The sequence below is a fragment of the Hydractinia symbiolongicarpus genome, chromosome 8 (genome assembly GCF_029227915.1).
Source record: "Hydractinia symbiolongicarpus strain clone_291-10 chromosome 8, HSymV2.1, whole genome shotgun sequence".
Lineage (NCBI taxonomy): Eukaryota > Metazoa > Cnidaria > Hydrozoa > Anthoathecata > Hydractiniidae > Hydractinia > Hydractinia symbiolongicarpus.
The window spans coordinates 11,963,912-12,231,569 of NC_079882.1; the positions used below are offsets into that span (position 1 = coordinate 11,963,912).

Sequence of the window (267,658 nt, forward strand, 5' to 3'; positions counted from 1 at the left end):
TGACGCTCGATATCTCGACCTTTCGCTGTCTCGAACTTTTTTTCCGGTCCATTCTCAGTCATTTCAATGTAGGCAAAATTACTATCTTGAACTCCGTTCATCTCGAACTATTTTTCCGGTCCCTTCGGTTCGTTTTATCACGTTATTTCCAACTTTTCCCTTATTTTTCGAACAAAAACATATTTAACAAGTTCGATTGATACAAAAAGACATTTTCAAATGTCTCTAATTTAAGATTTTTGAAATCCTTTTCATTTTAAAATGGCTACACCAAATGGAAGCTCGTGGCAATGGCTGAAAAATGTAGTGGAACAAACAATCTAATTGAAAAAAACTTTCTTAGGGGCTGTTCACATGGAGGCAGGCTGGCTCGGTTAGGCGGGTTGGTTCGGCTAGCCAGGGTGATTTTCATCTTGTCTTCATATGAAGTTTTTTACATCTTGGCCAGCCGGGGTGGAAAGTTGTTTACATTTCACAAAAGATTCATAAACAATGAAGACAAAAGAATATATTTCGAACTTCAAATAATTGATGAGAATTTTTCTATATCTATTGTTAATTTCATCTCGCCTAGGCGGGCTGGCTCGCCTGTCATATGAACACATTTTTATTTTTCTATGCGTTTCTTAAGAACGAGATCTCGGTACAAACAAGCGAGATCTCGACAAGGCGGGCTGACTCGGTTATCATATGAACACATTTTTATTTTTTCATGTGTTTCTTAATAGCAGCGAAATCCCGCTCAGCCGAGCCAGCCCGGTCAACCGAGCCAGCCCTCCTCCATATGAACAGCCACTTAAACAAGTAAGGATATTTTGCAATCTCGAGCTTTTTTTAAAGACGCTCGATATGTCGACTATCTTTTTTCGTCGGTCCCCTGAGATTTTGAGATATAGATCGTTGACTGTATAAAGATTTTTGTTGATTTGTATTTACTTCCATAATGTCGATATATTTTACCCCTCGACGTTATTTTTAGGGGAGAAAAAATTGATGCCTTCAGAAGAGTAATTCGTTCCCAGACCTTCTTATTCACTTCCTGGATGATATTTGTGTTGATGTGTTAGGCTTTTCGACACTGTAAGCGTTTTGTTTCGGATAACTTTCACTATGAGGCGGTTCCGAAAGTGACATGGCATGTGTCAAATAGATGTTTCTCCAACCAATAAAGAAAAAACTGGGGACCTGATCGACCCTAGAACAAAACAAATTTGGTGATAAAGAATTTAAAAATCGAGGGAGAAATTATGCGAAATTGGGGTGAGAATTCTAAAATTAAATCAGCCGCGGTTTGATTTCTGCTATTAATCTCGTCCCAAGAACTTCGTTTTCTCTCCCGTGTGTGATATATGTGCCGACACTGTTTGTCAGCCGCCACGTTATCAGAAAGTGAAGAAAGCCAACGAAATTGATTTTCTTCGGCCGTATTTGGGACATCTAAAGCCACGAGCTGGGTATTTTTGTCTTACCTGGGGCAAGAATTAAACATGCACGATTTTCTGTCAACGGCACATAGACATTTTTTAGCCATAAACCAACTGATTGCGTACATTATTTATTTGTCTTTTGAGTGGATTGTCATTATTCATAATGTTGTGTCATGCTTCTTTGATTTCGAAAAATTATGCATTGCTCAATTTTAAAATTTGGGTGCAGTTCTGTGTGTTTTTTTCACAGAATATTTAGTTCTCAAAACTTAAATTCACCTTGTGCAGGTGCACTAATACTGGGGCCAGTTAGGAATGACTGACGAGTAAACAGTGCTAATTTGACTCATCAGATCCTAATTAGCATTTGATAAGTGCATAGAGAAACATAGCTAGCTATAATGATTAATTATTAGTTTTAAAACAGGATGTATAGCTAATATAAAGGGATAGGGAACTTAGACGAGGGGCCATTTGTGTGAAAAGTCACAAAATTCTGCCCGCCAGGAATTTCTCGCGAATGCAGGATCTGGAAAATAATGAGGCATATCCCTTGTTATGAGGGCAACTTTGGTGTTTCTGCAGTGCAATATTCAGGGGGAACGTGGTAAAAATGACTATAAAGTAGAATTCCTGGGTAGAATGTCGCATGGTTTAGGGAAAATATGGATATTTCATGGCCAAACTCTTACAGAACAAGCTTTGATTAAACAAGAGCTACAAGTATCTGAATAAAAGTAAAGCTAATTTAGCAAAAAATTACCTAAAACTACACAATCTGACAGGTTTAAAGTTAGAAAACAAAGATTCTATAAAAAATTCAGCCCCTATTTATTTATGATTAGATGACTGTATTTAAAGGGCGTATTTTCCCCTAAAATTGTAATGGCTACCTTGAAAAATATGTGATATTTGCCGACTGGGGGAGCGAGACACATATTAAACCATCAATGCTTGTAGACAACAAAGATGAAAGAGTTTTACGTTACATTTTACAAGAAGAATGTTCAAAATTTGGCTGACTGTTGCCTAATAGATGAATATATGAGGAATACTCAGTAAATAATGTTAGTGTGCAACATAGCAAAAAACTTGGAATACAGTTTTGTTCACACAGTTTGTTTACATACCTTAATGGAATTAACTTTTGCAGGAACTTATTTTCGTAGATTTATTATTTTTTTTTTGAATTTTGCAGGAAAAAAGAGAATTTATTTTTGCCGATTTAGTGTTAAGGGAAATTTCGCAGGAACTTATTTTAACTGCTTGCATTTTTAAATAAGAGTAAAAGAAAAATACAAACTTTTCAGGTGTGTATGTTTTTTTGTATTGTATATCAACTGTAGGTATATAAATTAGCTTATATGTCTTCAATATAAATTTTTTACCAAAATGATACTCATTTGCTTGTCCCAGGCCTCTTAATTTTTTGCTGATGACCCCATACAGAGACGCCAACTTTGTAAATCATAATGCGTGACAATTTTTATTGTTACTATCTCCCGGAGGTGGCTAGGTTGAAAAATATTTTAAAATTGGACACTCTAGATCGTTACAAAATGCACTTCCACACACCTATACCGACATTTTACTATTTGATAAATATCACGAATTGGTGTTGCTTTAGCACGTTTATTTAACCTGCCAGTTTTGAATACCGCGGAACGAGAAAAACACGGGACTATCCGCAATGTGTGAACATAGCCTTAGTATGCTTGTAACTGGTGTACATAGAAAAAATATCTGAGACAAAGGGTGAAATCAGTTTGATGAGTGAGACAAAGGGTAAATTGAGATGGAAGAGACGAAATCGATTTTCTTTATCATATATTAAGACTCAAGATGAAAAAAGAATTTGCGGAAATAGAGGTTCTCGCTTTTTCAAAGGAATTGGGTGTGACTTTAACAATAGTCTTTCAGTGTAAGGAAAATGCGTATGTCACACGCTCAATGCGTGTGAGTTGACATGTCTGTCTCATAACTTGGGATCAGCATGTCGGTTTGCAATCAAGTTTTGTGAGTAAACATATAGGGAATATACAAGCTTACATCATTCATCATCATCATTCTCGGCTTAACGTCCGTTTTCCATGCTAACATGGGTTGGACGAAGTATATTAATGACCCTCTTCCAATCTGATCTAGACTGTGTTAGATTTAAACTCACCTTCCTCTGTATCAAGTCTGTCCTTATAACCTCCTGCCAAGTCTTTCTCGGTCTGCTTCTGGGCTTTTGCCCCAGGAAGTATCAAGTCTCTACACTTTCTTACCCAATTATCCCCTCCATTCTTTCCAATTGCCCCAGCCAATTCAATCTTCTTATCTGGATAACATCTTTAATTCTACGGATACTTAGCCTGCTTCTTAGCTCATCTGAACTCTTTCTGTCTCTCAGACTGGCGTTACACATTCACCTAACCGTTCTCATATCATTCCCTTCTAAACGGTCAAGATCTTCCTGCTTCACTGCCCATGTCTCAATACCGTACAACATAACACTTCTTACACAGGCCTCATACATCCTACCTTTTAACTCAATTCACAAGACTCCGCTAGTCAACAAAGGAAGTAACTCTCTCTTTCCAAGCAGAACCTATCCTGCAAGTACACTTATTTCAACACCCCCTTCACTGCCCAGCATATCACCTAAGTAACAGAAGCTCTCAACTATTTCTAACGAGCCACTGTTGTACATCATTGAAGCTGGAAATACTTCATTCTCTATAATCTCACCTTTGCAACGCTTGCATACAAACTGAATGTCAGCTCTTATGTACCCAATGCTTGCAAGTCTGACAAAAAATTGAGTTACTACCAACCCCTTTCCTGCAAACTCCACAAGGCCACTTTCCAACTACAAGGTTATACTTGGCTGCAATGCTACTAATCATGACTTTAGACTTTGTTGTGTTCACCCTTGTGTTAGCCCTATCTCTTCTAGTCCTTTATTCCACTTCTCAAACTTTTCAACTAATTCTTCCATCGACTCTGCTATGAGAACCAAATCATCTGCATACAATAACTCCCATGGACAACCTGTTCTGAACTCCATCGACAGCGCTTCTAAGACTAGAACAAGCAACAAAGGACTAAGTACAGAACCCTGATGTACACCAACATTTACACTAAATTCATCACTAAGTGAATTGTTCATCCTGACACGACTTCTAGCATTGCTGTACATAGACTGTACCATCGTAACTAGCCACTTATTCACACCTAATTTTCTCATAGCCCACCAAATAACTTTACGTGGCACTCTATCAAAAGCTTTCTCTAAATCTACAAAGGCAAAATAGAGATTCTTTCTCTTTCCTAAATACTTTTTCTGAAGCTATTTGAGTAAAAATATTGCATCCGTGGTGCCACGTCCTGGAACAAAACCAAATTGCATCTTATCTATATCAATTCTTTCTCTACGTAACTTATCAATCACTCTTTCAATAACTTTCATCACTTGATCAACCAACTTCAAACCTCTATAGTTACCTCTTTCTAATGCATCACCCTTGCCCTTGAAACAATTAACTATTACACTCAACTGCCACTCACTCGGAATAGCACCATCCTTTATAATCTGATTAGCAAGACTTGTAATAAGCTTAACTCCAATATATCCAGATGTTTTTACCATCTCTTCAACAATACCTGATACTCCTGCAGCCTTGCCAATCTTCAATTTCCTAATAGCCTCCACTAACCATTCTGTCTTGATCTGCATAGCTGGCCCTTCTGCAATATCATCATCAGACAAATTATCCTCATCCCAATCAAACTCAGTGTTAAGCAACCTCTGATAATAATTCTTCTAAGCTATCCTTTTTTCCTCCTCTGTGCTAGCCAAAACACCTTAATCATTACGTATACACTTCTCACCTACAACATCTTGATTAGTCTTTTTCATTTGCTTTGCTATCTTGAATACCTCATTGTGCTGGTCTTCCCTTCTTAACACATCTGCAAATCTGTTTCTCTCTGCTTCTGATTTTGCCTTGTACACTGCTGTACGAGCATGACTTAGCTTAGCTTCTAAGTAAATATTTTTACTACCACCTGACTTCCACTCTTTCCAAAGTTTCCTCTTTTCCTTTATACACTGGTCAACCTCATTATTCCACCACCAGGTCTGTCTATGTCTAGCTGGTCCTTTCGTTCACCCACAGGTATCATCAGAAGCTTCTAGAAGACAATTCTTTAAAGTAGTCCAAGTACTTTCAACATTGTCACCATCACACTGACCACTGTGGGCTACCAAGAAAGTTTTATTGCAAATCAAGTTACAGGCCATTGGGAAAAATTTAAGTGGCCTGAGATGAGAAAACGAGTGCCATTCTGGCAAAAAATATATGTTAATCAATTCACCTTTATAATATATCTGGATTGATAAAGCTTGAATGTACATCCCTTATCAGGTCTAAAATTAACCAAAAGAGCTTTCTAAAAGAGACTTGTTAGCCAACTTTTTAAGCTCTATATATAATAAGTCCAACATCATTAAAAACGATGATGGTTGATTTACGTTTAATAATGTTTGGCTGCAACACTAGCTAATTATCTTAAGCAGACGTTGCCGCTGTAAAAATAAAGCATTAACATTGGTGAATAAGAATAACAGAGCCTGGATCGGAATTAACTTGGATGGAAAAATCTTTAGTGCATATGTTTTAAGTTTCATCCCTGCCGTGATATCGTATAAGAATTTTTCAGTTAATTTCAATTGATCTTAAATTGACTTTTTGTGTATGTTGCAATTTAGGCTGTAATAATCAAATTCAAACGTTCCTAAACCGAACGTTTTTTTCTTAATTTAGCTGACATATACCCTTGCGACTTTTTTTTATACAACCAAAAGTTTTCCTTGTAAGAAAACCTGACGTAGAACTTTAGTAATGCATAAGTTTTTTAATGGTGTTACATTAAATTTGTACGTAACTTTAGAGAATTAATAAACTTTTTCTCATATACTCAATGTAAAAACAATTTACACTGAAAAAAAAGCTAATTTCACAGTAAGAGAACCAACATCTGGATGAAAAAGTTTTGATATTTTGTTGTTGTTGAGAAGATGAAAAAATTGGGTGTCATATTTAAATATTTAGGTATTTTCGTCCATCGTACATTGTTGTTTTGTGCGTTGTTTTCCAAAAATCTGTCCTGAAAATGAGGTAGAAATCATGTTTCAAATGCTGTATATGAAAGGAAAAGTATGATGGCCCTGAGGTATCACAGTTCTTATTTTTATTTTGAAAGTCCTTGTTATCATTTTGACAGTTCTCAAAGTCTTTAGGAGCCGATGTTTACAACGATAAAAATTTACACACTTTATATTCACGGGCTATTTACACCCAATTTGTTATCAATCTCAAGCTTTACAGCAAATCATATTCACTTTGAGATAAATAATGAAAAAAATTTTCAGCATGTTGTAAATTTTAAATTAGATTTGCAATTTGTCTCAGCAACTTAAAGGTTAAGATCAACATTTTGCTCTAGCAAGTAAGGCTGAAATAAAAAAAAAGAGGTACTGTATGTTATTTTCATTCGTTTCATACTTTTCAGATAAAACCAAAAATGTCTTTTACTACAATGTTGGAGTATGAGTCAAAACTTTTTCTTGAATTAATGGAAGAAGATGGTTTACTTATCACTGCAAAGGGTCTTGGTCTTGACAGGTTGCTTTTGAAAGTGATTCACACATTTTGCAAACCTGAAAACCTCGTGCTTGTTTTGAACACTCTCAGCGAAGAACAATTCTTTTTTATTAATGAACTCAATTTTCTTGGCGTAAAAGACCTACCAAAAGTTATCACTGCCGAGAATACGTCATCTGAGCGAGAAAAACTTTATTTGTCCGGTGGAGTTTTTTTCATCACATCAAGGATCTTAGTCGTTGACATGCTGACAAAAAGAATACCTATTGATTACATCACTGGGATTCTGGTTCATCGAGCCCATAAAATTGGTGAATCAAGCCAAGAAGCATTTATATTACGTATGTTTCGCGAGAACAACAATGCAGGATTTATAAAGGGATTTTCGGACACGCCAACAGCATTTATGTCTGGATACTGTCAAGTTGAAAGAGTAATGAAGCAGTTGTTTGTAAGAAAGCTATTTCTTCGACCTCGTTTTCATGGGGATGTAGTTGACTGTTTAGAAAAGCATAAGCCTGATGTGGTTGAGTTGAGTGTGGAACCCACGCCTCTTATGAGTGGCATTCAAATGGCTATTCTTGACCTTATAGAGTCATCACTGCGCGAACTAAAACGAAGTACGCCTATGCTGGATCAAGACGAGTTGACTTTAGAGAACAGTTTAACAAAATATTTTGATAGAATGTTAAAATCGCAATTGGATCCACATTGGAACCGGTTGAGCAATAAAGCCAAACAGTTGGTGTCTGATGTTAAGATTCTTCGAGTTTTACTTTCCTACTTAACACAATATGATTGTGTCACTTTTTATAATTTTTTACAGTCACTACGTGCTAACGAAACGAATAAAACGAATCAACAATCGTTATGGATGTTTATGGATGCTGCCAATACGTTATTTCTAAATGCGAAGGCGCGTTTATATGGTAGCACAAAGATGACAAAAGCTGGGAAAACGTACACGGATGGTGAGCTGGAAGCTAGTCCGAAGTGGGAAGCTGTCACGCAAATACTTAAGGAAATCGAACAAGAAAGTAAAGAAACGGATGCAGGGAAAGTGTTAATATGTGCTTCTGATGAACGTACGTGCTTTCAACTGCGTCAAATCCTATGTAACGGAAGTGAGAATATGTTAAAAGAACTTTTAACTAATAGTTCACAACCTCGGGAAGAAGATGAAATCTTAAGAAAGGAAAAAAAGGAGAAAAATGGGCTCGGCAAGAAGAGGAAAGCTACTGAGTGTGTTCAAACAGATAGAAATGATAAAATTAAGTTATTTAAAGTTAATAACGATGAAGATGAATTTACTTTGAAGATTTTACCAAACTCTCTTGTTGTTATTCATCCTTTGTCAGGATGCAATGATCCTTACAGCCTTCTGCGAAAATTGTACGAGCTTCAACCGAAATATGTTATACTTTACGACGCTGAAATGGAGTTTGTTCGACAACTCGAAGTATTTAAAGCTTCTAGACCTGGAATTTCACTTCGTGTATATTTTATGTTTTATAACGGATCAGTAGAAGAGCAGAGATATTTGACGACGTTACGTAAAGAAAAAGATGCTTTCGAGCTTCTTATACGACAAAAAGCCGACATGATTATACCTGAGGAACGGCATGGAAAATCCGACGTCGCTAGAAGTTTGATTAGAGATGCGGGTAAAGCAAATAAAGTGGTAGACACTCGTAAATCTGGAGGTCGCGTGCCTGATTGCAACTTAAGTAAAACTATTGTTGTTGACATGAGGGAATTTCGCAGCGAGTTGCCATCTTTAATCCATAAACGCGGCATTGATATCGAACCCGTTACGTTGGAGGTTGGTGACTACATTCTAACTCCCGATATATGTGTCGAAAGAAAGAGTATATCAGATTTGATTGGTTCGTTAAACAATGGAAGGCTGTACACGCAATGTGTTGCCATGACAAGATTTTACAAACGTCCAATTTTACTGATTGAGTTTGATGAGAGCAAGTCGTTCTCCTTACAATCCACAAAATCGTTACGAAACGAAGTTAGTTTGAACAATATTTCATCAAAATTGACTTTACTCACAATTCATTTTCCAGAACTTAGAATTATATGGTCACAAAGCCCTCATCTCACTTCCGAGATATTCGAAGATTTAAAAGCTAACTGCGCCGAGCCAGACGCGAAGGTTGCCATGGGAAAAGGTGTTGATCAAGAAGGCCCAATAAATAATGTACTTTTCAATATGGTACCTCTAGATGTTGTGCAAAAGTTTCCAGGGGTTAATTCTAAAAATTATCGATTGATTATGAACAAATACACTTGCTTAAAGGATTTCGTGAATCAAACGGAAGCTAGCGTCGGAGAAACCATTGAAAACAAGTCCAACGCTAAACTGATTTTTGACTTTGTCACAAAAAAACAAGATGTCGTGCAAACAAATTTGAAAAAGCGAGCAAAATAAATGGTCTCGATAAATCAACATGTTTATTTAATGTAATTAACGTTTGTTTGTTTACAACTCGAAATGTAAAAAGACCTGTGCAAACAACTTTCTTGTTTTTTTGTGTGTCTTTGAAGAACTCAGTTTTTTTCCCAGGACTTTATTGAATTAAAAATAACTAGGAAACAACGGAAAGGAGGTTAAACTAATACATACACCATTTGTTTGATCAGCTTTCTCGCACGTGTTGTGTGTGTTTGCTGTGTTTGTTAAGTTCAGATTAAAAAAAAGATAATCAGAGAAAAATTTGTCCTCTCAAACATTTTTTTTTAATTATGGCGTGGGGGAAGTTTAACGTGCTATTATACCAAATAAAATCAAAGCTCAATTTAAATATTTGATCATTGGCCAAACTAACAAAATTTATGTTGTTCAGTTTTGTTTAAAAATGGAAAACGGCCTCCATCAAGTGGATTTTGAGCGCGATGCTTTTGACAAAACATCGACGGTGTGTCTGCAGGTACATATTATCATGGAGATCTATAGGTATTCTTCATATCTCCATTATAAATTTATTCTTTTTGTTAAAATAAATTCATGTTTCATGAATTTCATGATTTTTTGCAATTATCCAATTTACCCAGGGATTTTTCCTTTTTAATATGAGAGACAGCAAATACTCCTCATCAGAAAGCAAAAAGATAAAAATTCCTGGGAACGAAGGCGGAAAATTAGTTGAATCAAGGCGGTTACAAAACTTTTCACTACAATCTTAGTTCAAAAGTTTCCTAGTCAGTGTTTGTTTGCTAATTTGTGTTTTTAGTGACTTGAAGATGGAGAGACAACCTTGATTCCAGGACCTGTTGTCTCTTTTTGTATATCTGACGGCTAGACCTGTCAATAATCGCAGTGCCGATGAAAGACAAAAACCAGTAGGGATGAGTTTGGATGAAGAGAGTCAGGGTAGATCCTTTGACGTCTAAATGTTAATACTTTAATTCATCGATTTTTGAAGAAAATGTTTTAAACAGATTTGTGGACTTTTTCTGGTACCAAAATAATTTTTGTTAAACTTAAGGTAAGTGATTTCGTAAACGGCAGCACTCTTATATCCAGAGCTCTAAAAGATGCAGTAAAAGATGTTAAGGCTTGAGGACGAGAATGATACGGCAGGTGTACATTTGCTCGCTATTTTAGGGTAATCACTAAACGAATTTACACGTCCTCATCGTTGACTTAAAACTTCCGTCCAATAAACTTCGTCACCGTTCTACCGTATTTAGTGTTTACGTTTTGTAGTGCCAACCTCGTATCCACGAGAGAATAGGTCCATGATATGTTTTGTGGGACAGCTTCCTGTCCCAGTCAGCGTTTTATAGGTGTATAATAGGCCTAGCGACGAGGTTGTAAAGTAGCATAAGCAACTGTTTACATATACGAAATGCTCAATGCTGGGATACGTTTCTTTGACATTGATTTGTGCTTTGAACATGACAACTCGTATGGTCCAGGACTATGGACTTGTCATTCTGGTGCGTTTGGTGGACCCATGACTAAGTTCTTTGATCAAATTGACCGTTGGATGAACGAGCAAAAAAATCGAAACGAAATAATCGTTCTCCAGTTCAATCGAGACTACGAAAAAGGCGAAGAAAAAAACATAGGTACCGCTTTAATGAAGGAATTAAAATCCCGTTGGAATCCATCGAATGAAAATATCAGAAACAAAAAACTTTCAATGCAAACCTACCTACACGAAACTATTGGACAGGCCGTGAAGACGAACCAACGAATTTATACTTTTGTCCATTACAGATTAAGAGAAAAATTATACGACCCTTTCCTTCTTTGGGAGCATTACATCGGTTATACTTGGCAGCAGATGGGATATGTCGGATCAAATGAATGCAAGAAGCTATCTGACGCAGTGAGCAACAAATGTGGACAACAAGGAGAGCATCAAAAGTTTGTACGGTTGGACTTGACACTTACCTGGGGATTATGCAACGACGATATGGCGTACAAATGCAACCAGTTAATTGCTGACGCCACAAACAAGTGTTACGCTAATATAAAGAAACAGGCAGGTAACAAGAGATTCAAAATCAGTACGGTGAATTTTATTGTTGTTGATTATGCGCACAGATATCCCGGTGTAAACGCTGTAAAAATAGCGAAGGAAATGACGTTGAAATATATTGCTGCACAACAATAACTTTTGTGTTTTCATGTTGCCAAATTAAACTACATTTTTTTCGACCATAAGTGACAGAAATATTTACGGGGTGGGGGACAAAAATTAACGCCGGGAAAAAATACGAGCACAATAAAATGTTGAAAATTTAGTTAATTATTTAGAGAATGTCACAAAAATAAGTAATAGCTGATAACAGAGACTCGACCATAGTAATATCAACAACACTGTCGTCGGTTCTAAGTGACGAAATTTTAAGTATTGGACGAAAATTTGATCTAATGAATGATCAAGACCTTCAAAAATTGTGCAATAAAAGTTCAGCCTAATAAGGTATGGTTAACAAGTTAAAGTTAAATGCATGCCTTTTGTTTTATCGTAACTTAGAGGCACTAAAGAGGCTTGGCGCCAAAAAAGTACGGCAACTTAATCATCATTCCTCTGCTATTCGTACGGGGACTGAATGAGGGTATGACAACATATTCTTGTGGTGTACAACAGTACCCAGAAAATCTAGATATTCATTAAATAACGTAACACTAAGCAGGAAAAACTGAGCGGACAATCTGTCACTTCAGAATTATTTTTTGTCAGAAAATAGAAATCAAATTTGTACGCGTCACGTTACAAGCGTCCTTCACAAAATGACGCATAAACATTCACCCCCCCCTTGCATTAACAGTTCCTTTCGATACGAAGTGCAGTTTGGAATTTCCGACTGCGTGTTATTTTTCTGGCGAGGAAAATGCGAACTGCATTCCATTAACCCTTTAAAGCGGATTTTAGATCGAATATCTAAGTTTGAAAAAAAAAACAGGAAATATAATCCTGATTTCAAAACACGCGAAATTTAGATTGGCAAACTCGAGACAAATTCACGAAAATTAAATCTACAGTCGTTTCTTTCGCATTTACTTTATCCTTCAAGCTACCCTAATATCCCCATCAGATTTTGAATCGATAACTTCGAAGGCGCTCCAAAATAAACAAGGAATATGGAAAAAAGTAAGGAAAAGACCTTTAAAAGAATAAAAATACTCGTTCTGTTCGTTATGTAATTTCTATTTTTTAACGACGTAAAAATTTATATTTTTTTTCTAATATTCATATAAATATTCGTTAATCCATTTATTTTACAGACAAGATAAGTCGTAAATAATCTTTGTTGTTGAACTCTAAGAACCGAACAGAAAGATATTTTCCGCAAATACGAATTACCAAAACCACATATATGGAAAGTTGAATACAGTGAACTAGTTGCTCTCCTTCTCACTGCTTGTTACTAACCAAATATTTTGAGATATATTCTACAAGATAACAACAAAGAGACGGTTGATTTCAGAAAATTTTATTGTTTTAGAAAGTCCTAACTTCTTCTTTTTATCAATATGAAAGCCCACATCACCAGCACCACCAATTTTGTTATCCAACATCAACCACCTCACTCGAAATTATTCCGTACTACATAATGTCAAGAAGTTTCTTTAGTTCTACAACGAGTTGCCAATCAGACCGTTGCATATCTTCTCGAAAATATTGTTTCATAACGTCTATAGATTCGCGAGTAACCTAAAAGTGAAATAAAAAATTGAGAAAATTATTAGTGTCTCTAATGTGTCTCAACAGACGAACCCGTAGAAAAACCCAAAAGTTCGTCTGTCAGCCTTTCGGCATAAAGCTACTCGCAACAATTTTGAACACACAAAATACGGGTATACGGGTATTGATATTAGGTACTAGTCGTTAGCCCGTGGAAATCTCACGGGTTTTCCTGTCGTACGTATTGTGGTCTTCAGATTATCACCCGTGGTACATTTATCCAACAGAGCTATTTCGTGTAAGTCTAGCACAAAGTAGCGATCCGGCTACCATTTTGGACAAACTGAAAAGTAAATTGTGCATTTCAGATATCTTGTATGACTTATTCTTCATTCTACAAGCAAGCAGAACAGTGGCTGCTCCGAAGTTTTGACAAAGAAAAACATACACAAAAAAGAAAAAAAAATGGATAAAAAAGAATTCTTAATAAAATGATAAAAATCAAAATGTAACGTGAAAGGTAAAGTAAACACTTACTCTGCTAACAAGCACGTCTTCGTGAGTAAAATGTCGTCCATATAATTTTGGCGCTTCCCCAGGAACAGAATCAATTTTAACACATACTTCGGTGCCACTGCTTGCTTTTTCGAGTTGCTTGTGATTAGCTTCTAGTCCAGTAACGAAACCGATCATTACTCTCTAAACCAAAAAAACCCACCCCTTTCAGGATTGCAAACAATGTTTTTTAGTTTGATTTATGAACACATGGATTCAATTATCTGTACAGCCTGTTACGCGGAAAAAACAAACAATAGTCTTGTGCGAACGCTGTACAAAACTAGTCCCAACACAACGCAGATAGAAATAAGAAAAGCCGATGTGGTCTCGCATGCTAGACTTACATTTTGACTAGGTACAACTATAGGCGTGCCCAACCTCACAGTACCCGCTTCTACGTTGACACCGACAACAATCGGATCACGTGTATTAAAGATATGCTGTGGAAGAATTCGAAGTTTGCATGGATATACAGCTAGGTGTTTATACTGTTCCCTTTTCTTCTCTTTATACTCCTAAAATATGGATTAAAGTTTCTTACTTCGTTAATAACACGGCACAATTCGTTGACTGAAACAAAGCACTGCAAAAAACTAACGCACCTCACAGTATGCCGTAAATTGATCAAATAAATGGTAAATAATCTCTGCGGAGAAGATTTTTATGCCTTCTTTATCTGCGTATTCTTGAGCATCTCTTTCGATTTTCACATCAAACGCTAACACAACAGCGTACCTGCAAACAGAACATAAAACGTTCTTAGTACTTCTATAAAACAACTTGCGTAGTAACGTGTTTTTGTGAACAACAACTACTTACATCGGTTCGTGTTCCAACATAACAGAACATCTCATCACATCCTTTTTATGAACAGGTCCAATGTTAACACCACAATACTAAAAAATGTTACAACATTGAAGCTAATTTACAAAAACACGGTTTATTTGGTGATTTTTTAATCCTTGGGTTCTAGCATACTTTCTTCTTTCCTAATTTTCTGAGTTCACTGACATTTTATTGGAGTATGCTATGCTGTGAATATTTATGCAGACAAAATAGAGACTTAGTTAAATTTATTTGATATGAAAGCTTAAAAACAGATTTATTACAAGAGGTCCACAATTCACTTACCTAAGAGAATTCCTACATTTTTTCAGGCTTTGCCCCAACTTGTACGTTGTTTTTAAACTTAGGAAAAATAAACCATTTGTTTAAAAAACTTAGACTTACTGGAATTTTTGACGTTTTTAAGAATTCCAACAAAGCTTCTAAGGAACCGAGCGTTGATGCTTGCACGTACACGCCACGATCTGAAACTTTGATAGCTTTTAAACTCGATGACACAAAATCTTCAACTTCCTCTTTTAAATACTCCACTTCATCCGGATACTGCGCAACATATACAGGTGAACCAGCTAATACTTTGTCTAAGTCTTTCCCGCATATCTTTGCACCTTGTGCTGCTTTCAACACTTGATGGTGAATGTATTGTGCCTGAAGAAGAGACGAGAAAATTATTATACATTAAGTCGTAATAAAAAGTGAAAGCAAAAGAAAAACATATGCTCAAAAATTAGAATATTTTTCCGGTAAACAACTGTTGTAGTTCGATTTTTTATACATCATACAACATGACCAATACCTTAACTCTCAGCTCTCTCATTGGCTGAGGGGTTAGAACAGAACGAATTTGTGTCACGATTGCACCATCAAATCCACCAGTTATCAATGTATCTCCTTCTTTTAGCTTGCCATTAACTAAAATAACATCTATCGTAGTACCTAGGCCTGGAAGTGCTTTCACCTAAGGAAAAAAACAATGTCTTGCAAAAGCTCATTTGACTTTGATTAATCTGACTTTGACAGCATAGCATTAAAAAAAACAGATAGTATCCGTTAAGAAATACTGCACAATAGCATCACTTCCGTAGAATATCTTAATCGTTACAAGCACGTGGTGTACTTAATTCAGATCCAGAAAGATAAACGATTGTGATAAGTTTGTACACAAGCAAATCATGTTCCAGAGAAAAAGTTAACAGCCTCGTAACAGCAGAGTGAAGTTACAACAGATTCTTATTCCAAATTTGCATACAATACCTAATCTAATAAATTACGAAATAGAAAGGGTCTCACCTCCATAACCGTACTTTCCAATTCTTCAGAGTATGCCAACTTCTTCGCTAACCTTGTTTGCGTCAACCTACATATAATAGCCATCAAATCGCCCATACCATCCCCACTGTGAGCCGAAGTTGGGACAAGAGAAATGTAAGATTTTTCATCAGGGTTTTGATAGTGAAGAGCTGCATTTAATCCCTAAGAAAATTTATATATCTTTATCATTCGATATCATGCATAATGTCGGCAACACTATACTGTTTTAACTTATATGGACCGCACTCAGCGTACGTCTAACATACTTGTTCAGCGAACTGTCCAATAATTAAATTTGATCTTTCATCAAAATCTTGTTTTGTGGGTTTCTTCTGCTTTTTAATTGTATCTTCCACCTGCACTTGAGGCGTTTTCTTCCATTCGAATATTCTGTCAATCTACGATTTCAAAATGTTAAGATTATAAAGTCGGTCGAAATCCTTTGACAACAAAACCTGTTGATATGGCCTCTTCACTTGTCAAGGACATTCTAACGAATAAATATTCAGCCTTATATAAAGATAACGTGTCAACTGAAAGTTATTATACAAAGTAGCTCTCTCGCATATAAATATTTTCACTTGACGTAAGCTAAACACAACTAACCTTATTTAACGCCACAACGAAAGGAGTCTGTTTCTTCTTCAGCAAGTTTATAGATTCAATTGTTTGAGGTTCCAAGCCGTGCATGATATCAACCACTAAGATTGCCATGTCACAAAGATTTGAACCACGTGATCGAAGATTACTGAAAACATTGCAATGCAAAATAGTATTTTCAAAAATGGTAACATGTGCATTCTCACAACATATCATGACTGTGTGACTCACCTAAAAGACTCGTGACCGGGTGTGTCGATGACTAATAATCCAGGTAACTTTAAATTAAATTCTTGAAACTAAAAGAGAACCAGCATTATAAAAACATTCCATGATTTCATATACAGGAACTCAACACATGGATATTTTTCTCACCTCCTTTACCATTTTCGTCTGCTCTCTAATTTTTTCAACTGGAATATTTGTCGCACCTATCTGTTGAGTGATACCACCAGCTTCACCATCCTGCACATTCGTTCTTCGAATCTTAACAAAAAAACAAGAAAGGAAATGAAATAGCGTAATAAATAAATAAATAAAAAAATCAACAACTATGTTATTATATTCCACATACCTTATCTAATATTTTAGTCTTTCCGGTGTCAACATGACCCAATACACAGATAACAGGAGCGCGAAGTTCATCAACACTTCGCTTAGCTTCGTTTTCTTGTTTTCTTTTCTAGCAAAGAAAGTGCGAGGGTGGTCATTAATTTTTGAAAAATATATTCCAGAAGTTTTTTGACCTTTAATCAAAAGTAACAGAAAATTCATTTAGACAAAAAATATATGAACGGTTCATATAACCTACCTGATGAAATCAAACATGAACAAAAAATAGATTCAGAAAAATTATTTTCCAACAGTTTTCAGGAGTAGTGTCCATCTTAATGCATAACATTTGTAGATAAGGATCTCAGTGCAATAAAATTTTATCCCTGCTTAAAAGCACCTCAATAATTTTTTTTAAAAAAAGAACTCCCTTCTTTTAGCCTCCAATTTACATAGGCATAGAACTATTCACAAAAGAGTAATGATTAGATAAAATTCAGCCTGGTATATTCTCAGGATAAGAAGATGTAAAAAAAAATTATTGCCAAATCTTTCACTTTAAATATTTTAATATTTCAACACAATTTTGTGTTACTTACGGTTTTCCAAGCAGCACAAAAAATTTAAAGTTGTGCCTAAAAATCTACTTCTTTTTATTCCTCATTTTTTCCTTTTACAATTAGGCCTAAATCTATGTTTTTAAAACTTTAGATTTATTGCACCTTAGGATTGCATCACTAAATTAGCATGCATGTAAATTTTTAAGTATTATTTTTTTGATGCTAGTTTCATGGCCAAAGCCTATCTGACTTCTTGAAGTAGGTCTTAGTTTGAAGCAGAGGTCAGGTATAACCAATTAAATAATCTGTTATGGCAGATTACTCATTTGCAGTATGGTTTTGAAAGTTTTGGACCTTATAAAGAAATTATATTCATTCTCAGTGAAACGTTCAGGGAAAACACCTACAGCACATCAAAGATAATTTATTCGAGAAGTATCTATTGTGGGTTTAGGCCCAAAACAAAATTTTATGGAATTTATTTCATATTTTTTTAAATAAATAAATATTGTAAAATTTGTGAAAATTAATTCACACAAAACTTTATTTCATTAAAATGCGTATGTGCATGGAGGGAAGTGAAAAAGAAAAATTGAAACCAAACAAATTTATGATCCATGATGAAGAATAATTTTTACCTGTATTCGTTCACGGACTCTCTCTTTAATTTTTTCAGGAGTCATTTTCTTGTCCTCTTCATCACTCGAGGTTTCTTCTTCACTTGAGCTCTCTTCATCGTTGCTTTCACCCTCCTCCTCACTTGATTCTTCTTCCTCTTCCTCATCATCTTCATCTGCCTCAGACTGACTTTTAGTAGATAACTGCTTTTTTAATTTTTCTGGCTCAGCTTTTTTCTCAGGCTCACATACTTGAACTAATGAAAGTGAGGAGTCACAAAGAACAACTGCATCAACAGTATTTGTTGTAACAGCTTTTGAGGTACACAAAAGTCAAAACCCCAAAATTAATAATTTTGATACTAGTACCAGTTAGTAAGAAAACAACAGGAACAGAAAACAGTAACAAAACAATCAACCTTTTTCTTTCTCTTTCCTTTTAGGCACATCTTTCTCAGCATCCCAGCTGTCTGCCTCATCTTCATCCCATGCAGAAGCAGTATCTTCATCATCATTATCCCATGCAGCAGATTCATCTTTAACTATAAGAAAACAATAAGGAAATTATATTCCTTTACTTTAAACGAACCTCAAGGTGAACAACAATGTTGGATTTATATAGCTAAAAATTTGTTTAGCAAGTCTTTTTGAATTTTTGTTAAAGCTCTTTTCGTTTTCAAGATAATTTAGATTTAATTATACTGATGAAAATTTGATGAATTTAATTTTTGTGATAAAGTGCACATCATCCACCTTCCTCCTTAACTTCGTCAATTTTAGACTCTTCTTCTTTTGGTTCTTCAACAGATGGTGTTTCAGAAACTTGCTTTGCAGGTTGTTTCTTCTTTTTTCCATACTGAACTTTTTTAGGCTTCTCACCAGCCTCACGTGTGGGTACAATGATACCTGTAACACATATACATACACAATAAATTACACTTACTTATTAATTATCTTATTCGTACAAATTTTGGCAAGCTTTCAATATGGCGATAGACCAAATTGATTTTTTGGCAAGCATTTAAAAGTATCTTAAATTTGGCGTGCATTTAACTTGGCGATGAAAAGACTTTCTTTCATTTTATATGTTGCTTAAAAATTTTATCTTAAAAGCTTTAGGGGACAGAAAACATAAAGAACCTGATTTCTTAAACAAAAACATGCTTTATGTTGAAAGAAAAAGAAGTTTTTGGCTATTTCAGACCAAAATTGCCATATTTAGTGCTCACCAAAAAAGAATAAGGTATTATACACATAAATGGTAGCTCTGTTACCTTGTTGTTTCATTGCTTCCAACATGGCTTCTGCTTTTCTTTTTTGTTCCTTTTGAGCTGGCGTTAGTAACTTCCCTTCTTTCTTAAGACGATCTTTACGTTCCTAATAATATTTATGCCATGTTTTAGATTTTATTATATATATAAATCTAAAATCTAACTTAATCGTAAACAAACACCAACCTTTTCTTTTTGCTTTTTCTTGTCTTTTCTTTCTTGTTCAAGACGAAGCTAAGAACATAATTTTAAGTTCAATTAATAAATTTTTAAATAATGTTTACTAAATTTTGATAGTTAGGTTTAAAACAAAAACAATATACTTACCTTCTCGAGTCGTTGATTTTCTGCTTCCTCTAGTGCTTTCTCTTTTGCTTCTGCTTCAGCACGTAAACGTTCTTCTTCACGTTTAACTTCTTCTAATGCCTCTTGCATTTTCAATATTGCAGATTTACCAGGCTTTTTAGTCTTTTTACCTTTATCTTCATCATCTTTCTTTTTCTTTTTTTTCTTCTTCTTTTTTTCTTTACCCTCTGCTTTGTCATCACCATCCTCATCACTGCTACCACCAGCAGCTTCAGTCCTTTTAACTGACTCAACACCTTCACCTAACACAAAAAATCTGATTAAAAGCATTGCAGTTACAATCTTGGTGCACAAATCGTCATGCCAATGACAATGAATTTGTTACAACATGAAATTCTATTAACCTTCTTTTTCTGCTTCTGTAGAAGGTTCCACCGACTGTTTTTGCTCACTTGTGTCTTCAATAGGGTTTTCAGTTTTACTGTCACCTGTTTCTGTTTTCTTTTCTTCATCACCTTGTTCCGATTCTTTTTTCTTTTTCTTTGCCGTTTTCTTTTTTTCTGCTTCTTTTTTCTTTTTATCTCTTTCTTTTTTTTCTGCACGCTTTTGCGCTGCAGTTTTAACAACAGCTATGTCATCGTCACCGTCCTTATCATTTTCGACCTTCTCATTTAAACTGCTGTCATTAGCTTTTACAACAGTTTCTTGTTTATGGTCTTCCACATCATTTTCCTTATTTTCATCAATTTCATCTTCAACATCTTTTTTCTTTTTCTTTTTACTCTTTTTACTTATGACAGGCTCTTTTTTGTCAGTTAATTCGATGTCTGCAAGTATATCAGCTAGGTCATCATCATCAGCATTCTTTTTTTTCTTTTTACCTTTTTTTTTATTCTGATTTTTAACTTGAACTGTTTCTTCCAGTTCATCTGGTGAATTATCACTATCGTTGTCATCCTCATCGTCATCCATCATCAACGCACTGAATGATGGTTTTTTCGAGTTCTATTAAAGGGAACACACCATCGTTATTGATAAAAGTACAAAAATGCATTTAAAAACATTTAACGCAGCAACAATTGATACCTGCACTGGTGTCTCCAAATCTTCTGAATCTTCTCTAAAAGTTATCAAGAAGTACATTTTAATACAAATTTCATAGTAAACAGTTGGAATCTCAGAGTTAAGTTAGCAATAACAAAGTTAAAACAAACAACAGAATCATGACCATTATGCGCGGAAACTTACACACTTAACTCCTTTCCTTTCTTCTTTTTCTTCTTTTCTTTTGAAACATGCACAATTTCTACTTCATCTCTGTCTTTGTCTAGGTCAATACCTGCCTCCTTGGCAATTTCATCTAGATCATTTTCCCTGTTAAGGAATGTAAACAATAAGTTGAAAATGAAGTTTAAACATTCTCTAAGAAATTAAGTTTGCATCCAATTCTGAAATTATAAATAATCTGTCAACTCTTATTATTCCAAGAAAATAAACAGTGAATAAAATAAATAAATAGCTCACCAATCATCATCTTGTTTTTTGCCTTTCTTCCCTTTCCCCATTTTTCAGACTGAACACTTTTTTAATCTTGTATTTTGTAGTAAATGGTGAATGAAAAACTACTTTTTCGGCAAGTGAATCCTTTTAATGATTGTCTCCAGAGAATAATATATTGATATCCAAGGTAGACCTGTTCTTAAATTACATTTAAGGCACCGTAGCATATCAATTTAAGTGGAATGAAGAACTTGTATATTTCATACAATTTGAATAAATTAAATCTAAAAAATAAAAATTTGATACAATTATTAACACATCCTTACAATTGACTAGCAACCACCAAACTTAAAGCTTGGTTTACATGGTTCATAAAGTTATAACCCAGTAATTAATAATTGCTTAAATTTTCACCCAGCATGTAGAATTCATAAATTTATAAAAAAAGTAAAACACAACTGGGAATGAAGATGATGGCTACTGCACTTTAGTTTTATACATTTAGTTATAAACATTTTAAAACACGACATTATTTCTGTAGAAAAAAATAATTAGAATTATTGAAACAGATAAATTTATCTTTTTTTGAAAGAATTGGAGTTTCAGTAATAACTTTTCAGTCATATAGAGTAACACCACTTATATATCTTTAAATCTTAAAAAAAATAAAGTTCTGTCATCACTTATCTCATGCGTGGTATATAAATTTTTGTGCAGTAGCTGCAACGCTACATATTATGGAGAAAACATCACGCCACCTAAAGATAAGAGCCGGCGAACAAATTGGTTGTTCCGTTCTTACTGGTAAATCTGTGTTGCCTAGTAACAGTGCTGTTAGTGATCACTTATGGGTTTGTGAAAATCAACAATCACTTGATGATTTTTACTATTTTGGCTCACAGAAATAAATCTTTTGACCTCAAATTAAAAGAAAGCCTGCTCATAATGCGTGATATACCCATTTTAAATAAAAACATACGCTCTATGCCACTATTGTTATTCAATAAAACATAATTTTGCAATTATTACGCTTCATTGAAGTTCATACTATATAATTTTTTAAATTGTAATCATTAGTTAATCTTGATAATGGGTGTTGACACCTGAAACGTGTCGAAACAAATATAGTTTTTATTCTCCAGTTTAGTCCTTGCTAAAACCAACAAGAATTTTGTTGTAGCCCAACTGCATTTGGCTACATAACTTTTTAGGCAGAGGTATAACTAGCCAGCTAAGAGAGCTAGATTAATAGCAACAATCTTGACATGAAAATAAATAATGGTGGCTAGGAAAAAAAGCTCTTATACCAAACCAAATAAAAAGCAAAAAATAATAATAATTTAGGATGCTCCCTCAAAATCAGCTTAAATCTTAAGCTTCCTGGTAGAAATAATAAAACTTAAATTTTGTCCTGCCTTTGCAACATTAGGACTAAAATTTACCTGCTTTGTGATCACAAAAAGACCAGTCTGATAAAACAAGCCGTAATGGCCAAAAAATGGTGGATAAAAGATTAATTTGAGCATTGCATTTTTTATTCATACTACTTTATACTATATAGACTGTTAAATAATGAGAGTTGTCACAATCAACGTTATTAAGCTATGTAGGTGGGTTGAGATGACAATGTAGGTTTGATATTTTTTGTGGCAACATATATGGATGTAGCCCACTAAGTGGGGTAAGCATATTTTGCTGATGGTCCCTAAAAAGAAAATGTGTGAACGCTACATTTCTATTTCCATCAGTCAGGGAAATCCTCTTAATTAAGCTGTAGAGCTTAATTTGGATGTCAGCTTAATGAGGATGATACAGGGATTAATAAGGATGATACAGTCTAATTGGGCGTTTTACAGCTTCATTAAGATGCACAAAATTTTGATCGTTGAAAACACACATTTAACTGAATTTTAGCATCTATCTAACAGAATAATTTCTATATTTACGTGCATATAAACATCTCCAATACATTAGTTTTTTCGTAGCACCATGGAGATCCGCAAAATCTGAAGTTTTAAAAAGATGTCTTGTCACATAATACAGCCTAAATAGGCTGTATTATGTGACATGGCATCCTAACTAGGATGCAGTATATATATACAGCTTAAAAAGACTGTCCATAAAAATAAAAAATCCACATTCACTAGCAGTCAGGAAAATCCTCTTAATTAAGCTGTATAGCTTAATTTGGAGATCTTCTAAATAAGCTGTATCATAGAGCTTAATTAGGTGACATACATCTAAATTAGGAGGTAGAAAAAGCCTTTTCCCGATTTCTCGAAAAATGTAAATTTTAGCAGAATCACCTCTTTCATTGTCAGTTTGACCACTACATTATAAAAACGGAATGGTATTTCCAGCACCCCGGGCTAAAAAGATATGGAATAGAAACAATAGTTCATCGTAGCAATAGTCTATTTAAGCTGTACTGCATCCTAGTTAGGACGCCATGTCACGTGATACAGTTCTGCCCTGATTATGTGCAGCAGCTTGCACCGGTTAAAAACAGGGCAGAAAATACATAATCAAGGCAACATAGTCAGGACAGGCCGGCTCATTATGTACGACAGTCTAATATTATTTGTTGCTTAAAATAAACATGATTGGGGTAGGCAGACTTATGTGCGACAGCAGTCTAATATGATTTGAGACTTATAGAACGAACATAATCGGGGCAGGCCAGCTTATGTACAACATTTTTATATTATTTCTCACTTTTTTTAGAACGAACATAATCAAGGCCGACCGGCTTTTATATCATTTGTCACTTCTGACAAGCAAATAGCCCTGGTGGCAAAGTTGTTGTTGTTCTCAGATGAAACGAAATTTCGTAGAAACTAAATTTTGGGATTCACAAGTTTAATAACTTTTTATCAAACTTAATTTCCGCAAAAAAAATAATTTAGGTCATACCCAGAATTCAATTTCTGCGAATAATAAAAATAAATCCATCCGCCAAATCTAGTTAGTTTTATCATGCATCATGTTTCATCATGCAGAGAAAAATTACATCAAGACTTTTTTCTTTCGCTATGCCAAGTTTTCAAACAGGCCGTTTTCGCAATCTTGGCAGAACAATATAGCTATACGGCCTATTTAAGCGCTTATTTTTAAAACTTCAAAGTTAGCTTTTCTCCGTGGTGCTACGAAAAAACTAATGTATTGGAGATGTTTATAAGCACATAAATATTAGATTTTTCAGTTAAATAGATGATAAAATTTAGTTAAATATCTGTTTTCGACGATCAAAGTTTTGTACATCTGAACTACAAGCTGTAAAACGCCTAATTAGACTGTATCATACATCCTCCTAATTAAGCTGACATCCAAATTAAGCTGTACAGCTTAATTAAGAGGATTTCCATGACTGACTAGCTAGCTACACATTTTGATTCTCCAGCTAAATTAACTAAGTGTTTAAATGAGTTTTCACTAGGTAGGGAAAGTTAAATGCTATACTGTTTGTACTGTTTTTAATTTAGCCAGCTATAGCTAGCTACCGGTTTCTCGTTGGACAAAGTGCTTAACTACAGCTAGTTTAATACAAAAAACCTTATCCCATTTCACGCATAAAATAAAATCATAAATTCATTCTTCCCTTTCGTTCAATACACTACGCACGGCTTCTAAGCACACGTTGTTCTCTGTCCGTACCTGGAGACATTATGAATTTTTACTCCACCATTGGGTTTAATTTTTTTAAAAAAAGAGTTGAAAAGGACGACCCGTGTACCCTCAAATTTTAAATTAACGTCGTTTTTAGGGGGGGGGGGGGGGGGGGGGGTATTAGTTTGTTGTTGGTCTTCGACGCAAAAAACTCAACAGATCAATTGTTTTTTACCTGTAGTATTTCGTCTTTAAACCTAATTTTTGACCACCTGCTACACTCACAAAATAATTGGCGTACCCCGACCGCCAATGGATAAGAAAATGCTTATTTTAAATTTGCCAACACATGAGGCAAATTCTTAAAATTGATTCCACAGTCGTTTCTTTCGCATTCCTTTCTACCTTTTTTTTTTCTTTTAACGATGTGGTAAATTTCTAAAATCGCTGGTTTGATTCTATTTCGCGAAGATTATTTTTTGGCAAGCTGGAATTTCTACGTCAACTTAACCTTTGTCAGGAAACGTTTTATTTCCAGCTAAAATCTGGAAGTTGCCAGTAGTGGAAAATATTTAGAGGATACACTAGCTTCCAGGTTTTTAGGCCAAAAACAAAATATTGTCCCCATCTTTAGGCCAAGCGCATTCTCGTCCCCAGAGCTCGTTGGGATTAAAATCTCGAAACTTATCTCAAAGAGCTCTGGGAGTCGAGAATGAGTCAAGCGCTTTTGATTCATCGCTATTTTTTTCATAACGAAATGTTGAATTGGTTTCTATTTTTCGTCACAAAAATCGTCACAAAAATCGTCCAGTGGAGATTCGCCTTTAATATGCTGCGCAGCGCGAATTGGGACTGTGGTCTTCTTCTTCTTTCTTCTATGCCCTTTCGATTTGTAAAAACAGTGTTTTATTTATCTTAGGCGAGGCAAATGACTTTAAAGTCATTTGCTTCTATAGACTAATCCCTTTATGTTAAAATGAACAGGGAGACGGGACGTCAGTCCGCCATTTTGCTCCCCCAAATTTATATATAAGATCTTACTTTGTACCGAATAGAATAAAATTCTTGGAATCGATTTTCCCGTCGACCGACAGCAACACCAGACACAAAACAGATTGGACATAAGGGAAGAAAATTTAGCTAAAGTAAAGATTACTGATAATTCTTTCAGGTAATTTAACACGGGTATGCCTAAAATCCAACACACGAAACTGAATTTTAGATCGTGGTCACCGCTACAACTTAACTACTCTTGCAGTCTAAAGTTGATGAATTGTTTCAACGAAGAAGGTGGGTGATTATATACTCACGAGGTATCTAATTAAAATGTCTATATTTGCGTTGTATAATATTTTTAAAAATATCTTTCTTCATCTTTCTCTGTAGTATTATATTTACAAATCCATTCATGGAGGACCATTAAGTCTAATTTTCACAACTTTTGTTGTGTACCTGTCTGTTCTATATAAGAGTTACAAATGCTTTAAAGTTCTGTAGCTATGCATTAATGCTTCAAATAAACACCCAGATTATTTGAATTAAGGGTGCATCTAAAAAACTTCAGTATTTTAATTGCACATAATATTTACATTATTGTCAATAATTTCATTGTCGTTGTCAATTATAACCTGGTGTAGCATCAACCACTTTCTCTCATATGTTTTTTAATGGGCAGCGACTAATAGAAGAGACTGTTTTTTGGAAGTGTGACACAAAAAGCACCACCTAAGAAAAATGGCCCATTAGCCCGAATTTATAAAATGAGACTTCGTTTTCCTCAACCATCAGGGTTTAATTACTTTAACATAAGGCAATGCTGATTTAAGAAGTAGTGACCATACTTTGTGTCAGAAAAACTATAAAATAATAATATATATAATGATGTTTGCAGTTGTATTTTCACTTGAACTTCAAAATTGCATTATGTGTTTTCCCCACACCAAAACAGCATCCAATTTTGTTACTTCATATGTCATTCATCTCCAAAAATTTAAATGTATGAATGTATGCATATGCAGCTTATATACCTTTTGTCCTGAGTTTTAGTGTATTTTAGCCAGACAATATTGTTACTCTTGTCAGTATGGCATTCCCCAACATGGATGTTATTTTGGCATGACAAGAGAAAATAGAGATATATTTTTAGTTTTCATATTTTCATTAAAATGTTTAACATGACACACTGCCCTGTTTTCTCGATCTATAGTATATATGTACAAATAGCGTATATATATATGAGCATCAAAATCCTATTCACATATATAATGTGAGAATATATACAAATAAGTGAAAAATTCAATATATATACACAATTGGAAATAAATCGTTTTCAAACCTATAGAAAAATAAACCATTAGCTTTCAAGAGTGTACTTGTGTGTGTGCGTGTATGTCTAAAACATCTAATCATTTATTTGCAAAGTGTTGTGTTATATTGCTTTGTTATGAATATCAGCAACTAATTTTTAATTGTAACTTTTTAGCAAATATATTAGTAGATGTTGCACTTCAAGTGTTGTGCAATGAATGATTTTGCAAAGGTTAAAAATGCTCAGTTCAAAAATTCTTCACTTAGAATTGTGTTTTGTTTTTACTCACTTAATATAATAAATTTACCCCAATAAAAGCAGGTCTTGTATTTAGCTTACTATTTTTAAACATTACAACACAAACATATCACATTAAAATATCCCTTTTTGTTGGAAAGTCCTCTGTAAACCAAGATAAATTTGGCATAATATTATATATACATGGTTTTAAGATTTGTATATAATATATATATATATATTTATACAATATATAAGAACATTAAAAATGGCATGTAAGCATAACAAATATTAAGATTTGGGTTACACAGGGAAGTTCATTAATGAGATACATCCGGCAGTAAACTAAATTATGCATCCGATCCATTTATTTTAAATTAACCATGGTTTGAAATTTAATTATGTTTCTTGTTTGTAAGTACCGAGAACAGATTACTGTAATTGCAATCATATGTCTTGTTTATGTTTTAGTAAAAACTAAACCATTAATAAATCAAAAAACAAAAGCTTAAATATGACTTTTCCATAAGTAAAACAAGAACCAATCTGCATAAAAACCTCAATTAAAAAAAAGCCAAAAAAAACAAATTCAAAAATAGATCAAAGAAAAACAGGGAGTACCATGATTAAATAAAGACAAAGTTTTTTACATTAAATTTTACAGGCGTTTTGCAAGCTTTCTATTGTAGTGCACGCAAATAGAGCCTTCCTCACCGATTCGGTACGAAACCTCACCAGGATCAATCCATATGGTAAACTCTTTTGGAAGACAATTTTTAATCCACGTAAAACCAGAGAGACGTGCTGTTTTTTCAATCAGTGATTCGCTACCATTTTGATTTATGCGTAAGCATCTAAATGCACTACCTTTTTCTGGACGTTCTGGATACCAATGTCCTTCATATTCTGATTTTAAGTCACTGACTAACTTGTTAGTAAAGTCCTCAAGGTTTTGACTTTGTTTTGGAATTTGGGATCTTTGTATAAAATTAGTAATAAGCTTTACTCCAGCCTCTAGTTCATAATCCATTGATAAAGGATCATGAAGATTTTCGTTTTCTTTATTTTGATCACCTGTTGGCTTCGCTAATTTCTGTTTTGGTCTCTTTTTGGTTTTCATTTGACTTGGTGTAATTATGTTCTTTCGAGCAACTTGAATGTTAGGTGTCATACTTCTACGTTCTGTGGAACATGTGAAATATACTTTAAACTGTTTGGATTTAAGGCAAAACGGAAATACGAAACCAGTGAGCACCAGTCTTCAAAATCTTTTACTATTTTTATTGATTTTTTGTGAGCCTAAAAAAATAAAATAGGGAATTGATTAATAATTTATAATATTCAAATCTCTTCTTTTTGCTTCATCTAAATAGTTTTAAAATGTATTTTCAAGTTGAATACTAACTATATATTGAATAATAAGAAAAAAGATTTTATAAAATATAAACATGAAAAAGAATATATATTCAAAGTTTTAAATTAAAGGTTTTTGACGTCAACACAGTAAAAGTATACAATGCAAAGTGGTAGTAGGAAAAAAGAGGAAGAAAAATTTTTCACAAAATTCTAAATTTTTCTGAAATCCTTTTTTTTTTTTTTTTTTTATCTTTTGACACTACTGATTGCAATTTTTCGAAACGAGAAAATGGTAAATAGGAGAAAATGGTAAATAGGTTTGATATTGCACATATATAACAACTCTGAAAATAAAACAAAACAGAAAAAGAATAAAACTTCGATATTGCAACGTCATCATATTATCAAGTTTTGTTGACACTGTCTGTAATAAAAAAGAAAACAACAAGCAAACAAGCAAACAAACAAGCAAACAAATCTCCTAGTAGTACAAAAACGTTGAATTAAACAATATATCAAACACACGAATTTTAAAAAACTTAAAAAGACTTTATAAATACGTTTACTAACAAGCCTTCCATTTGTTATGTTTATCAAAATAATAAAGGTTGTCATATGATTCAACGTCCATTTAAACACTCCACTTAAATCCTTTTTAAAACCTCTTTTTAAAGTGACACAATATAACAATGGGAATAAAGGACCCTGCACGATTAAATATCCTTTTTAAAGTGTCATTTAATGACGTTTTCTCTAAATAATCACCCTCCAATTAAAACAGCGTTGTAGGAAAAGACAAAAACAAAAGTAATTGGCCATTGATGTCCCTGTCACATGGAGAAGTCAATTTAAATTTTAATTACAGCACTCCAATTATATATGTTAACAACTTAATTAAATATTTTCCCCTACTGATATAAATTTCGAAATGTGTAAACCGAAGTTAATAACACCAACGATGGAGAGCGCTGTTTCATTACATCATAACCTCTCCTGTTGTTATTCACTTGCCGTTATTACATCAGTGGGTAAGGGTGTAAGGAGATTTTAACGTGTTAATTACATACGTAGGTGATGCCGAAACGAACGGTTTTCCTGGCACATCCTCCCCCAAATATTAAACACCTTCAAACAATATCCCTATAAATAATCAATGTAAACCTTCGGATGTAATTAGAAGTGGATTAAATTCTGGTTTTAAGGTTATATAAAACGTCAGTAAATGTTTCCTGAATGTTATGTAAATAATTTACTATGAACAAGATTATATACAAATAAAAAGAAAAACACGTACGTTCTGGTATTGTGAAAAAAATTTAGCTAGAGGACACACTACTCTATATAAGATAAATATTTTACCTCTAAAAGACGGTCGTTTTTAAAATCTGGAATATAATATAATCGAACGTAATATATTTTTTTCTAATTTAGCATAACAGTACTCGATTGGAAAGTAATATTTTTTTTACGAAATCTACTTCGTTTTCAAATATTTTTATCAATAAAAAAGATATGTTAAGTACATAACCTTTTTAAAAAATATTCTTCTATCTGCCTTTTTTCTTTTTAATTTGAATATTTATGTTTTTAACATACATCAGATGGCTTTCGCCACAAGTAAATGAGGTGTCAATTATTCGAGGATTCGTGATCATCAATTTTAACGTTAATTTCTACTTTCAACAATAAAAATGAGAAATATATACGAAAAGAATATATAATATCAACAAAACAAAACACTGATACGAAATTTGAAAACTGCAGGTGAAAAAAAATTAAATATAATAAAAAAATGCTATAAGAATAAAAATTAATGTGACCAGTTTCACCCATATGTTATGTCAAGATTAAGGAATTGACAAATTTTTTTCCAGCTAGCTAAAACATATACATTATTAACACGTTATATCATTTTCTATGGTTATTACCATTGATAAGTTTTCTTCATCATTCTGAATAATAATCTGAAAAATACACACATTAAAATCTAATAATTTTGACCAATTCAAACACTAAGTAGATACCAGACCACTAAATGTATTCATGGATACTGTCATAAACCACCGCAAAAAGTATACACTCACGATCATTCTCTTATATAGCTCGCGCAACCTTCTGATTTCCATACATTTACTAAAAAAATCAAACTAATATCCATAAAACAACTAGATCCTCTTAATTTTACTCATAAAACATGATCAGGTTTAAAACTGCAACATTTTATTTCCTACAAGAATCTTCTTGTCCTAATCTCACGATATTTTCTTTCCATTTATGAAGTGAGCGATGTGTTAATCCGAAACTCGAGCATGTGCATACAGATTACCTATTTTTCACAGATGTTGATTTCTATTTCATCTGCTTAAATTTTATCACGACAGCTCCCGAATACTTAGAAATCTCAAGAAGCTGTTGAACAGGCTTGAATCGCAATCACAGTGGCTGAGCGAGTCTTCTCTTCTTATACTGAATAAGCTATTCTTGCGTAGAATTTCGACCGGTGGTGAAATATCATGCTCAATAACAGAAATTGTTTATCGAACGGTAATTAGATTTTTCAAGTTGTAATTAGTGCTAATTGAGTTATCTTAGATAAAGATGCACTTCGTATATATAGAGATGTTTTTTGCAGCATAAAATGTGACACAAATAGACAAGGTTTGCATGGTTCGAATCTTAGTAATTTCAGCTGAATACAGAGAAAAGAAAGGTCTAAATTCAAAGCGAAGTAACAAAAAAGACAGAACGAGAAAACGTGTGGATACAAACTTCGCTAAAATATATTATATATTTTAGCGAAGTTTGATTGTTGATTTCTTCTGTGTTAATCTTTTTTGTTGACAAACAACTTTAACTCCGCACAACTTTCTTGTTTCTGCATGTCTTATTCCATTTTTTTTTTAAAAGAGAGAACAACAACCTCCTTAACCTATGCTGTGTTATTTTTAGCATGGGAGAGACCAGTGCATTCATACTCCCTCGCGTTTTTTCGTATTACTATTCGAAAATGTTGACAGTTTTGGACATTTTTTACACAGTTACGTTACTATAGTTATGCTGGTGGAATATTTAGTTCTGAGTATTTAGTTTAGCCACAAATGAAAAAAAATATTAACAATAGCAAATTTATAATATTATTAAAAATCCAAAAGAATCTATATAGTATAATAATGATTACGGCTTGAATGGGAACCAGGCTGCGCATTTTCTCTACGAAGTTTAAGGACGTCGCATACTCCAAACGAAATTATTCATCTTACCTTTTGTGCGAACCGAAGTTTCACTCTCGTTACGCCACCTAAAACTCTTCTCTAAAAAAACTTTTTTCAAACCAACAACAAAGAAAATAAAAGATGAATTAAAATCATTTAAAATAATAATAAACTAAGGGAAAGTTAAGAGAAAGAAAAACAAAGCCAGGAAGTAAATATTTGTCATTTTTATTTAAATCTTCGCTTTTTGTATTCAATGCTTTTATAAATAAACAAAGTTTATATCAGCTGTACGCGCCCTAATGACGTGGCGTTGTTTTTTTTACGTCATAACAATAAAAAAAAACTTCGTCACAAAACATCTTCTTTGAGGTTTGCAATTATTAATGACTTGATGTCTGTTAGCCCCCGCTCGGTCAAAAAAATTTAAAGAAAAAAGAGTGACTATTACTATTTGGTTGCGGGGGATCACGATCATTTGTTATCAGAGTCTGATTATAATTTCTAGCAGTAGCTCTCTTAAAAGATTTGGTTTAAGTAGGTTCTTGATTTTTTTTCTGACATTTTCCTCTTATATGACTACACTAAGATTTTAAGACTAAGATTAGTATCAAGAAAACATGCTGGGACCATATTTGTACTTCTCTTTTCTTTTAGAACCCCTGCCGACTTTTTTGATGAATAAGAATTGATACACACAAATCTCCCTCTCTTGTGAAATTTAATATATAATCAAATTTTTGTTTTTTTAGTGAATTTTCAAATTTTATTTAAACTCCAACAATAAAAATGTAGGAAAAGTTTTTTTATTATCATATTTCGTTATATTTATTTATCATAATAAATCTAATAAATTATGTTCACTTGTTAAAAAAAGTCACGCGAATGTTCGAATCGTTCGTATATGCTACTAAACAGATATTCACCATATTGTCCATAATATGGTATGGTAACGAAAAAAAAATGTTGAAGGTCCTTTTCCGTAGAAAATCACGATTCATACTTACCTCTGAAGTTAGTTTATCACGTTTCACATATCAGCTACTAAATTTTAGCAAGCTTTTCTTTTCGAATATACCAATATTTATGTCTACACTAATATTTTCCGCAACAACATTAACAATACAACAGTGTTTTGACGGCGACGAAATTAGCGTAATTTATTTAACAACTTCTATAAGTGAACTCAACATTTTTAATTAAGACAGTTATGCGCTACCCCTTCGAATAATTTCTAAATCTTTTGTCATCCGGCGTCACTATAGAAGGTTCTTTTTATTAATTAAAACAATTCATGCGCGATTTGAACATTATTAAAATAAAAAAATAATAAACGCTTCCTGTCTTATGTAAACAATACAAAGAAATTACAACAGTGTGATGCCATCAAAGCTCGATAACATCTGGCTCAAAGGAGTGTTATGAGTTTAAAAGGTAATTATGGGTAAGAGATGTGTCATTATTCCCTACAGAGAGTGATTATAAACACAGAGCATCTGCCAAGGCTTTGTCGTTGATGCTGTTGCTAATAGCGATAATGACTTTGTGTCCAGCGATTGGTTAGCTGGTCAACCAGATGAAACTAGTCGTTAATAGTCTGACCTTAAAATAGTATTCTTATCATGATCGTCACTCCACAAAAATATTTACTATTCCATCTTAATTATGACATTGACGCCTTTAAAGTCTAGATAGCTAATTGGATTTGAAGTTGTTTTTTTTGGAGAAAAGGGAAAATCTTTTTGGATTATAAATTGTTTTTGGGAAATAACCATGGAAATTGGTAAGCATTGTTTGTGCAAAATTTCCCTAATCTCCGTCATTATGAAACGAAACATGAGATCATGCAAACTGAGGTAGCTAAAAAAGATTACTAAACCTTCTGTGTATGACATCTTTGTTACCTAGCAACGTTTGAATGGTCCACATTTTTTTGTAATGTCCGGATTTCTCATAAAATTTAATTAAAATGTTCCTGCGGTGAATGAAACATGTTTTAAAAGTAAAACTGGAGCAAAATAGTTCCCTTTTTTATCCAACACATTTTTTCCACCATCCAACGCAATTTGTTTTCAAGAATATTTGGTAATGCAGAGGATGTTGCTCTCATTTAATCCCACCTCAATTTCTGTTTGACGTGGTTGATATTAGGAGGTATGACATTTAGCACATGCTCCTTTGTAAGAAACTCAATCAATATTATTTTTTACAAGAAGAGTTGCATATTCATGACGTTATAATATTTTTATTTGTTTTTATGATGTATTTCATACATAGTACCTGAAACTCCACTTTTTATTATAAGCAGAGATCTTTTATAACGATATATATGGTGGTAGTCAATGAGAGATTTTTTAAACTTAGCAGAACTTTGGTGTTTTTAAATATCTTGTCGTGTTTAAAACTTTCTTGATATTAGTCAGAGGTATGGTACATTGTAACAATGACACCATTATTAAAATTTTATCAATGTATCTTTTTTGTTTAGCACCTGAACACTTTTTATTTTCATTAGTGGAAGAACAAACCGACAACAAGGTCTTAATTTTTAAACAATGAGCATACAAATATAACCACCTTCATGTGAATTACCCATGAAAATTTGATTCCTTTATCATACCATATAAGGAGAGCAGGACCAACGCACGTCACCAGTTTGTCCAAAGGAAAGAGAGTCACTTTTATATTCAGTTATACTGATGAAGATAATAGCCATTTGGTATTGAATATGATGGGATTTTCTTTCCAGATTATCAAATGAATATTACGGTGACGTTGGAGATTTCTTTGAAAACTGTGAGATACCACCAATATGAGATGAATTGGGGACTAGCGTCATTCGGAGCCTTAAGGATGGAAGCCACATATATAGAACCTAGTCTTCTTTTGCATGACCCACTTTTGCGAATTCGCAGCATCTGTTTAATGACCTTAATTCTATTTTATCCTTATTTTTACTAAAAAAGGGACTGAATATTTTCAACAAGAATTGCAAAAGTTGCAGCATAAGGGATTACACATAATCTCATTTGAAATCACTGAAAAATATTACCATGGACTGCAACTTAAACATGACATATGGTGAAATGCGGAAAAAGATTGTGATTTGCCTGCTTGAAGAAAATTTCTAAACATCCCCATTGCCTCACATCATAAAAATACTACATAGCAAGCTAATACACTTGAATCCGTACAAATTATTATCAACATACCTCACTATTTTACACCAGCGTCCTGCTTTACCGTTCTTAGTGTTTTCCACCAAAAAGATATATAACCATGTTGTTTATATATATATACAATTAAATTGTCGTTCAAAAATTACCCACGTGTATACTTTCGCTTTATTAATTACTTTAAATATTCTTTTTGTTCCTCTTTAGTATTCATAAAATTTCCCTTCGACAAACATTAATATTGCTTCCTACTATAAAGAAAACGAAACTGCGTCTCTTTTTATAATGATGACACACGCCTTTCTGTTGAAAGTTTGATTAATATGAATTTAGTACTAGCTATTCGAAATTTGAGAAATGCTATGATGCTATAAAATGTTATGCAGGTTTCCGGATACTCGACTAATAATTTTTTTACAATCATTTTTTGTATATAACACATTTTAATGTAACAAACAGTTATAAACAGTATATAACTTGGAAATAAGGGTGAAGAAGGAAAAATATATATATATAAAAAAGAAACAATACAAATTAATTTTGTTTACCTGGTTTTGATAAAACATGCACTAAATATCGTAAACTAATTTTTCAATTCGTCGTATTTATGATTCGTTAACGATGATGTAATAGCACGCAATATTAAAATTTTGCTGAGTCAGGTTTTTCAATAGATTGATAAAAAATAATCTAGAAAGTGCCATTGAAAGGTTAACGTGGTGAAATTTATAGTGAAGGTTAGCAGACGTGTCATAATAGTACTGTTGCCGTTATATGCACGTGTATCTGACACCGCATCCGATGTTTATAAAAATAAAGCTCATTAGTTTCACATAGGATAACGTTGAGTGTTTTAGTAGATTTTTATTAGGGTTAGGTTTATATAGAGTGTAATGAAATAAAAGTCATATGCGTTGTTCCAAATATTTAATCAGGATAACAAGCATCTTATGAATCGTATAATTGTTTTTGATATAAATTTTCACTTAAAAAACTTTGTATTTTTATGTACAGTATATATCATATTGTTTTTAAAACCTAGGAGTATAGAAAGAAGGATAGTTCCCGCCAAATGTTTCTCCTATGGGGTTAAAACAAAGTATTTTAAGATTTATAATAATTATATTCATGAATCTATTAGTAATATCGCGAATTTTGATTTTATTTCAGGCCTATTTATTAAGATAGGGTAGCCTTTAAAATTTGATCATATCACAGCTGCTGAAAATTATTTTCAAGAATGACAAAAAATGGAATAAGTTGGATAAATGTATCTCAGTATAATTCTCCATTTTTTTCTTAAAAATTGGAAAATTTAAACCTTGTGATTTTTATAAAAGAATAAATTGGAAATTAGCAAAAAAAGAAAAGAAATAATTAAATTAATAACGTAAAAATAAATAAAAAAATACCTTCTTTTGGTCTTCTCTGGATAAACCTTTTACTCTGTTCAATTTTTTGAGAGATAAATATTTTTTGCCAAATGTCATAACGAAAATTCAAAGTGCTTTATAAAAGATTATATAAACTATATGTAATAAAAACTATATAAAATATATAATATTTAATTAAGAAAAGTATTGGCACCAAGACGTCCAATTTGAGTTGGAATAAATCTCTTTCTTAAAACCATGTGTTGTAGATTCTTTATTGAGTAGCACATGTTTTTAAAGTGCTCTAATGATATTTTTATTTTCCAAAACATGTTTTTAATGGTTTCCAAAAGAGCCAGATGATAGTGGACTAGATCTCTATTTTCGTCATTTCTATAAGAAGTATTTACTTTTTTGCTAACTAATTTGTTCGTTCTTTGTATAATTTGCGAAAATAATAAGCAACGAGCAAATGTCATTAAAAACACTACGTAACAAATTAATAAATAAATAAAAGAAAAATTAAGATAAGAAGAGACACGAGAATAAAAAAATGGAATAAATAATAGACTTAAATGAAATATCAAACGCAAAAAATTCTTTGTATAAAAAGTGAATAAATAAAAGCGATTTTTACATTCTCTGAGAAGTTCTGCAAAGAGACGCCACACGCTTTTGTTTTGAACATATATATAACGTGCATGCTGAAGTATTTATACTTTATGTGCATTTTTTATCTGTTCCCGCCGAATATTTCACCAATACAGTCGAGATCACTCACTTTGGTATTGTCGAAGTACAAATATGTTCCCGCGTAAAAATGCAAAAACTTTTTTCAGCTCACCTTCATTTCTTTGCAAACGCTGACGAATGATTTAATGGAGAAATGTTTCTTGCTTGTAAAAAAAACGTGATAATGTTAATCCTCATTTGCCTGAGGACAGCCGGGTGAAAAAAGAAAGAAAATCGTTGGACCAAAGGGAATTAAAACAATGACTTCAAAAGTTGATTTTGTTTTTACAAATCAACTCCAAAAAATAGTAATTATCTGGCCATAATTAACCAGGTTTCCAATGTGTGAAAAGATAATTAAAAATCGCTTAATTCTAATTAACAATTACACCGACAACTTACAAAAACGTGTATTTATAACAATTATTTTAAACGTGGGATTTTTTAAGAAGTGCGCATGCGCCGTGAAAGTTTTTAGCGTTGCGGAACTTGTCTGTCCTTGTACCACGTTGGGCATTGAGTACATTTTTAAAATGTCAAGACAATAGAATAAAGATAATATCAGAAACGATTAACGACATTTACAAAAAGCACGAATTTTAACTATACCTATATATTGTCGTTATCCTAATCGCTCGTCATAACGCATTGATAACAGAAAATTTGAAAGAAGTCATACCTTACAATGATCATTGACAAATGTTGAATGTTTCAGTTGAAAAATGTGTAAAAAAAATATACCCTCTCCGTTCTTCTTTTGTTGAATATTTTTTCAAACTATAAAATTGATAGCCAACGTGTTTCGGATGCTTGTTGACATTATATGAAGAAGAAGAAACAGTTTGGCGTCCTTCTTTAATTGAAGTATAAGAATACTCCAAACATTAATTTCAAAGCATTTCTATCTAAATCGAATTTTTGCTTCTCAATAGCAAATATTCATAGCGTATTCAAAATAATAATTTATTCGACGTTCTCGCATTTTGTTTTGAACTCACGTAAAAAATACACGAAATAAAATTTGAATACATTAAATAAAACTGTTATTGCGCAGGTGAGAATTTATCTCGTGTCTGCAAAAACTCTTTCTTTCTCCTAAAGCAATAAGATATATTATTCTTATCTTCAGTGCGATATTCACTTTTATTGAAATACATTTCGTGTGTGGTGCTGGAAAGGTTATCAAACTTTTAGAACTCATGCTGAGAAAAAAAATTATTCTGGCTCGTTATCGTAACCACTAAATCTTATCTGCGCTGAATATAATCTCAAGCTTCAGGCTCCCTCTCAACTCTATGCTTTCAAGTTGTAATTTACAAATAAAAATTATTAACATTCAGATCTCCTATATTAGTCTTTAATGATCGCTCAGTCAAGCGTGACAATAAAAACAAATTTAAATGGACAAGCTAATCAATAAAAAAGCACAAATGAACTTATTGATGTGAAGAAACTTTTTTGTTGCAGAGTTCTTAGAGGAACTTTACTAAACTAAAAAAAAATCTTTACAAAATTAGAATTTGCTGTGTTGATTAAGGCTCGAATAACAGCGTAAAGAGATTCTCGACTTCAGCATACATTGCGTCGACGAGCATATTATTATTATTATTATTATTATTATAGGAAACATAGGATTGCGTTAATTTAACCTACACTAGCGATTTTATGTAAATTGAGGTCGTATTCAAATTTTGTTTTAACACATACAAACAAGTGATAAGCTAAGTAAGCTTCAAACTTTATTTTTATTTCATTTTTTAAATGTAAAATACAAATATAATTCAAAGCCGGAATAAGCAAGTACTTAAATGCGTTTGCCTGAACTTTTTTAAGTTTTGTTCAAACTTCGTAAACTTTTGGCTTCATGGTAAATAAATACATTATATTTCGCTGAAATTCTCGTGATATATATGAATATTATTTCCCTACCCATCAAAAAGAGGATAAATTTACTAGAATGCCTACACCAAATGTAAAAGAGAGAACATGAAACTTGCCTACACAACAAGTAGAAAATTACAAAGATATAATAATCTAACCAAGTAAAAAGAAAAAAACGTACCGTTTATCGACACTGCTTCAAAGTTCTGTTTCTTTTTTTTTCTTACAATTTTGTTTTGTTCCGTGGTACGATATATTTTTTTGTGTTATAAATTTTTTTCCTTTGTTGTGATAATAGATAGAGAAGAGAAAGTACAATGAGTAATAAAACTAGTGCGCATGCGCAGTTAGCTACATGTTGTGCGCATGCTTGCGAACATGATATGAAACAATGTGTTGTATTGATGTGGTTTAAAGCGACCATCAGTATGCTTCACGATCAGAAAGTCACAAAGCGCAACTGTTTAAAAATCATTAGACAAAAAAAAATAACAGCTTCTCATGCCGTGAGAACAAACAATCTGGAAACGAAATATATATTTCTGTTTTTTTTTATTAAACAACCAATACAACCTCGTCCCCAGGGCTTTTTTCTATTTTTGACAAGAAAAAGTTTTTCTCGCTGTCTGAGAAGAGAAAAAATCCTGTGGTTGAGATTGCGTATTGGTAATGTGCTTTTCAACGGAGGAGGAAAAGAAGTGCGGGTGATGCTGCTAAAACCAGGGGAAGGTCGCATAATAAACCTTAGAACTTATAAAGGAATTAATAATAGCCTTAGTTTTGATAAAATAAAAAGTTTGAAGTTTAAATAAACCGAAAATAAAAGTTTCTACACTAAATTTGCTCTATCAACTTTGAAACGGTTGGACGAGTTTCATATTAGCACGGTTTAGAAAAATAATACACTTTTTTAAACGAAAAACATACTTTTTTTAGTTTATTAGCCTGGGTGTTTCCTAAAGGATGCTCTAAAAATTTCTAACCCCTGCTTTTTAGAAAGAGACTTGACAATGTATTAATTTTGCTTTGTTCGATTTCTCAATATTTCGTGAGTTAGAAAGTAAAACCCCAACCTCATGTTTCTTATATAAAAACGTGTAGTTTGTTAAAAAGATCGATCTTAAAATAATTCTTATAAATAACATCCATGTGCTATGTTAATTTGGACACAAATGTGATGTAATATGATGCTAAAGTGAGAAAGTTATCTTACATATCTTATTTAATTTCTATGGCGTTGACGCTTATGACAGTTCAGTCACAGTAAACAACATAACCACAATTTAAAGAACACGCGCAGTAGAAAGCTGATTGAAAACACCATGTAGTCCTCTATACTAAAATAAAATACGTGTATAATTCATTAAATTAATCTATGAGATGATACGACATCTATTGTGACGTTTCTTTAAATACTAAACCTTAATATTTCGAAACAGATCTCATCACGGTAAGATATTTGCAAAAAAAATTGTACCCAGACTCTTTGTTTGACCTATGTACTTTTTGGATTTATTGCTGTGAAAAATTAAATGATTTTGACAAGCTAGAAAAGTGTTGACAAACAAAAAACGATAAATTAATAAATAAATTAATAAATACAAGTCTTTTTAATTTGTGAATTTAAAGAGAAAAGGGACCTGGTACCTACCAATGTTCGACATTTAGTTTTGAAGAATTTTTAGGTCAATCATAGAAATGTATGCAATAGTTAAACACTAGAAACCAGACACTATTTAATGAAAATTAAATACGTCTTCTGTAAACGTGGACACCTACTGCGTTCCAATGAAATTACCTGGCCATTGTGCTTTTTCCTATAAAACTTTTTTCATTTAAAACGTTTCCTCTTTCAAACAATGTAATTAGATTTACATGATCACAATCATGTTTTTTAATTTGTTTATTTATTTATGTTTAAGTTGATTTAAATGCACTAAAAAGTCAGGGGAAAGAAAATGGAATTTACTAGCCTATTTGCGCACTGGTATCGAAGTTGTCTATAATGAATCATTAGGGAGTTTATAGAGGTATATATCGAAGGATTAAAAACCCTTGGAACCATTAATAAACAAAAGAATCGTCATGTTTACAAGAAAAAGAATTTCGCCTCCATGATATCAAAACAATTTGTAATAAGATATATCACCCATAGTGATTGCTGTAAAGTTCCTGTTTTTGTTTCTATTCAGATATAATCCGTGTTCTATAACTTTTCTCATAGACATTTTAAAATTTGTCAATCCTATAGAACACGCAACAAGATTCGTTGTGTATATCCCCTGGTTATTTTTATCATAGAATGTAGCACGTGCCGTTGCTATTCCAACGCAGTTAGTAACTCACCCGGCTATCTGTTCTGTATTTGTGCTTGAATGAGTGAAGTTAAAGCGTCGACTTGTGGGATTAATCCTTTGTCACTGATATAATGACACTTTGTTGATAAAATAATTTGTTATTCATGACTCACAAGAATGATTCAGAAGTTCAACAATCAGATTGAGAAGTCCTAGTGGGAGAAAAAATTACGGATTTTTTGATACACATTTTTGAGAGGCCCAGTAATGAACCAACTAAATTTAAGAAACGTTTTCAGCTTCGAATTGATAACTGGCAATTTTTTTGGTAATTGTACTCTGTTGTGATCCACACTAGTCGCCGATACAAGATAATGTATAATGGCAGACGGAGAAACGTATAATATATGTACAACATCTCCCCCTATAATAAAACAAAGTTTTATGTCTAATAAAAACAGGAAAAAACTAAAAACAAAAAGAAAACAAACTGATAGAGTAAAAAAAAAAAATGAAATGTTCTTATAATGTATTTAAATACGTATAGTTTGAGTTTAATGTTTATAAATCACAGTAGTCTATTGGTTGCTTTTTAAGTACTTTTCTTCCCGAACGGGTATAACGTACTTTGGTGTCGTTTTCTGTGTCTGTCAGACTATAAGGCACAGTGTCCCGGTCACTGTCACTGCCTGCAGTTAATGTTTTAATGTCAGCCTCGATGTCGTTATCAGCTGCTATAGTTTCAGTGTCGCTCTCTACGCTTTCGGAGAGGTGATTATAATTGTTTGCCTGCTACTTTGCGGTGGTTGTAAGTGAGAAAATTCGACGGACGTCTGTTGTGTTTCTTCGTACTACAATTTTGTCTGTTGTCTATATGGTGTATGAACGCGGAGCTATTTCATTCGACCGACCATTCCTTTGTCACAATGTGCTGGATGCAAACGCGTTGTCCTACAACGATTTGGGAAGGTCCCCTTTTAGCTCTGGACCGGTCTAATTGTTCCTTTTGTTTCGTCCTTTTTTTAATATTGCATCGTAATAATTGGGCTGGGCTGGGCACGTTTGGAAGTTGTTTATTGATCATGGTTCTCGTTACTTTGACCGCTGATTCTGCTAAGCCATTCGATTGAGAGTATCCGAGACTGGAAGTTGTATGTTTGAATCCACAGTCCGTGGAAAATGTCTTGTACATGTTGGATTTATACTGGAATCCATTATCAAATAAAACTTTCTCTGGTGTACCGTGCCTGCTGAAAATAATTTTATGGCTATAATGAAAATAAAGTGCGTTGTAACTGGTAAACCTCTGGCCACGACGTAGTTGTTGCCACTTTTTTAAAACAGATCGTTTTGTTACGGTTAAGTTGGGACAGGGTCCGTACCCAAGCTTTCAGCTGACTTGGACAAGGGTAATCTTACGCAGGTGGTAGTGTACCTGTTTGTTTAATCTGTTTTTTCATTCCTGGATATTAACAGTTGTTCCTAGCTCTACGTTTGCATTCCTTTACACTTGTATGCGTTCTAGCACGTCTGGTCGCATTGATCGTGGAACTATGATCTGGTTTCCTTTGCGCAGGATGCCGTTCAGGTCTGTTCCTTAATCGAATTTGGCCAGCCGCTGTTCATAACATTGCGTAATTTGTCAGTTTTTGAATTGTGGCGAATCTCCTCCAGTTTCTGGCTGCTAGCCGGCTTGTGTTGAATCACCGAATTGACTTGGTGGACGATTTCCTGTTCTACAAGTTAATCCTGCTTATTTGGCTTTTCTGTTGGTGCTCGGATAATGCATCGGCATCCACGAGGCTGGTTCCTTTTACATGTTCAGCCGTAAATGTATAAGGTACGAGTGTCATTTTTATGTGTCGTATCCTGGGCGACAAGTTAACAAGCGTTTACTGTTAAGTATTGATACTAGTGGTTTATGGTCGGTTTGAATTTGAACTGTGGTAGTCCATGTAAGTACTTCCAGCATTTTAACTTTAATAAGGTGGTAGTTTCTTTCGTGTGTTGACAGGAACCATGATGAACACGATACTGGAAACCATTCCTCGTCATGCTACTGGTACAGTATTGCATATATTCTATTCAGATTGGTTCCATCAACTCTCAATTTTGTGTGTTTTGTTGTGTCATAGAGGTAGAGTGTGGTGTGGTTTTAGAACAATGTACTTGACTTTCCTGAATGCAATTTTTTGTTCCACTGTCCATATCTATTTGTTTTTGGTTGAAAACAGTTTTTGAAGCGGTTCAGTGGCGTCAGCTAACAGGTCTGTGAATTTGGATAGGTATTATAGGCGCTATTCCTATAAATCTGCGTAGCTCCGTCATGTTAGTTGGTGTGAGGTAGTCTAAAATTGCTGATACTTTGGACGGTAGTGGTTTGATTCCTTCTTGGGAAATTTCGTGTGCTAGGAATTTCAATTTGCAGGTTTTGAAGATGCATTTCCCTTTGTTAAGGAACACTCCATTTTGTTTAAAACGTTGGAGTAATCGTTAAAGACGTCTGTCGTGTTCAGTGTTTGTTTGTGCGCAAATCAAAAAGTGCATCAGTGCTTTTGACAACACCTGGAAAATCATTATTGACTGCGTTGATTCTCTTGTAGAACATCACCTGGATGGAACGCAAGCCGAAAGTACCTCGTGTACAACAGAATTTTCCTAAGGGTGTTAAATGTTTTCAGGAGTTGTGATTGTTCGTCAAGTTGCATCTGCCAATAACCAGAGTTTGCATATCTAGCCTTTCATAATGCCGCATTCGCCCCCGATTCTGACCATTGTTGGCAAAAAGCATCAACTTTTATGATCAACGGATTTACGGAATAATCTACGTCCAGGTCCACAGGTTCACCCCCCAGTGTGAGAATGCAAGCTTGCGGAATGCAAAACTAACTACTTCCCCCCAAAAAAAATATAGCACTAAACATTTCCGCACCAGGACTATAGTTCTGTAAGGTAATTTTTTCATCCTCTTTTCAAGCTCTCTGCAGAGTAGTTTTTTGTTATTTTGGTCCTCACATACACACCCACTCAAATGATTTCAGAATGTGAAACATCAACTTTTTTAACACTAGGCGCCTTAGGACATGGTCGTACTATCGTCATGGTATAGGTCACAAATTTCCCCCCTGACTTGCACGTTTGACTCCCAGCAGCTGTACTATGAGGTAAAACTGTAAAGTGAACGCTACTTATAGGGCGTATTGCTCACGGATATATAGAAGAGGAACAATTTCTGAAAAATTAGGGAGAGGTGGATTTGTCTAAACAACATCTTGAATAACTCAAGAAGATAAGCGTCCATTACATTAATTTGCTACTTTTAATGTCAGAAAAACAAAATTAATGATTGGTAAACAGAGATTGTCCTGCGCTGCAAAAGCTTCAAATATTATTAGAAGAGATGTATGGTGCATGAATTTCGTGGCTAGAATCTTAATAGTGTGGGGGCGTTATTGAAGACTTGAGGGCATGTAGCTAACTAAAGGTAGCCAGCGCATTTCGCCAGTTCTTGTTAATTTCGCGAAAACTTTTAGAAAACGATTTACACTAATTATTTTTTACATCTGATTGACGCAGAACTACATACATATACCATATGTAAATTTCATCTTATTTTGTTTTTTATAGCTCCAACATAAAACCCCTTGAAAAACTTTTTTCGCAAAATCCGCAAACTTTAATTCTTGCCAAATATTAGGACTGACCAACTTTGTGAAAATTATTTATCGCAAAAATACTTTTCACTCATTTGCTAACAAGCTAGTTGGTGTCTCAATATTTCATTATTGCATTAGAAAATATTTCGCGTCATGAAAACGTTGCGATTTCCCATCGAATTTTTGTGTTAATTGGGTGCTTTCAACTAAACTTTGAATGTTAAATTGCCTTAATTCTGCTAAAATTTTACTTTTTAAAGTCAGTGAAATTAAAACTTATGAAACGTGAGATTTTTACTAAAGTGACGCGTGGCGTAGTGGTTATATAGTTCGCTTCGCAATCACAGTAAATTAACAACAGGCACTGGGATCCTCGGTCGGTAATGTCCCCTAATAGAAGCACATTTTCAAAAATGAGACCTTGGAAGCTAAAAAACTTTCCTCTGAAATTCTTAAATACAGCTTTTCTTAATTTTCCACCTTTATCATGTTATATCATGCATACTAACAATAAAAACACGCTTTTTGAAAGTTTAATTCTTTTTTTCTTTTTTGTTATTTAATTTGCAATTTTTTTACAATTGACAAGTAACGAAGTGTTACGTCACTGAGGGGAGAGACAGATGGTATACAAGGAGGGAAATATTTTCCGGTAACATTACGTCATGGCTTGTTGAAAAGAATATTTTAAACTGTTATATCCAAGCAGGATTCGAACCCACGTGTAGACATTTGAAGGTGTCTTGCTTTACCACTAAGCTATTGGTATAACAGTCGAAATTTCGTAGTCAATAAGTCAATCTGTTATATGACGGAAAACATCAAAATATATGGGGACAAGGGTCAGAGAGAGAGGGAGAGGTGTACGTAGCACTTCGTGGACACGAGACGTCAAAAAGACAGAAGTTCTACATTTCTTCGTCGATCCAACAATTTCCGTGTATGTATGCATTATTATTGTTCTTCAAGTGACTCGTCATGATTGTCGTTTTTGCTTGTCTTGCAAAGGCTCTAAAAATGAATAAAATTAATTTCTATTCACAAAAATATTGATTGGGTTAGAAAAATAAAACAAACAAGTTAAAATAAAGCAAAAGCTTTACGGTATAAAACCATCGTCAGTGCATATAAAATGTAAGACTTTTATCACATTTTCGGCTGATGTAACCACTTACGCAGCCAGAAAGTATCTCAAATTCTATTTCAATATGAATCATACCTTTCCAGGGCTTCCGAAATGGCGGAAACGGAAATCCTTACATTCAATTTCCGGCTGATGTCATCACTCATGGCAGCAGATGTCACCTCCCTTTCTATTTCAATCTCAACTGTACCTTTCCGGGGCTTCCGAAAGGGCGGCGAGGATGTCCCCATATTGAATTTTTGTTGATGTGATCACTTAGGACAGCAGATCTTATCTCTCTTTCTAGTTCAATATGAACTGTACCTTTCTAGGGCTTTCGAAAGGGCGGCAATGAAAGTCCTTTTATTGAATTTCCGGCTGATGTCATCACTCTTGGCGACAGATGTTATCTCTCTTTCTGGTTCAATATGAACTTTACCTTCCAGTGCTTCGGACAGGGCGGCAACGGAGTCCTTTTATCACAATTCCGGCTGATGTCATCACTTATGGCAGCAAATCTTATCTCTCTTTCTGGTTCAATATGAACTGTACCTTTCCAGGGCTTCCGAAAGGGCGGCAACGGAAGTCCTTTTATCACATTTCCGGCTGATGTCATCACTCTTGGCGTCGGATCTTATCTCTCTCTCTGGTTCAATATGAACTGTACCTTTTTAGGGCTTTCGAAAGGGCGGCAATGAAAGTCCTTTTATTGAATTTCCGGCTGATGTCATCACTCTTGGCGACAGATGTTATCTCTCTTTCTGGTTCAATATGAACTTTACCTTCCAGTGCTTCGGACAGGGCGGCAACGGAAGTCCTTATATTGCATTTCCAGCTGATGTCATCACTCATGGCGTCGGATCTTATCTCTCTTTCTGGTTCAATATGAACTGTACCTTTCCAGGGCTTCGGACAGGGCGGCAACGGAAGTCCTTATATTGCATTTCCAGCTGATGTCATCACTCATGGCGTCGGATCTTATTTCTCTTTCTGGTTCAATATGAACTGTACCTTTCCAGGGCTTCCGAAAGGGCGGCAATGGAAGTCCTTATATTGCATTTCCAGCTGATGTCATCACTCATGGCGGCAGATGTTATCTCTCTTTCTAGTTCAATATGAACTGTACCTTTCCAGGGCTTCCGAAAGGGCGGCAACGGAAGTCCTGATATTGCATTTCCAGCTGATGTCATCACTCCTGGCGTCGGATCTTATCTCTCTTTCTAGCTCAATATGAACTTTACCTTTCCAGGGCTTCGGACAGGGCGGCAATAGAAGTCCTTATATTGCATTTCTGTTGATGTCATCACTTATGGCATTAGATCTTATCTCTCTTTCTGGTTCAATATGAACTGTACTTTTCCAGGGCTTCCGAAAGGGCAGCTATGGAAGTCCTTATATTGCATTTCCAGCTGATGTCATCACTCATGGCGTCGGATCTTATTTCTCTTTCTGGTTCAATATGAACTGTACCTTTCCAGGGCTTCCGAAAGGGCGGCAACGGAAGTCCTTTTATCACATTTCCGGCTGATGTCATCACTCTTGGCGGCAGATGTTATCTCTCTTTCTGGTTCAATATGAACTGTACCTTTCCAGGGCTTCGGACAGGGCGGCAACGAAAGTCCCTATATTGCATTTCTGTTGATGTCATCACTTATGGCAGCAGATCTTATCTCTCTTTCTGGTTCAATATGAACTGTACCTTTCCAGGGCTTCCGAAAGGGCGGCAACGAAAGTCCTTTAATCGCATTTTTGTTGATGTCATCATTCTTGGCGGCAGGTGTTATCTTTCTCTCTCTGGTTCAATATGAACTGTACCTTTCTGGGGCTTCGGAGAGGGCGGCAACGGAAGTCCTTTTATCACATTTCCGGCTGATGTCATCACTTATGGCGTCAGATCTTATCTCTCTTTCTGGTTCAATATGAACCGTACCTTTTCAGGGCTTCCGAAAGGGCGGCAACGGAAGTCCCTATATCGCATTTCTGTTGATGTCATCTCTCTTGGCGGCAGGTCTATCTCTCTTTCTAGTTCAATATGAACTGTACCTATCCAGGGCTTTGGACAAGGCGGCAACGGAAGTCCCTATGTTGCATTTCCGTTGATGTCATCACTCTTGGCTGCAGATCTTATCTCTCTTTCTGGTTCAATATGAACTGTACCTTTCCAGGGCTTCCGAAAGGGCGGCAACAGAAGTCCTTTTATCGCATTTTTGTTGATATCATCACTCTTGGCTGCAGATGTTATCTCTCTTTCTAGTTCAATATAAACTGTACCTTTCCAGGGCTTCCGAAAGGGCGGCAACGAAAGTCCTTTTATCGCATTTTTGTTGATTTCATCACTCTTGGCGGCAGATGTTATCTCTCTTTCTAGTTCAATATGAACCGTACCTTTCCAGGGCTTCCAAAAGGGCGGCAACGGAAGTCCCTATATTGCATTTCTGTTGATGTCATCACTTATGGCATTAGATCTTATCTCTCTTTCTGGTTCAATATGAACTGTACTTTTCCAGGGCTTCCGAAAGGGCAGCTATGGAAGTCCTTTTATTGAATTTCCGGCTGATATGATCACTCTTGGCGGCAATTGTGGCCGGTTGCTGTCGTCACTCTTTGAGGAGGCTTTTATTGCACTTTTTATTTTAATACCGGCTTCGAATGTCTTCGAATGTCTTCGAACCCTTTTCTTACATGTCCGATTGACATTATTATCAGGCTAGATGTCAGTGTTGGCTTCCTGGCCATTACATTTTCGGTTCTTGTAATCTCCAAATATTGCTGAAGTTTTTGATGGTGTAAATTAGTGCTGTGATGTTATTTAACTTTTTTCTTACATCTTGGAGAAAATTGTTTTTATCTTCGCGAGTTCTTTCCTGATAACCGTTGATGTTATCACTCATTTCTTCAGGTGTGAATTCAATTTTAATGTTGTATTCTTCTTTAGATGTTTCTTTGGGCTGCATGAAGATTTGTGTGGATGTTTTTAATTTGACGTCACAGATTGTATTTAACGCATTTATTTGTTGTTACGTCATTTTATTACCTTCTGTTTTTAGAACAGGTCAATTGTAGACAGTTGCAAACCGAAAAGATTTCATAAAAAATATTCTTACCCTTCGTCATTGTGATTTTGCAGTTTGTAATGGTATTTTTTTAGGTAAGAGAAAGAGAGATCAGAATACATTACAGAAAATCAGTTTGTTTTTATGGGCACTTCGTCTTAGTGTGCTCTCCGTCGTAGGTGTGCTTTACTTCATAACAAGTGACATCCAAATAGTTCCTTAAGGGAAGATATTATTACGCTAGAAAATATTGCAAAAGAAGCGATTTTAGTAATCCCTAGAAAAATTATGCAATTCGCAGTCTTTTTTTAGCATTTCAGAAGAAAAAAATTATATTTGCAATCAAATTTTGTCAATTTCTAAGAAAGGCGAGTTACAGGTTTACAGGGAAACCCCTCGCTTATTTGCATCGAAAAAAATTTTTAAAGGGACAAATCTTAATGACTACAGTACCGTAACCGTCAGGGGGCACAGCCCACAGCCCTCCCCCCCAATAATTTTCCCACTAAAAAAAAAGAAAGAGACAGAGAGAAAAATAAAAAGAGTAAAAAAGCAAGAGAGAGAGAGAGAGAGACAGATTTAGTGTCATTTCTCCGAAAGTTAGATAATCCAAGAAAACTACTTTTGTTGGAACTTATAGAAGTCAGAAAACTGATGTTAGTTATACCTGCTACAAATGCTGTTAGCGAACGATGTTTTTCAGCTTTAAGCCGCATAAAAACTTACCTTTGAGCTACAACCACTGATACACGGATGAACAAATCATACACTGAAAATATATAGTAGCAAAAAAATTTATTAAAAAGAGAAAAAGTCGTTCAGGAATATTCGGATCCTTCCAATAGATCATTATTATAAAAATGACTGAATGTTTTAAGGGGGTTGGAAGCACACACAGTTTAAATGCGATGTATATTTTTTAGAAAGTGCCTGCACCCTTAAAATTTCTAGTGTTCTTATCATTTTTTATATTATTGTAGTCGTGTAATGTAAATATGTATCTTATTCTATGTTTTAGTTTCTAATGGAAATTTTTATCTAAATTTTGATGCCAAATAAACAATGCAGCTTTTCTATATTACTCAAATATCGAAACATTCATCGTGATTTTTAACATTCAACCACGAGATGGTTGACGTCTGGAAAGGCATTTTCCGCCAATCTAGAGAGGTAAAATTTAAAAATTTGTCACTCGGCGCCCACTATTGGGGGGCCTCAGGTAGCCATAAAGCGAAATTCATATATGTAATTTTTCTATATATTCACCCCAAAAAGGGCTAACGAACTTTTTCTAGCGCATGCGCAATCAGACAAAATTCGTTTTTCTCAAAGTGCTCACGTGTAAAAGAATCTCGAGAGCTTTTTGCGCTATGGCGGGAAATGCAGTCAAATGGAAACGAACCTCATCCAATGAATGATTCGATTCCGATTCCTTTCGGATCAGGTTGGGGTGGGAAGTGTAGCTAAGCCTCCAGGCTACAGAATACTGACCAAGCTATGTCATTTCCACGGAAAGTTCTTCTAAAACACATAACTGATACGAATTTGTTTTGTTTTTCTGCAACGCTTTTTTTACTTTTTTCCTGGCCTATTGATGAGCTCAAACCTGTTACAAATAAGTTTTGGATTTTGCGCGGTTCTAAACTGAGTTCTTATAACAAAACAAACCACACAACTGATTTACATATCAAAAGAATAGCTGATAAAAATCGTGCTGGAAAATACGAATCACGAGTAAAGGTTGCTTTGTCATTATCACTAAGCTTTGACGTTAAAATTACTGAAGATTGCTGGGAAAATGAAAAGTCATCCGAAGGTTAAATATGTAAGTATGTTACAAAGGTCAATGCGAAAAAAACACAGCGTGAGAGTCAATATTATAAATACTAGTCTATTTACATTAAAAGTTACTTTGTTAAAAGTCTTCTGTTTTTATTTTCTTTCTTGGTGCAGGACTCACTTGACGAGGGTAATACTGGCGGTGATCAATCGTAGGCTTACCTGCACCCTCCATTTCTGTGTATTCGATACGTTCTTTGTATATCATTTCCATGGATTGGCTTGTTAAATGAGCAGGATAAGAAGGATTCCTTGGACTTCCTGTACGGCGATAATCAGCGTGTAACCACGGATCTTCATTTGATGGAATAACAACGGTTATATCCTCACCTTCCAAATTTCTTTTCAATAATTTACCATCTTGACCTTGATCTCGTTGAAATGGACTTGCGTGACTTGGACTGGACATAGTCACACGAGGAGAGCAACTAGACGACTTTGGATAAAAAACCTTCAGCTCATCGCGGTTGTAACCAAATAAATTGCGGGAATAACTCTCACGACCAGGAGGAGACATGTTTTGACGCGCTTTTGTCAATTCTAACAGCTTTGCACATGCTGGAAAAAGGTGTGGTTCTGTTAGAACCTTTTCTGAAGTCTTTTCTTTCGTTCTGCTCATAAGAGGATCAGGATGGCTTATATTATTAGAAGAGGATTTATCGGTAAATGCTGGGCTATCTTGTTGCTTTATAACGTCATCTGATATGTTTTTATTACTCTGGTCGTTTGAATCAGTATTCTTCTTAGAAGAAATATTTATTAATGTTTCGCTTGCGCTAATTCCACTTGTACTGCGCATTATAACAGGAGTACACGATCGTGTCGGAGAAGAAGATACACGACCGGTTTTGTTCACACTTCCGCATGACTCATTATCCAAAACACTGGCTCCAGAAGAGTCGTCATTTGAAACTAACCTTTTATTTTTATGCATTTCCAATTGTAATGTTAACTCCTCAATGTAGTCATCCGCCCTTTTTAAAGCTTTTTTCCACTGCTGCACTTCCCGTTCATAATTATCCACTTTGGTCTGAAGTGCCACCATTGCATATTTATTATACCTGCAGCAAAGATGACATTGCACCATTAAATAATGGTCTGACAAGCAGTGCGAAAAAATAATAATTTAAGAAGACAGTTTGATAATTTAACCGAAGCTTCAAATTATTCTTCAACCCCTTCATAGTTCAGCTTAAAACTGTAAATTAAAAAAAACTTTTGGGAAAAGTTTTTCTTTTATACAGTGTAATGGCGGTAAACGAGACCCTGGATAAGCGAGAATTTTCTTAACCAGAACCGAATTTCTCAGTCCCTTATACTGCCTTACTAAATAATAATAGGGGCCCGGGATAAGTGTGACTTTCGTTTAGTTGGCTCGATTTTTTTTACAGTCAGGGATATCGATGACATGTAAGCGAAATCGTTGTATTGATGTACTGAACACACATTAAGCAAAATCATCGTCGATTTTTATGAGTTTTAAAAGCGCCAGTGGGACAAAACTTCTCATAAACAACTTTATTAAAAAATCCCACAGACATAATTTTGACGTTTCATTTGAAAAGTACACCAGAAATAGTAATTTTTAATTTTTAATGGATAGATAAAAAGTCGCTTAAGTACAATCACTTGTTATTTTCATCGACAGCGAGTGACATCTGTCAACCTAATATGTCAATCAATGTACAGAAGAATTTGTGGATAGTAAACACATACTTACTTTTGCGGAGACTGTGAGAATTTGTTTTCTTCTTTTAACTTTTCAATATCCTTAAAACATGACTCTCTTTCTTTCTCAAGTATTTTGATATCCTGTAAGAAAGAAATACCACTTTCAACAAACATACAAATAAATACTATACAAGAAACAAGTATGAAAAAAATAAAAAATATATACTTAAATCAAACTAATTAAAACAAGAGTTAAATCAGTGGGCAAGTCGAAAATTACCTTTCTCAACGCAGCATTGACGTGTGACATGCTTTCATTCGCACTGATCATTTCTTGCAATTTATTCGACAGTTTCAGAATGGTTCTAATATCGCCTACATTATTTTCTTCGGTTTTAGAAGAAGTATTATTATTTTTTATTGAGTCATGCAGTTTTAATCGACTTTGTATGTCTCGTTCATCAAGTTGTAAACGTAATTCTTCATTTTCTTCTTTCAATTTGACATTCTCTGCTGAATAACTTTTGATTGTCTGCTCTAAATACTCGATTTCATGCTAAAACAGACAAATAAATATATAAACTATTATAAAATGCCAAAAAAGATCAAAGAATAGCGAAATTAAAAATTTTTAATGAAAATTTTTTAAAATGAAGAATCATGTTAAACTGTAATCTTTCATACAACAAAGTATAAAACCTCCTGAGCGAACTTTGATAAAGCGGTGAATTCTTTGGTTGTGTTTGATAATAAAGAAGTAGCCCGTTAGTCAGACGAAAGGTAAGGGGGGGGGGGGGGGGGGGTCGAAATTACTTAATTAGTGAAAATATATTTTTCAAATTCTAAGCCCAAAAGCATATATAAAGTGATTACTAAAAAAAGTTCTTTAAATTTGACTTGCATTTCACGAAGCAAAAAAAGTTTTAAAAACCTACTTGGAATTCTTCAAACATCATCTTCAATCTGGTTCGTCTCATCTGCGACTTGACCAACGGATCATTCATTAAGTCCTGGTTTGACTCGTCATCAAAACTACCTGTATATATATGCAGAAATTAGGGTCAAGATAGCGGAGCTTGAACCAAGTAAATAATGAGTGAAAACAACGGTGGGAAATGTTTGGCACGTAAAAAGTGCTACGTCTTACAAAGTGAAGTCAGATTAACCCCAATCGAAAATTAGTGACATCCGCTGGTAATTGACACGTTATAAAGTCATCAAAGCGACTTCTTAAAATCCCTAGCGCGCAAAAATTTAAAGAATAACAAAAACGGGAAGTAAAGGAGAAATCCTTATGTTACTGACATCTCTATTGTGTCGCATGCTGAACTTTTTCTTTCTTCCTATCACGCAAGCGATAAGATAACAGCAACTGGTATGTCCAATAGTAATTTCTTCAGTAGCGACAGAGGAGGGGAGCTATTTCACGCAGGGTTTTATAAAAATATAAAGTGGTAGCTTTCTAGAAAAATCTTTAACATAAAGCTTAGTACAATTACGGTTAGTAGCCCCTTTTAAAAACAAATTCCTTGATGATCCGTAACTGCTGTAAGAATTGTTACTTTGAGAGCATGGCATCTTCTCAGAGCCCTACAACAATATGTATCTTGAAAAGATTTATATGCAGAAAGGCTGAACTAATAGATACCACATTTTTCTACAATTTTTGCCCTAAATTTCCCTAATTTATAAAAAAAGTCTATTCCTTAACATTCCCGGACTTTCGAAACCCCAAGATCCTTGTGTAATGAATGTAAGAAAAAAGTTCGAACCAATACACCACGAAACATTTAGAAAATTTTAAATATTTTTTCCTTGTTACAAAAATAATTAAAGCATCTAATTTCCTTGTAGAAATAAAATTAAAATCAAAAACAAAGAATTGGAAATAAGCCATATACGTGAGTAAACAAAGGACTGGGTTAGAAACTTTACCTATTACGCAATGACAACAAGAAAATTTTTTTGGGACAAAATTCAAGAAAACTTCTGAGTTTAATTTCTCACATAGATATTTACACAGGCGTTGCTTAGCTCAACATTTTGTTGACATTAAGAGTGCAATCTTGTAACATCGACCAGCGTCTCGTTTTTTACGGATATACCTGTAAGACAAGTCGGAGAAGATGACAGCGTAATATAACAACGGAAACGAACACAACCGCAAACGGTGACCGGTGACACCGCCCAGATTAAACTAATGCTATCTAACTGGCCTAAGACACAAGGTGAACAAAATTTTCCACATTTTGCGATCTCTGTAAGTTCATGACCGATTCGAAGCAATTTCTGCGTATGATTGGTACACAGGAAACTGATATATCTTTAATCCCCTGCTAATTAGCAGACCTTTTTGTTCCCTTCCACCGTACGTGATGGAATTTGTGCATCACGACGTCACCACCGAGATGGCGTTTGATTACCTATTTTGTTCCCACAGAAACCTAAAACCACGTCAACATATCTTTTCATTTGAGATGACGTAATAGTACTCAGAAAAAGGGAGGGGAAGAGGGGGATCACAATTGAATTTGAATATATAAATGAAATCCATCTTATATGGACGGGGAAAATCTGTATTTTAGCATGTTGTAATTTTTTAGCAAATTCTATTTTAGATGAAAAGGGAAAAGGGGCTCACGTAAACACCCCCACAAGACTAACTTTCGAAGGAAGCACTGATCACTATTTCTGCCTTCATTTTTATTTTCAATCAAAGCATCACTTGTTCCTACCACGCAAATTATGTGAAGGTTTTATAGGAAATAGTGTCAGGCTGATATCAGATAGAAACTATCTTTACTCAAAACAGGATAAGCAATGTCTAGTTTCTGCTGCTTAATTCTCACCCACATAAACATTGCATGGAGAAGTACAATAAGAATTTGGTGTACTATGTAATTCATTACTAGGAAAAGCATTCTTACATGGGCAGATATATATGTCGTCAGTTACCAACCGTAAAAGTACCCTTGTAATTTTTACAACTTTACATATAAACGGGATATGCGCAAGGAGGTATATAACCATGAGAGATCAATTTGAGATGCAAGGTTCGGCAGTTACATTGACTTAACCACATAAACACATTTGTAAAAGGAGTAAACGAAGAGCAATTATTTTGCACTTAACATCTAGTAATCCACCGCAACTTCATGCTGAAAGGTTAACTCAATAAATCAATTTGGACGGATAATTTCGCCCTTACAAATATTTCTATACGATTTGACAACTTTTTTAAACAAACGGATATTATAAATGAAGCAGCTTAGACCTGGATGTCAACCCAGCATTGAACATCCTTCCCCAAAAATAGACGTTTTATACTCAGATTACTTAGAACATTAAACTTCTTGGTAAATTCGATCGGGGTAAAACTTGGCGTTTTCATTTTTTCGAAACGAGAAATACTTATATTGTTGGTTTTTCTGTCATATCTGTTTGCACAAACTCGATGCCATTTTGGCGCCATTTTCAAAATAACCCACTTTTTCTTCCATTTACAACTTTTTTGTTCTATACATTCTGCATCGTATGTTTTTTTTTGAAATCGCTTTCATTTTTATGTTTGCGTTTTCTCAATGTGTCCTTAGAAATCTTTTTAGAAAAAACATGACCAGGTTTCTAACCTAGCCACATACACAAACCTGTCACTTAGCTACGGTAACATCAGTTTAAAAACGGCTAGTGACTTTTCTGGAAGGATTTGAAAAAATCGACTAACACTCTGGCTTTCACAGAAAATCCCAGTGTTAATTCAAGTATATTTGCTGAAGTATAAATTTCAAACAGATATACGCTACCAGAACGAAAACAATCATAATGAGTCTGACAATGGACATAAAAGATACAAAAAGGATTTAATTTAAAAAATATTTTAATATTTGATTTTGTTATTACGGTCCACATGTGATGAAGCAGCCTTACAAAGCACAAAAAAAAAAAGAGTTAAAAGTGTCAAACTCAGACTCACTTTTTCTCTACATAAAAAAATGAACAATAAGAATAATTAATTACCTGAACTAGTCATCATAAATTAAAAACTCTGTCGTCTTTTCTATTTTTAAAACCAAACTTTCAGACTATAATTTACAAATGAACTGTTTATGATTGATCAAGCATTTCATATGATGGCAGATTCAAAGGAGGTCAGCCATATTGACATAACAATAATAGACTGATGGAGTTACTCCATTATAAAGGTCAATCGAGGTCACTTTCATGTCTCTTTTTTTTCATTATCAACTTAAGAATAGGTTAGCTAAGGGTTATCCTTTAATTAAACAGTAAAATATTGTACAGATGGAGAAATAATATGTCGCAATGCAAAAAAAAACTCTTTCACTGACTGTTTAGCAATACTAACCGACATTCAATAAAAAAGACTTTATCGCTAAGAATGTTACCGTGAACTGTGCTGTGTCCGACCCGTGATTGGTTTACAAATACGTTATTCTTGTGTCAAGCGTTTTGGAATCACAAAGTTTTCTTATGTACCCCTTTGCAGTGACGTGCAATATAAAAAACGGAAATATAAATTTTTTTTCGTCATCATATCACACGAAAAACAATAACTTAAAAAACATCCACTTTGCATTAGGTTAGAGCTATTTTAAGTAACTGCGGATCTATTAATAACGTACTGTTTATAATTGTGTCGAGCGAGATACAAAACCAGTAAAGGTCAATGTTTAACATAATATCGGTTTTCGTTTTTAAACCACAAAATTACACGAAATACGATTGGTTAGTTGGAATGCTGAAATCTATTTGCTCAGCTAAGAATAGCATGATTGTTATAACTAACGATTGGCTGCATGTTTCACTTTAACCTGGTGGCTAGATAGATTCTAAACAACTTAATTTACCAGACATTTACAGTGGATAATCAATACTTATCACGTTTTATCTCGTGTCATGCAGCTCTTGCTCGTGACAAATACAAAGGTGTAAGAGGGGAGTCTCAAAGGTTACTAAAACTGATCTGTTTTAACTTATTGCCAAGAAACAATGGGAATATTTTTTGACTACTAAAAAAACATTCAAAGAAGTAATTTAGCATACCCTCTTTCATCAACACGATTACCATAAAAGAATAAATTTTGGCAGGAAGCTTTTTTACCAATTGTTGTTTAATTTAATCTCTGCAAGTATTGCCTTTCGCGACATGTACGATTTCTTTTTCCCAGCAAAATCAAAAAAAAAAAAATTCTGTGGACAATGTTGTTATTTCATTAAAATATTTTTGTGAAAATTTGTACAACAAAGCCATTTTAGCGAAGCTCAATTTTATCGCGTGTAGCTTTTTAATTGAAATTAACAAAGTAAAATTTAACAAGGTGTAAATTTAATGTGAATAAAAAAATTGGGAAGATGCAACAATAGTCATTCAATTCTTCTTTCGTGTAAAATTCACATGAAATCAAAATTAGGATTGCCTAAAATATGATAATATTTCAAAGAAATAACGTAAATAACGTCGTTCATCGTTTTTCATATCAGGCTTGCACAAACTGCGCATGCGCAAAATTCTTTACACATGCGCAATAGATTCATTTTGTTTTTACAATAAGTCATGCTCAGCCCGAAACTTTGGCATTGTCTTTTTTTAAATATTTTTTTCACGCAGTTGGATTTCTTTTATAGAACTTTGAACATAGAAGAAAACTTATTGTATAGATAACATTAGGAAGAAAAATTTCGATGAATGAACTTCAACGAAAAAAGCGACAACTTTCGTCAGTGGCTGTGAAAAAAATCTTTCTGAATGAAGACGATTCAAAACAATGAACTATCCTTTTCAAGCTAAGGGAAAAATCACCTAAAAATATCGTATGTGAAAAGATAAGACGACCATAATGTGGACAATGACGACAGATAAAAAATAATTTGTGTGTTGGCGAATAAAGATATGAATATGAACGAATGAAAATAATAATTTATGGAATTGCTTTTAAATCTAATTTTCAATTTAGGATGCTAGCTAAATGTTTCTGTAAATACACTTCAGGACGAGATTGTGAGTTTAGCTATTAAGAATTTAAGTTCTTAGTTCAAAATGAGATAAAAAAAACCAAAACTTTTAATAATTTATCTGCTATCGGTCGAATATAACTTTCCCTATCTTGTTGCAACAAGTTGCTTATTATTGAAGATTGTTTTTTTTTAATAAAGTCTATTGTGCAGACATTGACAAAAAAAATTTCTACAACATTTGCTGTGGAACACGCGTTTCCAATAAAGTTTTGTGCAACTTTTTAAATTTCAAAATAACGATGAAAATATCAAATGTCACACACATTTTGTTCTGTTAAAATATTTCATATTGCATCATTCATACGTGAGAAACAGTGGTTCAGCTTTCCACCCAAATTTGGATTACATTGTCACCAAAAAGATGATGTCATTTGGCCTTGATAAAAAAACAACTATTATTTCATTTCTTCCCTAAAATAGTTAGATCAATATTAAATAAATTATTTGGAAACTCAAAAAATATCGAAAAAAATTTTCGTCACTTCGATATTTTTTCACTATTTTTTTCCTATCAAGAATGCATATAAGTTGAATGGTCACAACAGTTGAAAAATTCGTAGCCTAATATTTTGACAAAAACATGCGTCTGTATCGAGTATTTTCGAACCAATCTCTGTTATGATTCCACATTACCGTTCTTAAAAGTTTTTTTTTCTGAAACTATAAACTTGAAACTTGAAATTTTAATCTATCACGTATTGGGGATAGCATTCCGTACTTATGACGTCATCAAAAAAATATTTCAGAATTCTTTGAAAATGAAGGTACAAGTCAAGATTTGGAGCCAATTTTTTGTCTATTTCTTAGGATCTTAGGTGGGGGTCAAATTGGCCTCCTCTTAAGACAGATAGCGCCCTACAGTAGTGAGTAGCCAGTATAGTGTTTTCATTTTACCAATGACTAAACCTTTTTGTCAGAGTAATATTTCCGATGGCACGATAAAGTTTTTTTTAAAGCATTAACATTTTTTGTTTCACTCCGGATACGAATTACATAATTCGAATCTATTTCATTCAAAAATTATTACAATTTCCGTGAAATTTCATGTGGGAGAAGAAAATTATTTTGAAGCAAATACGTGAGTATAAGATACACAATAGTTATATTTCTTTCTCTGAATATCTAACGACGCGCAATGTAATAACTACTACCTCACTACTTATTAAACCTAACTTTTCAATATTAGTTTAAATGAAAAAAAAAAACACGCAATGGGATCTTAAAAATTGTCGTTCGCTCTGGTCTTTTGTTATTTTAATTAAAATTAAACCAAACATATCGCGTAATATTGAGTGCATTATTTCGGGAGTGATAATAGAAATGGAGAAGGCAAAGTAAATAATGGCGACAGATAAAGACAGAATACTAATATCTTTCAATAAAAGTTTTTGTTATGGAATATCCCTTTTTGGTATGTTTACCCGCCGTCTGTCTCCAAAATATTTTTTACCTATTCGTTACGTCACTTTTGTTTTACTTTCATAACTAATTTCGGGGCCCAAATTGCTTCGTTTGTGCATTTAAATTTTGAATTTAGCCGCGTCAATTTGTGTCTTGCCTTACAAGTTAAAACACCTGTGTAATAATGCCTATATTGCTGTGTGGAAAAAACCCTCAAAACGTATATTGAAATCAATAAGTAAAAAATTTTCCATCCGGAATTTGGCGATAGTAAAAAATTGCACTTAATACAACAAAAATATCAAAAAGAGTGTATTAATAAAAATAATATTTCAATACAAATGTTATTCGAATAAACAAATTAACTGAGAAATAAATACTAATTATGTTTAAAAAGAAAAACTGCGAAATGTAAACAAAAAGCAGAACAATATTTGTGTAACTGACGTAAGTCAGGTACGATCAGAAATCCCAACATAATAATGGTTGAATTTCTAAGAACGTAAGTTCCCCTTGATTAGAACAAAAAAGGTTGATATGAGAAAAATAAAGTGAAAATTTGTTTCGCTTGCACATTACTATTGATAGTTCAACTTGCAAAACAACAATGGCTGGAATGGAAAAAAAGTGAATATATACTGTGTGTTTCCAATACAAGCAAAATTTGACTTCGGTCTGAAATTGTTTTTATTTTGTTTTTACATTTCAAGAATTTTGTATTTATTTTTACAGTACATTACAAATATCTGCAACCCAATCAGCTATTGATTTTGTGGAAACTTCTACCTTGCCATATACTTCTTCCTTTTTGTTGTGTTTTTAAAAAGAATCAGTGTCTGTCATTGTTCTTATTTTTAAACAATTCCCAGAGCGCATAAAAATGACGAGTTGTAAATCACGAAAGCTTTTCTTTTTAGTAAAGTTTCAGATCACAAAAATATCTGCTTTAAAGGTTTTCCAAGTATTAGGATGTTCACCACAAATGTCTATGAAGTTGTTTCTCAAAAACCATGTGTATGTGTAAAAAATAATATTTTAAATTGATAGATCATAGGATTAGATTTGATCCACTAAAAGTACGCTTACCATTACAGCTGAAATTTAAAAACGTCCTATTTCTCGAGCATTTGAAAAAAAGGAAACTAAAAAAAAATAAACTGAAAGATCTAATAAAATTTTTTATATAAAACTAAGGCTAACTTTCGGCAGACAACTAGCTAAGCAAATTCGACCAGCATTTTATTATAACGTTTTTACTTCTCGAAAAACTATATGTGGAGCGAATAGCTAAAAGTATGATAAATCTGTAGATGTACCTAGAACTATCTAGACGTTACTAGAACTATCTTCACTTACATGAATATTCGCTAACAAAATCATCGTGTCAGGGTGTCGTAACTATTTCTTAAACAAGAAAGCGAAAGAAAAAAATTTCTGTCCGAAACAAGGATAATTTTCTTAATGCACGACACCAATACAAAAAAATAGCAACCATAGAAATGCGACAAAAATAAGAAATGAAATAACGAAGGTATAATTGGGGGTAGAATATAAGGCTAAAAACAACGAAAAAATTGATTAAACTGGCTGTATTAGACGTAGACTTTCGTCTAATTTTAATGTGTATGTACATTACGACACGTTTTTTAAAAGTTAGAAGAAACTTCTCTTTATCGCAATCTTCGTTTTTACAGGGTTTTGACATGCTATAAAATTTACTATTGTAAATAGCGCTGCAAAACAGCTACAGGTCTACGAAGATATTCTCCTAGTCTAAATATACAAAGATGGAAACATGCCTACTCGTTGAACCGTGACAAATAAAGAATTTTATAGCAAAAAAAAATATTTTTATAGATACATATTGTGGTTTTTTTAAAATATTTTTTAAAATATTTTTTTTATTTTTCTGACTCCATTCAAGCTAAGGTTAACTTCCACTTTACTTTCCAGCGAAATCATTTTGTGAAATACGAAGACGACCTTGACAACTAGAGGTGAAGATATAGCGAAAGGCGTGGTCTTCCCACGTGCTTATTTCTCACATTGACATCTCACTCCACAATGCTCTACAATAAGAGGGGTCATTTTTCAAATTTCCGTTCAGTTGTAAGCGTTCTTTACCTATTTCTCAGATATTTCAGTTTTAAGCTGCCGCATGTGTTTGGTTTGTTTAGTCAAAAACTTCATTCAACATATGGTATATCTACACAATTAAAATATTCCACAAATAAAATAATCAATTAAGGACACGTTACGATCAAGAAAATTATTGCTAATATTTTGTAAGGTGAGAAAAAAATTAAAAAGATTTAAACTAAATAAAGAAAACGGTTGTAAAGAAAAAAAGAACACTTCAAAATAATGATAATGCATTGTATGAATGTCAATGAATTAAAATAAAATCAATACTAGCTATAAATATAAGAATCTATCTTACCTAAAATTTTCTTATATGGGTTTTCTTCATTAATTGGTACGCGACATGCAGGGCAATAGGCACTATTTTCTAGCCACCTATCGAGACAGGATGAACAAAAAACATGGTGATTTGAACAAATGGCAGGATCTTTAACCTAAGAGTATAATAATTGCTATAAGGTTAAGTGGAAGGTCGAAAGACATTAAAGCAACATTCTGGCTTCCATAAAGAGCAAATAATATCAGAATGTACATTGTTACCAAGTGCTTAATCAAAAGGTCAACATGATGTTAAAAGATGTTTAATTAAATCTTACATGTGTGAAATTAACAGAAAAAAAAATGCAGGGTGAAGTGCCATCTTTGCTTGCAATAAAGATCAACGAAACATCAATTATCGACAGGGTCACCTTATTTACAGCACATCAAATTTTGCATGTTAAGAATAAAATTTAATTACTTCGGACATTTTTAGTTGCAATCAAGTTTCGGCACCTTCAATAATTTTATGTTGTTTTCCCTATGTACCATATCAACAATTGTTTACATTTTATGTGGTTAAATATAGGACTAAGCGTGTGAAGCAAATTTACTGGTGCCAGACAGACGACATTTAGTTACTCGCCTATCAGGTAATTATAGTACGTTGGTTAAATCACAACATTACATTTCACGTAAACATGATCTGTCAAATTTTAAAAATGATTTACGCAAACTTTATAACAAACAGTAATGTTTGCCATGATGATGCAACAAGTCAATTTCAGGAAAAATCTTTCAAAATTGATACAAAAATAGAACAACGTAAAGTATGCAATAAAAAAAAAATACAATGAATGCCATTAACGTTGTTTTTCTCAGACAACAATCAATCAAAAAACATAGAAATGTATTTGTTCTGAATCATTTCTTGTGATTGATATATACAACTTCATCCAAAAATTAAAAAGGTAAAGGCAACATGTATATAAATTTCGAAAAAATTTTAAAACCCATATATCTCATTAACCACTTAACACTAGTTAATTATAAATAAAGCCTCAATGTTTTTATAAGAATAAAAACAGCTAAAAATGACCAATTTGTAACATATTGTAGATCTTTTACAGTTGACATACAGTTGTTACAGCCTGAAGGACTTAACATGTAAAATGTAATTATTCAAAAAAGTTTATGATTCGGTGTTTTATTGCAATACAGCTTGGAAATCACCTGGTTGAGTGAGTCCATAACAACCCAAATCAAACGAGATCGGGTATGTCAACTCGCTCCTATTAAGCGTGTGAAACAACCGTTTTGTTTGCCTTACTTTTTAGGAAAATAGTCACTGCATCTTAAGCAAGAACTTATTTTAACCTTTATATAAGATCTGGGATCTAAACAAAATTTATTTCCTCAATTTTAACCTTTGTCTTTCACAATAAATATTAATGCAAGGCCTGGGGTCAACCCCAAAACATGACCACAACCTTTAAATCCTTAACCGAGATTATCAAAACTGGAATGTTTATATAATTGTAAAATGGTAACATTAATTCGTGTTATTTCTCAAATAGTAAAATAGTAGTTTAATTGTGAGGGAGTGCAATTTCCAAGGATCTAGAGTGTCCAATTTATAATATACTAGTCGGTTATCCGTGAATAAAGCCAGGGGATGGCCTGTTATTTTGATACCGCATTGCTTGCGTATTGCTATTTGCGGTACCATTTTTCGTGACAGACAGACAGACGTATACAGGTATTATAATATAGATTTCTCTTATCATCAACTAAGGTGGTGACTTTAGGAGATTGTACAAACAGGAAAATACCTCTTAGAAACTTATCATCTCATCTTTAAGTACAATCTAATTATTATTTACACAAAATTACTTTTGCATTTCTTTGTGCTGATTAACAAATTAAAAAATCACCATGCTACCCTGGTGTATTAATTTGCTATTTGAATTGAGTTCACAAATTGTTACAAATTTTGGTTTACATGGTCAAGATTGCATATAGACAGGCTTTGGAACTTTTCTTTTAAGTATTCTGGAAGAAGGCTAAGGATTTCAACATAACAAATTAAAAATTAATTATATTAGTGCACAATGATATAAAATTTTACTGAAGCCTGCTTCTGTGATGTTTTGTTATTCAGTACTCCCCAAATTGGATAAGTGGTTTACTTTACTGTAGTATCAACTTATGCATCACCATCTTCTCCTGATTATGTGTCTTATCTAATCACGAACAATTGCTGTACTGGACCTAACTTGTGCAATTTACAGAATAGACAGACCCAAACAATGCTGGAGTAGCTCGCCAATGAGAAATTTGTGTATGGTGGAGTATGACATTTTAATGTACATATTGTTATCTTTCTAATCGTTTATTAAATATTAAATAAACCTACATTATTATGGAACTAGACAGAATAGAATATTATAAATACAATTGAAATTTCCGCGCCCGAAGGCGTAGGAAATTCTTTGAAACCGTCTTTTTTTTCTTTCGGAGCATTTTTTGAGAAAAAATCGACCCTGGGATTTCGCGTTCCTCTGAGAGGAGGATAGTATTGGTATAACTGACTAACTAACTAACCCTGTCCCAAATGGTCAATTGCAACGTCACAGATTTAAACTTCGTACCCAAGTTCCCTAAGTACTGGGAAGTCATCTAAATGATGTTTTAGGCCAAAATTGGTATTTGTTTTCAACAAAATTTGGCACACTTAATAAAAAAAGTATGTTGAACATAATGGTGACATCATAATTTTGATTTCTTGTTACCTAAATGTCATTTTAGGCCAAAATTGATCCAAAAATTAACACTACTTTATTTTTGACAAAATTTGGCACAGTTAACAAAAAAAGTATGCTGAACATGATGGTGACATCAAAATTTTGTTTTTTTGCCACCTTAAATGTCATTTTAGGCCAAAATTGGTCCAAAAATTAAAACCACTACATTTTCGGCCAAATTTGGCACAGTTAACAAATAAAGTACGCTGAAAATAATGATGATACAAAAGTTTGATTTTTTGTCACCTAAATGTCATTTCGGGCCAAAATTTGTCCAAAAATTAAAACTACTTTATTTTCGACAAAAATTGGCACAGTTAATAAAAAAGTATGCTGAAAATGATGGTCGTATCAAAATTTTGATTTTTTGTCAACTAAATGCTGTTGAAGACCATAAACGTTTCAATCGCAAGACTTTCAACCATAAATGATAGGCTGTATTTTTTGTTAACAATTTCCTTTAAAATGTGAGTTTATTATGACACGTTTCGTTTTGTTTGCATTTGTTGTAAGATATAATGTCACTTGTGTGCTTTATCTTCAGAGCTTCATGCACCAAACCTCTTCGAATGTTTGGCACGATAACTCAACAAATTAGCAGGTTGTCATCAAATATTTTGGTAGCGAGCGGAAATTCTTAGAGCCCCCAGGGCTTCTTGTATTATTTAAAACTACACAGGCTGGAGAATATTAGGAAAAATCTTCATTGCCACACATGCTCTTCACTTTTTGTTAGTTAGCTTCCCTAAGCTTTTCCAAGGATGACATTTGTTACATGGTACTTCTTCTTGTTGTTTGGAGATTACTTTACATGTCCTCCAAACTATGTGTTTTGCAGTTGCCACACATCAACGCTTCTGTTGTAGATGGATTTAAGATGGCATTTCTCTTGGCAACTTGAAAAGAGAGGCCTTAAAAAGGGATGCAATTAATGAAGAATGTTATAGCACAAACTCGGGTCAGTCAGTTTGCTAAGGTAAGTTTTTTATTCAGTTGACATTGCATAATTAACTGATTTTAATACATGCAGTATTGCTTTTCCACAAGAGCCTTGGAACAAAGACAAATATGATCAAACAAGAGTCTTTATTATTTTCTGTTTTTCTATTATGAAAGAGGACAAATTTTAAAAATACAGTATACTTTCATTAAGTGGGACCCCGGACACCTACAAAGTAGTATATTTTTTCTCCCCCTTTAGACTAAAAACTTTGCTTAAGTAGGACATTCAATGGAATGACTTAATATTTTTCCAAGACTGAAGGCATTGCAATGATTCGAAAGAAAATTTTTGTAAAACAAAACAAACGTTTCTCGAGTTCTTTTCTTGAGAGTGCCGTCAAACCAATTCTAGGTGCTCTACTTACCAGATACTAAATTACAGCCTATAGATTCTTGGTAGACTTGTGGACTATCTAGCTAACTACTATTTTTTATTAAAATTATATAAAACAAATCCAAACTTTTTTACAGGTTTTTCTAGCCATCTACTTTTTTAAGTGTTCAAATTTTTCGAAGTATATATATGTCATGTTTTCAAATTGCTAAAGACTCCATGATTCCTATAATTCATAGTTCCTTTGACATGGTGGGGGTCACTATGTTCTTCGTGTGCAGGGACTTGTTAGAAGCAATTTTTTAATTGGAATCTGGTTTTTGGTTGATTTAGATACAAAAAAATACTAGGTGTCATTTTTTCCATATGTGGGTGTGGCCATGGGTGACGTCATCCAGTTTATGGTCAGTAAAATATCAAAGTCGTAATTTTGGATTTTTTTTTTTTCCAGCAGATAAAACATACAAAAATGAACAAAAATATATAAAAACTAAATTTTTAAAATGAGGCACTCAAGAGATACAGGGATTTTAAAGTTTTAAATTTCAGGGGGTAAAATACGTATTTGAAAATTAGTGTGACTATAAAAAAAAGTTTAGGTAGTGGAATTTTTTTGTTTTGCAATGATAGTTGTTTACAAAAGTACAGTTATATGAGACAAATTCATTCTATAAAGAGTAATTTGTTTTTATAGCAGTTTTGAAGTTATTAATGTAATAGTGTTACCCCCTGAAAATTCTTATATATCATTATAAGACATTATAAAGTACAGTGTTTGTTCCATATTTCATTAGATATTGGTTCTAAATACAAGTAATCTTATACCTGTTAGCAGTTTAAATTGTCAATTATATAATAATTTGAAGTAAAAGGTAGCAGGTTGAAGTTAAAAGATTGCATAAGACTTATTTTCAGTATGATAATTTTATGATGTTTTTTTTTTGATAGATTTCCTATGAATAGTGAAAGTAAAGTTTATTTGATTTTATTAGAATAGAAACAGTTAAATTAAAAAAATATGAATGAAGAAATCCAAATAAAAAGAAAAAAAGTACTGATTTCAGCTTAGAAAAGTGCATAGTTTGTCAAGAGAACACTAGAATCCAACTTTGATATTTTACTGACCGGAAAAGTGATGACGTCAGCCAGGGCCACACCCAAATATGGAAAAAATGACACCTAGTGTTTTTTGTATTCAAATCAACCAAAGAATAGATTCCAATCGAAAAATTATTTCTAACAACTCTGCATACGAAGCTCTAATTTGTAAGACAGTGACCTTCACTAAAAGTCAGAATGCTCGAATGTAGTTAGACCACAAGATTGAGGCCAGCTAGCAAGTTAAAACAGGCTTAGTTCACACTTTCTGACCTGTTTTTGCTCTTCAAGAATCGTAATTGCTAGCAAAAAAGTTAACAAGCTGAAACCTGCTAAATCTTTTTCTAATCTCTCTGTAATCAAATCAACCGCCATTACGGAGATTGCACTCTGTGATTGATGTGTTGCGAGGGAGGATTTTTGGGAGAAGAAAATTTTTTGCGATATTCTAGCGATACTGATTGAATAATGAATAACGGTTAGTCAGATGGTACCGGCAGAATATACAGTTCGAAATCTGCTTATATATATCGTTAAAGCTTAGCTCCCACTTGAAAACAAGTTAATTTTATATGAAAGAGCTTGAAAATTGTCTTTTTATTTTTTGGAAAAATTTTATTGGTTCTCCAGATTTTTGACTTATAAGTTCCACTAATTATGCATGACATCATCCTCTTGGATCTAAATGAGGTGTTGTATTTAATTGTTTTACTAAAATCTGATAATGTATACATGTTTTTAGCGATTTAGGTTGATATTTGAAGCATACTGAAATGAATAGTAATATTTAATCATTACAAGAGAGAACCAATTAAGGTATTTTTAAAAAAATAATTCCTATACCACTTTTCAAGCTCTTTCATATGAAATCAACTTGTTTTTAAGTGGGAGGTAAGCTTTAAAATAGCAAACTTTTTTGCAGACAGAAAGTTATTTTTAATATCATATTGCTAAAAACGTCAAATGTTTTAAGGAAGCAAAAAAATATATTCAACTAACAAATTTCTCGTGGTGGAACCTGAAACAAGCATATTTATAATTAATTGCTTTTATTTCTTTTCCAGAAATAATATTTTCATTTTACCTGTAAAATAGATGCGTGATTTATTCCGCTGATTTGATCCATATTTATCTGACCAGTAGAAACTGACGGCAAAAAGTACTGCTATATATACTGTCAGTATTTACTACCACAAGATAACCCTATTATACTGCTAACAGTATTACTGCTGGTGTAATAAATGCCCTCACTACAACTTATGGGGCCCAAGTATTTTACGAGGGTGCCGACTCGCCGAAAACTCCGTATATGTGAGGGTGGCAGCGGGCATTTTTTCGGGTTTTTTTTCAGGGTTTTAGTCTGTAGCTGCCCGGAAAAGCCAGAACCAGTCGGAAAGCACCCGAAATGCAACATGGAGCAAGCTCATTGTTCGCATTTAAATTTTGTCGAGAAGAAGGAACATGCTGTTTTGTCCTCGTACTTACAGTTTATTATTTGTGGGCTTTTATTACAGCTATTTATTGAATAAATGATATAAAAAACAGTCTTTCACTACCATTGCTCAACATTAAAAGAATAAATTATAAATGACAATAAATGTTTAAAAAATGTTGTTTGGGGTTGATTCAAGTTTTTCCGGGCGAAATTTCAAGTTTTTTCTGAAACGCCGGAAGTCGTCCGACAGCCTGTGGTTTTTGTGGCGAGTAGGCACCCTCATAGTATTTAACGATTGGGCTACCCTCAAAAATATAATTGGTTAGCGTCACCCGACTGACTCACTTTGAAAGACTCACTTTAAATTTGTAAAAAATAAACCAAACAATCCACAAACAATCTTCGACACGCAACAGAATTCACCATTTACCTTTTCAGCGGTCCTCCGAATTACAGTTGTTACGTCCGAATGTTATTTTGATAGGGGACTGTGCTTGCTATATTCAGTGCTATATTTTCCTGCTTCGCATTTATACGGCAATACAAGTGAAACAGAGGCTAAAAATACAGCTGGCGTACATTTAAAACCAATAACAAAATATGGCTGCATAATATAGTATTTTTGTAATTTTTTGGGAAAAATTTTTATCCGACCGACCGACTAACTCACTTTTGTAATAAGAAATGACGCTAACCAAACATATTTTTGACAGTGGCCTTGTATACTGCTGTCAGAATAAATAGCCCTAATTATACTGCTGGTAAAATAAATCTAAGTCTGTTGCAAAAATAAATGGTCCCTTATTCTGGCATTAGTTACCTAGTATCTGTTGGTTACTACTGTCTCTGCTAACGTCAAATTAGCCATTAAACTGATGACCCATTCCCCTCCATGTTAACGGCATGCTACTTTTTTGACTTTGTATCAAATGTACTAGCTATAGCTATAGACTAAAATTAATAGGAAAGTTCTTCCTTAAAAAGTCCATATACAGCAACCAAATATTATATTTTTATGCATAAAGACTGTGTGGTCAGAAAAATGTTGTTAAATTTTACAACAAAAATATAATGAATTATTTCTAAAATGCTTCAGGTAGATAGCTTACTATAAGCTGTTACAAAACATATTTTAACAATTCTAAAAAATAAATTAGTAACTGACATTAAAGATTAAAACAATTTCTGTAAAAAACAGGGGATAATTAGCTAGCTACTACCTGCTAGACAACTATTACGTTACAACATACCTTTCCCAAACAAATTTGACATGATATTGAAAGGGTAAGATGAATGGATGTTCCGTTATGATATCTGGTTTCTGTGGAAGCTTGAACACGTTCCATCTTCGTGTATCAATGAATAATTTGCTTTGCTTCAATAAGGGTGCCAGGTGTTCACGTCTTTTTTGCTGTTGTTTTGGTTGCCTTGCTTGCCCAAAGTAAGTTTATTTGATGACACACTAGAGGTTTTCTTTTGTGAAGGCAAAAATGACGTTGCCGGTGGCCGATTTGGTACCTGCTTCTTCTTCGCGGGAAATATACAAATCTCTGTTTGCGCATTGATGAACCTCATTTTCCAGCCTTTTGTTTTTTGGCAAGGAGATTTGCCATTCTCGTCCCAAAAGCTGTTTGAGGTAAACCGTTTATCTTAAAGAGGTCTGGGACACAAATGAACAAACTCCTTGGAATATAGCGAATAACCAGATTTTACAAACGCAACCCCGTTTATCTTCACAGTTGACTCTCGATAACTCTGTTCGAGTTTTCAAAAATTTTGGTAAAACGAGAAACAGACTGAGATAGGCGAATTTTGGAAACTTTTTACTTTTTCTTTTACTTTTTGTGGAAAAGTCCGTTTCAAAGCTTTGTTTAGGGTTTTTAACCCGCTCCCAAGCTAACAAAATCAACTTCGTCCCCAGAGGTTCTTGCCTTTTTGACAGCGCCTGCGGCTTTGACATAAGGCAACAAACCCTCGAGATGACGGATGAGGATGTAAAAAGTTTCCCTTTTTAATACAAGAAAGCGAAATGCACTCTCATGTGTACTAAAAAAGGAGATCCTGCATCGTTTCCAGTGCTTTTTCGATGTCATTTGTTGAAGAACTTATTGTTCCCGTACTTCTTTTATTCATATCTTGATCAACCATATCTTGATCATCCATATCTTGATCATCTTTTTCCTTTCATTCTCTGCATTCTCCCTGCGATAACTCCGGCAATGATATCATTATCATTTCAAAAAGAAGCATTACTTTTATCCTAGGCCCTTTTCGTGCTCTTTTTATGACAAAGCATAAAAGCACAAATGCATTAAAAAATTATGTCTGGCACAACCTCGTTCCTCTAGGGGCTTTTGCCTTTTTGACATCGAGGCCGACAGCTGCCAAGTAAGCAATCCATGCCTAACTGTTGGTTCAAGTTAAAATAACAATGCTGCTATGTGGTTGCAGGTCTCTGACATACCAGTCATGCAGTCGCAATGTGCAGACTTTTTGCCTTTATTTTTTGTCAAACAAATCCAAAGGTTATGTGGAGGGTTATTTATACGCTGTGACGGTCCACAATCAGGTTTTAAAAAACAATAACTTGAGGTTGATTGAACTTCATGATATAATATTGGGCCAAGCCAACCATTACTGAAATAGCCTTCAAACTTTCATTTAAATCTGAACTACAAAGCTTACTAGGGTTAAACATTAGGTAATTGAACATATCAGCATACAGTATCCATGGTCAAAACCTTATGCCGTTATTCTCACGGAGCCATCCGGAAGGGAGTTACTTTGGGTCAGTAAGTACAAGCCCAGATTCACTGACTGTAGGCTAAGCCTGGTAATCTTTATGTAATCTTAATGCTACCTCCTCTGCTGTTTTGGTAATTAGGACATTATTTTCGCTAGCTGCAAACACCCTAGCTACTAATTCGCATTTTCTCCCGCTAACCTTTAGACCTCTCAACCTCAAATACCTCTTTAACTCGTCTATCTTCATCCTCTCTATCATTTCAAACTCCATAGTTATTTAACAACACTGCGTTCTCAAAAAACTTTAATTACAACTTTCTTTCCTTCTTCCTTCTTGTGCAACTAACTTCGGTTAGCTTTGTTTACCCTAAAATCGTCCCAGTTTCTTTATTAAAGCGGTCTTGCGTAATGTCAAATTAGTGTATAAGCGCCGCGTTGCTTATTAAATGTTGATGATTTCAGGTGCGGCACTTATTAGAGAGCGTCGCTAATAAAACGTTTTAAACGTTTAATATTTCTGCTTTTAAATATTTTTGGAATTCCGGGAGTAAATTCTTCCGGTGTTTCAGGAACTTGGTCCAGACTTTCGGTATTTCGGGGGTGGACTTGTTCCGGAGTTCCGTGTTCCGATGTTTAGCGTTTCACAGCAAGTCATGCAAAGTTTTCATAACTGGCAAAGAAGTATCTTAAGGAAATTAATTTTCGCGGTTTTCGCGGATGTTGGCCATTTCCGCAAAAATAAATCACGCGAAAATCTGGGAAGGCCTGATCCACAAAAAAAAATTCCCGCGAATTACGTAGAAAACTTCCAACCGCGAAAATATATTTCTCTCTGATGTGCAGGAAAGCAAAATTACGACGTAATGAAATAAAAACGTATTACTAAGGGTCGTTAAAATACATTAGTATTTAAAAATAATTAAAAGTGACGATTACCACTTTCGTCAATTTCGTGAAAAATTGATTTCCGAAAAAAATAAACATGCTAAAAAGTTTGCGAACACCCCCGTTTTTTTAAATCGAATTTTTCATATTTTGAAAGACGCATTTTAGACCACTTTTAGAAATAGGACAAGACGTCTTTAAAAGACGCGTTTTAGATGCATTGTAGCAAGAAGAGAAAGACGTCTTTTAAAAGATGTATTTTAGATAACTTTTAGACATCTTTTAAAAGACGTCTTTTGAAGACATCTAAAATGCGTATACTACAAGATTCGAATTTATTTACTTTCAAAAGACGTATGAAAGATGTCTTTTGAAAGACGTGCTTAGGAAGATGCATTAAACACATCTTAATAGCGCTTTCTAACAGAAGATTTAAAAAACCCATCTTAAGACGTCTTAAAGACGTCTTGTGCCGGCTGGGTAAATTCCCGCGAAATTTGCAAAAAAAATCAAAATCCTTAATTTTTGCCAAATATTTAAAATACATAAAAGTATGAGACAAATGCGTTTTTATGTTCAAACTATCTTTAAATGATACATGCTACGTATAAACTATACAATAATCAATCAATAACTATTGTCTTCTTATCCATGTTTTTTTCATTTTGCTTGAAAAATAACTGTCTTATGTCTCTACTTCTTGGTACTTAATTTGACCGCGGATTTGATGATGGTGTATTCTTTTTAGTCTCCTGCTTCTTTCTTTTGAATGAATATGCTAACTACCGCCTGGAAACGTGTCACATTAACATCATTGGTAAACTCCTTTAGGAAACCTGACATAAATTGTCAGTACCCTAACACGAAGCAATTTTGATGTTGATGACCCGTTCAAAATTGTTATCAACTTAGTCGGAAGATTTTCGAGTCCCCAAACAAGCTGGTATTCAGATGCACATAAACATGTTGCTACTTCAGAGCCAAACTTGTCACCATTCAGGTATATTATATACCTCCATGTTGTCACAGATTCTGAAATTATTTTCCGAATTACCCAAGAAAATGATAACAAGAATAAGAAGACAGGAAATTTTACCGCCAAGGAAAGTAAGGAAAGTCCATAAAGCAATCGAATAGTCCTTTAGTTGGGCAAACTATACCAAGATGTTGGAGAGATGAAAAAAAAGTTGTAGAGTTAGATAAGCTCTATAAAGTTTGTTTGCTCAAACAGAAGAAACAATCTTTCATTATCTACTTTTTGAAATTATGATAATATTTAGGACATATTTAGGCAAGTTTGAAACGATCGTTAGCTATTATTTTTTTTTTACTAATTTTTACTAATTTTTTTAATAAAGCTATTTTAAAGTGCTAAAATCAAGCTTCTCAGTAAATGGTTAATATTTAGGTGTTTTTAAAATTTAGTTTTTTTTTGTCAATTTTTAAGCCGTCGATAAGACGAGCTTTTTTATAGCCATTCGTTACTACATCGAGGGTTACTAAATATTCGGAACCTGACAAATTCACCGAGACTATCCTGATGCAAGAACTAAAAGCTGTGAAAAGAGCCCTGGTGACGAGGTTGATACCGCAGATTTAAGCCATAAAAAGCAGATTAGATCTCCATCATGGTTTACGTTTTATTTAGAAAGGGACATCTACCGATGGTAAACGGCCCGTCATCATAGATAGATGTGTATATTTTACATGGCTAGCCTCACAAATATCGAGGGATATACCTTGTCTATTATTTCCAGAAGGGGCCATGGCTTAGATGAAGAGTCCTAGAGTATTTAATGCTCATTTTGAGCTACGCAGACCCAATTAGAGGCCGCGCTCTACTAGACAACTCCCGGCAACATCCAACGGCGCACACAGTGTGCCATCTCCCCAATTTCCCTCACATGGCTTGGGTTAAACCAGGGCTATGGTAACATTTACTCGCCCATGCTGAATCGCCATCAAGAGGAATCGAACCCCGGTCTCCCGCACAAAGTACGAGAGTTATAACCACTAAGACCATAACGACAGATCATCTTTTTTCATCTTTTTTGTCATTGTCAACCAAAACCAATTATTTTTTGGTGTTTCTTATAACAAAACTAATAGAATAGGTCCAAAATGAGGTAAAAAAATTTATATATCATATCAATGTGAAAAGTCCACCAAGGATCCTGATGCCTTACAACCATGGAAGCAGGACCCTAGATAGCAGTAATAAATGTATTTATGTGTTTTAATTTACTGAATACGTTATCGTAAAAATATTAATAATAATAATGATGAAGATGACGATGACGATGATGATGATGATGAGAATAACAATAACAATAACAATAATACTAAAGATATTAGTTTAGAACATCTTTTTTAATCGACATAAAAAACTGTTATAACCTAATTGTTGCACAACTTCTCCCGATTTTACAAATATATAAGCTTCGAAACCTATGAACTTACCGCTGAATTCCTTCAACAACATGTTCTGGCATAAATAACGGTTGAATTCGTTTCCAGAGTTAGTTTATTAGACTTTTTTCACGAGAAAACGAGAAAAAAAATTACTGCAAGCAAAGACACGCACAACGATACTGGCCTCTAAATATAACTTTAGAACAGATGCTGTCTGGTAAACGGAAAGGTTCGACATTGGAAATTGTAGGATGCTCAAGGAGCGTAAAGCTATTATTCCGATGCAAAAATATCATGGCTGCTAGAAATCACCTCAGTATTAGTAGTCTAAACATCCTCACACCCAGGGTGAAAAAAGCAAGAAATCCTAAAAATTTAGGAGTTCTTGTCTTTTTGACCGAGATAGTTTAAAAGTCTTACTTTAAAAGCAGATTAATTTTTGGAAATTTTACGCACGGTTTTATTCCTGCCACGGAAAAGTTTCTTTGCTACGAGGTTGTGAATAATCTGCAATAAGAAAGTTTATCATAATTTATGGGGGGAGTTGGTCAATGGAGGGGAGTTTGGCATTGTCTCCGTAAGATTCAAACGTTGTGTGTGAAAAAAAAAAGAATATGGTGGCCGAGAAGCGAGTGCCGTTTTGTGTCTTGTGTGTCTTCATGTTTCTTTCTTCTTTTTCTCTTGTATTTACTAGCTTATCGGCTCCAACAACCGTGTGGAAGGTAAAAACTAGAGCTTGCTGCCAATTTCTTCTCGCGAAAACATTGTTGATACAGGGGAAAACAACAAATCAGGCAATATCAGGGTGTAATCCAAAAATGTAAAATAAGGGCCACTAAATAATCCCAAATGGGAATTTCATCAAGGTGGTCTTAGGTATTATTGAAATCTTATTCCTTCACAACTTGGGCTATAAATCACATATTTTGTATATAGTGTATGTATATGCAAAATTTTACCTTTTCTATTTAGTAGCCAAAAATTTGTTGTTTTATGGAAGAAATGACCACATAGCTAAATAAACTGCACTGAAAATGCTCACTGTAATGGAATATTACTGTCAAACTTTTAAAAAAATTATAACTTTAAATTACAGTAAATCCTGTTTAATAATCATATGGTATTCAAAATTTCCCATCTTATATAATTTTGAGTATAGCTATATAGGTAATTTACGAGGGTGCCGATAAGCCGCATACGCTGTAAAAAGTGCGGGCATTTTCGGGCGAGTTCGGCGTTTTGAAAAAAATTCAAGTATTCGCCCGAAAAAACCTGCATAGACCCGAACAATGCCCGAAAGAAAAAAAAAAACAGACACTTATATATGATTCAAAAAAACTATAAAAATTAAAATAAACTTACTATGTTGTAGCAAAGTTCTTAGAAGGATGGTTTTTGAAGAAGTTTACTTTATAAATAACTTATATGTAAACTTTATTAACTCCTTTCTCATCAAGCGCCTTCTTCCCAACCATCGTCCGCATGGTTTGTTACAAGGTACTGCATTTCGGGAATGTTCCGGGCGAGTTCGGGAAAGTGCGGGCGATTTCGGGGGACAACCGCCAATTTTATTTGAAAAGTCGCCCGAGTTTGCCCGTATATATGCGGTAATTTTCGAGTCGGTGAGTTGGTGAGTTCATAAAAAGTACGGCTGCTGTTTTTCATGTGGTTATTTTTCTTGATACAGAGGAAGTTGAGTTTAGATCTAACACAGTCTAGATCAGATTGGAAGAGGGTCATTAATATATACCGTCCAACCCATGCTAGCATGGAAAACGGACGTTAAGCCGAGAATGATGATGATGTTACAACCAAGCTGATCTTCACAAGATTCGGTATCAAACAACTTTTTGACATGCGATATTTTCGAATGGGATGATCTGCATAATTTAGAGAGAAAAAACCATCAAAATTTTAGAATCGCTAAAATTTGTTGGACTGGAATATTTTAAGTATTTATTATCTGTGAAGATTTTTATGCTCAAACATTAAAGAAAAAAAAAGCTTCCTCTTCTTCATATAGTTTGATCCTTTTTTTTCAGCAGAGGTGGATTTTTTTGTTGAACTAATAACGAAAACGTCCTCCTCGCTATCTGAGAGATAAAAAGTACCTAAATTTATTGTATAATGATTTAAATTGATGCTTGTTTGAGAAACTACAGTATTGTAGGAGGCGATTTTGAACTCGTTGCTTTGACATAATTGTCACTGAACATCTTTCGTTGATCACGTCTGAAAATATAATGTGATGATGATATAATTGCCTCTTAAAAATTTAATCTCTAGAGTGGAGAGGGAGAAGGAGAGCATATGCATATTATTCCGGATGTCGGCATTCAGAAACTTTTTCAACTCATTAACTCACTGACTTTCACGCCAACTCATCAACTTACGACTAGAACATTTACCAAACTCTATAATTTTTGATGATAAATATAAATACAAGGGTGCTGGCTTGCCGAAAGCGCCGTATATGTGAGGGCGGCCACGGGCGTTATTCAGGTTTCTCTTCAAGGTTTTTGTCTGTAATCAGCCGGAAAAGCCTGGGCTCTTCCAAAACCGCCTAAAATGCAAAGTGTGTGAGCTCATTGTTCTTAAATGTTGTTGAGAAGAAGGTGCTATTTTGTCGTTCTACTCTTACTTTATTATTTGTGGAATGTTATTACAGCTATTTATGGAATAAATGATAAAAAACAGTTTTTTTAGAAGTCTTCCACTACCACTGCTCAACATTAAAAGAATAAATTATACATGGTAATAAATGTTTAAAAAAAATGTTTCAGGTTGATTCAGGTTTCTCCGGGTGAAAATTTAAGTTTTTTTAAAACCCCCCTAAGTTGTCCGACAGCCCCGTGGTTTTTGTGCCGTTTCCGACGAGTCGCACCCTCGTATCTAAATATGCCACTCATTTTCCCCATAACGTTTTTGTTTCTTCTTTTAAAATTTAATGATGCTAACCAGAACCTAGAAATGTTAATTAGCTAGGATATATAGCTACATCACAGTTGCTAGTCCTAAGACACATTCAAAATACATGGACAGAAATTGCATTATTCATTATATATTCATTATATTACCAGCCAAAATTTATGCAATTAGATGGTAGGGTTAAGAAAACAAATTATAGCTAGTATTATACAGTACAGTCCAGATGTAAGCGTACGCGTACGCTCAAGTTTCACACCTTTTTCTCGGAGGCGGTAGTTGTTTGTCTTTTGTTCTTATTAATTATCTTGCGAGTCTTGTAAGTCATTAACTTGCGCGTAATAAACAAAAGATTATTGAAGAAAAAATAGCTTATTATAACTGCGCGTAACTATTGTTAAATAGTGTTAACATAACTATTCCCAATAGCATAATTGCAAATGTTATCAACTCTATCAAAGTGACACGAAGAGCCATTGTTTAATATTTTTATTAAACAAATGTTTTGCGTGGAAACTAAATAAACTAGCGAGAAGGCATTGTTGGTGGCGCGGGTGAAATAAAGCTTTTAAGCGATAGAAATTAATATATTTTAACAAAGATTGAAACTTTAATTTTAATAGAAATGTTTTTTTAGATTGCATTTTAAAACTTTAAAAACGGCGATAGAAATGTTTTTTTAGATCGCATTTTAAAAGTTTAAAAATGAAAAAACGGCGATAAAAAGCGTTTTTAGATTGCATTTTAAAAGTTTAAAAAACGGAAAACAGCGATAGAAAAGCTTTGTTAGATCGCATTTTAAAAGTTTAAAAACGAAAACCGGCGATAGAAATGTTTTTTTAGATCGCATTTTAAAAGTTTAAAAACGAAAAACCGCTATAGAAATGTTTTTTTAAATCGCATTTTAAAAGTTTAAAAACGAAAAACGGCGATAGAAAAGCTTTTTAGATCGCATTTTAAAAGTTTAAAAAACGGAAAACTGCGATAGAAAAGCTTTTTTAGATCGCATTTTAAAAGTTTAAAAAACGGAAAGCAGCGATAGAAATGATTTTTTAGATCGCATTTTAAAAGTTTAAAAACGAAAAACGGCGATAGAAATGTTTTTTTGTTAAAAGTTTAAAAATGAAAAACGGCGATAGAAATGTTTTTTTGTTAAAAGTTTAAAAATGAAAAACAACGATAGAAATGTTTTTTTAGATCGCATTTTAAAAGTTTAAAAATGAAAAACCGCTATAGAAATGTTTTTTAGATCGCATTTTAAAAGTTTAAAAACGAAAAACGGCGATAGAAATGATTTTTTAGATCGCATTTTAAAAGTTTAAAAACGAAAAACGGCGGTAGAAAAGATTCGTTATATCACATGGGTGATACTATAAAACGTCAAAAGTGAGATTTTTAGATTTTTTCTTTCTTCGGTATTAAAATTTAATTTGTTTTCGAAATCTTATCGCGAAGGGAAAAGTCCCGAACGTAGGGTTTTTCCGTTTGCGTTGCTAAACGTTGCTTTTTATAAAAAGAACTTTTAAAAGCTTCGCATGTTAAAAAATATATTTCGACGATAAAGAAATATTACTAAAAGTTTTAAAAGTAGCATTAGTTTTTTTAAAATATTTAGATCATTGGATTTGTTGTTTTTTAAAAGAGCTTGTGTTTTTTAAATATATCAGATTAAAATCGCGTTACTATAATTAGTTTCGTTGTTAAAAAAAATTAAAATTCAATGGCCTTCGCGTTTAATTTTTTCTCGCGCAGAGTATTGTTTATAAACAATGTTTCTTGCTATGCTTTTGTTCTTAACACGAAGCAATTATTTTCGCGCAATTTGAAAGGAACTCGCTATCCTATTGTTTTTTTTAATGAAAGCAATTATTTTTGCAAGTTGAGCTGGACTGTACTGTACAACGGTACAATTTCACCACTTTTTTTAAAAAAGTTATTATTTATCTTGCGCTTGTTGTTTTACCACCCTGTTGTGGCTTATTTTAAAGATTAAACATAGGACACTAACAATTGAAAATAAGTTCAGTCCTACCTGCCAACTCCACCAGTTAGAGTCAAGGAATCCCATGATCCAAAGATTTGATCCTCTGAACTAAGTAAATTACAGTGTTCGTTCTTGTCAGCACTTGCTTTCCTTAATCTGGGGTAGTTTGCTGTATAGCTCAGATCAGCTAAAGTACCTTTATAGATTTACCGTGCCAAATCAGATGTTTTACGGTCAGATGAAACTGGCATTCACTTTAATCAACATATATTTGAAATAATCAACCGAAACGTTAAGCTTAACAAACATGACATGCAGAATTCGTTATTTTGCAAGTTTGCATTCTGAATACGAAAACTAGAACACATTTATGACAGCATGAGTATCACTCAATTATTGAAGTAAACAAATATGGCAGAAGTAAAGTCCATGGAACACGAAATCCCTGGTTTGTAGGTCAAGCCTAACTGTCTACTGATGGGACCCCAAATGGTACAGTTAGGTTTGCAACTTTAAAAAAAAAGAAGTAAGGTATGCTAAGGTAATCAATGCAAGCTAGCCCAATACTATTTTTAAACGCTTCGTTACTTAAAATTGGGTTTACAAAGGTAATGTATATAAGATTCATAAAATCTGGTGAAATTTACCTCCCTCATGATGGAAAATAAAATATAAGAAAACATGGGTCTGTAGAAGATATGAAGCATCGTTTCACAGAAATTTCCCTTGCTTATCTGAACATTGTTTTTTTTTATTAAAGATGGATCCTTCATCACTAAAAGTTAATGAAAACGCGTCATGGTGGTGTAAATGGTATTCATTTCTGTGTGGAGAATTTGTACTTTTGGCAAAGTTGTACCACTGTACGCTACACATCTTTTATTGTCTGTCTATCGTCCAGGTTACTAGCTCGCTGAACAAATCAGCAAGTAAATATAAAGCTTCCTATAACTCCATATGATCAAGTACACAAATACATGAATAAAAAAAGCACTCAATTTCATTGACTTAGCCATAAAAAAGACAGGTTTTATTGTATATATATAATTTATCTATATTATAATACCCGTATACGTCTGTCCATCTGTCACGCAAATTGGTAGCTTAGCTGCGCAAGTAGCGAGACGCACGCAGTACGTTGTAAAAAGGACGGGCGAACCCATGGATTTTTCCATGGGCTAACGACTAGTATATCAAGAAAGTTGTATCAAATGAAGCCTTAATGCCATTATGCCAGCAAACTGTCATTTCAACAAAATTTTGTTTGTGGTATCAGCGCAGTATAGCTGTCATAATTATTTTTGTCAAAGTTATGTGCAGGACTTTCAGGATACAAGGCTCAATGGCTTGCTGTGATAACGGTTAACCTTATTCAGTCTGGGGATTTTTGAACATTTTATTAATTTCAGAAGAAGAAGGGATTCCGCCCCACCTTCATAACTATTCATAGACTTTTTTGAAACTTTACAAATTGATAGTATATACTTATGAAAGAAACACAATGTCAGCACTGTCATTGGTGCTGAAAATTTGTCCAAAATACCACTATCTGCTTAAATGTCAATTACTGTAGTCAAATTTTAACATTCTGTTTCAAGTTTTTGACAGCCAAATAAAAGTTATTTAACATATTTTCCAGTTTTTACATAATTTTCATAAAAATATGTCGTCCAGGTACATCAGTCCTGGTCATATGAATTTTAGCAGCTGAGTGATACTTCACTTGCCTGGATTGCTGTAGGTGCGGACCTCAAAAGACCAGGACTGTCTTTTTATACTATATTTGCTAGAATACTTACGTTAATCTTTATATCTCTTCTCGTCTCTACAACAAAAAAATAAAGTTAATTTTTGTCTCCATTCCATTATTTTAATAGTAAAGTGCTTAACCCCTCCCTCCCTCGGACAATTTGCCATTAATTGAGATCAAGCCTTATAGTTGGTTTCTTTAATTCACCCTTGTTGAGGCCCAAAAGTACTCTTATTTTTATGATATTAAAAAATGAGAATAAAATGCCAATTAAGTTGTTTTTTTGTTTTTGCAACAAGAGAATACAAAAAAATGACAAACAGGATACCACATAAGGTATTCTGACAAGTCAATTTAGTGCGTTGCTTGTAAAATGAAATTCAATGTTTTTTCTGGATATTCTTTTAACCAACTTTTTAACTTTAACTTTTTGTTTGTATTTGGGTTATATACACAATTTCTACAGTTTTAACAAAAAGTTCTATTTTTTAGGTCAAGATGTTGGAAGATACGATACTTATTGTATTTATTGCTTTGGCAACTGCCTTGTTTAGTGAAGGTCTGACATATCTGCTTATTTACCGAACCGATCAGTATAAAAAACTGACAAGTGAAGTGGAAAAAAACACAAAAAAGTTAGAAAAGAAAAAGGAAACCATGACAGATATCAGTAAACAAAGTGGACAAAAGAAGAAAATAGAACGTGTTGAAGAAAAACTAAAGAATCACAATCGAGATTTATCCATGGTGAAAATGAAGTCAATGTTTGCAATTGGATTTACCTTTACTGCTTTGATGGGGATGTTTAATTCTATATTTGATGGTAGAGTTGTTGCAAAATTACCCTTCATTCCAATTTCTTGGTTACATGGGTTATCACATCGTAATATCCGTGGCGAAAATTTTACTGATTGCTCTTTTATATTTTTTTATATCCTTTGTACAATGGCCATTCGTCAAAATGTGCAAAAGATTCTTGGTTTTGCTCCATCTCGGGCTGTCAGCAAAGCTGGTGGTGGTATGTTTAGTCCTCCTCAACCACCGAAATAATGATTTTTGGAACTTAGTGTCACTATATAAACAATTAAAAGATGAAATATACATGAACATTGACATTGGACAGGTTTTTTTGCAGAATGATAATTTTGATGTTAAGAGAATGATTGGTTGTATTTTTCGTTTAAAAACGTTTATAAAAAATATGCAGTGTCTTGGTTTTCTGTTTTTCTTAAATAGGGATGAAAGGATTGTGTTTCAAATAATGACTGAAGGTTGAGCTGGTCACTTTAGTTAAGTACTTACTCTGTGAACTCGATGTGATTATTAACATATAAATTAAAAAATGTGTTATTACCATGCTTGCATTTCACTATGGAAAAGTAAATTGCCTTCAATTTTATCTGTGTGCATTCAAGCTTTAAAAATAATAATTTTGTTAAATTTATGAAATAGGGCAGCGAAAGGAGGGGTATGGAATTAGAGCAAAAACAAGAAGCCCTGCAGCTTAAAGATTTCCGCCATTATCAATAATCTGAAAAAGTACTGAACTTTGAAGAGGACTGAGTAATATGGGGTAACAAAATCATTGAATATTCTAAAACTTAACTTACATAAACTTTTTTTCTCTATAAGACGATTTTAAAAGAAAAATAATTAAACCTGAAAATTGATAAACAATAAAAACAAAATAAGAACAATGTCAAGGCTGAAAATTTATCAATATTCTCTTTTTGTCTAAAATCAACTTGGGAAATATCTTTTAAGGTGGCAGCAAATTTTACACAATCAGTTACGAAGGTTATTATCAGACTATACATTCATATTTTTTCTTTTATAACACACTTGTCACGATTTTATAGTTATAATACATTATCTTTCACCAAAAATATTCAGCCTTAACAGTTCCTCTTTAAATTAAAATCATGAATAATTAATTAGTTCTGCCGGATATAGTTTAAGTCTATGTGCTTGCAAAAATTGTACAGAAGGAAATGACGTAATTATTAAAGGGAAATGTTAATAACATCAAAGATGGCGCATTTTGAGACGATCTTCATTATGCTACACTGCACGAGCTTTAACTTGTGATACCATGTAAACTTTAAAATAAAGTATTGTTTATTGGATATTAAAACAATTTGTTGCACTGTTAGGATTCTTATTGGCTTAAAACTCATTTTAGCCTTGCTCTCAGAAAAATATCTGGAAAACGAGGATTTAGGCTTTAGACTGGATAAGTTTTAGGCGTCCAGGCTCTAGGCTGTCTCTATCTACTTACCTATCGATCTCTATATTCCCAGGCGATTTTAAAGATTCCGCCTTTGCCGGCGGAAATCAAATAGGTGGAAAAATGTTTTTGTTCAATGTCAAGACACTTGCCTTATTTCTATGTAAATTTTGTAAACAAGTAAGTTCAAAACTTACTTAAATACCAATGTTCTTTTAAATTTGCATGTTAATGTTTTTGCAAATACCTTCTTAAAGTCATGAAACACAACGCTTTATCAAAATTGAAATCCCTTATTTGTCTTTATTGAATTACTTTGTAGATTAATTGACGAAAAATTATGTGTACTTTATGGCAGTAACATGTTGCCCTTTTTTATATTTTTCTGTAGTGTTATATTTAAAAATGGAGTCCAGTGCTGCTGTTGCCACTAATGGTGACATGCAAGACAATGACGTTCTTGATGTATCAGAAGCACGCCTGAAATTAGATGACCTTTTAAATGAAATTGTTGATAAGACAGAAGAAAGGTAAAGCTTATTTAAAGTTGATAGGTTATCATTTTCGCTATTATCATTTTCGTGTCATTGTAAACGTTTTATATTTAGTGACTCTGATGAAGACAATGGAGAATCTAGGTATGTAAAAAATTTAATTGAAAACCCATAGAAATACAAAAATATAAGTAGATTTAAAAATAGATGATCTTTACTGTTAGTACAAACGTTAATGAAAATTTATAAAACGCAAAATTGTGATACATAAGTGCGAATGTTTTAGATTTATTGGAGCAGTTGTCAGTACACCATCAAAAAGACAATATTCAGGTATGATAACTATATAATATTTGTGGGAATTTTAGGCGTTTTAGGCGTTTGTTGTATCAGTAGGGTTAGAAATTTGAATATATCTTGTAGGAAGAGCACCTCGAAAGAAGAAGAAGAAAGATTCTGTCACAGAAGGTATTTTTAACACAATTAATTTTTCTCCTTTATCATAATATTGTATTTTTACATTTTTTGACATCGCGAATCTTTAAATTAATGTAGTGTATAGGTATAAGTATTTAACTGCAACTACAAATATCATTGAGACATTTCTGTTACTGAACGTTGCTTGTAGTAACATTTTCACTCTTGTCATTTTATTCAGCTGTGAGAGAGTGTCAATCAAATCTTAATATACAAACTATTGTAAACGATTTAACTACTTTTTTTAGTTCATTCTGAATGTTTCTTAAACAGCCTTGTCAATTTATCAATTCAATTTTTGAGCTAGAAGGTGAAACAACCTATAATATTGTGTTTCTTAATAAACGTGTAATAATATTTTAATCGTTTTTGTTCTGTTGAGTGATAGCTATAGTTAAGTTTCGAAATCTTAAAATTTGCACCAAAAGTGAAAAGGCAGACAAGTGTGGCTTTATTTTGACAATTCCGCTGTATGAAAAATCAAGATAAATTATAGATTTAAATATTTCCTTTATAACTATCTTTGGTTTATATTTTTTAGAATTCTTGAATTCGAACAAACGTGAGTATTCACTTCATATGTAATTGTTAAAAACCATTTTATTATTTTTATAAAATAAGCAGAAGCTTTTCGGACATATAAATAACAAGATTTTACGAATTTAACTTAAATATTTTTTTGTTTTATATTCTTCATCAACTGCGGAATTTTAGCCAGGTAATTACCGTTAAATTTATTTTTATATATATATATATATATAGATAATTTTCTATCTGTATATTAAATTACCTGTTATCTGTGTGCGAAAGAAAAAGGTCGTGCTACGGACACACGAAATAGCGTGAAATTTAAAGAACCGACGATCCCTTGGATTTCTTGACGGGTTAACGACTAAGTTATAATAGACGGAGCTTCTGAAATACTGTATTATAGGGGAAAATTCATATTGCCAATAAACCAACCGACCTCGGCGCTTATTAAATATGTCAATTTTAGGGTGCGTTTCGTGTGGTGTACCCCGGTCTTACATCCTCCCCCTGTCCCGCAATTTCCAGAACGATGCGGCGCTCAGGTTTTGGTTTTGTTTAAAGGGGAGGAGCCAATACAAAACCCGAGGTAATTGAGAAAATATGTAATTCTAAAAAGTTTTTTTTACTTAATTTGGATGTTACTTTATAGTTATATCATCAAGTTGTTCGATCGTCGTGTTGATTTGGCTCAATTTAACGAAGAAACTCCGCTATACGTCATGGTTCGTGAGTGGATGAAAAACAAACCGTATCTAACGCAACACCCAAGTCTCATGAACCAAGACAATAAAACTACCTTACCGGCAGTAACACAATCTGTAAGTGTAGTTCGCAATCTCATCCCCAGGGCTTGTTAAGCTTTTTATATTTGTTCAGGCCGTCCAAATATAAAAAGCCTAACAAGTTCTGGGGACGAGGTAGTGTAGTTTGCTAAACCTGCTTCTAATTTTATAATTTCAGAATACGGTGTTCTCTCTATAACTATATTTTTTTTAGGAAAACACAGATGATTGTGAGGATCAGATCTTGGAGTAAGAGAAGTCTTAAATTACACCAAAAAATTTTCTACCATTTTTTTTTATTTGTAAATGATTTGGCTTTTATCTTTAGGCTGACTGGTCCTGTAAAAAATGAAGACCAAGCTTATCCGAGACCCTTGCCTCCTGCGTTAAAGACTGCACTCGTTGAAGACGTAAGTGCGTTATCAAAAAGTTTGACGTTGTCTGAATCGGAAAATTTTTTTTGCCAAGCTGCCGGAGAATGTTGAAAAAAAATTTAAAAACTGGAAAAATCAGAAAAGTTCATAATTCTGTTGAAACGCTAGAAAAGTTGGGGACAGGTGTTAGTTTTGGTAAAGATTTTTAAGTTTTATGTAAACTAATAGACATTGCCGTAGGTGTGGGATGACTTTAGTTAGCAATATCCCCCAAAAGTTGTTTGGTTGAATAAACGAGCAAATGAACCTGCTTAACCTATTCCAACTCTGTAAATAGTAGATAACGTCTTCGGATCAATTAGGCGTATTTAACCCTCGAGTTACTCTAAAATCTTTCTATTTTAGATAATAGATACTGAGAGTGATATCGAAGAACTTCGAAAGGACAATATGAGTCGATGGAGAAAAGTTAGAAACAGGTTAGATAATACAAGTCTTTACTTATCCTTGTTTTCAAATCGAGACAAAGATGCTTCATTGACATAGACTTTTTTTTTTCTTTGCAAATTTGCAAAATTAAATTCCGCGAAACTTATGTAAAAAGTTTGAACCACGAAAATAAATTCCACGATACTCATAAATTCTAGATTTTCTTCCTTCTAGAAACCCCTGTTGATTATAGTTCCTATAACCTTATAATGAGCTCTTGTGTTTGCAATGAGGAATTCTTAATCAGAAATATAAACCCCAAAGTGAGTATTCTGTGTTTGCAGTGGGAAATTATAAAATATTAATTAGACAAGTTATTTTTTTTAATTTTCGGCTACATTTATTTTTTAAACATTCCTCAAAAATGCAAAAATTTCGCGGTTCTGGCGAGTCCCGAAATGTTTGTTTCGCGAACGTTTCGGACAATAAAGTATATCCATACTTTCAACTTTTGCAGCACAGTTGAACAACAAGTTTGTAATACCTGAATTTGCATTATTTTTACAGATGGAAGGAGCACTCGTTTCGTCAACAACACAGATATTATGAAAGTCTACAGATTCTAAGGAAATCGTTCAATGTTCACACTGGAGGATAGAAACTTTTTAGTTTGATGTATATACTTTGTAAATATAATAATTATATATGAAATCCTAATACTGGAATATTATTGTTTTTTAATAGCAGTACCTACATGCAGCGTCCGATTCCTTTGTAATTTTTGTACGAAAGTATTCTCTATTTCTAATGCTTATTTACATTATCTATCCAGATATTATAGATGTAGATTGTGATAAGTTACGGTAAAAAGTTTAACCCAGTTTCAACGGTTTTACCAAGGAAAAACACCAAACCGTGAATTATCTTCGCGCAAGTTTCTGACAACAGGGTATGCGCAAAATCCAACATTGATTGCATTTTACATAGAAATTCATACTTCCGAGAAATTCTGTCGTGTGGTTTGCATGAAATTTTTACACTGCGACCCTTCTTGGCCATCGTAGAGAATGCGTATGGCTAAAATTGATTTCAGATCAATCACTCTCCGCGGGCAACCTTAAAAGGAAAAGGTGTCACGGGTACAAACTTGTCAGCGACGGATCTTTGTCTCTTTTTTTTATCGGGACAGCGAGCAGCTCTGCACTCACCTGTATAAATTTGACGGCAGAATTATTGTAGTGAACGCTAGATCGATACCGGAATACCGTTTTGAGAACATTCGGTTTGCTTTACAGGAATTAATAATGTCAAAGCCAACTACAAGTGTTCGTTTTTTGTATGTTTTATTAGTTTTTCCAACTAGTTGTGGAAACTTATAGCCATTCTTCATGATCAGATGAATGTTCTCAAAAGTAGGGGTACAAATGCTGAGATGTTGCATTGTGTAGTATACTACCATAAGAGAATTGATTTTGGTGAATTTACTAGTTTTGCTCAATCTCGATGTCCCCAACACAATTATTAGGAAACTCGTTTTTTGCGAGATTTAGCGGATGTTTTTTCTTTTTTAAAAAACATTTAAAACTTTTTTTCTTCAAATTTACCGCTTTATATATTAGAATGTCAATATTTTTCTAAGCGTCCTACAGAAAAGGTGCTTGAAAAACAATATAAATTGGTAAAAAAATAAATATCAAATTCCTTATTTTAGCAAAATTCGTAAATATCATTCTCGCGTTTAGGATTTGCGAAAATTAATTCAGGTAAGCTATTTTTCTATCCCTATCCCTATTTAAAATAGTGAAACCTTATATAGCGTAGACGGATTATTCTCTGGAGAATAACAGTCAGACACCAACCTTGTCCCCACGGCTCTGTTTTCACTTTTTGATATTGGGATGGCATCAAAAAGTGGAAAATAAGCACTGGGGCTTAGATTTGATCAGAAAATCAGTCTGCAAGTTATGCGAGTTCTACTAGCAATTCGCAAGCAAGGAAAGCAACGTAAAAAATGCTTTGTTCTCTGTCACCACGAATACGTCATTGTAGCACACTCAATACCACCGTCTGTGACTCCCAAGAATTCGCATAGCTAACAAAAATGAGCATAAAAGTTATTAAAGATTTAGGATCCAACTAAATAACTGAAGTTCCTTGAAGTGCTTGTCTTATATAGAAACAGCGTATATACTTCTTTATGAATAGATACATTTTTCCTACGTTCCAACAGTGTCCGTGGTTGTATGTTCCCTTGCTGTCTTAATATTCACAATATAAATAAGATATTTGTATATTTCTCTTTAAAATATATATATAAAAACTACATTTTGTTAGAAAAAACAGTGCGTGAAATGACTGTATATATATGACTCTACGATGCCATATTGTGTCCCATGTTTGTACTTTGTCTCCATATCCCGAAATGTTCACCAATTTATGTAACATCAACAGCAATCGAGTTCAATTGCCGTGGCAACATTATTTATCAAGTTAACGCAATGTTGGTTCCACCGTTCTCTCCAAACGATTCTCGCCATTAAAACTTTTATTTTTTATTTTTCAACGTCGTTTAGATCAGGAATCCAAAATGCCTGGAAAAAAGTTAAAGAAAGCGTAAGTGTTGAATATGTCAATGAAAAGAAAACAGACACTGTGATATTCCTCACCAAGTTTGTACATCCAGTAGCAAACATCATATACTTTGGATTGAAGCGTACATTCCGACACGGTCCGGGATGCATACCGTCTAATATTGCAATTCGCTTTCCGCTATCTGCTGACCAGACATGAACTTTGCCATCAGTAGTACCTGCAAAGAGTAACTGCGTGAAATTAAATGCTACTAACAAATTCAAACTAATTTCGTACAAGAGAATGCACCAATAAATGGCAAACCCACGGTTTTAAAAAGACGTTTAATACGTTTTTTAGATTATTTGAAAATACTCTTTTCTTTTTTCTTTTGATATTTTTTATAAATTATGATTCCATTACAATAATTTCTATACTTATAATTTCAGACATATAGTTTTTTGCAAATAAATGTATGTTTTTTAATATATTCTTTTCGCTCTAGCATCCTCTGTCACCTCGACTTCCCTTTAATGTACACGAACTTAGGAAACTTTAATTTTTAAAAAAAATTTATTTCGCAAGCAATACCTGCGAAATTTATGCTTGAAAAAATTATCTTCGTTGAAGTAACACAATCCACACAACAAGAAAACAAGCTACTACCTGACAAAACGTATTGGGAATCTGGAGTAAATGAGGCTTCTAAATAAATATCCCCATTTTTACCTGGAGCCAGTCCCTAGTAACAGAAGCACAAAAATATATATATTTGAAAGACTGCCACTAACACAGCTAAAACATGAAAAATTAAAAGCGGGTAGCAGAGGCGAGTTTTTTTTAGGTAAGACCAAAATTTTCAAAGTTCTTTAATAGTACATAAAAGTGAAGGCTTCACCAAATTTCAGTAACTGGTAAATAAAAAAAAGTCAAGGCACAAGGAAACTAGTACCATTTTGAATTTTGCTTATTATAATCGTTTATTTACCGTGAACGTGTGCAATAGATTTCCTTGAAAAGCATCTAACAAATGGACTTCTCCTTTGGTAGTCGGAACTATAAATTTCTTTCCATCATTACTAAACTTGATGCCAGAAAGTTCAACGCCAGTTTCTGACTGCGGTAAATTGAATGTCGCAAAAGGACCCTGAAAATATATACCGATATGTCAACTTCAATTTTGTAAAAATACATCGGATATTAACTTGTAAATATTTATAGATAACTGAGCAAGATAACTGAGTCTAACTTCTCAGAAATCTGACAGATCATGGTAGACTTTCCGCAAAACTTTATAAAATTAAATCTGTATTCATAATAAGTACCTTATCAAACGTGCGTAAGTCGTAAAGTCGGATGATCTCGGAATCTACACCGGCCGCAAATATCAACCCTTCCGGATCAAATGAACATACGGGACGACCTGACACGTGCATCAAACCCTGAAAAAAGTGGAAGCACAATTTTTACTGTTAATGCTTGGTTTAACATCCCCTCCCCCTCCTAATTGTATTTGCTTTTTAACCTTAAACATCCACGGTAACAACAATAATGACAACAACAATAAAAATTGCAATATTTCTACCTGGCAATTATTGGAACGTAAATCCCACAAACGAATGGTCCTATCTAAAGAACCTGATATGAATGCATCATCCACTGGAGACATATGGAGTGCCACAACGCTAAAAAATAGACGTTCAAAAACTACAAAAGAAACAGGTTTATATGCAAATTAAAAAAAATCAGTAGACAAGAACGTTTGATTGTAAAGGAAGAACAAACTCTTCAAGTAGTTACTTTGGGAAGAAAGTTTTTTGTGAAAACACCGCAAAAACTTTCTTCCCTTAAAGTACAAAGTTTTATTGTAAGCCGTAAGTTGCGGTCACACATACCTTTTTGTATGTCCAGTAAAATACCTCACATATTTATTATCGTGTAAAGACAAGTAGCGTATGGTATCTATAAATATAACATGAGTTACATTGTCGCCAACTGATCGCAATAGAGATCAAATGAAGTTTTTATTTGGATTTGCATGATTTGCAGACAATGTTCTCCAAAACAATGAAATCTATTAATATTGATGGGGTACTTGAATGAATTTTTTTCTATGGCTACGTACCGTCTACTTTAGTTGAAGTGTGTATCACTGTGTTGTTAGCATGTGTGAATTGAATAAAAGCTACACCATATTTTTTACTATTCGCAGTTTTTCGTTGTCTGAAAAAAAATGTATTATATAATATAACATCAACTAGTTGCAAATCTCAGTTACAGTACATGTATTATTAGGTATGGGAAAGTAGAAGAACAGAAAATTTTCACAAAATTGATCAAAACAGTTATTTTAAAAGTATGGTGGTTCAAGAAAAAATTTGAACTTTATAAGGTGGCAACAGAGATTTTTGTAATAAATTTTGAACTTTTATACAACTTCTCTATTATATTTAAAAAAAATTCTATAACCACCGAATGCAGTAAAAATATTTTTTAAATATTAGAAATTGAATAAAAAATCTTACAATTAAAAAAGTATGTACGTCAAAGGGTTAGAAAGATTATTAATGTAACATAACGTTTTATTTTCTTTCGGAACAAACTTAATTTCATGCAAGTTTCATGACAACACTGCCCTGCTCATGGTAACATCATAGCCAAGTACCTCAGATTCACAAGTAAAAAGGTCTGGTTAAATGTGACAAAAAAGACAATGACAATCTAATCAAACAGTAAAATTCTCAACTTGCCACGGAAATAGGTTTAAAAGCAATTGCAAATATTTACTCACTTTCCATCAAAGCAATCGTAAATGACAATAGAATCATCAGCGCTACTTGTAATCAGAGTGTCCCCATTTGATGTGTAATCTATGTGATTGATCTTATCGGAATTATCACGGAATATTTTTGCTGGTTTGAAAGCTCGCACAACACCGTCTGTTAATTTCATGGTTCAATTTTTTTTTAGACTTTTTAAAATATCTAAAAATAATATGAAAAAAATATATAAAATCATTATAATGTAAAACGTAGGGGATGTGAAAACAGAGTGCTCAAAATAATCAAATATTTACAGTCAGACATATTCAGTAGAATACCATTCAAAGTACTTGAAAAAAGCAACCGCAAGTAGGTTTGGCCATGTTCCTATACAAGGACTCAAAAATTATTTGTAATAATGGAAAAAGAAGAACTACAAATATTAAAAAACTATTTTGTCAACCATAGAAAATTACAATTTTTATTTACATTTTAAAATATTAGCAAAAAAAGTTGGATATCACTGGCAATTTTTGCGCTAATTTTTCGTTTGAAAGTATTTGATGTTTATATGTAAGTTAGAATCTCCAAAAGTTAAGAGCCTGCAAAACACAAAGCTTTTCTAAAATTAGCACAAAGTCACAGCGAAATGCTAATTATCTAAATTTTAAACAGAGGGCAAAGCTAAAAATACAATATGAAAACTAAGTTAAAATTTCATATCAAAATATATCCTTAAAAAATTAAGGTCAAATAAATAACGTAATTGCAACATGTTAACAACATGACAAAACATAGATTCTGAACACTTGAAAAACTACAAAAGTTGTGTCTGAATGGAAAATATTGATTAATGGCTGACTTCTATCAACAAAAAATTTGCAATTTAAATAAACCTTTCAAACGTAACATTCTCGCAATAGCGATGCTTAAAATTTTCTAGACATTTAATAAACTACCTAAAAATTATATTCATAATATATTTCAATAAATATTCTATAATATAAAATAAATAAAGGTATAAAAACATTTAATTACCATGATATTACATGGTAATTAATTGTAGCAAGATCCTCACAAGTTTCCATATGTAGACAAAATTACCATTGACCAAATTGTGAAACTTTTACAAATAAAACTGCACTTTAAAATTACTAAAGAGAAATGTTTTCTTTTGTTTGTGGAAAATATTTTTTATGGCAATCCATATCACCCAAACAATAACTGATAGGTTTTCAAAACAAAACATACTGTTTGTATGCAACGGGTATTAGCATACTTTGTCAATCTAATTGAAAAGTAATATGAGGTATTGCACCTGTCGTAAACAGAGTCATAAAAAGTATTGAGTTTTAACGAACACAAGTGAAGAACCATTACAGTATCCATTAGGCATGACCAATTTAATTTTATGTTCTAGCATAATATTTATAAAAAATTTATAAAAATCTTAAAATAAAATATTTTAAGATCATGTCACAAAACATCGAGTGTTTTTTAAGTTTTTTTATAATAAAGTGGCATAGTGATATTTTAATACTGACTTTCAAAATTTTATATGTTGATGCAAAGCTGTTTTTTCATATTCTGTCTGTAAATGTAAACATTTCACCTAATTACCATCCAAAACCTGGAATTTAAATTGACAACCCTGTCCCTATTACCTGGTAGTTTTTTCCCCAAAATATTTTATTTTTAAAAATTTATATTCTGTATTATCTTGCATACCATACAAATGACCCATAAAAATATTTATGGGTACCACAACACTCCTCTGCTAAATTTAGAAATTGTTTAGAACATTGAATATATTTTTGACTAATTCTGATATCTTTGATTTTGGACACTAATTATAAATGACATGATAAGCTAGGTCAGGGCCAGGTGCTGAATTTACCAATTTTACTGAGGTACATAGCAGATTGAAATTTCTACCGATTAAGATAAGCGTCAGCATGAATTTTAGTATTTAGTTAATATAATTATGCGAGAGCGATTACTTGCTTTAGAGCTTAGTTGATGATGTGATATTTCACATAATTAGCAAAGCCCAATATAAAAAAGTAAGAAGATTTATAGACAACTTTCCAGCTTCTTTTATATAAAAACAACTTGTTTTTTACAGGAGGTAAGCTTTGAGAAGCTTTGGCACGCACTATTGAAAATGTCTTTTTAAATAATTCTTTCATGGAGAACAAAATTATAATGATTGGTCTACGACACAGAACTTCTGTATTGTATTTCCAGGCATTTTTACTTTTTTTTTACTTTTATAAGACAACTTTTTTTGATGTGGATCTTAAGTACTTTTAAGTTTCACAATCCCGCCAATGATAAAATGATTACTGAGGCACAAAAAATAATATTGTTAAAAGTTAATTATTCTAATATATAAAAACAAACACACTGGTACATGTCATTCGTTATCAATAAATCGAAAACAATCACTAACTATTTTCCATTTTTCATTGTCACTCAATAATAAAATAAAAGTCTGACTGAAGTACTTTCTTTCGTTTTCGTTGCCGTATTTAACGTATCCTTCGCATACCACAAGTATCGAAATACGATTTGAAGTAGCAATTCCGTTGATTGGTTGACAGTCCATCGAAGTAAGTTTATGAGCAGTTGCAGGAAGGCTTACAAAAAACTCGTTTATTTTTGTAGTACCAGTATAAGCATTACCATTCCACACAACAGTTGATAAATCAGCATAAAGCTTTACCAATTTATGTCTCTGTCTGTCAAAAGTGCTGAAGTATAGCTTACCAAATTCTTTTGCAGCGAGACATGCTTGATTAGATAAGTACTTGAAATCAGTAGGTGCTGCAACTGCCATTTTTGTGTCTTCAAAATAAAATTGAAAAAAATAAATTTTTAAGCATGAAAGTAAAACAAGATGCATTTTCAGTGTCAAATTTGTGAAATAATCATTGTACTTAACCATGGATGATTCCTCACAAGGTTTGAAGACCTGTCTGTGAACAAGAGTGTGTAACATTGCAACCATTAAACTTTTTTGGCATTCAATAAACATTACACATTCTTCTTTGGTTTATATCTTTACTCTCTCATTAGGCGACTCCAATTTAATTAGTTGTTCTACGGGCGGACAGAAATTTATACAGCAAGCTATTCTTTTCCTACTTAAAATAATAAAACAAACAATTTTAGTGTTCTTTTAATGTTTTTTCGCGCAGTTTTATAGGAAAATCTAAATTCTTTTTCGGACTATGGTTGTTTAGTTGAGAGTCTTTAAAGACTTTCGCAGTGTTAAAATCTTTTTTTTTAATTCAAAACGGCGGAGGGTGTTACGACAAGTGTATTCTATCTTGTTTTAATTATTTTCCAAAATGGTATCGACTAAAGTCTTGCTGTATTACAGTTTAGCTAGCTAATTTTAAACATATATATTAATCATAACAAAGGAGGGTGTTACGACAATAATCTGTCTTGTTTTTCCACTTGCATTACAACTATTTTAGCGAAAGTCATTGATTATCTTCTATGCTTATTATATTTTCACGAGATGGAATGAGAAAATGTTTGTTTGTTTTCTTGTTTTTTTCTTTAAAACTTTTTTTGCTTGATATTATTAATTTTTTGTTTTCGTGAAAATTAAGGTCGGTCGGGCCCGTAGAACAACTAATTAAATTGGAGTAGCCTTACCTGTTTGTGATGACTTTGGTTTACTTTTTTTGTGCTACTGCGTTCCATTGTGCTAGGACAATTGAACTTACTGACTTTACAGTTTTGGTATCTAATCTTATTTTTATCCCTGTAACTTTTATTCCTTATTACTCTTTGGAGATAAGCTTATAAAAAATCTAGTGTATGACTTTTTAATAATATTAATTAATTAATTTTAGCTTGGTGGTTATAACTCTCGTACTTTGTGCAGGAGACCAAGGTTTGATTCCTTAGGGGCGATTTGATATGGGCGAGTGAATGTTACCATAGCCCCAGGTTAACCCAAGCCATGTGAGGGAAATTGGAGAGATGGTACAATGTGTGGGCCATTGGATGTTGCAGGGAGTTGTCCGGTGGAGCGCTGACCATAATTGGGTCTGTGTAGCTCAAAATGAGCATTAAATACTCTAAGACTCCCTATCTAAACAATGGCCTCCTCTGGAGGGATAATAGACAGGGTATATCCCTCAATATTTGTGAGGCTAGCCATGTAAAATATGCACATCTATCTATCTATTAACTTTTTATATACATTAAAAAAGGTTATTACATAGAATATTTTTTAAAATGTACTAAGTTTTTATTGAGAATTAAAGCTTACCTCCCGAGAAAAATTAAGTTGACCTAAATTGGCTCATATTCATACATGATTTACGAATATAAAGTTTATTTTCCTTAATTCGCACTTATAAGTTACTAAGATTCAAAAATTCACCTCTGACACGAGGTAAAACATCCGCAATGCTGTTTTATAAATTTCTTCACCTTGAGTGCTCTGACGTCACCTGTTAGAAGATCGTAAATCATCTTCCGCATTGAAATTTTTTACTTAAACTTTAATAGTGAAATTCATTGGTAATGAGTATGTTTACCCCCGTGAAAATATCAGGAAACTTTGAAAATGAATACTAACTTCAGTTGAGAAATCATCATTCAATTGCAATAAAACGCAAAAAAAGAAAAAAAGAGCGACAGGGAAAATGTTGTAGAATTTCAATTTGAGCCTATCAGGCGAAATACTAAACCAAGCACTGACTCAGATTTCAGTTGGAAGAGCTGTGATGAGGATACTATTCAAGAAGAAGTCGCTTCACGTGTTGCTGTTGCTGTAAGGACGTGGTGCAAGTGTGGAAAGTGTAAGATAATGACGAGCGAAGCGGAGTGTCGTTGCTATTGCGAGTAAGAATCCGCGAATATTTTTAATTTAATCAGTGAGTTTTGATATGTAAACGTATTCGATTTAGATAATAGCACATGAGTTCGATGAATGACGATAAAAATGAAAAAATCTACTAACCTTCTTCTTTTTGTTTTTTTCTTTCTAAAGTCAAAGAACTCGGAAGTAAAATGAGCTTCGCAGATCTTAAAATTCTTTGGAAGTGTATCCTCTCTCTTGATCAGTTTGATCCATATAGTTCGTTGTTTTGGATCTTTGGGAAAGTTGAAAAAAATACACCTTGTTTCTTTTAGTGGTTAAGACAACTAGGTAAGTGAGCAAGAAGCCATATTACTATTTAAAAAAAGGTTTCGTCCTTATTCATCAACGTGTGGAACTTTTTTTTACAAATCACATCACATCACATCCGCAAAGTTTCGCCTCTCATCCCGGGGGTCCGAATGTGAGCTTCTAACTAGTGACGTCAGGCGCATAATTATACTCTTAAATGCTCACTTGCAAAATGGCGAACAAGTGAGGTGAAGGCTTAAAAACATGAGGTAAACATTGTCTGGTTTCTTGAATACAGTAGTGATTTTAATAAAATAAACGTTAAATTGTTTTTTCTGAAGATGTTATGAATCGATTTAAGTCAACTTGACTTTTCTCGGGAGGCAAGCTTTAAGTGAAATTCTAAAAACATTCCAGGAAAATCTCCAAGCTCTGCACCAATAGTAAGTCAGTTGTTTAGCTAATAATATAGTTGTTTCTGATAAACCTATGTGTACGTTAGTTGATTAGTCCTTTGGAAACTGTTAATAAAATTATTGTAATTTATTTCAAGATATCCAACATTGTCGTCCGTTAAATTTGAATCTCACGGAGTTAAAATGTTATCCCTCCTGTACAAAATATCATCATCATCATCATCATCATCATCATCATAATTCTCGGCTTAACGTTCGTTTTCCATGCTAGCATGGGTACATTAACTCGCCCTTATATATGTGGCCCTTATCAACACCCTCTTAGTTTGGTTGAACTGTTTTATTATAGCAAAAGTATCACTCGATTGCTGTAAACAAATATGGATAAACAAATATCCCTGGTTTGTAGAAGACTAACCAGATAAAATTTGCTGCTGCACAGACTTTATGCAGGAGCCCAGCCACAATATAAAAACAAAAAGAAAATGTCAAATAGATGACTTGCTGTAAGCTTTGTTTAAATTTTTTTCGGTCCATCTAGCTATGCTTGATGTATTTTTAGAGCATCTGAAAAAAAAAACCCAGCAAAGGCCTCAAAGTATTTAGCTAGCTAATTGTTCAGTCTCTTTGGCTATTTTCACATTTGTAACAACGGTTTGTGCTGCCGTATGTCTGCTTGCAGCTAACTTATTTTCTAGTTATCTATATCTATCTATCTCTAGGCTCGCTTTTACAAGCAAGCATTTGTAAGAATCAGAGTATTTCCTATATATAGCTAGTGCTTAAAAAACAAAACAACATTATAAAATACCAGCATATCCAAAGCAAGGCAAAAAATGGTAGGAAATTGCATAGCTAGTCATAAGGAAAATAGTAGAAAAGGATGTTATGTTGTCGCGTGGTGGCATTCTCTCACTACTTCACTTGCCATTTCCCAAGGACCATGAAACTGTAATTTCTGCCCCTGCGCCTCCCCGCGTTTACCCTTTTTCCCCAGCGCCTTTTTGTCTGTCGGGACACGGTAGTATGTAGCTGTAATGAGCAATCAGTGGTTTCAGCTTCGTCCCAAGGGCTCTACGCTTATAACATTCTGACGGTACGGCTCCGTCATATTACGAATTCTTTCCAATTCTTAGAGAATATAAAAAGATATTGCTCCAACTACATTCCCTTCTGTAATTATATAAATATAATTTATGTTGTTCTTTTACACTAGTGGAATCTTGTTAAACCTGTGTCAACATCAACAGAGTTTTGTCTAGGCGCTTGTGTAAATTTGTTTAAGGAAGAACTGGAGTATAAAAATCGAAATGCGTTACAACAAAATGTAAACATTGAACGATGATGTCACGCCAACACGTAGCCCCGCGGTAATTTCGTCTCCATTTTTACTAATAATATAACAAAATATCAAACACTTTTCCCAATGTCAATATTTCCCTGAAATGCGTACCAAAAATTCTTTCATAAAACACAAATCCCTCTTGCTCGCAACTCCTTAGCAACTACAGCATTGCGTCTTTGTCGTACGTTCATCTACACATCATCGCTTCGTTTCGAACTTCTAGATGTCTTCGTTTCCACTACAACACATGTGTTCGACCGGTCTGGCTAACTCTGACCCCTGAGCTGTTCTCACCAAACTCCCTAATGTGTTCATCGTGTTCCTTTAAGAGTCACTAACCTCCATCTAGGTCTGGGTAAGTTGTCTTCGATGATGACGGTATCGTTAACGACCATATTCGGTGAGTTCGAATTTTCTTTTATAGCGATCGGTGAGTTTTTCTCAGTTCAACTAAATATTCTCTACGCTATCTTTCCTAAAAATGATCAAGGATGTTGTTTACTTTCGAGGTAAATCTGTCTGGGTTGGTGAAACCATCGTATAATACATGGCTTTGATAAGTGCAAAGATCTAAATTACGTCCAAATAGTTGGTTTGACGTCAGCGGTCTATTATTCACTATCATCTCTACTTGCTCAATATCGTAGTCAACTGTTCATACTCAAGTCGTACGTGTCGTAATTCTTTTCGTAATAATACTTTAAACGTGCGCACGAGGCGATCAAAAAAGCCGCTATGCCATGGTGCTATTGGAATGTTCACGTACCACTCGATCCTAGATTGCTGTTAAAAGTCTGAGTTTCTTCTGTATGCAACTTATACCATTATCAGATATAACATTTGTAGGGCATCCTCTTTAACTAATATAAATCTTTGAAAGTTTCTTATGAATGATTCAGAATTAATTTCCGGTACAAGATCCTTACGGTTGCCTTTGACGAAGCGCATGTGTATACAGTGGCCCATATCTTATGCAAAAATACTTGATCCCAAAATTCAAAGATATTTTGTACAAACACTGGCCCAAAGTTGTTGATCTCAGTTCTGGAATGCTTCTCGATGGATCTAGTCGCAATTCGGTAAGCGGTAGACTCTGAGGGTATTGATAGGGTTTTCTATGGTGATTTTACCACTTGGTACATGTATAAATGATTCCGCGATATAAAGCTTTAGTGTTTACGTAACGCCAATTCTCGGCGTTGATAAGTTTTCGGATTTCTCGAACACAATTTTCTACACGGGATTTAAACGATTTTATCCATGCAAGCGATATCATAGGAACCATTCCATAGAAATTCATCCTCAAACTTCACGTTACAAAGCGCCTGTTTTACCCAACCAAACAATCGAAGAGATATGTGGTTATTCCTTCTGCAACATCTGAACTTCTGTTTGAGCAAAGAAATTTCGTAGAGCTTATCTAGCGCTACAACTTTTTTTTTTCAATCATATTGGTATAGTCTATCCGACTCAAGGACTTCTCTACAGCTTTACGGACTTTATACTTTCTTGACGGTAAAATATTTCCAAAGCTGCATCGTCCTTCTCATCCCTTGTTATCATTTTCTGTTTTTTTATATGCTTGGGTAATTCGAGAAGAATCTGTGAGAAGTTGACTTCTGAAGATGAAGATGTTGCTCTTCATCTGCATTTAAATAGCCACCAGCTGGAACATTGTTTAGAGTCTCGCAAATCTTCCAACTGAGCAGCTAACAACTTAAACGCTGGAATAGTATATATTTTTTACTTACTTACTATATTGATACTTATTGACAACTTTTGAAGATGTAACCCTTCACGTCTGTCGTGGACGACCGGCGTCAACTGCAACTTCATCATTTCTAAAGAGAAAGAGAGAAGAAACAGTGTTAAACTTTGTAATGGAAGGTATGCTGTCGTCACACAGTGTGGGTTTCCTTGTATAGAAGGTTCATCGGACAAGGAACTCAGGAATTTATCTAATGTTCTTTTAAACAATTTAAGTGAACATTGAGACGTGTCCCTAATATGTTTAGAGAGAGCATTGAATAGTCTTGGAGATTAATAACGAAGACTTTGGTGTAGTTTGGAAAAGGAGCCTGGGCTTTGATGCTGACGGAACAGGTGGGAGATTGAAAAGACGGCCTTTACGATTTGAGACTTTGAGCTCAAGAGCAGGAGTTAAGTTTGGTACACAATTTTCAGCTATTTTCCAGGCGTAAATAATGATGTACCTTTTCTCGCCTTCGTTAACGAAGCATTTTCGTTTGTGCTCCCTCCAACGCGTTGGAGGGAGTACAAACGAAAATGCTTCAGTGTTACGGTACAATATTTTGCGGAAAAAATATCTAAAAAAAAAAGAACAACCGGAATCCATCACTTCGCTAGACGGACCCAGAACTAACTCTTTTGAGAGAGGGTTACCTTAAAGCACTTTGTGGGGAAAAGAGGGGCGACAAGTATCCATTTTTCAAGCACCCTGGGGACGAAGTTTAGGCAGACCCAAGGTAAAATATCGCGTAAATACACGGTATCCGAAGATTATAATTCCAAAATGGTGGAGAAGTTACACATTGCAGTCAGTTTTGTTTTCTGCATCCCTTGGTATGTAAAACTAGCCATAGTTACCACTAATGCGCCCCGAATTACTAATAACGATTTCAAACATTCAAATTTAGAACGGGATTTAAAATTAAAATGGAAAATGGTGGACGTTTGAAATCTATAAAAACTGCAGTGTTAGAACTTATTATTTTCGTTATTTTCACATTTGGCTAAGGCTCTATCTATAAAGTTAGATCTTGATTAAATATATGTACACTTTAAACGCCTCTAGCCTTCTTGTTGTGTAATTTCACGTAATCATTGCTTTTGATTTTCGGTTAAAATTCGTTCAAGACTTACGCATACATTTTTGACTTATTAAATCTCCAAAAATTCTTGTGCTGTAATAACAAATTGTGTCTGAAAGCTATTCTGCTGAAACATTTTCCGCCAAATATTACGAATATGATAGAAATGCAGTACGGAATTGCATAGAGGCTTGTGAATAAGCTTATTGCCCAGGGGAAAATTTTTAAATAAGAAGCCCTGCGACTTTTCCGTCATTAGCCTAAAAGATTCTGAAATTTGAAGTAGACTTTAAAACGGAGAACAATGGGGTATATAAACACATCATAAGTATCCTAATTCTCAATTATTATTGTAATTAACGTAAAATACAACTTGATAAATAAAAAATAATTTTTTTTTTACATATATATAGTATATATTCTAAAACAATAGTTAAAACTTTAACTGGATTTTTTTATAACTGATCTCGAAAATTCCAGGATGCAGGATTGCTATGTATGAACTTCACGATTCGAATATATATAATAACTTCTGAACAATTTAAATTTCAATGAATTATTACTCTGTTAAGTTACCAATAAAATCCTTAAAAATTTCTCTCGTTGAAGATTTTTCGAAAATGCTGATGGTGCATGGTTTCATAACAAATGATCTGAAAAGAAAGTATATTTAAAATTGAGAAAGAAGAATACAATTTTACCAGAACTGAATTAATACTAGGTTGTTTAATTATTGTCTACTTATCTGATTTAAAGTTAGAATTTATTAAAAAGATACAAATCAATGCCATGTGATACACAAAAGGTATACTATATAAATAAAAATATATATATAAATTTAGTCAAGCTGGCTTTGATATCATTGTTAAACAAGTATAATATTAAGCAGGCAATACAAGATTTTCAAACCTGTGGACAATACAGGACTTATTTTGTTGAAATCGATTTATTGAATTTTACAAATTTGATTGTTTATTATCGAGGAAATTGATTGGTCATTGTTTTCGAATTGAATTGAACAATTTGATACAAAAAAGGGTAGACACTCAATTAATAAATTTGTCGGATTTGATAAATCAACAACATCATTTATAATTTCAAGAAAAAACATAAAAAAGGGAAGAAAACAAAGAAACCTGTAACATACTGTGGGTAGCGTCTAGTTGTACTGCAAGGGCTAACTATGTTATGTTATTGGTTAATTTATCAGTTCAACTTGACTGTTCCGTGCAATGAACAACAATATTTTTTCATGATTCAACAAATATCTTTTTATATATATTCTTGCGGTTGGATTCGTGTCAACCAATCACGGGCAGCCATTATGAAATGGGGTACAAATGCCGTAATTAATGTTTTTGTGGTGAAATCTTCATAAATACAATACTGGATTTTTCAAGGAATTCTTTTTTTTTTTAGTCAAATCTTTAATATGTTTTAGATACTGCTTAATTTTTGCCATTTTGCGACATTTTAACGACGTTTTACTTGTAAATTCTGTTTAAGTAAGGTTGCTACTTTGAAGGTTTGACCGTGAAAAGTCCACTTTGTTCTCCATCGGATAGCAAACATTCTGACCGCAAGAATACATGATAGCAGCCTCACAAAGGTTCCTTTAGAAGTTATTTTACTCACCCAAAACGCCTATACTTTTTACGGTGTATGTGGCTTATCAGCACCCTCGTTGATAAAATTACACAGGGCAGGATAAAAGTTTTTTGTTGCTTCTGAAAAAAGGGACTCTAATGAAAGCACTATTTTGTGCAGTTCTAGCTTGATAGCTGTAGTACAAGTGAGAGTAGTTTTACGACTATTAACTTATAAAATGCAAGAATTTAAAAATAAGTATTTAGCTCCCTAGCTACATCATTAAAGCTATTACGACAAGCCAGACCATCGGGAAGGGAAGACCAACAAAATGCAAGCAGTTTTAGTCATGGCCATACACGGAATGTTCTGTTCTTGATTGACTTTAAATTGTGATGCATTTATAAATTGCGGCCTTTGGATCAACTCCATAAACCGTTCTGAGTTTAATTTCATATAAAATATAAGTAATCCTTCTACTTACTGTTAACAAGTTTCGAAACAACTTGGACAAAGAAAAACAAACCTTTTCTTGAAGATAAATTCACGTGGGCTGCAGTGACATTTAAGCATATTAAACGAGACAATATTACAAAGCTTTAAATTAACATAACAAAAGAATCTCGATTAATATTTTTTATGGCAGTCAAATCTTCAGAGACAACAAAGAAACCGAGACAAGATAAGTTTTGCTCGATCAGTGTTATTTTTGTCTTGATGGTACCAAACACACAGGTTGTGTTATATCAAACCTAGGTTGGATGTTCGAGCCGAAGTTCCCCCGCGAAGTTGAGAGTAAGAAAAAAACTTCTCCCATACATAAAAGAAACACTATATACCCGCGGTCCACTAAATGTGCGCCCCTTCGGCGGGGCGCAATTAAATTTCCTGCAGGTTGGCGGGGATTCAATATGGGCGAGTGAATGTTACCATATGGCAATCTAAAAATCCTCAAATTCAATGATATTGTCCAGTGTCAGAACATTCTGTTTTTGCATAAGCTCTTTCATGATAAAATGCCTGCTACTCCCAGAATACACTCAATCATCGTGCCGTGTTTTTCCTGCGCGCGCATCAAATAACATTACGTAATGCTACCCAAGAAAGATGCGTGCGCAGAAATGGAGGTAACGAAACATTAGTGCAGAAAAACACAAGGCTAGCAAAGCGAAAAAAAGAAAAAGATCGACTAACTGCTGTGTTATAGGATTCATGAATTCATAGCCAATACTCCTCGGAAAAATCATAGTTACTAAAATGGAAAAATGAAAAGAGGTGAATGCTCAATTCACGAGGGTTTATGTCATCATTCGTGCTCATGAAAAGCACCATTCGTTAATGCACATGTAATGGTTCAAATTATAGTTAAACTATCGCTTTATCAAAGCATAGATTAGATGTCTACTTTGAGTAATCCCTATCTTTGCTAAACAAGCATAAAAGTGACATCAAAGATTGCGCATAGATGCTGTGCTTGGAGCTGTACGCGAAAGAAGTTAAGCTTTGAATGCGTGTTTTATTTATGTGAATGTTAAAATAAAATTGTTCAAGTATAGCATGGTTAAAACATATAGTGAATAAATGTTGAAATCTGAATTTCCGCCACGTTTTTATTGTGGATTTAGTTTGTTTTGAACGTTTTCCTCCGTGTTTGCTTGGTTTGTTTACATTTTTACCTCCATTTCTGCGCGTCCATTGGCCATTACGTAATCACTTAGATGCGCGCGCAAGTAAGTATCGGGACTGTGATTCCATGTATACTTTTGCTGTTGACTTCAATTATGCCCATAGCACTCTTGCAGAAAAGGCTGGCTTGATCAATATTCCTACTGTCAATACCGTTTGTTTTGGTAAAAATTCTATTAGATTTAACACCATTAAATCCTGGAATAAAATACTGGCATCAATGTTTAAAAAAATTATTTCCATAGATTACTTTGGTCTTAAAAGTGATCTAAAGAAGTATTTTATTGCCTCTTATTAATTTGTAACAAATTTTCCCTTTGTTCTCACACAGTTCTTTTATCTGGTGATTATATATGTTCGTGCTGTTTTGTGCGTCCTGTGCCGTCTATTGTACTCGTCCAAGGGTGGCCTTATCCTCGTCTTAGCTTCTGCTATTAGGTAAGGTCTCCCTTCAAAAATAGTTTGTTTTTTTACTGTTCATATTACCAATTTATTTAATTATTTGAACTGACAGCTATTTTTGGCTGGTAAGAAAGGTAAGAAAAGAATGACTACATAGGCCAAAAATCAGATTTTTATTGTGGTTGCCTTGTTAGCTAATTATTCTTCCATTTCCACAATTTTTAGCATTCTTTCCCCTATGAACTAGGTTCGTTTTCACCCAACGAAATTTTAAAAATGCTGGATGTAGCAAAAATGCGGTTTGTCAATTAAAGGTTATCTCCTGTGAAAAATCAAGTTGAGCAAATATGAAAGTTCTCTAGAAATCTTTTTATTTTTTGAAAAATCTTTATCTGTTCTCAAGATATTTGTCTTAAAAGTTGCGCTAATTATGTGAAATTATGACGTCATGAGTTTGCATTGAGCATAATTTTGGCAAATGAATTTTTAAATTTATATATGTAAAATGTTTAAAACATGTCAAAGTGAACAGCCAGAAAATATTTTAAACTCTATATGGCATGTCAAAAATGTTAAATATAACACTTTAAAAAGCATAATCATGACATCATGCGTAATTAGTAGATTTTCTTAGTCCAAATTCTAAAGAATCAATCAAGAAAATCAATCAATCAGAAAATGCTTGGAAAAAGCAGTGTGTAGCAATTTTGAAGATTTCTTCGAGATAAGATCGCACAGTAGAAACACCCGAAACAACAATTACTTACTGACAATACCTAGAGTGAGACTTGAAGTAAATAGATCTGGTTTTAAATTTATGGGATCAAAGATTTATAATGACTTGCCAATCAAAATTCAAAAATCGGATACTTTACCAAGTTTCGTAAGAAAAACTAAAAGCTATTTTAACCTGTAATAAATTATTTTATGCCTTATTGTGAAGCTAGTATTTTTAACTCATGTTTTTAACTGTTATATAATAATATTTTATATTTTTTTTTTTCACAGGACATATATTAAAAGCAGTTTTTTAAAAACTGAATTATACCCATCCTGTATAAACATTCATAATAATAATAATAATAATAATAATAATAATAATAAGAGTTTTAAAAAATATATTCAAATTCCTAGACAACCTTTCGAGCTTTTTCATATACAATTAACTTTATTTTTCGCAGGACATAACCTTTAACCAAAATGTCAATCATCACTACGGCAACAAAGCTGAACCAAAGGTGTGCATATTTTACATGGCTAGCCTCACAAATATGGAGGGATATACCCTGTCTATTATTTCCAGGAGGGGCCATGGCTTTGATGGGGAGTCCTGAAGTATTTAATACTGTCTTTGAGCTTCGCAAACTCAATTAGGGTCAGTGCTCTGCCAGACAACTCCCTGCAACATCCAACAGTCCACACATGTGCCATCTACCCAATTTTCCTCACATGCAGAGTTTAAAGTTGTGACAATAAAACAGTGCAAAAATGATGCACAGAAGATTTATTGTTCAGGACTGAAATGCACTTCTTCTATGTTTCACTCTTCTGCTGCAATTTTTATAAAATTTAGGAATAAAAAAAAATAAAGGGACTGGAGTCCTCCTGTTATATTATATCTTTTTTTAAAAACCACCAAATTTGTTTTTATTATTTTGGCTGTGCTAGGAAATATAAAAATGTGGCAACTTTGCGGAGAGTGTGTGAGAACTTTAGTTATCACATTCAGTGAAATGCCATTTTCCTGTTTCATGTCAATTCCTGTTTCATGTCTTTTTGTGTTTTATGTTGGCAATTTATATTTTGTTTCTTTATTGTACACTCCCATAAAAGAATTACTGAATTTTTAGAGAAAATATGAGTAAAATTTTTTAAAGCTGGAGTTAAATTGGTCTTAAACGTTGCTGTCATGAACTAAGAATTTTTGTTTATGTTGGCATTTACCTCTGCAATAGCCCTGTGAGGACGTGCATTAGAAAGGCTTTATTTATTTGTTTTCTTCAAGAATAATAATGAAATATCTGAATGACATTTTTGTGCTATATTTAGCTGCCTTACTGAAGACCAGTTCTTGATATTGCTAAGGTATAAATTATGACAACATTTTATATTTCTCTTTTTTAGAATTGTTGCCAGCATGGAAGAAGTTGATAATATAATAATACATTCACTGCAACAAATTGGATGGTATGAGTACTTTGATTTTTAGACTCTTTCTTACTGCTTTTAAGTGATACAATGTCTGATGCTGATTGAATAAAGATTTATTAATAAAAAAATGTACAAAATTATAAGCATATCAATAGAGTTGTATCTAGTGAAGGGTGTGTGTTTTAATTATTTTTGCCTCATATACAGTTTTTAAACTTGTTAGACTTTTTTGGATGTCTGTAGACTTTGTATTATTGAATTCGTCTTTTTTTTATTTCTGCTATCCTGTTTGTTATTGTGTTTTAAACAATTTGTAGGTTAATGACTCTAAAATGCTACTGACAAAATTGCGTAATTGATTTTTGACATTGATATTGTCTGTTAGTGCATTGACTACTTTTCTACAAACTTGTTTCAATTATTCACTTCCAGTGATATTTCTGACGATGTCATGACACTGCGAGAGTTTACAGTGGAGATGATTGTCCAAGCTGCATCAAAATGTCTTGATCACATCAGTGAGCAATATAACATTCCATCAGTTTTACCACCAAGTATGTCTGCACGATTTAGGATTGGATCTAGTTTAGCTGCAGCTTGTCAGGTGTGTTGGCTTGGTATAATTTGTGTTTGTGAAGAACTGCTGTAATATTTATTTTTTATAATCTGATTCAACGGTGGCAATAATAGGGAAAAAAAAGATTTTTTAATTTGAAGTAAATGAGAATGAAAGAGCTGGGGGTGCTTATTTAAGGCTTACCTCCCACTTCAAAACATCTTAATCTCAAGAAACTCATATACCATTAGTATGTAAGAAAATATATCCCTTTTGCCTTATTTAAATTTATAAGAGAGTGCTAAGATTAAATAAAAAAAGTTAAAGAAGCTACTTGCATGCAAATCCCATTTTTAAATAAGAATTTGCGTGTTAGTAAAGTAATTGAAATTTTATGTGGAAGTTTGTTGTATTTATATCAACAACATAAAATTTCAGGTTTTGACCTTGTGTTTGTTGCTTCATCAAAATTAAGTCTCTGGAACCACAAGCATGGATATAGCAGCTGGATAAACCAAATTGATCAGTCCTTTTATACAAGTAGTGCACCCCGTGTAATGTAAATATGTCAAAATCAAATTAAGTCCCAAAATATGTTGAATGAAAAGTGATTTCAATATAGCAGAGAAGAAGCGACTGAAGTGGGGGGAAGCACAATATTTAAGGTTTAATTTGTAGTAGTTACAATATGTATTTTTAAAACGATTGTTTCTTTTGTTCGCTACTGATATGTTATGAACATTATTTGATAGTAGGAGAAGAGCTCTAAAAAAAATATTTTTAGAGTTAATGCTTATTTGAAAGAAGCCCTTTTAAAATATTAATATGTTTTTCGTTTCTGCAAAAAAATGTATATATCAGTATAACACAACATCTAAACAATATAATAGATGAACATTTTGATATAAATTTTGAGAGGGTAGATCATTTAAAAGAGAAGGCTGTTTTTAAATAAAATAGTCATCTTTTTAAGCTACCGAATATTAAAATAAGGACCCTTCAATTAAGGCTCTAATTTCCATTCAAATAGCTGCCCAGTTCATTCCCAGCGTGTCCATTAGAGATGGAATTTTATGGAATTTTTCACTTATAAATAGACTCCCATTTGGGAGTGCATTAGTTGAAGAGAAGGGGGAGAATACAAGATGTATTTTCTCTACTCGTAGGAACTTGGCTTTAAAGGAGAGATTGGCTATCAAACATTTCTGTATGCCAATGAACATGAGTTACGTAAAATATTAATGTTTTTGATTGAAAAAATACCAAAAGAAACATCAGACACTAACGATGAACCGCTAGGTAAATTTTTTTATTTTTTTACTAAAAATAAGAAAGGCGTCTTTTACTGTTTAATTTTATGACTTATGCTTGTTGTGCAATAATTTAGCCCTACCCAGGATGGTAAAGGATAGCATATTTGATTTATTTTATAGGAAGTGGTGTCTTATTGAATAATCGCATAGCAGCTGAATTAAAACGTCAGTTGTCTGTTCCTTGGACCCCAGCTTATTGTAAGAAGAAAAACATTCAAAATTTAGATAATGATGAATGGTTTTTTCAGGTAATTTGATTTAGTTTTGTAGTATATTATATTTAAACAAATTGCCTTGTATTCTTTGTGTAGACTTAAAAGTTTTGTTAAGATTTTATTCAAGTGGTACTTTGAAGTGCTACAATATATGGTTTTCATTACTGCATATTATATACAAGAAGCATATCAAATTTATCTTTAAATGACAATAAAAATATGTTGATACACAAGGAACAGGAGGCATTGTGACCTGTAACTTTCACTAATTAATGATTTTCATTATTCAACTATTCAGGGCACTTCATCATTTCATCATATCAATACATGTCTTCTAAAGTATCCAGTTGGAATAAGCAGTGAAAAAATCAGCAAAGGTTCCTTTCTTATGTGTATTATAAATAAATTTTTGCTCAGATATTTTGGTAAAGACCTAGGAAGTAAAGGGTGTGAAATTAATTGAAATTGCAATGTTCTGTGTTCGTAATCTTACAGAGGTTGTGTTTATTTAAAACTAGGCAACTGTAACTAAGTCGATTTTGAGCACAAAAAAATCTTCTGTGTGTTTCCAGCAGTGGCAGATTTTTGTAGTTGATTTTATTTCTTATATAGAAGAACAATCTGCATTTGATAGCATACCTTTCGTCACTTCACAGCCGACTGATCAGAGAGATATCTATATTTCATTGATTGAGGAAAATAAACGACTAGTTACTGAAGAGCACGAATGGGAGAACGAATGGAATCAAAGTGGGATGGCAACAAGACTTAGTAAAGAGGTAAAAAAATAATGGATGCCATAAGGTTGTCAGTGGGTTTTGTTGAAATTTTTTATAGACCCTGTTGGTATATTTCTAGGAGTATAAAAAGCAGAAAAGAGAGAAGCTAATGAAGCGCATCAAGCAAAAAATAATAGCCAACTGTCAAAGAAATACCAATTTAAAAACTGGTGCAGTAGGATTAAAAGATCTATTGGACTCAATTGCAGGTGTGTTGTACACCTTCTCTCACCCCTTAGACACCAAAGTTTAAAATATCCACGATTGTTTGGTGTCAGTGAACTAGATTTCTGATCACCTGTCGTTTCAATGCTGACATATTTTTGGTCTGCTAGAATAGAGAGTCGACTCTTTGAAGAATAACGAGTTATGAGTTACAGATTCCATTGCCAGTTTTTTAGCTTAACGCAGATGTGAGCCTCTCGATTTCTAGGATTAATATAAAATTTTTGCCCCCGAATTTTTGTACAAAATGGTGAAGTTGATACGTATGTTTATGCTTTTCAGGAAGAGACTCCAAGAAAACCGGCAAAGGATCAAGATTTACTCATGCTGAAAAGCTTCAATTTGCACAGGTGATTGATGTTTTAATGTGTGCCTTTTCTATTATCCCTATAAATTTTTATCTTTGTTGTTTCTCTCTGTTATTTTAAGCATGACAAATTGATTTTTTAGGACGAAGAAAAAGTGAATGCAGAAATTGTTAGTAAGCAGGAAGAAATGAATACTACAGAAACTGAGGAGGTCGGGGAAATATTTTCCTTTCAACTAATAAAAATTACGATGTGGTGACTAAACAATGCAAACAATAAATATATTTGTGATATTTACGAATAATTTGATGCTCAACATTTGTTCTATAACCTTTAAAAATACTTTTCAGTAGGAGCCATGCCACTTGTATCCTTTTTTTTTAATTTATCTTCATTTTTTTAATATGAGTTAACAGTACCTATAACATCACTTCATGTTTCGTGTTACTGATAACGTATGTGTGCAAACACAAAAATAAAAATCGGGACCATATTTTTTGTGACGCTCAATGTTCCTCTAGTTCTAATTCTAATTTTACTTATTATTTTTGGTTATTTATGGTTCGAATTTTTTTTATTTTAAATCAAAAGCGCTGCACCGTTGAAATGGTGTTGAATAGTTATTACTAGTCGTTAGCCCGTGGAAAATCCACGGGTTCGCCCGTCCTTTTTATACCGCATTGCGTGCTTCTCGCTATTGCGCAGCTAAGCTACCATTTTGCGTGACAGACAGACAGACGTATACGGGCATTATAATATAGATTTAATATATTTTTACTAAATTCCTTATCAGTGTACTAAAAAAAGATGCTTTTTTCGATTTAATATACCTCGTTTGCGGCGGAAGTAACAACTTCACCTGACGGACCTGCTTTTATTCAAATTTAAAAATTAAGTTTCGCCTGCAATGTTTATTTTAGGAACGTCAGAAGAAGAAGGAAGAAGAGCTAAAAACATTGAGAGATCAACTTAGTGAGCTTACTCAACAGTTTCAGAACATTTTGCTGGAGAAAAAGCAAGTGACTGCCCAAAAACAGCAGGTTGGTATTTTATGTGTTGTCACCTGTCACCTGTCATTTGAAAGTCATCTTTTTGTCAATGTTTTGTTTACTATTACTGTAGGTTGACGAACAATCAAGAAGTTTAGAAACAACAAACAAGGAGGAAGAAGCGGCATTTCGAGTGAAGAAGAAAACTTTCGATCTGTTACCGAATGCTGAGGAGAATATGAGCAAGTTGCAAGTAAGCTGTCGTTGAAAAATAATCTCAAATAAATTATTGAAATATTGATTTTTATTCTATGCAAATCTAGGAAAGTGTAGGTAGAGGGAAAGTCACCGAGAATATTGTTTTTCAAGTTCTTTTCTTACTAAATCATACTGAGCAATAATTACCCTCGTTCTTTTTCCACATGGTTAAAATTTCATAAATCGAATCTGTGGTCTTAACATAAACAAAGATTGAGTATTCTTTGCTTTCTTTAAAAGCTATTAAAAGAAAAATGACTTCAATCGGCGGTGAATAGAATAAATTCTTTGTTTTTTTATAGAAAATCATCGAAAGTAGCAGTCAAAGATTAGTTAACTTGAATCAACAATGGGAAAAACACCGTGCTCCACTTATCGAAAAATACAGACAGTTAAAAGAGGAAAGCAAATCCAGAACGGTATTTATTAAGTCGTTCGTTCGTTCCTTCGTTCGCTCGCTTGTATTCTTTTCATTACCATTAGGCAATTCAACTTTATATATTTTTGTTAGTCCGAAGTCGAAACTAAAATCGAACAGGTGCGTTCATTGCGGGATAAAATGAAAAGTGCAGCAGACGAAACGCGTGGAAAGGAAGAGCTTCTGAAACAACTGGTACTGTTTGTTGTTCATCTTTGTTTGATTGTGTTTTTTGTTTTTTTTTGCTCCTTTATCATAATATTTGACAATTTATAGATAATAATTTTTATTTATTTGTACATTTGGGATGATCTACTTTAGGCCGCTGAGTTTGAGCGCATGTCGAAGAATGTTAACAGATCTTCGTATACGAAAAGAATTTTAGAAATCGTTGGGAATATTAAAAAGCAGAAAGAAGAAATTGCAAAGGTTTTTACCTACTTCTATTCCAGAACAAAACCATTCTTGCGATTTAATTGGCTGCTCTGCTTATTTTTCTAATATTTTATCATAATTTCCCGTTCATTTCTGAATTAAAGACTCTCAGCTTTCATCTTGGATGGGAGACAAAAATCTTTTCAGTGTCAACATTAAGCCCAATGTCAATTCTCTTTGGATAATATAAACAGCGTAGCAAATAAATAAGAAAGGAGCAAGGGAGATGAGATGCTATTTTTAATTTATCTGTATAGGATGACTTACAAAACGAAATGTATACGCTAAATCCGACGGTTAGACCGCTTCCTCCCTCCCTGCGCTATAAAAAAACGCATTATTAGTATCATCAATTCCTGAAATCACAAGCACTCGGACATTCATTCATGTGGAACGTGTGGGCGACAAATCAGTTAGAAAAACTGAAGAATCGTTGTTCCACGATATAAAATATTTTAGAAATCAAATCGCCGGATTAACGTGTAGCATTCACTTTTCGATTTGTGAGATAATTGATATTAATTTTAGGTTTTGCTGGACACGAAAGCTCTTCAAAAAGATATTAATTTTCTCACTGGCAAACTTGATCGTACGTTTACTGTCACGGATGAATTGATTTTCAAGGTAATATTCTTTTGGACCTAAAGTCGATTAATTCTTTGTGAAGAAAAACCAAACAAATGCCTTTAATTTTCGCGAATCAGTCATGTTGAGATATTTCGAAAAGATTATTTTGCGAAGAATGTTTTCGCGAATCTAATTATACTTTTCTCAATTTCATTTTAAGTTAGACTTACTTATTGCTAATTACTGCAAAAAAAGAGACTTTACCGAGAAAAACTTAAAAAAAGAAGCGAAAAATTCTTATTTTTTTCAAAACCAAATTCGCGCTGTTTATTTTAGTGAAAAGGTAATTTTTAGTAACTTCGAAATGACATTTTTGCGAATTTCCGTACAGGTAAATTTTCGCGAATACGTGTGAAATTCGCGATAATTATTCAGCTTAGGATTGCACCACCTTTAATAGCCGACCTTGTTCCACAAACTTCTAGTGTATGTACCGTTTTTTTTAGGACGCGAAAAAAGATGAGTTCAGCAGAAAAGCCTACAAATTATTAGCTAACTTGCACGAGGTAAACTTGTTTATCAAATCAAAACCTCGCTGCAACCCTACACCTCTAAAACTTGTGCAATATGAATCCTGGCTAATAACTACAAATTTTTTTTTTAAATCTTTTAGTAGCTGTTTCGGGTTTCGGGATTTGTTCAAGTGTTTTTAATTTTTAGTAAAAATTGTTAAATTTTTTACTCTTTGCACTTAGGGCTTTGGAAGTCTTGTTCAAACAGTTGAAGAAACAGGCGTGATTATGCGTGAGATTCGCGATTTAGAAGAACAAGTCGATAACATCAACGAAAACGAAATTAATGAGAATCTGGAGAAAATCAGTTCTGATCTAAACCAAATGAAGAAAGAGAATAATGAAAACATCAACAGGATTAAAAGAAAAAATAGATAAATAATTATAGACTTATTTTTATTTCTTTAATTTTAACTTGGTTGCTAAATATACTTTAGATGATGTGCTGCAATGTAATGAGTAATTTTGAGGAAGTGTTTGCTTGTGAGAATCTAATTATTATTATTTTTTTACTCACCCATGCATTATAACATCGGGTAACTTTCCAGCGAGCTTAAATTGAACTTAAGCTTAGTCTAGCATCTCTACGCGCGTGAAATATTTCAAAAGAAATTGAAAGTATCAATTAAATTAAAAATGGTAGTAAGCAACCTTATACTTAATTTTTTTTTACATTGTACTGATTCTTTTTTGTAACTTGAATTAATTATTTTTTACGTTCCCGTCTTTTTGAAAAATGGATGTTCTTTGATACCTTAAAAAAGTATATTGAAAGCAAATGCGACAGCTTTTGTCTTGATTTTTTATCAGAGACCTTTTACTTTAGCAGCTGCTAGAGTAGTCGCCGAATAAAAACGATTATTCATTGGATAAAAATTTGGACGGTTAAGCAACTGAGGCTGCTTATATATCTAACAAGCAACTTAAAAAAATACTTGTATTCAGTAATCAATGAATAATTGGGAAAAAAGGTAAACATATTTTTTTCTATACTGCATTGTTTTTCATCCCATTTATTAAAAATAACTTTCGTGGCCCCTTAGGAATTTCATATATTTTTTTATAAATTTTTTTAGAAACCAATATAATATTAGCAACAATTACATTGAATATATATATAGTTATTATTAGAGTTTTGTTTCTTACATATCCACCTAGCCTTAATGCCAATTACCTTACGTTGCTGAACCCATGGCCTGTATCGCTTTTGTAAGAGGACGAAACCCAGCCCCAGAGAAAATGAAAGCTACAACAGTACTTTTTACTATGCGTTTGTTTGCTATACTGCTTTAAAATGCTACACAACATTTTTGATCTAACATTGCGCAACATTATCTTTTCTCTTAATTTTTTCCCAAAAATTAAGAAATGTTACTCGGTCATGGTGTTGCTTTCTGTTGGCAGACAGCGATTCTACCCACACAGCATACAGCCATTGCAACACGGTGCAATATATTGCACTAGCGTGAATCAAATGATGACAAATGTTTTATTTCCATGCGGCCGTAGTACGATTTACAAAACCCAGACCTCCATGACGGAAAGACAAATGAGGTTGCGAAGTTGTCATGAAATCAACATACGACCCGTATATATTTTTTTGCTTACTACGGACGGCCACATGAAAAAAAAACTTTACTATCGCACGCGTTTAAAGCAAAAATACTAGTCGTGTCGCGTACATGTGGCGTGTATGTTTGCCTGTTTTGTTTATAATTTACTTGATACATTTTGAAATTGTAAATTGATCAAAGTGTATTCAGATTCAGGAAAGTAAATATTTTATATGGGAGTGTATTTGTGTGTGTGTGTGCGTGTGTGGCGTTCTAAGGTGTGATGTGACACTTTCTTGTCTTCCTTTATAATACCTCCCTAAATATTCTTCATGTCCACAATCATTATATTGTATAACATGATATTGTGTGAATAAACTAGTTAATACTTGTATACTTTTTTGCACTTATGTTTTAGCTGGCTAGCTTGTGATAGCTGGCTAAAAGCTGGTTGATAAATTAATATGCACAGTCAAGGAAAACCAGTAATTAAAAGTGAGGCTTAACCTACAAACCAAGAATCCAGTTAGTCAGAGATTCTCTTCAGTATTCTCTTAGTTAGCAGTTTCATGAGATGTTTTAGGGTCAAATTGGTTGAAACTGACATCCACTTTGGTCGGCATATATTGGAAATAATCAACAAAAACATTAGGTTACAAACAAGACATGCAGAATTCTGTTTTGTGAGTGCATTTCCAATTCTCCTGGTCGTAATTTTGTTCTGTTAAGTGGAAAACATGTACGTTTCACGGTTAAACTCTGACAGAAGAAGCTTTGATTAAACAAGAACTACAAGTACCGTAAATCTTCGATTAAGCGTCCCCTCAAATGAGCGCCCCCCTTAAATAAGCGCCCACCCTAGACCTGATACTATTGAATAAGCGCCCACTCTTTGAATCAGCACCCACCCCTCGGTATTCAGAAACAGGCGCTTATTGGAATTTTTGACAAAAATGAACTGAAAGGGTTGATTAGGAATTAAAAGACACTTGTTTTAGTTTTCTTTATGTTCTATTTCTTCTTGAATTTGAATTTCCTTTTCCTTTTCATCATGGTCATAGATATAAGGCAAGGAAATTTTTTTAAAATAGCTTTGTGGATTGTTATATCATTGTTTTTTATTTGTTTCTCCTTAAGTTTTTCCATCAAAACTTGCGCAAACTTGATGTAGTTGGTCATTGCTGTGTATTTGGCTTGAACCACTAAACCAATCTCCCTTTTCTGTTTCCCAACCACCTCTGCTTTCAAATCATTTTTTTCTTTCTCATTATCGGTTGTAAGAAAAAATGTCAAGAGCCGCAATAATTATATAGGGACGTGCCCCACCAAAAAATGTTCACCTTCTACAAATTTATAAACGCTCAAAGCATGTTTATCATAGCCAGTGCTTTTTCTCTTGGATCTGGTTTGCAATAAAGTTTCTCCCCATTAACTGGAGCCCAGCAATCTTTATAAATGTGATGACCTCAAACTGGACACGTAAAATCTATTTTATACAACATGTCGTTTGTTGAAATGTTGGATTTGGTTGTGCCATTTTTTATAGTTCACCACTTCACCTGAGAGGGAGAAGCAAATCAAAACAAATAACACAAACTGAATAAAGACATTTCAGTTTAGTAAAAAATTTGACTTGCTGGAGGAGGAAGGAAACCACTGAGCGAGGAGCCAGAGAGCTTGACTATTGAATGAGTTATAAATCGTCGATTAAAAGGACTGCGGGTATCTCAAACATTTATTCGAAAAACAGCCCTTCTCTTGTTTAAGGAGATGGGAGACGAATCTGATTTTGTTGGAAGCAAAGGTTGGTACGAAAAGTTTGTGTGAAAGTTCATGAAAAGAAATGGACTGTCTTTGTGAAGAAAAACCACCGTTTGTCAGAAAGACCCAGAAATGGTCATAGCCACGCTTGTAGCCTATGTTTTACGAATTTAACGAGGTTAAGATTACAACACAATTATACTATGAATAACATTTATGTAATGGATGAGACTCCTATTTGGTGCGACATGATTTCTACTTTGACAGTCGACAAAGCAGGATCCAATAGTGTCAATTTGGAATGAACAGGGCATGAAAACAACTGTATATCAGTTTGTTTGACCGCAAAAGCAAACAGAGAAAAACTTAGTCATTTATTGTTTTTTAAGGAGGCTAAAAGAGAAGTTGAAAAACTTAATAAAGAATTCAGTTGCAACTGCGTTGTTGCAACATCATCCAACGGATGGATGAACACTGAATTGACGAGCAACTGGATTAACAAAGTTATCGAATCTTTTGCTTTTGGGAGACGCTATTTGGCGTCATGCCACATTGAGAATTCAGCTACCGATTCATTAAATAGAAAAAATGTTAATGCGGTTTTGATTCCTGGAGGGTGCACACGTTATATACAAGCGCCTGGCCTGTGCTGGAACAAGCCTTTTAAGGAACATTGCACTGAACTTATGATGAATGGCTGGCTTCAAAAGGCTTGCACGAGGAAACTGATTGTGGCAATTTGAAACCTCCACCTAGACAAGAAGTTGTTCAGTGGATCTTGAAGTCCTTGGAAAAGTTTTCAAAAGAAATGATCCGAGATTCGTTCGTTTCTTGTGCGGTTACTTGCAACACCGATGGCAGCGAAGATGATAAAATCACTTTTTTTAAAGAAGGAAAACCATGTCATGATGGACGCAAAATGTTGAAGGAACAGTTTGAATACATCAATTCAGGAAGACAAAATGGCGCCTTGTTGAATGACCAAATAATTAAATGATACCTGCAGTACAAACTATTTTTTTTCTACTCAGTTCATGGTGTCTCCTGTTAGGAAAGTTAGACATTGTCAGGAATTTCGAAAAATATTGTCAAAATGTCAGAAAATATCAGGGAACATACACACTTGCACCAGTCTCAAATGTGCATTCCCTCTTTAACCACTTCAGTAATTTTGTTCAGTAAAATATATCGCAATAAGGCGATGACAGGTAAAAACTTTAAATCAACATAATGAAGGGCGAAGTAATTATGGCAAATATAGAATAAAGCTAAATCATTAAAAAGAAGTAGATCTAGAATCGTTGGTATTGGTTCTTCCAATAGAAACTATGGAAAGAAGAAAACTGTGTTTCTCATAAAAAGCTACATCTGCTTACGCGGTCCTTTTTTCAGTAAGTTGCTTCTCACTAGCTAGCAACCAGTTTTGGCTTATATGACTCTTACAGAATATGGGTAATGTTGATTGCATTATTGTTTGGATTTTAAACAGCTACAGTATAGCTAGGCTGCATTGTCACTCTAAAAAGTGATGTATTTGTACTTTTTAAGCATTTTAAGTATCTAAGTAAACCATCAGTAACAATAGCGAATTGTTACTGCTATAGTTAAATAGTTCGATTCACAACTTTCAAAAAAGAGTTTGCGATTCCTTAATCAGCTGTTAATGACAAATTAACTGTTACAGAGACTGGGAGTGCACAAAATTGAGCATTTACGTAAATTATATTGTTAATGTGATTGGAGATTTTAAGAGCAGTTAGAATTTTAGTGACACTCACTGCAAGCTCGATTATTTATTATATAATATATGTTTATGTTCTATTTTCAAAATTAACTGCAAGCTTTGTATTCTTAATAAAGGTGACTAATAATATTTGGTTTTAAAAATGGATTATCAAAGTTCGAGGTCAAAGAAAAAATCAAGCAGAAAAAGTCCAAGAAAAAAAGGTGACTTTTATTAACTTGTTTTTTAATTATTATATACACTTTTTTACGATATTGTAGCCAGTATTTTAAAATCAGGAACTCTATATACATCAAGTCCTCTTTCCTATTTTGCACTATAATAAAAAAGTGCTACTCTAGCAAAAATCTTTTATAAATATATATTTTCTTAATGAGTTAAAATAAGCCCTATAATTGTTTAACAACAATGTAGCAAAATAGCAGGGTTGATATGCCACAACCAACAAGTATAAAAATTTCTGTTCATTTTTGTATGTTCAGAAATGTTTAAAGGTTACCTCCCACGAAAAATCAAGTTGAGCTCATATGAAAGATCTTTAAAAGTTCTCTAGGAATCTTTTTATTTTTTTGAAAAATCTTTATCTGTTCTCACGATATTTGTCTTAAAAGTTGAGCTAATTATGCGAAATTATGATGTCATGAGTATGCAGTGACCATAATTATGGTAACTAAATATTAAAATTTATGTAAAATTTTCAAAACACATCATAGTGAACGGCCAGAAAACCTTTTTAACTCTCTATGGCTTGTCAAAACTGTTGCGTTAACTCCCTTGCATATACTCACAACATCACGCATATTTAGTTAATCTTTTTAGTCCAAATTCTGAAGAACCAATAAAGATTTTTTAAAAAATAATTTAAATTTTCAGACAACTTTTCAAGCTCTTTCATATGCGATTAACTTCTTTTTTTGCGGGAGGTAACCTTTAAAGGTGGAAGCAATTGACGTAATAAAAAAATAATAAACACAGTCACAGAAAATGATTTCTAGAGTCTGTTTAATGTAAACTTTAAAAGGTGGATAATGATCCTAAAATTACCATATCTGGAAGGTAGTCCTGGGGACTTTTCAGTGGAAAAACCTTTATAAATTTCAAGCAAAGCCTTTAAATGTAAAAGAAGTATGTAGGGTTTTAACCTTAATAGTCTGTAGTGCTGCAATTTCCAAATTGGCTTTTTTGTGATTAAGTAACAGGCTTCCAAGTAGCATGGTCACAAAAGTTGTTGATAAAAGTAATCTTTCATGTAACGTAAGTTTTTGTCTTGATTTTTGTAGCTGCTGCTGTAGCCACAAGTAATGGGGCAGCTGATTCAACAAATGGTTTTGATTCTGATGGTGACTGTGAAAGTGTCAAGAGTTTTGCAAGCTCGGTTGATAGCTTTATGCCTGATGATAACACAGAAGGTAACAAGTTACTTCGTTATACTTTAAATCAACATGGTGTTAAAACATAAAGAAAATGATAATTTAAACATATACTGGGAATTATTAATCTTACTCATTTTGATAAAGATTGATATATCATAAATTTATATATAACTATTGGGCAAAAAATGTAAATCTGTTTCAAAGTTCTTGCACTAACTTTGAATGGAAATATGTTAGTTTTGGTGCTCTTAGCTATAAAAACATAAAAAAGATGAAAGTTTTATCGTGACTAATTTATAGAAGTAACTTGATGTAACCAGGGCCTTAAGAGCTTCTCTGGGCAGTGTGCATTGATTTTTGCAATCAATCAGCAATTATAACCATGTGACCAAAAACGAAAATGAGGCTAACCTTATTAACATCCCCACGCAGCTTAATCTTGTTACACATATTCCAACCTAAATAAGGTTAAAGAGAGAAACCAAGGCAGTGATTAGTTGTGCTATTTTATTGAGATATTTTTCATTCTTGTGACTTTTTTCATGTCATATGTTTTTAATCATCGTTATTTTATATTTCACTTCATGTGTTTAGATGGTATAGATTATCATGAAGACTTTGAAAATAAATTACTTGAAAGCATTGAAGGTGCACGGCAAAAGGGGTTAGTAATTCAACTTATTTTTATACTTATACTTGTAGTTATACTTGTTTCCTTATATATAGTTTTACTGGCAGGCTAACAATTAGTTGGACTGCATTATTTAAAATAACAAATATTGTTTTAGTGCAAGAGCCAGACAGGCTTGTTTGTTGGAAGTTAAAAAAGGACTCTGTAGAAGATACATCAATGATATTATTATTACAAGGTAAGCCGTATACTATTGTTGTTTTTTGTGTCTGTTGGTTTGTATTTTTTGTTTATTAATGAACATTATTTTTAGAAAAGAAACTATACTAGATTTTGTGGAAAAGCTTTTAAAAAAAGGTCAACAGGAAGACCGCATACTTTCAGCCGCGATAAGTTGTGCATTATGTATACAGCTGGGTGATGGTGAATCATTAAAAATCTTCGAGACACTAAAGCCCATATTGATTAGCTTGATTAATGATGACTCTGTGTCACCATCAGCCAGAGCTAGCGTAAGTACTCCCATACGTAAACATTTAGACAGTTGTGACAATTGCTTTTACAAATGAAATTTGCTGTAGAGAGAACTTTTCCTATTAGCGTTGTAAGAAATAGTTTAAATTCTTAAAAACTTTAAAATAATCTTCTTTTAGGCTGCTTCAGCTTTAGGGTTGTGTTGTTTTATTGGAGCTGAAGAAATGGAGGTACGCATAGATTACAGACACTTAAATTTTTTAACTTATGCTTTATGATGTATGGGTTGATGTCTTTCTTTAGTTCATCTGCTTCCCACACAGACCTGTTTATTCTGCTTAGTGGAATTGAAATAATGTCATTAGCGGCCATTGCCGCTTTCTAACTCTAATATTTTGTATTTTTCCTGTGTGTTGGCAAAAAACAACTGGCAATAACTTGTGTCTGAACAGTTGAAAAACCCTGTGCAAAATATTTTTACATGTTTTCAGGATATAGCTGACTGCTTGACAGCATTAAAAGGAATATTTTTTAAAAAAGTTCCTGCTGATACTTCTGCGCATATCACGTTTGCAAACTCTTTGATGGCCTGGGGTTTGCTACTGACTGTTGCTTCACAATCAGTTGTGGAGGAGCAAATTGAAAAGTAAGACTTTCTTGTTTTCATAATACATAGTGGTGTTTTCACCCTAACTTCCCTGTTTATATAAGATTAAATGTTTGACTTAGCCTAGAGAATTACATTGTATCCATGCTCTTTGAAAAATTTAGAACCTTAAGAAAAAAATATATAAAATGGGGAAAAACATTGATAATCTTTAAAGCATTGAAAGAATATTTGTGGACAACGTGAGCAAAAAAGAAGAACACAACTTAAACCAACAAAAATATCGCTTATAAATGTTGCATTGTTTTAATAACAGTTGATTTGACAATATAGTCGCCTCTCCAAATACTAAGTAGGGCCATATGATTTCAAAGTTGTCCTTACTGGGGACAGGAAATCTCGGAAATTGATGGAAAGACCCTTTTTGGTGGGGGTGAAATATTATTGGAAAGGTGCATAATTTTTTTTAAAGGGTTGTAAGTTATTGTACGTGTTTTAATTGTTTTTTAGATATTAAAAAATTTCCGTATTAAATTGACATTTGTCAACTTGTCATATTATTGTATTTATTATTATATTTTTCATGGCACGGCAAATATAAGGTTAGTATGCAACTAAGTGGGTAGGGAGCTGGAGGGGAAAAAAAATAAATAGGGGGATGAAAGTGGTTTCACATGTTTAAGTTGTTATTCATTTCATTGTCTTTTAGTTGCGTTCCAGTTATATGCAAATTATTAGAGCTTGGTGGTTTAAACTTAAGAATAGCCGCAGGTGAAACAGTTGCTCTTATGTACGAGTTGGGAAGACAGAGTGATGTATTTTTCTCTGGACCTGTGCATAAATTGTACGATTTATTAAGAGAACTAGCTAATGAAAGTGGAAGACACAAAGGAAAACGCGAAAAGCGACAGCAAAAATCGAGTTTTAGAGATATCTGGAAATCTGTAGAGGTACTCTCTCGTTTGATTTGAACATCTGTTGTTTTTGTTGTTGTTTTGAAGTAACTTTAAAAGTTTTTATCAAATTATTATTTGCAGAGTAAAATCGCACCAGATGAGACGATAAAGTTTGGTATGGAATACATACAAATGACGTCATGGACATGGTATGTTGGAATGTTTAGCCATATTCGAATGTTTGTTAAACTTGTAAAGGATATTCTGCATTTTGGAATATCACTATTTTTATCTGCGTAGGTTAAGAAGATATAATGCTTTCAAAGATGCATTAGGTTCAGGCACCAACACTCATTTAGAGGTAGGCAATTTGATAAACTTGTTTTGCTACAAATTTGATTTAATTTAAGAAGATTTAAACCCTTTCTGGTTTATTGTTGCGTTAATTTTCTATTTTTATAGTCAAATATGCTTCTGAGAGAGATTTTTGATTTGGGTATACCTGTTACTAAAGAAATGAAACAATCAAAAGCATCTAAATACGAGAAGGTTAGTTTACATTTCTGTCAATATGTTTATTATATATTTCTCTTTTTTTGCATTTATATGTATCAACGCCTATGCTAGAAGGAATAACCGTTACATAAACGCCTAACTTCTAGCTAAACCTTATTATATATTTTAAAAAAAAGCAAGAATGGACGCCTCCTTTTAAGCAACGACCTAAAGTAACTTTCGGTCATCCGCCTTAACTAATTTTAACCCTTATATTTTACATTTGTGTTATATGTAACATTTTTGAAATTAACTTTCTTTCTCTTTCGGTTTTGGTTTTTTGAGAAATTAGGAACAAACTTGTTTCCAACTACTTGAACATTTTGCGGAAATAACTAACGATAGCCTCTTCAGTTCCCGTGGCTGTTGTTGTCAATCAAGGTCCTTCGAAGATGGCGCATTTAAAGTTTTTAAGAATTAAAGCTGCGGAAGCCGTTAACTGCCGAAGACCTCACCTCTATCCTCATGCTAAACGCTAAGCACAAGCTCGCCATCATGGTTTAAACCGACAGCCTTTCGCACTAGAAGCGAAAGCTTTACCACTGGGCTACTGTGCGGCCGCGTACGATTAACTTAAAAATTTAGCATTGTGCGCTGAGCATTCAATCAACGTAGAGAATGTAATATGTAATAATATACTTATTTTTTTAGCAACTTATGAACGCTGCAACTTCGAAAACGAGAACTCAAAAAAGAAATCATCGGCGAGATAATAAACATTCTGCAGCTAATATTTAGTTTGCTTTATTTATACTAAAGATATTTTAATTGAAAATTATTTTATGAGGTCATGGTATCATATCAGTTACCTTACTTGTTCTGGTTGAAATTTGCGCAGCCTGAAATTTGCGCAGCCTAAAATTTGCGCGGAATCAATTTAACAAGCCTTCTGCGGATTTCAGCATAAGCTAGGTAAATATTTCCATTTTATAGCATATGTGAATAGCATATCTACTGTAGGAGTTCTTCTCCTCTCGTGTGTTTTACTACAGCATTAAATGTAATTTTTAATTGGGAATTACCAAATCATGATACCTCTAAATGCTGCTTTATAGATGTGTATAAACTTAGGTTTGGAAATTTCTAAAATTCTTTAATTTTTCCAATTTTTTATATGCAAGCAAAAGAAACTTGTGTGAAGCATTCGAGTTTTACATACCGAAGTTTTATTAAATCCTCTTTCAACTCATAGAATGGTATCTTTTATTAAAAAACGTTTTAGTGTATCATTATTTATTTTGAAGAAGTAAAATATCTTGTAACAATTTACCATCTGAAAAGTTTTATTTCACCTGTCATTCTTAGGATTTCCTCGCCAACAATAAGCTTTATACAGTGAAACCTCTTAGCGTACACCATCGGGTCACAAAAGTGTAGGCGATGAAGAGGTGTCCGCAACAGTTTCCTCTGAAATTAGCTTATATTGCTTCAAAAACCTGCTCTGTTGTGTTAAAGTACGGTGAAATCGAGTGAAGTTTGTCAATGGGTGAAAGATATTGTAGGTAAGGCTATCTTCCATTCAAAAAAAGTAATATGTACTCGAGAGTTAACATCAAAATTAAGATCTTTTTTGTCTTTAGCGCAGACAAAAAGGTACGAGGGAACAAATAGTACAGTGGAACTCTCAAGGGACCGACAAAAAAGTTCGAGATAACGGGTAGTCGCCTTCAACGCTTGAAATGCCGGTACTTGTTTACGGAAGTTTAGTTCTTGATTATTAGATTGTTTGGCCGAAAACAAGGAATGGAAAAAAGATACAATATAAACATTCGAAAGTCACTTTTATATATTAATCGAACTTTTAGATTTTTTTTTTGTTTGTTTGAAAAATAAGGAGAAAGTCCCAGATAACATGAGCTGAAGGGACCGGAAAAATAGTACAACAAAGTGAAAGTTAGAGATAAAACGGAGGTTGATATATAGAACGAAATTTTGCCTTTATAAGAGATTGCAATGGACTGAAGTGAAAGATAGGTTGTTTTTAAGAAAAAATGCGATTATAAAACTAACCTCGTCCCTCAGAGAAATAGTGTCCAGATTCTTAGAAGCTGCGTCTACAGGAACATAAATGGCCGCTTATGTTCGTCTCGCCGTCAGGTACAAAAAGAGACAAAAAGTCCTGGGGTCGAGGTTGTACAACCCGGATTAAATTCGTGCTTCGCTTACTTTGCCCTCCGTAAATAATACGGTCACGTAATAAAAGACTCTCAGTAGTAAAAAAACAAAATAACCAGAGACCAACAAGAAAGCGTCAAGTTTTTATTTAATCTTTGGACTTTTAACGCCAGCTTTGCTACAATCAGCAAGCACATTTCAGTTCTCCCCCAGTTAATCTCTTTAGGGTATACTCTTGGTGGGTACTCTAACAGGTTGTTCAAAAGATTGAGTAGTTGTTGCAAACTGTTGTCATGCATCCTCTGCAAGTTTTCGTACCAGCAAAGTCTGTTCCAGTGTGTTATTTTCCTAAGATAAGATCAGGTTAACACGTCTCTTATATAAGAGATTCTTTGTGCAGCTTACATAGCTTTTGGTTGAGCAAATCCATTTTAACAGATAATTTTCGCTCTGAGTCATTGCAGGCCCTCAGCTATCAGCAGAGAGGGTGCCGATAAGCCGCATACGCCGTAAAAAGTGCGGGGGAGTTCGGCGTTTTGAAAAAAAATATAAGGATTCGCCCGAAAAAACCCGCATAGGCCCGAACAATGCCCGAAAAAGAAAATAAAAACAGACACTAATGTGATTCAAAAAAACTATAAAAATTAAAATAAACTTACTATGTGGTAGTGAAGTTCTTAAAAGAACTGTTTTTGATGGTTTTTGATAAAGTTTACTTTATAAATAACTTATATATATAATATATTAACCCCTTTCTCTTCAAGCGCCTTCTTCCCAAATATCGTCCGCATGGTTTGTTACAAGGAATTGCATTTCGGGAATGTTCCGGGCGATTTCGAGAAAGTGCGGGCGATTTCGGGGGGCAAACGCCAATTTTATTCGAAAAGTCGCCCGTATATATGCGGGCGTTTGCGGCAAAAGTAGGAATAAGATTGTGAGGAAAATTATTATAATTTGAAATATTGTCAAAGGGAAATGATTTATCGTTACCGTCTTTATTGATTTGCGGAAATGAAACTATTGAATCCTGATGATGGGGTAAAGTTTATTTTGACATCATCTGCAGAGAAAACTTCCATTTGGTTTTGATTACTGTAAAGCTTGAATAAGCGCCCCAAGGTTTTGGAAATATTTGTAAATAAGCACCCCTGCTCTAAAAGCGCTCCCTCCCCGCACTTATTTGGAACGGCACAAAAAGCAACGATTCTTATTATGACTATGAATTACTCACAATAAACAAAGACAACGACAATAAAGATGAAGATAAAAATATTAAAATTTTATAAAAGATACATTATTACTATTATATTTCTTTATTTTTTGTTGTATTTCTATTTTTTATTTATAAATGCTGTGAGAATGAAGTTTAAAATAATTTGCTTTTCTGAAAAAATGTTAATAAGTGCCCCTGCTGAAATAACTGCATCTGTCCAATAAGCACCCCTTGTCAAGATGAAATTTTTAAATAATTGTACCAGGCGCTTAATTTGTTATTTTTCCGTTTACACCATTTAAGGTATCCAATGCTGACAGCTGCCACAAAAGATGGGTTTCCACTGACAATGTTCCTACAAACAACACTAGAAAACTTTCCTGTTTCTTTTTTGGTCTGCTATCACTGATAGTAGACCAGAAAAAGAAGTGTGATGTATGGCTTAAGTTTTAGCGTTATTCACTCTAAGTCTGATAGACTCTAGACTACCAGCATTAATTGCAAGGTCATCAGCTAAGAGAAATTCCCAAAGGCAACCAGTTCTAAAGACATTGAATACATAAACCTTTAGACTTAATAGTGTTGAATCTCTCTGCAGGAGTCATTTTAGCAAACTTTTGACATGCAAAGTACTGAATAATTTTAGTACCATTTGGACCATTGGTTGCAATATGAGTACTAGAAGATTCATTACAAATGTGCCATTATGTGGTCTTCATCGCTTTGCCTATCATTTATATGGTGACTTTTGTACCTATCTCTCGAATCATTGCAATATTTTTTTTTATCTTTTTTGTACTCAGGAGCCTGATGCCTAGTAACCAAAGCTGTCTCTTGTTGTATCCTTAATGCCTTCTCAAGAAATAAAATCAATCTCTCTCACTTTTCAGGTTCTTGTAATTTTCCCTCACAGATAGAAGACAACCACGTAGTAATCTCCCATAATATGGTAAATCATATTCAATCCATCATCAAAATTAAGCCTATTTTGAATATTATGAACTTTGGACAGAGAAAGAATATCCTGGAGTAATGTAATAAGTTTTAATAAACCGTGTTGCAAAGTATCAGGACTTTTTAATTTCCATAGTGGACCAAATTTTTTAACATCTCTGAGTTTCTTTTGAAGCATTGTTTTGGAATCATCAAATGCTCTTTTTAATCTAATCCAAATATCCTCAATATTTTCAAGACCTTTCACTAAAGACAGCGCAGGTTCGTCAAGATGATTATTTTTAAGTAAGTCTGGTAACAATTTTAAAGGTGTTGTTTTTAATTGAGATTTGATGAACTAAACAATTTCCCTTTGGATAACTCCCTGGTTTGAATTTCAGTTTTAAGATTTTCGACGTATTCTTTCTTTTGAATATTATTGAAAATTTTTCATAAGCTTCTATTATCGTTTGCAAAACACTTTTCTTATCTGGATATTCAGGCAGGACAGTGTCCAACAAATACTGGATTTTCTTTGTTAATTTTTCACATTGACAAAGTTTAAGTTGTAAATTTGATTCCTTTTTAACTATTTCATCGTGTCTTTGGTGACTAGAAAATCTTTTAAAAGTTCGTTTATTATGCGAAAAATTTGATTGATGACAAAACCGGTGGTTTCAATTTTTTGTTTTGTAATTTCAAAATGATGTTTTTTGTTGAAATTTCTTTATTGGTATAATCCGCTTTCTCTTTTGCTCTAGTTAATTTTCTCAGATCTTTGCCAGACTTGATATAAGTTTTGTTGTTAGCAAAAGACATTTCAATGTTTTTAGCAAATTCTGCTTCGAATTTAGTTTCACCAATATTTACTTTGATTTGATTAGAAAGCGAACGCAAATTTAACCTTTTAATCTCGATTTTTTCAACACAAATATCAATATCTGAAATAGCAGCAGCAAATGAGTCGATTTAGCAAATGAGTCATTTATCTTGGCAAGTAAAGCATTAATTTCGACAATTTTATCGTTTGCCATACCGTATTTCCTCTAAAGAACGCCGCCCTCTAAAGAACGCCGCCCTCCAAAGAACGCCGCACCTTAGATGCAGCGTTTATTAGAAAAAAACCATTTTAATAGGGAAAGTAAAAAAAGTTGGTATTTATATGAATTTGATCTGTTTTCTTTCACAAAATTCTTCTACATCTAACGACAAATACGAATATTTAGTTTTACGCTTTAACAGTTAACTGTGAAGAATTTTAGCATAACTTTTGCTAGATGTAAAACAAATGAACTTTGCAGGTACACTCAAACCAATCTCTTGTTTTCGTTTCCCAGTAACTGTCGCATTTACATGATTATCTCCAATTTCAATAAAAAACGATATCAGCTTTGACAACTCTATTGGATGAACGAGGAACTCACCTTACACTATGTGCAAACAGTTTTAGGAAAGTTTTCCTTTAATCGACGCTTGTTAGCTTGGGATTCATTTGAATGCCACATGATGGATTCCGTGAAACAAGAATTGTCAAAAGGCAGAATTGAGAATGTCATAATTCCCGGTGGCTGCACTAAATATATACAGGCACCAGATGTCTCATGGAATAAACCATTTAAGAGTCGGATGATCGATCTTTATAACGAATGGATGGTTGAAGGTGTTCAACAGTTCACAAAAGGAGGAAACCAGAAACCTCCATCGCGACGAAAGCTAGTGCAATGGGTTTTAGACGCATGGAATGGCTTGAGCACGGAAATGATTATCAAATCTTTCAAGTCGTGTGGTTTAAATTTAGCTCTTGATGGATCAGAGGATGGACAAATCCATTGTTTTAAAGAAGGATCGTCCTGTTCATCTGGTGCTACCTTAATGAAAAAAGCAACTGAGGCATTGGAAGAAGACCAATCTTCTGACAACCCATTTGAAATTTACGATTGTGATGTAAATGAAAGCTATGAGTCCTTTCATGTTATCGACGAAGACTCGGACGGAGATAGCGACATTGACATTGACATTGTTTAATAGACTTTTCATAGTTTAATTCTTTTGTTATCTATATTTAATCTTAAAGAAAATACTTAACATCAACTTCTGCTTTTTGTCTCACTCATGGTTTTGTAATAAACGCCGCCCTCCAAAGAACGCCGCCCTCTAAAGAACGCCGCACCTAAAAATTGCATTTTGTAAAGAACGCCGCGGCGTTCTTTAGAGGAAATACGGTATCTAAATCATCAACACTGATGTTTTAGAGTAAATTTGAAAGTTCGTTTATTGATTCGACACACATTGATGTGGTTTCCTTTTGGTTTTTTTGCCCGTATTGTGCAAAAGTTTATAATCAATTCTGGATTGGACTCTTTTACTAATGAATTTTTGAAGTAAGGTTCTGAAGTTTTGAAGGTTTGGGTTATAAGTTGTTTGAATGTTAAGTTTTCGTGGGATGACAAAAAACCCTTATAGAAATATTTGGAACTTTTTGCATCAAACAAGGTTCAAACTAAAATAAATACACAGAAAATATGAAAATATGAAGAAAAACACAGCGCCTAAATTTGAAATGAACAATAACTAAAATAAATAACATATGTATACCAACTATTCTGTACAGGACTTGAAAGGATGAACATTGCTTCTTCGAACTTCTTTAACATACATAAATATTTGAATTTTGATAAAAAAAAAACTTTGTAACTTTATATTTGAAATTTGATTTTAAACTTGTTACTTTCTCTTTTTGAGCGGGAATGAATCAAGAAACGTGAAAAAACTACTTATATAAATTTTATCAATAAAAATAGCACACTTAGACACAAACATAAAACACAAGTTAATTACGCAATACACCATAAAATAACAATAAAACATGCACGTAACATACATATTGAACCCGAAACGAATGTATAGTATCATATATAACACGAAATCAACACAAATCCAGGGTTAACTGTACAGTTTGGTGTATGTCATCCTAAGGACTATCTCATGATAGGTAATTGTTATATATATGTATATCTTATAGAATTTTATAAAACACTATATAAGATGACATTGCTTTCATTTTTTGGATGTTCCTTTATTGCATTTGGACCAGCATTCTCAATGTTTGCCATAACAGTTGCTCCAGATGCACAGCAAGTTATAGTTCTCATCAGCAGGTTTGTATCTTACATTAACTTTTTGCTATACCTATTTATACACTGAAAACTGGATTCTAATCAAAATGAAGAATAATGTAAAAAAAATGTTAGTTAAGGTATAGTTAGATCCTGCAATTTTCCAAAAACAATGATCTTGCCTGAAATTGAAAAAAACATGTATCTAAAAAAGATGCGAATGTATCTGGAATTTGTTTCTAAAAAATTGTAGCATTCTTAATTTGTTTTCTGGTTTTAAGTATACGAAAAAGAAAAACAAAATCAGAGTCAATAAAAGTCTCTTTGACTGCATTTGAAAAGGATATAGTGTTAGAATTTATATTTATCTTTCTTCTATAAATTTAGTATAAAAACTTATTTAAGGTTACTAAATATAGGCAAATCCATTACTTTAAATCTACATACTGTTATTTTTTTTTAATTACAGTGCATTCTTTTGGTTGCTATCATTACTAACAGCATCAATATGGTGGACGATTGTAACACCCTTGAAGAAAAATCTAGCATTTAGCTTATTCTTTTCTGTGTTATTCCAAGAATTGTTCAGATATGCGTGTTGGGCATTATTACGGTATTTGCTTGTTGCGTTGTTATTAAAGTGATAATTTTAAGCCAAGATAATTAGCCTCTGTTTAGTTGCAAATTGCAGATTTATGACATGGAGGTGGTTAACTTTAATTTGTTGGGGTGTGCAAGGTATTTTAGCTCCCTTTCCCCACCTCTTAATTTTTTGTTATAATCTCTGTAGCATATTATGAGACAGGGTGAAGGGTCTCTATAAGAGACAAGAGAGGAGTTGAACGTCCTCCACCATACTTTAGTTTAAAGGTATTGTGAAAGTCCCATGAAATGCCACATGATGGTGTCACTATACACCCAGTCCTGTCTGTGAACAGTTGGCGCTAGGAAGGGCATCCAGCTGTAAAACAATGCTAAAACTCTTTAATAATGGCCATAAGAACAGTTGATCAGACAAACTGCCATAACAGGACTGGAACTCTAAGGAGTGAAGGTGTCGCGCACGGTAGGACAGATGTCAGGTGTATCGTCAGACCGTTACCCAGCTATCACATCACAAGGTAGATAATACTAGGTTGAGGATGGCTAGTGTAAATGTTGGTACTCTGAGAGGTAGAGCAGGTGAAGTAGTTGAAATGTTAAAACGTAGATCTGTTGATATTTGTTGTGTTCAGGAAGTCAGGTGAAGAGGAGCTTCAGTGGGATTTGTGGATGGTAGGAGGGCAAGGTATAAGCTTTTTTGGATTGGTAATAGTGATGGATCTGAAGGAGTTGACATATTCGTTGCAGAGAAGTGGGTAGAAAAAGTAATAGATGTTATGCGTGTTAATAGTTGTATTATAGTGATAAAGTTTTTGATAGGTAATAGGATTGTCACTTTTCTGTCAGTTTATGGTCCACAGTGTGAACTAAGTGAGGAAGATAAAGATAAGTTTTATGATGAGTTAATAGCAGTCACATCAAAGTTTGGAGACACTGAACTTGTCATGGTGGGCAGCGACTTTAATGGTCATGTTGGGAAGTCATCTGAAGGTTATAGAGGTGTGCATGGAGGCTATGGATTTCAGAGCAGAAATAAGGAAGGGGAGAGATTACTTGAGCTTGGAATGGCAACGGACATGGTGGTTTGCAACACATCATTCAGTAAGAGACAGAGTAGGCTGATAACATATGAGTCAGGTGTTTCTAAGACACAGATAGATTACTTCCTGGTTAGAAAGTCAGACAAGAAAGTGGTTAAGAACGTGAAAGTTATATCGGGGGAAGAGTGTGTTTCCCAGCATAGGTTGCCGGTTTGTGATATTATCTTGAAGAGTGTTAAAGAAGCCAAGGGAAAGTACAGGCCCGTTGTAAAGTCTGGAAGCTGAAGCAAGAGATTGTAGCAAGACAATTTAGTTAATAAAGTTCAGCAGTTAGCCCACAATGGTCAATGTCGTAGTGACAATGTTAAAAGTACTTGGACTACTTTGAAGAATTGTCTTCTAGAAGCTTCTGATGATACCTGTGGGTGGACGAAAGGACCAGCTAGACATTGACAGACCTGGTGGTGGAATAATGAGGTTGACCAGTGTATACAGGAAAAGAGGAAACTTTGGAAAGAGTGGAAGTCAGGTGGTAGTAAAAATATTTACTCAGAAGCTAAGCGTTGTGCTCGTACAGCAGTATATAAGGCAAAATTAGAAACAGAGAGAAACAGATTTGCAGGTGTGTTAAGAAGGGAAGATCAGTGCAAGATTTTTAGGTGAGAAGTGTATACGTAATGATGAAGGTGTTTTGGCTAGCACAGAGGAGGAGAAAAGGGTAGCTTGGAAGAATTATTATCAGAGGTTGCTTAACACTGAGTTTGATTGGGATGAAGATAATTTGTCTGATGATGATGTTGTAGAAGGGCCAGCCATGCAGATCAAGACAGGATTGGTAGTGGACGCTATTAGGAAATTGAAGATTGGCAAGGCTGCAGGAGTGTCGGGTATTGTTGCAGAGATGGTAAAAGCACCTGTATATATTTGAGCTTATAGTTGAGCTTATTACAAGTCTTGCTAATCAGATTATAAAGGATGGTGCTATTCCGAGTGAGTGGCAGTCGAGTGTAATAGTGAATTGTTTCAAGGGCAAGGGTGATGCATTAGAAAGAGGTAACTATAGAGGTTTGAAGTTAGTTGATCAAGTAATGAAAGTTATTGAAAGAGTGATTGATAAGTTACTTAGAGAAAGAATTGATGTAGATAAGATGCAATTTGGTTTTGTTCCATGGTGTGGCACTACAGATGCAATATTTTTACTCAGAAAGCTTCAGGAAAAGTATTTAGGAAAGAGAAAGAATCTCTGTTTTGCCTTTGTAGATTTAGAGAAAGCTCTTGATAGAGTGCCACGTAAAGTTATTTGGTGTGCTATGAGAAAATTAGGTGTTGATGAGTGGCTAGTTACGATGGTACAGTCTTTGTACAGCAATGCTAGAAGTCCTGTCAGGATTAACGATTCACTTAGTGATGAATCTAGTGTAAATGTTGGTGTACATCAGGGTTCTGTACTTAGTCCTTTGTTTTGTCTTAGAAGCGCTGTCGATGGAGTTCAGAACAGGTTGTCCATGGGAGTTATTGTATGCAGATGATTTGGTTCTCATAGCAGAGTCGAGAGGGTTGATAGTAACTCAATTTTTTGTCAGACTTGCAAGCATTGGGTACATAAGAGCTGACATTCAGTTTGTATGCAAGCGTTGCAAAGGTGAGATTATAGAGAATGAAGTATTTCCAGCTTCCATGATGTACAACAGTGGCTCGTTAGAGATAGTTGAGAGCTTCTGTTACTTAGGTGATATGTTGGGCAGTGAAGGGGGTGTTGAAAGAAGTGTACTTGCAGGATATAGGTTCTGCTTGGAAAAAGTTCAGAAAGTTACTTCCTTTGTTGACTAGCAGAGTCTTGTCAATTGAGTTAAAAGGTAGGATGTATGAGGCCTGTGTAAGAAGTGTTATGTTGTACGCTAGTGAGACATGGGCAGTGAAGCAGGAAAATCTTGACCATTTAAAAAGGAATGATATGAGAATGGTTAGGTGAATGTGTAACGCCAGTCTGAGACAGAAAGAGTTCAGATGAGCTAAGAAGCAGGCTAAGTATCCGTAGAATTAGAGATGTTATCCAGATAAGAAGATTGAATTGGCTGGGGCACTTGGAAAGAATGGAGGGGATAATTGGGTAAGAAAGTGTAGAGACTTGATAGTTCCTGGGGCAAAAGCCCAGAGGCAGACCGAGAAAGACTTGGCAGGAGGTTATAAGGATAGACTTGATACAGAGAAAGGTGAGTTTAAATCTAACACAGTCTAGATCAGATTGGAAGAGGGTCATTAATATACCCCGTCCAACCCATGCTAGCATGGAAAACGGACGTTAAGCCAAGAATGATGATTATTATTGATTTATCATAATAATAAAAAAAATGCATGTCCTTGGATTATTTTATTGTAAAGTGCTTATTATAAAATGCCCTAAATATAACTTAAATAAAAAAAGATGATTTTGTAGATGCAGAATATTGTAATTGTGAGTTTATAAGCTTATAAGCAGCATTTTTTATCCAGCATCAATTTTGCCATAAAGTTTTCGAAGTTTGGACAACAAAAAATTAAATTTAAGTATGTATGTAATTTTGTGTTTTTTTTTTTTTTTTAGGCGTGCCGAAGAAGGATTAATAACAATGACAAATTCACACTCACCACTGAGGAAACTTAGATTTCATTATGGTAAAAATAAATCTTGTTTGTTTCCATTCATAAGGAGGATATGTAAAAACATATGGAAAATGTGATTTTTATGTTATTGAAAAGAAAGGCAATAAGCCATTTAGTCTGTTTTACTTGTGAATTGAAGAAAATTTTACATATGAGCATGTTTATTTGTATTTTATCTTCCAAAAGTTGCATTTTTTCAACGCAGTCAGGTGTTCTGTCCAGACATATTAGTATTAAAACAGGAGTTAAAATTATTTTAGTTTGGCAGTTTCTAGTGAAATAAAGTGAATTTTTAAAAAAAATAGATGTTAAACATACATAATGTAAATAAAAATAAGAGATAAAATATTTAAACAAATCAGTTAATTTTGCACCACAACCTAAAACTTTTGCAGAAAGTTTAATTGATAAATGTTTTAAAAAAGTCACCAATTAAAATTACACTGTTTTGTCGACTGAGTCCTTCCTGTGCTTCCCTCACTTTATTTTGTTTTTATTTTTATTATTGAATTTATTTGTTTGATTATTTGAGGAAACTAAATAATGAAATAAAACAGAACAATTAAATTTATTTAAAGAAATCAAGAGGTTTATCAAACCTAGTTGAACCAGTAAACGGTAATCTAACATATATAGGTGACACAGACAAACGATTTTGTTACCATCTTGAGCTATTCTTCCAGAATGAAGTAACATGCATGAGATCGATTCATGTGGTTTTAAGGCTAATTAATTGGTTTTATTGCATTTTGCAGACCAGAATATATGACAACAAACATTTACTTCCTGCACAGATGAAATGTTTTATTCACTTTATTATTAAAAAAAATAATTATTTATAAATCTTAGCACCGAAATCCTGGCATGGAAATGTCAAATTATATTGTTTTTACTATTTAACGGATAGTAAATCCGTAATGCAACAAGTGAATTTGATCTATATTGTTAGAACATTTTGCGGGTGTTTCAGGAGTTCGCCAAATTAAATTCTGCAAAAAAGCAATGCGTCTGAATGCCTATAGTTAAAAAAGATATGATAAAAGTAGCTACTTTGTACATCTTATGTTTTTTATTAAATATTAGAACTTTCCATAAGGGCAGCATTTAGTCACAATGTTAGAATTTAATTTGTAATAGTGTAATTTAGTTTTCCATTAAAATTTTCATTTCAAAAATCAAATAATCAAATAATCACAGGCGAATTAGAAATAGCAAAGAATTGAGATTCAGTTGCGTTATCCTGTGTAAATTTTCATCATGGTTAAATGTTAAATTAATTAATTCTTTCCTGGAAAATACAATATAATTAACGATATCAGTGTTTTTATCGCGTAAGTTCTGTATATGAAGATTTTGAATGCTGTTTATTCTGATTTCCGGTCCGTAGAATGCTACTTGTTCTAGTTTCTGATCTGTAGAATGTTACACTTTAGTTTACAAATTATTCGAATTGAATCCTTGTGTAACTCTTTTAAGACAGGAGAAATAATTTTCTTAGCACTAAAATAATATTTTTGAGCCTTACATGGGAAACATCTAACCACAAATGTCTTCACAGTCTCAATAAGCGCAAAAAAATCTATTTAATAGTCATAGAGTCCTTGCTCAAGTAGATACAGACGATTGTGGTTTTATGTCAATCTGCAATGCACATTGTATGACACTAATTTTATCAGCTTTGAATTTACTTAAATTTTGCTTTTTTTGGTCTAATAAACGATTTCATTTATAATTTGGATTACACAGCAACCTTGTTTTGGATGCTGTCACCTTTGTCGAAAATATTCCGCGCGTCTATTTTTTTGACCTTTTTATGGCTTTTATTCTTATACACAAAAGTGTGATTTTATCATGTACATGAAAAAAGATGTATTTTGTTGTTACATTTTTAGTATCCGGACTCGGTTTCGGTGTTATGAGTGGTTTATTTGCCATGGTGAATATACTGGCTGACATCACTGGACCAGGAACAGTCGGCTTATATGGCGATAATGGAAACTTTGTCATAATATCAGGTAATAAAACAATTTACCAGAAATTTAATTAAGTATAAATTTTCTAGTAATTGTTCTAGTTTAAAGCCATTTGTCTAGCTGTTCAATTTTTTGTCGTGTGAATAGGGCTTTTCTATTTGATGAAAGCGTTTGGTGTAGAATTGAGAACAGTGAAAGTAATTTCAATTAGCGGGAAAATCCTGTATGTTTCCTTTTGTCAGTTTCGGTTTAATACTGTACTTTTGGAGTGCGATAAAAAAAAACACGGATTCTTTCTATTTTCCAGTGCAAAAAAAGCGAAACTGATTGTTAAAACTTTGGTCTAAAAATTCCGCCTAAAAATGACAATTTATCGCATTCCTTTGGTTACTTCTACAATGAGCAGCCTCGACATTGCACGAAGTTATGAAATAAACCTTTTAGCTCACGTGTGTATTACAGCTCGTTCTAATCAGGCGGCCACAAAGAGAATTTAGAGAACACGTGTATGTATCAATAGGAATGTGTTTTTATCCTGTTTCGGTCGTTAAAAAAACGTTTCAATATTGGTCAAGTTTGCATCTTCTCTCATTGTTGCTGTAACCACCACGCGAAACAATGATAATTTTTTGTTCCTGTTTTAAACAGGATCTGTTCAAGAAATAATATTAGCGCTTCGCTTAGTTACTGAATCGGAGCGCGTATCCCCTGGTCCTAAAGCCTTACTGAGTCACTTTCTGTTTTGTTTTTCAGCTTTCCTTACTAACTGCATGGTACTACTTCATACGTTTTGGGGTATCATCTTTTTTGAAGGTCTGGACTACAAAAAGTGGATAAATGTTGCAGCAGTGTTTTTCTCTCATTTACTTGTGTCTGGATTGGTAAGTATGACTGTTTTCTTGCATACTAACTAGTCGCTTCTATTTCCTGCATTATTCATTTGTATGATAAATTGTACTATGACGTTATCGTCTCAACCTAAAATCTGCTAGGGAAATACGCATGCGTCGACTTCCTGTGCAAACTGCGTACTTTGCAGAACGAAAAAATCTTGAAGACGCTATCCGCTTCCGTAGAAATAAATGTTTTGGTGACGCAGCTAATTTTTTTTCTGCGTCATAGCAAAGTTTTTGATTGTTCTTTATCAAGCTTCATTTTGGTCAATTTTTTCTTGCTTACAATTATTTTTTTACGTATTTTAGATAACATTTTTGTTTTTTAGACTTTATTAAACAAGGAACAAGTATACTGGCCCGCACTAACGGTGGGGTACGCTCTTGTCGTAATCATGGCAGTGTGGAGTTTTTACTCTGTCGGTGGCTCCTTCGAAAACTTAAAACGATCAGTTAAAAGACAGACCTCGCCTGAAACTTAAACGCCGTAAACCGAAAATCCTAAAATAACCCTTGATGATTAAATGGGAAACTAATCGAGTCCAATAATGGCAACAATTGTGTTTTATTGACGTCACTGGGGTCAGACTTTTGTTCGCTTCAATAATTCTTGAGATATGTTATTCAAAACAAGAATTTGATCGCAAGACATGCACCTAAATTTTAAAACGTTATATAATTTTTTTTGTATACATTTGTGTTATAATGAAAAAAAATGTGCATATAAAAACCAGGTTTTGTTTTAAACCGTAGTGGAAACCACGCTTTTTAATATTCGCATTAAAACTATGATTATATTTATAAAATGTCCACTTCTGTCTGTTCTAGGTTGTAATATAAATTCAATTTGTTTGGCTAGTAAACTTCCTCGTTTTGTAAGACAAAAAAATTTTGACGTGCAATTATGAAGATATTATAACGTTTAGGTTAACGATCCTACTGTTCAACTCTTCTGTGAGTTGTTTTGTTAACTATTTTTCACTTACGAAAAAGATTTTATATTAAACACACTTGATATGGGATGTAAGAGTTTTCAAGTATTTCACTGAAAGAAACATTCAAAGGTAAGTCAGTTTCAATTTTCTCTGTAATTTATGCTTTTGATTTTATACTTTATTTTTTTGGTATATACGTGTATTACAATATTAGAACAAAGTTGTTCTAATATTGTAATACACGATTTTAGGAGAAGTGTAACCACGTTTATTGTTTGTCATGGGTTGCACTTACTTAGACTAGTCCATAAGTTTGTCATATAAAATGAACTTTCTTTTAGAAAGCAACTTAAGTTTACTCTAGCACTTAAAGTTGCTTTTTTTTGTGGATAATTTCATTACTAAAAGTTGTTTGTGATAAGAATTTTATTAACACCGGTAAGGCAAGTCAAGTTGAGTAAAATTTTACACTTTTTTTTTAATAACAATGTCTTTTTTAATTTTTTATAGTTGCTAAAGTACAAAGCTGAGCACTAAAAGTTACTAAAAGTTAAAAATTTTACCATCCCAACACCACTGTAAATTGAAAGAGAAACAACTTGTTTTCATTAAGAAACTTTTACGTAATTGTTCCACGTACAGTGGAAATGAAAGAAAAAATGAAAGGTTGTAGGAAATGATGAAACCCTTTTCTTAAAATAGAAACGTTTGCAGGATATGCACCCTGGACGAGTGTTTCTAAAGTTTTGAAATTCATTTCGTCATCGTTGAGGAAAAATGACGTGGGTGCGTATGTGTCGTCCCGTTCCGGAGAAGGGGGGAGATAAACACCAAGACTGTGCACACGTTCTTTTTCCCATAAGCGGACAACCTAGTGATTTATAAAACAGCGCAGTTGTTTTGTAGACGCATGAGGTAGAGGTGTATTTAAACGACCACGTTATTTTAGAAATATGACGTCATTGCAATAAAAACGGTCAGACGTGTTTTCTATTGGCCATGCAAGAGGAACAATGCGTGCAAAGCTAGCATGCGATATTATGAACCACTGTTCTTTTAAACCGCAATCACATTGTAGGAATTCCATTAAAATATGTTTTAGAATTAAAATATGTATTAAAATTAAGAACAATTAAGCTCTTGTTGTTCATTTTTCGACCATACAAACCAAGCTGGCACAGTGCACATAAATTTACTCATTTTTGTAATGATGTAAGAAAAAAAATTTTGTGATAGTTAATTTTTAATTCAAGTAAAGAAAATTTTACTTTTCTTTCGATTTCATTTTCTCTTTTTTTATTATGAAAGTAAACATGCTTAAGGAAAGAAAAAGTTCTTGTTTTGTTGACATTAGCATTACACACGACACGCTTTTTGTTTCTTAGTGCGACTATGCACACAAAGGTAGATGTACACAATAACAAACCATCTTATTCGTGATTCTTCTTTTCGTTCTATGACGTTAAGAACCTTCATAACTTGAATTTCTGTATTCGTCCAGATGGTGTTTTACTATCCTCTTTAACACGTTTTTTATGACATTCTTTTGGAAGAAGAGACGTGTTTTGATAACAACTTGCGATATTACCATCCATGCCCATATGCTTTCCGCTCCTTCAATCAGCTTTTATCCACCGGAGGTAAAACGTATCGCGTTTCATCGTGAAACTCGTGTAACTCAACCTCATTACCAGACCTTTTAATATACGAATGTACTATAATATTTTCCAACATAATATTTGTTTTCAAAATTGTAGATGCTTAGGTACCAGGCTTCTTTTCGTTACTTCTTACGTCATAGAAGCACTTGATATAATTTAAAAAGTTCACTCTACCTTGGCTTGATTAATTCAGTATTTTAACATTAAATCCCCTTCTTTTATTTATGCTGTAATTTTAAATATTCGCCGAGTCAGCACTATTATGATACAACCGTCCATGTTTTAGTGGTGCATTAAAATTTGGGAAAGATACATTAGCATTTATTTATTTCCACACAATCCTGTTCCAATGGTCTCTTTCGCATCTTTAATATCGAGTGTGGCGCGAGGATATCAAATAACGAAAAAAGACACTGGAAACGAGGTTGATTTTGAGCATATTTTAAAAAGGTTTAACATTTCAACTTTATCTTTAAAAATCCTTTACTTTTAAATTGAGTGCAGAACATTTGTTTTTTTATTCTGGCCTGCTAAAAAACATAAGGAAGTCGGAATAATTATAATTGGACCTAAACCCTGCTATTGGAAATAAATTTTTTAGGACGTTAAATTTTTTCTTAAAGACAATTTATTAAATTATGCATTAAATAAAATAGATTTTTTATTGCAGCAGTCTCCTATTTCTAAGAAACTTGTTAATAAAGTCTGTCTTTTATGGATTGTTTTTTAAAAAAGTAGGCGTGACATATTCAGAGTGAATTGTGTCCTAAGAATGAAGTTGCTGGTCATCCTAACTTTCCCTGTGTTTTGCAACCCCAAAACAATTTAAAAATGAATTCCTAGTAACTAGGTGGTGATAACAAATTAGTTCCCAAATCTCTTTAAGATAAACCTCGAGATCTATCTCAAGCAGGTTTGGTGACGAGAATGCGGCATTAGATTTTTTTTCATTGATTTAAAACGAAGTAATTATTTGCTTCATTCGTTCAGTAAGCTGGTAACGAACTGTATCTTGTAATATTGACTTGCGATCACTACCCCCGGATTGGAAGCTATTTAAAATAAGATTATGGTTCTTAAGCAGCGGTTTCGTTTTTAACGTATATATGAGTTCAAACTATTTCCGTGTCATGTGTCAAAACATAGTGGTGATATGTGGTAATTCGTAAATCCTTCGCTGGGTTTTTTAAGAAATAAATATATATTTGAAGTAGTTTACAATTCTTACATGTCAGGTTATATTCTGGATTGTTTATACCATGGAGCAAAGTGGTAAAGGCATTTTAAACATGGTAAGTGCGAACATGCATAGTTCGTCTGAAAAAAGCAGATATAATATAATTGTTTCTAAAAATACCACTTATTTTGTCTTTATTAAAAATTCTTTTTTTATTGTCAGTACTGTGTTTTTTTCAGACGTATTTGTTTTTCGCATGAAACGAACTATTAACTAAATATTTATCTACTCGACATGTTTGAACGCCTACAGCTCGAGTTGTTGTCAAGTGCTTGTTGCGAAGTTTACAAGTATAGTTTGATAGTCCTACACATTTAATATATAATCCCTTTAGCATCGTAAGAACTTAATAGTTTTCTCTCCAGTGTGATTTCGCTGCGCTGTTTTTATTTTTGCGATCTGAAGGCTGAAATTGTTCTTATATTTTTGTCCATTTACAAATATTTGCTATGTATAATGTAAGTATAAATCTCGCATAAAGCATTAATTGATTTTAAAAACTTTTGTCTTAAACAATTTTTCTCCATCGTCGTTCTTTTTTTGCTCTTGTTATTCCGCCATTCCCAGTCTTCTCGCTTTTAGAACATTGTTCTAAAAAAAGTTTAGTTGGGTATGAGGTAAATTCATCAGCCTCACACTGACATGAAAATCATTTTAAATTTTTTGAAACATCGTTCATTTCTGATCAGTCAATACATTCCCATTCAATTCATATGACGTTCAGCAGTCAATTATGTTTTTCTTGAGGTAGTGATACATTGGTATTTTGAAATGCTCAACACTGTTATAAGAACACGCTATCCTGCAAAAACATTCATTTCATTTCTTTTTTGTGGTGGCAACAATGTTTATACTTCATAGTAATACGTATAAACTGTACGCTTGTAACATACCGCAATCTCAATCTGTTATTTTTCTGTAGCGAAAAACCGGATTATAACCCGAATTTTTCTTGCTTGACTGAACAATCAACATTTATACCAGAAATTTAATTACAGGTTAACCGGAGTAATAATTAGTGCGGCAATTAAAGCCTGTGTAGTTGTAATCCCTCCCCCTTGCCAACCGAAGCAGTCGCATTATTCAGACGTTGGTTTTATCCCTTTTACGTTCGTTCAATTTTATTTGTTATGGATCTTGTGGGTCATGAAAGATCCTTATAAACAACCGTCGATTCTCATTAGAATCAATCGATGCAGAAAAGTTAGGAAAAAATTAAGTCTTAATTTTATTGTCAATCTTATTTAATGTACAATTTTAAGATAGAGTCGACATATGTATATTTAGGTATAATTGATTTAGGCGAGATAATTTTCTTGGGTGTTTTGTTGTAAGGTCTAGTGTCGTAGAACACGCGTCACATATGTTTCACGCATAAATGTTGTAAAGAAATGTGTAGCACTGTAGATATGATAATCATGACGCTTAGAAAATAAAGGCTGGCGTAATCATGTGAATTAAATTAATGACTTTTAGTTGAACACGGGGTCCTGTGTAAAGCGTCATTGCAAAGGTATGTCGCTAATGATATTTCTTTCATAATTTGTAAAGTCAGCTAAAAAATTGCAAAATCATTCGTGCTTTTGGACGAACATTTAAACTTGCAACAACAACAAAATGATATTATTTCTTCAAATCAGTACAAGAGTAAAGAAGGGTTGATATCTTCTAGTGGAGATAAGTAAGACATAAAATATCTTATTGTTTCTCTAAAAATGATTTAGTTCATGTTTTTTGCGGTATAGTTTTTTTGCGGTATAGTAGCCTCGATTTGGTGCTTTTATTTTTCTTCCAGTCTTTCTTTTTTCGATTCAACATGACGTTGAACTACTTATTAACTACGCTTAAAGCCTATAGTAAGCCTATAAAAAGTCTATAATATATAATTCGCTCTGAGAAAACAATTCGAGGGATGTTCGAGAATAAAAACTCGCGAATATTTTTGCATCAATTTTCGCAAATCGAGACACTCCCCTGCAATGTTTTATACGAAATTTTCTTTGTGCATGAATCACGCCAGGGATTTAGGAACCTTTGACAAGTCATTGTGAGCCGAAAAATTTACACAAAAAAGCAACCTCGTCCCCAGGACATCTTGTATCTTTTCTAAACGCATCAAAACGTATTCCAATCTCACATGAACTATGAATGGCATGAAGAAAACGTTTCAGAATCACTCTGTATTTTCATTTTTGATGATTTATTGTAAGAGAAGTATTCGCATTCGTTTAATAAAAAATTTTTTTCGACACATCTGAAAACCTCATCTTTCAGGACATCTTGCCTTCATAATCAACTTCTCCGTTTTAGCGAATATGGATAAAAAACCCTAGAAACGAGGTTGCTAAATTTTGCTACACAATAATTTTTTACATTAGAATTATAATGTCCACTCTTCTCTCTTTTTACTTGCAACAAGCTCAAGCTATATAATACGTTGAAAAACGCATATCTAATATAACTGTAAATCATCCGTTTTTGAACCCCCTCCCCTTCATGGTGTATTTTTTACCTCTTTAAAAGATTGTCGGCAATTTTTTCCGATCTTAATTTATACTTTTACTTTCCGCCGACGTCAAAGTTAACACCGTCGCACTTTTTCTTCCTTTTTGTTTCTATGGTGATAGTAAAATTTGTTAAAGCATTCAAACAAAATCCGGAGTTATAATGCATGTTAATTGGTTCGTGTTCTTGTGAAGAGAAGTTATCTGTTTTGAGTAAGAGTTTACCGTGAGCAATCTTGATGTCTCATTGACTCATCTTTTTGCGGATAAGACTAAGAAATTGTAAAGACGTTTGTGTTGTGTTCGCATGAAAAGGTAGGGATTACGAATACTTAAAAGTTTCAAGGTTTTCTTTGCACATTCACAAACAGCTTAAAAAATATTTTCTCTTGCGTGTGACCATTCTTGCGTTAAGCCTGTCATTACATTGAAATATATTTCTGTCGTATGTCAAAACAAAACTCTACGTTATTCAAATAAAAGTCGTTGCTTAAAAATAACACACGTAAGGAGATATTACTGGGGATTAATATAACAAAAGCAACAACAACATCTGTGGTTGTTAAATACTTCGAGTCTCTTAATATAAGTTTTAGGGTCGACTTACACTTTCGCAGTTTTTAAAAAGTTCAACAAACAAAATAGTGTTGCAGGCCAACTATTAATGGAAAAAAATTAAATGCTGTAATCTCTGTCAGCATTTGACTAGAAATGTTTTCGGCAAATACGTTTTTAACACTGCCACGCGAAAGATTGTAAAAATACAGAACGCAAGGGAATTTCTAATTAAACTCCAGATTTTTGATTAGAAAAAGCTAACTTATACCCTTGTGCAAACAGACAAATGATTTTACCGCATGTATGTTTAAGTTCAAATAATATCAAAAACATTAAAAAATTCTTAATAAAACTAGAGTCTGACTGTCAATAAAAGTGAAAAAATAACGAACTGGTTATTGTAATAAAGAAAGATTCACTGATTTATCTTTTTGCAGGCAGATAAATGTCGGCTTTTATATTATTACCAAGGAGATTAAATTTTTTAAACACAATAAGGGTTGAGCTACACTAGAGATGGGAATATAATGAATGTTAACAGTTCGTTGTATAAAGAACACATTTAATGTCAAAGTGATGTCCTTTTGCCGACAATAAAGTGAATATAATTGTAGTGGTGTCGGGGTTACGATGAAGATGACAAATATTAAAAAGATGAATGTATTGTATGTTTATAAAACTTTACAAAGAAGTAGAAAGTCGAAAAAAGCAAGAAATCTTAGAGCTTGAAAAGTAAATTTCACCAAATATGTATATATTTTTTTTATTGTTAACATTTTTTCGTTTCATTTCAGAAACATTTTAATCATACAACTTTTTGTTATACTTTCGCTTGCTACTTCTTATGAGTGTAAGCTGGCTGGCAAGATTGTTTGTTATAATTTAAAAAACGTTAAAATGCTTGAAAAGATTGTTTTTATTGTAAAAATAGTTTGAAGTGGACCATACGTCATGTAAGAACGCAAGAAAAAACAAAACACTACATAAAAAAAGTTTTTGCTTTATCGCTAGAGAAACATTTTCTTAGCAATTATTGGGGTAAATAAAGTTTACATCCGAATACGCAAGTATTCGGATGTAAACTGTGTGATACGCAAGTATTATTTTTTCTGTTGATTGATTTTTGTAACAATATACCTTTTAGTGTTTTCTCATATGAAATGTTTCTTGTTTTTGCTGCGTTAAGACATGAAACATGTGACTGTTGTTATGTTTTTTTGCAAAAGATACACGCGAAAAGATGACAGATGAAATTGTTTTCATTTTTTAGTACGCTTCAACAAGAAGTGAAGTCAATGCAATGGCGCAGAATTTTAATCTAAGCCAGCAGCATGCTTTTCACAAAAACTACCAGTTTGATTCTACACGATCAGATTCTCTTAAAGGTAAGTCTCGTTTTAAAGTTTTGTTGCCGCACCAACTGTTAGAGCCGAAAGGCCACTTCTGTCGCGCGCACGCGCAGAAGATAAACTCAGTGACTCTCATGCTGAAATGTTAAACTAAATTTTCTGATCACTAACGCGGGCGATTACCGTCTGCAAATACCAAGTTTTGGAGTCGATCGATGAGCTAGTTGTTGACTTTAAAAGTTGACTTTTTCATATTACGTCTACTTGGAACAACTATACTGCATAAACTTAAAGAAAACAAAATAGGGAATAACTTCCAAATGCCGTGGCTTTACAATCATTTAGACGGGGCAAAGGCGCGCGATCCTTGTTCGGGATAAAAACGCGAATCTGCTTTAACCGTGGACACAGGATACATAGCCATAAAATAATCCAGCAATTAAAAAAGTAATCAATATTTTCTTTTTATTACTTTTCTTAAAATAACTGTGCAAATTATTTGGTGAAATTATAATAAAGCACAGCTTATGTATGCTGAGCCTTAACTATAGCCTCGTCCCCAGGGCATTTTCCCTTTTTGATTAATTTGATGGCAGCAAAATTGTTGGCCCCTTCCGTGTAACGGCTTGGGGGTTAAGGGTTCCTGGGGACGAGGAACCCTTGACCAAATTTATAAGGCTGACTGATTAAGACAGGGTTTTTCTTGGAAATAAACAAGAGTGTTTTTTTCAGTGGCAACGTATCGGTAGGTTACTACAGCTTCTTGCCTTCTGGGCAAGATATCTTTATTTAGCTAGATAAACCTTAACGTCAGGCGGAGTTTCTTATCTTAGAACTCACTTTGCTTTACTCTTGAAGGTGAACTCTCCAGAAACAAATGCGTGCATAAAAGATCAAAAAGCTAGCTCATATAAAAACTGAAAGTTAATGCAGTAAAAGTATTGTCGTGTACAATGTATAATTATTTTTAACAGTTGAAGAAAATCTTGTAAAAACTCTTAACTTTCTTAAAGGTGATCTTTTTTATTCAAACATATCACAGTACTGAGAGTGTTTCTTACTTCTTTGTCAAAAACTTCAGTACTAATTCTTACACAGAAATGTTTCTTATTGGAAAAGGATAGATTCTTTTTTAAGGTTTTGTTTTCCTTATAGATTCAAGTTACATTTATTCAAACCAATTTTACGATAATGGAGGATGTCATAAACAAAGGTATAATCAACCAGCACATCACTCCATGTTTAGACAAAGGCAGACTCAAAATTTGTTTTCAAACAGCAGATACACTGGTGCTACTGAGCATGGACTGATACCAGAATTTACAACCAATGTAACGTTAAATGAAATGACTCCATCCCCAAATCCATTTAAAAACCAAAAAGAACATTTTACTTTCCCAAATGGAGTTAGGGATGTGGAGGATCAATACTTTGATAAAAACATCACACCTGTTACTTCATCATGTGCATCCACATATCTGAGTCCTACTCCTCCCCGTTCAAGAACACCAAGTCCAATAGTCTCTGATGGCGACAGTGGCTACTCATCGAAACAAATGTCTCCAGTATCAATGGTAAGATCTTTATTTGTGCTGAAATCTAGCTAGGCTGTGGGAGATTACCCTATGACATGACAACCCTATTTTCATGTTTGGTTGCATGACTGATTGCTGAATATACTGAAAATACTTCTATAGACAACAGCATAGAATGAAAAATAACAGCTTTTATTAAAATATGCCTACACACCCTCAAACAGAAAAGTATATATACACCGTGGGAATGTTATAACAGTGCAAAATCAAAACGAAGATAAAACAATGTATTTAGGTGTAGAAATGGTTTAAGAGGTCGCATAGAATGTTCTTATAGAATGCAACAAATAATTTGTTTTATTTTTACACCGTTGGAAGGAAATATTCATGCCTATATTTCTTTTTTGGCCTTGCCCCCTATACACAAAACCTGATTAATTTAATTTTCTATCTACAAAAACATAAACATTCGAATTTAAGTATAATCCAGAAAAGATAGCTTGTGGTAAAGACACAAAAATACAGCGTTTTTGTCTTGGAATTTTAAAACATTCACATTTAAATTAAGAAGATATGAACTTTAAGGTGCATTTGCCAGGGGTAAGAACTTTTTATTTACTTCAATTTTTGGTGTTTCTGCTTTGCAAAGGGATGTGTTGCAAAAATCAATGACCTTTAGGCGAATTTTAGGACATATATATTTGTCAAAAAGCTATTTTGTGTGATTTTAAGTACTAGTCTAAGGGGCATTTCCCAGGGTATTTTTTTACAGATGTTGTTATGTTTAGGCTCTATAAAAAGGTTTAATATTATATTTGTTGAATCATTGACTGTCAATAAAAAAATGTTTAACAATTTAAAGAAAATTCATCACAAAGTATTATTATTTAGGTTTTTCAAGATCAGGTAGCATATGTTCTACTTGTAAAATAAGATGAATGACAATGAAAAAATTGATACTAGTATCATGCTAAAATCACTTGGTCAATAAATACATTAAAAAAAATGTATGCTATTGATATTGCAGTCTGGGTTAGAAGTGTACATATACAGCAAGGAGTTGGTTTTAAATTTGTATACTATGTGCACTTATGAAGAAAATTGAGATACATTTTATATGTATGCAGGAAGTGCAGTGAAACATAGTGTCACAACAGTGCTAACTGTAAGTGAAGGTGCCCCTGTTTTAATTCAGGACTAAAAATCAATTTATTGATTTGTATTATAAATATTTAAAATGGTTGGAATCATGACGTACATAATAGAGAGAAAAAAAGATTGCATAATTCAAGATTTACTAATATATATAATATTAATATTTCCAAACACAAAATAAAAAGTTAATTTTATGTGATTTATTTTTAGACTTTGTTTTTTAAAATGCCAGAAGTATTTATGCTTCCTTTAGGAAATGTCACATATAAAAAGTTAATGACAAATCACCTTTTATATAAGAAAAAAATGGAAATTTACAAAGTTCATAATGGCAATATTTTTTCTTGCTTTTTGTTTACCTTTGTATAGAAGTTGATCTGCGTTTTCTGTCTGTTATCTTGACTTTCCTTTCACAATAGGGTGCTTTATAACTGCAGAAAACTATTTTATCTATGTATAATTAGAATACAGGCACTATGATACATTATAATTAAATTTATATATCTATAGCAACTAATAGGAGAATAACTGAATACCTATTGATTAAAAGAAATTAAATCTCCTCCACTTTGATTCCCTATTCCTAATTTTTTTGAACTTTTTATGGCTTTTGTTATTGAACTGTTACTTGGCATTATAAAAGATAATTGCTTTAAAATTTATTATAAGTTGTTCATGCATTAAGCAACAACATCAACCGGTATGCTAAAGTGGATATGTAAAAATAAAATATCTTTTTATCTTTAGATTTTTAATCTACGTGTCATTATTTTATGTTATGAGTGTTTATGTTGGTATTTTTTAAAAGTATTGAGTGTACAAAAGCAAGGTTCTTAAGACCACTTATATTCTAAGTTTTGGTAGCACCACTAGCACTTGTCAGTGATATTAGAAAACTAGTTGTAATATAGTTGTTGAAATCTAAAATTGTTTTTATATAATAAATACTACCATCATGTAGTATGTATTTCACAAAAATATAGGTTCTGTCAAACTTGAACAGATCTCGAAGTGAAAAACAAGTTTTACGTCATTACAACTTTTTATGTCTATTGATATCCATATTTAGGGTCAGCCAGGTTTAAGTTCCAATTGCGGCTTTTCATGTATATGGAGATGTTAGATGTAAAACATCAAACGAGGTACATTGTTTTTCGCTTTTTTATTTAGCAACAACATAATCGACCATTAGAGCTCACACCTCCAACATCGCCAGAAATAAGCAGAATTTCCTCAAACAGAATTAAGCAGTTTGTGGACAGGAACAATAACTCCATCATGTCTCCTACACACCCAACATTCAAGTCCTCAAACCAGAGTCCTGCGTTATCCCCAACAATGAGTGATAGTGCTTCTAACAAAAATGTTTTACTGGAGAATTACAAACAGCAAGCTTTACTTGTAGAGAAATATAAACGACAATTGGCTTTGTTAGACACATACAAGAAGCAGGCACTGTTGCAGCGTTTATATGATAGACAGATGCAAATTGAAGAATGCAAAAAGAATCTTTCTCAAGATAACAGTAGTGAAGGCTTCTTACAACATCAGCATTTGGCTTTTTCAACTCCTTCACCGGAATTAACAGACAGTGTTCAAAATGTTCAAAGCACAATGTCCTATCCAAATGGTAAAACTGAAAACAGTGACCAGATTACTCGTGAAATGACGATGAAAGATAGTGAGAAAGCTTTTACCAATCAGTTTCGTCAAATGTCCCTTCAAGATACATTACAACGAAGGACGCTTGCTGTGCAGGAAAGTATTCGGCAGACCTTAGCAGCAACAAATAGCACCCACAATACTGATTTGAACAACAATGAGAATTTTATGAGTTTTGAATCGCCTGAGCAAACCTTGGCTTCTGATATGAATATTGTTGATATGTTAGCAGACCCAAGATGGAGTGGTATGAAACAGTATTTCACCCATGGAGATGAACGTCATGATCATATGAGAAGAGAGCGGGGTAATTTTCTTTTTTAACATTTAAATCCTTGCCATAAAATCTTATTTTTTCATCAATAACTATATTTTCTCTTTTGAAATTCATAGATGCTAATGAACCAACATATACCTGGAGTGGTCATTTACCTCCAAAAATTTACAAGAATCCAATTTACTCAAATAAAGTGTTTCTTGGTGGAGTACCGTGGGATATAACAGAAGGTAACCACATAGTGAAAATATTCAAAAAATGTATTTTAATGTTGTTTGTGTTGAATTTTTGCACCAAGTTTATCATACTTTTTTTGTTTAGCTGGATTACAACAGGCTTTCAGACCTTTTGGTGCATTAAATATCGAATGGCCAGGAAAGGATGGAAAACATAGTAGACACCCTCCTAAAGGTATGGTAATTAAGGAGAGTTGAACATTTAAATCTTTTTTTATAAAACCAAATGCTTGGAAAGCATTAGTACTTGTGTTTTAAGAAATAATCCCTTAAGAGATGTAACACCATCCTGCTTTGAAATTAAAATTCTCAACATTTTGATAATGATTGAATTGGAACAGGCAAGGTATTGTGTTGTGTAGAAATGAATGCTATTTTAATCATTTATGCAGGGGTGAGCATACCTTCATGATATTGTATCATAATGTTGTCATGTTTGTCTTGATGTCCAATAATATGTATCATTATGGCGACAAAATTTAAAGACCTTTTTCTAACTGTCAAAAAAAAGTCACTCCTTAGCAACTTAAGTTTTTTTAATTTGTGTGATATGTCATGCAAGAACAGAAATTTGCTAGTGTAATTACAGTTTTATCTCTTCAAATATGTATTAATTGGTATATTTAAACTCCACCTTTTTTGAAATTTTGTAACTTAAACTCATAAAAAAACTGAGTGTACAAATTTAAAACAGTTCATCTTTGAATCTAATTTAAATTGAACGTTTCTCTGGGGAAGTTAATATTAACCATTTCTATGATAAAATAATGTTTTGAATGCATGTGCTGTTGAGTGTGCTTGGGAAAGCAAAAAAAATCTTGCATACCTTTGCATTGTGTTGTTAATTGCCCAGCATGCTACGTAGTGTGCTTTTCTGCATCAGGTTAAAAATAAATTAGGTTTCCAGGTCATACTATCAGGCTTATTAAGATGAGTAATAATGAGTGGGCAAGTACATGTGGTACAATGTAAAGCTTTACTGAGTCTTTTGTGTAGCTTTTGTATCGTTTAAAAAACCCCACTTTCGCCGATGCAATGTTATGTTAAGTCATATTGTATTGTTTAAAACTCTATTTTTTACAATGCCATACCATGTTAAATAGAGATTTATATTTTTAGGTTATGTTTACCTTCTGTTTGAATCTGAGAAATCCGTGAAAGGTTTACTTGCTAATTGTACTCATGATTTCACCAACGGGGGAGACTGGTATTACAAAATATCCAGTCGAAGAATGAGATGCAAAGAGGTACATGATAGATGCACTTTTTTGTATTTTTAACCCATTTTAGGGTGGGAGATGGGGTGGTATTTTGCATCTTGTTGTTATTAATTTGACGTCATTTTTCCCCAATTTTTGCAACATATCAATTCATATGTTTGTCTAATTTGTCTTCAATAAGTCAAGGACAAGTATAACTAGATCGGAACAAATAAATAAAATTTATGAAAATCTGCGTGAGGTGGTATGTCAGACTATCCACGCGCATTTTAAAACTGTATTTTTGATACCATTTTGTCGTTTTTTCAGGTTCAAGTTATTCCATGGGTGTTGTCTGACAGCAACTTCGTAAGAACTGCATCTCAGAGACTGGATTCAAGCCGCACTGTATTTGTGGGAGGATTGCATGGTATGATAAATGCAGGTAGGTGTAATGACATGTGTGATAGGAAATAGAGCGTTAATTGAGTTCAGATTAATTGACAAGTTGTCAATCATTTTTTGCAGTCAAGGAAAGACATGATTACTATTTTGTGCTAGTGTTAAGATGTGTCCATGATATTTTTATTACTAAAATCCTGTTTTACATTTTTTTAGAGGCGTTATGTCAAATAATGAATGATTTGTTTGATGGTGTTATTTATGCTGGCATTGATACCGACAAACACAAGTACCCAATAGGTGAGGTCTTTTATCTATTCACGTTTTTTTTACCTAGCTCGAAATTTGTTTTTCTAACATTTATTATGTTTATCGTTCAGGGTCCGGCCGTGTGACTTTCAACAATCACCGCAGTTTCATGAAAGCTGTACAAGCATCCTTCATTGAAATTAGGTCACCAAAGTTCACGAAGAAGGTTCAGATAGATCCTTACTTGGAGGATGCTATGTGCAGTCAATGCCATATCAATACAGGGCCGTTCTTTTGTCGGTCCTCAGAATGTTTCAAATACTTTTGTCACTCCTGTTGGCATTGGCATCATTCAATTGATAACTTAAGATTGCACCGACCGCTGACCCGTCACAGTAAAAATTCGGAATCTTCTTCGATGTCTTAAATTTAAACCTGCATGCTTTTGCATCAGTTATAAACAAAAAAAAATGAATTTTGAGCGTTTTAATATTATAAATAATTCTTAAAATGTTAGTTACTAGGATTTATTTCTTTCTTTCTTGGTCTTAATGAAATGTTTCATGCATGTAATTAAAAACAGATCTGAAGACTTTCATGCTTAAATTATCTTGTTTGCTTGTTTTTAATTAACATGTATTTGGCTTTCAGATTTTTATCTTTTTTTTCCTATATATGAAAATTTTCCCCATTTACTTTTGCTTTTTATTTGTCATAAATTTCAGAGTGGCGTATTTTTACATTCGGAAATAGGAATGTAAGAATTCTAAAAGACTTAATATAAAATATTGGCTACATGTCAATTTTAAACAAAAAGTATAAAAAAACATGTACGGAAATTACGAAATTCCTGTTATTAAATTATTTTTTAGGTAAAAAACAATTTTGAAAGATTAGCTACAATTCGAATCATATTTTTGATTAAAATTTTTTTTGGTTTCATTCCACTAATACTTACGAAGCTCTTCGAAAGTAAAACAATTCCAGTAACCAAAATATATTTATTAATTTCTTCATATCTAATATCAGGCTGAGAAAAAATATTGTTCAGCTTTGTGTATATTATTTTTAGTTTATTTCTTCAGAAGTTTTTACGAGAATCCATTTTTTACTTATTTTTATTATAGAGAGAAGTTGAATATATTCCTTTCACTTATTTATTTATTTACTCACTGTTTAGTGTCAGCCATGTTGGAAGTTCGTGGCTATATTTTATAGTGGTATAGTTAAGTAATTATGTTAATTTATGCATTATATAGTTCGTTATAATTTTTTGACCAATGTCTTACTTGTTATGAGAAATAAGTAACTATTTTGTACCATTATATGGGAAGCCATGAAAAAGTTTTTATAATAAGAAAAGTGGAACCCCAAAGTAAAACTTGACATTTTTGTTCTATTTGGAGAGGTTGCGCTGTGGAAGTTTCTTTAAGATTTCTTCCGTGAAAAAAAGCAAACTGCTTGTCTTATAGATGTCGGTCCTTAGAGAAAGGGAAACAAACCGGTTGAAAATTAGCGGGAAACTAAAGTTTTTGCTGAAAAGCTTCAGAATTTTTTTTCTTTTAAAAACTTATTTAATATTTTTGTCCTGTGAAGAGTATCATCTAAAGAAATATTTTTGTGCAATTTTTAGTTTGTTTTTAAGCATTTTAGTGTATTATGTTGAAAGATTTTTTATTAACTTATATATACATGTTATAAACATTCGTTCAGCAGTTTTGCAACGCCCCCTGACTATATTACAATTGGATTATGAACTAGCACTAGTTAGTAAATTTTCAGGGGGTTGTTGTAAACAAATAAGTTGAATGATTTTTAAACATCGTGTTGTGCTTCAATGTAGGTCAGTTATAAAAAGTATTTTTATGTAGTATTTTTAAGAGTTTAGAGATTTTGCCTGTTAATACGGAAAAGTGAAGACCTTTCTTAATCGCAAACGGAACACAGACGATCTATATTTCTGTAAATTCCGCCAGCTCTAATTTCAAAAAACGCGCGAAAGCTCAAACCTGACAAGGCGAAAAAATGACGCTATATCGCTTACAGAGGCTTATCTTGTAATATGTAGCGGAAGGTCTTGTGATCATCTTATTCTGTGGTATCTTCGAGTTGCTGACGTAGAATTTTTTTAATAATTTTGTATATTAGAATTTTTAACACATTTTTTTAGTTTTGAGCAAGGATATATATTTAGCATTTTATTTCGATGTTATCTTCCGCCTTTCTTTGTTCTTAAATTCTCTAAACTTCAATTATAATAGTTGAAATTCTTTCTTAAAAATAGTCTCTTTGCCCCTAACTATTTTGTTTAAAATGAAAATTATTTCACATTTAAACGCATCATAGCCCTTGCGTAACTAATGCACCAAACCCATGTCACTTATAACATAGTTATTAGCTTACTGCTGAGCTTCAACGAGTCCTAAACTCTGTTTTACTTCTGCTTCGTGCAAGGAGTCAAATTTGCGGTACTCTTTCTAGTTTTGTTTTGTTCTTTTTTCTTTGTAAATAACAACTTTTTATTTTAATTTTAAAAATTGTAATGCTATAATATTATGTACACTTTGTTTTATCCACACCTTAATGTACTTTTTAATATTTTAAATGCATGGTCTTACGTGCTAAGATCTTATGACGTCTTTTCGTTCCATTTGTATAATGGGTATGTATAGTATAATTCGAAAAAATCTTCATAAAAGATTTAGTCCATTTTTTTTCACCTGAGCATTGAATTTCCAGCTAAAATCAGACGTAACAATACTGTTTCTAACATTGAACTTGCGGCCTCAGTTTTAACCAATAGAAACTATAAATGGCGATCTACGAAATAATTAAAATGCTTGCTACTTTAGACAATAAGTCTTAACAGACTTATCATGCGGATCCTATGTAAGAGAAACTACTTTTGTTGAAATAAAATACATGTATTTTTTTAATATAAGTAACTCGACTTTTAACCTGATCCTTTGCTGCTAAATGCGTAATAGAAAAGTTTTTTAAATGTTTCTTAACAGTAAATGGAAAATCTTCATTGTTACCTAATGGCCTAAATAATTATCTAGTCAACTGAGGTAAAAAAGCTGTTGTCTAATTAAGTATTAAGTACATTTTGAAAACTGCACTGCAAAAAATAAATTTGTAGCTTGTATCATGCTCAATATTTGTTACAGTTGCTTAGAAATTTTGCTGATTTTAGTACAGTTGCTTAAGTTAACTCCAAAATCTCAATAATAACACAGCGAGTAATTAACGTTGGGACATCTTGACAGATTTAACGAGGGTAGCCCTTTCAAAAATCTTCCTCAGATGAAAAAGCACTCCTCTGGTAAATTGAAAAATTAGTAGACTTAGAAAAACCGATTATAATCTTTTGAGTTCTTGAATAATAAGTCAAAAAAATTGCTAGGAGTGATTTTCAGCAAAAGAAGTTTGAATTCGGTTGACAAATCAGGCTTGGCAGCACAAGATTTAATGTGGATACTCAAAGCAACGTCAAAGTGTACGGCAAAATGTTTAAAAATAGAAATTTTTGAAGATCAAACCGGCTATTTTTTAAAAAAATTTCAAGACAAAAAAGCTGACATCAGCATAAAAATGTCGATTTACATCCTTTTTTAGGCTTTATTTGATGTGAGAAAATCTGGTCTGAGAAATGCACAAAATGTTTTAAAAACCCATCATCCTGTGTTGGACTATTTAGTACCGGCTCTTCTTGAACGGTTATAGAACTATTCCTGTGACACTCGTGATATGACCCTTCTCCTTGGCTAGCAGACTAATTTTATCCTTCCGAAAATTTTAAGATTTAATGTACTTTTAATGACCGATGAAATCTCCAATCCCGAATAATCTTCTACGTCAATATTCGATCATACTCTCAAAGCATAATGTCAAAAATAAATAACACCCTTAAGTGTTTTGTTGAAATGGGTTAAATTCAAAACGATAAAAAACTTGTAGACTTTTGCGAAAGAAACTTAATGACATTTTATTGCAATTTTACACGCTATTCCAGGACCCTTTAAACAAAACCCCATGCCTATCGCGAAACATAATTCTCGCAAAAGAAGTATCGAGAATGACCATGGATCCACTAGCGAAAATTATTGTTCTACGGCTTTAGCCAATAGAACTTTAAAATGGCCTCCTTTTTTGTCGCCGTTTTTACTACCGAGACTAGTGAAGCAGACAGGATACCAGTCTAGTGTAGCGGTACGGAAATATTAGTTCTTGAGTGTTATAGCAACAAACTATATATTCCTATTATTTTAACAAATTAATTATTTTGCATTATTACTTTACAGTGCCGCAACCACAATTGCCTATAAAGCCTATAAACGGCCTATAAAGAAAAATTACATATATAAAGTTCTCTTTATAGTTCTCTCTATAGTGGCTACCCGAGGCGCCCCCATGGTGGGCGCTGAGTGTGAAATTTTTAAATTTTACATCTCTAGATTGGCAAAAATACCCATCCAGACGTCAACAATCTCATGGTTGAATGTTAAAAATCACGATGAATGTTTAGATATTTTAGTAATTCAGAAAAACTGCATTGTTTAATTGGCATCAAAATTAAATTTAGATAAAAATTTTTCATCAGAAACCAAAAGGTAGAAAGAGATATATACATATTTACATTACACGATTACAATAATATAAAAAATGATAAGAACACTAGAAATTTATAGGGTGCTGGACACTAAATCTCTCTCTCTCTCTCTTTTTCTCTCTTTCTTTCTGTCTTTCCTTTTTCTTTTCTTTTTTCCTTCTTTCTTTCTCTGTTTTTCCTTTTCTTTTATTTCAGTAGGAAAATTATTCGGGGGGGGGGGGGGGGGTCGTTCCCCCTGACCCCACCGCTGTTACGGCACTACTTTATGTTCAGTTGGTTTAGTTAGTACCAAGCAAGCTGCAACAGATTACCTTTAAGTGGAATTTACCGAAGCTAGTTTTGTATTTCGTACAGCGAGTTTCAACAGACTAATTTTTTTTTAATCTAGGTTTCATAAAACAGTGTTTACAAACTTGAACTCCTTTTTCTAGTTTCATATTTTTCATTCTCTTTTGCTGTGAAATAATTATTATTAACGTGAATATTTTTTTCTGCACAATTAACTAAAGCAAATGTTCCTCTATAGAGAATTACCAAATCAGTAATACACCGTAGAGGAACTTCCTGCCGAAACGGCTGGTTAATTTTTTTTAATTTCGCGATTTTTCGACTCACGAAAGTTTCTTTCAATCTTTTTCTCATGGTCGGGGAATTTCACTTCTTCGATCATTGTGGGATTACATAAATTCACCCACCAAAAGTTTAAATGTACACGATTTTTATATAATCAACTTAGAATTTCAGTCACATTTCAAGTTACTTTTTTTTCGGTTAATATCTAGATATAAAGTTGCTTAATGGTTGCGTGATTTTCTTTGATCAAATTTTCAATGTTAAGAGAAAATACGAAAAGAAGTCACTGTTTTGAAGCTAAGAAATAACAGATTAATTAAAAAGGATCATAAATGTTTCTATTCTTCACTCTCTTCGTTGCCATCTTCATCTCTATCTTTAATTTCTCTGTCTTCCTCGTCTGATTGGGGTAAAACATCAACTGTTTTCATTTTTTAGTTTAAAGAATTTCTTATACTCACCATTGTACGAACTGAAGTTGCTTGATAATTTTTCAAATCATGTTCAGTTGCTTATACACGAGTTGCTTATAAAAACAACAACTTTATCTTACTTAATAAGTAGTCATGTTGCAAAGGTTGAAATTTGGATAAAACTGAAGCAAGTAGTCAGGTTAAAAAAAACCGACCACAAAATATTTTAATAAGAGAAGAAAAAGTATTTTAAAGGACTGTTTTTCTAAGCAGATGAACCTTTCGTAAAATTTAAGTTTGACCATGGCAACTAGTTTTTAGCGGTAGCACATTAGAATCTACGCGCAAATTTTTTAAGAAATTCGTATCTATTTGTAACTATTTTCGACAGTTAACTTTCGTGAAAAGACATTTTGTAATGATATAGACTTGATTTTTTTTAGAAAAGTATAACGGACAAGGTTTTATGCTACGGGTACAACTAATTAAAAACGAAAAAATCGAGTTGCATAACAACACAAGATAATATTTTCGTTTTTATGAATTGTTCTTCGAAAATCGTTTAAACTTAACAATGTATAAAATTAAAACTAACATAAAAATCAACTGGGAAAGATTTCAAACATAATACTAATACGCTCATGATAACAAGCTTACGCCTTTTGCAGACAAAACGTTCCTTACCATAAGTCTTCACATACTGTACTACGTTAGTTATTTCTGGATTCATAAAACAAAAGAAGCAACGATAAAAAACACAAAACAAAATGTATACAGAAGAACTCTCTGGAATTAAAAAAACTCATAAAAACTATGTAATAAACATCTCTTTATAAATATAAATATATATAACATTTCTCTGAATAAATATTTCATACCTTAAAAAAAATGTATATATATAACCTGGTTTAAAAAATATTATGCACTTCTGAAAAAGAATTTCATAAAACGTTTGCCTAAGAACTACTAACTATATGCAAAATGGGATTTCTACAGATCATGGGACAAAAAAAATGGCAAATTGGGATGAACAAATGATGGATGGGGTAGATGAGAGTAATGGTTGGGGCAGATGAGAGAAATGGTTGGGTAGATACGAATAACGGGTTAGATAGGCCATATACAAGGGATAGCTAAAAGGACAGATACAATCGGGAAAACTTAAGTTCTTGCAATAAAATCAACTAACTTCAAACACAGTTGAACTGAACCGAAACTTTAAAAATAAATTTTCAAACTTTAAGCTATATGACATTTTATTCTTACCAATATCCATTTATTCTCCAAAATCTAAGGTGATTGGAACTAATTCTTCTTCCGCAACAAAAATCTCCTCATTCTTAACACTGTATACACGATATTTAGATACATTCTCTTCGTTATCGTTGATGTGCATTGAATTGTTATCGATGGTTTTTGTTTCAGATGTTAACTCATGACCTACCTCTTTAGATCGTTGAGTGGATGTATTAAACTCTTCTTGTTGACACTGCACTGTAAACATTTCCGGAGGTTGTGAAATAACAACAACTTGCAGCAGTTCGTCAATATCTATTTTTGGTATCGGGATTGTCTCGGGTTTAGTGCGAGTCTGTGGAGGAGATAAACTAAGCCGGTGAACTACTTGTGACAACGGGAGCTCGTCCTCACTGGAAAATTCACCAGTACCAGTACCAGTTTTTTCTTTTTTCTTTTTATGCTGTTTTAAAGGATGCAATCGACGCTGTGGTTGTTTAATTCTTTTTTTCTTACACCTGAATGCTGCTTGAGAACATTCTAGTGCAATTGGTACCTTAATCACCTTTCGTTTTTTTGGTCCTTTAAAAGAAGGAGAAACAATTGTTTTGATTTTTTTCTTCCTTTTGACGTTACGCGATTCTTTACTTTCAAACAGAGGATCAATTCCTTTCATGACAGTTGGTTTAGTTGTCTTTCTATCAACACTGTCAATATCGTCGACATTATTTTGACTTAATAACGAATTCCAGTATGTTCTGAATTTTTTTTTTTCGATAAGCTCAATGACAGTTGGTATTTTTTTATTAAAAGTTTTACTTTGCAGTATGTTGGATCTGGTATGGACATATTTATCAGCATCAGCAATTTGTCTTGATTTTTGAATTTCCTTCGCCATTATCGTTTTTAAGGAGTCAGTAAGTCCATTACTAGAATCTACCTCGATTGCTTTATCTACGACAGCCTGTGTAAAAGTTTTTTTTGTGCAACTATTTAAATCACAATGACTTCTAGCTGGCAAGGAAATCGGGCTAAGGCAATTCGTGATGCCTCCATTAGACATGCTCTCCAGGAATGTTTCTTCCGCACTTGAATAGAGGCTTGATAACTTTTTAGGAGTGGACGTTTCCATTGCATTTGTAGTTGATGTCAATTCAGGCATTGAAGGACCTGTACCACACGCCTCTTGCTCGTTATTGTTACAATCAATTTTAGGTTTTAGACTATCGCCTCCTTCTGCAAATTTATCAATATCTGCATAAAAAACATCGCTGTTTCGCTTTCGCAAACTCATCACATGTTTTGACTTTGGATTCGGTATCATAATTCGTCTTCTCTCTATGTGTATGCAGGTTTGGCTTTCCTCAGCTATACAACATATGCCACACCTTAAACAGCTGGAGTCATCCAGAAAGACATCATCTAAAAACAACAAACAGAAAGGGATCAATCTTATGAAAAAATATTTGCCTGACAGGCCCGACTTTTATATTTGGACGTAATAATTAAACCAGTCTTTCTATTTTACGTCGGCAGTCTGTAATTGCCGAGCACAATACAAATGTGAAAAAAGTTTAATATAGGTACATGAAGGATGACTTTAACAAGAAAAAAGCTATGAAGATATAAATACAGGAATTTGAGAACGTTATCATACCTTTTAGATTCATATTCTCTTCCTCATGTATCCAAGTTCTTGGAACAACTTTTGTTGACTGTTCTTTCCACAAGCCAACCATACCCTGATTTTTACCATGACATAAATAAGATGGTGTTATCGCGCATGGGACTTTGCTCTTGCTGGGCCGATTGCCACTATCTTTCTTTTTTCGCTTTCGGTTTTCTTTATTGGAAATGGCTTTTCCACACTGTGTATCAGGCAAAGCTGTTTTCAATATATTTTTTGAAGAAAAATTGTTGGCATTATTTGCAATTTTAGTGTTAACAGATAAATTCACAGAAACACTTTTTGCTGTTTTTGGTGGACTTTTTAAAATATGGTTTTTAGATGTTATTATATCACATGGGATTGTGTTTGCAATATAGTTAAAGTTGCTGTCACTTTTCTTTGTTTCAAATAAACAAGATGGTGGAGATGCTGCACTGTCCACATTTCTTTTTAGGATGTTTTCAGCAAAATGCAAATACTTTTCAGGCAACACTTTATTGTGTGATTTTCTTAAGAAAAATGCATCACTATTTACAGTAGGCAATGTCACTGTTTGTGATACTTCAGTCTTATCACATGGTCCTGGCTTGTTTGCCATTGGAATACTATTAGGTGGTTGAAAAATAACTTCACTTTTTTGCCATGTTTGATTTGCTGCACAATTGTATGAATTGTTACTTTCTATCAGCTTCGTATTGACAAAACTGTTTAAATTTGTATTGTTTTTCTTGTCACTAGAATGCGTTTCTAGAAACAGCATGGGATCAGAAACAGGAGGAAACAGCTGTTGCGAATACGAACTATTGATGTTTGTGGCAGGGTGATGAATGACGTTTGTTGGTTTAAAACTGCCATGAGTAATGACTGGTTGTAAATTTAATTTATACCTGGTTTGGTTTGTGAGGATTAACGGATGGTTACTGCATATGGGTTGAACAGATTGAATATGCTCCATTTTAAAATTATCTTGTTCTTCTTCACTGTCATTATAAGTCCCATCATATAAATCAAATTTAGAAGGATCGACAGCTTGAATATTTAAACTGTTTGTATTATATGTCTGATTTAACTTTACTATATTCTGTTTACAATAAAACTCTGTTTTCTGTTGCTCCTGGTAATTACAAATTGGACTTACTGATTGTTTATAACATTGATGGTTGTAATAGGGCAGCGATAAGTTTGCCTGCTGGTAGTGATCTAAAGGAGATGTTCTTATTGCATACGTTTGTTTTTGTTGCATTGGTATATTGTTTGGTACTGATGGAAAATTCACAGATGCAGTAGGATAAAAAAAAATTTCTGATTTTTTAGGTAGTAACTCAGGTTTTATAGTTTTAGTTGAATCAAGTTTTCTTTTCTTTTTATTTTGATTATAGTCTATCACAGGTACCACAACGGTACCTGCTGTACTGATGAATTTAGAGGCAACAATTGGTGAAACTTCATTATTGGTAATGGTGATCGTTTTAGAATTTGCGGTTCTATCCTTTAAATTGTTATTTTGGTCTAATAATTTATGTTGGTGTCCATTGGCAGGATTGTTGGCTTCAACATTCATTGATTTATTAAACATTGGTCTAAAATTGCCTGTTTGTAACTCTTCACTGCTTAAAGATGCAAAACCACTATCATTTGATTTGTCTTTCTGTTGGAAAGCATGACAGTTTCGTTTGAACTGGTTATTTATAGTAACTTCATCAAACATGGAAAAATATTCACTATTGATTGGACTAATAAGCTCCATAGTTCAACATCAATCATGTGATCAGTAATTCATATCTAAAAATAATAACAATAATTTATTTTAAAAATGCAGCTTGTTAATTTTAAAGCTTAAAACTTGACAGTTACTAAACCATATTTTGTATTCAATCACTTCAAAAAATCATAATCTGACATTCTTAGTGATTGATTTTTTTTGCATGGAATTGCCTCTTTTCACCTTTATTATTTTTTAGTGCTGTATGCCTAATTAGGATGGCATCAGAGGTTTCAAAATAAATTTCATGACCTTTCTATGTTATGACTGAAATAACTTTAACAAAATATCTTATTAAACTAGATCCATATCATAAAGCATGAACCATATGTTAATAATACTGTAGCTTATATGCACAAAATCTTTATTTTCCTCTTAACCCTTAAAGTATGGCTCCCAGAAATATCCAGGCAAAAACAGACCCACAGTTGGACAGCCATAACTCCTAAGGTTGTCATGAAAATTGCTCTTTTATGTTTTAGAACGAGGATGAATTAAACTACCCAATGATACCAAACATGAATGGTCTAGGTCTTGTCCTCAGCCATCCACTGCAGCTCGAGCTGATTATATGCAACTAAAAAAAGAAGGGTCATTTCAAAAAACACTCTGCACCACCAAGAGTTAAAATATATATCCACCTTAAAGATTTTATCTGACCTTGATATACTTGTAATGAAATCTAACATATATGTGCAAGATAAGGTCATTGCATATGTGCAAGGACCTTATTTCTTATTATATTTTTAACTGGAAAAACAATATAATAAAACAACAACAAATGCATATATTTAGAATCTTCCAAGCATTAAAGCTTTCATTTTTGAGCATTTCCATTTCAATTTCCTTGAAGATAAACTTCTTTTTCTAACTGTCTGCAAAATGTAGCCACACTACCTTAGATTTTGAGTCTCAGACACAATTGTATACATACAAAACACAAATGTGTGTGCATTTTGTTTACATGATACCTTAAGGAAATTCGGAGTTGGTAATGATTCAATCTCGAGGTTATAGCAATGGAGAAATTTCTAGGTGAGCAATGGAGCAATTTCTAGGTCAGCAATGGTACAATTTTTAGGTCAACAATAAAGAAATTTCTAGGTGAGAAATAAAGAAATTTCAAGGTAATATCTAGATTAGCAATGCAGAGATTTCTAGGTAACAATGGAGAGATTTTTAGGTGAGTAACGATGTAGATGCAACAGAGAAATTTTTAGGTGAGAAATGGTACAACTTCTAGGTAATAGCAATAAAAAAATTTCTAGCTTAGACATAGAGAAATATTTAGGTTAGCAATGGATAAATTTTAAGATCAGCAATGGATAAATTTCAATGTCAGCAATGGAGAATTCTTTAGGTCAGCAATAAAGAAAGTTTTAAGCCAGCAATTGAGAAATTTCATGGTCAGCAAAAGAGAAAGTTCTAAGTTGAGTTTTTGTTAGGACATGAAAGTTAATTGTTGACAGGTTCAGTAGCAGTTAAGGATAATGGGGTGTCAGCTACTTCACATGGGCAGACCTTGGGCAGGCCGTTTTGAATTTCACAACTGTAAAAAATCAATTTCCAGTTAAGTATTGCTGCTGGGTCATAGTTATTTTTTTTTTGATTAGAATGTCTTTTTTAATTCAAAAGTTAATTTTAGATAATATATTTTTCCTAACATTGGATAGAGCATGACATTAAGGCAAATATGATTATCCCCTTTACAACAAAAAATACCTGCCAGGTAAAACAGAATAAAAGGACTTCAAAATATGAGACTTATTAATCTTTTCCCAGAAATTTTGAATGAATAAGATTTCAAATCACCTTGATGAAATTACCATTACCTGTGGGACTGCAAGTGCAATTTTTCATGTGTACACAATGCAGTTTTCTTGCATTGTGGGATCAAAAATTTTAAATTTAAACCTTCACAGAGGGTTTACCAAACTCTAATTTACATCCATACATTCTGAATAAAGATGCGAGTCTGAAAAAAGCCAAAGAAGTCTCATTAACAATTATTTACCTTTCTACATCAACACTCAGATTGTTAATAACAAAGCATGTGCTAAAAATGGTATTTTGTATATGCATTTTTTTGCTACAAATTTTAAATTAAAAATTCTGTTTTATGGTCATATTTACACCAAAAATGCACTTTAAAATTCTAAAAATGATAATAAATTGGCAAGGTTTAAAGCTTACCTCCTAATTTAAAACAACTTATTATATCTTATAATCTAAAAACACTCATATATCATAAGTATATATTTAAGAAAATAGATCTATTTTGCATGATTTGTATTTACAAGAGAGTCCTAAGATTAAATAAACAAGGTTAAACAAGCTAACTTTCATGCAATAAAATAAACAAAGGGGAGAAATTGGCTCCAAATTTGTCCCAAATTATACAATCTATATTTTTAAATGCTTGAAGAGGCTAAACAAGGAGTTTTCAGGAGCAGTGACTGCTATGGTTAGAATGGTACGCAAAACCCTGCATACATATACTAAATCGCAACACAATAATTCAACATTACCAAATGACAAAAACAATTTTAGCTATTTAGCTACCCACGTGCGTCTGTAAGCTTTCCCGCCACATTTAAACACGGTTGGCGTGTATGGCATAGACTTCATTTAATCTTGACATGAGATATAGAAGCAAGGTTGACTTAGCGGGCGCAGGGAAGCCGTTTTACCGCCCCTGCGCGCAGACGACAGTGTTGATTCCCGAGACTGACTGGCTTGATCTGATGCTTTACAGCCTCGTTCCCAGGGCATTTTGCCCTGTTGTTAAAGTTCCACTCCGTAATAACCCTGGGGACGAGGCTGGATGTTTTGCAGTATTCTCTTCAATTAACGGACACTCTAAAAGGTATGTTTTGTGGCATGTGTCCAAAAATGCTTTCGTTTTGTAAAGAATCAGTTTTTATTATTGCTATTGCATTTCTGCCCACCTCATTATTAGATAGCTCATGTCTGCATTGTAACAATTCCCCCACCAAAGGGGCTCCAGATAGTAGACATGATATCCTCTAGCAAACATTTTTACTGGTACTCATTCCAATCTTTTTCGATGAGTATGGGTATGTCGATCTCGTACATTTCCTGGAAGAGTAAAAAACCAAGGTGATTAGCTAGTGCAGAAGATAAGCTCAGTAAGGTCATGTACTTTGTAGACCCAAAGTTTTGGATGCAAGTGGAAATCATGGAGAAAATCCTCGAAACTCTAAGAAACTCTAAGGGAAAAGAAATGTCATTTTATTTTTGGATAACGCCACTGTCCATCCACCGTCATTGGTAGACAAGTTTAGCAACAAAAAGATCGTAATTTTCTCGCTTACAACCTCTCGATGCTGAAATAATTCAAAGTTTTAAATCTAAGGATCGAAAAAAAGTTAATGCGCTACGTTATTGCCAGTGTTAAAGAGGACTTACTAGCTTCAGAAATTACAAAGAAAATTAATGTTCTTCAAGCTATTAATTGGGTCACTAAAGCTTGGGAAGTGGTTCCTTCTGATACAATCCAAAACTGCTTTGCTAAATGTGGTTTTACTAAGGAAACAAGTGAAGAAAGATGAAAAAGATATTGTCGATAAGGAGTTTAAAGAAACTACTAAAAAGGAATGAACATAAGTGGTTTTTCGCTCCTTTGACACCTTTACCCTGTCAAACCCCGCTTCCACCACCTCCACCCCCAAACCCAGCCTCTTCCCACTTAAAATCGGTAAATCCGACAGCATCCGAAAATAAATCCGATAAATTCCGATTCCGATAAAATCCAACGCGTGCAATCGCGATTAACAAGAATAATGCTGACATCAACAAAAAATAGAGATTGCGCAATTGAGTAGGGGAAAGTCCCTTACTCAAGGATCCCTTGCCGCGGTCGGGATAATAAAGATGAGTTGGAGGCAAGAAAGATGGAAAAAATTGGTTGAAGAGGATCCCCCCCACTGGGTAGGTATGTACCGGACCAATTCAAGACCCAGGAAATGTGCAACAAGGTTGTTTAAAAAAACCCCTGGCTATTCAAGTATACCCCCGACAGGTTCAAGACGCGGGACATGTGCACTATGGCGGTTGGGGAGTACCCAGAGATGCTCAGACATGTTCCGGACAGGTTCAAGACGCGAGACATGTGTAATATGGCGGTTCGAGATAGACCCCATCTACTCGAGTTTGTTCCGGACTGGTTCGTTACCCTGGACATGTGTAGTAGCACTGCTCCTCGATTGCTCAATGCTTATCGTCAGCGGAAAGCGGAGAAGGCAAGGATTAAGGAGGAGCTGCTTCCATTGGCCTGGCGTCCCGACAGAGTTATAGGCTGGTGCTTCTCGGAAGATGAAAAGGCGGACCTCGAGCTCTTGTGGGGTAAATAAACGATGAAGGAACAATGCGATGAATGTGAACGAGTACTCGACACCTATGACAGATGCTCCTGTGGACGAAGGTTCTTCAAAAAAGCTAAGCTGCTCTGCTGGCACTGCTGGCAGGAGTACATCACGTATAATGGTGGTAGCTGTCCATGTGATGCTAGTTGAGGTTTTGTTTTTCTACAAATAAAAAGACATGTCTGACAAAATGAACAAAACACTAAACTTTTCTGGAATCGAAGTACCAACCACGAACATCTTATTAAATGTAGACTTGAAAATCATGAAACCTTCCGAAGTTGATGTATACAAGATCCTAATCTCATCGATGGTCAACTTTTCAGTCCATAGCAACACGATCAAGTTCAAGCGCATCTATGTGGGATACAAGGAGTCGGATGACAAGATCACATCCCTCTGCATTCAGGCCCCAAATCAAAATAGCTATGGTATCAAAAAATATAACGAGACTGCCAAGTGGAAAGTGTGCTTTATCATCGATCTTGAAAACCCAAAGCAGACCGATTATATCAAGTGCATGCAAAAGATCAACCCCCGGATCTGTGAGCTCGCCAAGAACTACAAGCACCCCATGACCAAGCACATCTCACCCATCAAGGAGAGATCAATTCCCACCTTTTGCCAGCAGAGCACAAAGTACGAAGACGGTAAGCCAGTCAGGAAGATAACCACGCCATTCTTCAACAGGCACCGACAGCAAGTAGATCCGGCTATTTATGATGGGAAGAGGCTTCTCATGGTGGCAGTTATAACATACAGAGATGTATACCTTTCATCCAACACCATCCCAGAAAGGAGCCTCGATATTCGGCAAGCGATCATCACTGGGGCTCACGACATACCAAAACAGTTGCTGATGATCGATGTTGATGAAGGAGATTTTTCAGAAGATGAAGCTGACAACGCTGACTCTGTAGACCTCGAGTAAGAAACGATAGTCAATCAGGCGAACCTTCGGGTTTAGTTGTAGTGGATGCAAAGATTTCTATGGTTGGTATTCAGCCATAGAAACAAACATGAACGACTTTAAGGCACTGAAAAAGGAAGCGAAAGCACTAAAGGCTCGTAACTATTCAACTATGAAAAAAGCTGAACTACTCGAAGCGATCCGCAAAGCCAAGTACAAGGACGCTTCTACACAAACAGACGGTCCTTATTGCGAACCTTGTTGTACTATCGCTTGGGAGAAGAATCTTGAGCACCTTCTGGAAGATCTCGCTCAAAGGCAGCGAAATATCATACACGATACAAAAATTGCTGATCGATAGTGATACAGGTGAAGTGGTTGGCATAGCCTAGTAGAGTTTTGTGGGAGCTTATGTAGAAGCTACCTCCAACAAAACTTACACTGAGTAGGCAGGCGGTTCATCTAGATACCACTTACATGTTGCACAGATTAAATTTTTTTCATAAGCTCCTGCTTGCCCTCCTCACACCCCTTCTCGACCAGCTGCTGACTCTCCCGTTCATTAAGGGACTCTACGATCTTTCTGGTTCTTTGACGTATTTGCTCCTTGAGCAACATATACCGTTGCTTTTCCTGCATAATCAAGCTGAATTCATAATCGCTAATCATGCCATTCTCCACAGCTCTGCTAATGAGATCGACAACAGAGTTGAGTTTGGTCTCCGCCAGCATTATGATGTTTTCATGCTTTTTGCTCTTGACATCTAGCCTCTTGCCCGTGTTCCTCAGACCTGCTTGACCCAATGCCACAGCTTTGGTGATGCCCCCCATAGCCACACGCCAATACCGGATAGCATACTACCAATACCAACACCCGATGTAATGACACTTACGGCCAGCAGACCATGATCGGTGTATCGAACCCACGTGCCATGCATTTTGAACTTTTTAGTGAGCTTGTCCCGCTCTTTGATCTCGTTACGTAGGTACTGTTCAACCTCTATTTTCTTGATTCTGTACATTTGGCTTTCATAAGCCTCCGTACCATCGGGAGGTGCACTCGGTAGGCTCGGATAAAGCTTAGCAATATCTGTCATTTATTCTATGAGCAAATACATAGTAATTTCCATGAACGAAACGTTCTTATCGTGGTGATGCTCATCCGTGAGCATGAACTCCAGCCTGTCCGTTGAACTTTTAAGAGGGAGGTATATAGGAGTGTCAAAACTCCACGTCAACATGTCTCCCCATGCGTTTAGCTCTTTGGCGGGAAGCATAGCCAGTATCTTGGATTTTTTACCATCCAGTAGGCAATCATCCTCATCTAATTGAGGGCAAACAAGTCGTAACCTATGGTATACGTCAGTCCTATAGAATGAATCGTAGTCACCCTTCATATAATATTTTTTACTGGGATTGTAGGGTAGACCCAAGGGCTCTTACAGTTGTCGATGAATCACCACCGTGTACCCGTCATTGACACGGAGTCTGCAGAGTCCATTTTTCAGAACAAACAGCTTAATCTTGTCCTCTGCCTGACCGTTGACGATACTCGCTAAATCCTCGATCTTGTATAACCCATTCATTATTTCAATTCGAGTAACCCTTCGATCAGGTCCTACCTTACGGATGGTAAACTCGCAGTCTTGGTAGAGATTCAGCCATGTAGGTCGAATGCTGATCGATTTCAGAGCTATCCTAGTATCCTCAAATATCGTGGGGTTTTCTATATCTGTGACTTACAACTGTCCCATCGTTTCTTTAAAGAAACGATGATCATTTACTCGTATAACCCTAGAGCATAGTACAAGTCCAACAGAGGTGACTGGCCTCTCGGTGTAACTAACTTGGAGCATCAGGCCCTCTACGTGTCTACGACTCAGCACATTTTCGTGGCCTTCCCACAGTTAACCAAGTACCCCATTAAAGTTCCCACTAACTTGTTGAACGATCCTGTGAGTGTAAATTGGGAGGGGCAAGCCTTGGACTATTGGAACATCTAGGTGAATTTCGCTTGTCATTGCGCGACAACGGCGTTGGGGATCTCTGCCAAGCACATAAGTGGCTCTGTACCCCTCGTTCAATCCATTTTAAAATTCCACGTGTACTACCACATGAGACGTATTCTCGCGAGAATGAAGGTACCTATGCCCTACGAAGGGCATAGGTACCTTCATTCTCGAGGCTTTTCCCAGTACGAGAACCCATACTCTACCTCGAGGTATGCACAAATATACCGTGAGTATGGTGCGGATCCCAATGCTTTGTATAAATTCAAAGCCCTGGTGTCTTCGTTGACAAATGGTAGATGGTGGCCGCAGGTTAATGGGGATTAGGCCAAGTTTATCACCCCCACTAGCCAGGGCCTGACATCGAAGGGCCTGATGAAGCTTAGCGAGAGTATTCGCGTTTACGTGATCTTGCTACTAGGATCCCAAGCAAGTGCCTACTAAACTCCTCAGGCTTGTCTTGAATATCTTCCTCTTGTATAAAGCCTTCGTTATCGTATCCTGGATTTTCATCCATTTATTCAAGCCTCATAACTCTACTAATAAATGTACGGAACGAAGTTAGATTCTCACAAGGAAATCAAGACTATGTTGGCAATGAAAGGCAAGAAACAGCATGTTAAAGTCTCCCACAACCCCAGCACGATCAATCAAAAGGAAGACTTGTATATCGACATACCTAATTTGGGTAAAGATGATGTAATTTTCCCGGGCTCTCTTAAACTCCTCTTTGACTTAGAGCTTACTGGTACCAAAAATTGAAATTAAAATTCAATTTTTGATTTAAACGCAATTTGATTTAATTTTAAATTAAAAAATTCTCTTGAAAATCAGAAATTTAGAAATTGATATTACATTTTGGGATTTTTAGCTCCAAATGACCCAAAGTAATCCTTGGGTTCGTGGGAAGAAAAACGTCTGCGAAGGAGAGCGTACTTTTTTGCGAAAATATGAAGTTACTTTTTTGTTTTTTGATTTGAAAACGGAGTATAACATTTAAGTTGAAATTTTCTTTTTGTATTGAATTAAAAAAGAAAAATTGATAAGAAAATTGAAATTTGTTTTTATTTTAAAATGAAAAATGAATGTCCCTTGTCACGGATTGAAAGATTATGCCACCATAATGCACGTTCGTTTTGTTAATGAAGGTTTCCGGTCTGTATATTTATTCAAATTTGGCGCCATCTCATGATATCAAACTTTATCGTTCGAAGTTGGTAGTATGTTGTGCAAAAGGGACTCAAAACATGAAAAAATATTGTTGTTGGCTATGACTGATATTCGTTTAGTTCGAAGAAGTTTGAACGAAAGTTATAAAAAGCTGTTACTACTATAGTACGTAAAATATTCATGGTTATCTGAAGTAAAAGATGTTTTTTTTTATGTTTACTAAAAAGTACATTTAAAACCTGCTTATTTTCACCCCATACAGCCATTACAGGAATTTCTGTAAAAATGTTGTTAGAAAGATATATAGGTAATAAGTTAGTCGTGAAATATATTAGTATTATAGTAGTTATCTTGGTAGATTTTAGGATTTAGAAATCTATCTATATTTTTCTCTCGCTTAAAATTTATTTTCCGGCTGCCATAATTTCTTGTTCGCCTCTCCTTAAATAAACTTCAAAGATTTCAATAAAAAGAAAGAACTTCTTTACCTCACCTAAAAAAAGACTTGAAATTATTCGAGTCAAGAACTTAAAACAACAATCGATTAAAAAAAATTTTTTTTAAAAATTGTTAATTTAGTTGATATTTGTTTGTTATTTTAAAAAAAGTTATATACGTTCAATTTAGTTGTTTACTTCTTTTTGCGTGTCTAAGTCCAGCACGGTACCTGCTAATTTTTTAAGTTACACACTTCGTATACAAAATCGCATTTTCTTCAAATTTTGAGCAACTTTCCAAAAAGCGGACACCTCTAATTAGCGGACACTTTGTTCATGCACCAACGGTGTTCGCTAATTAGATATAATAAATAAATTTACATGTTACAGCGTCAGCGGTAATAACCGATACAATATGAAAAGGAGTTAAAGGAGTGCCGAATCGTCCATCGTGTTAAGTATGAAAGTATCGCTGATCACACACCAAATATGGATGTAAAGGAGGTTCATTTTTTCATTATCATCATCATCATCATTCTCGGCTTTAACGTCCATTTTCCATGCTAGCATGGGTTGGATGGGGTATATTAATGACCCTCTTCCAATCTGATCTAGACTGTATTAGATCTAAACTCAACTTCCTCTGTATCAAGTCTATCCTTATAACCTCCTGCCAAGTCTTTCTCAGTCTGCCTTTGGGCTTTGCCCCAGGAACTATCAAGTGTCTACACTTTCTTATCCAATTATCCCCCTCCATTCTTTCCAAGTGTCCCAGCCAATTCAATCTTCTTATTTAGATAAAATCTTTAATTGTACGGATACTTAGCTCATCTGAATCCTTTCTGTCTTTCAGACTGGCATTACACATCCACCTAACCATTCTCATATCATTCCCTTCTAAACGGTCAAGATCTTCCTGCTTCACTGCCCATGTCTCACTACATTACAACATAACACTTCTTACACAGGCCTCATACAACCTACCTTTTACCTCAATTGACAAGACTCTGCTAGTCAACAAAGGAAGTAAATCTATGAACTTTTTCCAAGCAGAACCTATCCTGCAAGTAACACTTCTTCGAACACTCCCTTCACTGCCCAACATATCCCCTAAGTAACAGAAGTTCTCAACTTTCTCTAACGAGCCAGTGCTGTACATTATTGAATCTGAAAATACTTCATTCTCTATAATCTCACCTTTGCAACGCTTGCATACAAACTGAATGTCAGCTCTTAACCTTCCACCAATACTACTGCATTTCTTATGTACCCAATGCTTGCAAGTCTGACAAAAAATTGAGTTACTACTAACCCCTTTCCTGCAAACTCCACAAGGCCATTTTCTAACTACAAGGTCACACTTGGCTGCAATGCTACTAATCATGACCTTAGACTGTGTTCACCCTTAGCCGTTTTTCTTCTAGTCCTTTCTTCCACTTCTCAAACTTTTTAACTAATTCTTTCATCGATTGCGCTATGAGAACCAAATCATCTGCATACAATAACTCCCATGGACAACCTGTTCTGAACTCCATCGACAGCACTTCTAAGACTAGAACAAACAACTAAGGACTAAGTACAGAACCCTGATGTACACCAACATTTACACTAAATTTACTAATTGAATCGTTAATCCTGACACGACTTCTAGCATTGCTGTACAAAGACTGTACCATTGTAACTAGCCACTCATCAACACCTAATTTTCTTATAGCCCACCAAATAACTTTACGTGGCACTCTATCAAAAGCTTCCTCTAAATCTACGAAGGCAAAATAGAGATTCTTTCTCTTTCCTAAATACTTTTCCTGAAGCTGTCTGAGCAAGAATATTGCATCTGTAGTGCCACGCCCTGGAACAAAATTAAATTGCATCTTATCTATATTAATTCGTTCTCTAAGTAACTTATCAATCACTCTTTCAATAACTTTCATTACTTGATCAACCAACTTCAAACCTCTATAGTTACCCCTTTCTAATGCATCAGCCTTGTCCTTGAAACAATTCACTATTACACTCGACTGCCACTCACTCGGAATAGCACCATCCTTTATAATCTGATTAGCAAGACTTGTAATAAGCTCAACTCCAATATATTCAGGTGCTTTTACCATCTCTGCAACAATACCTGACACTCCTGCAGCCTTGCCAATCTTCAATTTCCCAATAGCCTCCACTACTCATTCTGTCTTGATCTGCATGGTATTTATTAATAGTAATTAAAAATTGCCATAAATGATTTTGTAATAATATTTTAATATTGATATACGTTTTGGGGCATTAATCTTTGGTATTAGCTTTCTTGCATAATAGAAAAAGATGTTGTCAAAAAGAAAGCTGCATATCTAAAACTGTATCCAACAAATTTGCATGTTGAGAATTCATCTTTGGATTTTTCAAGAATGAGAAATATGGATTTGGATATATTGTTCTTTTTCACATTTTTTAAGGATATAAGAAATGCGTTATTGTTACATAAAAACATGGTAAATTCTGAAATATATTAAGTTTCTTCTGAAGACGTTGACGTTCCACTTGATTCACCTTGCCAAGAACGTTTTCTAACCTCTTGCAAGCGTGATTCTAGAAGTTCGTTACGTTCAGTTAATCTCTTTAATATGGTTGTAAGTTGCGAGTTTTCTTTCTCTAATTGTCTAGCTTCAGAAAACACTTTTAATTCTCTATTTCTACGCTCTTCACGTGATTTTTTAGCTGCTGAATTGTTCCTTTTTCTTTTATTCCAGTAGTCAACGTCTTTGTAAGAATCAGGAATAATATGTCCTTTCGATGATGACACAACATTCGGCACAGAGGGTAAACTTTGTGTCACATTTTCTGGGTTTTTTGTTGTAGTGGACAAGTCAGGTAATAATTTGCTGCTAGGCTCTGAATTTTGTTGGGGATTAATGTCAGAACTGTAGCAACTTTCTGGTCTGGCATGAGAATGTGTGGTGCCACTATCCTCACTGTGTGTAATTTCATTTAACATGGCAGCTTGATTGTCAGTTGGAACAATGGATGACTTTGAAGTAGAAGTTGTCACAAGATTCTTCTGTTGCTGACACTGAATTAGCTTCTTTTGATTTTGAATAAGATTTCCTAAAGTGTATAAACTTGCCAATAAATTTCCATTAGGTCTTGGATAATCATTATCCTCGATAGTCTCACATTCATTGTCATTAGAAGTCTTTTGAAAAAATTCATCCAAACTCATGTAATCATCATAAAATTTAGTTTTCTTTGATGGTGACCCAGTAGAGGTTTCTTTTGAATAAGGTTTGAGTAATTCTCGTTTTTCATCATGTCTTCCTAACAAATAGAAATTTAATATTATATATATATATATGTAGAATAAACATTATAAGAATCCTAGTTGCTCTGGTAGTCAGCGAAAACAGCAAATTAAGATATTCTGCTTACACTGTATTTCAAATATGCTTAAAATAGGGATAAATAACAAGATTTTGAATTTTTCTTACAATAATAAAGAGATTTCAATCATCAATACCATCAGAAATAAAAAGAAAAGCCTTGTTATAGGGTAGAAAGTCATCTTTACACGTAATGCATGAAAATTTTTGGGCAAAGATGCAAAAATTAGTATATATATGGAGGAGAAATCCTTTACTATGTGGAGAATTTAGAATTTTAAATTTGTAAGAGGTATTAAAACCCTGACTTAAGCTATCATCACTAAATTTGCTAACAGTCGCAGGACATAATATATAAAATAAGATAGCTATTTAGAATAAATATTTTTGTAAGTTTTATAGTGCATACTTTAAACTTTAAGCTTTTCAATCAGGAAGTTAATTCTAGCTAGATAAAACAGGTAAAAAAACTTGCTAAATTACTTTCCAAACACTTCTTCACACACAGAAGTTGTTTGCTTGTTTTCTGTATTAAATAAGGAAGTAAACAGAGTAAATTTAATAACGCTTTGACCATGGGCATTGTGAATATATCTTATATCCCCTGAAGAAATAATTAGTCTCACAGCACGAAAAATTAGTATGTATGAACTTTTCTTTTTAAATTTTTCACAAAAAAAATTTCATTTTTCTAAAGCCTTCTTAATTCATAACATTTTACTTTCTTTTTAACAATAAAAGCTGTGTAACAAAAGAAAGACTTTTTAAACAATGGTTAACTGAAACTGTGAACTCGTGTATATTAAAAGATGAATGTAACTATTTTAGAAGTTACTTCATTTACTGGCTTCTTACCTTGACTAATTGTTCCTTTTACAGAAAGAGTCTTTACAGGAGGCATTGAAATTAAAATTTTCCCACTTTAAAAATATCGATCATTTATTTTGAATACTCTTGATAAATTGCACTGATCAAAAATAATAGTACGTAGCTACATATACGTTCTGCTTTGTTTTGATCCATGGAGATATCACCTGGACCATGTGTTTACATCCAAGTCCACACGTGTATTGTACGTGAGATTACGTAATTTGATCGCTGGGACGTTTCTTTTATCACAGTGATAATTTGACCGCCGGGGACGTTTTTTTTTTTGAAAATCTCTATTCTCTATTCTTGTTCCCAGGGTCTTTTGGTCCCTGAGCCGTTATTGCGAAGCCCTCGTCGGGAAAAGGAGAGGCAACAAACTATTTTGTGCCATATAAACAAAATAAATCCTTAAAAACGTACTAAATTAACTAATTATAATATAAAAACAAATAAATGACAATGTTTTAAATAACTAAATAGTCCTTCGTAGCCAAATTTATCGAATTTTCATGGCTGTTGCCGGGTCCAGCAGCAATTTCTATTCACTGCACATGCGTTGCGCAATGGCGATAAAAGCGCTGAATGAAAACCAGTCTAAACAGTTTAACCTCCTTACACTCCACTAGATGCTGACCATTTACAGGTACAGAAAATGGTTGTTCTCTAGGCTTTTTTAAGACAATAAGTTTGCACTTCTCCGTATTCAACTTAGCCGAAGTTCATTTTGGCGAGACCACGCAGGAGTAAATACAAAGCAAACATTTTCAATTTCTGCTGCACCCTTATCGTATGTTGCGTTTAGAAAATCTCTGACACAAAGATTGTTTACAGAAATAACCTCTGTTCGTGTTGACTGACTGAGGATAATATAAAAAAGTCCTGCAATATCCCAGCTTGCAAGTCGGATAAATTTTGCTCTTCTTCTTAGCCTTTGTCAGCAGCACTAAAATAATAAGTAGAAAAAATGATTCCGCATGTGGCATTGGCTTCTGGCTTAACCTTTCACCAACAGTGTATGCCCATGAGAAGCTTAAAAATATTCTGTCAACTAGACAATCGCCTGAGATATAAATTATATTCTCATGCTGAGCGCAAAGCTAAAAGGATATATTCACACTTTTCTCTAGTATGATTTGGGAAGGGTTTGAACCCAAGAACTTTCGCACGGAAAGCTTTTTAATTAAATAATAACTGCTTACATTTTTTTAAATATAAAGATTTTTATACGAAGCAGGTCAGCAAAATCAAATTCGCATTGTGGATTTTCACGTCAGTCGTCCAACTGCCCCTCCTTTAAGCCTATTCTGTAATTTATTCAGGATGGCGACTACTCCTTGAAACTTCTGATTTTTTTTTTAATAGTTTATTTTCGAATAAAATAAAAGAAATTTTGCATGCTACTATCATCAATTTGCGCATGTGGTTCCCTAGTTATATATCACATATATCGCAGGAAAGAGAGAAATGTCCATGTCGGAGATCACACTTGAACGCTTTTGTAGCCCCCTTGTTCACTAGAATGATGACAATGCAAATCAAAGTAAATTATATGCGCTTACTGCAATTTTCAAATATTCTTAAAACATCTCTGACGTAGGGTACGATGCAATATTAATATTCAAATTATGTCTTAATTTCTTAACAGTAAACGATTCCTTAATGTACAACTCGGTGGCGCTCTTGTCCGTCGCTATTATTTAAACTTTTTTGAAACTTGGAAGAATGGTTGTGCCGCAGTTGACTTTCAACCGTTTAAGTGTTCTTTAGATCGAGTCTGTAAAGTGACGCTATGTTTTCACATGGTGTGGGGAACACACCGGAACGTCTACGTTGACAAATAAACAAACTCTCTTTTCTTGTTTAGCCCAGCGTACAACTTTTATTATTATAAAAATATAAGTATCGCACAGTATTGTAAAGATTTCGGTTATCCACGCCATGGTAGTGCGCCATAGTAGTGGTGTTTTCTCCACGTCAAGTTATCTGTAAAATACGGCCTGGGGTACAAGGTGCACGGTGGACTTGCTAGAAGTAGTAACGCTGCATTTTGTGTTTTACTACTTTCCGTTACAATCGTTCCAAAGTCCAAAGGTTCAGTGATGTAGCTAGCTGGCAACAACAACAACCCAGCAAGCAGAAAAAAACGAAAGCTGTGATGTTTCATCTACCAAGAAAAAATATTTTTAAATGTAAGCTACTGCAGTCTTGTTTTTGTTGGTATAAACTAAAGTTCCTAACAGAAGCCGAGACTTTTTTAAAATAAACTCCTTTTTGCCAGATATGCCAACTCTTCTGGATTTCCGCAAGAGATTCCTGCTTTACAAAGTACTTTTTATCTCCAGCCCAATTAACAACGACAGATAAACTCCCAATTGTTTTGTAATTTGTGGTATTGTTATTTACGTTTTCCTCAACCCCTTAATTAGAAAAACCTAAAATTGTATCCAAACCTGTTCAAAATACCAATCTATCTCCATAAAGCAACATTTCGATTTATCACTGATTTATGTGGACAGCATAAATCAAAGTCAAAATTTTGCTGAAACCAATTGTGTTTACAACCATGTAAAATAAAAGTAATTATGTGTGTACTGTGTCGCCTCTTAACTGTAAGCCTGGACACCCATTTACTTTAAGAACAAACACTACTAACGGTCACAAAAAACACAATATTGGAGGGCAATGTTATTTCTTTTGCCAAGAAGATGCAGTATGTACTATAAAGATTGCCGTATAATATAATGTAGTTATATTTTCAAAACCTATAGCTAAGCTCTCAACAGTAAGAAGAAGGGTGTAACCTTAGCAGTCAGGGAAAAAACGCTAGACACAGGATCTCTCAGTCATGGTGTTGACTGCAGCAAAATGCAGCCCCTAAGGGGCATGCAATAGCAAGATTCATCAGGTTTGAAGTGAAAGTTTTTCAATGTTCTATTCCTTTAAATATTTGTGAGAATTAAGTGAAACGATTTTTTCAATACTTTGTTTTGCACATGCAATCAAGGAATTTAAATCATGCTTTACAGTAATTTGTGTAGTAATCATGTCTAAACAATATTGCATAGATATATAGATAGATATGCATATTTTACATGGCTAGTCTCACAAATATCGAGGGATATACCCTGTCTATTATTTCCAGGAGGGGCCATGGCTTAGATGGAGAGTCCTAGAGTATTTAATGCTTATTTTGAGCTATGCATACCCATACCCAACCGGCAACATCAAACGGCGCACTCAGTGTGTCATCTTCCCAATTTCCCTCACATGGCTTGGGTTAACCCAGGGCTATGGTAACATTCACTTGCTCATGTTGAATCACCGTCAAGAGGAATCGAACCCGGTCTCCCGCACAGAGTACGAGAGCTATAACCACTAATCTACGGCGCCATAACATTGTAGCAACAAAATTTTATGGTTTCATGACACTCATGTCTAGAGAAACGCGAGATCCCATGCCTAAGCCATTTTCAAATTTTGTTGCATGTGTGCTTTCACTTGAGTGTCATGAAACCATAAAATTTTGTTGCTACAATGCTACTAAGTCATTGAGGCATTAACGATGAAATTGAAAGGAGCAGTTGCAAATTTGCTCCCATTTTACACAAACATTACTGAAGCAGTATAGTGACTAACACTTAAAAAAGCCAGGCACACCATTAGCTGGGTGGAACAAATATCTGGTATTGACCATCATAATGGCACTTTACTGAAAGAAAGGACATTTTTTGTATTAAGATATGTCACCTTGTTCCTTGGACCTATATCATAATACTACTTGTATCCTAGAATCAAGGCTAAATATTGTGGCTTTGTCACAGGGTGTTGCTGTTGCTGAAAAGAGAGGGCAAGTGGCTATCATCATCATCATTCTCGGCATAACGTCCTTTTTCAATGCTAGCATGGGCTGGATGGGGTATATTAATGACCCTCTTCCAATCTGATCTAGACTTTGTTAGATCTAAACTCAACTTCCTCTGTATCAAGTCTGTCCTTATAACCTCATGCCAAGTCTTTCTCAGTCTGCCTTTGGGCTTTGCCCCAGGAACTATCAAGTCTCTACACTTTCTTACCCAATTATCCTCCTCCATTCTTTCCAAGTGCCCCAGCCTATTCAATTTTCTTATCTGGATAACATTTTTAATTCTACGGTTACTTAGCCTGGTTCTTAGCTCATCTGAACTCTTTCTGTCTCTCAGACTGGCGTTACACATCCACCTAACCATTCTCATATCATTCCTTTCTAAACAGTCAAGATCTTCCTGCTTCACTGCCCATGTCTCACTACTGTACAACATACCACTTCTTACACAGGCCTCATACAACCTACCTTTTAACCCAATTGACAAGACTCTGCTAGTCAACAAAGGAAGTAACTCTCTGAACTTTTTCCAAGCAGAACTTATCCTGCAAGTAACACTTCTTCCAACACCCCCTTCACTGCCCTACAGAAGTAACAGAAGTTCTTAACTATCTCTAACGAGCCACTGTTGTACATCATTTAAACTGGAAATACTTCATTCTCTATAATCTCACCTTTGCAACTCTTACATACGAACTGAATCTCAGCTCTTAACCTTCCACCAATACTACTGCATTTCTTATGTAACCAATGGTTGCAGGTCTGACAAAAAATTGAGTTACCACCAACCCCTTTCCAGCAAACTCTACAAGGCCACTTTCCAACCACAAGGTCACACTTGGCTGCAATGCTACTAATCATGACTTTAGACTTTGCTGTGTTCACCCTTAGCCCTTTCTCTTCTAGTCCTTTCTTCCACTTCTCAAACTTTTTAACTAATTCTTTCATCGACTGCGCTATGAGAACCAAATCATCTGCATACAATAACTCCCATGGACAACCTGTTCTGAACTCCATCGACAGCGCTTCTAAGACTAGAACAAACAACAAAGGACTAAGTACAGAACCTTGATGTATACCAACATTTACACTAAATTCATCACTAAGTGAATCGTTGATCCTGACACGACTTCTAGCATTGCTATACATAGACTAAGCTAGGCTAATTAAAATTAGGAAAGTCACTGCGATTTAAAAGGCCAAAAAGGAAAAAAAAAATTTTTAATGTTTGGTGAGAGTATAAACATGGTGTATAACTGAGTAAAAGCCTGTGCTTATGCAACTATCCAGGCCACAAAATTTCAGCTGATCAGAAATCATACCTCCCCTTGAGATAAATATTAAGAACTATATAACAAAAAACATTAGGGATGATTATAATATTAACAACTATTTCAGTGTTGGCAGTTTTTTGCTTAATAAATTTGTTTTTTGCGCTATACAAACAATATAACAAGGTATTTTTACTCCTAAATATTGTGGTGTGCATCTACGCCTTAGCACTGGATGTCACTTTTACCTGTAGAGTCACAAAGATAACAATTATGTGTCTGTTTACACCTGTTAGACTCCCAAATTTAAATTTAATATTTTTTGATTTTGTTCAGGCATCAATTGATGCTTCTTCTTATGTTTCTTAAAAGGAAGTTTCAAGAGAAAAACGTATGTGTAGAACTTTACAGGGAGAAAGTTTCATGAGGAAAAAAAAACACGAAATTTTAGGGATTTACTTTCGCGAATAAGTGATTAAATCTTTTGAGTTCAACTTGACAAGTGAATTTTAGGTGGGACAATCTTTTGCGATTTTTGTTTAAATATTTTGTAATTGTGACAAATGAAACAATTTTTTTTTCCTATAAGAAAATTATTTCATTAGAAAAAATATCAAAAGCCAATGATATTGATTTAGACTGATATAATACTTGTGTAGTTGAAATAAAAATACACAAAACAACATAAAATTTGAGGAGTTTTTTTATTTAACTTTTGCAAATCTGCATGTCAGTCTTTTTGCTGGTACTTTCGCGAAAATGGCCGAAAAATGCTTCTTCCCTGGAAAATTTTCTCCCTGTAAAGTAGTAGAAGCTAAAATTATGCTACAATCTGTAAGGGAAAACTGCTGCACTGAACCTCCACCCACCTCTCTCTCATCTCTTGCACTGCTGTTACAAAGGTGTCTGGGGGAATATGGTAATCTTTTGGAATATTCCAAAAATTAATTATATTCTGTTTATTTTCCCCTTCAGATTTTATTTATATAAGACAAAAAAAATTCATTTTGATTATTCCCAATGTTTGAGAGATATGAATAATCAGTTTGATATCTTCATGTTATAAAAAATACTTTTTTTTAGTTACCCAGTCCATTGGGCGTCATGTACGTAATATATCAACAAGCAGTAGAAGAAATAAAAGAATTACAACGCATTACTCCATTGTTTCACGGGAAACAGATCCAAGATGGGCTGGTAATTTTTTTTATCTTTATAGGCGTCGTTTAAAATGTATGTTCAACATGAGGGAAAGGATGTGTACATTGCTTTTCTGAATATAAAAATTATTTTTTTAACAACCGTTATGTGTGTAAAAATAATAATCGTCTCATCTTTACATTACTTCTTGCTCATTTTGTTGTTTACCTTATGATAAAAAAATGATGCCAGGAAAGAATAGACTTATATTAAAATGTCATAATACATCATCATCATTTTCGGCTTAACGTCCGTTTTCCATGCTAGCATGGGTTGGACGAGGTATATTAATCCTCTTCCAATCTGATCTAGACTGTGTTAGATCTAAACTCAACTTCCTCTGTATCAAGTCTGTCCTTATAACCTCCTGCCAAGTCTTTCTCGGTCTGCCTCTGGGCTTTGCGAATACGAAAAAAATAAAAGCCAGATTACACAAGAGAAAGAAAACTCACCCAGTTAATATTCCCAAAGATTTATAGAAACTATGCCTTTTGGTGAGGAATGTGGTAGGTTATTTGCATGCTCTTCAAGAACCAAAGATACACAATGTTAACCTAAACAACTAGAACCATAAAAAAATTAATTTTCCTATTTTGGATATGCTTTGTGTAGTAATTGTACATACTACTTTCTGTGTATTCTCGAAAAAGCCCAAAAAACATGATACCGAAATTCCATTTTTTAACAATGATTTTAATTGGATGGCTCAATAGAAGACATACCTGGATAGAGAGATAGGACTAAATAAATAATTATATGAAACATAACATCCATTTTTGATATTATTATATGACCTTAAATTTTCAAAATCACATCCTCATCGCACATTTAAAATGTCTTTTTTATGATTTGTAATGGATCCATAATATCATTACCATCACCAGATGCACTCTGTAGCCTTTGAAGTAAAGCAATGCAGACACGACAAGGGTTAACTCAGGGGATGGCTAACTAAAGGGATGGGGTTTAAAGAGAAAAAGATGAATTATGGTAATACAGTTATTATGCACAAAGCATTAATCCCAAAATTGAAACAGGAGCCTGCCCTCTCCCGATTATTACATTCTTTCTTTGGTTAATTAAAGAATAAAAATAGGACAGGTAAAGTCATTCTGTAAATTAGGAAGTCATTCAATTTTTAAGTCCAGGGACCGAGTAGAAACCATTGAAACTGTTCTCAAATTTTATAGTTTATTTGCAGTCTCAACTAGGACCTTAACATAGAATTTATTGATACTGCAACAAAATAATTGAAAAGTGTAATCTTGGAATTGTATCAGGTGTCTGTCTAATCTTATGTACTTTATGAATTACAAGTAAGAAAGTTTTTTATTTCTTTTATTTCTTAAGGTGTTGATATGGAGCGCGTTGCTGATGAAACAGATGTTGTGATTGTTGGTGGTGGACCAGCTGGAATGTGTTCTGCTATCAAATTAAAACAGCTTGCACAAGAACATGGTGTGGATCTTAGAGTATGTGTTGTTGAAAAGGCTTCAGAAATTGGTAATTATGTATTGTGCAATTAATTAGGGATACCTATTTTGTTTGTCTTCGCAGTAGTGAAAAGCTGTTTCTGCAGGTTATTATTAGCTGTGTTACAGATACAAGAAATATGACATACATATCCACAGGCTACCTACTAGTGTCCATAATAATAGCTGTATTTTGTCTATTTGTTAGCCAAATCCAGACCATGCTAAACCACACACGAAATCTTCCAATTACAAAAAACAAATACAATATATTTTGTTAAATTTTTTGTGACAAACAAATAGTTTCTACGATAACAGCTGTATTTCGTTTGTTCACAGTGGATGCACTGCAGAGTAATTCCATTTTTTGCAATTTTTTTATTTCCAGGAGCGCACACTTTATCAGGAGCTTGCATTGAAATAAGTGCTTTAGAAGAACTGTTACCTGATTGGAAGGATAGAAATGTAATTTTTTTTATCACTAATGTAGGCTTTATAATTATAAATGGAGTAGGACATTTTCAAGAATATGAGGCTCTTTTTGGCTGAATTGTGGACATTGACATGCAGTGTTAAGTTTTTATCATTTATGAAATTACTTCAAGTTTTGGTGAAAAACAGATTTTGTGTTGTCTTTAAACAAAGATAAAATTTTAATATTTTAAAAAAAACCATAAACTGTGTGCGTTTGTTAAAAAATTATCATTTCTTGAAAATCTGCGAAATATTAAATTCCTAACAACGAAAACTCATATATACATTTAAAAGAGTAACTTACTTGTACCCAGAAAGCGAGAAGCGATCATCAAAAATGCAATGTTTGATTTTCAATAATACCTGTTATTAAATTATCAATGCTTTGTCAACGCTCTGATAGATTTTGTAAATATCTATTTTTTTTTTCTAATTCTTATTTATATGGAAAGATAGTTTAGTTTAAAATATTCTATAATTAGATCCAGATTTTCACAAATAAAAGCTTAACAATGTTAATTTTTTATCACAATTCTGTAAGAAAGATATTTTTTAATTTCTTTCCTACGCAGTCTTGTAAAGTAAAATAGTGCCCATCATCTGAGAACTAGACTAAACTAAAAATTGAGTGAGTTATGACAAAATCATTTTTTTTTCACAAATTTTCAATGTCCACAATGAAGCCTCATATTTTTGATCATGTCCAGTATGGTGAAAAAAATCCATTTTAATTTGTTCTATCTATAGGCGCCACTTAATACACCAGTAACAAAAGATAAAATGGGATACCTCACAGAAAATAAATACATCTCATTACCTGTTTTTAAAGGTAGGTAGACTTGATCATCTTTGGTGAGCCGGTTCTGTATCACTAGCTTTGGAATATTTTGTTTGTGTTGATAGGTTTGCCCATGTATAACCATGGAAATTATTTGGTTAGACTTGGTCACTTTGTGAAGTGGCTGGGAGAACAAGCCGAAGAACTTGAAGTTGAAGTTTATCCAGGTATTGCAGCCAGTGAGGTGTGTATATGGTGTTTTTCGTATAAAGTTGATTGCAAAAGTTTGTTGTTATTGCATGGAAAATTCTAGGTTTCTACGACATAGAACTTTAGACACACATGGATAACATGTTTGACCAGCTAATGTACCTAAATTCTTTAAGGACACGAATTCTTCTGAACCTGTTTTCGTTGAAGTACCTGAACTTAAATGTTATTTTAATTGATATTTTAAAAAACTTCTTTTTTTTTTTTTTTACTTTTTACTTACTACATTTGCAGTATTTGATGTGCATAAAAGATGCAATGAATTTTAAGATTTGCAGAAGTATATAAAAAAATGTTTGGTTGATCATTGGTTTTGTGATGTGCCTAAAACAATTTTTTTCGTAGCAAATTTGATATATGTTTGATCTGTATATGTTTTTTTCTTCTTATATTTATTAGGTTTTATATCATGAAGATGGTAGTGTAAAAGGCATTGCAACAGCAGATGTTGGAATAAGCAAAGATGGCTCCCCAAAGGTTTGTGTTTGCTCACAATCTTAACATATACTCCTTGGACAGTACGAGACACAAGGAGAGGAATGACGTTATAATTAATAATATCAATGAATCTCACATTATTTTATGAGAATTTTGTTTAAACTATACATAACAACATTCTGTATTTTCTTAATTTTCCTGTTTATAAATATTTTTATCATCCTTATTATTTTGTTGTTGCTGTTGTTATTGTTGTTGTTTCTGTTATTATTATTTTAGTTTTGTCTGATGCAACTAAAAAGTTAAATTTTCATGCACTTCAGCCCTCCCAAACATATTTAGCACTATTCATTTAAATTATGAATAGGAAAAGCGATATGTTAATTTGCAACCCTACTATTAAATATTTTTTACAATCCTTATTTTTTTTAATTCCTAATTAATAATTAATTCCTTTTCATTCTTAATTTATTGGAGTTTTAACTCCAATAAATTAGGAATGTTGTCACAGAGTAAATGAAGAAATACATTTCTTGTTACAAAATAAATATTTTTAACATTAGGTAAAAAATATCCTGATATATTCTTAGCACGGTTAAGATCCTGGTGCAAAAATTAAGCAGCCTAATTCAAATGACAGAACAACTAGAATTTGTAGGGATAAATATTTCAAATGAAACTTTAGAGAAGACATTTTACATCAATGCTAGAATACAAGTTTATTTGAGTTATCAAAGAATAAAATTTAAGATGAGCATATTCTTAGGATATTTTCGCTTTTTGTCTAATTATGTATTATATTCATATAAAAAAGACTTGTATCGTGTTAAAAGCCAAAAATTTTTCTAATGTCTTCTTTAATGGTTAGTCTGTGACTGTGTGCCCAGGGCTTCTGTTACATTGATTTCATTTGTTTTTTCATACACGCTATTGCTTTCTATCTAGGATACGTTTGAACGTGGAATGGAATTGCATGCCAAAGTCACCATATTTGCTGAAGGTTGCCATGGACACTTGGCGAAGCAATTGTTTCAACGTTTCAACTTACGAGAAAATTCTTGTCAACAAACATACGGCATTGGTTTGAAAGAGGTAAATAATGTTTAAAACGTTCAAATGTTATCAAAAATATGATTGAAAAAACTACCACATTATTATTCAATTTATCCCATAATGCGCCTATATAATGGAAAAAAGTCATGTGAAGTCATTGTTTGCGGGTATTAAACCAAACACGTTGTATAAGGATATTCAAGATAAAGCACCGCACAAAAATGCTGCAAACGTCTAAATGTCATTCTTCACCCCCACCTTGTTTTCATTTTTAAAACTAGGTTGTGTTAATCAATTAATAATACTAGCGTTAAAAAAAATCCACTGGTTTGGCCCTTCATTATATATCGCATTTCATATGTCCGTAGCATAGTTATACAATATCGCAGAGGGAGATAACATTTTGCGCAGAGACAGACAAAATAGGGGAACAAATATGTAGAGACGGTTAACATATGAAATCAATCGACGACAAGAAAAGTGTTGTGCAACGGACACACGAAATAGCGTGTAATTTAAAGACGGACGGCCCCAGTATATTCTATAATAGGTATAGGTATAGGTGTGATAAGGAAGATGTAGAAACATCTGATATTTAACTTTAATATTTTCGAATTCTTAGGGAATGTTTCTTCTTTTAGTTGTGGGAGATTGATCCAAGCAAACACGAGCCAGGGCTTGTTGTTCATACCGCAGGATGGCCTTTGGTATGTATTTTTTTTAAGTTTTAACAGAACTTTTTAAAAAAAATAATTCTTAACAACAAAAATCCTTTCTTGTATCGAAAAATAAACAGCTTCAAGAAATACTACACGTAGTTTGAGTAACTAAGTAAAGTTGTGTGACGTCATTTTGTATTTTGTTTAGCCACGTGACACATATGGCGGTTCGTTCTTGTATCACCTGGATGAAGGCCCATTAGTCTCCTGTGGCTTTGTGGTAAGGAAGCGCCATTTTTTGATTAGTGATTAATACTCTACTCGAACAAGCGCTCGTGCCAGCATAAGCATTAAATAAGTGTCTTGACTTGTCGTCCGCAATGCTTGTGGGGATTGTCAGGCTATCTGACATTTTTCGCAAAGTTTACTCTTAGCGTGTGCTTTTAAACCCCGGTAATAAAATAAGAGCAGGGTCGCGAGTCAGATATTTGTGATCGATGTAGTACGACTAAACTTTATAGATTAGTTTAATAACTTTAACTTTCTTATCCTGTTCTTTTAATGCATATGAAACTATGTTATATAAAGATGTGTTGTATTTTATACATCATTTTTTTCACGATCACATTAGGACATTTTTTGTAATAAATCTTAAATAGATGACGTAAGCACCAAATCTTATGTAACATAACAAAAAAGGTTTCCATGCAAATCATATTTATAAAGCGAGTCAAAGGTGTGACCTTGTAAAATATAGGGGAATCACCCCATGTTTTGTAATGTAATTTGCGATGTAAAAGTTTGGCGAGGTCATGAAGAAGTAAACGTTCAGAGAGCTTATGTTATGAAACTTAATTATTCCATGGAGATTCCTTATAACACTGCGTTGAAAGAAATACGAAGTGAGTTGTGATCACACGACTAAAAATATCAACATCGTGTGCTCCAGACAGTGTAACTTGAAGCCAAATTTTTAGGCATAACATTTTTAATACTTCAATCAATACTTCGAGTGAAGCCATTTCGATAGCATTATTTTTTTCTGATTTGAAAATTATTATATAAAATATATTTTTAAGAGTCTAGGCTATTATGCTACTTTAAAATTTAATTTTTTTCAACCGAATTTTTTAATAGCTGAGAGTCTCATATAGGACAGTCCGTGATTTGCGTCGAGAGAAAATTTTTGACATTTTATTGTCTAAAATGACCGCAAACGGTTTTTGACGTCACTTCTTCGTAACTACGGGCTAAAGATTTTAAGTAATTATTGTGTTTTCTGTCTCGCCTGTGCGCAAACATTTTAAATTGACTGATGAAAAAAGCAAAAATTTAATAAAAGAATAAAACAACGTATAGTGCAGTCAGACATGAATAATACTAAGTATGCTTCCTTAACGGGTAAAAATTATCGATATGCAATGAACAAATTTTTGAGCTGACTTCGTCAATTAAGGCCCGTTTCCACTCAGGAAAATTTTCCTCGGAAAAGAAATATTTCCGAATAGCACATTTGCAGTATAACAAAACAGAGGTGGTTCTTTTTTGCCGCTGGAAAACTCGGAACAAAAATAAAAGTTGAAAATTTTCAACTTTTTTCTTTACGGCGGAAAAAATATTTTCAACCAATCAAATTGACTTAAATTGGACAAAAATGGTAGCTGAAATTGCTAGGTGTAGAGTAAACAAACAACAAAATGGCAAACAGCACTAGTAGTGAAGAAACAAGTTATTTGTGGAGCATTGAAGCGACAACAGAGAATTTGTAACATTGGACAACCAAGAACATCGCAGATACGTGTGCAATATCCTGTTCGGTTACATCTTCCCTTCCATCACCTGTATCTTGTTTTCAACAACGCTTTTCTGGCATTATAAGTCCTGGCATTGTTTCTGACATTGCAAGTCCTTCAGTTCCAAGTGCCCAAGAGAATGCTGATGACTCAGAACAGCAGCAAGATCTTGCTGATAAATCTACTTGAGAAGAAGAACGTAGAGAACTCTCTGTGCATGAAAGGTTAGTAAACCTAATGCCAGAGTACTCGTGCATATGAAAAGTATACTCAACAGAATACAAAGACAGAAAAATAAGGTCCTGGGAGTAAATTTCAAAAAGATTGGGAGACATTAATGGTAAGCTAACGTAGCTACTAGCTACCTTTTTTGCTTAGTTTATACAAAACTAAAAAATATTTTTCAGTTGTAGCTGTCTAGCTATACATGTATTTTCAAATTTCCACGAATTAATGATATTTCTTAATTTTTTCGTGGGTTTTATTTTTACAAATAGTAGCTATATCTTAAGAAATTTATTTTATTTAAGTGGAATATCTGAAAAAGGAATGGGAGTAGTTGCGTGACAACTATCGGAAGTGCCTTCGACGAAGAGAGAAGATGACAGGTTCAGGGGCAGGCAACAAAAAGCTGCCCACTTGCAATTTTTTTGCTGAGCTGGATTTGTCGAAAGACGTTTCACTGCTTCCAAAAACTGCATCAAATGTACCCATACTTATTGAAAGTCAAACTGTTGACGATGATTTGCAGGAGAACGTTGAGCCATTAAGAAGAAAATCTGCCAAAAGAAAAGCAGATTTACAAATGAGTGTTGATGCTTTGTTAATAAAAGCATTAAGTGATGACAACAATAAGGAAGTTGCTCCTTTAAAAGCGGAAAATGATTCTGAAACTTCGTTTTTACTTAGTTTAGTACATACTTTGAAGGAGTTATCGAACCGAAAACAACAATATGCGGACATGAAGATAAGTGAACTGTTTTATAACTTAACAGAGGAAGAATAAGTTACATCATATACAATATGTATAGACTTATTATGTATATATTACAAAGTTATCACATATCTAAAGAAAAATATTGCCCCCCAGGTTACCCTGATGTAGAGGCGACAAATAGTATAACACCTGGAGAATGGTGAAGTGAAACAAAAGATTGTAATGGCTTATTACCTATCGCTAACCAAGGTTCTAATAATTTTAGTAGGTCGGCAGCACAGATACCAGATCAATTTTGCACATACTTTAATTCTCAGGCTGGTTCATTAAGTTGGCAATGGGATATAGTAAATACAACAGGGTAACCTGGGGGGCAATAACTAGCCGATTCGTGTTTCATTAAATAATTCTGGAGAGCCACCACAGCTTTTGTTATTTTCACAACAGTCTCTATTTTTCTTAAAGCGCATATTCCAAAACAATTCTCTCTAACCCTCCGTGCTCGAGAAAAGCGGTAGTTACATATTCTTTTTTTGCTATTAAGATTGCTTCTAGCATATGGTTTCATCATAAATCGCTTGAGGGGAAATGCTTCATTGCACACAAAAACATATGGGAAATTCTCTTGAGTTCCACGAAGTATTCGAATTATGCCCAACGTTTGATCGTTTATTGCGGTTCCAAGGTCACTATAAAAAAAAACTCCTCCATTGCTATTCCGTCCTGACTGACCTACGTCCACTAGCGTAAATTCGTAAGTGGAATTACATACAGCTAACAGATCTATGCTGTGATGCCTTTTATAATTAAAAAAAGTAGAGCCAGATGATGCAGGTGCTTGTATCATAACGTGTTTACCATCAATTGCATCTACGCAGTTTGGAAAGTTCCATAATTCTTCAAACTTTTGGGATAATTTTTTTCCACTCTTCACTCGTTGTAGGACATTTCAAGTAGCTTTCTCTCAATATTATCGTCCAAAAAGCTTCGCACGTTTTTGCAACTATGCGAGCAATTGATGTCGGATTTACGCAATAACTACATGCAATGGATACTTGGGAATCACCAGTCACTAGATAGCGTAATGTTAAACAAGGTATTTCTGACGGACTAATTGCCTCCCTGTGCAATGAACATTTCGTAATAATTGGAGCAATCAGGTGCAACAAATGCTCCAACCGAGTTGGTGACATGCGAAATTGTTTAAAAAAGTACTCATGGTCAAACAATTTCATTTCTTGAATGAGCACATAATATTCACCTTTAAAAGTACGTAAAATATTTTACAAACCCAAACATCGCTTGCTTTGACTTGCTCTAGATAATCTTCTTCGCAGCAAAATTAGTGAAAGCAAGCGTATATTTATTGCAGCCATTTTTATTTTTGATTTCGTTTTCTGATTTTCCCGCGTTGTGGAAATGCGGGTAGAAAAAATTCCGTGGAAATTTTCCCTGTCCACGGAAAATTTCCCACAGTGGAAACGGGCCTTTAGACTATAAGACACGAATGCATCAAATAGATAAAAATAGATGCCTGTTGGGAAGTCAGCTAGTCTTTTCAATTGTGAATACTCCGTCTAACGTGAAAATAAAGGCTAGAACAGCCAAGGTTACTGAGTAGTATTCTGATATATTGAGACGATATTATGCAACATCTCATCCAATGCCCGAAACTTGAAATTACCCTTTTTTTGATTACATATAGGTTGGTCTTGACTACAGCAATCCCTATCTTAGTCCTTTTCAAGAGTTTCAGGTGAGTGAATTTAGAACTCCTGTTGACAGACAAGAATTATCAAGGCAAAAACCCATATAATAAAAAACTCTTTTTGAGACTTAAGAGAAGGCTGTTCTTTGAAATTGTGTCTTGTGAAATCATAAAAAACGTGCTTTCTTGATTATATTAGCTCCCGGTGTGTTAACCCCACATTCACTCTATCTTTCGGATTTAAAAAGCCCTTAAAGGACCCGATAGGTTAATAAATGATTGCCATGGGGTAGAAATTATTTTTGTTTAAATTTATTATAACAGAAATGGAAAACGCATCCGTCCATTCGTACTTATTTCGAAGGCGGTACTCGGATCGCATATGGAGCACGTGCACTAAACGAAGGCGGTTTTCAGGTATTGCTTTTATTTATTACTGTTTTCATAGGAGTCTGATGTTTTTAATGTAAAATTTATTTTATTTGAAGTCCTTACCCAAATTATCATTCCCTGGTGGTTGCGTGATTGGCTGCAGTGCTGGCTTTATGAATGTCGCCAAAATTAAAGGAACGCACGGTGCTATGAAGAGCGGAACACTAGCCGCTGAGGCGGTGTTCGAAGCCATCACAGATGAACAAAATCTTGAAAAAACAACAGGTATGTACAAGATAAATCCGTTAAGTGTTTCCACTGTGGACGACGGACAGTAAAAGCAAAAATATTTGACATTTATCAGTGGAAACAAGATTTCAAGTACATAAATTGTCTTGTTTTTCATTTGTTCATCAAAGTTTATTTCTGTTCAGGCCTGGTACCAAGTAGTTATGACTCAAAATTCAAAGAAAGTTGGTTGCACAAGGAATTATATAGTGCCCGAAACATACGTCCGTCGTTCAACAATCCGTTTAAAATTTTTGGTACAATGATCTACACTGGACTCTTTTATTGGCTTGGTGGCGGCCGTGAACCTTGGACACTAAAGCATCACGGTAATGATGCCGAACATTTAAAGCCTGCAGCCGAGTGCTCGTCCATTGAGTATCCAAAACCTGACGGAAAATTAACTTTTGATCTGTTATCGTCTGTGTCTTTAAGTGGTACGAACCACGACCATGATCAACCGGCGCATTTGACTTTGAAAAATGACGATATACCAAAGGAAAGAAACTTAGCAGTATTTGATGGGCCAGAACAACGGTTTTGTCCGGCCGGTGTATATGAATATGTAGATGATGAAGAGGAAGGGGGGCGTCGTCTGCAAATTAATGCTCAAAATTGTGTACATTGTAAAACATGCGATATAAAAGACCCAAGCCAGAATATTAATTGGGTTGTACCAGAAAGTGGAGGCGGCCCTGCATACAACGGCATGTAAACAATTAGTAGGAAGACATTTTTGTGTATAAACTTTTTTCATGGTGTGTTATTTTAATATAAAGTTTATTTCTTATTGCTATATTTTTTAGTTGAAGAAAAATTATAATCAGATATGATCCTAATATTGTACGTAGTTTGTTCTGGTGAAATTCTAACCAATGGGAATGTGTAATAATAATATTAAATGGTTATCAGATAAAAAAAATTCCGGATTACATCGATTCCTAATGTTTCCGAATTTTTTTAATTTTTTTTTTTGCAGCGACGATTACCCGACACATTTTACATTCACCTGTTCGCATTTATTCATCATCTCGTACTTGGGCAGCTGATGGAAACGACTAATGAATCTTTGCCGTAGATAATATAACACAATTATTCTTTATAAACTTTTGATTCTAAAATTTTGTAACCTAATCAACTTTTACTGTCAAATAAATAGTCCTAATTCAAGGTGTTATTCTCATGGAGGGAACACCTTTAACTAGGAAGAATTCCATCTTTTCAGGTGGCCTTGATAGTTTCTTATCAATGGAAAAGTGATAACGTAAAAAAAATGAATGATGGCAACATGTCTACAAGTAAATTTCTTTGATTCTGGATAAAAAATATAGAGCAGATAAAGCCATATAATGTTTTCTTATAAAAAGTGAATCGTTATTTTTACACAGTTAAAACTCAATGAAAGTACGAAATATTATCTTTTTCATTCAAATAAAATGTGAATTTTATTACGCTAGCTTTGATGTCCAATCGTATGGCTTCCACAGCTCAGCGAATTTCAAAACTTTTTTTTTGTGTTGTTCGAAACTTTCTTTTGGAGGTTTGCGCCAAAATCTTGGTTCCAAATCAAGCATCCCACCAATTATCTCCTATTGAAGAGAGTAAATACGACAATGTGAGAAATTTCCGCTTTTGGAAGTGTAAATAATCCCCGCGAAAACAACATCGCGAATTTCTCCTCATAGCAGACTTTCTTTATTGCAGTCACTTGTACAAGGAAATCTTTTCTTAAGAACGGATAAATTGTCAGTATACATCATTGAAAGGTCCCAAATTACATTAGTCTTGGAATTGATATCCCTATAGTGGACACGCCTAATAATCTATCATATAAAAACAATGGACTATTCTTTCAAACTTGCCTGTATTTTACTTAAGACGATGTTTTTCATCCCCCGCCTTAATCAATGTGGTAATTTGTAATTCATCTCAATTTTAACAATTTCCTAATTACTATTTTACTACAACCCAGCATCTGCATACTTTGTCTTTTAACATCTCTAAAAGCGTAAAATTTTCGAGGATGATATACCTTAAGAAAAGTAATTTTTTGCGATAAAAGATTTATGAGACTTACTTTCTCTGAAGGTATTATTTGCTTTGCCGTATTTATTTTTAAAACGTGCACACTATGAAAAAGGTTCTTTTCGGGTACTTATTAATTGTATTAGATAAAAATAAAAAATTACCTTGCCAAAGAATAGAGGAAAACTTACTTCCTCTTCGATAACATGAGCAAAACCACCATCTCTACCAAACTCTACTGAGAAATATGGTAATCCTTTTGGAACCTTAAAGCAACAATAGTAAAATGATAAAAATTAAAAAAATAAAATTAAGCAAAGTTAGATGCTACAAAGCAAAGTTAGGTGCTACAAAGATAAATTTAAAACTTAACGTGCAGCACCTGAATGGCAAGGCATTTCTCGGATCCGAAATTGAATTTTAGCGAAATCATAATGACATTCTTAACCGCGAAACTTTATATCAGGAATTTTAATTTTTTTAAATTTCGCGCGTTTTGGTAAGGAAATTGTCTGGTTTTTGTATTCTGTCGTCGACCACTTTTACCAAAACTTTATAAAACACAGACTGGCTTTTGTATTGTATAAGTTTAGAACTTAAATAAAAAAAGCTGCAACGTTTTTTTCACTTGTTTTAACAAATTTTAACTCTGTAATGAAATTTTATTCCTCTTTTAGTACAAACCACGAAGGTCGAAAATTATCTTTTTAATAATAGCCGTATTCCGTCTGTCTATTTGTGCACGAGAAACACGTTGTGTTACGGAAACACGAAATGCGATGTATAAAGGACGGGCGACGACTAGTCTCTTTAACAATAGCCGTATTTTGTCTGTCTGTCCGCGATAGGCGAGTCCCGTGGCGGAAACACGAAATTTTTAAAAAGCGTACTAATACCAAATGCGATATATTTTTGTCCACTGTTGCGACGAGGGCGAACCCGTGGATTTTTCCACGGGCTACTGACTATCTGTTTAATAATAGCCGTATTTTGTCTGTGTGCAAAAACCGCGTCCTGTTATGGAAACACGAAATGCGATATATAAAGGAAGGGCGACCCCGTGGATTTTTCCACGGGTTAAAGGCTAGTCTCTTTAATAAAACCCATATTCCGTCTGTCTGTTTGTGCGCGAGAAAAAAATCGTGTTACAGAAACACGAAATACGGTACAAAAAGGATAGGCCACCCCGTGGACTTTCCACGGGCTAACGACTAGTATATGAATAGCATTGTATTATAAAACTTGTTTAGTTAACCACAAAATTTTATTATCGCCGACGTATGCAGTAAAGTAAAAGAAGAAACCACTCACCGCTTTTGAAACACCTTGTTTTGCGTCTATTGTTATGAGTTTTTTGTTTTGACTCCACTCCGAGCCAGTTTCTGTAATAGCTTTCTAAAACCAGTAAAAAAAGACTGTAATAACACTAAAATAAACTGCAGCCAAAAGCTGTGCATCACGTTTACGACCACCATCAACGCACTATTTTACTGAACAAAATAAAGCAAACACCTTGAAATATATTGGCGCCAAGTCTCCAATCTCTTTAGGTACTGGTATGCATTCAACTATACAATGATGTTGACGATTTAAATTTTTACAGGTTTCCAAGAACATGACGTCTTCATCCTTAAAAAAAGTTTAAAAAAAATAATAGCCTACTATAACTGTTGTTACGCCACTTTGGAATTAAGATACCATCTTGAATTTCTTATCGCGACAGAAAGTTAGACTTTGAGATCCTCGTTCTAGGTAGTGAATACAAAGGCTGCTGAAAATCGAAGGTTCTTTTGAGAGGTTTATCGCTTGGCACTCTCTCGTTTCCATTTATTCATCACTAATGAACCCAGACCACAAATTGTGTATTGTACCCAAATTTACGAATCACTTTGGGTTGGAGATGGTTTGAAACAATTTACAAAAAAAACAAAATTTATGAAGTGAAGTATACGAAAAATTCAAAATGGTGTTCTCATTTCGAAATCGCGTACACCGAAGTATCAAATGTGGTGTGTTAAAATGAGATGAAGATATAATATTGGTACACCCAAAAAACTACTTTACCAAATTATACGAGTAAGTTAGCTATGGAAACGTTAGCTAGAACCTAATTCCTGAAGAAATAAGCAATTGTAAAGAAATTAGATGTAAAAGGAAAAGCTTACGTTGTCTGAAAACATTCTTGTCAATCCTTTTTTGAAAATCTAAACAACAGTTAAATTGTTTTTAAGATTTTTCGAGTTACAATAAACAAGAATACGACAGTAAATGTTGCGAAGATATAAAGAGCATTTTAGGATTTTTGCAGTAGTTTTATTCTTTTGTATTCTTAATAGCGTTGGTAACTCCAAGATAACATAAGGTCGTACGTTAACTTCCTGTATCACGTCTTCATCCAAGTAAGTCTGACCAATCACGTGATTCATAGGAATAATGATACAATGACCTTCTGTCAACGAGGCATTAATTGGGACAGCGAGGTAAGTCTAAGAATAAGAAAAACAATATTAATTCTATAGTTACAAAAGAAAAATACTTGTATTAGTCCAAACCATGTGGAATATGACAACGCCTCAAACAAAATCACGAGTAATATCTCTACCTTTATTCCAATCGCAATGATCAAGTGTTTGGCTATCTTTGGATTTTCGAAGCAGAATCGACAACTTTCAATTTGTAAATTTCTTTGTCTATGTTCTAAAATAAAAATTTAAGAAGGATTAAAAAATAAACTTTGAATATGTTTTTAATAGAAAATTGTTATCCATTTATTTTATTCTAGGTATAGACCCTTTCACATTAACAGCTTTGCTAAGTAAAAGCATCGCAATGCAACAAGCCTTGTGAAGCTTTGTCTTTGATTCTCTTCTCTTCAGCAGTTGACATCCCTTTAGTAGCAGACGCTGTCATGAACATGTCATCTAACGTGTAATCATCTCCCATGGACGTTCCTAGATGCTAAAGTAAAAAATTTACTTGCATATATTTTTATAGCAACGATTTTAAGAATCAAAGCTTAAATTTAGGAACATAATAAGAACAAACCCAGGCATAGTCCTTGACAAAGAACAAAAAGCGTTCCTTGTTTTCAAAAAATAGATATAAAGTGGAACCATTAATTCAATTTTTCGTAGGTGCATATTTCAATAAGAAAAAGAGAATTCGAATTTCTTGCGACTAAAGAAGTTAGAAAAAATTAGAACTATTATAGCCTAAACCTCCAAAAACAATCATTTGACTTTTTATAACAACAAAAGCAGAAAAAGTTAAAAAAACTAAAAAATACTAACTCGTAGTAGAAGATTATCATACCTTCGCAGCTAAAGTACCTAACATGGCTTGTTGATCAGCCACAGATGTCAGGCGTTCTTGTTCAACCTAAAAATTTTGTAAATTTGATGTTTCAACAATAATCTTGCATATTCAATTCACAACAGGAAAACAACTTGGTTTTTGGTGACATACACCAACCCACAAACATTTTACCATTGTTTTGAGATCAACATTGTCATCGTCTTCAAAATACCTGATCCTCTTTCCATCCGAATCATGTGTTGGTCCCTGGTAAAAATGACAATTGATATTACAAGTACAGTAAGGGTTTGGGCGAATGACATAAACATCATCTTATGAGATTATGAGTAACTTTACACAGAGAATATCTCACATAAATATTTAAAAAAGAATTTTTAACGTTAAACTCGATTCCTTTTTCTATTTAAAAAAAGTAAAATAATTACGATCTTTTTCTTTTTTCGTTTCTTTCGCTGATTTAATTCTTCAACATCAGTTTTCAATTTCACTGGATACAAATTTCCATGTTTGTCACTTCTTGTAAGTATAACCTCTTCACCACCATCTTCCGAAGATTCCTCCTCGTTCATCCCTATTTTCTTTTTACTTTTTTGTTTGGATGTATTTTTCTTAACAGTTACTTGATTTCCAGATGTTAAACGTTGTTTTAATGTTTCAGCTAGCTCCTAAAACAGCAATCAGGGCCATAAAAGCAGCCTACCTCGTAAGGGCTTGTGACAGTTAATAATTGTACCAGTAAATCAAATATATATCTTACGTCATCACCCATTAATTCAGCTCGAAGTATTTTTGCATTGATTTCGTTTTTCTCCTTTTCTGTCAAAGGTTTGGTTCTCACTTCAGTTGTATCATCCTCACAGCTTTCACTGCTACTGTCATTCTCTTCAGAGCTATGCTTGGTGTTGTCTTCCTGTACATTCGATGACGGCTTTGTTAATTTGACAGAGCTATATAATAAGGTATAATGATTATAAATACGATGCAAGTAGAAAAAAGTATCTTAAAAAAATATATATATTTTTCTTACTTATCAATTTGTTTAGAAACAGTTTCAGCTAGGTCCTTCTTAGTTTCTTTCACTGGAAACTTACGCCAACCTGAGTCCGTCTTGCTCGGTCTACACAACAAATGTTTTAAAAGCAGGAGAAGCAAAAAAAACATTTTGCATATTTTTTAACAACATAATTGTACATACACAGAACAGTTGCAAAGAAATTCTACCCTGATATGCAAAAGGGATTTCCTTTAAGAATAGTATGTTATCGACCATATCAACAACAAGTTTCAGTAGATCCCAAAAAAAATTGAAACTGTTTTCTGCGTACCTTGTGTTTCTATCAGCAGCTTTGAGTAGCGCGTTTAACTTCTCCGCTGACTAAGTCAAATAACAACAACATTAGGCAAATTTTTTAGAAGTTAGTATGTATGTGCAAGTAAAAAAACAATCTGGAAATACCCCCCATCTTTTAGCCACGATTTCTTCTAGTGGAATCCCGTCTTCCTTTGCTTGCTGCTTAGCACGTTCATATGCTTTGTGAATCCAACTACGACCACCATCACCAATGTGATAATCTATAAAGCAAAATATAAGAAACTTGGTTTATTAACTTGTGCGATTAATGTAAAACTAAAACTCTTGCAAATAAAACAGCTTGAAATTAATGCGCACAATGATATGTGTATTAACACATATTTCATAACATGAGTTAAAAGGAACTAGATACGAGTCTAACTTTTTGTTGACTCAGCAGCTGTTTTTCTTTCTTCCTCCGGCATACCAGTACCACCATTTTTCCAGAATGGATTCAACTCTCTGGATTCATGAATTTTCTGAAAATGATACATACAACGATAAATCTTATTATTCAGGTATACAAATAACCAACAACAAATATAAATAAACCTCTCTTTCTTCTTCCTCTTTCTTACGAGTTTCTTGTTGTTTTTTCTTCGTTTTATTTTCCCGTCCTGTAGTAGTTTTGGTTGCAATATCCAATAAAGATGATGACATCATCCATTCATCTCTCTGTTACAAACACAAATTAAACACATAAAATCTGACCACGTAGAAATAATTATCTAACACTCCACTTATTAGTACTTTGGTTGTCAACATGATCATATTCTGTACATGCCTGCGGTGTGAAGTCATATGTTTCTTCCCTTTTGGATGCTGTTTCATTAATGTTTACTTCGCTTGAGTTTGGATGAATAACTTTTTCTGTTTTTGTTGAAGTAGTTGCCATCTCTTCCCATTCATCACTTTCCTAATAAAAAGAAAAACTGCTCATTATACCCGCAGGACGGTAGGTGAACTATTTTGGTCCTTTTTCTAGGATTTTTAGGAGAATTTTAGCGGTTTCCAGTTTAGCTGGGAAAGCACATAAAAAATTCAGACGATTTTAGGAGAAATTGAAGTCACAAAAATCAAGAATGTCAAAGAAATTGAACAAGGAGATAAGTTGGATTGATCAAATTTCATTTCGACATCAACTGATGTAGAATATTAATATTTTGGAGTTTATTCCACAAAAGAAAAGCCATTAGAATTATTTAGGAGGATTGGTTGTTTTAGTTTTTTTAGGATTTTTAGAACCATAGAAACACTGTGAATATGTTTTCACATAAAGAATGGTATAAAGATCAAAATCACACATTAAAGGTGAAAACTTGCATACATTAAAAAAAATCCTCTAGCACTATTTCGTATTGCATAAATTAATAAACTAAATATTTAGGTACAAGTTTATTGACTGTTATGTTTATAAAAAAAATATAATCCAGCATATTGCGGTTATTTATTCTTGAAAAATGAATGTAGGTTAACAGTCTATGTCTACACTGTGTCTTATGTATTCCAAACTTACGTTACATGACAATATGCTTACATATCACTTTTTATTTATTTTATGTTTTGGTACGTTTGAAACAAATTACGGGGATATTTAGATCTATGGGGGGGGGGGGGGTCGTTTCATTTTAAAAATCTAAGGTTCTGAGAGGTATAGGATCTAAACATTTCGGATACATGTGTCTAATAGATAAATACAAAAACTCAGTATCATAGCACAGAAAAGAAGAGTTATTAAAAAATTCAGAATCTGCCCAACCTGGATTAAATAAGATTAAGTGCGTTTAAGAGGTTTGTATTTTAATTAAATTTAAATACAGGGGGGGGGGACATTTTGATTAACCAAATTAAAAATTTCACATGGACGTCCTTGTTACATAACATAGACGTCGAGCCAAATGTAACAATGTGTACTTACCTCAGAAGATTCACTTTCTTTATGGCTCTTCTAAAGACAAACTTGATATTCTCAAACAGCTTTTATACATTAGCAATTGAGGTCAACTAATACATTAGTTGTGCCAATATTAACAGTCAAGATAAGAGATTGCAAAAAAATGAAAAAAGCAAAGTACCTTTTTGTGTCTATGTTTTTTGGATTTTTTCTTGTGCTTGCTTTTCTTTTTCTTTTTTGAGTCTGATTCCTAAAAAATATGCACATTAATACATTAAATTAAAAAACTACCACAGTTTGTCGTGGTCAACCCTTTTTTTATAAGCATAAAACTTACAAAAAGCATATTGAGGCTGAAAATGTTTAACAAATTTTATACTAAAAGCATCATGTTAAGTATACAAGCCACAGTCGCGGTTGGGAGCATATGCTTCTGCCAGTGCTTGCACAATTGCACATGATTCATTTGTGGATTTTTTCAACAATTATTGAGAATCACTTTAATCCTGTTTATAAATTTTGCTAGGGTTTTGCATATAGAGACGTGCCTGTGCGACCGCACTTGCTTTTTCAGTGGGCCTGAATTGTTTAAATTATATATTTAATGTTTTTCACAAATACATATATATTACAAGACTGCAAAACAACAAGTTAAGAAGCTTTTCATATACACATATTGAGCTTTGGGTTTTCACAATACTTTGAAAGAGTGGAAAAGAGGAGGTAGTAAGATTTCCTACCTTGCTGCTAGGAGAAAAGCAAAATCTGAGGTTTATAAAGCACGTAAATCAGCTAAAGAGGAAAAATTTTGCAACCTACGTAACAAAGAACAGCGAAATCTACTATTCAAAGAAGCCAGGAAAATGAGAGGTGAGAATGTTGACAATGTTGGTGAAAATGTGTGAAAGATGATAGCGGTAATCTAGCTTTTGACGATGACTCAAAGCTCAGCGCATGGAAAAGCTATTATGAAAAACTTTTAAATGTTGAGTTTCCTTGGGATATAGAAAATCTGGCAGAGCAGTCCCCAAACTTCGGCCCTCCCATAGAGATTACCAGAAAAATCGTTGAAGATGCTCTAGCACATATGAAAGCAAGAAAAGCAGCTGGTCCTTCGGGAGTGGTTGTTGAAATGATATGTGCTGCCGGTGACACTATTATTGATTCGGTTACAAACCTTATAAACAAAATCATTAAAGATAGTGTTGTGCCGAAAGAGTAGAAGGAATCTTACATCATCAATTTGTACAATGGTAAAGGGGATGCCCTAGATAGAGGGATGTTTAGAGGTCTTAAGCTTACAGACCAGGTTTTAAAGATCGTGGAAAGAGTAATTGAAGTAATCATCCGATCACAAATCAGTATTATCAACATGTAGTTTGGCTTTATGCCAGGTAACGGATGCAATCTTTGTTCTACGACAGTTGCACGAAAAGCATATTACAAAGCATAAAGATCTGTTTTTTGCTTTTGTTGACCTTGAAAAAGCATTTGATTGTGTTCCAAGAAAGGTTGACTGGTGGGCCTTGAGAAAACTAGGCGTACAAGAATGGGTTGTTAGAGTAGTACAAGCTATGTATCTAAATGCCAAATCAAGAGTTAGAGTCAATAACAAGTACAGTTCTGAGTTTTGGGTGCAAGTTGGGGTGCACCAAGATTCGGTACTAAGTCCACTTCTTTTCATCGTTGTCTTAGAGGTGTTGTCTCAAGAGTACCACCTTGGCTGTCCATGGAAACTTCTGTATGCTGATGACCTTTTTATCTCTGCAAATTCTATCGTAGAGCTTACAGAACGATTAAAACTCTGGAAAGATAATCTAGAAGAGAAAGGACTACGTGTCAGTATGAAAAAGACAAAAATTATGCACAGTGGGCGTGAGGCATCAAAGTCAACTGACTTAAGTAAATAGCCATGTGGTGTTTGCTCTAAAGGAGTTGGGAGTAATTCAATCTTATGCTCGCAATGCAATCAATGGATCCATAAAAGATGCACTAACCTAAAAGGCAGATTAGGAGCGGGTCAAGAAATGCAGTGGTGAACTTGTTACTTCAATTGATAACCAAGCCACATCGATTAAAGTTGGAGATGATGACATTGAGGTTGTGCAGAGTTTTTGCTACTTAGGTGACATGATCAGTCAGCGTGGTGATTGCTTCGATGCTACTACGGCCAGAATAAGGTCTTCTTGGAAGAAGTTTCGTTAGTTGCTTCCCATTCTTACTTGTTCTGGTATATCCCTTTGCCGGTCGGGTGTACAATGCGTGTGTACGTAGTGTGCTCCTATATGCTTATGAAACGTGGGCGCTAAATGTTGAAGATACCAACCAAATTAAATGCACAGATCACGCAATCCTATGGATTTGTTCAGTAAAGCTCTCCGACAAACTCTCAATGAAAGAGTTAAGATCGGGGCTAAAGCTTTATAGTGTCGAAGACTGTCATATAATAGGTTGAGATGGTTTGGGCACTTACATCGCATGCCAAATGAGCTCTGGCCAAAGATGGTTCTGTCTTTTGAAGTTGCTGGAAGTGTGCTACATGAAAGACCAAGGAAGCAATGGAAAGAAAACATAAAAAAAGACCTTGCTTCAAAAAATTTGAATAAGATGATCCCTTTGATCGCGAAAAATGGAAAAGGTGCATAAATCCAGGAAGTTTGGATCCTAGAAAGCAATGTGCAACCCTCGTGGATGGGGATTAACACACAATAAATGTGTAGTAAAAAAGTAAGTAATGTTTAGTGGATAAATTGAAGTAACTACAGCACCAAAATTTTGAAACTTACGGAAACCTTTCTTTATTTGATCTTAGAAATTATTGGTTTCACTTTATTTAAAACAATGCATACACAGTTCCCTGCAACAGTTATTGTAAAAGTATGTATATGTGTGATCACTTACAGCCTCCAATCTTTCATTAACAGAAGGTAACATCCATTTTGAGTCACCCCTAGATTCTTCCAACTCCCTCTTTCTTTTGCTGGATTCATACTCTTCCTTTGCCTAAAAATGGGTATATTATAAACATATATAAAACTGCCAACTTTTGAAAATTAGTTCTCTTGAAAATTAATGTTTAAAAACTGGACATACAGCTTACAAATAGGTACATTTTCACCGTCCCGATTTAAAAGTTTAGTCCTGTTTACAAGTAGGATGGGGAAGCGTTTCAAATCAGGATGGCGCTTACAACCAGGACATAACAGTTAGTTTAGTAACAAATCAGTTAGGGAAAACTTTTAATATGCTGTCACAGTATATCTAAATAAATACTGAAGAGGCAAATCGCTTATTTAAACAGGTAAAAGCAAAATATTCAAAACTCCCACACTCAAAGCCAGGATTTGCATTTCAACTAAGTATGCTGCTAGAAAGAACATTGAAGCAAAAATTCCACTGCTTATTTTGATTGTATATACTTTAAAATGGTTGTTTTCAGGTAAATTAAAATTGGTTAAAAGTGTACTATTTTATAAACCCTTTGGTAAATAAACATGGTTTTATCAACAAAGCTAAATTATAAGTTACTTCTTCTATCAAAATACAAAACACGATGCAACCAAGGAATAAAAGCCATACATTAGCATTTAAAATATAACACAGCATAGTTACACTGTGATTCACTTATTTAAACTTTATTAGACGTTTAATTTGAAGTCCTTTGACCCAAGTATCTTAGTAAGTTATTTTGTATTTGAAATTTTAATATTTTTTTTCTTAACAAAATAATTATTAATTATTTGCATGCATGATGTGAAAATAAACAGAAAATATGCTTGTCGTAACCCCCTCCTCCCTTGTAGAGCCAGTTATTTAAGAATTGAGAATCAAACGCCTTGACAACATAGAAACACTTTTAGACGTGGAAAGTGTTGCACACCTAGCCTCTTCATTGACTAGACTGCAAAAACAGGACTGTATATCACGTTTTTAAATTGTGGTAGAACGAGGTGGAAAAGCGTCGGAATAAATGGAAAATTACTTCTATGCACAAAGACTTGTATTTTAAAGTTATGCTGCTGAAGTTATTCCTAAAGTTTTGTTCAGGAAATAGATTGCAATAACATGTTTAAAAGGATAATTTTTTTTGAAGTCTTCTAAACAAAAAACAAGCGCATAAAACTTTTTTAACACCAATAGTTTTGTGCGCAATTTCTTTTGCGTTATGTTTTGTCGAAAAAAAATAGGGTAGAATAAAATGTTAAGAAATATATTTTTTAAAACGGACCAAGTTTGAAAGATTTAAAAAAAACATGCACAAAATGTTTTTTAAACACAATAGTTTTTGCGAGATTTATTTTAATCTTTTGCGTAGTTAACAAATCATTAAAGTTCATTACTTTGCGCTAAAACCTAAGGTGATTTTTTTTAATAAGTTTTAACAACAAAACTTGCAGTTATCAGAAAATAATTGCAGTATTGTTTTATCGCGAAGCTTTTGTTAAACCATTGCAAAGATCATGAAAGTAATTACGATAAACAAAAGATTAAAGGGCTTCCAACTTGCAGGAAAAGGTTCTTATAGCGAGAACGCAGAAGCTTACATTCGGACTGTATTGTACCTTATAGGCCTTTTTAGGCCTCTTAGAGGGGGGTCTGACCTACACTTTGCCCCTTATAATTTGGTAATTTTTTCTAAATTTTAAATACTTAGCACATTAGAATATTTTTAGCAAGATTTGATGCATGTACCCGATGGGGTGAAAACATGCCCAATTTGGAATAATTCAAGAGCCCCAAACACAATGCAGCTTACAAATATTTATTTGCATTACCAGTTATTTACTCTTGATACATCAGGTCAAACCTTTTGTACCTCATGGGTTGAACGATTTTATCATGAGCTTTTTGACTAAGCGTATGTCGTTTGTATTACGTGAATGTGTAAATTAAGTGTTTTTCATTTTTCTTGCTAAATTTCTGTGTTCACTGGCAACACTGGAAGGCTATGCCATGATATCCTAAACCTAAAGTCTAGGATCTACCATATTACCAATTTCACTGGTACTGAAATTTCTGTACTTTGCCGAACAGGCAGCCTTAACATCGTAGGGTAGCTCTCTGATGAGACTTTTTTGGCATGATGGGAGTATTACACTTTAATCAATTGTTATCTTTGTAATCATTTATTAAAAACAAACCAAACCAATATACATCATTATAGACATACTTAGTAAAGTTCACTATCTTCACACACAATATTTTAGCTATGAGTTGGGTGTGACATAATGTTTTGATTTTGCATCGAAAACAAATGGAGCTAAAGTGCAAGTTTTTCTCATGTTAATTGTGGTGACAGAAGTACAGTTCCTTAGCATTATGGTTAGTATACATAGGTTTACCTTAGTCATTGAGGATGTCATGTAGAGCCTTGCACAGTAAGGGTGGTTTCTGCCTATGGACCTGACCTTGGGGGTTGCCATGGATACTAGTATCACTTGCCTGTGTAGGAACTGGACCCTTCCCAGGTCTTGATTATTAATGGCTGCATATAAAAACCCAACACCCCACACTGCACAAATTCTTCAGATGTACCTTACAGTTTACAGTTACTAGGTTATCTTTTGCAGAGCATATCAGTGTGGTTTTGTAATTTTCAGATAAAGTAGATGGGAGCAAAACAAACAAATGGTGGTACCCCACACAAAAAACATGGTAAGGAGTCTGTTATTCACAAAGTACTTAATGTAGACCCAAAAATGCGCACAGTGGAACAGTGGCCAAAGCTTGGGAAAGAAACACTCACTCTTACCGCTAATTCTTTCAACATCGCTGTTAAGGGTAGTTTAAAAAATCTTTTTAAAAGGGGAAAGAGAAATCAAAAATGACTAGAAATATATTTAATGCCAATAACATATAGCGAATCTGCCAACACATCATCGCGTTCAACGTTGTTTTAACTATACAGCTTAAATAACATATGACGTTTAAACGAATAACGTTTATAACGAATATTTGCAAGTTTGAATCACACTTGCAAATAGTGTGAATCACACTTGCAAATATTTACATCACAGTTGTAAATTTTGCTTACGAGTGAGATTTTTCGCACACCATAACACTCGTAATTTTTTTAGGGGGTGCTTTTTGTAGCCCTGGCATAGTTTTATTCAAGAAATGGCCTGTGTTAGAATTTTTACTGGCTGATTGAGATTTTATTTAAATTCAGCAAACACCAGGTTAACTCATTGTTCTGGTTTCCGTGCCTATAAAAGATTTTGCTATGTGTTACAAAACTGTTGCACTAACATTGCCAATGTTAATAAGATCACTAAGCTATGAGATGTGAGGGCTCTGTAGTGTACTCGGTGTAATTTGTTGACATATTTAATTTGTCTTGGTGTTATTTAGTTGCTTTCTTTAATTAATTCAGAGTTAATGACTGTATATATGTATCATCAGCTGTGAGTGTTATGTATTGTCAGCTGTAAGAATTGATGAGATAAAATATGGCTGTGCCAGCCGATTACATTGTGAATTTATTGTGTTATTACATTGTATCACATCATATTGGAAAATTATAGCAAACAATGTATATTTCTTGTGGTTCCTGTTCACAATATGGGAAAATTTGGGTATGTTGGGCCTCCTTCGTCATCCGTTTAGGCAAGTGATATGTTGATACAAGTCATTGCAGAAACCTACCTGACATCCAGGGCCTGTATACATGTGTTCACCATATTTGCTGACGTTCATTGAGGTGCGCCTGATGCTCAGGGCATCTCAATCAGAAGCACTTAAATAGGAAACGCCCTGGGCAAGAGCCTGCTCTTAAACAGAGAAGATAATAGTTAAGAAAAACAATTCAAATTCTCCCTGTTGGCAGATATCACAACACTTTTTAACCAACCATGGATACATATTTTTTTCAGGTAGCCATTTTAATTTGAGAGAAAACAGGCCGTTCATGTGGTAAACTCTTTATAAATCAGGGGTATATTTCTTAAAAATTTTGCTTTCTAACTTCAAATCGACAGTTTTTGCTAATTTAGCTTTACTTTATTTCAGATTCTTGTAGTTATTGTTTAAACAAAGCTTCTTGTATGAGAGTTTGATCATGAAAAGTCTGTTTTTCCCCCAACCGAAAGTGGTACAATGTGGCATTTTAACCAGGAGTATGCATTTTAAATCTTTTTTACTAAAAATCTATAAATTAGCTTAAGCATGGTGCTTTTTTTCTTGCCTGTCATGATGCGTGCTCATATATGGGCATAACTTCGTTCCGTATATGCGTGCACAACTTTACAGGCAATAAAAGAATGGCTACAAAAAGAAAATTGCCTATTTCCTTAATTTATAGATTTAAGGAATAAACGATCTAAAAGAGAAGCCTGAATTGGTTTTTCTTAAGGTGACGGTATACCTTTTGAGCATGGTCTTTTAAATCGCAATTTTTTCAGCAATAGTTAATCAAAGTTTAATCACCAAAGAAAAAAAAACACTATGAAAAAGTCTTTTAAAGATTTTTTTAAATATCACACCTTTTAGGCATACTTATACTGATGGTTATACTTTCACACTTCCGAGGCGACGAATATTCAGAAGGTTGTCCTTTTAAATTTTATTATTCGCAAAGACGTGACTGAGAATAATATATAAATAGAACTTTCAAGTCGTTAAACATTTTTCTGTGACTTGCAGAAACAGAACAGGATGGCATACATTTTTAGAAATGAATGTGTTTTTTTTTCAGATGGTCATTTCTTTTTCGGAAAGGAAATATAATTTATTTTTAAAAGTTATACCAAGAGGATGATAAGTGTTAAAACATTCACTCTTAAGTTTTATTCAATTTAAGGTGTGAAAGACTGATCAGAAAAAAGTTAGTTATTTGGATAAAGTCAATAATCCCCTTCGAAAGATAAATAAAAAGTTTCACCATTGGGAAGATCGTTGTTTCTTTAGTATAAATAGCTAATAAAAAAAATTGATTTTTTTGATACAATAAAGGTATATATGTTCTGCACAGATTGCGAAAACGGCCTGTTTACAACCGGGACAGCCGGATTATGTATGCATGGTGCGATTATGTTTTTTTTGCACTGGTTATGTCGTGGTGACCGGATTATGAACGCTGATATAATGGCTGGCCAGGCAGGCTGTGATTGTCATTTTCTTTGGACTTTTGTGAATTAAACATTCTCTGGAAGATAGAACACCCCTAAAAACTAGACATGGCGAAAAAAAAAAAGTCTCAACGTAATTCTTAATATAAACTACTCTTGTAGTAAATACATTTCAACATAATATACTTTGAAGTAACTAAATTTCACGGAACCTAAATTATTCTTTTTGCAGGAATTAAGTTTGGTGAAAAGTTATTAAACTTGCGAATCCCAAAATTTAGTATTTGCCACGAAATTTCATTTCATTTAAGAACATCAAAAACTTTGCCACCAGGGCTATTCGCTTGTCAGAAGTGATGATGAATGATATAAAAGCGGTAGGCCCCGATTATATTTGTTCTATAAGTCTCTAATAATATTTGACTGTCATACATAAGCCGGTCTTCCCTGATTATGTCCGTCCTGTAATAAGTGAAAAATAATATTAAACCGTCATATATAAACTGGCCTGCCCTGATTATGTTCCTTTTATAAGTGCCAAATAATATTTTTGAGTAAGAAGTCCTGATTATGTTGCCCTGATTATGTATTTTCTGCCCTGTTCTTAACCAGGGCAAGCTGCCATACTTAATCAGGGTAGCGTTTATTATCTGGGCAGAACATATATACCGTCACCTTAACTATCATTTTCTCTTTTTAAGAACAGGTCCATTGTTTTAGACGCAAAAATCCAAACAACTGCGTCACACTGCAACTCATCTAGCTAATAGCTAGCTAGCTGTCACTGCAGCTAGAAAACTGTTCGAAAAATCACACAGTTAGCATTATATAAAATACTTAAGAAATAATAAGATTTAACTATACGAACATCTTGTAGTTTATTCTGGAAATATTCTTTTCTTTTTTTCTTCTTTTCATCAATGTTTGATTTACTCACAAAACTTGATTCCATTTTCTATAACTTGCTAGCTATATTTGTTTTGATTTATATATCCGCCTCCCTGTTTTTTTACAAATAGTTTTGTTATGTCACCTACTGGGTCAGTTTTCACACTTTTTTTCCAACAAAAGGAACGCATTGATCTTTAATACACCAGCATTAAAATCTTCATTATAGGTCATTTCAATACAGTTGTGCTTGAATTACTGACTTTGCCCCCCCCCCATAACCCTATTGTTTATAACCTTGACCCCAACTCCATTATTTCTGCCATTGTTGCCTTAGCCGCAATGCATTCTTTGTATTATTGTTTTCATATAAGTTTTTAACTTTAACTTAATTGTTTTGTTAACCTAAATGTTATGTTATGTTACTTGTCAATGGAGAGTTTTTATAGTGATGTTTGTAAAGCGTTCTAAACTTAACTCGCTCCAAAAGATTTGTATGCCGCAATTTTAAACACATTGATTAGCTCTATCAGATAAGCTAGTTGTGTTAAAGCGTATATTTCTGTTGGTCGTTTGCACTCAATTTTTTTGTCGCATATCATTCGATTAATAATTCCACTTAGGCGCAGGTCAATACAGGGAAACCCCGATATCCTCTTAAAGACGAATAAAGAAAACTTTGTCTCTCAGAATTTCATAAAAAACTCTTATAACAAAACCTTTGCAAAAGCGGATACCTTCTTAGAGCAGACAATTTTTTCAGGTTTTGGACGGCGATTTTCCTGGAATTCTCCTTTATAAAAATGACAAATAAGAATTTGAAAAGAAAATTAAAAACTTATTATTTTACAACACTTTCATGCTCTTTAATTATCGAATGATTTCTTTGACAACCAAGCTACATTTTCTTCATCACCTAATGTGATATTAACATGGTATTTCTATTCCGTAGTATTATCAGTTGATGTATTTTTCAATCACTTCTACTTCTTTGTATGAACCAGTCAATTTTAAAAACATGGTCACGATCTTTGACATGCGTAAAGGGATGTACTCAAACACTTTATCAACATATACCACCGCAACGATATATTCATCGTGCTCATCTTTTCTTTTGTAATACACAAATTTCCTCTCCTTACAAACTAGGAGGTACTGAATCCCAATTCGGTTTGTTTTGTTTGTAAAACCTTACAATTTTGACGAGATGCCAGACACAATTAACAACATTTTTTACAAAGCACAAAACAGAATAAATTATTTTGTAGTGACGGTTGTTTTCTCTATTTTAAGCTGTTTATCATTTACCCTGAGCTTTACATGTTGCAATCGTTTTCAGTCTTTCAGTGGGTTTTATTTTTTTCTATTGTATTTCTACCTCTCAATGGCAAAAAGGGCAGATATATCTCTGTTAAAATATTACAGCTAGCATAATTAAAAGTTTATTTATACAGGCAAAGATTTCTTAAAAAAGCTTTTTCTTGGCTAATAGAGAGAGGTGAAGAAGGGTAATGAGTATGCCTAATACGTTTCCAGATTTTTAGATTTTTTTCAGCGTTTCTGGCTGAAACATGCAAAGACCTCTCCAAAGCGGAAATGAAAATATGCAACAAACCACTAAAAATAAGGCCAAAGAAATAACGACTCAAACCCGCGCAAGCTTACAACCACAAAACCACTTATGTATTAATATTTGGAAGATTTAGGTCTATACAGAACATGGGAACCCATTTAAAGATACAGACAGAGAAGACGTTACGGAACAAATTCATATGGATAGATTTAAAGACGTATCATTGTCGATCATTAAAACTGATTTGACCACACAATTATGCTTAGGTGTTTTGACAATGTCGCTTATGCACAAAGTTTTTAAACAAACGTATTTGGTGGACATTTTCGTTAATTATAACAAATCTTGGCATTCAGACTCCGCGTCAAACCTGCCCCAACATAACGCCCCCTTCCCACCCACATAGCTCATTGTTGTCATAGCAATAACAATTTGACGTCAAATTACTTCTATAGTCAATTCAAACAGCTTTAACGATGAGTAAGGAGGCTGTGGAAAGTAGTTTAAAAAGTTCTTATTCTCTCTGGACCTCAACGCCACAGCTAGTGAGTATAAAAACAGCCAATAAAAGCGCTACCCAGATCAGTGGCGAAAGGTCATGGATTGAAACAATGGTTAGTAAGTAGGATATGAATGCTTTTTTGAGCTTTATGTAAGAATCCTTCTACCACTTGACCACTGACACTGCAGTCTTAATTTAGAAAAGAGACACGAAAAGTTTCAGTTACTTCCAAACCAACTCCGTTTCTATATATGGAGGTTGTTTAAAACATCATCATTGGTTATCCTCTCCAGAGGTAAGCTACTATCCTGCGCCCAGGCATGTTTAAATTAAATTTCTTAAAAAAAGTGTACCCGTTTCTTTTCTAATAAACAACCATGTTTAGAGGAACTGTATAAATTTGCAAGATTGCTACAAGTTCTTGGAATAACAAACGTTGGCTTTCAATTGTGTTCTTCTTCTATTGTCGCAACATTTACATCCCTATCACTTTTTTACAAATACTACTATTGTAGAGTCACCAGTCTAACACTGTAGTTCATCAGAGTTCAGTCTAACAATGTAGTTCATCATAGTTCAGTCTAACATTGCAACAAACAGGGACAAAATTAACGAAACAAAGATAGTATATGTCGTTATTTGTCAAACACAGACAAAAGAGTGAAATGGTCACTTCCATGCAGCCAGTAGGCTGTTACTTTTGAGCACGCGTAGGTCAGGTAGAAAGTGCATGAAATTCTCTAGTAGCATTCTTTAGCGCGTCCTCACAACGACCTCAAAATAATTTACATCGCGGTCCACGAATGTCGCAAAATTCGTAAGAAATAAAATAGTTGCATTTTACTAAATAACGTAAAATAGACATCAAAGTTTTGAGCCCGCTGTAAAAATTAACAATTGAACTTTGACAAATTTAAAAATGCGCGACTCTAATAAAGAAACAACCAATGTGATCACTTGTGCCGGCTAAATTTGAAATTAGCCGTGCTGTCTTATTCTGTTTTGTTGATGATTGTAGACTCTATTACAAAGTAAACCCATATACCATGTCTCAACCTCGTCCCCAGGACCTCTTTTCGCTTTTTTGATATCGGGGATGGCGCGCCATCCCCGATATCAAGAAAGCGAAAAGAGGTCCTGGGGACGAGGTTGACCATGTCTGTTTCATCCTGTAAGAGAAATCTTTATTTAACCAGCATTTTCCTTGAATTTCTCTTCTCTCCCTTTATCTTGCTTTTCAGACTCTACTAGCCTTTAATTTTTCAAATCTTCTAAAAATCGTCATCTCCTTATATGGATCTTCTTTGTAACTTCAAGTAACTGCTCCTCAAGTCCTATCGGAGGTAGAGTTGGTTATGAAAAATATATGTAAAACATGACCTTTATTTTCATCTCAAGAGACTTTTGAGCATAAACGCAGAACAAATGTTTACGAATTTTATTATAGATCGTGCCGTCTAACGATAATTCATCAATAGATGCTTCCAAGAAATCTCCTAGTCAAGCAAAAGGATATTTGTGATAAGCTGGTTAAATATGTGAAAATACATTCCTTCGAATAACCATTTGTCATTTTTATTGATTATAGATTATTGATTGATGCATATTCAGATTCTAGGGTAAATATTGGTGAATGTCCATCCTCTATTCTCTATGTTCTATGCTGTTTAAATCTATAAAATTTTCTGATCTGTTTCAATGAATCAGAAGCGCAAAAACACTCGAGACACCCGTCTGACATTCTCCTATCACAGTTTTTTATCGAAAAGCTTACAAACCCGGAAGCGGTTTAAAATGTATTTAAATGTAGTCAAATGTCACTTGTTGGCTGTCAATAAACAAAGGCATAAAAGCTGAAATTGAAGGATAGAACCGTATTAATCTTTGCTTTTCTCCTGAAATATATTTGCTAGATAACACTAAATTTCTTTTAAAACTTAAATGTCGTCTCCTCTTTTTCTTCCATTAAAAAAAACAGCCACTGGTACGCCTAGTATTCTATCCTCAACCTCATCCCCAGGGCTCTTTTTCTCTTTCTGACAATCTCGGACGGCGAAAAGAAATATTTATTTCTTCTCGCCGTCCGAGCATGTCAAAAAGAGAAAAAGAACCCTAAGGAAAAGATTTCCCTATCCTCTCTCTTGTCTACAAGTTATTGTACTGATAATATACGCTCTACTCATTTTTTTCTATGTATATATATAAAAAAAAAAAATTTTCAACAATTTTATGTTGCATGGATTGTAAACAACTCAGAAATAATTCATGTAGAAAATGTAGATGTGAATTTTCTCCAACACACACAAGACAAAAAGGTCGTTTCAAATGTCACTCAATTTTTTGTCAATTATTAGTGGTAAGCATATGAATGATTAATTTCTGAAAACTAACTGATATTTTGCCATCTAACGTTGCGACAATAAAATCACTGGCTCATTCAAAGTGAATTCTTACCAACCTTTAAAAGTAACATTTATTCATGGGCTGAAAGCAATAATATCTCTACCGTGTAAAACTCAAACAATTTCGTGATTAGGTTAGTTTGCTGCAGTTTGACCTATCATCTTTGAAACCACCTTGTGACCACATAATTAACTGGTGAATTTTACAGGGCGTCGAAGTAAAAATAGTGGATACGCGGTGAATACATATTTGGAATCAGAAATGCTAATAATGCAAACAATAGTTCTGTGTTTCGCTTTCTAACGGGTTGATGTCCATGAGTTGTATTCTAACTTGGATAAATGCAAAGTTGTTTTGTCTATGTTTTCACAATTAAATTACTAATAATTTTGCGTAACAAAGTTATTGGCTATAAAGTATGGAAACCGCAAAGGTTAATTTCGTCTACCGTACGTTTCCTCCGACATCAGCCGAGTGTAATACCGTTGAAAGATTGCTAGAGAAAAGTCAAGGTCAATTTTGATTAGGCTACAACACGAAGAAAATACTATTTTTATATTTTTATACTTATGCATAATATCTATAATACAAAATATATTTACTTTAACAAAACAGTTGCATGATATACGAAATAATTTACAGTTTCGTGCATGTTGTTACATCACTATAATTTAATATTTAACATGTTCTTCGAATATTTTATAATAGATTTTTTGGACTAAACTTGCTTTAATAAAATCGGCCGACAATCGCGAGCCTCTATAACGATAATATATATACCCGTCAAATTAATGTCTACCAACCTCATTTTTCCAGACTACATAAAAAATGGAAAAAGCCCTGGAAACGAGTATGCTAGGCACGTGTTTGTGAATTGCGTAGAGTGTTTGTCTTCTCTAACTACATCATTTCGTGTCTTGGCTACAAACACACGATTCGGTGCTTTATATATACGGTTTCTTTTCAGGTGTGTAATACGATAGAGGAGGTTGAAAATGAACTTCTTCACTCCGCCTCGATTGTTCAAAGGCACGTTGTCGCAAATAAGCAAGTATATTTGGTCGAGGTATACGCGCTAAAATAATAGTGAGAAGTCATATATATTTTAAAATTAAAAAAAAAGAAGAATTTCAAAGAGAGGAGAAGAAGAAAAAATATAACTTACATCTTTTTCCGACCTCTAAAATATAAAAATAATAATAAGTCATTTTAAGTTTAACTCGAATACGTGAAAATTTTATTATGACACAAAGCGCAGGAAGCCCTGGTGCCGAAGTTGTATATTATTTTCTTCTGTTCAGCGCTTCATTAACAATTCAAAAACTTAACAAGCCCTTTAGATTTTTATCGGAAAGATGACTTTTTAAACAACACCATAAATATATTTTTAGGTTGATGCATTACAGTTTACTCCGAAGCACTTGGTTGCATAAAATTTGAGACAAAAATTAAATTTGATCTTAACCTCTTCCCCAGAGCTGTTCTACACCTATAATATTTCAACGAGCCGTCCCTTCACAGTATCATAGGCGTGAAAGAGCCCTGGGGACAAGGTTGGTTTAGTCTCTCTCTAATAAGAAAGCAAAATATCAAACTTAACATACCATATAACGGTCCACCCGGTACGCAAATCGGTCTTGAAATAGCATACAAATCTGGACATACTGGATCTATACAACGAACACGTTCTATTTTGCAAATTTTTGTTGCTGGACAAGGAAATAGCTGGAATAAATGAATATACAACTTTAAAAAATGACTTGCTACAACTATTTCTGTCAGAAAGAATCATGGCCAAATAATGCTCACATGACTGTACAAAAATAAGATGGAGATAGCATAAAGGCAAATGGATAGCAAAAAAATTAGTGTAAGCTATTTTTGATAAAATTAGTGTGTAATATTTATTGCAGAGGATACATCAGGCTGTTAATGTATTATGATCTCAAAAAATAATCGCTGACGCGTTCGGACGACAACACACAAATGACAGTTATTCATAAAAATTCTCTCTGAGTAATACTGAGTGTATCTTGCTGACTAAGAGGACAAATAATAAGCAGTTTATTGTCAATGTTTACAAAAACTTGAATATCGTAATATATATATTGATAAATAGAAAATACTGAAATACCTCACAAGGATGCGGGTCTCTCACTAAAAAATAAATCAATAATTAAGTATTACTGAGAAAGAAAATACTTTTGTAGACATAAACCAGATCTCTCCTGTATTAAAGTACTGACAGAACCACGGATTGCGCCTTTTTATAGCTGTTATGTGCATGCAAATCACGTTAAGATATATAGGAGAAAAAAATTCACATGACTTCTAAAACACTAAACTAATTGTAAAAAAAATTCACATGAATTCTAAAACACTAAACAAATTGTAAACATACCAGCTTCCGTACAAATGGAGGCGCCACAGTGATTCGTGCAACATTTTTGGTCACCGGTACACTCGTCATCTCCGGTACATTCATTTTGATTACAATCTGGTTTCTCATCCCCAGGCAACGTATAACTCGTACCGTAAAAATTTAATCTAGCGTCTTTTACATAAAAATTTTCAGTTGGTTTTGGACATATACCACTTCTTGACAATAAGCCTAAAATTAATTCATTTTAAAACTTGTGTTAACACACTTTTCAAACTTCGTCCTCAGGGCTTTTTTTTTACCTTTTTGCCGAACCTTTTTCAGAAAAGAAATTACAGAAACACTTGGTTTTATAATAAAATAAGAAAAATTGCAGTAAATCGATAGCACCGAGAAAATAGACACATTCGTGTCGCAGTTTGCAACGACCAAGTATCAAGCTTGAAAGAATAAAGAAGTTTAAAAAACCCGGAGTTTGATAATTGAGGTACATCTGCAGTTGCGCGCACATTGCTTCGTAACTACAAACATATTTTGAAAGCATAGCAAGAAGCGATATTTAGCATTACACTATAAGAAAGTGAAAAATAGTTTCACCTCGTTTCGTCCGATGTTCCATTCGAAGCGAAGCTATAACAAAAAGGCAGTCTAAATTTTAGTCATTAATATAACTAGGCGAATGAAGGTACAACAAAAACATGCGCTTGAAAGTTTAGATAAATTACTAAAATATACCTCTGGTCACCATTCTCCCTTATACCTAGGAGGCTTATAGCTAGCTTATAGAAATTGATGGTGAATGCAGTATTACATGATGTAGTATTATATGAAGTACTTACCTGAATGTGTGAGATGTACTAGTGAAATATAAAAAACGACAAGAACTTGCTGTGACCGTAACAGCATACTCTAAATGAAAGACAAATGTTTTTACCACCGATTGAGGAAGTAGCGGACAGGAAGGTTTTAGAATTTTTATTAAAGGGAGCAATTTCCGTTATCCAAATCAAAAACACAGTATGGAAAGTTTTGCTTCCTCACGTTTCTTGGCTCGCAACTCATTGGTAAGTATTTTTGTACAAATATAGACATTTTTAAGATAAAAGAAAATGTTACCTTTTCATCAAGATATCGTCTACTACCTATCACATAATTTATTAATTTATTCTCCAGCACGCATTTTTAAAACTTCACACATGCAATGGTAGCCCCCATGATTTGCAGAGGTTTTATGCTCAAAACTTTCAAACATCCCGAATGATAGAATTTAATTAAAATTCAGTGGTTGTTCAGTGAGCAATGAAACTTTTGCTCATAGTTGAATAAGTGTTGATATTTTGATGTGTGCTATATTTATATACAGTATACATATTAGCTATGTTCTTTCTCTAATTCTCTAATTGGATAAGCCATGGGTAAGCAATACGATAAATTAAAAATCTTACAAATCTAAGCTGGGGCATGTTCTTTCTCGTCGAATCACTCCCTCCTTGATGGTAAAATATAACGAGTTTAACAATATATAATTATTTTATCAAAAGTGACAAAAAAACAGAGAACTTTGTGTATGCTTTAATGAGAATTCGGTAGCATTATTATTATTAATAATAATCCAAATTGACATAGGATTGGCACTTCAGTGTTGCAAACACTGTTACATTCTGTGTTTTGAACGTATGCATTAGGTATACACCGGCATTGCCTACAATTGTCCCCCCACATGACATGGGTTGACCTGTAGCTGTGGTAAAGACACTTGCTAAACATACCGGAGCTGTGGACTGAACCACGGACCTTGCGATTTCGAAGCAAAGTTTTTAACCATTAGGTCATGTCACACAGTTAACAGTTAAACTGTCTTTAACTTTACAATCTGAGCAGATAATAACTGACTATACAAGACATGTTCTTGAATCAATTTTTTGAAGTAAATATGAATAACCAAAGTTGAAAGTTTGGTTAAAATAGTTAATTTAAAGACAAGCGAATTTGAGGAGCAATATTATTGCATTGTCAAGTGCAGTTTGTTCGATCTTTAAAATACGTCTTCTTCTGTATCAAGGTCGTCACGACAGATTGCTGTCATTCTCACTGTCGAGATATCATCTGCGCCAATCAAGAAAAGAAGACCTCTCATTTATGGTTTACTCCACTAGTAATTCTATTTACCAAGAGTCCAATTTCCCTTAAACTTCTTGCAATATACATCCATTGTATTAAACTTCCATTATCTTGTAACATGATGCACATAGTAGAAGAGACTTAAAGGTCATTGCTTTTATATTTTGATTTGAGTACCATTTGACATTTGGGCTAAACACTCGTGCATCAAAAAAATTTCCTTTGACCCTTTTTGTGTAACTCCCTCAGTCAGGTTCGAATAGACTTAGTTATTACAATTCTCCACTCATTTCAAAAGGTGTTGGCTTAGGTCTCGCATCGCTACACTGGCGAACCCACCTTTTTTACAAAACATCAACTATTGCAACGAGATGCACACTTAGCAGACAAACCAAGAATTGTTCAACCTTGACTGAAACGACAGAAATAAAAGTATACCTTTACAAGCTATTCCTTTGTATTATTATGACTAATGATAGCTTGCAGCTCACAAAGAGTCTTCAATTGCTGCATTGATTGACGACATTTTCATTGAGTCTAACAGTAACTTTTCTGCATTTGTTGTTCACTATTATCACACCTTTGCAATTAATAGGTCCGTGGTCCACAGCGCATGCTTATTAAGCAAGTGCTTTTTTCTTAGTTACGGGTCAGCAAAAATTTGGTCAGCAATGCCGATATGTACGAAATGTATACATTCAGAACACACAAGCCACAGTGATAACAGTATTTCATCAATAAATTGAAATATCAATAGCTCAAATAAATAAGAAATTTTGTTTAGAGTAGGAATTTGGTGTTTTCGTCTTATAATACAATCTACCTTAAGTCGGTTTTCCACTGGGGAGATTTTTTCGGACGTCCCTTGTTTTTCGTATTATTCTATAAGTAAAAAATGCACAAAACATTCCCCCAAAACCAATTGTAACCAGGTTTGATACAGCATCCATTTTGCATAAAGAGGAAGAAAGTTATTTTTATCGTCAATTCTCACTTTTTAAAATATTTTTGGTCAAGTTGATCGTTCAATCTAAAATTGTAGTTTATTTTCAACAATAAAAGATCTGGGACTTTTGACTGTTTTGCCCCTCCCCCTTCACTACAGCCAATGCTCCAACTGAAATAGAAATTGAAAAGCTAAAGGTGGGACGGAAGGGGATTTGCTTTAAAATAACATAACGGTTCTATGTGTTTTATGAAGCATATATGTTTTTAAGAATACTTGAGAATATTAGGCTGAGATTTACCCATAAATTAAAAATGTCTATATTATTATACCCGTATACGTCTGTTTGTCTGTCACGCAAAATGGTACTAAAAGTAGAGAGACGCACGCTATATGCGGTTTAAAAAGAACGGGCAAACCCGTGGATTTTCCATAGGCCACCGACTAGTCTTCGAATAATAAGCTGATTTTTTTTAGAACGGAGAATAAAACGACTGAATATTAACAAGCTTTTTTTAAATAGCTGAATATTTATCATTGCACATCCCAGTCTGCGGCTTTCCGTTCTGGGGACCGCGGATCGAATCCTGCTCACTGCCAGGCAGTATGTTAGTGATGAACAAAGTAGTTCTTCTTCAATAAGCTTTTTTTAGTTTTTTTTTTTACACAATTATGTATTATGTATCTAGACCGTATTTTTCATTTATTTTGTTAATAAGAACATGCTAAGAATAATTTCAGCATGAAAAATTTAAGAATATTTCAGCCTGCTCTGATTTTTATCATTTCTTTAAAAAAAATTTGCGTATATTGGTTTTTTTTCGACACTCTGGAAATATTTTTCCGCCGCCGAAAGCCCGAGGACGAAGTTGTATTATCTCCATGAGGTGTAGGTCTTTCCCAAGCTTCTTAATGGAGATAAACATAATGGCAGTTTTAGCTGTGAGATAACTTATACTGAAGAAGATTTAGGACTTTTTTACTCCTTTCGTTATTTTTACCACCGGCTCTAGCTAAATGTAAACAAACTGCATATCATGTGTATTGTTATTGTTTTGTAGACATCTGTGTACAATAGCAGTTAAATTAATCTTACTTTGGTCATGCAGTATTTCTTGTTTTCTTTGTTTTAGCTACAGGGGTCTAGCGCTCACATTAATTTTTGAGTTTAGTTTAGCTAGCTAGCTAGCTAAATGCTAAGAAGTTTAACCTCCCACCTAACCCTTTTAGCGTCATTAATTTTATGACAAAAAAAATAAATACTCACACTTTCACCATGTTTTCTAAACTTTGAAAAGCTATTATTAGTTAAGTTTTGTAGTGTACACTGGGATTACTTTCAATAGATGACCTTCAATGTTTACGTTTTTAAATGTGTGGAAAAATCAGGAAAATCGGCAGGCAGGAAAATGCAGACCTTAGGTGAAGAAAGTGAAATTATGGTTAAAAACTTTTTACTGTGCGTGGCTACTAGCAACGTTTCACTGATATATAATCTAAATCTAAACTACATACAATTTCAAGATAAAAAGTTGAAAAAAAAAAGTTGAAAATAAAGGTTGGAATGGACTGGTCCACGACTTACCGCCTGCATTATTTTGCCTGTTGATTTGTGTAAAAGGTCTGGGGATTATAAACAACATCCATCATAATGAAAGTCATCTATGATGTACACCTTATTCTCACGGATGTGTTTGCACGTGATACTGTGTGGGCCAATCACGAGCCAGTATCCAGATCGTTTATTATTACAGCAGCCATTATGAACTGGAGTAAGCAAACCGTAAGCATACTATATGGTAAAGCAGCAGACTCTGTATTCAACGGTTGTCTTAATTTCGATAACAGAAATAAACAACCTGAGGCTTTCTTATAAATATATAGCGTAATTTTACAGCGTAATAATTTTCCTTAAAGGAGTAATAATTAATATAATAGAACTAATATAATACAACTAAGCTCTGAAAAGGAAACAATAACTTTCTTATAAATAATTTACATCAATAATCCTTTACAACGGGTACTGAAAGGTTGCATATCGCAGGAGTTGCCAATGACATGCTTTGGAAATGCTTGTTACAGGCACAGTTTACATGAAGCAAAACTATACAGGAGACTCAATTGTTAGAGTCTTTACAGAACATCTTTCCTCACAAAACCGAAGGCAGAGCTTACTTATTGCCTGCTGTGTGGTGTGGGAGAAAGAACTTCGGGACTTCTTTTTAATACGATATACAATTATTATTAAAAATCAAACGGAAATACAGTAATTCTGTAGCCTGAATGATTTTAGTTAGTGATAGGCTGTAGTTTAAAAGAACACAAGTATTTAGAAGATTTTATCTACTTATTGTTTACATCTAAAAAGTAAAAAATGTGTTTTCCAATGTAAGCAAGTTAATAAAGCACACTGAAATAATCTAAACCATACAACCTGGCCTAATTAAATTGTCTAGGTCACTTGGTAACTCGGATTGAACCTTGATATTAAAGCGTAAACTTTCCCGTCATATCAACATGATGCTGATATCTATAACGCTACTATTCTGTAAAATATACATAATTACCCAATCAAAACAAATAACAGACTTTAAAAGCTCTAATGTTAAAAAACAAAATTAGTCAACAAAAGTGAGAAGGGTATTTCCATCGGAATAAAAGCGAAAATTACTCATGCACGATAGAAACTTGTTATCAGCAGAAAAAATGTTATGATAATTTGAAGCATCATTTACAGTTATTGAATACTTGAGTTTGTACTATATATTTTATTAACAATTATGAAAGTATAAATGTGCTTAGCGCTAGCTACAGCTAAATTCTACTTCCATTTTTTGTAAATTAAGGACGTAACGTTTAACCTGACAACCCTCCGGCGTAATAATTACCCTTCCTCACTATATACAAATTGTATGAGCCGAAACCTTGCTGTATATATGTCAAAACAGTAAAAATGTTTCAAACAAGAAAAGATTATATGGCTGCATAACCTTGACTGTTCTGATGTGAGATTTACATTTTCTAGCAATTTACAAGTAAATATATCATCTGAACATGTGTTGAAGTTAAAGCCACTGTATTATAATGGTGGAATATCCATGGAGGACTTAATTCAGAATTCTGTTTTGAACAGAGAAGGAAAAAAGGTAAGCATTGAGAAATAAATTAAAAAGCATGTGTATTGTATTACACTGGATATTTTATTTTACATATTTTTATTATTTAGTGGAAACAAAGATGGGCAGTTCTTCGAAAAGTTTCTAAATCAAAGCAACAAGGTACAAATTTTGAATATATGAAGTCATTTTATCCTTTATTAACTTATCCCCTGCTAATATTTATTTAGAAATTTTGCATTTTTTAGTTAGCAATGTTATTTTGCAGTTTCTTTAATCAACTGTCTTAATATTTGGAACATAATATGTTTTGGTGCATGTGCAGTGATTTTAAAATTGTGAAATGTGACCAATATAAGCCATTTTATGTCACATTTTAATGCTACCCTACTTTGTTCAGGCAGCTGGTTTCTTGTGTTATATAAGTGAGAAGAAATTCTAAGTTGCCAATGTTTTAAGGCTTTTTTTAATAAGCAAAATCAAACTGTCATGTAAAAACATTTTCTCACCCATTGCTTTGTATTTTGTCAATTTTCAGGTTGTAAAGCTTTTGGATTACAGTCAAAAACTAAGGCTAAGGTACAACAGAATTTCAGTCACTTAAATGACATAATGTTTAAAGTAGTTATTTGCAAACCAAAATTATTTTTTTTGCAAACCATAAATGTTTTTTCATCAAAAGGTTCATTTTAAGATTTATTTTTTTTATTATGTAATTCATAAAATGTAATTGGGGCCGTTAGGTTAAATTGAGAGCTGGACAAGGGTTTTTTTTAGCAGACATTCCATGATTTTCTAGATGCTGTAAAAAAATTCTTGTAAGAATCATTTTTATGTAACATTAATTGAAAATAAGCAAACAAAATATTTTAAGACATCTTCAATAATTTGTGAAACACATAGTTTGATTTTAAACATTGTAAATAATTGTCTATGTTTTCTTTCTTCCTGGTCATCTACATGAGTCTCTCTCTATTGTTCTATTGCCTACAGTAACTGAGAGGGCTCAATACTAGTATTTATTCTGCAAAATCATGACAATACAACACCTGTACACATTGTTTATAAAAAAAGATTGCTGCTAAGATAATGTCATTAGATGCTAATGTAGTACCTTATTCCCACACATATTTAAAAAAATGTTTTGTATTTTGCTGTGTAATACAGCTTCCACATTCTATCTCTCATGTTCCAACTCCAATCTGGAATTAAGGCCTATAAGTGTTGTAAAAAAACAACTTTGGGATAACAGAGATTGTCAGCCGTGTTCAAATCGTTTGGCAATTCCTGAACATAATTTCATTTTTTCAGAATTCCGCTGCTACTACTTATATTTATACAAAGATGCTGTTCATTCAAGTGAGAAGAAGAAGAAATCAGTTGTACCATTAGATTTCTGTGGCTTAGAAACTTGTACAGAGTTCGATAAGGCAAAGAATGTGTTAGTTTTAATAACATCATCTTCAACCATATATCTTTCGTTTGACAAAGTTCAAGTGAGAGATAAATGGAAGGAGTTACTTGTTGACTATTATGGAACTGGTAATGTTATATGCTTTTTTTAAATATTATTAGGATTGTGATAAGGAAATAAAATAGAAGAAAAAAAATGTGGTTTTATAAGTCATTAAATTAGAGTGTTAAAGGTTCATTTTTTTAAAGGTCAATTTTTGTCAATTCCAATATTCGCAAAATTCAATTTTAGCGAAATTCATTTTTTCGAATCTAAGCAAAATTTGGAGATAATAAGTCCTTGTGTTTGCGTGAATTCGGCAATTTTTGACCAAACCTGTTTATATATCTTATAACAAAGATAACTTTTATATTAGCGTAATGGGGGACAATCCGTTGTTAAAATGGTAGACAATTTTGCAAATGAATTTTTTTGCTGCATATGTAAGAAATACACTAATAAAACTTTGCAACTGACATAATTTTTTTTACGTTATGCAAATAAAATATTTTTTTTTGCAATTAAGTTTATTGTGTACCTTTAATAAAATAAATTTTCACGGGAATTTCACGGGAAGTTTTTTTTAGTTGAAACGTTGATTGTAGATTGTTTGAGTATTGCATATCCGATTTCAGTATCTTTCCATCGGACGTCAGTTTTCTTTGATTTGAAATCGCTTTTCGTTGATCGAACATCTTCCATTTTCTCTTCAACATTCAGGAATAAATCTAAAACATCTGCAGAAATTAATATTCAACGTATAGTCATACTGTTACAAGTCATACCTTCTTAAGTTCCTCGGTGTAGTTTCTATTAATTTTATTTATTGTTATTTTACTTTCGTGAAATTTATTAAAACTATCCATTTGCGAAATTAAACTCTCCTCACAACATCTAAAAAATCGATTCGCGAAATCGTGAAATTAAATTCCCGTGAAAATTTATTTTATTAAAGGTACACAATAAACTTAATTACAAAAAAAAAATATTTTATTTGCATAACGTAAAAAAAATTATGTCAGTTGCAAAAGTTTGTAATCTAAATTTTCAACTTGAGAGAATTTGTACGAGTGTTACAACTTTCTTTTTTAGCCGTGTCTTATTCTATAGTCATTCCTGACAAACAAAAAATCAAATCTGGCGAAGCAACTCTTCGTTTATATCCATCCTTCTTCTCCATTGTCACTGAAAAGAACTACAGATGTTTAAATCGATGGTACATCAATGACATATTTCATTACAGTTACTCACCTACTGATCCATCCATTTTCTCATTTGAGATTAAAGGTACTTCGTCGAAACACAAAGGACCTGTGGTGGACTTATCTATACCAAATAACGCAGAAGAAGTTGCTAAAGCCTTCGATTTTATCAAAAGCCAAATGTCAAATCCTGAGTCATGTACGTATACGATTTAATTTTAATTTATTGATGACACATATAACGAATAAATTTTGGTAATAACATGTAATTTTTATAACTTCGATAAACAAAACAAAGGCTGAAATTTTTTAGATTTGAAGCAATTGGTGAAGAGCACTTGTATAAGTAACAATAAGGAAGCACATGGAGAGCATTTAAAACACAGCATATTGCAATCAACTCTCTATTCTTCGTCTGTTTATTTGTGTTTTTTTCACGTTTCTACATTAAAAACATAGAAGAAGTGTTGGAAACAAAGAAAGAATTATAAATTTCAAATGTTTTATTTGTAAAATATAAAAACAACGAAGGGAAATGCAACATGAATAGTTTTGCTAGCTTTTAAAGATATTTAGATGCATGACAAAAATATTTAGCGCGATTACATAGGTCATCGGTGTTCAGTCTCGCTTTGTTAAGTATTTCAAGAATAATTCCGGATGTCTCATTAAACCTTGACATGTTTGATATTTCACCCCTATTACTTAATGGAACAAAATTTTATGCTAATTTAACTGTTGCTTTGTTTTTATTTATAATCAGTTTCATGTTGATTTCAAATCGTTCAAGCGTTAATTTATTTTGTTTTGAATTTATTAACTATACCTGATTGGTTAAAGGTATTCGGAAATGATTGAGACGGGAAGTTTGTAAACATCTTCGGACGCATTTTTTATTTCTGAAAACACGGATATATAATTTAATATATTTATTTAATATAGTTTATAATAAAACATATATTTTATGCCCATTCCTGTTAAATATCACATTTATCCACTCTCGACTTGAGTCAGTTAATCTTGATATTCAAGAAATGTGCATGCACCATCATAATATGGTCATTATATTAAAATTTAAACCCACTTGTTCTTTCAGCTTCGATGACGCATAACGATTTTCATGGTTCCGCTATGCTTGACGAATTAGATCAAGCTCGTCGCAACGTCGGGGACAAAAGCTTCATTCGCAGGGTTATGTTACGTGCAAGTGACCGCATGCGTAAAAAGAAAAGAATAAGAGCTCAGAGTGACGCCTACCGAAAGAAAAGTTCTGGTTTCCTCGCTTGTAACTCTGATCATGATTCATCAATATTTTCAAGTATTGATCGGAGGCCGTTTAATCGAGTTGATGTGTCCACAGATAACTCAAATGCGCTAGGCATGATAAGAACTACGTCTGCTCAAATACCAGGTGCTTATCCTAGGAGTCGTCCAAAACCCCTGGCACCTATTGAACAAAACAAAACTGACCAAACACAAGGCGAACACGAAACTGAAGAAGCTTCAAAGGTGGAGAGTAAGGAGGAGAAGATTATGACTAAACCAAGAAGCATGACAACAAATGACATCCATAGGTATGACAACACACTGGAAGTGGAAAAACCTAAAACATCTAGATCGGCTGAAATGATTGCAGAAAAGAAGAATAATATTAGTCAACCAGTTCTTAAAAAACTATCTTCCAGCACTGATATGCTTGTTAGTAAGCCGGGGGCTGTGGTTTCAAACATTAACATGAGTATACCTGCAAGCGACAAAAGTGAAATCAGTGATCGACATGTAAGAACGTCTGCAGATAGTTATACGAGCGCTACATACAATCCCGCCATGCGTGTTTTAACAAAAGGTAAAAAAGGGGGAAATCCTAAAACTAAATTCGATGTGCAAAAAACGCCCACACCGCCCCCACGGTCGCCTGTTAGTCTTTTGCAACCCAGCGTTTTCGAGTATCCGTCTACTGACGATCTAACTGGTGAAAAATTTGATGACTCAAGCAGTTTGCTGAATGAAATTGACCGAGAATTTGAAAAGCGTATAACATTACATTCAGTGGAGTCGGACGACGCTTTTTTTACAGCAAGTGCCGAGTCGTCACCATCGGTATATAACAATAATTTTCAGAGTAAACAAAACGATGAGCCCATCTACCGGAACGTTGAAGTTACAAGGAACAATTCTGATAGCAATACGTTGAATATCACCAACCCTGGCGTTACTAGACGAACAAACAATTACCGCCGGGGCTCGACAAAGCATCTGTCTGATCCGTTGATTGATAAATGGACAGAGGCTACTGGCGACGATAGAACAGGTTCTAGTCTGCGTAGTATACCATTTACGCCGACGGATTATGTTAATGTTAAGGGACCACAAAATATCCACAGTGACGACGACGACTCGTATGTCAATGTCACTTCTGAATTGAGCAAGCGCAAAAAACACATTCCAACACCGCTTCGCATCAAAAATAAAAATAACGACTTTGCTCAATACGACGATCAGGATAGCATTTATCACGCCGTGCCAGGACTTGACGGTGATTCTGCACATAGCTCAGCTAATGGATCGTATGAAAATGTAAACGCTGGCCGGCTCAACACGCGAATGAGCACTGAATACTGGAATATATTATCGCCGTCAACTAGTGGTAGAATAAAGGACAGTAAGTTGAATTATGTTCTTGTGGGTAAACAGGATACATTCATGCATCCCATATCTCCTAAAAGACATACACCAAAATCGCCTATAGAAACCTTTGATAAAACGAACTACACAACTATTGATGCGAATGCAATGGTAGCTCTTAAAAAGACCATGGATTCACACGCCCAACAAAGAGAAAAAAATGCTGGCCTGAAAACTCCCAAATAAGCGTGTTTTTTTTTTTAAATGCGATATTTTTTTTATCTTAATTATTTAATAGATAAATAGTTTCTAGAAGACAACCTCGTTTCTGAGAGTTTGGACACGAGGTTGGTTCGAATAAAATCTGTAAAACTTTGATTAATTGATTTACTAACTCGTAACTTCTTGAACCCTGGGAACATCCCTCTTTTTTAAGAGATTCCAGCTAATATCAATCATCATGGCAGTGAATTTTGCTCTTGACTGTTGTTATGCATCGCCCTATACGAAAGCTGAGATAATTGTTTCACTGGCATAAATAACTTTTGTGCATTTTTGGACTATTTATGAATAATAATTTTTTTTAATTGTATTCGAAATAAACTGGAGTTACTTTTTGTGTTTTTATACGAATGATGATTTGTCACGTGTTTCGGCAATGTTGTACCTAGGCCATTTCTCCAGATGGAACTGTGGATTAATATTATGTTGCGTCTTCTGATTTTATGTAACTTCTAAAACTCTTTTACTTGTTTCTATTTTTTACTTATTTTTTCACGTATTGTAAAGGAGAACTTTTTTATATTTTCTTTACCATAAAGAATAGTTTTATCTACGTTTTGGTAATTTTTTATATACTTTATTGTTTTGGAAAAGTTCTCTCGTTTTACTGTCATGATAGCTTTAACTTCACTTTTTAAAATAATTTCTTTTTAGTACATTCTCGCGGTACTTACTTATATATGGTTATGCAGGGATACACTACCTGGGGTTAAGCATTCCATGACAGTATTAACGACAACTGTGTTCGGAGTAATAACGTGTAAATATATACATTATTTCAATTAGTTGTTCTAACAGAGTTTTTCCTTGTAACGTAAATACTGGACTGTAAAGAGCCGACTTTAATTTCAAAAAAATTTTTTGAGCATGATTTTCCGTTAGGCATTTTCCCCTAGTTTGCAAGAGAAAGTATTTTGTTCTGTTTGGAAGGTAGCAGAATTTCATTGAGAAATTAAATGATAGAGAGAAATCGTTTAGGTTAGATGTTGGTTACTTCTTCTAATTAACTTTGTTCATAAAGTTGATCTCGTCGTATTTCATAAATTCATATTTATAAGATGTCATTTTCAAAGAAATTTCCCTCGAATCTTTGTTGTTGATTTCTTTGAACTAGCCGAAAAACTGTGGCTTAAATTATTAATAACTGGTCCAGAAGTTTTTTGTGTGTATTTTTCTGATCTTATTCAGCAGCAAATAAAACAAGTATTTTTCAAAGCAGATACATGAATAGTCATGGTTGAGACTGTCCCATCTGAAACTAGCGACGATGAACCTTTAGCAATGTCAAAGACAAAAATCGATCACGCTTCAAAAGTAAAAGTCCAAGTAAAAAGAATAAAGAAATCTAACTTGCGTGACGCTGCTGTTTCTTCTTCTGACAACGATGATGATGATGATGATGATGATGATGATGATGATGATGATGATGATGATGATGCTTCTAGTGATGATGAGCCATTAAAAACAATAAACAAAACTGTCCAAAATTCAAGAAAAATTCTAAACATTGAAAAACCCATTGGTAGTCATAAGTCGTCCCAAAAAAAGAATTCTAAAGTCAGCTCTAAACAACACAACAAGCACGATCTATCTTGTTGCGATTCTTCCAGCGATGACGAGCCGTTACAAAGGTGTACTAAAATCTTAGAAATGAGGAAAACAGAAAATAAAAAAATCAATCCATTGAATGACACGGTCTCTTCTGTTTCATCCAGCGAAGATTCATCTAGTGATGACGAACCTTTGACGAAAAGGACCAAAGAGAATGATTGTATTGATGACAAAAACGACTTGAAGAAAGTGTCAGACAGTGATAAACAACCGCTTCTAAAGAAGCTGGAAATCGAAGACACAACTGTTCTGTGTAAACCAGAGGTATTGTGACAGATCATGTTAGGTTATTATTATTTTTTTTGAAATGGTTGAAATGTTTTGTTTTTTTTTCATTTTTGTTGGATACGAATTTTGTTGAACTGGATGCTAATTGTAAGGGGTTAAACATTCTCGTTTTAGAACAATAGGATATAATAATCTACGTTATTACTGTTTCCTCTAATTTAGTGTGACCGAAAAAATAATTATTAGTTATAATAATATATAAAAATAATTGTTAGGGTTGCACTAATAATTAGAGGAATGAAATTATCTTGTTTCGAAAATTTAAATTCGCACTTAAATTAGAGGAAAATTTGACCTTAGCCGCCATAAAATGGAGGAAAAAAACAACATTTTATGTTTTTTGTTTTCTTCCTTCTTATCACTCTTTCCTTTCATTGATTTTCGTGTTTCGCTGTACTTATTTTTTTAATTAAGTGCGTAAACATGGCGATTTTATCTTTTTTCATGGATCACTAAAAAAAAAAAAGAAAAAGAAAATAACGAAAACATGTCCCCCAAATTATCTCGTTCGCACTTTAATTAGAGGAAAACCCGACCCTAGGCGCATTAAATTAGAGGGTAAACAAAAATTAGTAAAAAGAATGTTACTTACTTACTTGTTGCGCACAATTTTATTTCACAATTCATGCGGAGGAATTAAAACTATGCTAAGGATGCAAGAGCCACTAACCACTAGTTTTAAAATGTCTTTATAATAGGACGAAGAATCAAAAGTCGGAAGATCTGATAAATCGACCAGTAATGATACTGATGCCGCAATTAAGACCAAACCTACTACAGAACAGAGCAACAAAAAGAAGCGCAAAAGATCTGGATGTAGTAGCGAGGAGAACGTAAATGTATGGTTTATTGCTATTCAAAAAAAATCTTGAACTAGTTGTCTTTACTGAATGCTGAATGCAAAACAAAACTTTACGCACCTAACAAAAATATTTTATCGTAAAATTATCTGAAGAAGCATATTTTTTAATGTATTTTAGAAAAAGGCAAAACTTTCAACGAAAGTGAGTACGAAGCTTTCCAATTTGATGCGTTATGTTCGAGCTTGTGGCGTTCATGTGGGAAATTATGCGAAGATATTCGAGGGATGTAACTCGATGAAATCTAAAGAAGAAAAACTCACAAATATGCTAAAAGATTTGGGGATAAAAGGTCAAGCATTTATTTATTTATTTGTGACCAGGATAAGTTCTTAATTTCATTTAGTTCATATTGATACTACTATCAATAAGGCAGTTTGGTACTAAAAGTCTTCAATTTAACTTCAAAAGCCGCATAAGAACAGCTTCGCAGAGTTATTTTCTAACTAAATGATACTTGGAACGGATAGATCTTAGATTATGTCTCTACAAAGTGGACAGTCATAAAACGGGCTCAATAAAACATTTTTTTGCACCAAATAAAATTTTTCACTACGAAACGGACATTATAAAAATGAAGTGACGACGAAATATATTTTTACAATTTTCTATTTCACACATTTGAAACTTTTTTTTATATGTTTTTCTGCCAAGATAAATTTTCAACAATCACAAGAGAGGCTAAAATCCTTTCAGTTGAAGAATCGAAAATAGTCGTCAAGCAAAGCACTTTCTTTTATTCATAGCTTTTTTTTACCATGAATAATGATTTACCCAAATACATAGTCTCTAAAAACCTTTTTCGGTCAATATTCTGCCCAAAACTATTCTGCCCACAACATTACGTAAGAGAGAAAGGAAGACGCCCCACCATATCTGTTTATATAATACATTGATTTTACAAAATTTGATTAACATGTAAGCAAAAGGCAAATTATATTGTAAATAATGACGAGAACGGAATTCTTTATTCGCAAGGTTGTTTACGTATATCATACGTCTTGTCGTTGATTTCAAAAACGTTTGTTGTAAACGTGGAAAATAAGGCCGGAAAATATTGTGATTTGCAAGGCTTTGATGTTTTTGTGGTAATTTAGCCTTACAAATCTAGCCTGAATTCCAAATATTCTTTTAATGACAAGCTTTGCTTGTTATTTACTTATCTTATTTTTGTTAGGTCGTCCAAGTTTATCACAGTGTAAGAAGATCAGATTAAGAAGAGAAGAAGAAAGGGAAGTAGCAGAACTCGATGTAGGCAATATTATGTCAGGTAATAGCTATTAATTTTTTTCACCTCCACTCCAAACTCGACCTTTGGGCACACGACGTCTTTTCAACGTTGATTAGACGTTGAATTCTGGTCGCGACGTCGCAACCAACATTCAACGTCTAATCAACGTTGGGTCTGCAACGTCGATGCAACCGACGTAAATTCAACGTCTTTTCAACGTTGCCCTCCGACATGAATACAACGTCGCATCATCGACGTCTTTTCAACGTCGTTTCCACAACGTTGTTTCAACCGACGTGATATCAACGTTGATACAACGTCGAAAAAAGACGTTGTTTCAACGATCGTAAAACCGACGTTTATTCAACGTCGTACTGCAACGTTGATTCAACCGACGTCTTATCGACGTTTATTCAACGTCACTCCCGCAACGTTGATTCAACCGACGTCTATTCAACGTCGCACCCGCAACGTTGATTCAACCGACGTCTTATCGACGTTTATTCAACGTTGCACTGCAACGTTGATTCAACCGACGTCTTATCGACGTTTATTCAACGTTGCACCAAATTAACTTTTTACCGAGAATCTGTTCCGTTCAAATCTTATTTGTTTTAGTTCGTCTCACACTGGCCTGCAAAGTTATATCTCAAACAGACGTTCATAGAAGTGTTCCAAACTGTCCAACAAAATAACGAAGCGTACTCGGTGTTTGTTAAAGATCGTCATAAACTAGAAATAAAGAACGCACGTTTTACTTAATTTTTTTGTAATTTGTCAGCGATTGGATATATTAATGCCGACGTTATGTTGTTTTTCATATATATCGCTAATTTTACTGCAGTTTTACTACTTCAAAATATTACCATTTGTTTGCAACTTTACAGCCGCATCTATGTACTTTTTTACATAAGAGCCGAATGTGCATTCATTCTCTTATGCTATGTTAAAACTTTTGTGACATAACATCAGAGAATGAATGAACACAAACATGAAATGTACACAAAACATTCAATGGATTTTTTTTCAACAGAGCGTACCAAACGTTCGATTTATTTTTTGTAATATTTATCAGGGGGTTTTTTGTCCTCGTATTTTGAGAGAAACAAATATTTCAACTTGTATTATGGATGTGAGACATTTAAAATACAATCCATTTTGTCAAATTATAATTTATAATACAATAATAACTGTTTATTTACTTCGCTTTCACATATTTAAACCTTTACTTTGTCGCATGTAATATCCCTCCTAGTCATTGGCGGGAAACTTTCGATGAGGAAATTCGCGCCTAAGCCCCTAAGAAGTTCGTATCAACTCACAAGGCGAAAAGGGCGAAGAACCACAGACGTGAGTAAAGTATTTCTGTACAGCATATGCTAATTCGTAAACTTTGCTTCGGTAGCATTCGTAGCAGAATCTAAAGAAAGAAAAAGTTAGCTAAAATTTTCACGCATATTTATTTGACACATTCTAGAAATAAATCGTTTGACCCTAAATTATTTTAAATCAAATTTTTCCATGTCGGCAAAAAATTGCCGAAGTGATGTTATTTGTCTGCATGTCAACAAGTCGACATTTCAGTACAAGAGAGATGGGGATTCTTCAGAATGTAAGAAAAATTTATTTCCAGAGACTTATCTCTAAAAAAACAATGCTAGCTAGATTTCTCAAAAAATATTTAATGGATATAATGCCCAGGCTGAGGTGGTCTTACTTTTTTAATGTTCCAGCCTGGTATTGTTATTTTGTATTTCCAGCTTTTTTTATTATTTTACAGTACATTACACATACTTGCAATCCAAAAATTTTGGCGGGAAGAAAATTTGGCAGATAACAAAAAAAATTAAATTTGGCGGAGAACAAAATTTATTAATTTTGGCGGGAATTTAATTTGACGGATAACGTAAAACTCATTAAAAATATGAAAGATTGTTTGTTTCTTTGTAAATCATGTGACAACATTAGTTTTTACTATCTCGCCTGCGAGGATAGTATTGGTTTCCAACTCGTAACTGGCTAACTATGTCCCAAATGGTCAATTGCAACGTCACAGATTTAAACTTCGTACCTAAACTCTCTAAGTACTTAGAAGTCATCTAAATGACGTTTCAGACCAAAATTGGTATTTGTTTTCGACAAAATTTGGCACAGTTAACAAAAAAAGTATGCTGAACATAATGGTGACATCAAAATTTTGATTTTTTGTCACCTAAATGTCATTTTAGGCCAAAATTGGTCTGAAAATTAAAACTACTTCATTTTCGACCAAATTTGGCACAGTTAACAAATAAAGTATGCTGAACATAATGGTGACATCAAAATTTTGATTTTTTGTCACCTAAATGTCATTTTAGGCCAAAATTGGTCCGAAAATTAAAACTACTTTACTTTCGACAAAATTTGGCTCAGTTAATAAGAAAAGTATGCTGAACATGATGGTGACATCAAAATTTGGATTTCTTGTCATCTAAATGTCATTTTAGGCCAAAATTTGCCCAAAAATTAAAACTACTTTATTTTCGACAAAATTTGGCTCAATTAACAAGAAAAGTATGCTGAACATGATGGTAACTTCAAAATTTGGATTTTTTGTCACCTAAATGTCATTTTAGGCCAAAATTAGCCCAAAAATTAAAATTTATTTCCAGAGACTTATCTCTAAAAAAACAATGCTAGCTAGATTTCTCAAAAAATATTTAATGGATATAATGCCCAGGCTGAGGTGGTCTTACTTTTTTAATGTTCCAGCCTGGTATTGTTATTTATTTTTTGCTATTTTGCTTTCATGTGCACCAGTTATGCTTGACACATACAGGTGGTTGGAGCATGCTGACAGGCTGCCTTATAAGAGGGCGTGCCTGGCACATGCAAGCATACTTATAGCAATCTATTTGAAGATATAACTTTTGATTCAATAACCATTTAAAATTTTTGCTATTTTGCTTTCATGTGCACCAGTTATGCTTGACACATACAGGTGGTTGGAGCATGCTGACAGGCTGCCTTATAAGAGGGCGTGCCTGGCACATGCAAGCATACTTATAGCAATCTATTTGAAGATATAACTTTTGATTCAATAACCATTTAAAATTTTTGCTATTTTGCTTTCATGTGCACCAGTTATGCTTGACACATACAGGTGGTTGGAGCATGCTAACAGGCTGCCTTATAAGAGGGCGTGCCTGGCATATGCAAGCATTTATAGCAATCTATTCGAAAACATTGTGACAAAAAAATATATAGCTGAAGCTAAATATCAAGTATTTAGTAATTCTTAGTTATAAATCATCATATTTAAAAAGCTGCATGTTTTGTTCCAAAGCCCATGTAAATTCTTTTAATTTGTTTTGACTTAAAAAATCCAACTTTTCATGAAAAAGGCATATTGACTAAAATTTAATCCCGCGAAATATCTGAACTCGATCGATTCGCAAAAAATTGTGACATTTAAGTACTTGAAAGACATTCATAACTATGCAGAAGTGAAAATGCTGATAAATAAACGTAGAGGATTGAAAACTTATGATTGTATTGTCTGCTTGAAGGTTCCTTCAATACATTTTGTGCACCTGTGGAATTCTATTAAAAAATAGAGTGCTTGCTTGCTTGATAAATTACAATTCTTACACTAAAATTATAACAAAAATAAGAAAATTAACTTGGTGATCACTACTTGCTTTATACCAGAGACCTGCACACACCACTAGTATTATGTATATATACAAATTAGGTTAAAACTTAGTTATTAAACTTGTAATTATTGCAAAGAGCTGGAAAAAGATTGAGATTTTCTATCAGCCAACTTCATGCCTCATTCGACAGTCTTACAATCCGGTATTTGATCTTGTCATGTTAAGTCAATATTTAAATCCTTAATTCCCTTGAGTAACCATTGTTTTATATTAGCTATATTTGAATAAAATGAGTTGGAGCCGAGCAATATGGTTGGAAAACAAACAAGAAGAAGAAGGTACAATACCAACAGTTTGGATAAAAAATAATTTAGTCTACTGGCCAAGTTTTTTGAATGTCGAGAAGGCAGCTGCAGAATTAAAAGAACCTACAGCATTATGGCACAAATTTCCACTAGTCCGAGTTAAAATTACAGGAGGTACGATGCTAAGTGGCTTTACTTCAATTAATTAGTCAAATACAACTTTAAAAAAAACTAATCATGTATCAGAACCATTATATATTATCTTTACAGATAGAAAACTATGTGAGGAGTTTGATTTCACGGAGGCAGAAACGGATGACGAAGAAGTCATCACAAAAAAACAAAGCTCGCCGTCTTGTGATGTATTGTTTACAAAAAGTATGATTAATTTTGTATTCCAGAAATTTTTATGCAATTTTTATGCAATTCGTAAAAGCTTGTTACGTTTTTACTTTGTGTATTTCGAAATGTTCAAAGTTTTCAAACATTTATTTTTGAAAAGCACTGTTGCTATGATTTTTTTATGCAAAAATGAAAACTTTTAGAAAAACCAATACCAAGTGAACCACCAATGACATATCGACATATAGAAGATGATGCTCAAGACTCTGGTAAGTGCTTACATAATTTTTTTACAAAATGTTCAAAACAGATTTCTTATTTGTATATACATGTACATTCTTTAAGCACAAATATGTGGAATTTAATATGCACAAAGATTAGTACATAAGGCATATTATATACCTTAAGGGTATAAAGTGTGAAAATAAAAAAAGTGTGGGATTAATTTTAGTCCCTCAATTTTTTTAGATTAGGGCGGAATTAATTAGTGTTAATCGGCAACATTTTTAGGAAGTGCGATTTTAGTGTTTTCATGGGATAACAAGTTTCACACTTTTTTATTTTGCACGCTTTTATTCTCGCACTTTTTTATACCCTTAATACAACATTGATATTAAATACCTTTTTTATGTGCTTACAGACTCATCCATCATGTCACCAGAAGTCAGACCATTGATACAACATCAAAACACAACACCAACACATACACCACCAAATAGTTTAAAGAGGAAGCATGTCAGTCCAGTAAGACAAACACCATCTGGATCACAGAATGCAGGTGGAAGTTCTGGAAACGATCCCTTTCCTATGTCGACAGGAAGTAAGTTGTAATTACAAAGCAGGATTCAATAAAATAGATATGTTTAAAATATCCCACTGAAATACATGGTATATATATATTTAGTAAATAAAAAATCCAATTATGATTTAGAGTTTCAGAAGAGGGTATTGTATCTCCTAACCGATATCAGGAATTTGTTGGGAAGACAAAATGAAAAAGCAGCAGAGCCGGACACAGCTCAACCACAGGAGCCATTTGAACTGCTAAAGAGTGTTCAAGAGCTAATAGAGTTTGAGGAGACATTAAAAGACAAGTCAAACTATGATAGATTGGTCAGTTAAACATTTACATTCATTTTTTCCCAAAGGATACATGAAACACACTATTTAGCCTGACAGCATGTTCACTTATTCTCGGATCCGGGTTAACATGCTTGGAATTTTCTGATCATTTTTAACAAAAATGACCAACATATTTAAATTCAGCATCAAAATTTATGGAAACATGCAAATTTTCAAGTTTATACACTAAGTACAACTGCCAAACTTTTGATGTTGTATGAAGAAATGACCACACAAATTAACTGCAGTGAAATTTTTTAACTCTTATAAAATTTAAAAACTTTAAATTACAATAAATCCTGTTCTAATAATCTCTTGGTATTCTAAATTTCCTATGTTATATAATTTTTGCTGATAAATCCAAATATGCCACTCATTTTTCTCAAAAGTTCCTTGTTTTCTTTTTCAAAATTTGATAATGTTAACCTGGATCTGAGAATTCTTACACTTCTAATGAAGTGTGAACACAGCTTAAAGAACTGCCTTTGTTGTCCCTCCTGGAAACAACTATAGCTAGCTAAATACTACTTTTCTACTTTTGTGTTTGTGTGCACCTGTAGCTAGAAATATATTTATTGATATATGTTTCATTTTACAGCTATCCCAGTTATCAAGAGTTGGTGGCTCAAAAATTCGCGAAAATGTGAAAAATGTTCTGTTAAAGTGAGTCAAAGCATAAGTACCCCTTAGAGAATTTAAAATGTACTAACCTTTGTTGTGTAGTTTACAGTGGTAGTGGAAAATCACTTTGTTGTGCCCACATGCTTCGTTTCATCTTCTCCATAAAAAAATCGTGCACGAGGTCCAAGAATTATTTAATTGAATGAATAGTTTACGGAAAGCGGCCCCGCAGCCTAATGGACTCGCAACTATATATTAAATGCGCTTACGATGTCGATTGTTTTACTTTTATTCCACTTTCATTATAGAATCATGAATAATGAAGTAATGTCGGCACTCAACATGAAAGGGAAGGGAAAAAGTGAAAAGGTTGGGTTTGCAAGGATGAACTTATATAAAGCTGTTGTCGGTTAGTAAAAAAATCCTATTCCTAATATTCAATTTATATATGTGCTTGTAAGCGTTTTAGTTTGTTGTTGTTAATTTATTTATTGTCGGTTAAAATATGTACAAATAAATACAATAGCTCTTATTAAAGTGCTAATCCAAACCGACAAGTTTGTATTAAGTTTTTCCCGCCATTTCGAGGGGTCGACGTTCAGGGGGAAAAATACACATTAATCTGAGGAAATCTATTTGTCCAGCTGTTGTACTGTAAACTACCTCCATCAATATGTGATAAGAATTTTGTTACGTTGTAGAAACTGTTATCAAACATCAAAAGAATGCGACAGAAGGAGAAGTTCGTGCGTGTACGGCATCAATCCTTAAATATGCACCTGATAGATGTGGAGGAGCGGGAAGAACTAATGCCGAAGAAAATTAAATCGATTAATTTTTAAATAATTTACAACTTTTATATCAGAGAGGATTATAAATTTTTCAAGCGCCGTAATAAATTCTTCTAGCTTATATTAATTTTGATTGGGTGGCAGAAAATTAGAATGGCAAAATGTTAAAGTGATTTTAGCTCAACAATTTTTAGTGTTTCTACTAGAGATCGGACTTGTGACTAGTAAAAGTATGGAATATGCATGAGTGGGTGCTTTTTTTAAGGAAATACAGTGCTAATATAATATTCATTATATTTTTATTGTAATTTTCAACCTCGATTCCTGGACTTCTTGCACCTGGTGAGGACGGTGGCTTTTCACACTTTTTATAAAGTATAGCATCATGATCGTATTTATTCGCATCTGGTATCCTTAACAAACACCCTTGTATTCAACTCTGACTTCATTAAGAAAACATACTTTTTCTCTAACCAATGCTTGATTAAAGACTTCGGTGCAACAGTTTTGCTTGACACTTTAGGTGATTTGAGCATACTAACAGGCTGCCTTATCAGGAGGCGTGCCTGGCACATGAAATCGCAGCTATAAATTTGCAAATACTGCACGTTTAACAACCTCGTCATTGCTGCGTTACATTTTTTGCATTGGGTTGGAACGCTGGAGATTCTCACATAGTACCAGTTGTGAATACTTGAAATATCGTTTTTATATTTTGTATTATAAAACTCCGTTAAGTTTCATTTAGGAAGTTTTCAGCGGAGAAGTTGTATATACTGCCGATGTTTATAATAAAAAAATGACATATCGTAGAAATGATTTTATTTCTTTTTCGCAATAACCATGTACAAATAACGTAACACAAATATAAGCGTCGGAATCATGCTAGGGAATAGATACATGGACATGTAAACTATGGACATATAAAACTGAAGCCACAATGGCGATTATGATTTGATTCGGTCAAGTTTGTCTGTTTCTTAAGGTTGAAAAGACGCTGAATAACGGTTGCGAGAGCATTTCCAAACGACGTTGATTAGACGTTGTTAGACGTTTTTTCAACGTTGAAAAGACGTTGCGAGAAGTTATTTCAATGTTTAAAAGACGTAGCGAGACGTTGTTTCAACGTTGAAGAGACGTTGCAGGACGTTGTTTCAACGTAGCTTGCGACGTTGAAAAGACGTTGATTTTACGTTGCAAATGAAAGTTTTTTTGACGTCTTTTTCCGACGTCTATTCAACGTCGGACATCAACGTCTTTTCAACGTTGAAACAACGTCCTGCAACGTTGTTTCAACGTTGAAAAGACGTTGCGAGACGTTGTTTCAACGTTGAAAAGACGTTGCGAGACGTTGTTTCAACGTTGAAAAGACGTTGATGTCCGACGTTGAATAGACGTCGGAAAAAGACGTCAAAAAAACTTTCATTTGCAACGTAAAATCAACGTCTTTTCAACGTCGCAAGCAACGTCTTTTCAACGTTGATTCAACGTTGAAGTGCCCACTGGGGTGTACTAAAATCTTAGAAATGAGGAAAACAGAAAATAAAAAAATCAATCCATTGAATGACACGGTCTCTTCTGTTTCATCCAGCGAAGATTCATCTAGTGATGACGAACCTTTGACGAAAAGGACCAAAGAGAATGATTGTATTGATGACAAAAACGACTTGAAGAAAGTGTCAGACAGTGATAAACAACCGCTTCTAAAGAAGCTGGAAATCGAAGACACAACTGTTCTGTGTAAACCAGAGGTATTGTGACAGATCATGTTAGGTTATTATTATTTTTTTTGAAATGGTTGAAATGTTTTGTTTTTTTTTCATTTTTGTTGGATACGAATTTTGTTGAACTGGATGCTAATTGTAAGGGGTTAAACATTCTCGTTTTAGAACAATAGGATATAATAATCTACGTTATTACTGTTTCCTCTAATTTAGTGTGACCGAAAAAATAATTATTAGTTATAATAATATATAAAAATAATTGTTAGGGTTGCACTAATAATTAGAGGAATGAAATTATCTTGTTTCGAAAATTTAAATTCGCACTTAAATTAGAGGAAAATTTGACCTTAGCCGCCATAAAATGGAGGAAAAAAACAACATTTTATGTTTTTTGTTTTCTTCCTTCTTATCACTCTTTCCTTTCATTGATTTTCGTGTTTCGCTGTACTTATTTTTTTAATTAAGTGCGTAAACATGGCGATTTTATCTTTTTTCATGGATCACTAAAAAAAAAAAAGAAAAAGAAAATAACGAAAACATGTCCCCCAAATTATCTCGTTCGCACTTTAATTAGAGGAAAACCCGACCCTAGGCGCATTAAATTAGAGGGTAAACAAAAATTAGTAAAAAGAATGTTACTTACTTACTTGTTGCGCACAATTTTATTTCACAATTCATGCGGAGGAATTAAAACTATGCTAAGGATGCAAGAGCCACTAACCACTAGTTTTAAAATGTCTTTATAATAGGACGAAGAATCAAAAGTCGGAAGATCTGATAAATCGACCAGTAATGATACTGATGCCGCAATTAAGACCAAACCTACTACAGAACAGAGCAACAAAAAGAAGCGCAAAAGATCTGGATGTAGTAGCGAGGAGAACGTAAATGTATGGTTTATTGCTATTCAAAAAAAATCTTGAACTAGTTGTCTTTACTGAATGCTGAATGCAAAACAAAACTTTACGCACCTAACAAAAATATTTTATCGTAAAATTATCTGAAGAAGCATATTTTTTAATGTATTTTAGAAAAAGGCAAAACTTTCAACGAAAGTGAGTACGAAGCTTTCCAATTTGATGCGTTATGTTCGAGCTTGTGGCGTTCATGTGGGAAATTATGCGAAGATATTCGAGGGATGTAACTCGATGAAATCTAAAGAAGAAAAACTCACAAATATGCTAAAAGATTTGGGGATAAAAGGTCAAGCATTTATTTATTTATTTGTGACCAGGATAAGTTCTTAATTTCATTTAGTTCATATTGATACTACTATCAATAAGGCAGTTTGGTACTAAAAGTCTTCAATTTAACTTCAAAAGCCGCATAAGAACAGCTTCGCAGAGTTATTTTCTAACTAAATGATACTTGGAACGGATAGATCTTAGATTATGTCTCTACAAAGTGGACAGTCATAAAACGGGCTCAATAAAACATTTTTTTGCACCAAATAAAATTTTTCACTACGAAACGGACATTATAAAAATGAAGTGACGACGAAATATATTTTTACAATTTTCTATTTCACACATTTGAAACTTTTTTTTATATGTTTTTCTGCCAAGATAAATTTTCAACAATCACAAGAGAGGCTAAAATCCTTTCAGTTGAAGAATCGAAAATAGTCGTCAAGCAAAGCACTTTCTTTTATTCATAGCTTTTTTTTACCATGAATAATGATTTACCCAAATACATAGTCTCTAAAAACCTTTTTCGGTCAATATTCTGCCCAAAACTATTCTGCCCACAACATTACGTAAGAGAGAAAGGAAGACGCCCCACCATATCTGTTTATATAATACATTGATTTTACAAAATTTGATTAACATGTAAGCAAAAGGCAAATTATATTGTAAATAATGACGAGAACGGAATTCTTTATTCGCAAGGTTGTTTACGTATATCATACGTCTTGTCGTTGATTTCAAAAACGTTTGTTGTAAACGTGGAAAATAAGGCCGGAAAATATTGTGATTTGCAAGGCTTTGATGTTTTTGTGGTAATTTAGCCTTACAAATCTAGCCTGAATTCCAAATATTCTTTTAATGACAAGCTTTGCTTGTTATTTACTTATCTTATTTTTGTTAGGTCGTCCAAGTTTATCACAGTGTAAGAAGATCAGATTAAGAAGAGAAGAAGAAAGGGAAGTAGCAGAACTCGATGTAGGCAATATTATGTCAGGTAATAGCTATTAATTTTTTTCACCTCCACTCCAAACTCGACCTTTGTGTAAGTCACTAAAAAAAAGCAACAAAGAGCAAACAAAAGCAACAACCCATTTTGTAGCCTCTTGCAAATTTGGATGACAAACAAAGCAAGGCTCCTTATTTTCCCTTTTTAAGTAACTTCCCTTTATCATTGAGATATTATTGGAATATATAATTCGTATCTCTATGCCTTTATACAGACTTCCTTTAACAGGCTTTTATTTATTTGAATCATACCAACATCATCATCTGTCCTCTTAAATAAAGTTTAAATTCTCATTTAGGTAATCGAAGATCTCAGTCAAAGTCTGCAATTTCATCTGCGCAAAAAGAGAACGAACCTCCAACTTCAAGAAAATATGTTTTTGGTTCGTTATCTGATTTAGACTCGGAACGTTCAGAGGATGAAGGTATAAAGTGTGTGTCATTGGGTACAAACAAGGTTAAGAAGAAGCGAATTATGTCTGATAGTGAAGATGAGGTGGATGAATGAAGTTGTTATTTCAATATCTTCCTTTTGTCCTAAAATTGAGTAGGTTATGGTCAGTCAAAATATGGGTGGGAGGAGCTTTCCTCTAAGGACAGAGTTACCCCGTGCATTGTGATCTCGGAAGAAGTACAAGAACACTATAATACCGTTATATCGATGTAACGTAATGAGAGCCCCCTGTCTCCTCCTTCCTCCTTTCTTCCCCCTCCCGCTATAAAATTAGCACACCAATCCTTAATTAAGTGAACTGAGCGAATTTAAAAATATCTCTGAATAGTAAAGTTCTAAAGACTTTAAGACTGTAAACATAGATAGTTGTAAATTCGACGTTTGAACGCCACGTAAATCATCGAAGGTCTTGAAATAGACATGGATTTTACTATGTAATATTTTATGCATACTATTTCACAACACATTTTTGTCTTCTTTTAATATGTGCTACCCTCTATAAAACAGCTGATAGTTACGCGAGGGGCCCAGTGCTAATACAGTATTTGCTGTAAGTATCTTTCTCCTTAAAACGAACGGTATGTTTTTAATTTCCGCGCGCTCTGCGAGAACATATTGTTTGATTTCCAAATCCAGCATTTCTTGCAACTCTCGATAAAAATCAAACTTCCATCTTAATCTATTAACTTTTATTTTTCAACAAATAATTACAGTATTTTTCTTGCGTTAAATATTTAAAATCATTTAAAATAATTTGTACAAGTTACTTTGTACCAGTCTTGATCTTAAATGTACTCTCGAACGCAATTGGTCTTACCGTCACTATGGGAGAGTTAATTATACTCAAAAGAAATTTCAGATCATGCGACATTTAATTATATTCACAGCTTCGTGCGCAGGTTTTTTTAATGTTTATGTCGGCGTGAGAACGGCGATATAAATTTCTATTGCTTTAGAGGTTTTTGTTAGTTGATTCTTTTTACGAAGCAAGGCTCCACTTTAAATGCCAAATTTAGTCCGAAACGCCTTTATTCTAATAAACGTCCCATGGACTTTATTCGCTCATGTTATGCTACATTGCCAAACTCGTCCCCAGCGTCTTTTGTCCTTTTTTTTTTTTTTTTTTTTTTTTTTTTTTACTGAACGGCGAGACGAAAAGACACTGGAATCGTAGGCCGAAATTCTGCATAATTGGTTGGGTATAATTTCCGTAATTATATGCAATTCTAAGAATTGTGCCGTAACCATGCAAGCACATTTCGACGATGAAAGAAATGGTGTATAAGAAGTATAAGAATTCCATTCCAACTTTTTTTAAAAATTTCATTTGGTCATCTATACTTCCTTTCTCTTCATTTGAAACAAAATGTGGCAACAACTGAAAAGTGATCGATTTTCCATATCCAGTTTGGAGAACAGCTAAAACGTCTCTTCCTTTTAAAATTCCTTCTAAGAATTATATTTGCTTTGGTTTAAAGTTCATATCAGGAAATGAATTCCTACCAAGAGAGATAGAAAAATGTTCGTTCTGGTGCAGACGACGTCGACCAAAGCCAGTAACCAACACAAAATAATATGAAATGATATATAAATGCAAGTCACCAACACAAAATAATATGAAATCATATATAATAGTATATACTCATATTATACAGAATATGAGTAAAGGGAAATTCCCTTACTCAAAAAATATGAACGCACTAGAAAAATTGTTGATTGAAATCAAAAAATATATATATAATAAAGAAGATGAATTCAAATACCGTAAAACAATTACACGTAATTGCGAAAACCCGTGGGCTTACGGGTTATTCAAAATTACGCAAAGCAGACCTTATTGCTTTATTAGAGACGCAGCATACCCCATTCGCACCACAAGCCATGGACATTTTTGACTCGTCCTCAGAAAAACACTATAGAACCTTATGTTCCCACATTCGAGGAAATGAATGACTTTGAACGTCAAGGGCTGAAGAGAACTCGTCCAGTAATCAAGAGTAAGCTGTGGGATTGGTAAGCGTGGCTACTATCACATGTACCGGAGAGTATCAAGAAACCAGTGCGGGATACCTTTGCATCAGTTAAAAAACTATATGATGGTGCCAAGAAGACACTGGTTGGCGAGGTCAAGGAGGAAGCGAGGGAGGATAATACTGAAGAGCAACCAAACCAAGATGATTTTACGCCCCAGGAACACAAGCATGCATTACACAAAACATTCAGAAGTTATCGCATAGCCGGTGTTGATAGAACAGATATTAATGGGTACTTGGACATGGTTCGATTACATGTGAAAAAACTCATCGAAAACCAAGTGAAAGAAATGGGATCTGCGAAAATCCAATCTTCCCTCGAGTTTATCGAAGTAGACAAGGTATTCCACAGCAATATGATATCAATATTTCAAGGAACCATCGTGGATGAATTGATGGAAACGATGTTTGCACAAATCAGAACATATGTAGAAAATCCCGCATTACCCAAATCTGGGTTTAGCATCTGCCGCATCCTACATCTCGACGTGAACTTCCACAAGCTCAAGCTTACGAGAGGCTCCTCATATATCGAAACACCAAAGTGGATAGCCACTAAGAAGGCTACCATTAATCCACAGAACAATGATGAAGAGTGTTTCAAGTGGAGTATCGTAGCAGCGATACATCATGAGGAAATAAAATATAATCCAGAACGCATAAGCAAGCTCCGGCCATATGCGGAGCGGTATAATTGGAGGAATATAGAGTTTCCAACATCCATCAAGGATATCAACAGATTTGAGCGGAACACTCCCGACATTGCCGTGAACGTCTTGTATGCGACAGGAAGGAGCTTTAATATCTTGCGACGATCAACATTTAATGAAAGAGAGGAGCAGCCTAATCTCTTACTAATCACCGATAAGAAAAGGAACCATTACGTAGCTATCAAAAATCTCTCACAGCTATTGGGTAGCGAGATATCAAAAAACCACGGCAAAATGTACTTTTGTATGAGTTGCTTACATGGATTTCAGACAGTAGAATCAAGAGACAATCATTATACCTACTGCAAAGACAACGAGGCGGTAAAGATCACGATGCCCAGCGAGAAGGAAAAATGGTTATACTACCAAGATGGCCAGCAGCAATTCAAAGTACCCTTCACCATCTATGCGGACTTCGAATCCCTACTCGTTCCCATGAAGGAAAATGCTCGGGATACTAAGACTAAGACGTGGAATAAGCATGTACCATGCGGGTGGTGTACGTATAGTACCTTTGCTTATGCTGAGGTCCCTGATCCGCTATACAAATGCAGGGGTGAGGGGTGCGTAGAGTTATTCGTTCAACACCTGGAAGACGTGGTAAAAAGGCTTTACTCGCTGTTTCCCCAGAAGCCTATGCTACCATTAACGGAGATGCAGAAAAGGGATCATGATGCTGCTGAAACATGTCACATCTGTATGAAGCCGTTCAAAGATGCAAATCGCAAAGTTCGAGACCATTGTCACTATACAGGGCTGTATCGAGGAGCAGCCCACAATACGTGCAAATTCAAGTATAAAATACCCAACCATGTAGCGTTCATATTTCACAACCTGTCGGGCTATGATGCTCACTTGTTTATCCGTGAATTAGGGAAGAAGTATGACTCTCAGGATATAGGATGCATCGCCAAGAATACCGAGAAGTACATATCGTTTAATGTTAAAATCAAGGTACCCATTGCAGGTATGGGGTATGGTGACGGTGAATTTTATAAGAATATCGAGATCAGATTCATAGACAGCCTCCGGTTTATGGCATCAAGCTTGGAGAAATTGGCAAGTAACCTTATTGGTACGAACACGGCAGGCATGAAATGCCAGCAGTGCGCTGATACATGTCTGGAATTCTTATGCATCAATGATGAGTATGTGGCAAGCTTTTGGTGCAGCAGTTGTGAATCAAATACCTCGAAGCAGCTAGACATAGAGCAGGTAAAGGCAAATGTACCAGCCATGAGCTACTACTTTAGCAATAATGATTTATTCCGGCTCATGCTTCGAAAGGGAGCCTACCCATACGAATACATGGATAATTAGCGACGATTCGAGGATACTGAGCTTCCACCTAGAGAGGCCTTCTATAGCAATTTAAATATTAAGGGAATAAGCGATCATGACTACGAGCATGCAAAAGAAGTCTGGAATGCTATTACTCCAAAGGGCCCAGAGACTACCATGGGTGACTACCACGATGCTTATTTAGTGACGGATGTCCTGCTATTGACTGACATCTTCCAGAGCTTTTGAGGAGTGTGCCAAGAGAACTACAAGTTCGACCCCGCTCATTTTTATTCCGCACCCGGCTTAGCATGGAAGGCAGCGTTGAAATATACCGAGATCAAGCTGGAGCTCCTAACAGATCCTGACATGCTTTTGATGTTTGAAAAGGGAATTAGAGGTGGGATCACCCACTCTGTATATAGGTATGCCAGGGCTAACAACAAATATATGGCTGATCAATATGATCCTGATAAGGAGTCGTCATACTTACAGTACCTAGACGCCAACAACCTGCACGGGTGGGCAATGCAACAACCCCTCCCAACTCATGGTTTCAAATGGATATCAAATATTGATGTAATCAATGAAAAGAAGATCGAGAAGCTGGTATCTGATAACTAGCATGGGTACCTCCTGGAGGTTGATGTTGATTACCCGAAGGAGCTCCACGACAAACACAACGAGCTTCCTTTCCTACCAGAGCGTAAGGTTGTTCACAGAGTTGAAAAGCTTATACCAAATCTCGAAAATAAGCGGAAATATGTGGTACACATCGGAGCTCTACATCAAGCGCGAGCTTAAGAAGGTGCACCGCGCTATCCAATTCAAACATAGTTCCTGGCTTAAGCCATACATAGACCATAACACGAGGCTTAGAACGGCCGCCAAAAACGAGTTCGAGCCAAAAACAAGAAAGTAGTGGGCCTTATGAAGGATGAACTTGGGGGCAAGCCTATAACGGAATTCATTACCTTGAGACCGAAAGCTTATGCATACAAGAGCCTCACGCAAGATGGTGGAGATCGCAAAGCAAAATGTGTCAAGAGAGCTGTGACTAAAAAATGTATTACTTTCGAGGACTATGAGCAATGTCTGAAGGAAGGAATCGATATAAACAAAACCTGGAGGTGCATTAATAATAAAGGCCATAATTTATACACGCAAGAAGTCACAAAAATAGCGTTAAATAGAGCTGATCACAAAAGGATCGTTCAGACAGATCAAATAACAACGCTTGCCCGAGGTCATTATCGGTTGAAGAAATAAAAATGGAGGCATTGCTATTAATTGCAGTGCTACTACCTTATGTCTGTATCATCCTCGGTTATTTGAAATATAGATGAGTACTAATAAAGATGTCTGAATTTGCTGATATTTTTGATGTTACCAATACTCCAGAAGCGCCTGAGCAACCTATAGATAAGCGCCAAGCTCTTAAAGATGCTCGCAAATCCAAGCCACATTTACTGCCTAAAAATGTAGCAATAGCTTCATCGATAAAGCATCACCTGAGGTTATCGAAAAAATATACGCTGAATTCCTTGAAAAGGAACTCCATGAAAAGGGAGAAACAACAGCGAGAGCCATCAGCACTCACGCGCTTGGGTTGTATAGCAAAACCATAAGCAATATTGTGCCCATCGATGATGTAGAGGCTCTCTGTAAGGATCTAGAAAATGATTTGATCATTCGCGAGTCTATCACCGATCGTGGAATCCTCGTCTATACAGCCTTTGGTAAGTTCCTGGCACCTTTGCTCGTTGCGGCGCACACGATAAATCATACACAGATCTCAAAGTCCAAAATGAATCAAAATAAGGTTGATATAGAACAAGAAAACAATGGGGAATACTCTATCAAAGATACGCATGGGCAATCGTGAATTCTTTGACAAATGGAGTAGGATAGTAGATTCAAAAAATAAAAACAGACTAAAGTCACCGTATACGGATTGGATCTCCATATATGGTGATTCCAATAGAATACCTTTTGTGAAAATTCTAACACCGGCAGAAGACCGATTTCCACCACAAGCATATGATTTAATAGTGGTTCCACATATTAGTAAATTAAGGTACCTTGGTGGATATAACAAATGAGTGAAGAATCTAATCAAGTAATTACCAAGAAAAACGAAGGACGTGTTGCTGCTGGTACGAGACTTGCCGAATGGAAAATAGAATCGCAAGAACAAGGTCGACTTGCATAAGAACGTGGGTAAAAGTACTTCCCAAGAGAGTCAGGTTCCTGCCACAGGTACCTCCAAGTCCATGGGCAGTAAAGTATACATTTGTGGAGGCTGGGTAATCGCAATCGCTTGTGTCGGAGGTGTTATATACCTCCTCCGTAAGAGACCCGCGAGTACCCAGCCTCCACCAGCGGTTCAGCAAAAATCTCAAACCCAGCCCGAGATTGATATATTTCACATGCGTTGAGCCCTATAATAAAGCATGAGTTCGAATGTTACCCCTCAGCAAAAGGAAATCATCGATATGATATATGAGACAGTCGTGTACCTCGGGTTCACAATTGGATGCGCTATGGTTGGGAAGAAGTTCCTTGGGATCTCGAGTCCTTTGACTAAGTTGGATACCAGCGACGTTATGAAAATGGTAGCATATTTTACAGCTGGTCGAGGAAGCCGAGAGATGGCAGTGAGCAAGGGGCTTCTATCGTCCCAAAACCCAAGTAAGCAACTTCAAGGTTTTGTTGTCTGCCCATGGCATACAACAAACATGCTAGATATTGTCGAGGAACCTTATACAGCTATCTTTACAGGACCCACTTCTTGTGACAAGACGCAGCGTGTACTCGACCTCCTGGAAAATGAATACAGGGGTCACTTTCATAATATCGTAATTCTTTGCCCAACAATTCGATGGAACACAACGCACTTGGAAAGACCATCGCTTTGGAAAGATCCTTATGTATTTCTTATTGATCCAGGTGATAATTTGTTCGATTGGATAAGCAAATTTTAAACCTCCTGGCAGGCGAAGAAAGCTTATTTATCGTCGATGACATGATAGCCGATGAATCCATGGATAAAAGGCGCCAGAGCCTGCTTGAATTAGCCATTAGCGGGAGGCACAGGAAGCATTTGTTATGGCTGTTGACTCAGAGTTATATTGCAATTCCCAAAAACCTGAGGAGACAAAAGAAGCAGTTATTCCTCTGGTACCCACACGAAAGATCGGACCTCAAATTGATTGACGAAGAGACAAACATAATTAACGACTGGGAGCCTATAAAGAATCAGTTGAAAAAATCCAAACATGCCTGTTTGTGTATTAGATTGGAACACCATAGGGCCTGGAGTGTTCTAGAATAAATGTCATATATCAGAACATTAGAAAATCAGCTAGCTGCTTGCTATGAAGAGCTTGATCGCATCCCGCATTTAGAACGGAGTGTAGAGGCTCTTGATGAAGAGCTAAGGGATGCGCTGGAGAGGATAAGGTATCAGAGTAACACCATGTATTTTTTAGGATTCATGTCTGTCCTAATGATCACCCTGGTTGGAATCATTATTTAAAATAAAATGTCATTTACCTTAGTTAACACCACATTACCTGATGGAGCTATTGAAATTCTATTCGATGATCAAGGTAAACCCATGTTTAAACGTGCTGATCTTGGGAGGTTCTTGGGTATTGCTAATATTGTGGAGGGGTATCGAGTTATTCACACCATCTCCCGTGATGAAATGGGTATGGTTTCAAACCAACCCCTTGGAAAAACTAAAAATCCTCATGATGCCTTCATGACATTGAATGCTGCTCTTGAGATTTGTGCGCGTTCAAGAAAACCAATGGCACTTGAGGTCATGAAATGGCTGGCGCTAAAGGGTATTTCAAAATTAGAAGAGGCCATCGAAGAGCATCATCAAGCTCTTGCAATACTCAGCGATGACCTCCATGAAAGAGAAAATCAACTTTACCTACGAACCTTGGAAATGCGGAGCTTCGTGATAGGTATGTTCCTAATGGTTATCCTTATGATAATGTAATATGTGATATTGACAAAAATAATCATAATGAATGTGGAAAAAAAGGCCAACATCCCCACTATATAATTCGTTGCCAACGTAGATCCTTAAATGATCAACTCCGCACCCTACGTAAGATGTATCCTTATATGATCGAGAGACATCCAATATGCGATGATCCTAATGCAGTCCACACATGGAATAGTTTCAGGGATGATAATCTTAGGGTAGAACATTCATGGCGAAATCATTTTAGTTTACCAGATGACGCCACGCGCGAGTTATTCGAAGGATTGTATGATATTGATATGTCACAATGTGTATATGTTTTTGTGTGTTCATAACACACAAAACATCGAGAAATATTACCATTGTTTCACATGCTCGGGAGGTAATTCAATATCCTCGGGTACTAGCATCAATTCCTCTGATACGAAACTTCGATTGGGACCTCCATCGAGATAGTATAGGAGACGGGTACCGGTTACGATACGATCCAACCTATACGTCTTTTTGCTCCACCACGCATCCGTCTTTTTTGATCACCATGCTCTTCTCCGGGTTGTAGCAAATACAAGTATAGACTATCGTCGGGTAGAGGTTTCTCGGGATACTCCTCATTTTTCGTAAGTGGGACCTCATCGAGTTTGATGGCTTTTGAAGGTTTCATTCCGATCATAGCCGTCTTTGTGTAAACTCTTGACGATAGTGTACAGATGCTTGACCCATGTGGTACTAGTTTCGTCAGTGACCAGCTCTTGCGCGTCCTGAGATTTGAGCAATCTCTCCGCAAGCACCTTGTTGTAGCTTTCGACAAAAGCCGTGAAAGTATGATGGTATTTGGTAGTTACCCGTTTAATCTCGACACTTTTGGCTTCCAACAGCTTTGTCACATCTGATTTAAACTCACTAACCTTATCGCACTGAAAGGTCTTCGGATAGCGGAGAGGTCCCGCTTTGTAAATGTCCTTGAGCATATCCGCAACTTCACTAGCCTTTTTGGTTCTCAGGGGCCTTGCGACTTTATACATCGAGGCAACATCGATACCTGTGAGAATATACTTGTATGTATTACCATACAGCTTGTCATGAGACATGTACAAAAGGTCGAATTGTTGGATATTATTAGGTTTTGTAACATTGAAATGAGGATAATTGATCTTTTTCGGGCCCTTGATATGTCTGAGCCACAATAGCTGACCACTCAGCCAGTGTATAATTTTTTTCCTTGAAAGACCAGAGCTATCAACGAGCAATTTGATTGCCTTTCTCCCAATCCAAAGATGTTCTGGTTGGTAATAGATGTTGCTTAATTTTGTTGCTTCTTCCGGAGTAACAATATGCTTTGACATTTATTACATATTGTTACAATCATATATATCTATGCCCACTTATAGACCGCAAATCCGAGGAGAGCCAGGGATCCAAGAATGAACGAATGAACGCTGCTTCGAAGGTGTATAGAAGTCGAAAAGCTTTGGGACCATCTCAATTGTCGCTATGAAATACTCCCTCATACCCTCGTCGAGCTCTTTTAAACTCTGCCCCGCAGCACGCTGTTCCTCCTGCCGTCTATTATATTCGTCTATTTTTGCTTGTCTATCGCGCACCCACTGAGCTTGGGCTGCTTTTCGCTGGCTTTCAGTTGGAGGGCCCTAATTGTGCCATCGTTAGGGTTGATACCTTCTAAAATTAGCTTGTTATCGCGCTCATATTTACTGAGCCACAAATCTCGATATACGGCGAATACATTATAATCAGCGATGTTTTGTATTTCGTTGCTATTCAGGGTAATACGTAAGCTTTGTACCAAGGCTTTGCCTATGTTGCTGACTATAGTACGTTTCGTATTGCTGCCAGTAAGCTCCAGGTCGAACAGCAACTTTATTGAGCCGGGGAAAATCACGTCGTTTTGACCAAGATTAGTCACGTCAACATAGAGATCTTCATTTTGATTAATTGTGCTGGGTATATGACTGATCTTTACCCTTTGCTTTTTCCCTTTCATCCCATACATAGTCTTGATTTCCTTTTGAGGATCTAATTTTGTTCCCAAAACACTCATTTATTTAGGTAGGCCGGTGGTTGAAATAAATGACCGATCATCCAGGATATGACTTTACGCCAGAGGAAAATATTCAAGACGAATCCGAAGAGTTCAGCAGTGAGAGCGAGATCCTTCGACCTGAGCCTGATGTCACCTTAGCACCAGAAGAGCAGGGTCAATCGTCTAGCGTAGATATCACGACCTACGCAAGGGGAGAGTTGCTCAAATCGAAGGTAAACGATCTTTATGATCTCCTACGTAAGAAACTGGGGAAGGAGCCGAGTGCGAGACACTGCGACAATTTTGAGGTCGATGGGAACTGGCTTTTATACAATGGTGTAGAGCTCACTAAAATGAATGGTGAATTAAGGAGTTTTTTCGAAATACAGAGGAGGCTAGGTACGGGGCGATTGCGGGCCATGGGGTTTGACGACTATACTACACCAGACAAGGGCAGTAATACTATGGCTCAGAACCTCGCGGTGGAGGTTGATGTTCTTGTTAAGAAGGGTGAGGAGACTTCGGGAAAAGAGGAGGGTGAGATTATTGAAATGAAAACAATTGATAGCATTCATTTGATTTTTGCTCGTGACATAGAGGGTTATGTAGATACTTCGTTCGCGGGCATCGACGATGAGATCGAGGTTCCTGATATGAGAAAGTTAAAGCTCGACTTTAAAAACCTGCAGAAAACTATTAAGGGGGTGAAGGATAAACTTGTCTCTATTATAATAGCCGTATTTTGTCTGTCTCTGCGCAACATGGCGGAGCAAGTAGCGAGACCCGCCGAAAATCCCCGCGGCCCTGCAGCTTTATTTCGAATCCCCGGCAGACCCCGTTTTTTTACCGGCCTTGCTTTGCCGCTCATTGTAATAAACCAATCACGAGGCTCCATTTTCACTAATGACCAATCCAAGTGCTTCGCGGCCTCAACATGCCGACGGGAGGAAACATGCTACCCCTAAGGCCATTTTGGTTTGGAAGTAATGGTGTGAAGTTTGTAGGTTTCCTTTCAATCCTCCTTATTTCTTCTGAGTACTTTTTATCCTATAGGATTATTTAGTTTGTTTTCACATGTTAAGGTGAATATTTCATCACATTTTTTTAATCTTAAACAAACCAATTTTAAGTTTTTGGCTAGCTACACAACGTACATTTTGAGGCAGCTAGCTATAGCTATCTTTATTTATTCCTATTCTTTTAAAGTTTTTATTCAGTTTGGTATATTGTTCTTTATTTTTATGTTGAAGTTGGGTCTACCTATCTAGCTCCTTTTAGCTCTACCTCTGGCTAAAAAGTGAAAGTAGCTAAATGCAGTTATAGGCAGCTACCAATTTTATTACTGCTATGAAAGCTTATGCTGAAAAATAAAATTGCTGAGTATATATTTTTTTAACTGAACTTGATAACGACAGGCGGTTTCCTGATTTTTTTTAAACTGAATTCGCGATAAAGTTTTTTTAAAAATGGTGTTATGCCTATACTCATGTGCGACACAGTCTAGCTGTACTAAGCGCTTAGTTCGGTGTGTTTCTGTTTAACCGAAGTTGTGATAACGTTTTTTACAAAAAAAAAGTACACACTGTTTACCTATACTAAGCGCTCAGCTTAACATTTTTTTGAACTTTTCCCGGGAACATTCCCTGAAAAATAAAGAAGGTTGGCCAGCTGCTTTCGCTATGATAACATTGAATTGTAATCTGGGTTTTTATTTTACCTAAGTTGTTGAAAGTTATTTTTTGAATAGTATATTACACCGGAAACACCATAAAGTTGTGTGCACTTCACTTGATTTTCTACACACTATATGGCTGTACTAAAGCGCTTTACCTGAATGTGTGGCACAGTTGACGGTTCTTATTAATCACTCAATCTGGTGTTGCTGGGTAACACAGCTACTTGTGGCTTAACCCGGCGTTTCAACAGAGTGTATTCTGTGTTTTGTAAACCAAAGCTTCAATAGTTTTTTTGAATAGGGTCTTAAGCCTAAACGCATGTGTCGCACGATTTACCTGTACTAAGTGCTCAGTCCAATGTCACAATTAATTTGTTAACCTTTACTGAAACTTATTTCGCAAAATAAAATAAAATTGACCAATTGTTTTTCCTATGACGGGGTAACAAATGGTTGTAAATTGTGTTTTTATTTTGGCTAAAGTTACAGTAGAGTTATATTTTCAAAAATACACTACAGCCGAAACACTATAGTGTTGCGTGCGCTTTACTCGATTAACGACATGCTGCGTACCTGTACTAAAGCGCTCCACCTGACCGTGTAGTATAGTTTACGGCTCTTATTAAGCACTCCACATAGTGTTCAATGGCGGGTCACACCTTGACTTGTGGCTTACCCCGGCGTTTCAACGCCGGGTTTCCCGGCTAGTACAATATAATAGCGAGATAAATACGAAAGAGGGTAAGTTGAAAGAACTTAAAAAGCAGAAGCCTGAGGTGCGAAAGCTTCAGGATATTGATGATCTTGAGAAAGAATTGAAGAAATTGAAGGAAGATAAGAAGGATGAAATGGGTAGACACGGTCTTTTCTCCGAGGTTTTTAAGCAACTGAGGTCCATTAATCCGAGCTGATGAAGATAGCTGGAGATGATCTATTCCTACAAGAAAAGCTCAGCATTCTATTCAAAGAGCAAGGGATAAATATAGCAGGCATCGTGAGTGCCATTGGGTTGCTCGTGTCGACCTTAGTCCTAGCACTCACGGGTGGTGGGGCAGCAGCAGGTGCAGCAGGAAGTGGTGGTAGCAAAGGGTTTGTGCAAAAGCAACTGGAGAGATTAGGACTGTTCCTTAAATACCTTGCTGGTAAGGGAGGCGCTGCTTTGCCGGGCATTATTGGTAGTATTGTATCGTTATTCTTCCGAGTAGCTGCCAAGGCTGTGGAATTTGTGGCGAGGCATTTGTACATGGCCATAGCAGGTGCTGTAGGTATCGTCGTTGCCTATGTAGGTAACAGAAGGAGTGGGAAGAGATCGTAGATTATTCTGGTAAACAATCTAACTTACCAGATGACAATCTTAATGTTTCATCCATATATAGGTGATAATTAGCAATATCCCCACAGTAATAACTATAGCTTTTGTATCCTCATGAGCTATTGCTGACGATGGAGCTGGTGGGGGTGCATCCTTGGTACCTTGGAAGGTTGATGATGCTTCCTTGGTATGGCAACAGCATGCGGAGTATTAATATTGGGATCGATACCAATCTTGAAATGGTCCTGACTGATCAGGATCTTGTTGTTAAATCCAGCTACATTCCCGATCCTCAGGTTCATATCGCTTGGGATCATGTAGACGCCATGGGCAACACTATAATCGACCTTGCTTCGTGCATATCTGAGTACGTTCTCGAATTTACTAATCTCTCTACCTGTATTTGTAGGTCTAATCACCAGCTGTTCGAAGGTTGTCAAGTAAAGCCGTTGGGCATCGATAGAACTGCCTTGATTGCCAATAATTCCTGATCGCGCATTGGCTTGGCTCTCCAAAATCAAATACGCGTAATATCTAACGCTTTGGGATAACTTTTGAATACCAATACGGATAAGGCCTTGGTTATTTTCGATGATCCACCTGCTCCATGATCCGGCGTCAAAATACGAAAGTCCTGCACCGGGAAAATCTTTACGTTTGGCTTGCCAACTACTGAACAACGTTTCATTTTTCCATTCATGCTCACTTGCAGATACTCCAAATTCATGTGCCAGTTGCTTGAATTTTTCCATATTGAACGGATTGTTCGTGGAATTAAATCGGGAGGAGTCAGGCAATGGTACCTCGAGTTCCTCTAGTATTTTTCGAATTTGGAAATAGATATGGAACCTATACACGGCATGTACAAGGGGTAATGGAGACGTTAGGTGCTGCATCGATATCCCACAACCTGATGTTGCAGCGAATACAGCGAAGTTCAATTGTGTTGACCAGAGGCTGAAAGGGTGGGTCCTCTAAGCATTAATCGGAGGATTACTATGAAAAACATAGTCCACAAAGATATCGGGAAACCTTACTTTAAATGACGAGCCTTTCGCATCAACAACGATAGATTGCACACAATGAGATCAGAGCCCTTTAACTGCTCCAGGTACCTGCCATGATTGGGAACATATTTTGCTCTTGAGTTGTACCTTGGAGGAAAGAATACGGAAGGAGAAACAACTCTTTTAAATCTATTGAAACACTGCGTGAGGTTCTAGCAGGTGTCTGTATAGAAACTTAATTTGAAATTTTGGCGGTTGTGTGACTAAATTATTCGTGAATAACAATTCGCAACTATGATTGGTTATAAAAACAATTAGATAATTTGATGATGAATTTGATAATATTATCAAAACAAGAAGCCATATTGAAATCGGTAAAAGTTCTTTTGTTCTTATGTTAACATAATTAGCGAAGAAGCACATGCTCGACACTTTTGTAAACAAAAAGAAAAAGTTTATATCTCGTTTTAAAACGACGTTCTGTTATAAGAAGTTATTTCTTTAGTTAGAATAATCATTAATCCAGCACACATTTTGTCGGCACTCGTCCGGCGCATATCTATCTATATTGTTTTTCATGATCAAAGTGGTATACTCAAGCTTGCAAAAATTACCGTGGCTGATTACAACGTTTTGTTTTCATTTAATATAGGCGCACAGTATAAAGACGCGGCCGCGTAAAATTATGCGCGACCGCGATTTTCAAAGCGCGGCCGCGTGTTTTTAGGAGCGGCCGCGTGTTTTACCGCCAGTTTTACCGCCAGTTTCTAAATCTGGTCTGCAGAATGTCAAAGTTAAAACAGGTGCTAAAATACGCGGCCGCGCTTTTTGCCGCTGATTTTGCCGCTAATTTCAAGGTAAAACAGGCGGTAAATGACGCGGCCGGGCAGTTTTCCTTGAGATGTGATTCGATGTGGTCCTGAGAGTCACCACCGTTCAATGGCGAAAACGTGTTTACTCGTAGTGCAAGATGGATGCTATGCCAGTCGGTGTCGATGTGTCATTGGAAAATTTAGTGGCGTATTATCATAGCCTACGACCTAAGTTGAAGTATTTGGAAATATGTATGGTGATTAACAAACGTAATCACAAGTCATTATCTATGAGAAAGTTTCAATCAATATGCACAAGATTGGGCTTACGTCGAACTAGCGATGTTTCTCGCAGTATCCTGGTAGATATTATTAAGAATGAGTTGCAAGTGTCATCTTCAAGTTTCGGTTACCGGCAAATGACAGAATTGATAGCATTGAAGTTTGACGTGATTGTTGCTAAGGAGACTGTGCGAACTATATTGAAGGAGGTGGATCCGTCAGGAGTAGAAAAAAGGATTGGAAAAGTGATTACACGACGCATATATGATACCAAAGGTCCTTGTGACATATATCATGGAAATGACAAATTAAAAAGATGGGGATTGCCAATACACGGTGGTATTGATGGTTTCAGCCGTAAATTACTATGGTTGGTTGTTTCAACAACAAATAATGATCCACTTGTAATCGGAAATTTGTTTTTGCAATGCGTGAAGAGATACGGTGTATGTCCGCGTATACTGAGAATGGACCGAGGGACGGAAAACATTTATTGTGCGGATTTACAAGAATTTTTCACTGGTAACAGCGATAGTTTTAAGTACGGTCGTTCAACGGGAAACCAGAGAATAGAAGCATTTTGGTCTCGCCTCAAGTTGTACAAACTTAATTGGTGGATAAATTATTTCAAACATCTCACATCAACACTCGTATATGACCCCGAATTACCAACCCATAGAGAAGCCTTATTTCTTTGTTATATTCCCGTTTTACAGAGAGAATTTAATGATTTTGTCATCACATGGAATTCAAGAAACGTACGCCAGTCATCAAGCGCACCAGGAGGTCGTCCAGACCTATTGTTTAATATTCCGTCAGCAAGTGGCTATTCAAATCAAGGGATGCTTGTGGATAACACTAAAAAATCTGTCGCTGAAAATGTCATGGGAATTGATCATCATCCAGTTTTCAAAAATAAAGATTTGCATGATTTATTGATTTGTTATATGGGGATACATCACTTGCAAGAACCCATGGACGCACAACAATCATTGGAAACATATGTGCAATTACTTGAATTCTTAAGGAATGACGGGTTTATAGTTTAATAAGCTAAACAAAAAGAAACATTTATATACTAAGTCTCTTTGATGAAACATAACATATCCAAACAAAATATCACATATAAATCATGAGAATAACAATCAATAAATTTTCCAATATCATAAAAGAGGCGAAATTCGCTCGTTTTCACTGGGAGCACTTTAACAAATTCAAAAAAATTTCAATAAAACGTATATGAAGAACTGAGATCTCTTGGGGGTTATAAGGTTAGACTAAAAATTCCTAAAGAATCCTAAAGAGTCCTAAAAAAAGTGATTACCAAAAAACTTGATAACAAAATTTTCATTTAAAAAAAGACTAAAAACATTTTTTCAATAATATATGATACAAAACACGAATATTTTAAACAACACCAAATCCAGTCCCTCCGAATTTAGCAGCAATCTTCAGATTATACTCAACTTTTTTTGTTGGTAGAGTAGCATTAAGTCCACATGTAGAAATTTTTGTAAAGTTGAAATCACAGTTAAAAAAATATCAATGTTTTTATCCAAACCCTTTCTGGGAATTTTATCCATTCCAGTGAATAAAAACAGTATGTCTTTAAGAGATATCTCATCATAGTTTCCATTAGCAACATCAGCTAAAAACAGCTCACAGTCACAAATGGCATTGGAAATATCACGGTGTAAATTAGAACCAATTTCTTCGACGTTGTGAAAGCATAGAATAACAAGAAGCTCATCAAGAGTTAAGATCTCTTCATCTGGCAATAAAAAAGCTTTCATAGTGTGACAATTGGATTGTAACATAAATTCTGGACATATACTTTTTAGTCCTTCTCCAAATTGTGATATTGCAGCACGATTTTTCATCACTAAATAACTGATTGAAAAAACTTGCTTGTTCTGTTCGATATCAGGTACAGGAACAATGTTCAAATCAAGTAGATCTTCATTCTCGCCACTCTCAAGTTTATCCAATTTATACTTGAATTCTGCATCATTTATTGGTGTTATTTTATCAGGATATGGCAAATCATACAATGCATTGAAAATGAGCTCAGAGAAACATTCAGGACCTCTTCCAACATGTATAATAGATGCACCTGTTAACTGCCCAAGCTTGTAATATACTTTTTTTAATACACCATCTGGCATTAATTTGAAACAAATTCCTTTGTCATCTCCGAAAAATACCCCAGGGATAGTGGTAAACCGTCTCGTTGACAATGAGTAAAATTCGCGCAGCGGTCCACCTGCATCAGCACCGGGTTCACCTGCAAATCTGATAGCTATTTTTTCAGACGAAAGATCAAAATTTTGACGTAATAATACAGGCCAAAAACGCTGTGAATCTCGTTGTTTGATGATATGCTTTGTGTTTATTTTTGGTAAATTGGTGAAGTAGCTTTCACAGTTTTGCATAAATGCGATAGAATCAGTTTCTGTTTCTTCAAACTGTGGAGTAGCATTATCAAAATTATCTGTCTCATAATTTTCCATAAAACGATTCACTTCATCATCACCAAATGCTGAACTGTTCTCTGTTGATTCTAGTTGAAGAGACAATGAGGGTGAGCCAATTGAATGTCTATATCTCACTGGTTTTTGTGTGTTTCTTGAAAAATGTCTCAATCTCAAATCACAAAGAGTAGAATTTTCTATGTTTACATCTATGTCAGTTTTGGCAGTATTTGTCACAGCATCTGGATCGGGTGATGCTAAAAAAGTATCCTCTGTCATAATGTTGTCTGTTTGATCTGCTAGCAAAGTTGCTGTGTAACTTTCATTTTGCTCACAGCGTAGACAGCTACCAATATACGTACAAGAACGAACACTGCATATACTTCTGTCAACAAAATTCGATCCTGGTAAGCTGGGTGGCACAGTAATTGTTGAGGTACCTTCTGCCCATGCAGATGATATTACTGTTTCTTCTGGTCCAATAATTTCTGTATCTAATTCAAACATGCTTGAATATGACTTATTGCACAAATTTGAAAACTCCAACTTCGCAAATGATTTAGGATAGTATAAATATACTTGTATTCCTTTTTTTTTGTCTCTACAACTCAAACCATATGTTTCTATATCAATGAAATCTTGCTCCAGAAAGTGACCGTTATAATTACCAACAAATGTTTGATCTTTCTGTGGTATATCATAGTGTTTACGTATTTCGTCATGTAGCTCAGGGTATTTTGTAGATTGATTAAATAGTGTCAAATAACTCTGGTTGTTTTCCATTTTATATTTTGATAACTTATCTTTACACTTCAATTCAACATTAAGTTTGTAGGTTTCCCTTACAGTTATCGGATGGTTATGAATATCATATTTCCCAGAGTGGGCTCTTTTCAATATTTTTCTTAGTTCATCTACCTTTTCATGATAGGACTTCTCTTCAACCACAGGGAGTGCAAATATCAGCCGATATGATAATATATCTCCATACGCCAACCCTAGCTCCACAAGCTTTTGTTGTTCAACTTGAGGAGCCACATTATCGTCAATTTTGTTCAGGATGAACGAATTCAACAAATACTCCTTTCCTACCTCTGGACTCAAGGAAAGTTTTCACCTAAACAAAACATATAGCTATTATCAAAACTGACTTGTGTGATGTGAAAGATTTCCTTAGGTCAGTGTGTTTCTTTGCCTACTATCTTCGTAGATTTGCAATAAATAAAGCGAAATAAGCTAGCTAATTGCTTGTTTACCTTTTCAAAGCTTCCGGCTGCAGCTGCCATTTTCTGTGAGTTCTGAGAAGTAACTTTCTAAGAATTCCGTTCTAGTGTTCCAGGGCTCTAATTTGCAGACCAGAACACTGCGCCCTTGGCCACATGCCGTTGTTTTTCGAAAATCTTCTGCGAGAAGAAAAGCGCGGCCGCGTCATTTACCGCCTGTTTTACTTTAAAATTAACGGCAGAATCAGTGGCAAAAGCGCGGCCGCGTATTTTAGTACCTGTTTTAACTGCCACATTCTGCAGACCAGATTTGAAAACTGGCGGTAAAACTCGCGGTGAAACACGCGGCCGCTGCTATAAAGACGCGGCCGCGCTTTTTAAAACGCGGCCGCACATAATTTCACGCGGCCGCGTCTTTTACAGTGCGCCTATTTTAAATGAAAACAAAACGTTGTAATCAGCCACGGTACAAAAATAGGTTAATATCATGGTTAAACGCTTATTTTCAAACGTATTGTTGAAGTTTTTAACAGCAATGTTTACCGTCTTATATTAGGCACACTTTCCATACAAATATCACGTGCCTGCGGCGTGTTACAGTCAGATTTCAATAGAAAAAAGTTAGCCCCTATTAAAGGAGAATATGGAATTTGATCAATTTTTTGCGAAAAAGACTCGGTCGAGCACCTCACGCACTGATTCTTTTGAAATTAAAAACAATAGAAAATTCAATACATTTAAAGCGTACAGAAATGAAGTTGTTTCTCCTTCCGTATTCTTTCCTCCAAGGTTGTACGAATATAGTTGCTTCATGTTTCTTAAAGAAAGATGCGACAGTTATATATAACCGACATTTCGAACCCCACGATATTTGAGGACTACCTAGGAGAGGACACGAGGATCGCTCTAAAATCCATAAGTATTCGATCTACATGGTTGAACCTCTACAGTAACAACGATTTTACTATACGTAAGGTAGGGCCTGATCAGACGGTTACTCGAATGGAAATAATGAATGGGTTGTATCGAGGATTTAGCGAGTATCGTCAACAGTCAGGCAGGGGATAAGATTAAGCTGTTTGTTCTGAAAAATGAACTCTGCAGGCTCCGTGTTAATGACGGGTACACGGTGGTGATTTAACGACAACTGTAAGAGGTCTTGGGTCTACCCTATGATCTCAGTAAGAAATACTATATGAAGGGTGACTACGATTTATTTTATTACTTAGGCTTGTTTGCCCTCAGTTAGATGAGGATGATTGCTTGCTGGATGGTAAAAAATCAAAAATTCTAGCCGTACTTCCAACAAAAGAAAATGCATGTGGAGACATCTTGACGTGGACTTTTGATACTCCTATATACCTTCTTTTGAAAGGTTCAACGGATCGCCTTGAGTTTATGTTGACGGACGAGTATCACCACGATAAGAACGTTTCTTTCATGGGTATAACCATGCATATACCACCAAGTGCTCCAGATCATGAGAATAACGAGGGGCATGTATACAGGCTTAAAAGATAGAAGAGATCGAACATTTTCTACGAACTGAAGTAAAGCAGCGAGGAAAACTCAGTAAGAAATTTGGGATGCATGGGACTTGGATCCATTATATGGATCATGGATTACTCGCAGTAAGCGTGATCACGAGCGGTGTTGGCATTGGGACTATGTTGTCGGGAATCGGAGTTCCCCTAGCCGTGGCCATGAGTGGGATCACCATTGCCGTAGGGTTGGGACAGACTGCCTTAAAACAAGGTGGGAAGAAGCTGAATTATAAACGCAAAAAGCATGATAGTATAAGATTATTGGCGGAAACGAAATTGAATAGTATTGTGGACCTTATATCAAGGCGATTGAGAATGGAGTGATAAGAGTGATGCTCAAGGAGCAAATCCGTCTGCGTACTAAAAAGATCGTGGAAACGATCAATGAACCATAAAGGCAGCAATTAGTCGCTAAGGGAAGACATGAGGCCAGAGAAGAACTGTTAAAAAAACTTACAGTCTGCTCAAGATGTAAGAAATACCTAGATGATCCTCCAGCATATGTAACATGATCTAATGTATTGTCAATTACATTAGATGGTACCCACAACCTGACCTGTAATTGCATCAATCATTAGGTCACCTTCATATAAAATGGTTTGTTTCTTTTTTGTCTCGAGGCCTCTGATGTACTCATCGAGTATATTCATAGCTATAATATCTGAGCATGGCTTGCAGTATGGACCATCGGTCTGCGTTCCAATATCTATAAATTTAACCTTATTAATCACAGCGATAAGATCAGCCTTCTTCATAGTAGAGTAGCTACTGATACCAAGCTCTCTGGCTTCTTTTTTTAAATCGTTCATGTTTATTTTGAATGCAACTGCATACAAAATCTATCAAGCTTATTACACTCAGTGAACGATTCCTCTTCATCATATGAATCGATAAGGTGTCTGGTCCTGGAAAGTTCAACTGGCCTATACTTGCATTTCTCCAGAAGGACCTGGATGAAATGCTTGGATCCCGCATTCACATTTCTGTCTTATAGGTAATGGAAGATCGTAGAAATACGTGTTTATTTTACCCTCCCATTCTTTTATTTTTGTGTTCAGGTATCTACCGTTCTTCACTGATGAGGTCGTGAACTCACTACCTTATAATTTCTCTATCCTGGCCAAGATACACTTATGTTTTTCCAGGCATTCAGGATGTTGATGTATGTCAAATGACATTGTAAGCGAAGATCCATCGTTATATCTGGATGTACCATTGCTATACACCCCCTTTGGCGTTATGATCAATAGTGACGATATCTTGCTGTCATGTTTATAACCAATGACAAAGCGCTCATCCTTGCCTTTGTTGGCTTGGATGGGATCGCTTAGTACAATGTTCTCCATTTGAACCTCGTCAATATTAAGCACTCTTGGTTCGCTGTAAAAAGCCCTTGTCTCTACGGAGTCGTTATAGAGTTTGAACATCCTTTATTATAATAACCAGGGCCCAACTAAGAATTTTTACAAATACACCACCCACCGTTGTACGTTATATACATCATATAGTGCTGCCAACACAGCAATTTCCCACATATAACTAGCCTTCTTCCACATATATGTTATTGCGCATGCGCATGATGTCATATATAATATGATTATGTGTTAGTATTTAATGTATATATGATTTCATATGATTTTGTGTTGGTGACTTGCATTTATATATCATTTCATATTATTTTGTGTTGGTCGACGTCGTCTGCACCAGAACGAACATTTCTCTATCTCTCCAAGTGCAGCCTGGATTCTATTTAAAACTTCAAAAATGCGTGTACTACTCATTTTCGCTTAACTTTACTTGAATCCAACTGAGCACAAGAAGCCCGCTTGAATTCACCATCTTTATAATATGACGATGTAGAACGTCACGCATACATTATATTATCGCATAATTTGGCCGTTTTCGGCCTACGATTCCAGTATCTTTTTGTCTCGCCGTTCAGTAAAAAAAAAAGAGACA

General features: G+C 34.2%; 24 protein-coding genes and 2 long non-coding RNA genes across 42 annotated transcripts; 15 read left to right on the plus strand and 11 right to left on the minus strand.

Annotated features, from left to right (window-relative positions):
- Positions 1–6,898: 6,898 nt before the first annotated feature.
- Positions 6,899–9,605, plus strand: LOC130653933 (DNA repair endonuclease XPF-like). Its single transcript, XM_057456430.1, has one exon. The coding sequence runs from the start codon at positions 6,999–7,001 to the stop codon at positions 9,516–9,518; it is 2,520 nt and encodes an 839-aa protein (XP_057312413.1). The 5' UTR covers positions 6,899–6,998; the 3' UTR covers positions 9,519–9,605.
- Positions 9,606–10,236: 631 nt separating this feature from the next.
- Positions 10,237–11,740, plus strand: LOC130653934 (uncharacterized). Its single transcript, XM_057456431.1, has one exon. The coding sequence runs from the start codon at positions 10,939–10,941 to the stop codon at positions 11,710–11,712; it is 774 nt and encodes a 257-aa protein (XP_057312414.1). The 5' UTR covers positions 10,237–10,938; the 3' UTR covers positions 11,713–11,740.
- Positions 11,741–12,732: 992 nt separating this feature from the next.
- LOC130653932 (eukaryotic translation initiation factor 5B-like) lies at positions 12,733–21,657 on the minus strand. The gene is made up of 23 exons (XM_057456429.1): positions 21,376–21,657; positions 21,100–21,225; positions 20,938–20,971; positions 20,256–20,856; positions 19,873–20,153; positions 19,732–19,779; positions 19,549–19,651; positions 19,028–19,180; positions 18,694–18,816; positions 18,296–18,531; positions 17,120–17,227; positions 16,921–17,031; positions 16,777–16,844; positions 16,552–16,693; positions 16,212–16,343; positions 15,925–16,107; positions 15,431–15,592; positions 15,019–15,282; positions 14,608–14,684; positions 14,391–14,523; positions 14,133–14,303; positions 13,768–13,929; positions 12,733–13,260 (listed from the first exon to the last, which is right to left on the minus strand). Exons 1-23 carry the CDS (start codon positions 21,414–21,416, stop codon positions 13,153–13,155), a joined length of 3,567 nt encoding a protein of 1,188 aa, XP_057312412.1. The 5' UTR covers positions 21,417–21,657; the 3' UTR covers positions 12,733–13,152.
- A 5,437-nt stretch (positions 21,658–27,094) lies between these two features.
- LOC130654045 (protein BTG2-like) lies at positions 27,095–39,572 on the minus strand. 3 transcript variants are annotated; one of them, XM_057456561.1, is made up of 2 exons: positions 39,414–39,572; positions 27,095–28,801 (listed from the first exon to the last, which is right to left on the minus strand). In XM_057456561.1, exon 2 carries the CDS (start codon positions 28,671–28,673, stop codon positions 28,161–28,163), a length of 513 nt encoding a protein of 170 aa, XP_057312544.1. In that variant the 5' UTR covers positions 28,674–28,801; positions 39,414–39,572; the 3' UTR covers positions 27,095–28,160. The 3 variants fall into 3 exon arrangements, with proteins under 3 accessions (XP_057312544.1, XP_057312545.1, XP_057312546.1); XM_057456562.1 differs by lacking the exon at positions 39,414–39,572 and adding an exon at positions 35,283–35,554; XM_057456563.1 differs by lacking the exon at positions 39,414–39,572 and adding an exon at positions 32,119–32,921.
- An 11,602-nt stretch (positions 39,573–51,174) lies between these two features.
- Positions 51,175–70,827, minus strand: LOC130654038 (ORC ubiquitin ligase 1-like). Of its 2 annotated transcripts, XM_057456554.1 has the most exons (6): positions 70,632–70,827; positions 62,749–62,884; positions 53,807–53,907; positions 53,152–53,427; positions 52,921–53,012; positions 51,175–52,261 (listed from the first exon to the last, which is right to left on the minus strand). In XM_057456554.1, exons 1-6 carry the CDS (start codon positions 70,725–70,727, stop codon positions 51,277–51,279), a joined length of 1,686 nt encoding a protein of 561 aa, XP_057312537.1. In that variant the 5' UTR covers positions 70,728–70,827; the 3' UTR covers positions 51,175–51,276. The 2 variants fall into 2 exon arrangements, with proteins under 2 accessions (XP_057312537.1, XP_057312538.1); XM_057456555.1 differs by lacking the exon at positions 62,749–62,884 and having other exon boundaries at positions 70,632–70,811.
- A 5,195-nt stretch (positions 70,828–76,022) lies between these two features.
- On the plus strand, positions 76,023–83,298 carry LOC130654043 (calcium load-activated calcium channel-like). Its single transcript, XM_057456559.1, has 2 exons — positions 76,023–76,145; positions 82,575–83,298. The coding sequence occupies exons 1-2, from the start codon at positions 76,038–76,040 to the stop codon at positions 83,130–83,132; spliced, it is 666 nt and encodes a 221-aa protein (XP_057312542.1). The 5' UTR covers positions 76,023–76,037; the 3' UTR covers positions 83,133–83,298.
- Positions 83,299–85,870: 2,572 nt separating this feature from the next.
- LOC130654047 (protein lin-37 homolog) lies at positions 85,871–88,121 on the plus strand. The gene is made up of 6 exons (XM_057456564.1): positions 85,871–85,998; positions 86,461–86,629; positions 86,808–86,842; positions 86,922–87,003; positions 87,373–87,446; positions 87,964–88,121. The coding sequence occupies exons 2-6, from the start codon at positions 86,531–86,533 to the stop codon at positions 88,052–88,054; spliced, it is 381 nt and encodes a 126-aa protein (XP_057312547.1). The 5' UTR covers positions 85,871–85,998; positions 86,461–86,530; the 3' UTR covers positions 88,055–88,121.
- Positions 88,122–89,670: 1,549 nt separating this feature from the next.
- On the minus strand, positions 89,671–92,973 carry LOC130654041 (WD repeat-containing protein 82-like). Its single transcript, XM_057456557.1, has 9 exons — positions 92,759–92,973; positions 92,093–92,190; positions 91,863–91,929; positions 91,553–91,652; positions 91,293–91,409; positions 90,956–91,114; positions 90,634–90,709; positions 90,063–90,205; positions 89,671–89,987 (listed from the first exon to the last, which is right to left on the minus strand). The coding sequence occupies exons 1-9, from the start codon at positions 92,917–92,919 to the stop codon at positions 89,949–89,951; spliced, it is 960 nt and encodes a 319-aa protein (XP_057312540.1). The 5' UTR covers positions 92,920–92,973; the 3' UTR covers positions 89,671–89,948.
- A 2,121-nt stretch (positions 92,974–95,094) lies between these two features.
- On the minus strand, positions 95,095–101,468 carry LOC130654044 (NTF2-related export protein 2-like). Its single transcript, XM_057456560.1, has 2 exons — positions 101,379–101,468; positions 95,095–95,576 (listed from the first exon to the last, which is right to left on the minus strand). The coding sequence occupies exons 1-2, from the start codon at positions 101,464–101,466 to the stop codon at positions 95,146–95,148; spliced, it is 519 nt and encodes a 172-aa protein (XP_057312543.1). The 5' UTR covers positions 101,467–101,468; the 3' UTR covers positions 95,095–95,145.
- A 658-nt stretch (positions 101,469–102,126) lies between these two features.
- On the plus strand, positions 102,127–115,435 carry LOC130654037 (coiled-coil domain-containing protein 22 homolog). Of its 5 annotated transcripts, none has more exons than XM_057456553.1 (18): positions 102,127–102,210; positions 108,258–108,320; positions 108,717–108,888; positions 110,007–110,139; positions 110,274–110,401; positions 110,667–110,745; positions 110,981–111,147; positions 111,227–111,356; positions 111,655–111,722; positions 111,823–111,891; positions 112,601–112,720; positions 112,803–112,922; positions 113,230–113,346; positions 113,439–113,540; positions 113,667–113,774; positions 114,309–114,404; positions 114,854–114,913; positions 115,103–115,435. In XM_057456553.1, exons 2-18 carry the CDS (start codon positions 108,271–108,273, stop codon positions 115,295–115,297), a joined length of 1,914 nt encoding a protein of 637 aa, XP_057312536.1. In that variant the 5' UTR covers positions 102,127–102,210; positions 108,258–108,270; the 3' UTR covers positions 115,298–115,435. The 5 variants fall into 5 exon arrangements, with proteins under 5 accessions (XP_057312536.1, XP_057312535.1, XP_057312534.1 ...); XM_057456552.1 differs by lacking the exon at positions 102,127–102,210 and adding an exon at positions 105,174–105,320; XM_057456551.1 differs by lacking the exon at positions 102,127–102,210 and adding an exon at positions 105,177–105,775.
- On the minus strand, positions 102,788–104,914 carry LOC130654048 (uncharacterized). The gene is made up of 2 exons (XR_008984332.1): positions 104,530–104,914; positions 102,788–103,111 (listed from the first exon to the last, which is right to left on the minus strand). It is a non-coding gene; the product is annotated as an uncharacterized LOC130654048 (long non-coding RNA).
- Positions 104,485–139,772, plus strand: LOC130654042 (gamma-secretase subunit Aph-1-like). Its single transcript, XM_057456558.1, has 7 exons — positions 104,485–104,494; positions 131,795–131,932; positions 132,360–132,503; positions 136,118–136,188; positions 138,069–138,191; positions 138,903–139,030; positions 139,372–139,772. Exons 2-7 carry the CDS (start codon positions 131,820–131,822, stop codon positions 139,522–139,524), a joined length of 732 nt encoding a protein of 243 aa, XP_057312541.1. The 5' UTR covers positions 104,485–104,494; positions 131,795–131,819; the 3' UTR covers positions 139,525–139,772.
- On the plus strand, positions 119,813–130,865 carry LOC130654039 (interferon-related developmental regulator 2-like). The gene is made up of 13 exons (XM_057456556.1): positions 119,813–120,180; positions 121,258–121,386; positions 121,945–122,014; positions 122,139–122,219; positions 122,295–122,493; positions 122,635–122,685; positions 122,947–123,101; positions 123,772–124,012; positions 124,100–124,167; positions 124,259–124,319; positions 124,421–124,507; positions 125,165–126,015; positions 126,094–130,865. The coding sequence occupies exons 1-12, from the start codon at positions 120,120–120,122 to the stop codon at positions 125,249–125,251; spliced, it is 1,290 nt and encodes a 429-aa protein (XP_057312539.1). The 5' UTR covers positions 119,813–120,119; the 3' UTR covers positions 125,252–126,015; positions 126,094–130,865.
- A 153-nt stretch (positions 139,773–139,925) lies between the features above and the next one.
- On the plus strand, positions 139,926–156,701 carry LOC130654035 (uncharacterized). Of its 7 annotated transcripts, none has more exons than XM_057456543.1 (10): positions 139,926–140,106; positions 147,208–147,322; positions 148,442–148,860; positions 151,147–151,945; positions 152,032–152,145; positions 152,237–152,326; positions 153,271–153,398; positions 153,681–153,795; positions 153,969–154,052; positions 154,133–156,701. In XM_057456543.1, the coding sequence occupies exons 2-10, from the start codon at positions 147,238–147,240 to the stop codon at positions 154,426–154,428; spliced, it is 2,130 nt and encodes a 709-aa protein (XP_057312526.1). In that variant the 5' UTR covers positions 139,926–140,106; positions 147,208–147,237; the 3' UTR covers positions 154,429–156,701. The 7 variants fall into 7 exon arrangements, with proteins under 7 accessions (XP_057312526.1, XP_057312524.1, XP_057312527.1 ...); XM_057456541.1 differs by lacking the exon at positions 139,926–140,106 and adding an exon at positions 142,683–142,930; XM_057456544.1 differs by lacking the exon at positions 139,926–140,106 and adding an exon at positions 144,186–144,556.
- Positions 156,702–160,099: 3,398 nt separating this feature from the next.
- LOC130654935 (uncharacterized) lies at positions 160,100–166,868 on the minus strand. Its single transcript, XM_057457590.1, has 4 exons — positions 166,833–166,868; positions 164,770–164,843; positions 162,493–164,286; positions 160,100–162,257 (listed from the first exon to the last, which is right to left on the minus strand). The coding sequence occupies exons 3-4, from the start codon at positions 164,249–164,251 to the stop codon at positions 160,876–160,878; spliced, it is 3,141 nt and encodes a 1,046-aa protein (XP_057313573.1). The 5' UTR covers positions 164,252–164,286; positions 164,770–164,843; positions 166,833–166,868; the 3' UTR covers positions 160,100–160,875.
- An 8,725-nt stretch (positions 166,869–175,593) lies between these two features.
- On the minus strand, positions 175,594–177,614 carry LOC130655096 (thyrotroph embryonic factor-like). Its single transcript, XM_057457796.1, has 2 exons — positions 177,404–177,614; positions 175,594–176,486 (listed from the first exon to the last, which is right to left on the minus strand). The coding sequence occupies exons 1-2, from the start codon at positions 177,447–177,449 to the stop codon at positions 175,681–175,683; spliced, it is 852 nt and encodes a 283-aa protein (XP_057313779.1). The 5' UTR covers positions 177,450–177,614; the 3' UTR covers positions 175,594–175,680.
- A 1,832-nt stretch (positions 177,615–179,446) lies between these two features.
- On the plus strand, positions 179,447–194,931 carry LOC130653684 (electron transfer flavoprotein-ubiquinone oxidoreductase, mitochondrial-like). Its single transcript, XM_057456201.1, has 14 exons — positions 179,447–179,607; positions 183,635–183,748; positions 185,102–185,254; positions 185,612–185,688; positions 186,445–186,526; positions 186,601–186,719; positions 187,145–187,222; positions 188,129–188,275; positions 188,878–188,943; positions 189,104–189,175; positions 193,331–193,381; positions 193,658–193,750; positions 193,822–193,990; positions 194,140–194,931. Exons 1-14 carry the CDS (start codon positions 179,574–179,576, stop codon positions 194,706–194,708), a joined length of 1,824 nt encoding a protein of 607 aa, XP_057312184.1. The 5' UTR covers positions 179,447–179,573; the 3' UTR covers positions 194,709–194,931.
- On the plus strand, positions 189,182–193,381 carry LOC130653685 (uncharacterized). Its single transcript, XM_057456202.1, has 2 exons — positions 189,182–191,028; positions 191,219–193,381. Exon 2 carries the CDS (start codon positions 191,290–191,292, stop codon positions 191,692–191,694), a length of 405 nt encoding a protein of 134 aa, XP_057312185.1. The 5' UTR covers positions 189,182–191,028; positions 191,219–191,289; the 3' UTR covers positions 191,695–193,381.
- Positions 194,932–195,330: 399 nt separating the features above from the next.
- On the minus strand, positions 195,331–211,749 carry LOC130653683 (CWF19-like protein 2). Of its 2 annotated transcripts, none has more exons than XM_057456200.1 (22): positions 211,513–211,749; positions 205,480–205,581; positions 202,760–202,828; positions 202,603–202,632; positions 201,469–201,600; positions 201,237–201,359; positions 201,067–201,163; positions 200,790–200,905; positions 200,659–200,708; positions 200,361–200,450; positions 200,091–200,280; positions 199,759–199,998; positions 199,505–199,579; positions 199,331–199,396; positions 198,859–198,976; positions 198,621–198,715; positions 198,388–198,504; positions 198,184–198,222; positions 197,531–197,647; positions 197,330–197,413; positions 196,210–196,284; positions 195,331–195,582 (listed from the first exon to the last, which is right to left on the minus strand). In XM_057456200.1, the coding sequence occupies exons 1-22, from the start codon at positions 211,594–211,596 to the stop codon at positions 195,442–195,444; spliced, it is 2,250 nt and encodes a 749-aa protein (XP_057312183.1). In that variant the 5' UTR covers positions 211,597–211,749; the 3' UTR covers positions 195,331–195,441. The 2 variants fall into 2 exon arrangements, with proteins under 2 accessions (XP_057312183.1, XP_057312182.1); XM_057456199.1 differs by having other exon boundaries at positions 196,183–196,284; positions 211,513–211,748.
- A 1,051-nt stretch (positions 211,750–212,800) lies between these two features.
- LOC130655610 (uncharacterized) lies at positions 212,801–215,558 on the plus strand. Its single transcript, XM_057458376.1, has 3 exons — positions 212,801–213,719; positions 213,807–213,902; positions 215,055–215,558. Exons 1-3 carry the CDS (start codon positions 213,582–213,584, stop codon positions 215,127–215,129), a joined length of 309 nt encoding a protein of 102 aa, XP_057314359.1. The 5' UTR covers positions 212,801–213,581; the 3' UTR covers positions 215,130–215,558.
- Positions 215,559–216,555: 997 nt separating this feature from the next.
- On the minus strand, positions 216,556–219,594 carry LOC130655074 (uncharacterized). Of its 2 annotated transcripts, XM_057457774.1 has the most exons (8): positions 219,507–219,594; positions 219,230–219,299; positions 218,988–219,020; positions 218,412–218,621; positions 218,145–218,167; positions 217,615–217,735; positions 217,176–217,190; positions 216,556–217,085 (listed from the first exon to the last, which is right to left on the minus strand). In XM_057457774.1, the coding sequence occupies exons 2-8, from the start codon at positions 219,294–219,296 to the stop codon at positions 216,955–216,957; spliced, it is 600 nt and encodes a 199-aa protein (XP_057313757.1). In that variant the 5' UTR covers positions 219,297–219,299; positions 219,507–219,594; the 3' UTR covers positions 216,556–216,954. The 2 variants fall into 2 exon arrangements, with proteins under 2 accessions (XP_057313757.1, XP_057313758.1); XM_057457775.1 differs by lacking the exon at positions 219,507–219,594 and having other exon boundaries at positions 219,230–219,479.
- A 3,514-nt stretch (positions 219,595–223,108) lies between these two features.
- Positions 223,109–230,920, plus strand: LOC130653727 (uncharacterized). The gene is made up of 7 exons (XM_057456240.1): positions 223,109–223,273; positions 223,586–223,649; positions 224,425–224,603; positions 224,684–224,735; positions 225,885–226,115; positions 227,119–227,427; positions 228,325–230,920. Exons 1-7 carry the CDS (start codon positions 223,109–223,111, stop codon positions 230,097–230,099), a joined length of 2,775 nt encoding a protein of 924 aa, XP_057312223.1. The 3' UTR covers positions 230,100–230,920.
- A 154-nt stretch (positions 230,921–231,074) lies between these two features.
- Positions 231,075–235,337, plus strand: LOC130656023 (HIRA-interacting protein 3-like). The gene is made up of 5 exons (XM_057458858.1): positions 231,075–232,010; positions 232,733–232,873; positions 233,015–233,186; positions 234,072–234,164; positions 234,744–235,337. The coding sequence occupies exons 1-5, from the start codon at positions 231,369–231,371 to the stop codon at positions 234,818–234,820; spliced, it is 1,125 nt and encodes a 374-aa protein (XP_057314841.1). The 5' UTR covers positions 231,075–231,368; the 3' UTR covers positions 234,821–235,337.
- LOC130656025 (uncharacterized) lies at positions 235,238–240,372 on the minus strand. Its single transcript, XR_008984814.1, has 3 exons — positions 240,240–240,372; positions 239,029–239,212; positions 235,238–235,545 (listed from the first exon to the last, which is right to left on the minus strand). It is a non-coding gene; the product is annotated as an uncharacterized LOC130656025 (long non-coding RNA).
- On the plus strand, positions 239,059–240,929 carry LOC130656024 (uncharacterized). 2 transcript variants are annotated; one of them, XR_008984813.1, is made up of 4 exons: positions 239,059–239,227; positions 239,339–239,520; positions 240,128–240,559; positions 240,852–240,929. XR_008984813.1 is itself a non-coding variant. In XM_057458859.1 (3 exons), exons 1-3 carry the CDS (start codon positions 239,059–239,061, stop codon positions 240,194–240,196), a joined length of 420 nt encoding a protein of 139 aa, XP_057314842.1. In that variant the 3' UTR covers positions 240,197–240,929. The 2 variants fall into 2 exon arrangements, 1 of the variants encoding a protein (XP_057314842.1); XM_057458859.1 differs by having other exon boundaries at positions 240,128–240,929.
- Positions 240,930–242,453: 1,524 nt separating this feature from the next.
- On the plus strand, positions 242,454–246,082 carry LOC130656026 (HIRA-interacting protein 3-like). The gene is made up of 5 exons (XM_057458860.1): positions 242,454–242,692; positions 243,415–243,555; positions 243,697–243,868; positions 244,754–244,846; positions 245,157–246,082. The coding sequence occupies exons 1-5, from the start codon at positions 242,468–242,470 to the stop codon at positions 245,363–245,365; spliced, it is 840 nt and encodes a 279-aa protein (XP_057314843.1). The 5' UTR covers positions 242,454–242,467; the 3' UTR covers positions 245,366–246,082.
- Positions 246,083–267,658: the final 21,576 nt, after the last annotated feature.

Bases quoted from the DNA above. Each gene is read 5' to 3' on its own strand.
- LOC130656024 (XM_057458859.1), top strand. From the start codon at position 239,059: ATGTCACCAGAAGTCAGACCATTGATACAACATCAAAACACAACACCA. The intron at 239,228-239,338 runs GTAAGTTGTAAT...ATTATGATTTAG, and splicing joins CTTTCCTATGTCGACAGGAA to AGTTTCAGAAGAGGGTATTG. The intron at 239,521-240,127 runs GTCAGTTAAACA...TTCATTTTACAG, and splicing joins AGTCAAACTATGATAGATTG to CTATCCCAGTTATCAAGAGT.
- LOC130654043 (XM_057456559.1), top strand. From the start codon at position 76,038: ATGGTGGCCGAGAAGCGAGTGCCGTTTTGTGTCTTGTGTGTCTTCATG. The intron at 76,146-82,574 runs GTAAAAACTAGA...TCTATTTTTTAG, and splicing joins CTCCAACAACCGTGTGGAAG to GTCAAGATGTTGGAAGATAC.
- LOC130654045 (XM_057456561.1), bottom strand. From the start codon at position 28,673: ATGACACCTAACATTCAAGTTGCTCGAAAGAACATAATTACACCAAGT.
- LOC130653727 (XM_057456240.1), top strand. From the start codon at position 223,109: ATGAAAGTCATCTATGATGTACACCTTATTCTCACGGATGTGTTTGCA. The intron at 224,604-224,683 runs GTAAGCATTGAG...TTTATTATTTAG, and splicing joins TGAACAGAGAAGGAAAAAAG to TGGAAACAAAGATGGGCAGT. The intron at 224,736-225,884 runs GTACAAATTTTG...TCATTTTTTCAG, and splicing joins TTCTAAATCAAAGCAACAAG to AATTCCGCTGCTACTACTTA.
- LOC130653934 (XM_057456431.1), top strand. From the start codon at position 10,939: ATGCTCAATGCTGGGATACGTTTCTTTGACATTGATTTGTGCTTTGAA.
- LOC130653933 (XM_057456430.1), top strand. From the start codon at position 6,999: ATGTCTTTTACTACAATGTTGGAGTATGAGTCAAAACTTTTTCTTGAA.
- LOC130655096 (XM_057457796.1), bottom strand. From the start codon at position 177,449: ATGCCTCCTGTAAAGACTCTTTCTGTAAAAGGAACAATTAGTCAAG. The intron at 176,487-177,403 runs GTAAGAAGCCAG...TCTATTTGTTAG, and splicing joins AAAAGGAACAATTAGTCAAG to GAAGACATGATGAAAAACGA.
- LOC130653932 (XM_057456429.1), bottom strand. From the start codon at position 21,416: ATGGGGAAAGGGAAGAAAGGCAAAAAACAAGATGATGATTG. The intron at 21,226-21,375 runs GTGAGCTATTTA...ATTCCTTAACAG, and splicing joins AAAAAACAAGATGATGATTG to GGAAAATGATCTAGATGAAA. The intron at 15,593-15,924 runs GTGAGACCCTTT...TTTTTTCCTTAG, and splicing joins TGGAAAGTACGGTTATGGAG to GTGAAAGCACTTCCAGGCCT.
- LOC130654041 (XM_057456557.1), bottom strand. From the start codon at position 92,919: ATGAAATTAACAGACGGTGTTGTGCGAGCTTTCAAACCAGCAAAAATA. The intron at 91,410-91,552 runs GTAGAAATATTG...CACTTTTTTCAG, and splicing joins TACGTTCCAATAATTGCCAG to GGTTTGATGCACGTGTCAGG. The intron at 90,710-90,955 runs GTAAATAAACGA...TTCTGTTACTAG, and splicing joins ATCTATTGCACACGTTCACG to GGACTGGCTCCAGGTAAAAA.
- LOC130654035 (XM_057456541.1), top strand. From the start codon at position 142,898: ATGGAGCAAAGTGGTAAAGGCATTTTAAACATG. The intron at 142,931-147,207 runs GTAAGTGCGAAC...TTCATTTTTTAG, and splicing joins GTAAAGGCATTTTAAACATG to TACGCTTCAACAAGAAGTGA. The intron at 154,053-154,132 runs GTGAGGTCTTTT...TTTATCGTTCAG, and splicing joins CAAACACAAGTACCCAATAG to GGTCCGGCCGTGTGACTTTC.
- LOC130654935 (XM_057457590.1), bottom strand. From the start codon at position 164,251: ATGGAGCTTATTAGTCCAATCAATAGTGAATATTTTTCCATGTTTGAT. The intron at 162,258-162,492 runs GTATGATAACGT...TGTTGTTTTTAG, and splicing joins AGAGAATATGAATCTAAAAG to ATGATGTCTTTCTGGATGAC.
- LOC130654038 (XM_057456554.1), bottom strand. From the start codon at position 70,727: ATGGAACGTGTTCAAGCTTCCACAGAAACCAGATATCATAACGGAACA. The intron at 62,885-70,631 runs GTATGTTGTAAC...TTATACTCTTAG, and splicing joins GTCAAATTTGTTTGGGAAAG to GTTAAAGATCCTGCCATTTG. The intron at 52,262-52,920 runs GTAAGTATGTGT...TCTTTGCTGCAG, and splicing joins TTCTCACAGTCTCCGCAAAA to GTATAATAAATATGCAATGG.
- LOC130653683 (XM_057456199.1), bottom strand. From the start codon at position 211,596: ATGGAATCAAGTTTTGTGAGTAAATCAAACATTGATGAAAAGAAGAAA. The intron at 201,360-201,468 runs GCATGTACAGAA...TGTTTGTAACAG, and splicing joins CATATGACTTCACACCGCAG to AGAGATGAATGGATGATGTC. The intron at 199,999-200,090 runs GTAAGATATATA...TTGCTGTTTTAG, and splicing joins CTGAATTAATGGGTGATGAC to GAGCTAGCTGAAACATTAAA.
- LOC130653684 (XM_057456201.1), top strand. From the start codon at position 179,574: ATGTTTCATCTACCAAGAAAAAATATTTTTAAAT. The intron at 186,527-186,600 runs GTAGGTAGACTT...TTGTGTTGATAG, and splicing joins CTCATTACCTGTTTTTAAAG to GTTTGCCCATGTATAACCAT. The intron at 188,276-188,877 runs GTAAATAATGTT...TTCTTCTTTTAG, and splicing joins ACGGCATTGGTTTGAAAGAG to TTGTGGGAGATTGATCCAAG.
- LOC130654039 (XM_057456556.1), top strand. From the start codon at position 120,120: ATGGATTATCAAAGTTCGAGGTCAAAGAAAAAATCAAGCAGAAAAAGT. The intron at 121,387-121,944 runs GTAACAAGTTAC...TCATGTGTTTAG, and splicing joins GCCTGATGATAACACAGAAG to ATGGTATAGATTATCATGAA. The intron at 124,013-124,099 runs GTACTCTCTCGT...TATTATTTGCAG, and splicing joins ATATCTGGAAATCTGTAGAG to AGTAAAATCGCACCAGATGA.
- LOC130654047 (XM_057456564.1), top strand. From the start codon at position 86,531: ATGGTTCGTGAGTGGATGAAAAACAAACCGTATCTAACGCAACACCCA. The intron at 86,630-86,807 runs GTAAGTGTAGTT...TATTTTTTTTAG, and splicing joins TACCGGCAGTAACACAATCT to GAAAACACAGATGATTGTGA. The intron at 86,843-86,921 runs GTAAGAGAAGTC...TTTTATCTTTAG, and splicing joins TGTGAGGATCAGATCTTGGA to GCTGACTGGTCCTGTAAAAA.
- LOC130656026 (XM_057458860.1), top strand. From the start codon at position 242,468: ATGAGGAAAACAGAAAATAAAAAAATCAATCCATTGAATGACACGGTC. The intron at 243,556-243,696 runs GTATGGTTTATT...AATGTATTTTAG, and splicing joins GTAGCGAGGAGAACGTAAAT to AAAAAGGCAAAACTTTCAAC. The intron at 244,847-245,156 runs GTAATAGCTATT...ATTCTCATTTAG, and splicing joins TGTAGGCAATATTATGTCAG to GTAATCGAAGATCTCAGTCA.
- LOC130655610 (XM_057458376.1), top strand. From the start codon at position 213,582: ATGAGTAAGGAGGCTGTGGAAAGTAGTTTAAAAAGTTCTTATTCTCTC. The intron at 213,720-213,806 runs GTTAGTAAGTAG...GTCTTAATTTAG, and splicing joins GGTCATGGATTGAAACAATG to AAAAGAGACACGAAAAGTTT. The intron at 213,903-215,054 runs GTAAGCTACTAT...ATTTTATTATAG, and splicing joins ATTGGTTATCCTCTCCAGAG to ATCGTGCCGTCTAACGATAA.
- LOC130654042 (XM_057456558.1), top strand. From the start codon at position 131,820: ATGACATTGCTTTCATTTTTTGGATGTTCCTTTATTGCATTTGGACCA. The intron at 131,933-132,359 runs GTTTGTATCTTA...TTTTAATTACAG, and splicing joins GTTATAGTTCTCATCAGCAG to TGCATTCTTTTGGTTGCTAT. The intron at 136,189-138,068 runs GTAAAAATAAAT...TTACATTTTTAG, and splicing joins GAAACTTAGATTTCATTATG to TATCCGGACTCGGTTTCGGT.
- LOC130654044 (XM_057456560.1), bottom strand. From the start codon at position 101,466: ATGATGAAGTTGCAGTTGACGCCGGTCGTCCACGACAGACGTGAAGGG. The intron at 95,577-101,378 runs GTAAGTAAAAAA...TTTATTTTGAAG, and splicing joins AATAAGTATCAATATAGTAA to ACACAAAAATGGCAGTTGCA.
- LOC130653685 (XM_057456202.1), top strand. From the start codon at position 191,290: ATGACAGGTTCAGGGGCAGGCAACAAAAAGCTGCCCACTTGCAATTTT.
- LOC130656023 (XM_057458858.1), top strand. From the start codon at position 231,369: ATGGTTGAGACTGTCCCATCTGAAACTAGCGACGATGAACCTTTAGCA. The intron at 232,011-232,732 runs GTATTGTGACAG...TCTTTATAATAG, and splicing joins CTGTTCTGTGTAAACCAGAG to GACGAAGAATCAAAAGTCGG. The intron at 233,187-234,071 runs GTCAAGCATTTA...TATTTTTGTTAG, and splicing joins AAAAGATTTGGGGATAAAAG to GTCGTCCAAGTTTATCACAG.
- LOC130655074 (XM_057457774.1), bottom strand. From the start codon at position 219,296: ATGCTGTTACGGTCACAGCAAGTTCTTGTCGTTTTTTATATTTCACTA. The intron at 219,021-219,229 runs GTAAGTACTTCA...TTTTTGTTATAG, and splicing joins AGTACATCTCACACATTCAG to CTTCGCTTCGAATGGAACAT. The intron at 218,622-218,987 runs GTGAAACTATTT...AATTAATTTTAG, and splicing joins GGAACATCGGACGAAACGAG to GCTTATTGTCAAGAAGTGGT.
- LOC130654037 (XM_057456549.1), top strand. From the start codon at position 108,064: ATGTTGGCATTTACCTCTGCAATAGCCCT. The intron at 110,402-110,666 runs GTAATTTGATTT...TCAACTATTCAG, and splicing joins ATGATGAATGGTTTTTTCAG to GGCACTTCATCATTTCATCA. The intron at 111,723-111,822 runs GTGATTGATGTT...TTGATTTTTTAG, and splicing joins AAAAGCTTCAATTTGCACAG to GACGAAGAAAAAGTGAATGC.